General features: G+C 37.5%; 2 protein-coding genes across 2 annotated transcripts in view; both read right to left on the bottom strand.

Moving 5' to 3' along the window:
• tbx19 (T-box transcription factor 19) overlaps nt 1-41,135 on the bottom strand; it is a 101,803-nt gene extending 60,668 nt beyond the window's left edge. The window contains exons 1-2 of the mRNA XM_039744966.1: nt 40,829-41,135; nt 23,298-23,562 (exon numbers count right to left, since the gene is read on the bottom strand). Of these exons, the coding sequence (XP_039600900.1) occupies nt 23,298-23,562; nt 40,829-41,031 (468 nt within the window). The 5' untranslated portion in view covers nt 41,032-41,135. The remainder of the gene's footprint in view (nt 1-23,297; nt 23,563-40,828) is intronic.
• Nucleotides 41,136-95,416: 54,281 nt separating this feature from the next.
• Nucleotides 95,417-240,165, bottom strand: LOC120523558 (vesicle transport protein SFT2B-like). Its single transcript, XM_039744963.1, has 8 exons — nt 239,981-240,165; nt 228,898-228,987; nt 195,136-195,221; nt 174,434-174,515; nt 171,770-171,805; nt 145,101-145,159; nt 118,294-118,323; nt 95,417-96,626 (listed from the first exon to the last, which is right to left on the bottom strand). Exons 1-8 carry the CDS (start codon nt 240,044-240,046, stop codon nt 96,587-96,589), a joined length of 489 nt encoding a protein of 162 aa, XP_039600897.1. The 5' UTR covers nt 240,047-240,165; the 3' UTR covers nt 95,417-96,586.
• Between the last annotated feature and the right edge of the window lie 33,958 nt (nt 240,166-274,123).

Below are 274,123 nucleotides of genomic sequence, written 5' to 3'. Positions count from 1 at the left end.
TCCAGTTTCTTGTCATCATTCTGTGATGGCAAGTTTCTTGGCACAGATAATGCGGATGCAACAGACTGACGCATTGCAATTTCAAGTTGCTGTTCAAAGCTGTTGTCTTTCAGACGTCAATGAAGTCTTCAGTTTTTAACTATAACTCTGTTATTTCTTGATCGATTTTTACACTTTTTACGCTATATATGTAAACTTGGCCGTTCCTGGTTTTCCGGGAATTACAGTAGTTTCATTCCTGGGAATCCTGGGCTCCCGGTAAATGGATTGGACTCCCTACTCTTACCCTATTGCGTGTGACTGAACACAAGCTTCCTAGTCTAACTTTCAGTAGCAAATCTTAATTATTCTACCAAACCATTAGTTGGAATTGGAATCAGTCAGTTTTAAGAGAAAAAAAGTGGGCTTTAACAGGGACCAACACATAATGTTTTCTGTGGCACTTAAAAAAAAATTACTAGAATTTTATATATGTTATTTCTCAAAATGGAAACTATGATTATGTGTCCAGCATAGAGCAAAGAATAAAAACTTCTTACTTTACACACTTTGTCTATTAAAGGTAGGAGGTTACTAGTCTAAAGTAATAATGTACAGTATATAAGTATGGAAATAAATATTTGAGATAGTTTTTGTAGGTAGAATTTGTTTCTGCTTAAAGGTTTTTGGTTCAAATGTTATTATTTTAGTAGAGTGCACTGAATTCTTTGGTCTTTTCTTTTGTGCTATATCAGCACATATGAGCCCCTGAACCTGTAACAGCTCATGGGGCTGCAACAGTTGCAATCACATTTTCTTTTCTATACTTTATATATAGTCTATTCTGAGAGATATTTAATAGTGATATTAAAATTAATAAAAAAACAGCTGTAAAGAAGAAATGCCCACATGGGCCTAGAAAATATAACTGACTGCTTACTATTGGTTAAGCAAACTGAAAGTTTGTAAGAACAAATGGAAGTAAACCATTACTTTACTCAAGGTCAGTCGCTAAACCAAAGGTTGGCATCAGGCAGACTTTACTGTGACTTTTTCAGTGATTGTAAGTACTTGTTTAAGTGAGAGTAAATTGAATATTTGATGTGTATATGACCATGCAACATATTCCACTTCAAAAAATTTTGCAGTGGCATGGCTTTCCTTCACTTGTTCTAAAACATTTTTGATTCATCAACACTGCAAAATGAAATCTAAGCATTGTAAGAATTATTGACTTATGTTTTAGCTAAATAGAAACAAAATAACTCCCATTTAAAGTTTTTTTGTCTAGATTTTGCATATACATTTTTTGCAATGCATCTGCACATTTTAGGTCGCATTAAAAAAAGAAAATGCATAAAAATCACCCACTACATTTTTTAGGACAAAACAGACCCAGGTTTGGTGCACAGTTTCACTGACATGTTTGTGACCACCCCATAGATTTACAAAATGTCTCTGATGCATGATGTTAATGTTTTAAGGCTGCTTAGTTATTATTTTTTTTTTTTTAGAATGAAGCAGAACCAGATATAGGGCAACATTTTAGTATGTATTACTAGGGGTCCATAAAAGTTATGAACAGAATCGGTGACAAAGGGCAGCCCTGGCGGAGTCCAACTCTCACTGGAAACGGGCTCGATTTACTGCCGCAATGCGGACCAAGCTCTGACACCGTTGTACAGAGACCGAACAGCTCTTATCAGGGGTCCGTACCCCATACTCCCGAGCACCCCCACAGGATTCCCGAGGGACACGGTCAATGCCTTTTCCAAGTCCACAAAACACATGTAGACCGGTCGGGCAAACTCCCATGCACCCTCCAGGACTCTGCTAAGGGTGAAGAGCTGGTCCACTGTTCCGCGACCAGGACGAAAACCACACTGTTCCTCCTGAATCCGAGGTTCACTATCCGACGGACCCTCCTCTCCAGAACCCCCGAATAGACTTTTCCAGGGAGGCTGAGGAGTGTGATCCCTCTATAGTTGGAACACACCCTCCGGTCCCCTTTTTAAAGAGGGGAACCACCACCCCGGTCTGCCAATCCAGAGGCACTGTCCCGATGTCCATGCGATGTTGCAGAGACGTGTCAACCAAGACAGTCCTACAACATCCAGAGCCTTAAGGAACTCCGGGCGTATCTCATCCACCCCGGGCCCTGCCACCAAGGAGTTTTTTGACCACCTCGGTGACTTCAGTCCCAGAGATGGGAGAGCCCACCTCAGAGTCCCCAGGCTCTGCTTCCTCATTGGAAGGCATGTTAGTGGGATTGAGGAGGTCTTTGAAGTACTCCTCCCACCACCCACAGCGCCCGAAGTCGAGGTCAGCAGCGCACCATCCCCACCATATACGGTGTTGACACTGCACTGCTTCCCCTCCTGAGGCGCCGGACGGTGGACCAGAATCTCCTCGGCCGTCGAAAGTCGTTCTCCATGGCCTCTCCAAACTCCTCCCATGCCCGAAGTTTTGCCTCAGCAACAACCGAAGCAGCGTGCCGCTTGGCCTGCCGGTACCTATCAGCTGCCTCCAGAGACCCACAGGACAAAAAAGTCCTATAGGACTCCTTCTTCAGCTTGACGGCATCCCTCACCGCCGGTGTCCACCAACGGGTTCGGGATTGCCGCCACGACAGGCACCACCACCTTGCGGCCACAGCTCCGTCAGCCGCCTCAACAATAGAGGCACGGAACATGGCCCATTCGACTCAATGTCCCCACCCCCCGCGGACGTGGTTGAAGTTCTGCCGGAGGTGGGAGTTGAAGCTACTTCTGACAGGGGACTCTGCCAGCCGTTCCCAGCAGACCCTCACAACACGCTTGGGCCTACCAGGTCTGACCGGCATCTTCCCCCACCATCGAAGCCAACTCACCACCAGGTGGTGATCAGTTGACAGCTCCGCCCCTCTCTTCACCCGAGTGTCCAAGACATATGGCCGCAAGTCCGACGACACGACCACAAAGTCGATCATCGACCTGAGGCCTAGGGTGTCCTGGTGCCAAGTGCACATATGAACACCCTTATGCTTGAACATGGTGTTCGTTATGGACAATCCATGACGAGCACAGAAGTCCAATAACAAAACACCGCCGGGTTCAGATCGGGGCCATTCCTCCCAATCAGCCCTTCCAGGTCTCACTGTCATTGCCCACGTGAGCATTGAAGTCTCCCAGCAAAACGAGGGAATCCCCAGAAGGTATGCCCTCTAGCAACCCCTCCAGAGACTCCAAAAAGGGTGGATACTCCAAACTGCTGTTTGGCGCATACGCACAAACAACAGTCAGGACCCTTCCCCACCAAGGCGGAGGGAGGCCACCCTCTCGTCCACCGGGGTAAACCCCAATGCACAGGCTCCGAGTCGGGGGGGCAATAAGTATGCCCACAACTGCTCGGCCTCTCACCGGGGCAACTCCAGAGTGGTAGAGAGTCCAGCCCCTCTCAAGGAGATTGGTTCCAGAGTCCAAGCTGTGCGTCGAGGTGAGTCCGACTATATCTAGCCGGAACCTCTCGACCTCGCGCACTAGCTCAGGCTCCTTCCCCTTCAGAGAGGTGACATTCCACGCCCCAAGAGCCAGTTTCTGTAGCCGAGGATCAGACCGCCAAGGTCCCTGCCTCCGGCCACCACCCAACTCACACTGCACCCAACCTCCTTGGCCCCTCCCATAGGTGGTGAGGCCATGGGGAGGAGGACCCACGTTACCTCTTCGGGCTGTGCCCGGCCGAGCCCCATGGGTGCAGGCCCGGCCACCAGCGCGCCATCGAGCCCCACCTCCAGGCCTGGCTCCAGAGGGGGCCGGTGACCAGCGTCCGGCAAGGGAAAGCGTCTCCAAGGTTTTATTCTTCATTGGAGGTTTATTGAACCGCTCTTTGTCTCATCCCTCACCTAGGACCAGTTTGCCTTGGGTGGCCCTACCAGGGGCATAAAGCCCCGGACAACATAGCTCCTAGGATCATTGGGACATGCAAACCCCTCCACCACGATAAGGTGACAGTTCAAGGAGGAATTTGCACTTAAGATTATTCTTTTTCTTTTCTGCTCTTTTTTTTCTCCAATGCTTTTGACTCTCTTTTCTCCACGGTGCTTTCTTCTTCGCTTAGTCGTCGACGTTTCATTTATAATGTATTGTCCTTATACTGTTTATATGCGGTGAGAGCCCTGGATCTGTGTGTGCTCAAAGCATTTACACAACTGATTGTTTTGCTGCCCGTGGTCTTATTTTCATATTGGTTGTAAGTAGGGCGTGTCTTGCAAGAATCTCATGTTCTACATCATCACGAGACGGTCCTGGGTCAGTCTTTTAGCACAAAGTCTCATGTTTAAAGTCCCCGCGAGACACTCAGTGGCCAATCTCTTTCGTCTCGCAGGTCTTTTAAGTGTCTTCCGTGGTCTTAACGTGAAGATCACATCTCTTCTCCCGTCTGTCTCACTCTCAGGATTTTTTTTTTATAACGGAGAGAAATAGGATATGCTACTTAGTAATCTCAACTTTTTCTGTCAGAGCAGCCATTTCTTGATTAAACAACGTAGTGAAAAGTCAAGCAAAATGAAACCTTTTATTTATTTTAACTAAATCCTTTCATGAGATTTCAGATTGGATTTTATGCTAAGTTTTTGCAATAAAGAATTCCCTTACTGGGGGAAATCATTCATTTGGAATTAAAAATTGATTGACATTACCAGGCTTGCAATTGCTTTACTGGGTAGAAAAATGCATGGCCAAAGGGCATTAGGCATTATTAGGCATTGTATTGTATATCACTCAACCTGTATTGACAAGGACTATTATAGAAAAAAAACCACCCATCTTCCTTCATCTCTGCATTATTCTTTTCTATCTCTGTTTTTTTCTATCTATTACATTGTTAGATCTCAGCATAAGTTTACTTAATTGGCAAAGCACCATATTAGCTTCAGCTTAGAAGAATTAGAAATGAGCTGTAGAATCAATAATGGGAAAAAATTAAGGTTAAACTGTTGGTGGATACTGCTTGTCTTTTTCAACACCAAGAGCACTATTAAGCAATAGTTTACCTTTTTCTTTTCATCTTTATTTCCCACTTTGTCATTTATGTTCAGGGGAATGGCTAACTGTATTAACAATTATGGCGAAATGGATAATATTGTATAACTGATTTAACATGTTATTGTTCTAGATTCTTCTTTTCAAAAAGTTCACAACAAATAATATCCTATTAGTTAGGAATTAAAATATTACTGGTGGAAAACTGGAAAAATAGTCAGGAAGACACAGTGTAAATTAGATTGTATTGATTAGAGTGTCAAAAGTAAAATACTGATTAAATGTTTTTCCTCCTTATTTGAAATTAATTCTTACCTTCTTACTAAAACAATCTACAGTAAACCAAAAACATGAAACTGAACAATGTTTTTGATATCAGGTCAAAATATAAAAAAGATGCACTTGAATTCTATTTTGATTAATAGATTTCATACAATCAATTCAATAATTTAATAATTTTCAATCAACATTATTAATATCTTCATTGAAAGTTCAGATTGACTGGTTGGTTCTGTCTGCTAAAAGGAAGCTGGCTTACCCATCATCGTCTCGCCACAGTAATTCTGATCACCTTTACTTCAGCAAGTTATGCCTTCATCAGACTCACCTCCTGATGCCAGAGTTAATTTTGGCAAGTGGAAAACTTTTACTTCTGGAGCCCTAAGCAGAATCATTTCATGGGTAAGGAACACTTTATAAAATGCTAGTAGTGTCAGACTATGGTTTCATTTGTAAAGTTCTGTATCCAGTACAGTAAATTGCCACCGGGGAATGGATTTTTACAAACCATTTGTAAACAATTTGCAGGCCTCTGGAGGTCGGGACACACATTTACAAACTAATTAAGTAAATAAACAAACAAATGAAATAAATAAATAAGAAAATGATAATAAATACTTAAGATAAAAGTTATCACAACTTAGTACAAGTGTTTTCTGTATAAATTGTTTGAATGCCAACATTTCATTTTTTGCCATTACAATATTATTTTGACCTCCCCCATTGTCTTTTTCAAATGGACTGCTTATTCTTTAGTCTGTTATTATTGTTACAACTTAGTTGCCTAGTGAGAAATGGGGAAATGTTCCAAATCAAGCACTGCAAAACACAAAGCTAGGAAGCACCGAGAACAAGTAGAAACTGCTGGAAAAAGCCACGCCTTCTATCACATAAAATCATAAAACCCAGTCGGACGGTGAGGATCAACTTGAGCTCAAGCAAGCAGTTTTTAAAGAGGCTAACCACTGGTGTAAAAGCAAGCAAGTATCACCACAGCTCTGTAACAGTGAAAACCCAGAGCTCAAATACAAAGCCATATACAGGTATATCAGGTCTTTTCAAAACAAAACATTAAACCACTGTCACACACATACGATTGGGAGACAGCTGAAGGGCCTAAATGATAGTAATTCCACTGCAGACCAGGGGGCAGTGGGGTGCGCTGACAGTCTCTCTCAATCTCTTGCAGACCATTCACGGGAAATCCTGCAGTGTTCCGGCATCATTGATGACGTCACTTCCGGTTCCAGTGGAAATGATGACATTACTTCCCAACTCAATAATGTCACTTCCTGTTCCGATGACGTAATTTCCTTTACCGGCCTTTAAAGCTGCCATCTTACCTCCAGACTATCAGTGCCATTTTGGACTCAAACCTGTGAACATCTCTGTTCAATATTACTTCAGTTTTGCAGGCTGGAAACAATATACGGGTGACTGCCCCAAACTTTTCATGATGTCTGTGACTCATCTTTGTGACACCACCTAAATAATTCAAGCTGTTTTTCAGTGTGGTCCCTTCCAGTTAGGTATAATGGATCATTTTTTTTTTACTTTCACAGCTAAGATGGAGAAAAGCTCAAACATATGTTACACGTAAACACTACTGGAAATTGTTGTGTAGAAAAACAATCATTTGTACACTCTTTAACAGCACAAAAAAATGTTTTTCTTTTTAGCTATTCATCGATAAAAAGACTGGAAATGTTTGTGGTGACCCAGCAAAAGGTATTTCCAATTCTTATAAAGATCTTGACCAAATAAAATTGCATGAAAAGCCTGCACCCTATTAGAAAACCAAGAAAACAGCTTATTCATGGCAATATATCAATTACCTAAAACAAAACTTGTAGAAGAAGAAAAGCAGCCCATGAAAAATAGAGAAATCCTAATCGAACTACTTGATGTAACTCTACTTATAACGAAGCAAGATGTAACTTTCAAGGGACACAGGGAAATATGTAGGCCTTGGCACCTCATTAGTAAATGATGGCTTTCAAAGCTAAAGACAAATATGAACACCACCTTAATGCAAAGGACAGTGGCAAGTATACAGTATTTGTGAATTAACTCAAAATTATCAAATACTGTATTGTGTCTTGCTGAAAATTTGAAATTTATCTTTACAAAGTTAAGATTAAGATGTCACGATTGACATTGCCAAATATATTAATTATTCTTCTTTTTAAGGTATGTTGATGAAAGTGGAAAAAAGATTGAGCAGTTTGCTAGGGTAATGGGCTAGAATTCAGTGTTTTAAGGAAATTGTCATTTCTGTGTGTTTCTTAGTGTAATGGGCTATAAATTAGTGTTTTAAAGAAAAGGCAAAGTTCCTGCAAAATTCTGCTGCAGGTTATTGTTGATGGCGATCTACAGGATATACATATTTACTTGTCTTGCAAAAGATTCACCTACTTTGAATAATCAAACTGCTTTACGGTGATACAGAACTGCCTGCTTCCTTTGAAAATTAAAAAATTCCGGGGAGATTGGTTTCTAATCAGGTACTTCTAAATAGCTAACAACAATGCTGTTGTTAAACCAAAGGAAATGTGTTTATACTGTTGTTCCGCAGAGGAAATTGGCATGCACCATTGTTTACCTTATCATCATGTTGATGTGTGCAGAGACTGAAGAATTTATATATTTCTGTGTAAATCAGAGTAAAGTAGAATAGAGAAGTATGGTCCGGGACTTGTGACTATCTGCTTTTATACTTTTGACAGCATATGGCGGTGGCTACACCCTGTAGCAACAGTGGCTTGTACCTGGCTTGAGGCTGGTAACTCTACCACCAGTAAATAAGTGTTCCATGATTTACTGATTAATGCCGTTTGTGAAGTACAACTAAATGTCCGTAGCATACAAGGGCAAGCATATGTTGGAGCTAGGTCCATATCAAGGTACCTGTCTGACTTGCAAAAATGAGTAATGTAAATTTGTAGTCCAAAGGCTTTCTTTGTACATTGTATTGCATTGTGTTCAGTCCTATTATTTTCAATTCTGCATTGTTGTGTCCCACAGCAAAGTAGTTTTTTGTCATCCTGGAAACCCTGTTTTGCGTTTTTAATTCTAGTTTGCATAGATGCATAATTCTGGCAGATGAACAGGTAAAAATCGCTAACAGGTTTAATCAATTTGTGCTGAATTTATCTGATTGTTCTTATAAGAAATATACAGGCAGATTGCAACTTCAACAAACTTAAATTGATGAATGAATGAAATGTGCCTCTAAAACCTGTCTTTATCAAAAGAGCCGTAACTGAGAAGATTGACTTTGACCATGTCCTTGAGCCATTTGTGGGGATAAAGAAAAGAAAAATGTACTTTAAACTGCTGCCCTTTATTACTTAGAAGATGCATTAGTAGGTAGACATAGCCTTCCTACTATTCTAAATCAATTAGTTAAAATACATTTTTCCAACCTAATAAAAGGCTACTACTAAAATTATATACTTAAGTAGTAAATGATTTAGTTGTCATATAAAGGCAGGGAACCAAAAAAGCCACAAGAGGCAAAAGCAAATTATGCCTTTAAGTGCACATGTAAATATAATCTCAATTATGATGTATAAGCCTTGTATGGATTGTGATTTTACTACTAAAAGATGTTTTATTTACTGTAAAGAAATTAATTTTTATAAAGAGGAATGTATTTGCAAACTCTTAAAAAGCAGTGAGCACATCATCACAAGGCACAAAGGTTAATAACAATATTTCAATTTTTTTTTAAGTGTCTAAGTTAAATTGTACTATCTGTGCACTTTTGTCACCCTGTTTATTTTACTGGCATGCACTTGTCACCGCACCCTTTTGTCTGCTCTGTTGTTTTTCAGGGCACTCAACTGAACTGTGACTGTAATGAGTGTCCAAGAGGCAAGCTATTAGGCATGACGTTGTTCAAGAGAAGGAACTTGCTGTTTGTTTCCTCATTTATGTATAGTATTTATTAAGAGCTGTTGTAAATGCAATCTTTTTATAGCTCCCTTCATTAGTGTTTTTAGAGTTTTAAATACTTGAAAACTAGTGCCACCTTTAAATAAAGCGCATATAAAAATGAAATAATTTCAAAATAATCAATCAATAGCCTCAGTATCAAGGTTTGCTTCTGTTTCCCACTGAAGTTCATATGGGCTTATTTTTTCTTCATTTAGCTCTACATGATGTTTTATTCAATTATTACTTTTCTGGTTCACGTTTTCTTCATACAGTACACATGAACAACAGTTGAAGAAGCTCTTCAAAATAAAGACATAACTTAATTTGCATATGTAAGCAACAAAAAAACAAAAATGAAATGATAGCTTGTATTCTTAACCAAATATTAATAAGAAATTTTTTGCTTAATCCATCCATTATTAAACTACCTAGTGTAACAAATTATGGAAAATTAGAAAAGTATGTGGTTTTTACTCAATAGACTGTTTTCAATTGTCCAAATGAAATATTGAATCATTCAATATATGTAAGTATGAACAATGCATCAGACAATAAGCATATTAAGTGCAATCTGGCAAGTCAAACATTATTTATGTAATACTCTTCAAGTGCTAAGAAGAGAAGGAATTTTTTTAAAAATAATACTGAAACCCTTCCAATGAAATATCATTGTGAACGTAATTGTGCTCTTTTACTACATGTTTAAAATATAAATAATTTCTGCCACTTTTTCCGAGTGGTGCTTTCACTTGCAACTAAAAACCATCTTTCTGCATTTTGCTTTTGTTGAATCTATGAATAGATATCTTGTTTTGTTTCCACACTTTCTCTAATGACTATTTATTATTTCATCAAATATGATGTATATTGGTCTATAGCTTTATTGTTCTTGGAGTTATAATTACTCAAAATAATTAGAGGTTAAGATTTTTTTCTGCATTTGAAGGTTACCTGAATATACTAATTTCAGTGTAAAATTCAAGCAGTATTATCTGACTGATAATAGAAACAATGTGTGATTTTAAAAAAAAAAAAAGGTCATCTGTGCAACCAACAATAACAATATGTCTCAATGTTTTGCCTTACGTCAAAAAGAACATTTGGTTTAATTTTAAACGCTTGATAAAACAATGTGGGAAAAAAAGCCCTGTCAGACTGGCCCATGCAGAACTCATTGTTCCTCTGTTACCTGTTTAACCACTTTTGTAATTTTTAGTTGTATACCTTGCTAGAGAGAATGTAATTTTAAAGTGAATCTTATTTGTTGTGATCACTACTGAAATTACAGAAAACAAAATTATCATGATATTTATTTTAATATTAGAGGGTGCTGTTGTTCATGTTATAATGCTTTCTGGGCTTACATACCTTGAAAATAGAAAGCATTTCTGATGAAATGGAAGGAAATGTAATGTACAATATTTTCTGTATGCTTATGAAGCATATCCTTTAGTGCCACTCAGAGTGCAGCTGGGCAAACATAAAAGAAGTGGAAAATGGCCATCTTCTAATGCTGAGAAACATCTACAGCTACTGAACAGGTAACCTTTGTATACAGTGTTCCAAAAAAATTTAAATACCCCCAAAATATATATTTTTATGCTTATATTTTACATTTAAATGAATAACATGTACACATATCTGAAAAAAGTCAACAAAATTAATTTCCTAATATATTTATTGGCATTAGCTAAATTAAGCTCTTCACCATTGAAACAGCTTAATAATTTGCCTGTTCTTTTTATTGTCATCCTTTCTTCATCACTGAAAAAAACATTTAGAATTATTTTTATTGAAAACTTGCATTACCAATTCACAAAACTCACAAAACTGGTGCCTGGTAATAATGTTATATTTTAGGTGAGAATTACTTAATTATAGTACCTCTTATAGTGTTTGCAAGGCAACAAATTTCATTTATACATTTTTCAGTTACTCTTATTTCAGCACGTCATCTTGGTAAGTAACTGCATCTGGAAACACTGGGCACAAACCATTAAACAACATTATACAAGGCCCATACTAATTTATTTGTCTGGTTATGTCTTAGTCTTCAGAATTGTGTCGTAATTCCAATTATTTGTTCACATTTTCTCAAGGTTCACATCAAAGTTGCTTGTAGCTTTTAGTTGTGTAATGTAATGCGTTGGGGGAAATTTTGTTATGAAGTTAGAGATGAGTTGTGTAAATGTGCATCTGCAAAAGGAAAAACTGTGTGAAGGTTGATTTGAAATACAAAAAAAGATATAGATATGAGAGAATGAGGAGACAAAGGAAGAAAGTGGGGGGAAAATGGCTACACGAGAAGGTCAATTTTGAAGTTATAAAGTTAGCCACTTGTCCTGGGGTAGGAAAGGGTTATAATTAAAATAAGAATAGGTTTGTGTTAGGCATTGCTTCTTTTCCCTAAGTGGCTTTGTATGGTTTTGTTTCACTCACTGCAAAACTCATTAGCTATTTAATATGAATAAAATAAATTATTTACTCCCCATTAGCTTAAATAGGAGAGTGCTTCACTTGGAAAAATTCATCAGTTTTTCACAGGTAACACCCGGTAACTAAGGACGTGGACTGTAAAACCCACAGAGGCAGGCTCAGATCTGACCCCTTAACTCATTTCACCTGCCTGTGCTTCATTTTTAGTTGATGTTATGTTGTGGCACAAACAGGAATATTGCAGAGTGCAATACAAGATTGTGTAGACAGTAAGTGTAAAGATTTTAAATGACCACTGCAGTTGCAGGAGGTAAATGGTTTCATATGCATGGTTGCTTTATAATCTAAACAGTTAAAATACTCACAAGATTACCAGGTGACACATTAGTTAGTGCAGCTTTCTCCTGAGTTCTAATTTTGGCCTGCACACTGATGTGTATGAATTTTGCACATTGTCTTACTTTTTTCCATCAGGGTTTTCTCATGGTACAGCTGCTTTCATCTAATAATGAGAAGTTTAAGTTGATCAGAAATTCTGAATTTGTTCTGTATGACTAAGTGTAGGTTCTTGAGTAAGAGTGACCTACAATAAAGGGTTTGCTGCTTTTCAATTTGTGGTGCTCAGATAGCCTGTGCAGCGCAATGACCTTTTTTGGAATTATTGAATTTACAAATTGAACAAAAAAATAGAAAATCTAAAGGTGTAATTAACCTAATGTACTAACTTTGTGTACATCTGCAAAGTACAAAAAAAAGACTAAGCATTATTCCCATGCTGAATAGAAAGTAAGGTAAAAGACACTTCTCTCACCTTTTCTCCTTTTATCTGTTGTTCCCTTGTTCCCTCCTTCCCCTGCTATATTACCTCCTTTTTTCCTTTTAAGTTGCATACCTGATGAAGACTCTACAGCTGAAATGTTTTGTGTTTTACCTTCTTTCCTCTTCAGCAAGGAAATAACCTTTAACCTTATTATTTGTGTAGTCCATTAATTGACCTGTTTAATTTGTAGTGTCCTCTCACAAATGAATACAAGGACTGATTGATTGATTTAAATCTGGGACCTCTTTGAGACCTGGGCACTCAGATACATCTTCTCTTTATGCCTATCACAGTACTGCTATCTGATCCCAACAGGCTACAGTATGAGATTGAAATCCACAGGAGGTCAGAGCTGATTTACACAAAATGACTTTAAATGGTATATTATCAAGATTTACTTGGTAGGCATGTGGTCTCCCTAACACAGGTCAACGCCACATTGCTTGTGGATGTGGAAAGATTAGAGAGAAACACAAATAAGCTTCAGAGCTTTACCCCCGACTTTATACCCAAAAAGATAAGTATACATTTGGACACAGAATAAAGCAGGTTCTTTTTTAAGGCTACAAAATGAGCACAAAGAGTCAAAGGGTACCCTTCCTGGCACCACCTGCCACACGGCTTCTAGGTCTATTGAGCTTGCTTGCTTGCTTACTCTCTCCCTCTCGCCATAGTTCAACAATTATTTTTTTTTGTTAAAGAACGTCTAAAAAAACAAACAATTTTCTATTCTAATTGAGAGCTTTACGTCACCTTTAACATTAAAATTAGCAAAAAGCACCAAATGCTCTTCTTTTTTTCCCCAGAACATCTAAAGACTGAAGGCTAAATTGACTTCACATTTTCAAAAAAAAAGGTAATTATCATAATGTACAACAAACCACAGCAATTATTTCATTTAGGGTTGGTTCTCACTCTTGGTCCCGCAATGTTGCCAACACTGCATTTAATGCCAAAGAAAGCAGAAAGGGGACTCAGGACAAATAAATACCAGCCACAATTTCACTCTGAAGTCATACTTGAATGAAAAACAAGCCCCTGACGTGCTCTCTGAAAGCCTCGATGACTACCTAAAGTACAGCTCTCTCTTTTTAACATCAGGAAGTCCATTAAATCCAAAAAGTGGCAATTAAGACCTGTTTATTCCTGTTTACATGCAGTCCTGACGGAACAAAGGATCTCCAGGGGTGAAGTGGCCTGAGAGGATCTGCCTAATTGTATAAATGCACACTTGATATTTCTCAATTGCCTTGCCTATGATTAGAGGCAGGAGAAGGCCTTTAAAAGCCTAGCTGGGTCTCCAAGAAGCTTAATGCGTCAGCAAGATCCTAAAAGTAAAGGATTTTCAGGGGGACAGAGGTCAGCTTCAGGTTGGGGGCCAGTGAGAAGTGAACCGAGTCCACCAGAGGAATCTGATTTGACATCATTGAACAAGCTTATCCTTTCCTTTTTAAATATTTTCTTTGTGGTTTATTCCTCCTTCTCAGATTTGCAGTGTAGTAACATGTACAAGGTAGAAATTACAGAAAGTATTGGTGCCAAACAAATTAAATACCAGCTAACCTTTTATTTTAAAGTTTTAAAAGTATGTTAATGTGTCATAGATTTTACAGATCAGTTATTTTCAAACATTTCTATACATATTCTAAATATGTTCTTGCTCAATACAATGGCCCTATTCAATTTTAACAAAAAATAAAACAGCATGGTCAGCACAGGTGTGGCTCAGATATTTTGTATCTTTGTGCCAGAATATCTGAAGGGGTACCTCATGTTGACTCAAAAGCATTTCTGGTTGACCAGACTAACTTTAATAATGATTTGACGGAGAAAGTAATAGTAACCACTTACAATGGAGTAGTTGTGAAGTGAATGCTCCTCATTGCTATCTGAATGTAATGACAGTCCTTGCATTGTTATCAGTTTTGGGGATGTGTGAATAGCACATTTCAAAGTTTTACTTCTAGGTCAGGGCAAATATAAGGTCAGACTTGTAGGTAAAGAGAAATAGCCTATGTAGCACTCAGTGCTCCAGTAAATAAAGTTAAAGGTAAATGAATGGTAAAATGTAAGTTCAAAAACAAGTATACACTATTGTGCTGGCATCAAATGTATGCCTGATGAGGAATAAGTGCTATTGATGTACAAGGAGAGAGTGGTTGAATAGGGTAAGAAATAAAGCAAGGAGAGATGAAGGAAGTGAGAAAGAGGTTAGGAGCACGCGCTGATACAATGCATTGCCTCACCTACCACATGACAAATCAACTCAGGATCCCAGATTAGGACCCGAGTGCAGCCATGCAACGGGTGACACCTCAGCACCACACTAGTTCAGATGGAATGGAACAGTGTGAGGTTTTTTTTTTATGGTGACTGGAGTGCCAGTTCTTCCACCAACCCCCAGGTGTTTTCCTGCAGGTTGGAGGGCCTAAATGCAGGGCTGGATGCAGATAAACGTCATTCTCTGGGTCTTGCTCAAGGGCCCAACGAAGTAGTCACTTTTGGCATTTATGAGATTTGAACTGGCAACCTTATGATTACCAGTGCAGATCCCTACCTCAGGGGTGAGAAAACTTAATTAAAAACATTATTCATTCAAGTCATGGCCAATAACATTAGAAACACCCAAGAGTTTAGTCTACAAAAGACAAGCTACTGTACATTCATTTAGTCAGCATTAGCTTGAGCTGAAGCTGAATTCTCAATGCTGCTGCCTTAAGTCTTACACTGATTACTTATATTTTACATCACGCTGCATTAGAAAGTCTGTAGCAATGTTCATTGTAGTGGAGGCTCTGGAAGATGGAGAGGCAAGGGCAACCACAAAGAAGAGTGGTAGATTACTGGGGATGAAGCAGTCAATTATCCACAAGGGAAGTACAGCCAAGGATTCTTAACTCACCATATAATGAGAAACAAAGGCCATGGAAGATTAAGAGAGGGCAGGCCAACTATGCAGATTAGGTCAGTGCTGACTATGTTGCTTTGAGGTGTTGCCCTGAAGACATAACCGACCTAAGACTACTGATAATTCAGGTGCACATGGACAGGTTGGAGCTTCCAGAAAATACTCTGTCCTAATTCTACTCTTAAAAGAAAAGCTCCGCATGACGCAGGACTGTTTTCTGGGCTAAAACATCCTTAAGGGGTCATAGGCTCACTGAGTGTAAATTAAGAAGCAGCAGGCAACTGCTCATCTTACAGAGAAGTAGAGAAAGGAGTGACTGGTGCAGTAGTTTGTGACAGGCAAGCCACTTCAGGCAGATGGTGGTTCACTGTCCAGTTAGGTACTATAGGTCCTGTGGTGCTGTGGCATTTTTATTTTGTGTGTTTACTTTGTACTTGTACTGTACTCTCTTTTATTTATCCACCCCCTGTGTTTATTTGTTAAAAGTTATACTGGCCTTGGGCCTTTGGGCCATCATTCTTAGTAGGAGTGCTACTGTTATGATTAGAATGGAAAAATGATTGTTATTAATTAGATCAATTGAGATCTTTCATTATGTGCTTTTGAAGAGGACTGTTGAGGCCAAAACAAGTTGTTAAACTGTGAACCCAAATTGAAGGGAAAATATTTGCTTAAATCTCTTATGAGGTCATATTCTGTAGCAAAGCGTATTCCCTCACTTTTACGTTAAAACCATGAGTATGTCATATGTACGCATATTTGTTTCCTCAAGCCACTGAACCTGATGTTTATTGCAATGCTAAATGATGACAATTTCCTCCCAGAAAGGAATTTTATTGCATCTTTGCAATATCAACTGTAATTCCTCTAGCAATTTGGCATATTGTGTAATTCTTCAGCAGCAATCAGTGCATGCATTCACATTCACAGTCCCATACTGGCCCGACTGATACAATGGCATCAACAATAGATATAAGATAGAATGATCACTTGATCTAATGCAAATTTCTCTAGATTTGTTTAGCTGCTATAGCCCTTCTCACTTTACTCCATATAAACTCTGTGCACAACTTTATTTTTCACTTTGTACTAGAGGGAGAGGGTGGCACGGTGGCGCAGTGGATAGTGCTGCTGTCTAGCAGTTAGGAGACCCAGGTTCGCTTCCCGGGTCCTCCCTGTGTGGAGTTTGCATGTTCTCCCCGTGTCTGCCGGTACTTCGGTTTCCTGCCACAGTCCAAAGACATTCAGGTTAGGTGCATTGGTGACTCTAAATTGTCCCTAATATACTGTATGCTTGGTGTGTGTGTGTACCCTGCGGTGAGCTGGCGCCCTGCACGGGGTTCGTTTCGTGCCTTACGTCCTGTGTTGACTGGGATGGGCTCCAGCAGACCCCACGTGGCCCTGTAGTTAGGATATAGCGGGTTGGATGATGGATGGATACTAGAGGGAGATCAAAGTGCTGCATTTGTACATTTTGCAACATTTACACAACCTTGCATTCATCATTTGCATCAAAGAAACAGAAATAAACAAAATAGTTGCATTAATTGAACAAAATCTAGCGAGAGACATATATAGGGAGAGCACAACAGTACAAACAAAAGAAACAAAACTAGAATCTAACAGCATCTTATCTGTGTAAATTCTGAATCCTGTTTAGTAATGGATAGTGTGGCTTGCACATTTGGCCATCACTCTAGTAACACTTACTTCATGGCTTTTTGTTTCTTATCTTTGCCCTGGTATGCTCTTGTACAACTCAGTTTCCAACTCTCAATTCAGCAAGCCACTAGTAGACACCAGTCTGTAAAAACCTATCCTGGGCAAGAACATTCACAATACTCATATTTGTTGGATTTTTTGAGCCCCTGGTGTCAGTACATCCTTGGGACCCATGATATATGACAACTAAAAGGCCAGACATGTTTGTAATATTAATGAGTAATATTACACAGGGCCAGGTGTACTGCCTGCATGACTTCTGCACCCTAGAATAGTTACTTCAAGAGCAGATTTCAAACATGTAGGGGATGCTGCCCAATGCAGTAATTTAAGAGTTTTTTGTTTGGCACTTAATGTTTTATATTATGGATCTTGCTAGGTCTGGCCCTTCATGTGTGTGAAATTGTCCTGAGAAGCAGAACACATAGTCTGTAAATGTTTGATTTTGTTCTTAGAAAGCTATACTGGCTATTATATCTAAATTGATTTTTTATTGGGCTACAATCCTACTTTTAAAATATCTGATCAAGATTTACATTTTGGATGTGGATACTTTTCTTTCTGCCTTGATATTAAGCTAAGCTTGACATTTGGTTATCATCCCAAAGTAAATGGCAAAGCCAAAGAAAATGTTTTAAAATGCCTTTTCAGTGATAACCAATCAGATTAGTCAATAACTCTCCCTTAGTCTGAATATAGTAAGAAGGCCCGAAAATCAGACAGATTGCTCACCCTTTGAATGTGCTGGTGGCCATCTGTATTGTAAGTTACTATGGGTCATCTCTTCAGCCTAGTGTTAACTCTTCTATAAATATAAAGAACATATAGGCTACATTATTCCAAAACCTGAAAAAAATCCAAAGCTGATATTAAAGATTTGCTGATACATTTCATTGACATCACACAATATATTATGTCGCCAGATTGCTTTGGATGTCCATTAGAGACCTCTGCATGAGGAAGTTAACTTCAGGGTTCATCGAGCTATATACTGTATAAGATTATTGAATTAGTGTTGTTGCCTACATATGTTTTATCTCTGCCTTTTCATTTTCATGTTCACTCCACTTTTCATGTTTTGTATAAAGGTAGGCTATTCAAGTATTATATCTCCATAATGTTTTAGTGTAGTGTGAAGTTAAAACACTTTGAATTGAAGGTGTAGTAGAGTGAGTAACTGGTTCTTTTTAAAGGGTATGGACTGGAAGAGAATTTGTAGGTTTGTTTGAAGAATTCAAGTGTCCACCTTTATTGAAACACTTTCATTTGAAATTTTCTAACAAGCCCTATGGATGAGTTCAGAATCTTAGGCAGTAGTTCTGCTAGATTTTAAATATTTTGAATGTTATTCTTTATTTTTTCTGTGGTTTTGTTGTTTTGCTATTCATTCATTTAGCTGTTTAGCATATTTTTGGCAACACACCAGATAAGTTAGAAATGTTTTACCACACAGTTACTGTTGCTAGTTAATTGTGCACCAGTATGTGACTCGAGCTGCAGTGTTAATTTAAGGATGGCAGGTGCTTTTTTAAGTGAAAGGAAATAATGCCTTGTTTTAGTTTTTATATATATTGTAATGGATGGCCATGGTCATTACCTGGGTTGAAGGACACAGAGAGAGACCATATTTGGGGACAATATCCTCCCCGAGACAATAGAGGGCAGCCCCCCTGGGCTGCTACAGCACCATGGATCCCCACAGGGCATGTTGGGAATTGTAGTTTGGAGCAACCCAGATAGGCTCCACGAGGTACAGCTGAGCCCTTTGTGGTACCAGTTCTGCCACACCCGGAAGTGTAGCTGGAAGGTCAAGTACCACCTGGAGCACTTCAGGTACACTATAAAAGGGCTGCCTCACCACTAGTCAGTGAGCCAGAGTTGAGAGGAGTGGAGACAGAGAAAAAGATAGAGAGAAAGAGAGAGTAAGAAAAGGGTTGTGTATTATAATATGTGGTGCTTTGTACTGTGCTGTGAAGTGAGGAAAAACGAAGAGAAAAATGTTACTCCACTTAAATAAAGGTGTGTTGTCTGGGAAGCCTTGTGTCTCAGCCTGTCCAGCCTGTCTGTGTTAGGATTGGGGAAGCAGTATGACCCTGGTAGTCCACTATATATTTATATATATATATATATATTTATGTATATATATATTAAATATATATATACATATATTAAATATATATATATTAAATATATATATATATATATATATATATATATATATATATATAATAATGCATAGTTTACTGTCAAATAATCCAAAGAGTACGCAACGCGTGTTTCACCCTCATTTGGGCGCATCAGGCGTACACTACTGCTCCCCTCTCAGGGATCGAACTTTGGATGTCGGTGTCAAAGATGAAACCCCTTTATGCTGTGCCACGGCGTGTGGTTTGTTTATTTGACAGCCTGTAGGTCCGGAGTAATTCCATTCATTGCATTTGTAGTCGGAGTCCCAACCTGAATTGTGTGGGTGGTTACCTACCAGTTAACGTTTGTGGTTGGTCTGCCATTCGGCAAACATCCGCACAAATGGAACTAATAGGTGTGTGTCCCAACAGGGATTCGAAACTAAGACAAGGATGAGGTTTTGTCATTCTCAGTGAAACTCTGTCTCTGGCCAAAAATTACGTCTCCTTCCGGGATGCCCAGGTTTTTATGGCAGCAGAACCAGAAGGGGGCAGCTAAATGCTTTCACCCGGCGGCTTTTCAGCACTGTGGGGAAAGAAGGAAATTGACAATATTAGCGGCAGCACCTCCTCTCACCTTGGTGGGTTATTACATACCACGACTGAGACTGTGAGGAGATCCTCTGACGCACATGTTTGACAGTATTTCTATATAGTGTGTCTGAAATTTGTTTAAAAATAAAAGGAATGCTTTCTATAAGACTTCATGCTAGAGCAAGTCAACTTAATTCTAATCTTGGTTTTCTGTCGTCTTGGTTTAACATATATCAGGCTTGTGCTGCTTCACATATTGCATTTAGTGATCTCTTTTCTTGTTTACTGAACTCAGCTTTATCTGATGATCCTTGTGAACATCTTTGCAAAACAAAGAAATGAAAATAAGTGATCAGCATAGGTTGTGCCAGTAAGTTATTTAACTGAATATGAATAACTAAAAAATATATAGTGGATAGATATTAATGCCAATGTTGTTTGGGATGGGTACAATGTTTTGCTTTGGTCTTTTTTTAAATTTAAACCAATAATTTAAATGCATTTTTATTTGTAAACAGTAACAGTGTAAATTTTAATTTAAATGGTTCAAATTACAGTAACCTATAGAATGCACACAGGTACAAGTAACTTTTATTCAATTTATGCAAACGTCATTTTGTTATTTAAAATAATGGTGCAAATTTACATTTAAACAAATACTGCACTACACCGTTGTAGTCAATACATAGCGCAAATAAAAGGCTAAAAATTATTATAACTGTCTAAAATGAATCATAAAGTGTAATTGGACATTTTAAACAAGATAGAAAATGTATTTATGGCATAATATTTGGAATTCAGGGACTTGTATAACTGATTTGAAAGATGGAGTATTGTACACTTTTTAGTTACTTCACAAAGAGTTAGTTATAAAAATGTTTATTTAAATATTTTTTGTAATAGTGAGTGTAATGGAGAGTAAAAATGTTCAGAAATTAAAAAATGAAATGAGCAGTAAAAGAACTGTACAAAACAATGTTCTTGCACCTATTGTTTCACTTTGCTTCACTAAATATAAGTGTAAATAAAAGACTCTGGGGAGGGGGATATTGTAAGTTCCGATTTTTTAAGAAGGCATGTTTTGCTGACAAGAAAAACTGTGTTTTATGATTTTACACAACATAACCCAGCACAGATGAGTGCTGCTTCTTAGCTTGGGTGTTATGGGGGTTCTGGAGACTTTCTTAGATTTATTTGTAACGTATTGCACCAGAGTGCTTCACTGTGAACTTCACCTCTGCTGAATATGAAGCTGCCACTTTGATGCTCAATCTTTGATACCAGAAGTGTGGATTTAGTTGTATGGGCTGCAGATATTCCAGATATGGACAGAAAGAATTTAGAAGCATCCAGAAGAACAATACGTTTTGGAAACATACATAGAAACAGAACTGATACGGAACAGATGGTAGGAAGATGACCAGGGAGTTGACCAGAGATGATTTGACCATTGAGAATCGAGTATAACTACAAGATTAAGATCTGAGACTATCTGTTGCTGTGGTTTGGATAGCCAAATTTTCTATTTTGCTTTTGTTTATGGCATTAGTTATGTGAAAGATTAAAACTTATTAAGCTTGCTTTCTTGCATATATATTTTATTCTATTTTACCACTGGGGATTGAGAAAATTTCTTTTTTCAGATAGGATTGTTAAGGGAGTAAGAAGTAAGGTACAGTGACAGTCATAGCTGGGTGAAATCTAAGGCTAGTGGACCATCATCCTGGTTGCAAATTAATTGCAGCTCCAAACTGTATATGCTTAAAGGTTGGAAAGCAGAAGCTAAGAATAAGAATACACAAATGGGAGTAGTGACAGAATTGAAACACAGGTTAATGTTTTTAGGAATGGTGTCCCCAAAAACCTTTTCTCATGATAAAACGTTTGCCTCTCTGAGAGAGCAAGCAGTGTCAATTTGATTTTGCAGTCTGATAAAACAATGAGTTATATTAAAAAATAACCTCTATAACAGGGTGTTGGTACATGTGTTATTAGACTCATGTTTAATACAGGTGGTGCAGTGGTAGCGGTGCTATATCACAGTTAGGAGACCTGGGTTCGCTTCCCGGGTCCTCCCTGCGTGTAGTTTGCATGTTATCCCTGTGTCTGCGTGGGGTTCCTCCGGGTGCTCTGGTTTCCTCCCACAGTCCAAAGACATGCAGGTTAGGTGCATTGGCAATCCTAAATTGTCCCTAGTGTGTGTTTGGTGTGTGGGTGTGTGTGTGTCCTGCGGTGTGCTTGGCGCCCTGCCCGGGATTTGTTCCTGCCTTGCTCCCTATGTTGGCTGGGATTGGCTCCGGCAGACCCCTGTGACCCTGTGTTAGGATATAGTGGGTTGGATAATGGATGGATGTTTAATACATGCTTTTCAATAGAACCTAAGAATGTCATGTGTTAAAAACATACCCAAATAGGCTTGTGGTGGCTCAATAGCTTCCATGGACAGCAGATTACAGCTCACGTGATGTAAAATTGGCAATGATTAATGCTCTATTTTTTTTTTGTGGAGGGTCTGTGACTAAATGTAGTTCAGATTTTATAAACATAACATTGAGGTCTGGGATACTCCTGTTTTCAAAAGCAGACTGAGAGATCTCTTTTTGAGAGGTGAATTGTCTGAAGAGATGTGACAGTGGTACCTTTCTCATCTTTGTTTAGGTTGAACTAATATCCATTTTCATTGTCACTCATCATTCTTACCTAGACTCACCAACAAGGCAGTATTTGTTTAAGACAATTGTGGTTAGTAGGGTGTTGTACTGTGTTAGCCATTATGGATACAATGAGAAGTGAAGCAAAATGACACAGTTTATTGGATAATTGAACAGATTACAATATTCAAGCTTTCAAGACAGATCGGGCCCCTTCTGCAGGCAAGATAAGCTTGCATATTGTTATCTGTTCAGTTATCCAATAAACTGTGTCCTTTTGATTAATTTATCAAGGCAATTGTGGCAAAACTGCAGAGTAGGAACTGTGTAGTTATTTCTTGGAAGAGCTTTATCCATAAATATCAGTTTTTGGAGCTATGGAAAACCTGTGGAGCATAAATACAACTTCCTTGATTCTGACTAGTTCATCTAGGCGGCGTCAGGGATTCTTATGGTTTGCTTAGTTTTGCAGTGTTTCTTACTTGTGTTTTCTTTATACCCCTGCTTATTACTGACATCAACATTTTAACTGCTACCGCTTGGTTATATTTTTTTGTTCATTCTCCAAAACATGTTGAAAAATCTGATTTTACATGAATAAAGGGTGTTTTACCGCATTGACCTGGTTAACAGTCTACTGGCACAGGTCTAGCTCAGTCACAGGAAAAGTCACTGTTTAACCTCGTACTCTTCTTTGCTTTTAATGACCTTTTTCAGTTTCAAGTCAGATATTTGCTAAATGGTTTCTGCTGTTTCTGGCAACACTGTGACAGAGCATAACCTAAACATACACATGACCCTCTTCATTCATTGTCTTGCTTTTACCTGTCCTCCTCCATTGAGCTTGTTTGTCAGCTTGACTTTGCTGAATGATACTGGTGCTTTCATCCAGTGGGCTCCAAAGTTGGGGGAGTCAGGGTGGATATAGACACAGCTGTGAGTCTGAGGATCAGGTTTGCCAGCTGGGACCCATTCCCCGTTGACATACTTCCAGCGATGGCTGTCTGCTGGTGCAAAGTCCAGGAGGAAAGAATACATGGCATTAGGGTCAAGGCCTGAAACGCTGATCTTCAACACTGGAAACATCCGTCTGTACAAGAAAGAAATAAAGATAAAGAAAATTGCATCGATGTTAGCCTGTTTTACCCTGAATGCCCTTTCCACTTTGGCATCAATCATAAAAATGTAAACATGTCCAGTATATACTGTGAGTCTAAGTTCCTAATCCCTAAAAAAGTATTTCATACAGTATGTTATTTTTGTTGTAAATAAATTTATATGTGATATTATGAGTGCTTTAAAATAAAAAAATGGAGAACGCTCAGTGGTTTGTGTAAAGGATAGAAAAGAAGCCTAATCTCATTCACTTAGTTAATATAGTTGAGATATATTATTTTCTAGTCATGCATGGATCCAACAACCCTTTAGTTTTTTTAACCTGCTTTCCCCCAGTTTAACAGTAACATGTACATATGACTGAGGGTTAAGGGAAATAGTTTACTGCCAGATCATTTTCCAACAATGTTACAGATTGCTGTTTTCTGAAGCCCCAATTATAGTGCTCAAAAAAATTAAAGGAACACTTTTTTAATCAGAGTATAGCATCGAGTCAGTGAAACTTCTGGGATATTGATCTGGTCAGTTAAGTAGCAGAGGGGGTTGTTACTCTGCTGCTTTGGTGTTAATGAAATTAACAACAGGTGTACTAGAGGGGCAACAATGACATGACCCCCCACCCCCCCAAAAACAGAAATGCAGAAATGGTTTAACAGGTGGAGGTCACTGACATTTTTCCCTCCTCATCTTTTCTGACTGTTTTGTCACTAGTTTTTCGGCTATGGTCAGTGTCACTACTGGTAGCATGAGGCGATACCTCGACCCAACAGAGGTTGCATGGGTAGTCCAACTTCTCCAGGATGGTACATCAATATGTGCCATTGCCAGAAGATTTGTTGTGTCTCCCAGCACAGTCTCAAGGGCATGGAGGAGATTCCAGGAGACAGACAGTTACTCTAGGAGAGCTGGACAGGGCCTTAGAATGTCCTTAACCCAACAGCAGAACTGGTATCTGCTCCTTTGGGCAAGGAGGAACAGGATGAGCACTGCCAGAGCCCTACAAAATAACCTCCAGCAAGCCACTGGTGTGAATGTCTCTGACCAAACAATCAGAAACAGACTTCATGAGGGTGGCCTGAGGGCCCATCATCCTCTAGTGGGCCTGGTGCTCACTGCCCAGCACGGTGGAGCTTGATTGGCATTCACCATAGAATACCAGAATTGGCAGGTCCACCACTGGCACCCTTTGCTTTTCACAGATGAGAGCAGGTTCACCTTGAGCACATGTGACAGACGTGAAAGGGTCTGGAGAAGCCGTGGAGAACGTTATGCTGCCTGTAACATCGTTCAGCATGACCAGTTTGGTGGTTGGGTCACTGATGGTCTGGGGAGGCATATCCATGGAGGGATGCACAGACCTTTATAGGCTAGACAGTGGCACCTTGACTGCCATTAGGTATCGGGATGAAATCCTTGGACCCTTTGTCAGACCCTATGCTGATGCAGTGGGTCCTGGATTCCTCCTGGTGCACTACAATGCCTGGCCTCATGTGGCAAGAGTATGCAGGCAGTTCCTGGAGAATGAAGGAATTAATACCATTGACTGGCTCCCATGCTCACCTGACCTAAATCCAACAGAACTCTGGGACATTATGTTTCGGTCCAACTGACACCGCCAGATTGCATCTCAGACATTCCAAGAGCTCAGTGATGCCATGGTCAAGATCTGGGAGAAGATCACTCGGGACAACATCCGTTGTCTCATTAGGAGCATGCCCCAACTTTGTCAGGCATGCATACAAGCACATGGGGTCCGTACTGAGTACGATTTTGAGTTGCTGCAAATAAATTTCGGCAGAATGGACTAGCCTGCTGTATCATTTTTTCACTATAATTTTCGGGGTGTCTTTGAATTCAGTCTTGTGTAGGTCGATCATTTTCATTTCCATCAAACGATGTGGCATCCTTTCGTTCCTAACACATTACCCAGTCCATATCAGTATAGATATTCAGTAGGATTTTTTTCCCATTGAGATCTGATGTGTTTTCAAAGTGTTCCATTATGTTTTTTGAGCAGTTAACATTCAAATTATTAAATAGAAAAGCACAGTTAGACAGTCTGGGCAAAAACACCAACCATTCATAACTAATGTTTTACAACAAAAACAAAAGATTATGATGATCTACAGTAACTTACTGTCACAACTCTTTTGCTACAGAAAAAGTGCACATTTAGGAGGTATAAAATATGTGCCACAAAGTTGATTGTCCTAAAGTTGTTACAATGAGTTTTTTTCCCCAAAAAAACACCTGGTGTAAATCCCTATCAGAACATCAATGCTAAACTGAAAAAGACAGTCATTGTCCTTTTTCAAACCCAGAACAGCCTTCACTTCACTCAGGTCTCAGGTGCTAAATAATATTAGGATGCCCTTGTAGAGGGAGTTTATTTTTCTAAATATTTCTAAATCACCCACTCCCAGATATTGTTCATCCCTTAGGTGGATTTTTCTTCTATGTGATGGTTAGGTTAATTGATGAAAGACTGGCACCCAGTCTGGTGCTATTTTCTGTCTTGTGCCAAGTGCTGTTGGGATTAGCTTTAGTCCCCAGTGTCTATGAAACAAGTCTGAGAATGCTGTTATGCCATCTTAGTTCTAAGTATCTTGTTTAAGTCCACAAAGTGCAAAGCCTGTAATTTTTTCGTCAGCTACTTTATAGATTATAGTAAAGTCTCAGAAAGGGAAATAATACTGTTTAAGTGGCATTTAAAGATTCTATTGTTTTGTTAATTTCTGTTGGAATTGTAACTTGCTTGTATTTTGTCTCATGTTAGAACAACTGTTTTGAAAGAAACTGGACCAAATAACATATCTGGTGGAGTTTCAGTTTCTTTTCAGCCATGTTCTCACATGAATAATGAAATGCTGCACAGGATAGAACCAATCTTTTGGCTAAAATGGTAGATGAATGTGGGAAAGAATTACAGTACATGATCAATTAAAAAACACTGACAAGGGAGGAAAATTGCTAAATTGAATCTTTCTTTTGTTATCTGTGTAATTGCTAATAATTGTCTTTATCTGTGGAAGCTGCCTTTATGTAAGAAACATTTAGAAAGCAAAACAAGATTAACTAAAATCTTAGGGCAGTAGAGTATTACCTCCAATATCTCTGGTGTATGCCACATCTTTAAGTATGATGTAAAATTACCAAGGTGGAAGAAAACATTCTGAATTAATTTGATAAAAGGTATGCTTCAGTTGACCATGTAGATTATCTATTTATCTACAAATTTAGTTTTTATTACTATAAATTGCTGTTTGTCAAAACACATAAATTATTAAATCTATTTTACAGAGACTGAAACTGAATTGTTTTTTGCACACCTTAACTTTTTCAGGTCCATCTTTAGAAATTGAGGTGTAAATATATATATATATATATATATATATATATATATATATATATATATATATATATATATATATATATATATACACACACAAACATGCAGTATAAACACAATCCCTAATATTCTATCCCATAATTAATAAGTGCTTGTACTATATGGAGATGATGAGGTGCAAAAACATTTGGTACACTCTCTTCATTATATGCATCCATTGTTTTGATTTATGGATTTTGACAAAACCCTTAGATGGTTCTAGACAATAAGTCAATGCAAAAGACATTTCCAGACGTTGTTCACATAAATACCCCAAGGGGTGTGTAATCTACTGCTCATTTACTTTATATTTTTATTCAGTATGTTAATTTGAGTGGTTATTCTCAATATTATTATTCTTAAAAATAATTTGTAATTGTTTTCACACCTGAGTTAAGATAAATAACCAAAGAAGAAGGAATAGGGGTTGCTTAGGTTAAGGTTTGATAAACATAGTGAGGATGTAAGAGCAAGCAAAAAACAAAAGATGCAAAAATCAGAGCTAAAATTAAACAGCTAACTACTGGAAGTCAAGATGCTGTGTAGCATAACTTAACTAGATTCTGAAGTCCCCACTCAAAATTTGTAGGATGTGTGCATTGGGAAGTGCTGTATAGTAGCAGGGTTGTGCCGTTATTGTAAAATGGTTTCAATGCACTTTAACAAGTATGTTGTATTCTTCTTTTCATACCACTTTTTTAATTCTGGGATTTTTTTTTTAATTATCTTGATTAGATTAGATTGGTAGGAGATACCAATGAGGCTCTTGACTAATTGTTTAATCACTTCCTGTTTGCACAGACTCTATGGAAGTAGTGGATTGCATATTTACAGGAGTATTTCCTTGTTTAGTGTGTCTGTGTTGACTACACACCAGTGGCAATTACAATAACTATGATGAAGTGTTTTGAGAGACTGGTACTGGGATACATTAAACAGAATATTCCAGGTAATCTTAATCAGCTCCAGTTTCCATTTTGTCATTACCAGTCCACAGATGATGCAATATATACTTTGAAACTCCTTACTATCCTGGCACAACTGAGCAATAAAAACTGTTAGAGCAGAGTCCTGTCTACAAACTACAAGTCACCATGTAACCCTGTTGTACCACCAAACTCCTCAGTGTAGGGCTTAGACCAACAATTGGATTTTGGACTTCCAAACAACAGACTTTATCATGTGTGGATTGACAGCATCACATCCTTTATTCTGACCCTCAACACAGGCATTACACGGGGTAATGTCCTGAGCCCCCTTTAGCACTCTTTGCTCAATAATGACTTTACATCCAGACGCAGCTCTATCTTCATCATTAAATTTGCTAATGACACAGCAATCATAGGCCTGATCAACAAAAATGATTAGACAGTTTACAGAGAAGAGGTCTACCAGCTGACTAAATGTTTACAGGACAGCAAACTTCTTCTTAATGTTAAGAACACCATAGAGTTGGCCATAGACTTCAGAAGGCAGAAGGTAAAATGCACTGCCAACTACTTCAGAGAGGAAGCTGTTGAAAGAGTAAACAGCTTTAAATTTCTTGGAGTGACCATCACTGATATGCTTAATTAGTAACAATGCATTTCACATCTTGTCAAAAAGGCTCACCAGTGCATCTCCTTCCTCAGACATCTGAACACAAATCAGATTATTACATTTGTTCACAGTAACTTCTTCAGGCCCACAAATGGAGTCGATCCTGTCTGCATTAAGGCCTGGTACGGCAGAAGATGTTGAAGATGACACAGAATATCACTGGCACAGAGGTGCCGTCAGTTCTACATGTATTCAAACCAAATGCTTCAGTGTCCCCATGAATAATACATGTGCGATTAAACATGCATATATATATCAAACTGACCAATAATAGTAGCCAATTACTTTAAAAATTATTCCCATGTCGTGATTGCGAGCTCAGAGCAAACTTTTTATTTCTGCACCAGTACAGGAAATAAATTCCCCAATGCATGGTATGCATAAAAAATCTGGCAAGACTTGACATGACTGTTCACATGGTATATGAAGACAGCTACTACAGAAAATAAACTGAACTAAATCATGAAGAAACAAAATCAGAATGCTTTCCAATTAATGGAGCATCACCAAGTATAGATAGTGGCACAGGTAAAATAGGTGTTTATAAGTGAGAGACTTGATAAGAGAAGGAAAGTAATTACAGATGTAGTATCCACACCCCTGTCTAAAAAATCTTAATGATACTATCAGTCAAACTGGCTAAACGGGCATGTTTATTTCCTGGCTAATTTTCAATAAAGCAAACAACAACATGTATCATAACATTTCTCTGTGAAAAAAACAAGTCCAACCCTTCCATTGAGGAGAGTTGTGATTTGTTACTCAAGCACTAAGTGAAATCAAAACACCACTGAAATAAAATGATGTGGACATAGAGAAAGTAACAAATGCAGCTTTGAAGGGCTTTTCATGGCAGAGAAAAAACAATCACCACAAAGCCCTTCAAATTGTGTACCTGGCTAAAGAAGACATCTTACATTTGACCATAGACTCTTTTTTTAGACGTATTTCACAATGTGGAGCATCTCATAGTCCAAGTGTAGAAGAAAATACTACCTGCCGATCCCATGGGATAGCGTAGGAAACACAAGATTATCTTTTTCAAACTTAATAAAAACATTACATGAAAAATAATCAAAAATATTACAACTTTGACTCCAATCATTAGTAGAAAGCTCCGTGTTCATATCAACCTTGGACAAGAAACCTTTTTTTACCTGTAAAGTTGTATTTGGCATGTGGGAATGCAGAGAGTGAGATTCTCCAAGGAGAACAAATTGTCAAATGACAAAGGTACTGGATTCACAAGTGATGGGGCAAAGGCTGCATTGCATCCCACTCACCATCACATGGAAAAATATAGCTTTTTTCTCGAATGAACTGATTTTATACCATTCTAGGGAAACCAGACAGAAAATTCCCAAAAGAGGCAAATGATCTTGTTTCTGCAATTGTAGCACCACCACTTGTGCATGAACAGCCCTTCCCAGCAGAGAAAGTGGGCAGTCATTGTAATGATAGACATGGCAAGCCGAATTAACATTTAGAAATATCTCAAAATGAATTTCAGATATCTTAAAATGTAATTTACTTTTCAATATATATAAAACTCATCTTGAGATCTTAAAATAAGCTCCTTAACATTTTAAGATATCTGCAATAAGTTTTGGGATATCTCAAATGCATTAGTAGATATCTCAAATACATTTTCAGTTCCCTTAAAATAACTCCAGGTGTATTTCAAGATATCTCAGTTGAATTTTCAGATATCCTAAATTGACCTTGCATGTATTTTAAGATATCTTAAAGTAATGTCTTGTAAACTTCACTATTATTTCAAAGAACTTCCTATTTAATATAAGATACCTTGAAATGTATTTCAGTTAGTTGAAAATGGACAGGAAGCTGTTTTGAGATATCTGGAAATGTATTTCAGATATCGTAAATTGGATTTAGGTGTCCAAAATGAAATTGAGATATCTTGAAGTAATTTAATGTTTTTTAAAGATATCACAAAATGTATTTGAGATATGTTGAAATACAATTTGAAATATCATGAAATACAATCGTACGATATCTCAAGTGGAGCAGACACCCATTTTAAGATATCATGAAATGAATTTGAGTTATCTAAAATGTATTGTAGATATCTCAAACAAATAAGATCTCTTAAATGCTTTGTAAGATATCTTAATTACATAAAAATTATATTTTTAGAACTCATTTTAAGATATGTGAAATGTATTTTCAGATATTTCAAAACAACCTCCCGTGCATTTCCAGATATCTCAAATGCATTTCAATATATCTTAAAATAACTTCCTGTGTATTTTGAAATTTATCAAATACATTTTGAGATATCTTAAAATAGATAGGAATTCCCATTGAAAGAATAAGACATTTTACGGGAAGTGACTTTGATATATATCTTGAAAGGTATTTGAGATATCTTGAAATGCAAATGTATTTATTTGGAGATATTTGAAAATGTATTTGAGATATCCTGAAATGTGAAGAAAGTTATTTTAAGATACTGTATCTTGAAATATATTTAAGATATCTCAAAATGCACTGGAACTTGTTTTGATATTTTCCAAAATCTTATCTTATTTTAAGATTTCTTGAAATATCTTGAAATCTATTTGAGATATCAAAAAATGCATTTTAAATATCTTGAAACAAGTCCATTTTCAGATATCTTTAATTCAATCTGAGGTATCAAAAATGCATTTTAAATATCTTGAAACAAGTCAATTTTCAGATATCTTTAATTCAATCTGAGGTATCAAAAATGCATATCCAGATATCTTAAAATGTATTTTTAGATATCTCCAAATGTTAATTTGGCTTGCCTTAGACAGAGTTAATGGCCTAACTGAAAGGTATCATGAGGAAAATAGTCCTTACGAAGCACCTATCTGTGCCTGTGACGCAAATACTGAATAGCTCAGTTTGAAGAATTTGGTTAGGAGAAGTTCCCAATGGAAACATATACTTCTATTATATTTCAGCATCATAAAGAAGTATTCTGCAGTGTTAGCAGAATGGCTTGGATTGCACTTGCTCCTTCCATTCACAAGGCTGATTTAGAGAGACACTTCAGTGCGCAAAACATTCTGAAGACATCACTTTGGTCTCAGAAGCCTGAACACTGTTCTTGCTATAAAATTAGAGATAGTGGACTCCACATTTCATTTTTATTATGGGAAAGTGCTAGAATAATTTAAAAACAAAGGTCAACAATTTTTTTTTTGCATTTTTTTTTAATCTGAAATTAGACATTAGAAGCAGAATGCGATTGGCAAGTATGAAAATGAAATGTTAAGTCAGACCTGCAGCAAATCCTAAGGACCATGGGTATAAACTAATCCTGGACAAGATGTTACATCATTATGGAGGTCAATCAAAAACATCAAGGCAAAAGTAGAGTCTGTCATCCATCCATCTATCCATTATCCAAACTGCTATATTCCATCAGTCTAATATTATGTCTTTAGTCAGTAAGACTAGGCTATAGTCCCATGAAAGAAGTTCAGCTCAATACAAGGAGAACATGCATGTACTACAACTACACAGAAGCCGTAACAGCCTACAAGGAGATAACATTTAAAATGCCACTAGACCCATGTCACATTCTGAATACTCTGATTTAACAGCAAGTTAAAGTGCTTTATAAACAGTAAAATTGCATAATCTCTTGATACATCAATTGAAGAAATCCCTTCCCAGCTTTGCTCCATCTGCTAACTAGGTATAGTTCTCAGTTGATGTTCTCAAGCTGTAAAATGAGCTCCCCGAGATTATTCAATCTATTTCCAGTCTACAGAGGTTCAGATGTCTCCTCAAGAGAATCTACAGGCCACTTAAGACTTTCTTCCTCTCAAATCCCCTCTTACATACCTGCACTGTTACTGACACAGTGAGACGTTTCATTTTTTTTTTTTTAATCTAGCCTTGGGGAGAACTAGAATACTACACTTTGTACTTCAAAATCATCATACGATAAATTATGGTTTGATTCAGTTGGTAACAAAATAATAATAAAAAATTAATAATTTGATAATTTTCAAATTGGAGAAACAATTTTAGGTAGTTATTGACTTTTTTCACCCAATGAATCCCACTGGGTTGTAGCCCACAGGGTTTCTAGTTTGATCCAAGACATTGACATTTTCAGTCTTAGAAAGGGTCACTTCATGGGTGGTGGCTGAACTGAACTTAGTTTTGTTAAGTTTGATTTGATTGTGTGGAATTTTACATGCTTTAAATAAATTCAGTAAAAGTTTTTTATTTTTTAAAAAAGGTCACTTCATCTTAGAGTGTTCCAACAATTGTACTGTAAGCCTGTAAATTGCTTAAAATCAGAAAATAATATGAATTAGTTACTATGCACTTCGCATGCTGCTTGATGTTATAAGACCTTATGGAAACTACATTGGCTATGTTGTTTATTTGCAAAGGCATGAACCAAAATTTAGTCCTATGTGTTTAATCCTTTACACCAATGTAAAATTAATGCTAGATTAACGACACAGTTATGGGTGCCCAAGGCTCATTAATTAACATGGGAAACAAAGGCTAGCCTGTCTGGTGTGATTTTAGAGAAGAGGTACGATAGCACAAATTGCTGAAAAACTTAAGCTGATCATGAGGGAAATGTGCCCGAGCTCACAGTACAAGCTGTTGTGTATGGGGCTCAGTAGCCAAAGACCGGTCAAAGTTCCTATGCTGACTTCTGTCCACGTCTAGTCTGTCTAGTATGGACATGAGTGTCAGAACTGGACCATGAAGGTGTGTAAAAAGGTGGCTGGTCTGATAAATCACATTTTCTTTCAAATCTTGGAGACACCTGCATGCATGTGTGTGGTTTTTCTGGGGAAAACATAGCAGCAGGATGCACTAAAGGAAGAAGGTAAATTGGTGGAGGCATTGTGATGCTGTTGGCAATATTCTTCCAGGAAACCTTGGGCCCTGGCATTCATATAGATGTTACTTTGATATGTACCACAAAAGTAAAGATTGCTGTAGACCATACACAACCCTTCATGGCAACAGTATTACTTGGTTGCAGTGGCCTCTTTCAGTAGGATAATATGCATGCCCTGTTACACTAATAAAATTGTTCAGCTATGGTTTGAGGATCATGGCAAAAACGTTAGAGCATTGACCTGACCTCCAAATCCTCACATCTCAATCCAGTTGAGCATCTGTGCTGGAAAAGCAAACCTTATTCATGGAGGCCCCACCTTGTAACTTACTTGGCTTAAAGGATCTGCTGCTAATGTTTTGGTGCCAGACACTACAGGACACTTTGAGAGGTGTTATGAATTCTATGATTTGATGAGTCGGACGTCACGAGGGAAACCTCCACAAAATTAGGCAGATGGTTTTTAATGTAGTGGCTAATCAGTTTATGTTAAAATAGTCTGATAATTGTGTTTGCTGGCATTAGCATGCAGGCATATTTTTAATTAACATTAATATTGCTCTTTCATGTACAACTACTCCATGAAGCTTAAAGGTTGTCAGTCAGATCATATAAGCTGTGTTATTGCTACACTGGTTTGTTTTCCATACGTGGTTCCTGCCTTGTTTCTAGAGGTGTTCTTGGCCCCCATGATGCTGTAAAGAAAAAAAAAGAAGCGTCCAGAAAATAGGTGGCTGGACAGATACGTGTTTTGAAATTAGTTGTTTTCATAGCATTGTGATTCACAGCTCAGCTCTATTAGCTTGAGTTTGATGTCCAGCCCAGCTTCAGTCTTTGTTAAATCAGAATCTTTTCTTAAAGTCTTAGTGAGTTTTCTATAGATATTGTACTGCTTTCTCATCACATTCAAGGAAAAGGCTAAGTTGACTATAATTGAGAGTTTTAAAACAGCAATCATTAATAGCTCCTATATTAAATCCTTCTTAACCTGCTTCTGTTTTATTACAGAGCCAAGAGGAGTTGGAACCTGGTCGGTCAGAAACCATCTCAAGGCAGGCAGTCATTTTACTGCAGTTTAATCAAATATTCTATAAATCTTAATTTTTCATATATACCCATTCAGCTAGTAAGCATTTTTCTTATATTTTTGCATTGCTAGATGAAGCTGGATTAAAAAATAATATTTAAATCTGTTCAGCACACTTTACAAATATAATACAATGGTTACCGTAAATCTATTGCTTGACTCCAAACAAGTGCCACAGTGATTGAGGAAATGAAAGCCTTGCAGCTTACGGTCTCTGATTGCTTGTAGGATGCATTAATTCAGTCAATCAATTTTTTTTTTTTTTATATAAAATTTCTTACTGATTCTGTAAAGTTAAAATTATTCTACTCCTCTGTACTGGGCTATACATGTCATGTTTGCAGAACCTTTGTCACCTGTGAGAAAAGACATTTGGAGTTTGGTGAATAACAAAATTTATGGTGTAATTGAAAAAGCCTAAGAGTTGCACTTGAAGACTATTCCGCTTCAGCTGTTCTTAACATTAGGTGTGCGGCACTGAGCACAAGTTGTATTCGAAAGGGTCAAGTGCAAATGGAACTGTGCAGCTCATTCAGACAAGACACGTACAACCACATTTTGCAGCATCGCAGAAGGCAGATGTCAGCAGTCAGATACCAAGACCACATGTGAATCACAGCAAGCAACGGCCAGGTCTGCAATATTATATGAAGGTTACAAATGAAGGCAATTATCACATTGAAGAACATATGTCAATGTGCAACTGTTCTCTCTGATGAGGATGATGAGAAAAAGAAAGAAACACACACACACACAAATGAGAACCGGACTGTTTACTGATAAATGTGCTACCCCTCTGATGAATGTACATCAAGCTTTGATGAATTTAATCAGATGTGCAGCTTAAGTCGTTTCCCTCTGCTTAACATTTCTCTGTTAATTAATGCAAATGACAAGGCATTCATTATTGAGAAAATTAAATAAATTCCTAGACTGAAAATGGAAAACCTATAGGCATCCAGTTATCACTTACCCTGAAGTGGTTGCAAGTTTTGGATATACAAGACGGAAAAATTAAATACTTTACACCACTCATATAAAGTCACTTCTGCTTTTACATAACATTGCTGAAATTTTGAAGATGAGAAGATGTCAACTCTGCAGCTCTTTCATCAGATGGGATGCAGTGTTTTCCATCACGGCTGCGATTGGTGGTATCAATATGCATTAAGTGTGGTATTGTACAGTATATTGTTCATATGCAGGACAATTATGAAATACAAATACTTATAATTTTGTTAAAAATGAAGCATAAGTGTTTATTTAGAATTTTAAGAAAATAATTGAAAGTTCCAATGTGGATTTGTGATGAAGATATTGAGGAACTGGATTTAAAAGGAAAAAAATCTAAAATACCTCATTTAATTTGGAAGAGTTAAAAGAATTATTAAAGCAAAGCTCCCACTGGTTGAGTTTGCATTTGTAACATGATGGACTGGGGTTGCATGCTGGGTTGATTCTTGTCTTGTGTGTTTCTCTAGTAGATTTCTTTTATATATTTTTTTGCTGTCTATAAATGCATGATGACATGTAGATACTCTTATTCATATATATTAAAGTATGCTTCTGGTCTCGTATATTAATCTGACACAGATTGGCGAGGACCTGTGAAATTGTGTTTAACAGGTGACGTCAGCAGCATGGTATAGTGTCTAAGGAAATGGACTTCGATTCACAAAATCACAGGTTACAACTCCAAAGCGGGTTCGTTTGGCATCCTGAACACATAAATTAGCCTGATCATGCAAAGACAGATGGTTCAGGTTCAGCACTGCACCAGGAAAATATACTGTTTCACTTCCTATCATTGACTTTCTATATGAAACGAAGTTCAAAAGGAATATATTCTTTTGTTTATTTACCTTGGCATGCCTGAAAGTTTTTTTTTTTTTGGTTTTATTTGGGTAGTCTTACATTGTTTAAACAAACTATTATTTTAATTGGTAACATGGTACATTAGCCAGTTGTTTAGCATGAATGTGTCCTGTGATGGATTTCTGAGCAGGGCTTTTGCTACCTTGTGCCTATTTCGCTGGGGTAGCTTCTGGCTTCCCATCAAATTAGTATAAAGTGGTGTCAGAAAATGGGACTGTAAATAGAAAGAGTGATTCCTATAAGAATTAATGTGTGCATAAGCTACAAAATTCTGTTTAATTACCATTTTCTATATGAACGTTGCATTCTGATTGCAAGTCAGAAATTTCAGAATAGAAGTTTATTATTGCCTTCTGATGGACTTTTATAATTTTGTAGCTCAACACCTATAAAAAAGGCAAAATGTATTCACTTATGTGATAATAATGATCATATAAACTTTTTTATGCGAGCCTTTGAGACTGTGGAGTAGAGTTTAGGCAAACAACAATCACTGTCCAAGGTGCTGAATACTAATTTTCCATTGTTTCCAGTAGTTACAACATTTTAAATTTTTTTTTGTCTTATGTAATAACATTGGGCATTAATTTTAGGGTACATTTCACTAATTTTGAAAGTATAGTCTCCTTTAGAACATACAGAATCAATGACTATCTGCACTTGACTGAACAGATGTGCATTCATTTAACGTGCAACCAGAAGAACCACACATTTTGTAGTTTGACATCTTGGCATTGGAGGCATTGACATTCATGTCAAATAAAGAAAGTAACAAATCTAATTTTCTTTTACTGCCTTTTTCTGTAGGAACCCAGCAGATGAACTTATTAAAATAACTATATTCTGTATATTTATATTCATTTCTAAGATGTTTAGGAATACAAAGTGTAAGTGAACTTTTGTTACACTTTTTTGTAAGATTGTTTTTCTTTTTTTGCCACTGTAAAATTACTTTGTATTTATGATTTATTATTTTGGAAAAAACAAATAAGTAAATAAGTGCACGTAAATATAGATGTTATTTTTAGCTTCCTGATTGACCTTAGCAGTATTTTGCAGTTAGTTTTAGATAAAGCTCTAACCTGAAAAAAAGGTAAGAGAAGGTTTAACAGACGAACGGCAAACAAAAAAGAGAGGTATGAAGGCCTGTAACAACTGCAAACAAGAGTGCCATGAAGATAAATGTACATTTTAGATAAAAACGCCTGTTCAATCAATTAACCATGGAGGATCTGACAATGAGCAACAATGCAAGGTACTTTGTAAGGAAAAAAAAAACCTTTATGTTAAGTTCATTTTTAAACGTTGGCTGCAAAATTGTCCACAAATATGACTATTTACATGCATATTTTTGAAAGCTAAAGGTACAACCACAACTTTAACTATAAATTTGTGTACTTAGTCACTGTGTAAGAATACAAATAAAAAAAAAAATCTGCTTCTATGAACAATTAGAATAAATTACTTAAATAATACTTTAGTAAAGAAAAAAACAAACAAAAAAAAAACAATACTCCTGTACCACCACGTGTACGCGAAGTCCTATATTGCAGTTTGCTACTCTTTCTAGATCTAACAACTTTAATTTAAGATGCACGTCCAGTTACAGCCCATACCTTATCCTGTATATAAAACATCGGCTGAGTTACAGTGTAAATGCTTTATAAGACCTCCATGACAGTGATCCAATTGAAGTTCCAAAATAAGGACTGGTTCATTCACAGATGATGGGTTTAACTGTTTTGTAAATGCTAACTTAACATTCGTTGTGAAAAATTCCAATAATCTCTATTTGATGGTTTATCACTGTCTTTTCATAATGTCAAGTACATTGTAATTCTATACCAAACTATTAATTCTCTTTGTGTCCTTGGCACAACTAATCTTATACTGTTATTATTACTTTTACTGTGCAAAATGTGCTTGTTCTGTCATGTAAAAAAAGTGTTTTGATTTCCAGTTTTTATTTTTAAAATAATTAGCTGAAAATCGACTCTATGCAATCGATGAGATATCCTTCAAATAGCCGAATAGTGTTAAAGCACAGCAGTCGTGGCATGAACTTTTAATTTCATTTGTTGTACTGAAAGAGAGTAATTGCTTTGTGAATATAACGCACCTTGTTCTATAGTTCCTGACATAATAAAATTAAACTTCATAAGATTAGATTAAATGATAAATGTGCTATATCATAACTTCAACAATAAAAAATGCATTTAAAAAACGTATCTACGTTAACACATAAAAATTCTGAAAACTCAACAATCATCATTATTTTCAGTAACAGCATATATTAAGCAAAAATAAATAATAACGTACGTGAAGCAATTATTTTCTCGTTACAGGACCTTTGTTGGTATATATATATATTTTAGATATATATATAGAGATATTTTAGATATATATATAGAGATATTTTAGATATATATATAGAGATATAGAGATATAGATAGATAGATATTCATATATATATATACTGTATATATATAATGTTGTATTTCACAAGATTGTTTGGTAATCATTTTTAATGGAGTGTGTTATTTTGCTCAAGGATTAATCAGAATTAATTGCCTTCATATACACTTAAATGAAACCTCTCGTTATGTTTAAATTGTTTAAATATAGCGAAGTAAGACTTAATTAACTGTAATAACATTCAAAGCTAAAAGAACAAAATAAATACTATGAAATCCAACTTTTTAAATAAATTAACAACTTTACCATAATATTAATCAAATAAAAAAACAATGCATTTTATTGTTAGTTTTTAAAAGGTCCCTATTGTTTACCGATCCAATAATAACAATAAGGATAGTAATAAACTTTTCGTTTTCTTTTAAACAATTGACATATTACAGACTTTAATATAAGTGATAGTACAAAAGTACATTGTATATTCTATTTAATAATCATAATGACGGCAAACAACGGAACTCATCAGGGATTATTTTATAACATAAATAACATATTATAGATTAAATGTACTCATTGTGTTTAGATGCGAATTAATCAATAAATTTAATCCAAACGATAATAATCAGCAAAAAGTGTTGTGATTTTTTAAAAGTCATTTTAGTTAAAAAGGCGTAAGAAATGTAAAACATAATGTTTATGTATTGAAGGTTGTATATACAATTCTTGGTTATTAACAAAAAAATACGACTGTAAAAGCAAAAAAGCGAATTGACGTGTAAATATATTAAACGAGACAATTCTTCAGTTATTTCGTAAACAAATCTAAAAACTTCAAACAAATAAATGCATATTTACTGTTAAATTAAAAGTGAAAAATCAGATATTCATTACATGTACAGTAGTTGGATATTATTCTTGTTTGCCTTTTTGTCATTTTTTTAAAGTTTTTGTTCTGAAACGTGAGTCTCGGTAAACATTCTTAAATTAAGTAAAAGCAATGCCTCATGATGACCAAATGGTTTCATTAGACTCTGCTCGTAACAGTTTTAATACATTTGTACTTCAAAAAAAATGTTAAGAAAAATATTATTACAGCTTATTAATATTTCCTAGATACATATTACCATTAATGATATGTTCAAAAAAGCACGCAATTTCATAATAATTATTGGAAATGATATTAATGAGTCATTGGGGTTTTTTTAATTAAACGGCGTTAATCACGTCCGAAAATTTCACTTTAGAAAACATTTTTAAACCAATGCGCTAAATAAACGCATGAATAAAAAACATGCTAATTCAGTTCCAAATAAAAAATACGTTAATTAACTATACTTTTTATCAATAATAACAATAGAAACAATAATAATAATACCTTCTAGTATACGTCAATAACACTGGTCATATAAAGAACAACGTCTACATCTGATCATTTAAAAATCTGGACAGCTACAGTTTCCAAAAATTGTATCTGAAACGTGAACATAAGCAAATGCTGAAGACTTCTTTTAATATACTTTACACTCATTTTGGAAAGGCGGTACATTTTAGGATGAAGTAAGCGATATGTTAATTATAGCAAACTATGAAAACGTTAGTCTGAACAGAAAACAATGCTTAAATGTTAAAGGACATTCCCTAATGTGAACTTTAGGTTAAGACTCTTGATCGTTTTGGTCGGCTATGACCTTTGATTGAGGGAGCTCAACAATAATAGAGTATGCTGTGTCTATGAGGACTGATGCGCCAAGAAGGAATCGCGGAATAAAGTCGATTAACCCTCCCTAAACACCCTTCTGAACGAGGCCTAGCCTTCAATAAAAGAGGTTTCCTCAATAATAATACCCGTTAAACATTTGCTTATCTCTAATTATACATGACCTTCCTAGAAAACGCTCTCTCCTTCTATTGGGCACTGTGTAGTTCCGTTAAATAGATTCATGACCAGGTATTAGCCATTGAGTGGGACAGACAAGGTTGAATATTAAAAGCTTTGAGAGTAAACTGACCTTCCGTTTTTGGTAACGATCATTTCATTGGTGACCTCCTTGAATTTTCTCCAGAGCTCGGCGTCTTCCAAACTGACTTTGAGTTGCTTCTCAGTGGGGTCCCCTTTCTCTCGTCCTGCTTGGAGCTCACTCTCCACCACACTTAGGAGGCGGGAGATGCAGCAGTCGCTGCCCTTCTTGTTGCCGATGCTCAGGTCGTTCATGATGGACTCTATACCTATACGAGGTGCCAGATCCGTGCCTTACACTTGGTCGGATTGACTTCAAAAACTGCCTAGAGGATCGAATCACTTGGTCACAACCTAATGATGAGATTCCCCACCTGCAGCCTCACTTCTAGGACTCTCTGTAGAACTGGAAGCGCAGCCTCGCAAACTCACTGACACTTCTGATAATGTGACACCATCTCTTGAGAAAAATCTGACTTCGTACCCAATTACTTGTTAAGTCACGTGACTGAGAACTAATTTTTACCCATTGCCATTGGTGAATGTAATTAATGCAACTTATCTTGAGAAATAAAATTCAGCCCAGTCTGCATCTACGGCCCCCCAATAACAAAGAGGGAAAAATATGACAAGCACATGATGTATTATTGTGCGTGTGTGTGCGTGCGCAAAGAAAGGATATCTGGGATTCTGACTAGATATCGAGACATTATTATTTGCTCAAAATAAACTTTGTATATGACAATGTGCATGAAGAAAATACATCCGTTTAGAATGAATGTAGCCCATCGCTTCCGGTCAAATGTTAATTTGAATATTAACCAATAAAAGGTGGCTGTGGGGATTATTATTAAACACCATAAAAATTAGACATTTATGAAATTTTAAATCAATATTCAAAAATAACGTGTAATTCGGAGATGGACCTAATTCTTACACAAATCTAAAACATTTGGCCTTTTATATTCAATCTCACACCATAAGAAATTGAAACTCATACTGCATGTTTTTCTTGTTCAGCAGTAGCCATATCATACCATAGTTTAATAGACATTGAGAACTTTCTTGGCAAATGCGGTAAGTTAAATACCAGTGTCTAAGCATTTACATTACTCAACCTTACTTTAGAAGTTATGAAATTCTGTATCGAAGTTTTCTGTTTTATGATTTGTCTTAATGATTTAGAGTGGAATATTTTTATTTCCACTCTTGTCGTTTTATAATCAGATCTATTCGAGTGAAGTTGCCTGAAGACTCTATTGTACTTATAATACCGTAAAAACACAATATAGAACAATCGAGGTATCGATTATCAACTTTTAAGCCGACTTGCAAACTATTACATTGGAAGAAATAATTCGGACATCTTCAAAAATATCTTTAACATGGAGGCCAATAAGACACACAGACTCCTTCAAGAAAACAGAAACAAGAAAAGGAGCGTTACAAGGTCTCCTTACAGAAGAGCCATGAATAACGAATGGGAAGAAATCCTCTATAAGCTTTACAAGTTCAGGTTTTTTTTATTAGTAGAGAACACAAATCTGTATTTTAGCTTAGAGGTAACAAAAATTAGAGTAATCAGAGAAAAGGAGACCACATTAAATGAAAAGAATACAGGACGTGACCAGTGGACATAATGCATACATCATGTCGAACATATTGTATCTATAATTTTCTTGCTGTTAATTTCTGATGGTAAATTTCACAAATAACAAAATTCAATGTAAAATGTTCAACATTCAAGAAAAAAAAGGCAGGTAAGAATATTTCTAAAAAAAAGTCCGAGAAACTAATGTAATTCCACTAGAACGTAAAACATTTCAGCAAACAGAATTTGTTAAATATGTTCAAAGAAAACTTCAGAATTTATTTATGCATGACTGCGCATAACGAAAAATAAGGGAGCTAAATTATTTTATATAAAAATATTGTGGAGCAGTAACCGAGCAAATAAAAATAACAGTAAGTCTCGTGTTGTCCGAGTAATGCTATCGATCTATAAAGAAAAGCCATAAAATATTACATATAAACCTTACATATATACAGTATACACTAAAAATGATTATGGGATACTGCAAGTAAATAAATATATATTAGCACAGTAGAGGAGTGCATTGCAAATAAAAACTTTTTTCAATTAAAAAAATGTAAACAATGGTCATTACTGCTCAGGTATCGTCTTAACCTTTTTGTGGTACAGCTTTCAGGTCTAGATCAGAACCTTTTCCCAGAAGAATACTCTATCAAGTTGAAGCTAATCAATGTGTCCGATTGTTTTTTTTGAAAATCCACAACGTGAAATGTTATATTGAACTAATAACGACTTTATCAATAATGTCCCGATTCAATAATATTGTGCTTTCATTTTGTGGAGTTCATGAGATTTACTTGAAACGGTTTCAAGTGTGGTGTGCTCCACGCGATCTTCTTTGTCAAGGCGAGATACTCCACCAGCCCCTTGGTGGCTTTGCAAGTTCACCGATGTGCCGCATCCTTAATAACTGGCGATCTGCTGTCAGATTAGCAGCCTCCGCCGGCCAAGTCGGGCATGTGCGGGCAGCACGAGTCAAAGCTCGCCCACATGGCCCAGCGATGCGCCAGGATCCTCGCGCAGCTGTCGCATCTGTGTCATGAATACGAATTCGCTTTCTAGATCTTTTTCGTCGTGCTCTGATTTGTAAAGTTTGGGGTAAAGGCTTAGTTTCTAATACGCTGGCTACACTGTTGACGATTTGCTTTTCAAACAAAATGAGCCTTCAATAAAACAATGCAAAGCAGAAGATGCTAGCGGTTGTGTTTTTATAGTATGTATTAACTTTTAATTCGAATGAAACGCCATAGTAAGATGTTTCTCTACTAAACAGTATTTTACATATAAAGTAGTGCCCAGAGAGGAAATAAAGGCACGTTCTTTATTAAAACAGATAATCGGAAGAGTCGATGACAGGGCATTTGATGAAAGATATTTGTTTTTGCTTTTTGATGCGCTCTGTTGATTTTTTTTCCTTAGTGAATTTGCCGACGTTGGCAATATTAACCCTCTAAGACGTACAGTTAAATGCATTTCGTGTCTTGAAAAACAAAGCTGCCAAAAGGGAATTCGCTACTCAAGTTCAGCACCCTGGACAGAGTCGTGCGTTTGACTTGTCCTTTTACCTTATCATCTATGAGGCGAGACATGGATGCAATCCTGGTACTCATCAAATCATGGCTTTAATAAATGAGTGTATGCTTCATAACGACTGGGGAAGTATTTCAGATTCTCACTTCAGTGTGGTGAAGTGTTGCCATTTTTCGGTGTTGCGGCATTATTAACTGATCAGGTGTTATTCATTTTGCTTTATTATAGGATAACTATACAAACAGTCAACATTTGGTATGTTGTTTGTTCTGATCGTCGGCCGCATATTCATAATTCATTTCGATTAAATATGATTTATAGGAGATAAAGTTTTGTAAGTTGCACAGTTGTGCTGCTTACTTGATGCTTTATTTCTTAAAATGTTAATCATCATATTTACACTTCAGTCAACATTTGCAGATAATTTATTGTTTTTGTATTAGACAGACAGAGAGCGAGTTAAAGATTTGTTTTCACATTGTATTGTGTAAAATTCATGCATATATCAGTGACAATGTATGTTAAATTTTCAGTTACGATTGATACAAATCTTAAAGAGTAGAACGTCAGTAAATATAATAAAATACAATAAAAATAACTAAATAAAAATCAAACAAAAAGCTTCTTCTGTAATGTAAGAAGAGTGCAACACTGGGACAAAGTATTTAAGGAGCTGTGTGCGTCTTATAGATATGTCCGTTTCCTTTTTCATTCTGAAGTGGTTCTCTGAAAATCACAGTATGTCTGAAGATTATTTCTGTCTGACAACCAAGTAAAATTTACTTTCACAAGAGCAGAGACAGCTGCTTCTGCCGTAGTGAATTAAACATCTTCATAATTTCCCTTGTTGGCAACAGAGATAGATAGGAGGAAAGAGAGACATATAAGGGAGAGAATGAGATCAAGTGTAATTTTTGTTTTTATTGAAAAGTAGAAATGTATTTCTGAAAACACTTGTTTCCAAGTAAGTCCATGTCGAAGTAGGTCTTTCCAAAATGTAAACTTGAAACACTTTATGATGTGCAACCTTTAGCAATGTAAAGTCAGTTCATCCAGGTGAACACTGAAAAAGGCAATACAACATATTGGGTTGCTTTCCAAACATAGGAGGTTTTATTCAAAATTATTCCAGACCACAAACTCCACAAAAAATTACAGACAAGCATCAAACTAAAGGTTCAAGTGTGGTGAAGCATCAACAATACTGCTTGGGAAGCAGTTTTGTGTAAAGTCTTCAAAGTATTATTTGAACAGTACAAAATAATGTCCTTCTGCATCCAACTGGAAGACTGTTGCATTAAATGGATGCTTTGCACATACTGCAGTGTTGAAATGATTGCCTTAGTTGTAGCATATACAGTATTGCAGTGAAACCTCAGAATATGAAAATGATTAAATAACAGGAAAGTTCATAATACTTATACTTTGCACCATACACCAATTTACAGTTTTATAGAGCTACTACTTTATCATTTTAGTTTTTATTTAATCTTCATTTTTTCCACAGATGACATTAATCTACTAATCCTAACCTGACATCATTTTAGTAATTTTTAAATGATGAAAAATTACAGCTTATTATAGACATATTTTGGATGGCTTTCTGGTGACACATAAGAGCAGGTACAATGATACGCACACTTACTTAATAACACATAAAACAAGAATTTGACAGAGGTATTTTATTTTTGCATAAAAAGCATTGAAAAGTTCATGGAATTCAGGTACAGATTAATGACTAAAAATCTGTTCTTAGCAGTCAAATTTTAATTTTACAATACTTCAAGTGTGTATTTATGTATATACATGTATACACCTTGTGCACCATTTACTATTCATGTTTGCAATGAATTCTGATCTTGTTAGTTGTATTAGATAAAAGTAATAAGCCAAAAATACAGTAAAAGATTAATTATAAACACTGGAGACCTTCAACATCAGTTATTCAAGGTCGGCCTCAAAGTTCCACCATGAATATGAAGGACACATCTATCAGACATATTAAGTCAAGTCTGTTCTACATTTGTCTGCAAATGATAAAGAATAAGTTGTTCTTATAACGCCAAATATCTTCTCTTCTTGGTTGGTCCATCATAGTGGTATGATCAACATATTTTATGATGGGAGTTAAAGTTTAGTTTCTACTGCCTTGTATTACAATTTGACCATTTGTTTTTCTTCAATCTGTACAGTATCGGTCAAATTTGAACTATGCATCATGGTGTTGTCTGTTTAAACCATGAAGAACCAAAAAAGAAAAAAAAAATTACTCAGACTTTTGAAGCTAATCCCTTTCCAACTCAGTCATACTTTGTCACCTAGTAAACTTTAATGTTTTTATGTGAGGATGTGTGGTGAATCTGAAGCTGCCCTCAGAAGTTTTACTAAAGATTTTCCTATACCCGTGTGTTCTGATCGCTTGGGATATTATGATTCATCTAATGCATCATATTATTTTTTTTTTAATCTTAAATGGTTCTTTTGAATAATCACTATTTGTATGAAATATCTCCAAATCCAAACATTTTCTATAAGGCATAACTCCAATGGATTCTGTTACTTAAAACATCCAGAAGTGTTTAGCTTTGTTTCATCTATACCTCCGTATGAGTCGTTCTTGAACATAGCATACATTGGTTCGTGAATATACCGCTGTCATACAGTTAACGGTACGGTAGTAACTCGTCTCTTCTCTATCCTCACTAAAATTAAATAGTGAGAGAAGCATGGTCACTGACTCATAGTGTGTGTGTTCATACATGCGGGAAATCCGAGCTTTACTAATTTACAGTTTGCAGGTCTCTCTTATGCTCTGCTAAGAGTACACTTACAGGACATGCCAAGCTCGTTTACATTTGATGCTGATACCAAATCACTGAAGTGTCGCACATCGGCTTCTAAATCAAACAAGAATTAAGTTTCTCTAATTGGTAAATTTCTCCACAAGAACAACCTAGTTACGTATATGTCGGCACTTTCAGCGTGGCGTAACCTATTTACAGCTCAACTGAACATTTTGAGTGATACGTTGCGTTCATGAGTAAACGACATAACAGTAAATTCACTGATTTCAAAACGCTCGGATGATACATACATCGCTTAAAGTCTTATAAAACCTTAACTGTAAAGTGCAGTTATGGAGCCGCTTTTCGCCCCGAGGCCGTGATCCATCCGCTTCAGTCCATGATTTCACGTCCGAAGAGCGCAGACTTAACTCCGCGGCCTCTTGTCATTTTCAAGAACCGCGACGACCGCTTTCACGGCAGCACGCTCTCTAGAAACACGGCACTAATCTCTCAAGAATTAGATTCGCATATCGTATCATAAAAGTATTGCGGAACCTCTCTGTCTAGATCTCTTTGCCATATCCGTTCACCTCGACCTATGCGTGCGTCTCGTTTTACACTACCGTCAATACTTTTTTTTTCTGTGCATTTCGTAGTAAAGTTTGACACACCGTAGAGAATACTACCAATGGTTTATCCTTTTTTTAATTTCGTTTTGTTAAATATGGTAAGCGTTATATTAGGAATACAATGGTGACAAGCAAAGTTTCACATTTCAAAATATACAAGAAGTGCTGAGATGAGCAAAAAGAACCCACATATCTTTGTAGAAATTGTTTTGCATGTTCTCGATCTCCATTCTAAGCATTTTTTTCGAAACCGTGGAGAGCAAACAATCCAAACTGGTTGCCACGGGTGTTAGGAGCCACCCAGAAGTCTAAAGGCTTATTCACACTCATCAACTTTACAATTTGCTTCCTCCCTTGACTCCAGTTTTATCCCAACGTTCAAGTGTACGTCTTTTCTTACTGCTGTTATTATTTAAATCGCGCTTATCGCGCTTTATAGTATAAAGTAGACTTCAAATAATGACGAGTTACAGTGACATTTAAATAAGTAAGAAAGGTGTAATACAACATAATTCAACTAAAAAATAAATTCAAGAAAAAAATATTATATAGTGTATACTCTCAAAATCAGCCGGAACCCGTCGACGTATCTTGGAGTCTATCGATTCCTCCATTTTTTAAGACTCCGAATACGATTTTAAGGTGGTAGGGGCCCGGCAACACGCGTTAAGGCAGAAACTGAATCTGAATAGGGTGTGCGTTAAAGAGCATAGCCACACACGAGTGGTCCACAAGTAACCAACCAACACAGTCTCTGTTTTCGTCAGAAACAGACCAATAACCATAGACATATATAGATAGACGCCGCATTCACTGTGTTTCCCAGTCGACACGATAATTCAGCGCGTCAGCCCTATTGCGAGTGGTAAAAGTGCCATTTAAACTATTACATGTAGACGTGGAAACCGGGTTTTCTGATGAAAAAACAATAACGTTTAAAACGGTATCGTTTACATACAACAGATTTTGGTGAATCGTTTAAATGCAATTATTTATATCCATTTATACACTAATAATGGCATTTATTAAATAATAATTATAATTAGTATTATTAAATAATTCCTCCCATAGAAGTAACATTTCTCGTACTGCCTTCTTCCATCTCCGAAACATTTCTAGACTTCGGCCTGTACTTACGCAATACAGTACTTTAGTATTGGTTAATACCCGAGTCACCTCACGTATAGATTACTGTAATGCTATTCAAACTGGCATCTCACAAAAATTTATCCATCGCTTACAACTTCTTCAAAAACCTGCTGTTCTAAATCCACTGAACATATTACACCGATTCTCTCTCAACTTCACTGGCTCCCTGTTCAGTACAGAATACAATACTAAATACCGCTCTTAATATTTAAAGCTCCACCCTACCTCACTGATCTCCTCCGGACTTACACTCCCTCTCGCTCACTCAGATCCTGTAATTTGAGAGTACTGTATTCAGTCTGGCAATATGGAACAGCCTTAGTTTGTGGAACACAGACATAACTGAAGACACAAGCATGAAATGATGGTTGTCAATTTCAAACTCTGTTTCCTCAATGTGCTCCTTGAGAAAAAAACATCATCAGGTTTGAGAAATGTTAACACCTAACAACAATCTACATAGATAGTGACTAAATACTGTATGTTTAGCCAAAACGTTGTTTGGATGCTCACTTGAGCACATAAATGCATAGCTTTGCTAGCTTAGCCTGGCGTAACTGAAGTAAAGATTATAAAACAAGATTTTCAAATGGCCAGATATAACCAAAACAATTGTTCAGCCTTACCTATGAAATGTAATCCACCGGGATCTGGTTTGGAGTGTACAGAGGTTTGTAAAATCCGAAGCAGAACGTGTGTGAGGCATCTTATCCATTACTTCACTCCACGGCAGTGCCACTCGCAATATGGCGGCGACGTTGACGTACGATTCTGCTGGTCATGAGGCGTCTAGTTATTCTATGCCTATGCCAATAACAATTTAACTAAAAAAGGCGCTTCTTAGTGTGGAATGCAACCGAAACTGCAGAAGCCGCATACGGACTTAGCCCTGCATACTCTTAAAAATAACGGTTCTTTAATGGCATTGTGTGGTTCTTCGTTGAACTATTATTTGATAGAGCACCATTTCATTCTGGGACGGGTTCTTTGCATATGAAGGTGGTCCTTTGTAAAACTGTCTAATATGTAAAAAAAGAAAAAACAGAGAAATCTTTATTTTTTTGGAAGGCTTAGACCGAGCATGACATTAACAAATTAAAAAAAATCTGAACGCAGCATGTGTTACAGTATGCAGCAAAAATCCTTTTAAAATTAGGTAGAATTTGGTATTTCACAAATCTGTTACCCTCTAGTCATGGTTAGGAGCCTGTAACCGATCTAAATAAATAAAAAGTTCTTTCTGGAACCTTCGCATGGATGGGTCTCGACCTGCGCCGCCACCACCACCTAATCAAAGCACCATGATGTTCCTACATGGATGGATTAAAAGCTAGAAGTCTACATGACCATCATCATCAAGTCTTTCCATGAGAACCCTAAATACAAAGAGGACTGATTGAGGTCATTCATGTTAGGTAGAATGCCCAGATAGGGCTGAGCGGTCTCGTGGCCTGGAACCCCTGCAGATTTTATTTTTTCTTTCCAGCCAGCAGGAGTTTTTTTCTGTCCTCTGTGACCATCGGAGCTTACTCTTTTTTTATGCTAATTAATGTTATCTTATTCTAATTCTTACTTTGTCCTTTTTTCTCATTTCTTCATCATGCAAATCATTTTTTGTATGAAAATGTGCTAAAATGTGCAATAAATGTTGTTGATTCCTCTATGGCAGAGGTGGGCAGTGTCAGTCCTTGAGGGCCGCAGTGGCAGCGGGTTTTGGTTCCAACCCGTTTTCTTAATCAGAAGTCAATTATAGCTGATGAAGCACTTATTGCTGAAGTAACATTTTGATGCTTCATTTTAGTGGTCTTGCTTGTTAATGTATCCCACTGTTAATTGCTTATTTCAGTCCTAAACAGCTGCAGTCACTGTTTTTAATGGCAATAAGATGTAAATGACAAATGGGCCAGCAATTTTCCATCGAACTGGTTTCCAGTTACATCTGCTTAGATTAATCATGTACTATTTGGTTTAATAAAACACTTCATTTTCAGTCTGTCACAGTTTTGTCTTATCGGTTTTAGGGATCAATTCATTTGAATAATATTATTGGAAAGGACAAAGTCTGTGATATTAGAACCTAATATTGCCAGCTAACAAGCCATATAATCAAAAAAGGTCTGAGATTGGGAAGGATTGGTTTTGTAATGAAGTAATTACTGTTGGAACGAAAACCTGCAGCCACCTCTGCCCTATGGCATCGCCCAGAAGAACCTACTGTATCTGTCACCTTTATTTTTAAGAGTGCAAAATCAAACTCGTTTCCAAGATGAGTTGTAGCGGTTGGAGGTGCTGCACCACTGTAAGGACATACTTCACTTGCACTCGATGGTGGAAAGAGGCAGGGTGATGAGGCGAGAGGGGCAACAGCTGTTTATAGAATACGGAGCATTCAATAAAGTTTTGTAGTTTATTTCTCCTGCATCAAGCTAACGTTGCCTGGTATGTTTTCTGCTCTAGTAGATCACCACAGTGGTGAACTCAATGCTCTTGGATGTTCCTAGAGTTACACCAGACATGTCTACCAACGTGGTGGCATTAAAGTTACCAGAGTTTTGGGAAATATCAAGCTGCAGCGTATGTGGCTCACCCAAGTGGAGGAAGAGTTCAGTTTGCGGGAGAATATGGCAGATGATACAAAATACTTCTATATTGTCGTAGCACTCAGCAGGTACACAGCGTCCAGGGTGGCAAGTCTGCTTGAAAATCCCCCCAGACATGAACAAATAAGTAACTTTAAAAGCATACCTTTTGGAGATGTACGGCCTCACAGAGTTAGATGCGAAACCCTCTGTGTCAATGGACCATATTAGCTTTGCTAGGCAGCCACAAGCCCTACTTTATATTTAGAGAACTGTTTCTGCAAACAATACCAGCACAACTACGCACTGCCCTAGTCAATGTGTCTGTTGTTGACTACTGAGAGTTGGCCAAAATGGCTGACAGCCTACACTCTGCTTCATAGAGCTGTCCATCTCCTGCAGTACTTGTCAATCCTATTAACAAGCCCACGGCATGTGTTGCTCTTCCTCCTCCTGCCTCAATCTTGACAACTAACCTGTCTTGTTACCATGCCAGATTTGGTGAGAAAGTAAAAAAAAAACACCGTTCACCTTGTAAATTCAGCTCACCCAGGTCAGTGAACACGATCTTATCTGAGCCTGCAGGCCAACTGCTCTTCCTTTCTAATGCCCAGTCCAACCGCTGGTTGTAGTGTGATACTGGTGCACAAGTGAGCGTAGCACCTGCGTCACCTAATGATTTGACTGCAGTGGGGGAACAACCCATTCTGGAGGCTGTGTTAACAGCACTAATGTGCCCACCTATGGAATGTGGTACACCAACTTATCTTTCAGCAGAAGACATTTAAGTTGGACTTTTGTCTTGGCCAAAGTGGCCGGGCCGCACTGGGTGTGGACTTATGTGGAAAAGGGTTGTTGGTTGATGTTAAGAACCATCACCTCATGGGTGCAAAGGACTTTGCCACTTTCTCCTGCACACTCCACAGTGTCACTATCTCTACCCTGTATAACATGATGGTTGTGACTTGTGAGTTTGCCCGCTTACTCAATGATTTCCTCCAGCTATACAACAGAAACCAGGCATATTTCCAGAACTGGTCCACTGGTACACACTTGCTCTTGTCGACTCATCAATGACATGCTAGCCATTGCAAAGGCTGAGTTTGCTGACATGGAGTGGCTGGGAATGGTGTGCCAATCAAACAGGCCAGGGGGGGTTACCCCTCCATATGGTGCCCATGGCAGGTGAAGGTTGTGGTTATTACTCTCACTTGAATGATTGCACAGTCTTGGACCATTGCTCGATTCCACACCTACAGGATTTCTTGGCATGGCTCTCTAGGAAAATATTTTTTTCAATGGCTACCACCAAGTACCTGTACACCTGCCAGACATCCCCAAAAGGGCAGTCATCAGCCCCCTTTGGACTGTTTGAATTGCTGAGCACAACATTTGGTCTTAAAAATGCAGAGCAGACATTCCAGATGTTGATGGACTCTGTCCTCAGTGATTTAGATTTCCTTTTTGTCTATTTGGATGACAACTTGATTGCCAGCTCTTCCAGGGGTGAACACCTTGCTCATCTTCCATTCTTGTTTGTGTGCCTTAGCTTGCATGGATTGATAATTAATCAATTAAGTGCCTGTTAGAGATTTCCTGGGTCATCGCATTTTAAAGGAGGGTGCAACTCCTTTGCCTTCTAAAGTTTTTGATGACACCAATTTCCAGCAATCACACACTGTACACTATCTTCAGGTATTGTTGCGCATGGTCAATTTTAGGAATGCTCCAGTCGATTGACTGCTGTTCAAAATTGGACGATTTCCACTAAAAAAAAAGACTTGATCAGTGATTGGTAAAAAGACAGACCACAAAGAAATGATATTTTAAGTCCCTGCTTTTCTAAGCTTTACAGTAATTTAGTTGCAATGCACCTTTACACAAGGTATTATGGTATTTGAGCCGGCACTGCCACAAACCTCTTGCAGTGTAAACACCAAGCAGCTGAGTGGGAGCTTGTTTTATCAGTGAAGGAGAGCTGATTTGTTTATTAGCTTTTACTTTAAAGAAAGTGGAGTAATAAACTGAAAATAAAAGTAACCAGAGAAGTCATTATGTGCAAGTAGACAAACAGCAAGAAAAGCTACTTTAAGGAATTAAGACCTTTATTTTGTCCTTTAAATTAAAACTGACAGCACTTGAGTTTGGACAGCATGCTTGTTTAAAATGCAGACGCTTAAACCTTTAACTGAAAAAAAGAACAGATAAAGATGAATTTGAAATTGCTGCTTAGTAAACAATTTGTTTTTAAAGATTAGTACTGTGTTTATTTGTTGCAGCATAATTTTTTTAAGAAACAAGTACTGTACCATGTAATTAAAGTGGTAATCCATATTTTATAATTACACCTCAAGAATTAAATGTCTAGCTGATACAATGATGAAAAAATCAACTGTATAAAAAGAATAAATGTATATTATAACAGCAAAAAGCTGTACTGCAATTAATGATTTAAAATGATTAAAACACAAGTGCATGCGTATTTACATTTTGAGAAGAGTTTAACTGCCAATATCAATTAATTGATAGTGTGTGAATATACATATATATTTATTCTCACACAAGCAATTAATTGATACTAGCAATTAAATGCTGCTGAAATGTAAACATACATGCATTTATATTTTTTGTTGTTAGGGAAATGATGTTAATTAAGCCTTGACTCAGATAGGTACAGAGCAAAGAAAACAATATGGCAGTTTGTAATTATGAGAAGCATTTTATTTTCTTTTATGCCTTATGTATTATGTAAAGATTTTATTAAAGTATGTACAGTATTTTAAGGAAATTTTATATTATGGTCACTGACCAATAAGCATGCAGAATTTCATTTTGTTAATAAAAAAATGAACAGTGGTCTATAGTTTACTTATAAAAAATGCACTTTAATAAAAGACATAAAACTAGTGTGGGTCTGGTTGTGCAGAACACAAGTGTAAAACGTTTTTTAAAGGGATAAAGAAAAAATCAACTCGGAATTGGCCGATCAAGTAACATGAAATCGGTGATCGGTATCGGCCTTACAAAACCTGATTGGAGCATCCCTATTCAATTTGTACCACTGCTTCATTCCTCAAGCAGCCCTCATTATGCGCTCTTTATATGAGGCACTGCAGGACCAGTCCACAAAGCTTCCTCTCATGTGTTCCAAAGAACTGGATGAGGCATTCACAGATCCTAAATGTGCTTTAACAAAAGCAGCTGTGCTCGCACACCCACTACCCAATGCCCCACTTGCTCTTACAACTGATGCTTTGCACCACGGGGTGGGGACAGTGTTTGAATAGTGGGCTGATGATGCAATGGAAACTGTTGGCATTTTCCAGCAGACGTCTACTGACTCAACTAGCACAATGCAGCACTTCGACTCTGAACTTCTGTGTTTGTATCTAGCCATCCGGCACTTCCACTTCTTGCTCAAAGGTCAGACATTTTACTGTGTTTCTTGTCTTGCAATGTCCAAAGTTACTGAGTCCTCATCTGCCCAGCAAGCAATGGCACCTAGCCTACATATCAGAGTTCACAACAGATGTTGAGGATAAGAATAATGTGGTGGCAGGCTGTGGAACGGACTACTTCCAGTTGGTGGTTGACCAAACTAAGGACCCGGAGGTCCAGGTCCTTAAATCAGTTGAAACCAGCCAGCAGTTGTCAGAGATGCAACTGGATGGCAGTGCTGCCACACTGTGTGTGACACAAGCATAGGTTACCCACGCCCAACAGTCCCAAGCAACTGGAGACAGCCTCTCACATCTAGGGTGGCAGGTAGCGTAGCATTTAGGGGCAAGCAAGTTTGTTTGGCAGGGCCTCAAAAAAGATGTTCGTGACTGGACAGCAGCTTCTGTAGCATGTCAGAAAGCTAAAATACGTTGCCATGTTAAAGCTCCACTGACCCCATTCCCAGTGCCTGCTCACCATTTCGATCATGGACCTAGTAGGCCCCCCTTTTTTCATCTTGCAGTGTTACACACTAGCTCACTGTTGTTTTCAGGACTACCAGGTGGCCTGAAGCTATTCCTATGATGTCCACGACTGTGGCAGACACAGCAAGGGCTTTAATCAGCACTTGGGTTGCATGGTTTGGCACACCCTCCCACATTACTTTTAAACAAAGTCCACAGATTACCTCACAGTTATCATCTGCAATGGCACAGGACCTTGGGACAATACTGAACCATACCACTGCCTACCACCACCAAGCTAACGGCTTTTGTGAGTGATTTTACTGGTCCTTAAAGTCAGGCATCAAGGCCTCCAATGACAGCTGGATCCACTGTCCGCTTGTGGGTGCTGCTGGGGCTACGTAAGCTCCAAAAAAAGATCTGCAAGTCTTTATGGTCAGTCACTCCAAGTGCCTGGGGATTTTATTCCTCACAGTTCTTTCCCCTGGACCACATGTCAACACTGCTCTCCGCTACAGGACACACCATCTGATTTCAAGCTGGTGCCTATGCCCCAGCACAGCTCACCCCATTCCTGGTTTCCATGCCACCTGCAGTCAGTAAAGTTTGTGTTTATCTGGCATGAGGCACCACCTTATGATGGCCCTTTCCAAGTCCTGGAAGGTGGAGACAAAATGTTTGTGGATTTTAGTTCTCTGGGTCCGGTGCCAACCCTACCTGCCCACACTCACACTGGGTGTAAAGTGCATGCCCCAGCCAAGGTGACAATGCCTGTGAATTCTGAGGGGGCCTGTGTAGCGGCTGGAAGTGCTGTACAATTGTAAGAACATAATTTATATGCATGGCGGGAGGAGGCGAGGTGATGAGGGGGCAGCTGTAACAGCTGCCTGTAGTGTGTATTGTGTTCAAGAAAGCTTTGTAGTTTCTTTCGCCTGCGTCAAGAAAACATTGCCTGGCACCGCACCACCGTGATTCCCTAACAATAGCTTCATTGTGCACCACTTGACCATGGATGCTGCCGTTGAGCTTTCTTTGATGACTTAAAGGTATCTTGCCCAGAAAATTGTAAGGTCTGTGTGGAGAACTATGCCCAGGAAACATAAACCAGTTTAATACAAAGTGTGCTTTAGTTATTCCTTGATGTGAGAAGCTGAAGGAGAACGAGGAATGGAATGCTGTTTTGTTAACTATGTGTACTTTCTTTGAAATGTTGTTCTTCAGAATGTTGTTTTGTCACTTGGACATTGTTTCCCTTTTGAACTCTGATGTCATATTTGCGACTGTGCGGTTTATTTTATCTTGCGTTTAGGTAAATGGTTTTGGGATTCATGAAATGGAAGTGTCAAAGTAAACGTAATAGCTTAATTTTGACCACGTAGATAAAATTATAGTTCCTTTAATATACACTATGATAACCCATCCATTTTCCAACCCGCTATATCCTAATTACAGGGTCGCAGGGGTCTGCTGGAGCCAATCCCAGCCAACACAGGGCGCAAGACAGGAAACACACACACACACACACCCAAACCCACACACACTGGGGACAATTTAGGATCGCCAATGCACCTAAACTGCATGTCTTTGGGCTGTGGGAGGAAAGTGGAGCACCCGAGGAAACCCACGCAGACACGGGGAGAACATGCAAACTCCACACAGGAAGGACCCGGGAAGTGAACCCGGGTCTCCTAACTGCGAGGCAGCAGCGCTACCCACTGCCCCTGTGATAACCCATTTGAAGCTATTTTTGAAAAACAACATATTTATACAGATAATGCATTTTGAGAAACAATTTAATGTAATGATTTATATTAAGCCTGGTTTTCCAAAACTAGTTTTCAGGGTATAAAAGTTCTTTCAGTAAAATGAGAGAGATAGTAGAAAACAGTGCTGCAGGGGAAGTGGCGCCTACTTAAAGTACACACTAATTGTGTTTAGTTTAAAAGGTGGTCTTTGAAAGGCGAAGGAAACACTCAGGGTTACCGAAAGACACGCTGAGAGGAATCGATTTGTAGTCCAGTCGGAGTAATGCTGCTGAGTTTGTGAACATGTCAGATAAGTGAATGTTCTCCTATATTTTCTATGTATAAACAAATACAAACAATGGACATTTTCTAATTTATTTTCTCAACCCGTCTTGGTAACTTACAGCTTGCAAGTCTCGTTATTGTCTAAGTTGTTTCTGAATGAATTGTTTTCAGCTGATTGTTTTCTCAATTTTTTTTTTTTTTACCTATTTAAGACCACTCATTTTTAAAGGTTATATAGGTCATCCCCTCTGTTTTTTTCTTTTGAAATGCAGGCAGTCTCCATCTGTATCCCCCAACAATGAGCAGTGCACACATATAATTACATTATTTTCATTTGTATTTCCTAAGATTGCTTATAAATGCATCACTGCATAAATCACCAATGGTAAATAAATGTAAAATATGCATTCTCCTGATATGGCAAACAACTCAACCAGTTTCGTTATCTTTCAGGCTGTTCCATCAGCTTTAAGTTTATTAATCCATTTCATGTGTATTTTTAAGTAAAAAAAAAAAAGAGTTAGTTTCCGAATGATTTTCTGAGGCAGCGCAAATTTAAGCTTCATTAGGCACTGATCTTTGTACAGTATGAGAGAGGTTGTGATTTTACGACTGGTCTGTCATACAACCAGAAGAACTTCTGTCATGTCTGAAATTTCAATTGTCTTTTTTAGTGAACAGTCTCGCCAGCCGATTTTCTTATGTCACTATAAACTTTCATTGTGCATTGGATGCTGCCACTGCAATGCTCATTTTCCCATTTTTGATTTCCAAAATTTAACCAAATGGCCAAATTATCTTCCAAAACCTTTACTATAAGAACCTGAACTAAACACACACAGTAGTAAATTACATGGACCTCTGATTTCTTACTGTAAAATAGACTCTATTATCTGTGCCTCCAGCATCTGCGTGTGTTGTGTGTTCTTTGTGCTTTCAGAGCACTGCATGGCACGACTCAGGCACACAGCTCTTTACTTTCTCGTATACAAAGTAGACAGAAAGCGTTGTAATCGTCCAAAGAAGTGATGTTGAGATTTTGATGAATCTTGACATTTAAGACCCTTCTGACTTTCTTGTATACGAAGTATAGGGAAAGTATTGGAATCCTCCAAAAATTTCTTTTCGAGATTCTCATGAATCACAACGTTTTAGACCTTTAAGAATCAGAAAGTGCCATTTTTGGAATTGTGTGTGTGTGTATGTAAACACATTAACTTGAGTCTGCTTTCACTTATGTCAACCAAATTTTGCATACAAGTAAGTATTAAGTACAAAATGCAGATTTCTACCAACTCCTGGGCTACTTCAGTTAACTGGAAGTGGTCCTTTACCTTTTATTCATGCAGCACCAGAGTCCGATTTATTCAACTTTACTTTTATAATTAATTGTTCAACATATTATTAATTTGATTTGTTGTTGATGGTACTTTAACATACATAATATAAAAATACAATCATTGTCTTGTGGTTTACTCCTCAAATATCCTTCCCCATATCGGAGAAAGTCTAGCGGAGACCACTCCCGATTTTTCTGAAGTTCTGAGAACCCCACATGTTAACTTGCAAAATATTAGCAGATGTTAGGTAATGGCTTTCTCAACGCTTTGCAACATTCTGGAGGTGGCTAATTAGAAGACAATTTACTTATGGTAATACTGTATTGTACACTAAAAATCTAGATGAAAGCCTTACCTTGTGTTCTCGATTTTCATAATAGCATGTTTTATATTCTGAAATGATTTTTCACTTTTTTCTAGCTCTTTTCACCAAAAAAACTACTGGTTGCTCCAAAAGTATCATCATCAGTAAAAGAAGCCGATTCATGCCAGGTATTTATTGATTTTTTTTAGCATATATTCGTAGTGGTTTTAATGCATGTGTTTCATTTCTGTATTTTTTAATAAACATTAAGGTTATTTTACAAACACTATGAGCTTATATTTTATTTTCTGGTCTGCTATCAGTCTACTTGAACCCCTTTGGCTATAACTCTGCAAGAGGAACATAAAATTATCACATGTTTCTTTTTTAAGTTTTCAAATCATATAACAAATAAGATTTTATTTTTTTTAATGATATGGTACCTTAGCAGAAGTCCATTGTGTCCTTACTGGCTATGTTTTCCCCTGCATCAATCAATCAACCAAAACCTTTATTGTCATTGTAGCAATGAGACATTGTACAACAAAATTTGTCAGTGCAATTTTCCAGTGCAAAAAAAGAAAATAAAAACAAAACAAAAACATAATTACTCAACTTAAAACTAAAATAAAAAGGGAATAAAATAAGTACCAAAATAGCATGGTCATACATATTATATTTTCAGAATAGAGCTGCCCCACAAAGTGTCTGTTAAATAACAGGCAGGCAGCAAATACATCTAACACATGGCCTATATACATTTCTCTCTGTTACACGATTCTCTTCTGTGTTCACTGAAACCAAAACTCATACATAGTCTTTGTTTCTTCTTCTCATTTCCCATAACACACAGAATGTTTTACCTCTCTACTCAAGTGCATTCCAACCAAACAAAACACCATAAAACCAAGGGGGCTGTGATAATGTGTCTCTGTATTTGCTGGGGTGTCTACCTCTGAGAGGAAAACAGATTGATCAATTGTGGCAGTGTCAGTCTGGTCGGGTCTAAATGACACAGCAGACAGGATTTCATTCTGCTTTCACCTGCCCAAAGAATATTGCCCAGGTAAAACTGGGTTTGATGCTTAGTTTAAATTGCTGAAAACGTATGCAACATTGCTTGTAAAAACTGCCAAATATTTTTTTCCATGCTCAATTTGGTCCTACCTCAGAAAACTATGTAGACAAGAATGGCTCCCTGATCTTCTAATTCTCTCCATAGAGAAAGATATCACTTTAAAAAAAAAAAAAAGATGAAGAAATTTCAATCTAAAACATGTGGTAAAAAAGGAAGATAGAAGTATAAAACCCGAAATGTGATGTGATGGTATTGGCTTTTTTAGCAGTGATGTGCGGTGAGGTTCATGGCTGGAGAGGCACGAGTCAGATTTACAAATATATGAACCCAAAAGAGTAGCTTATTCACTATTCAGTTGGCAGCATGCACAGTGACTACGGGTTATGTTTCACTTCTCAACAGCATTCTTTACACACACATAGGTATGGTGCATATTTGGCAAAGAAAAAATGTTACATTTTTAGCGGTGAGAAAGAGCACATTTGTCTGCACCCTCCATGTGTTCTAAATTTGTCGTTGCAATTCCACAATTCATACTTATTCAATACAAATGAAAGTATTTAGTGATATACAAAAAACAGATTTCAATTTGATCTTAATTGAAGTAGTTTTTTTTTTTATTCTGACGCTTTAAGCAATTTTAATAGAGACTGTTCAACAAAAGGATGACAAGAAAAAAGAAAAGAATATATTATTAAGGACAACATTTAGTTTTTAAATATTGGATTGTTTTTTTCCCCATTTGATCCCATTTTTTTTATAAAATTGAAAATCATTTATGGTCGTTATCATTATTTGTAAATAAAGTCCATGCACCTCCATGAAAATCTCCGTCACTTTCTTCTAAAAGTCCCTCCTTATTTTCCTTTAGTTTTACGAATCGTAATCTTCTATTTTGGCAGTCAGTAGGAACAAAAAATAAAGATAAACAGACTGCTGGAGTGCACTTGACTTTCTGATATTGCTAACTTATTTATAGAGTGTCTGCGTAGAAGGACAGCAGTAACAAGCACCAGTTGGGCTCCCAGCTGCCCCTTTCAGTGCGGCACGGTACTGTCTGCCTCACATTGTGCCTTTTCACTGCGTTTTTATATCCGATCAGCACTAAACATGTCACACACGTTCATTAAAGATATTTGCCATACTGTGGAAAGTCATGGTTTATAATAAACTTGTCTGCAAACAATAGATTGGTGACATACAGAGAGACATCAACAGGAATGTGCCAATTGTGTACATCAACCCAGTGTGTAAGGGAGGGCGCAGTCTGAGGTGAGCTGAGGCTTGTCACTGCGGCACCTTGTGTTTCTCCCGTGTATTTGAACAGGAAATGCACCGATTCAGTTCAGTGATTTTGACTATAAAAATGATCACAATTATTGGAATCATACAGAAAAAAATGTATAGCACAGACCAGTGTACAAATTTATTTTATGTTATTATTGTTAGTTTTTTTTTTTACTTTTCATGATGACAGATGAGGCTCTGCCTCACCTAAACCCCTTGACCATACGTCCCTGGTTTTTAGTATACATTGTATTATATTGTACTTCAGGATAGATCATAGTAAGTTTATTTTTCTTTGCTGAAAGTTTAATGTACAAAAATGAATCACCATATAGAAAATCAGAAAATAAATATTAGTGGATTCCCAAATGCTTGACCCACAATAGACATTTTGGGGAGGAAAAATATTTTTGATTTGATATGCTGTTAAGGTCCATCTGGTATTCTATGGAACAGGATAGGAATTCTTTGTTTTTTAATCTTGTTATATTAGGACCATAAAGTATCTGAACAACAGACATGGTGTAGTTTTTTTTATGATTATCTAACATAAACAGCAATCATGGATAAATATTTTTGTCAAGGTTGTGAATATTGTAATGCCCCAAAGTTACACTCAAATGTCCAGTGAAATTAAAACCATAGAAACAATAATAATGGGTACTAAACTAAAAAAGAAATACTATGTAAGAAATCCTGTCCTGTAAAGTCACCTTTTCTTTTTGATAGATAGATATATAGATAGATACTTGCTGTGTACATTTATCCTTCATGAGAAGCAGTCAAATTAGCAATAAAGTTAGAACCCTAAAGTTTATTTTCTTCAGAGTCCAGAGTTTTCTTCTCCTTTACTGGCCATCTAGACAGTGATTTCTGTTATTACTATTAGGAGCTTTATCAAAAAATAAAGCCTTGGAAAAGTATCCAATCAGTTGACCAATTTACTAATTTTAGTAAACAATTAATTCCATATGGATATTTTTATGCTCTTTGACATTTTTGTTTCAAAGCACTGATATTCATAATCAGATTATATTTGACAATGCTTTATATTAGAGAGAAAAAATGCAAGACCAAAAAAAAAGAAATATGTTGTAAAGTACTCAGTCCTTGTGTTGTGGAAGCTGTTCTTTTACACAGGTAAACACATATGCCTAAGAAATACACAACTGCATTAATATTGGTATTCCTTTAGTGAATCTTGAACATAACCACATTTTCTTGACACCAAACTTAGTTACTAGATAATTATTCAGAAAGACAGCTGTGAAAATGCGTTCAAAGCAATTAGAAATAAAATATTGCCGATACATAAGAGGGAACAAACAATATCCAACTGTTCAGATGTTTCAGCAGCAGGTAGTGCTAGTTCAGTTACCAGTAAATGAAAGACATGTCAGGCTAGTGAGATGCAGAGACCATTTGGAGGGCAGTGGCTCAAAGAAACAAAATGATACTTTAAATTTTAACACTGAACTGAATTAGTGGCCATTTTTATTTCTAGATTTTTATTTTCACAGGAAGGTTTGACTTAATTTAAATTGAATTTATAAAATTCAAAAATAATTGTAATAACTGATTATGTTAAAAGATAATCAATAAACTGAACTGAATATGGCAGATCATCAGAAAAGGCGCTATACTGCACATGCAAACCTTAACAGGAGAAAGGGCAAACAACACAACTCCTATCCAATTACATGAAATACCAAATGTGGTTTCTTTTCATTCTAACAGCAAGCCTTCACTTCATAGCCCATCAAAACGTTTTTGTTTCCCTCCATTAAGTGCCTATTGTGGGTCAGATATTCAAAAAGCTGCTAAAACTAGTCAGGTGGTACCAAACATCAATTGCTCTCAAGTTCAGTCCTTGGGGACTCCTCAGACTGCAGGTTTTCTCCCCAATCACTTTCACCATTGGCAAGTCAAATTATCCCAAAGTGATCTCATTGCTCAATTAGTTGGTCTTTTTTTTTTCTTACTCTACAGACAGAAAAAAGCAGTAGTGTGAGATTTACATTTATAATACATTTAAAAACCATTTGTGCTTTCACCATTATGATTAACTATCTATTGTTATCTTTTCTGGCATTCTGATAATGACAGTTAACAACAAGCAGACCAGACACTCGAGCAAACAACATTGAATGCTGGAAGGGTGCAGCACCTTCAGTGTTATGCCCATTAACATGCTCATTAGTAAACAACAGCTTAAATAACGAGAAACCATGGCAAAAATGGAGTGAAAACAATAATAATGACAATAGTGATATAAACATCTTAAAAATTAAGGGAATCCAATTTTGTATTTTCCCCATTGCCACCCAAACATAGAAACTAGGAAACGAGAGCCTGCTTAATGAAGGTAGAATTCCAATTAATAGATTATCAAGATTCAGAAAACCAAGGTACAATGTAAAATAATTATAAATAAACTATATGTATATTTTCACAGTAAGAAAAACAAAAACAACAGTAAAATACGGTTTTGATTTCAAGGTTATATCAACTTTTTGGTTTTACAGCAAAATCTTGCCTTTGGATCCCAGGTATAGACTGCAATTACTTTATTTTTGTTCATAGTGATATCATTCTTTGCACAATCATACGATCAGAGAACCCCTCTTGTCCACACAGTTTTTGTAATTTCAACTTTAACTAAACTGAGCTTGGATAGACAATGTGGCATATATCTTCAGCAAGTTAGACAATGGTGTAAACATGCAGTTAGCATCAATCTCTTGGCCATAATTGTTGGGGCAGGTGTATGCAGAATGGAATACTCTCAGCTCATTCAGTAGACCTGGGGCCTCATGTATAACGCCGTGCGTAGAACTCGCACTATAACATGGCGTAAGCACAAAAGCTGAAATGTGCTTACGCACAGAAAAATCCAGATGCAGGAATCTGTGCGTACTCCAACTTCCACGTTCTTTCGTTACATAAATCCCAATCAGCGTGAAAACTAATGCTCGTGCACGCGCATTATGTAACGCCCCAAATCCTCCCAGAATTACGCCTATTTGAATATGCAAATCAATTTAAATCGCCCTTAAGCGCAGCCTTGTGTAAAAAGACAATGGGAAAAGCACGGGGGAAAATATAAGAATTTCAGCGAATACCAAGTGGAGGCAAAGGAAAAACATACTATTTGTTCAAATAAACCGTGGTATAATCAACAAAAGGAAGTTGATCGAGTGACATAGCGTGTTGGAGAAACTTGAAAGCTCACATTCACAAAATCGCACAGTGCCGGAAATAAAAAAGAAGTCACATATCAAAGTCGCCGTAAAAAGCTGAGTTGTAGCCCACTGTCTGAGTGTCATATGAAAGCTTATTAGAGTACAGAGAAAAAAAGGCACACAGTGGGGAAAAAGCACGAAATGTCAACTTCAATCTCGACATTTCCACTTTAATCACGTAGTTTATTTTGTCATTAAAGTAGAACATCATAAACTTCATCTTAAAATCATTTAATTAACCAGTTTCTCAAATCACATTGTAATTAAAGTAGCATGTTAAATGCTTTGTTTTGTATTTGATCTTCTATGTGCTCTATGTGTGTGAATCACTACTTGCTTTTTAAACCGGCTCTCTTCCTCCAACTGGACACAGAATCCATTACATTCGTAATATTACAGTTCTCTGAATAACTAAAATACTGAGATGTATACGTGATATCATTTTCATGATGATAGGAGTTAAAGCACGTTATTAAACATGTGTTTCACTTCGATGAAATAATTTATTGCAGCAGTACAATCAGGGGCGGCTCTAGGCTTGTGGTGGCACTGGGCAGAGGAAGAATCGGTGGCTCCTTCGCCGCCCGTCAGTAAGGTAGCTTATGCACAGTGGATGGCTGCATAGCCGCCTCGTGCTCATGACACAAGCATTTAACTTTTGCCGAAATTTGTCGCTGTGTTTTTAGCTGTGTTGTTATTTTCTCTTTCTGTTTTATATTCAATATATATTGGCGTAGCCGTCACTTCAGTCGGTGCTTTTCTTTACCCAAGTAACCGATCGCCATACAATCAGCTCTGTAATAGACGTTAAGCCATCTGTAAGCTTAGCGCCGATTCTTCAAAACGTTTAAAGAACATTGAAATGTCTTCGTAGTACATGTTTAATTATTCTATCCTTAACGACACTCCCAGTGAAGAATATAGATTATTTAAATGAAGTTAAGGTTTTATCTGTATAATTTAATAAACATATTTTGCTGAATTTCACCTTATAAATGATATCGTTTTTAAAACATTTTGCAGTGGCTGAGACAGCGTGTGCTTAATGCCGTATACCGATAATTCCCTTTCCGATCAGCTGCTGCTGTGATTCACACTCAGATACAGCGATATAAATACTCTGAGTGGTGCAGTGAGAGAAATATTAAAAAAGATGATCCGCTGTGGCAACTCCTAACAAGAGGAGCTGGAAGAAGAAGAAGAAGTGAGAGTAACAACGCTAAAGCAGTTATGGTATTTGGAATACTATGGCTATTCCCTCTACCATTATATTGTTACAAGTTAATTACAATCAGATGCATTACACTAATAAACAATATGCGGTTAGTTTCGGTGTATTTATAAAGCGCGTCAGGAAAATAAGGTGTAACCACACAGGAACAGTAGCACTGCTTTGACGCTGGGTGCCGCCAGTCTGCAAAACCGAGCGGAGAACTTGCATACGACAAGGTATGAGGTACTGTGGAAAAGTGCGTGGCTTTACGCCAAGTGTAGGTTTTATACATCGCGATTTGAACGTGGAAAAGTTCTTACACAACATTTCTGTGCGTACGCACCGTTTATACATGAGGCCCCTGGTCTGACTGAGCACCAATGGTACAGTCAAATCTGACACACAAACATAAATGGGTCCATCTATTTCTTTAGTAGTGTGCAGACACACAGACAGACACATTCTCACAGATGTGTGCAGTCTTACCATGCTTTGCCTGGCTACAATGGTCTTGAGTCTATATAGAAAATACAGTATGCATTGTAGAAAAAGTTATTTTATAAATCTCTATCACTTTTTTTGAAGTGGAGAGCAGCTGATAATCATAACAAGGCAACTGCAAAAGCTGCCATTGTAAATGAATATGTACAGCTTATGGGCTGAGACGTTACAGTTGCCCTTCATGTGACAATGCTATCAAACCAACACACCATCCCTACCCACATTTGAAGAATATCACAAATCCATTCAAATTCATTAACAGTGTTGGTAAAATGGAAAAGGTTCTTTCTCATTGATATTATGGTTTTTATACAGAATTGTATTCTGATATTGTTTAATGGACTTATCATTAGTTGGTGCATGCTTACTATAGCAGGCTCTGGACATCTCTCTATTAGGTAAAAAAATCCTGGATATGAGACAAGACTTTTTCAGACAGATAATTTGATGTCCCGCGAGACGAGACTTTGAGCCAAGAGATTTAACCACGCCCGGGGCCGGAAATAAAAGACAAAGAGTAGATGACAAAGTAGAACGTCGTAAAGAGGTTCAAAAACGCTGGCACGATACACATGCAGAGCAGATTACAGATAATTAAAGTATCAAAAAAATAATAGCAAAGATCACATTAGCGCAAATAAACAAATTATTACTCGGTGAAATAACGGAACAGCAAAATTAGAGATTGAATATATGGACATAGGTGATATGACAGAAATATATAGATATTGTTCAGATTTAAACTTTAAGTCGGAGACTTGTAGACAGTCTAATTCGTGTTGCCATCAGGGAAAAGTAGTGTTTCTTACCAATGAAGAGGTATATCCACGAGAATTAAAAGATTTGTTGTTTGGTGAAACTGAAATCCACATACGTGACTGGCAGAAATGCAAAATGGCTGGTGCGTAGTGCAAGCTGGGGGGTTTACGAGTGAAGCGAGCAGGGGGCAAAGCAGCAACAAAAGGTATTGTAGACCCAATGGGGCTCTTAAAGAGGGAGGGGTAAAAGAAATCAGTAATCAGTTGATGTGTTTCTTGATACAAACAATCAAATCAAAGTCCCTGTCACACTACAGAGATTTTAAGAAAAATGTGTCCTCATGTTCTTGATGAACTCATTTTAAAATAACATCTCGATCCACTGTACTAATTCCCTTCATAATTTTAAACACTTCAGACATGTTTCCTCTTAATCTTTTGTTTAAATGGAAAGGGCTCAATTATTTTAATCTTTCATCAAAATTTATTGCCTGCAGCCCTGGAATCAACCCAATTTCTCTTCTCTGGACCTTTTTTTAGCATTGCAATGTCCTTTTTGTATTCTGGAGACCAAAAATATATGCAGTATTCCAGACGAGGCCTCACAAATGCATTATAAAGCTTGAGCATTGCCTCCCTGGACTTTTAATATACACATTGTGTTATATAAACTAACATTCTGTTAGCCTTCTTAATGGCTACTAACCACTGTCTTGGCAGTTGATAGCATCGAGTCCACTAAGACTTCTAAATTCTTTCCTCATAAGGTGTACTTTTAATTTTCAGCCCTCGCATTGTGTATTCAAATTGTTATTAAAATTTGTACTTCCTCCATGTAATACTTTGTGTTCTGACATTAAATTTCATCTGCCATGATTCTGACCAAGCCTGTGTCCCAAGTCAACCATTGATGATTCAACAGATTCTAGATTATCTGCCAATCCACCTAGCTTGGTATCATTTGCAAATTTAACCAGCTTGTTAGTTATATCCATCCATCCATTATCCAACCCGCTATATCCTAACTACAGGGTAATGGGGGTCTGCTTGAGCTAATCCCAGCCAACACAGGGCGCAAGGCAGGAAACAAACCTCGGGCAGAGCGCACACACACACATATGCCCACACACCAAGCACACACTAGGGACAATTTAGAATTGCCAGTGCACCTAAACTGCATATCTTTAGACTGTGGGAGGAAACCGGAGTACCCGGAGGAAACCCACACAGACACGGGGAGAACATGCAAACTCCACGCAGGGAGGACCCGGGAAGCAAACCCAGGTCTCCTAACTGTGAGGCAGCAGCGTTACCCAGTGCGCCACCATGCCACCCTTGTTACCTATATTCCGATCCAAATCATTTATATAAATATTAAAAATAGCAGAGGCCCTAGCAATAACCCTGTGGAACACCACTCAATGTCAGACAAAATATGATAGCGTTTCATGCACCAAAACCTTCTCCTTCCAGTGTCTGACCCAATTTTGCATCCATCTACAAACACCACCATGAACTCAAACTTCTATTAGTTTGATGTCCAACCTCTCATGTGGCACCTTATTATAATGCCTTCTAAAAGTCAAATAAATAACTATAATCATATCTTTTTGTTGCTTCCTCATAGGATTCCACCCTCTTCTGAACCCATGCTGACTGTTCAGTAAAACTCCTGTTCTTTTCATGTCTTGCTCAATCTTATCCTTAATAATTCCTTCCTTTAATTTAGTCCAGTAAGGTTTAACGTGCATCACAGATAGAGTTGCTTGGATCTGTTTTGATACAACGGGATAATATTTTCTATTTTCCTGTCCTCTGGAATTCCCCCAGTGCACATTGACTTCCTAAAACATTTGTCAAGGGTTTATATATGTACTTACTAACCTCCTTAAGAACTCAAAGGTAAATATCATCTGGTCCTAATGATTTGTTTGATTTCAGAATATTTAATCTAAGCAGTACTTCTGCCTCTACAGCTCGCTCTTCCGTTATTTCACCGAGTAATAATTTCCATTTGCGCTAATGCGATCTTTATTCTCATTTTTTTGAGACGTTTGAATTTTATCTCTAACCTGCTCTGCACGTGTTTTGTGCCAATGTTTTTTTAATTCTTTATGATGTTCTACTCTTTGTCTTTTATTTCCGACCTCGGGGGTGGTTAAATCTCTTGGCACAAGGTCTCGTCTCGCGGGACTTGAAAGTTTGTCTCTGAAAAAGTCACGTCTCGTCGCAGGCTAAGAAGTCTCATCTCAGGATTTTTTTTATATAATAAAGAGAAATACTGAAAGAATCTCTTCGGGTCATCTTTTGCCTTATTTGCTATTTTCCTCTCTAACTGCCTTTTAGCCTAGCCACCTGTTTTTTCATTTGCAGCTTCTTTTTCAAGTCTTTATTAACCCACTGCAGTTTTTTTTTAATTCCTACTAATTTCAAATTCAGCTAGTACATGGCATACATTATATATAAAGAATTTTTAAACCTGTTCCACCACACCTCAACTGTGTCCAAATTTTTAAGCTCATTCTAGTCTACCCCCTCAGACTTTGCAGCATCTGCTTAAAATCTGCCCAACCAAAGTTAATCTTAGCAGATTTAGTCTTTGTAACCACACTTTTCCAAAACACTGAACACTATTACAGTTTATTATGTTCACTTGACCCAAACGGTTTCAATCACCTCTACACCCACAATTCTATCCCGATTATTACAAAATACTAAATCTAGACAGGCTTCCCCCGGGTTGGTGCTTTAATATACTGTGTTAAAAAACAGCCACTTATAACTTCTAAACTCCTGCTCTTGTGCTCTGATATTTGCAAGGTTATCCCAGATTTGAACGATGTAGGTAAAACTCAAAGAGAATAAAAATATTTTCTAACCTGATGCAGTGCTTGCCCCCTTACAACACTGTGTTGTATATGGCACATTGACATTCATTTATGAACACAGAGAAGATGCTAGTAAAATATTCGGAAAGTTTTGGGAAGTTAAAGCCCCCCAAGACTATAATATCCCCCTGTAAACTTGCTTTTTTAATATTACTAAAAAAATGTGCATTGGATGGTGTATAATGCACTCCCTTAAACAAGGTCTCTGTCCCTAATACTTTCCAGACAAAGCCACATATCCTCACTAAGATGGGGCACATCATCCAACTGAAGAGGACTTGCATTTAAATTAAACCATCTCCTTTTCTGTTCTGTCCATCGTTTCTAAAAGATTGTGTATCCCTCTGTTATATTCATCCCCATCTTTGCTATTTAGACAGATTTCTGCTATTGCTAAATCATAATTATTTTCTGCTAAAACTTCTAGTATTAAGTCAAGCTATTTTTAATGTTGCTCATTACTTTTTCATTTAAAACACAGGGTTAGAATTGACATTACTATAAATTTGTAATTTTACACTATTGTTTATGGCTTAATGTACAGTACAGCTCTAAACCTGGCCTGTTCTAAACTCCCTGACCCCCTCCATCCCCAAGTTTAAAGAATCCTCAACTAACTTACTCATATACCCCCCCCTAAAGACTGATGCTCCTCTGATTTAGTTATGTAATGTGGCTTAAAGGACTGCAACCTTCCAACAGTACAGAATACAAGGCAGGAAGAAACCCTGTGTACCTACACTTATAACAGGATAATACAGAATCATGGATAAACTAAACATTCATGTTATTCAATAGTGCCACAAACAGTTCATAATTATTACTGAGAATCCAGTAATATGCTAAATGCGTGCAGGTTAAAAACCCTGGCCCATGGAACTTTGAGAAGGCAGAGTGATCACAGTGTAGGCTGGGATCAATTGGCTATCCATTCATTAAGCAACCTGCATTCACCAGATCCAGGACATGGAGTTCCAGAGCCTCATCAAAGAATCAGGTCAACATAGTAACAAGTTTGAACATAGTACCAGTCCTAAATTGGGAAACCAATTTGTGCATCCTTTTTTATACAACTCTTTTACAATGACAATCATCATAAAACTATTATGAGGTCATCATTTGGTACAGATAAGAGTTTCATCCATGGCATTGTTTTATCCAAGACCAAAAAAAAGAAAACAATAAAGATTCAGGAGAACACAGTAGAACAGACTCTTAAGTTCATAACAGAGGAGTAATTCTGCATTGGGAAAAATAGGCAGCATAGATGGATCACACGTTTTAGGGATAACCTGACTTTACCAATTTAAGCAAACTAATCACATAGTTTTTGAGGAGGTGTGTGAAAAGGGTCATCTAGTACAGGGGTGTCAAACACCAGTCCTGGAGGGCCGCAGTGGCTGCAGGTTTTCATTCTTACCATCTTCTTCATTATTGACCCATTTTTGCAGCTAATTACTTCTTTTAATTAACTTGACTCCGGCCCTTTAGTTGTTTGTTTTTCCTTAATTAGCAGCCAAACAATAACGAGACACAAAACGAGTCACCACAAGACCAGCTCACCTGTGCCCATCACACAATATCTGAATATAAAAGAAAGGTGAAGGTCTCGGTAAGGCTGATCTCTCAGGTCATTTGATGGAAAAAAATTGAAAATCACCAGTTTTGGAAATGTCTGCTATGGCAGAATATGGCAGCAACAAGCCATGAAATTAAATAACGGGCTTAATTAACAGCAAGAATCAGCTTCTCATTAAGAGATTAGTTGGAGTGAAATTGGTTGGAGTTTAAAGCCCCAGTTTAGCTGGTCATCTGTCAGCTTGTTTCACATCTCATTTCTGTTTTGCTGCGATTTAATGAAGTATCAATTCAGAGGACTGAATCCTTCTAAAAGGGTATTAAAATGATGAGAAAAAAGTGAATTAGCAGTGAAAACTGGTCACTGATTAGGAAAAGGGTGAGAATGAAAACCTGTAGCCACTGCGGCCCTCCAGGCTTGGAGTTTGACACCTGTGATCTAGTAAGATCAGAAGATAGGAACAAGGCCTTACTAGCAGTGAGAACATGACTAAATGGAGGAGGTGAGAGAAAATTATATGGTGAAGTAACAAAGGAAACATCTGCTTAGAAGATGCACAATCCATTTTAACACTAGAATTACCAGAGCCTACGAAAAAACTCGTAATTCCGTCCCACCTTAAATCGCTTCTTAATGGCTGGCCACTTGTGCTTAAGAAATGTTGGCACCTGTTTGAAAGATTTAAATAAAACTCAGCAAAGAGAATAAAAATATTTTCTAACTTGATGCAGTACTTGCCCTCTTATACTGTGTTCTATATGGCACATTGACATTCATTTATGAACACACAGAATATGCTAACAAAGTGTGAGGCATTAGCCAGAAAAACTCCTTCTCATAATTATTGACATTGGTTCTTCGTGTGATTTGACATACAAGGCAAAGACAAACTTTGACTTTGTCTGGGCTGGTTTGACTAGACAAGGGCCCATGATGATTTTTAGGCTATTAAGAGAATTGAATGAATGTAGAGGATTTCATAATAAGGGTCTGGACAGAACACACTAGACTCTAGATCTCTCAGCTACTTTAGAAAGGACCAAAGCAATAAAGATTGTAAACGGTTAGATAGAATGTTAAAGAGAAAAAGAAGAGGCATGGCTTGGCCAGTCAAAATTTTTGAACAGCACATTATCACAAGTTCACTAGCAGCTGATGTCCATCCTGGCAGCAAAGAATGCAAGACAAGATACCAGCGCCTCAAAAGCCACACTTTGGTACACCCACTTCATTTAAAATAAAAAAAATAAAATAAAAAATCCAAGTTTCATTTTCTGAGTTTTGTATAGTCATGATAGCTTTTCAAAGCCAGGTGACATTGTTAGTGGGTTTAGATTTCTGCAATACTGATATCCAGTTAACCTTTCTCAAGAGCAGTCTCCTTTGAAAGAGTCTAAAGCACAAATCATTCTTTTAACACTTCATTTTCCAGGAGAGCCTCCTGAAATAATGGGGATACCTGGCAAAATCACTGGAGACATTTGTCTAATCAAGGGCCAGTCTAACTTTTCCAACACACATGCAAAGACCAGCATTCATGGATCTGGTGGCTCACATGCCTTTGTTGTTTTTTATGAGGTATCTGTCCCTTAGCAGCATATGTCGGCTCTTGGCCAATGTGCCCTGGGCATCGCCAGATTCTGCCAGCACAATATGTTCAGGAAGAGAATCACAGATGTATGATATTAATAGGGGTGGTATAATAAGAAACCAGTAACTGCAACACAGAATATCTCAGTCACATTAGCAAAAACCATTTAGGATGCCTTTGAGTCTCACAAGGCTTAGGTCTTTGGCCAGCTGATGTTTCTTTGTCTGCAAGACCATCATTTTCTGAGGGGGGGAATTGGGTCCCAACTTGTCTGAAGAGGTAATTAAAAGGCTCATCTTTCAGTTTTGTGTATACAGCGGGTTGCGATATTGCTGCTTGCCATGAACTGATGAGGTGTGCTGTAGATGCCTGCGTGGGGGGTTGTTATATACTGTTAATAAAGACATTAACTAAATCAAGAAGCCTACCTGTCATCCTCAGGGTACACTGCCATCACAAGGGTTGCTCACTAGTTCCACAGAAGGGTCCAGCAGATGCACAGACAGTAATGATACCAGGAGTGCCTGGGACAAAGCGACAAATGAGACAAATACAAATACTGAACATAAGGCAGCAGCTCCGTCTATTTTCTTCTGAGAGGTAACAAGAGTCCATTTTTCTGACGGTTTCATCTTCATGTGATCTTTTGGTCATTTTTATTATTAAACATCTATGTTTAAATCATTCTCCAATTTAACAACAAACATATCCTTAGCCACCCTGCAGGAGTCTCTTGTGGAGTCAACATTTTTTCAGTTCTGAGCTTTTTGCTAAAAATTTCTTTTCTGATACAAATTATATAGGTTTTTACTATTTGTGTATTTTTACAAACAAGGAACTAGAGTTTTTCCAGGCCGCAATAACAACAAGGCAAGAACCACCACTCTAGAGTGTACATCTAAGTACATTTATTTGCATTTTTATTTTGTTGAGCACAGGTTTCAACATATAACAGGTATTGACTGATGCAAATTACGGCCTTTTATTATCTGATTTCTTTTACTTGCTTTAACAAGCAATCCGTTTCAGTGTAACACAGACGTACTTTCCACCAATCATTGAAATACAACTGATCTTTCAAGTTATTTTCTTGTTCTCCTGTCCCTATCTTACAAAAATGCAGTTTTGCTTGCTTGCTGACAAAAACAACAAAAGAATTAGAAAAATGAGGAAATAGCAGCAGGTCAGGTATCAGTGATACAGCATATAAAACAGCAGCATTCCAGTGCTACTTGAACTTAAATGGAATAATCACTCAAATTTGCAGATTAAATATAAAGTGTTTCATAGTGGCAAATCAAGTACACAGTCATCTATCAACTCTCCATATTCTAATTAGCACCATACCCTTTCATTTGATTGGTATATGTCTTCATTTATTGTAGTTGCAAGGTTTGTCCCGAGACAAAGTTTTGTCAAAATGGCACACTACTCTCCCAAAACCTAAAAACAAGGTCAGGGGGTTGGTGAGGTCGTCTGTATGGAACTTTGGTTCATTTTATTTCTTATTGGCAGGGCTGTTTAGTACTGCCATGTGATTTGAGGTATTTTTCTCATTTCAGTTATCCCAGATAATGAAGGGAAATATCGCAAGTCATCATTCCTGAGATTTGGCGGTCATTGAGCCTCATTGCTTCACAGACAGAAGCAGGGCTCGCGGAGGCTCAGCTGCCTCTGCCACTTATCTTTTATTAATATAAACCGTGGCCTCTTTCCCCGTTGTGGCAGAGATGCCAGGTAGTACTGATGCACGTTTTCTTTGGCGCTTCACAGCTGATGGGATAATTCACTTTACAGAGGTTACTTATTCACGTTACCGTTGTTTAAAATTTGAGGATGCCTCAAAATGGCTCCATCTCCTTGCTTGTTTATTCAGCCTCTAAGCAAACTGCATTGTTTTCTGCTATAAAAATGATACTACGGCGTAGTGAATTAAACCTTTAAACTGTTCCCATCTCAAAATATCTGCTGAAATGATGAAACGCTAGCTGCAGGCTAAGAGTTCGTCTTGAAGAAAATTCCTCAGCGAGAGCAGGTATGGCCAAGATAGCAATTCCCTGTTGGTCAGCTTTCAATTTGCTTCAGCTCTGCACCTCATTTACCTGATTGAACGTCCCAGAGGGTCTAAAAGGGGCCAGTCATCAGAACACTTGCAAGTCCTCGTCGTACTCATATTAAACTGAGTTGAAAGTCAGTTAATGAATCCTTCACTGACTGGACACCAGACACTCGTTACACGATCCTTGTAATTTGCCAGCTCACGGCTCAAACAAAAGCAGTAACCTTCTTCAGCCCACAGAACAATGACACAAAGAGAGACATATCCGATCAATATTTCTGTCATCTGTACATTATCCAAATTAATTGAAGCAGAAAAGTGGACTCGGTGTTCCTCAGGCTGCAGAAACACGATCTCTTGCTGTCTGTACAACTGTCATCAAGGAAGGCCTTGCTTCTTCTGTGCTGCAGTTCAGCTATAATTAAATTACTGCAAACTCCAGCTGCCTAATCAGCTTTTTAATCAGCAGCCGGTTGGGTGCAGAGATTAGAGGATTTAAAATGACTTAAGATAGATTAAGGTTTTATTAACAGTGGGCACGCGTGCCCATCGAAAGTTGGAAATTAATCATAAGCCTTTTTTTCTACTGCCATGATTGTAGGTCATGGAAAAATCCTGATTCTTTTCTTTAAGGTTATCGATGATGAACTGATAATATCTCAAACCGATTAATTTTTCTTATTTATCCTAACGAAAAAAAAGACTCTTTCCTGTCCAGTTCCTCTCATGTTTTTGCTATGAGTTCCAAATGCTTATCTTCTTCTAAAAAGGATCTGTATGTGGAAACAGACTGTTCCTGGCGAGTGCATATCTTACGGTTCAGGCGTTTTTTGACACACTGTGGGAGGTGGCATGCACAAAGAAGCTGTCCACAATCGTTTATTCCTAGCACATCCTACTTTTTATGGATTAGGAACAAGCTACTGTATTTTATTTTCTAAGTTTATTTTTAAAGCTTTTTTTTCATTTATTAAAACAGTAACATGCCACATGATGCAAAGAAAGTGCAGTAGGTTCAATATCAATCTACAATAAATAAAATGGCAGCCATAGTGTATCTTCTAGGCTAACATACAAATGCTTCTTAGCTTGAGTCAAGCATTTTTTTGGGATATATGTTGTATTCAAGTTAATAAAAAAACTGCTTTAGTAATTCAATAATATTTCAGCTCTTCCTCCCAAGTTATGTCACTGAAACCAGATTTATTTGTAAAATGGAGCAAGTTTAAATGACTAGCTCACTTTCTGCTCCTGTTGAGTAAAATTAATTCAGGATGCTTTTTTGTTTCTTATTCCCTGTAATAATTAATTACCTGCAGGAGAAGAAACAAATTACATTATTCAGGCAGCTTGAATTACACAAAAGAGGGTCAGAGACAGCCATTACATGTATGATGTCTTTAAACTATGTCAATGTTTTAATATGACACTGTAAGCAAATTTTTAGAATTGATGTAATTGTATATCTTAAACATGAGTTTAAAGAGAATCAGTCATCAAGAAATTTGACTGAAGAGAAATCTCCAATATAACTTGTCCATCTCATAATTTATGGCCAAGAGAAGAAAAATGGAAAGAAGATGGGACAATTTGTTTTTAAGCATTACAGTTCTCTTTCAATCAGCTTATAGTTTAAGAATTTAAGTAGAAATTTCAACAGGTAGATGCATTCCCTACTTTTACTCATGCTGATTCATATACCTTTTAGAAATATAATTTATGGTTCAGTTATTGAAAGACTCTATTCCATGTCATGAGATTTGTAGAAGGGATGGTATTCTCTGGCAAACTGAACAAAATATCAAGTAATCCTGACATTTCAATAAGTATGAATTGTTCAGACCATTTTCCCAAATATTGTCAAAACCACCATATAGCATATTGGAGGTGCCAAAACAATGAAGACACCTAATAATATTTTCTAGAACTTAGACTTTGACACTCTGCCTCTTCGTTAGTGTTAGAATAGCAGCTGTTACATGTATCAATGGAGGCTGCAGGTCTTTTAAAATTGGTGAATAGGAGTGTTTGAGCCTTTCTACCATTGCATCCACCCCCCCAAAAAAAAAAATTAAGATGATGCTCTGAACATTAAGTAACATTTTGCTTAATGTATGTAAAGAAAATAGATTGACCAAAATTCTGTTGAATATTCAAGGTTTTCAAAAGTATCTACAGTTTTAATCTATGTTTTGTAAATATTAGACAATCATATCATGCATTATTCTAAAATACTAAACAGTTTTGCAGTGTAAAAATAAAATTGACTTTTTTGTAGGCTTCCGTCTAGACTGCTTCCTAGTAGAATGTAATTGGCGCATCCAGAAGGAGAGTATCTGTATTTGTCAAGATCATAACTCATGGAAGAAAAGCCAGAAAATTAGGGTAAGCATGGCAGCCAACTAACATTTTTTTAGACTGCAATCCATTGATTTTTTTTTTTTAATTCAGCTCTTTAAATGACATGACTAAACACTTTTATTGTGTGTTACATGTGACAACAATTTCTCATGAAGAAGGAAGCTAAAACGTCTAAATTAATGCACAATAGTTTGAGTCAATTTTTGAGGAATTAAAAACATAAATGGTACATTTTTGACTAAAGCTACTTGCCTAACTGGGAACTGATTTTTCATTCAGTTCATTCTTACAGTGGCACTCTTTCATTTAAAAGGCAGCAGCAATGTAAATATTTACAAATACAGATACATTAAAATAAAACACAAAGTAATATTTAATCAATGCTGAACATAGAACACAATGCAATACACACTAGTGCACAAATACAAGTACAGGGTTTTAAAAATTTTCAGTACAGAAAAAACATGGCTTCAGGTGGTTCTATAATTTAGTGAATATATGGAATCATGGAGAGCGCATTGTGAGGCATACAATCATAGAATTGAAAGAGAGTACTTTCTAGGTTGCATTAATGTTTGCTTCTAAATATTAACAAACCAATGATAAAATATTAATTCAGTAAGCTCAGGAAAACAAGTAACCAATAAAAATACAAACAAAAATGTGCAGTAAAGGTATTATTTGTTCTTCCAAACATGTGTTGTACAAATTACCGTGTCTTTATTTTTCTTGTTGGAATGTCAGGAGAAAAGTACTATAATAAGCTAGTGTAAAAGACATAGTCTGCGGTGGGCTGGCGCCCTGCCCGGGGTTTGTTTCCTGCCTTGCGCCCTGTGTTGGCTGGGATTGGCTCCAGCAGACCCCCGTGACCCTGTAGTTCGGATATAGCGGGTTGGATAATGGATGGATGGAAAAGACATAGTGTTTCCGCTTGAGACCGAGAGTAACTAACTTAATTGTTTTTAAACTTTTGGTTGAGCTAAAAGGTTGAAAGTGTTTCATACCAAAAACATAACAATATGTTGGTCTAAAGTGGAAAACTAAGCCCTGCTCACAATGTATTGCTGCATTTCAAAAGTAAGAAGGATCAAAATAAGCACAGTTGGGATAACATATTTGCACCATGTTTTTTAAATAATAAAAAAAAACTGTTAACACAGGCAGTTTTATTACTAAACAAGGGGGGAAAAAGTGTGATTGAAGCCACCAAACAAATTGCATTTCAGAACAACAATAAAAGCTCAATGTGTACTGTGATGCTGCATCATGAAGGTAGCTTATTTTCACTATTGTAAAATGTCATACAAATACTGGTTTACTTCATTATTTGTTGGAAAATATTTAAGATTTTTACTGTGTGTCACAAATATGATTAATGGCAATTATAAGACCTTTTACTGAACATAAATGTGCTTAAATGATTCCTTATTGTTTTTATACTTCACCCTAGATGATTTGATGTACTGGATCTGTTCAAAAGTTGGGAGTATCCACATTCCTTCAAAAATCGCAGATGTTTGCAGTGTACTTTGGTCAGATGGTGGTGGGGCAAAATACCACAACAGAAAAACAGTTAAGAATTACAGATGTTAGGAGATTTTTGGGAGGGAAAACTGGAGTACCCAGATGAAACTACACACAGACATGGAGAGATGCGTAAGCTGCATATGGACAATCTAAGGACAGATAACAGTAGGGGTTTCAAAAAGATTTCTGCATCTCATGAATAATACATAAAAGTCACATCCTTAAGGGACAAAAGGAAATCCAGTTAAGTGCTTGCTCAGCATCTGGCATCAAAATGCATGTTTCAACCATAGAAGAAATCTTAACAGAAATGGTCCTTGTGTGGCATGTATGTGTCAGCTAAAATCCATTTTGTTAAATGACAGTAAGAAGAAGAGATTTGAGAAAAGAGCTATGTAAATGTAATTAATAATTATTATTATAAAGTACTAAGTGGCAAACAGTTGCAGACTTTTGGAGCAATGAATTCAAATTTCTAGTTTACAAAAAGATGCCAGCACATCAGAAGGAACCTGGACAGAAGTCCATTGATGACTGCCTGCAGTTCACTGAGAAGCATGTCAACTGTTCTGCCATTTCTGGGAGTGTATTTAAGCAAACAGCACAGGGTAAACAGTCACAAATATTGAAATGATAACTGTTGAGAAATAGAAAAAGAAACTGATTCATCCTGCTGTACTTTTATGAGAATGACTCAATGACAGGAACATAATCTATCAGTATGATAATAACTACAAAAAGATGGTAAACACAGTTAAGACCAACCTGGAGTGGAAGTCTGCAAATCGAAAACGCCAACAGTATCAGATTGGCCACCTTTGAGCCCCAAACACAAAATACAATTTCTTACTCGTATAGCCCAAAGTCACAGGAGTGCTGCAATGGGCTTTAACATGTCATGTTTTTTGACTTGGTTAAGAAGACTTTGGGAAAGGCAATTCAGGGAGAGACCCCGCTTTCCAGGTAGGTTGGGCTTACAATAGGTGCCAAAAAATGGGGTAAATACAAGACACAAAACAGAACATAAGTAATAACCTTCACAGAGCTAGATTGTATTGTATTCCCGAGTTGACAATGCCATAGTACAAATTACAAAGCAAAAATGCAAGAACAGATTATACCACTCACTAAATACAAAACTATCACATACGAGGGATAGATTTATTCAGAATCCTGAAGAACTCCCCTCCGCCTACTGGCCAATCCCCATTTGAGACAACCAATCTTTATTTAAAGACCTTTCTTATCCAATGATTCCATTATCAGAGATGACACAGAATATGTGTAGGATCACATGGAAAGGGAAAAGAACAAAAACTCAAAGGAAGTGACAAGGCAAAAATCTGCAATACTTCTTGAAACAATTATACAGATATGTACCAAAGCAAGTTGCTGCAATTTTTCCATTATAAGGGAAGCCATTCAAAACATTGACTAGTTTTAACACCACATCAAATTCTTCTACTCATCCCTACTCCATTGTACACACAAAAAGAGGCTTGAAATTTGTGTACACAGCTTACCATACAAATGTTGGGATTTATAAAAGAAGACATGATGGGAGAACATGCATATATTTGACCCATCCATAAACAACATTTCAGAGAAACTGGGAAATTACGACAGTCTTGATTAAGTAGGGAAATGCAGATAAACAAGCTAAATAAGGACTCATGCACTCACTTTATATCACTGACCTGTTAAAATGGGCATTAACATGACAAATATATTGCATCTCAAATGTGATAAATGTGATGTTCAGCCTGTATTTTAAGAGGGCCAATGCTGCATATTTCTAGGAAGAACTTCTTTGGTTTTTTTGTCAGTTTATACTGGCTACCAGTTGTCACATCTCAGGGAACTGGCCAACATGTCAGGAATATCTCAACCAAGCTTCACACCCTCATGCCTGTTGTGTTGGAAGCCATTAACCAACCAAAAAGGCAGTACATGTAGGATGTATGGTGTAGGTGAACATACAACATTACGTGTTTCTTTCAACATAAAAAAGGCAATTTTCAGAAGTGTCCGGTTCTCCAAACATAATTGGGCACTTAAATGCCCTCATATTGCAATTAGGACATTAAGTGAGAATGAAGCGGTTTTCTTTAATTGTAAGCAGCTGCACTCCATTAATGCACAAGTCACCTGTGATGCAAAAACAAGACTGACAAACATCACATTATGGGTTGACCCAGGCCACCAAGCCACATTTATTTTGAGGCAAAGTGATGGTAATGCATGTGTTGACTGCCTTGTTGGTAAGATAACTGGCTGAACCCTCAGTTTTTCACTGCAACAGCAATCATGTCTTTACATGTAGTAATGGCTACCTTCTCAAAAGCTGTCACCTTATGCTTTTCCCTGATCCCAAGGATGCATAGGAGAAGCGCTGTAATGCCACATATGATCTTACATGCTCAGTTGTGGAGTGCATCCAGATACTCTTTAACACAGGTACGGGGGTCTCGGGGCATCAGATGGGAGGCTGCTCAATCATCCAATGAAGTTCTGCAGCAGCCTGATTGCACATGGATGAGGTTGACCAGCATGCACCATATTTGGTTAAGGGCAGCAATTGAGTGGGGTTCAAGGCATGTTCACGCATACACATTTACAAGATGATTGTGATTTATAAATGTAAATGGTGCAGAATTTTGCATTTACCAGTTTTTATTAATCTGATTTTTATCTTATGCATTTTCCTGTTTTTTGATGTATGCACATTTCAGTGTTTAAGTCCAGTATTGCACATGGGTTAAAAACTGTGGATGCTAGCAGTACATTCCTGTCTGAGGTATAAGCAACCTGTAAGAAGACCACGAACGTGATGATTTTACAACAAGTTATGTAAACGTATCTTCATGCAACAAGTTTATTGAATTTTGTTTTTTTAAAAAATATTGTGTATTTACTTTGCGCCCTTCCCCGCCATAACCTATCCTCTATGGGGTTAGGGGAGCAAAAGCTTTAGTTTCGTCAAAAATTTTGTTCTCTGGTTTTCAACAGATCTCGATGTTTTAGGGTCCCCTAATACCGAACACATCAATATCTCGATCGTGGATGTGTGTCTGTCTGTCTGTCTCACAGTATCTTGAGGATAGTCTACAGCTAAAACAGCTGGATGGAAAAATATTAAGCTCAAAACTTAAGCCGGTTATGAGATGACAACGTGCCTATTAGTTTTTGTGCCAAATCATGAGAGATAGAGGCACTCTAGAGGAACCCTCAAATACCACAATTCTGCAATTAACTATGACTTCTTCTTTTCAATTGCTATTGTAATGACCTATTTTATAATCAGAAAGATCAACATCAGAGTGGTAAATAATTACTGAAATGCTAAAGTATAGTTCAGGTATGTTGACTCTTAGGGCACAAACCCTATGGATGCTCACATCCAAATTTTTCCCCAAAATTTTGTTTTTACCTTTGTATTGTTAGTTAAAATATTTCATTGAAGGAGAAAAAGCTCAGGCAGGATTTGTCTGGATTTTGACCATCAAATCAAAAAACAGAAATTTCTGTTAAGTGGTATCTAATGTACATTCTACAGGTCAATATTTTATCTAGGCAAAAATATACATTTTGGTCCTCAGTACTAATCTGTGTACATTAACCAGTAAGTGGAAAACTTCATTCTATATTTTACATCTTTATTTTAAAGGACATTTCTTTTTCCCTTTGTAGTTTTGCTGTGCTTAAGGCCAGATTTACACACCATGCTGCAGTGCACACAACGCAAGCAAAACAAGAAGAGCTTTTAACTCATGCATAGTAACTTCCAGGACATTGCTGGATTAGCTGAAGTGATCCTATTAAAAATCAACCAGCTGAGCTTTATTATAAACTATGATGCTAATCTTCTTATACTCTATTTCTGACATTTTGTCATTTTAGCATTTACCTTTGTACTTTCCTGCTAAGCAATCAAATATCTTTTATATATTTTGACTTTGTAGGTGATAATGGCGTCTGCTAATTTAATAATGATAATTAACTACTTACTGATATTTAGAATGTAACATTTAATACATTTAGTCATTATAATACCTCTTTTACATAAAAGAACTTCAAACAGAATTACAAATTCTACCCTACAGTAGCAAAAGTATAAAGTAGTTGTGAGGACAATAATAGGTTAATTTCAGTGGGTAAAGTATTACCAATTACAAGTGATTTTACTAAGGGTTCTCCCTTACAAAACTCCTGCAGCTGTACTGAACACAAATGGAAGACGTTTTAGCTTTAGTTAGTTAGCAGATGCAAAAACCTTCATTTATAAAAAAAGATCTGTTTGAGATACTGTACTGGTATAGCTTAGCTATTAGAATACCAAGTAATTTGACAGATTGGTCCCTTATTACTTATTATTACTATTGGTCCCATAGTACTTCTTGTACTATGTATGTCAGTTTGTCTATCAAGCATCAGTACAAAACTAAAGTTAAAGCACCAGCTTTCTCATATTCAGAGTTGAAAGAGGCATGTGGTGATAGGTTTCTCCAGTTGAAAGAAAGAGTGGAGGTAAACCCACCAATCTGTTTCATAGAGGAACCAGTCTGTTTCATTGTCAACAGATGAAATCCATAAAGACACAAATAGGCTTTTGCTGGTGGTGATATGCAAATATGAGACTTATTTGAAATATCCCACAATGTTACCTACTGACATTTAAAGTAATGCAACACTGATTGGAGATATTCAAAATTACACTGAAAATTATGAATACCCAAACTGCAATGCATATTTGAATTGTCTGAAAATTGTTATGACTGCGATAGACCTATTCCAGAAAATATACTTCCAAACCTTCTGAATGCTTTCATGGGAAGCATGTTAGCAGAGGGTAGTGCTGCTGCTGGGTCATAGTTCTAGTGTCCTGGATTCATTGTCCATGTGCAGTCTGCATGTTGCCACCATATCTGTGTGGGTTGTTTTCTTGGTTCTCCAGTTTTCCTCCCATACTCATATAGAGACATTCAAGTAAGGTTAACTGGTAACTCTAAACTGACCCAAATATGGGTGGTACATCTGCAATTGAGCTCTGTGATAGATAACTGCCCTACTGGAAAAGACTGTGGTTGACATCACAACCATGAACTAAATTAAGCAGGACTGAGAATCTTATGTATGCTAGAGTTTCTATATTCACAAAGTCACTGTCAGACTGAAGACTGTCACCATATGAAACCTAACCAGGAATCAGAATCTTCTCGAGGTGAAGAGGTTTGTGTACAATTGGGAGCTATGTTGTCTGGAGCAGAAGCTCCTAGGAGGGCATCCCAAGGCAAACTGGTCTCTTGTGAGGAATTAGACAAAGAGTGATTCACAGCCCTTAATGATGCAGTTCTACAAATACACCACCTGGTATGGGGTTGTTGGAGCTAAGCCAGGGAAGAATGCCCACAGAAGTAAGCCTGGGCCTGTCACAGGGCCTGTTCAGGCATAGCATGAAATCATGATGTGGGACTTTCATTGTGTAGTCCCAACCACCTGCAAATCAAATAAGGAGAACTGGAACCCAAACACATAAATTGACTCTTGAGACATGGAATATCACTTATTCTTTAGCACGGAAAGAACCAGAGTTGGTGGGTGAAGTGGAGCACTACAAAATTGACATAGTTGGGCTCGTGTCAAACTACTTGCTTGGTTCTGGAACCAGCCCTCTCCTTTAGAGTTGCCAATGGAAAGGTTTTGGGTGGGAATGGGCTTCTTATTGAACCACTGCCTGGTTAATACCATGTAGAAGTTTGTCTGAGAAAATGCCTCTTTGTGGCTGAAGGTCACGGAGGGGAGCACTCTGACTGTCATATGTGCTTATGCACCTAAAGGCAGCTCAGAGTACAAGGCCATCTGGGAGGGAATCCTGAAAAGGGTCCCAGCTGGGGACTCCATAGTTTTACTAGGTGACCTTAGCTCCTATGTGGGAAATGATGGGGACACTTTAAGAGGTGTGATTTATATAATTGTATCATCAGATTTGTGGCTGTATGTTCTGGACACCTGGGTGAAAAGAGAGGCAGAGTTGTCATTTGAGCACTACCTGGAGCAAGTTGGGTCAGATGGTGGGGGAGGTGCCTGGACATACCTGCAAAGCCCAAGCGAGTACAGAGGGTGGACTGGAACTGTTTACTGGGGCCTCCTGTCCAGAAACTTGTCACCCCCACTTCTGAAACAGCTTTTCCTGCTTCTGGCGGGATGGGGAGGGGCGGGGGACAACCTTGTTTTCAACTATTGTGGATATGGTTGCCAAGAACTACAACCTGAAAGCCATAGATGCCTCTAGAGGTGGCAACCCAAGGACCTAATGGTGGACACCAGAGGTGAGGTGGTTCCAGAGACATTAATAAGGGCTATTTAGTTCCTGTTATGATCACAGTGAGAGTTGTGTTTGCAGACTTGGAAAAACCTCATCACTGTTCTCAGAGGGTGTGGGACTTTGCCAGGGCTGTGGTTTGTTTCCTGTCCTGTTTGTAATTTTTATGGACAGGATATCAAGCCACAGCTAGTGAAGGTAGGGTGTCTGCTTTGGTGGCCTTAGAACTGAGTCACCATTTTTTGCAGACAACATGTATGTATGTATGTATGTATGCTTCATCGGTCTGTGGACTTTAAAACACACTGGGATGATTGAGTGTGAAGATACAGGGAAGATGATCACCACCTCCAAAACTGAGGCCACGGTACTCAGTAGGAAAAGGGGGATTGTCCTCTGATTCAAGTGGGAGGTAAGTTACTACCTCAGTTGGAGGAGTTTAGGTACCCTGGGGTCTTGTTCATGAGCGAGGGGGAAGTGAGATCGACAGACTGATTGATGGAACAAGTGCAGTTATGTGGTCGCTATACTGATACATAGTGGCAAAAGAGGAGCAGAGCCAGAAGACAAAGCTCTCAATTTACCATCAAGCTACTGTATATCCCTACCCTCACCTACTCTCATGAGTTTAGGGTAATGACCAAAAGACTGAGATCATGAGTACAAGCAACCAAAATGAACATTCTCCACAGGGTGGCTAGGCTCTTCCATGGAGAGAGGATAAGAAGCACAGTCATCCAGGAGAGGCTAGGAGTCGAGCTGCTGACCTTCTACATTGAGATGAGCCAACTGAGTTCCACCTCCCAAATGTCTCCCTGTAAAGGTTTTAATGAGCATGACCAGCTGGGAGGAGATCACCCAGATGACCAGGGAATGTCTTGGGATTCCAAAGTGTGAATTGGCAACTGTGGCTGAGGAAGGGATGCATGGGCATTACTGCTAAGATTGTTGACCCTGTAACCTGGTCTCAGATAAGCGGTGGAAAGTGAATGAATGCCACATTTGAGGATTGACTGATACAAATACAATTTCCTGAGTGACAGAAAAATAGCTTTTTTAAAAAGTGAGGATATATGTGAAGTACCTTCTCTTACACTACACATCACTAATACAAAGGAAGAATACTTACAAAATACCAGAAGTTCTTGAAATAAGGTGCATCTCTCTACAAACCTTAATTTTAAATGCAGCTGTGTGTGAGGTGTCTTGTCAACCAGCTAAGTAGTAGTCCCTTCAAAAAATTAATAAGAATTACAGGTACAGTGATAGGTAATTGAGCCACTAAAGCAGTTACTGTAGAGCAGAAACAGGTGCAGAAGGAGGAAATTCAACTTGGAATTTTTACTTTCAGACTTTGGTGGAGTATAAAATAATATCATAAGGAGTAAATTTTTGCCAAAACAAACTTTCATCATATCATTTAAAACCTGAAGTGGGAAAGAGACCTTGAATTTAAAGCAACTATAGCATAAATATTACAGTTAAAATGTAACAGTAATATGGTAAAGGAAACATCAAACAGCTTCAAATATAAGCATACTCAATTAACAACCTGTATTTCAGTTTTGAAAGGCAATTACATTCACACAGATGAAATAAACAAATGCTCAATATTTTCAAAGTCAGGAACTGAACTTGTTTAAACAGTAAGTTAAAAAAAATCTATAGCATGCTAGCTCTGCAAAAAGAGACATTAAAACTAGAAACAAGACATGAAATTAGCATTCTTCAACTGTTCTATTTTATGTACATAATAAATTATGGCACAGTTTTTCCACATAAAAGACAATGCGTGGAAAAACACACTCTTAACAGCAGACCTGAAAACTAAGATAATCATTTCCTTCTACGAACATAAAAAAATAACTATTCAGTGATAAAAGAAAGTAAGACATCCTAGAGCATCCTGGAAAACAGTGGGATTTACAGGGATTACAAAGCACAGCTGACAGCCTGCTGGCTGGCACGAGCAGGCAGGAGTGTATATGAATTACAAACAGTGTTTCCTCAATAAACTTAATGAAATAGCCTACAACACTTTGAGATCCACACATATACTACAAGCATTAAAGCATCACAGCACACTCCCATTGTTTCCAGTTTTTTTGCAGGAAGTTGTTTGATTGTATTGTTGTATAAGGCTACCTGACTTTTATTAAGATCAAGGATACTATGTAATACACATCATAGAATACCACTATTCATTACATTAGTAGGGGTGCTTTTCAATGATTAGATGTAAATGTATAAAAGAAAGAACTGATCTTTTGATAGGCTAGCTTTAATTTAAAAAGGATATCTAAAAATTACTTTTTTGTACACCAGTTTTATGATTCACACTACAATATGCAAAATAAGGAATCAAGAAAGGCACCTGAAAAGTATGCAAACCATTATATGATTCAAATCAATAGTTTATCGATAGTATGGTGTCCTAATGTTTTGAGCTCCAAAAACAAGCTATGCATCATATTTGGTGTCAACTGGAAAAAATACAAACCTTTTTTCTCTATAACAGCTAAATTTAAACATGTTGTTTTCTTTTCACCTGGGTAACAGTACCAGTGCCTTTTTGTTAATGTGATGACAAATCAAATAGTAAATGTTTGTCAGTTTTATAGTATGAGCAAACATACATGTTCATAATAATGGTATTGAAGACACAAAACAATATGCAAACTCACTCCAAATTTGCAGAGGAAGCTCCATTATTTCACAACATCACCAAATATTGATTAAAATTTACAAACAGGAATTCCACATTTCTCATACAATTCTGTTCAAAATAGGTAAACACCATGAAAAGGTGTCTGTTCTATTAGCACATTTGCAAGTATTATTGTTTAAGTTTTCATTTCAATAATACTGATACATAAATATAATTTAACTTAAACAATGAAAATTATTCTCTACAACCATTTATTCAACAAAAAGTCAGAAATGCAACTTTTTCTTATGGAAAAATACACATCCCTCTGGCTTCAATAGACTGCACTGCAAAAAGCTCTTTGACAAAAACTTTCTGTACCAATTTCTTTTAATGATCTATGCCCAGTCTCAATATTATCTTTAATTACATTACTATCAGTACTGTTGGAAAAATAAAAAAAAAAACATTTTGGGGAGAACATGTTATGGCAAATGAATGCATAGTAAGACATTTTTCCTCACTCTTTATTCTTTTTCAATTTTGAAATTCATACAAATAAACAGTCTTTAAATTCAGCCTACCTTCTACTTCATGACCACATCTTCAGGCACGACATGCTTCTCAAAGAAATCTGCAGTCTGACAAACAATCTGTTGAGCCCATGTGCATCAGTGGATTTAACTTGGAGACATCCCTGGACAACAAAGTCAATAGTGCCTGTACAGCTGGTATCTGTGAAGGACTTCATTTAGCAGAGCTTTCTATCCTGAACTAAAGGAAGTCAAAGATTAGCAAAGGAAGATCTCATTTGTGTTTTGGATAGCAGACTAGGACGATCAAGTCCATGACAATAAAGTTTGTACTTTAGGAATACCCAAGAATGCTGAGAGTGATAATTCCATTTATTTTCTTATAAAGCTACTGTATGGCCTATGATATTTGCCTCTCTTCCAAATCCTTGCATCTTAACAATATATACCGTTGTGAAACCAACAAAAAAAAAAATGTCCCAAATGGTCAGCACCTTTTATCCCCTTTCCTGACTTCAGTATGGCTGCAGCACCAGCAAGAAGGGCAATGACACCTGTACAGGCAAGAGTTTGAGAAGCAGGTCTACAGCCAATTTTTTTATATTCAGTTCCGCAGTGGATGTACACTGTTTACCATATTTGATACAAAGACCTGAAATCAAATGTATGTTTTTATTATGTTACAGTAATAATAATAATAATAACAGCAGCTCACTACACAAAACGTGGAGTGCCCAGTCTTGAACCGGTTATCTTTGGGTATATAAGGCAGTGGTTCTTACCTCTGCACCATACAAGAACACGTATAAACTCGCTGTCGATTGACATTTGAGCTTGGGTTTTTAACTCATTGACAGCAACATGTAAATCAAATGTTTTTTTTTTTTCTTTGGTTATATTTTTGAATAAAAGCACACGTCTTTATTTGATATTTGGACTAAAGTCTTCACACATTATACACTTCACGTCATTAGTAGTATAAAACGTTTCTGCTTTAGGTATGTGTTCAGCATTTCTTGCCTCGCATTTCCTTTCATCCTATACTTACCCGGATCTTTGTAGACACGGAACACACATGAAATGCATGTATTCCAAATAACGATATACTGTATTATTTACCCTATACAACTCCAGGAACCTCACACACAGATAAGGAGCCTTGGCTTAAGCTGGGAGAACGTTTGCCCAAGCTGAGCTCCGTCAAGGTGGGGATGGGACAGCAGGCTTCTTGTGCTGATTGACGCATTTACAACATTAGGTGGGCCAGGATTACGAGTTTTTTTCATAGGCTTCAGCGATTCTAGTGTTAAAGATTTATTGGAGTTTAAGCCAATTGACCATGTATCACAAAGCAATGGAAAAACTGTAATGGTCTGGGAACTATTTATATCAAGCTGTTATCTTCTATTTGTGGGAGACAGGTTACTACTTAGAAGCTTTAATGTTTCGGCCTCAGCACATGCCACAAATGTCTCTGCACCCCACTCTGCTGTTCCAATTATGGGGCAAACTACAGGCTTCTTCATAATCTTCTTTGGTATCTTGGCCTCAGATAACGTCACAAATGTGTTTGCACCCCACTTCATGGTTCCAACCCCCAAGCACAGTGCATCCATTGATCCATCAAGTCAGCTTTGATGTTTCAGTCTCAGACCATGCTTTCTTCCCTGACAAAGTTCTCCCTGAGGTTACCACTGCACAACGACTCTCCTCTTAGGATTCGTTCTCCACAGCTTCTTTGTTCCCTGTGACAGCTCACTCTGTGCTGCTGTCTCCTTTTTGGAGCCTGATATTTGCCTGTCTGTGCAGACTTGCCTGTAGGTTTCCACCCTTTGAAGTTCCTGGACACCAATATTTACATACTGTATCTCACAACCACTATCCACCCCTCTCCACACTGCCAACCTGTGTTTCATAAGTGTCTTATAAGGCAGCAGTGCAGGTTTACCTATTATCATTCTTAGACATTCACAATTTTTATTTGTTGACGTCGTCCACTCAAGTATGGTACTTTGTGTTTTTTGTCAGTTGTATGTAGTCCCCCCATTAAAGTCCACAGATGCAAATGTACAGTGTATGGAAAGCAAAGCCAATAACCTATGTGTTACATTTATGTATTAATGTGAACAGCGAGGGGCACGGAGCATTTCCTTATTAGAAATTCAAGCATCACTATTAAAAATCTAAGTTTCTTCCTTGGAGTGTGCAACACTAAGCTCAAAGGGCAGGGGTAGAATGGAGGTGCAATGAAGAGCTGGAGGTTAATGGAACAAGTAACCAAGATGAAAGATGGTAGTTAACAGCAAAATCCGTCCTTGCTTACCAAAAAGTTTTGCAAAACTGTTTCCTTCTATTTCACAATGTTATCATGTGTCTTTTTTCCTGTCCAGAACACTGACCCATCTTCAGTCATCCATCTATCCAACCTACTGGTGCTATTTGTGTGGCCCATCAATCATTCCTCCTGCATGCCTGATTTACATGAATCCATTTTCAGTACAGTGCAGCGCATATACATTGTGTAATATTAATATTAAAAACATTTATTTACAAATAAAAAAAATATTCTATTTTTCTTTTTTCCATCATGTTGCTAAATTTCAAACAGCTCTGTTCAAGCATTTTTGACACTTTGGGGTATTTAGGTTTTCTATTGTAGGGGAGAGATTTACCCCAAAATACCGATATGCAGGTAGTTATTGACTTACGACCTATGTGTCTTATGACCATTCGGTTTACGACCACTACTGCATTTCATAGGTAAACAACAGTTTTCACCAAACCAGCTCCATATGCTAATCTCGGCTAACTGCTGCGGTTTCAATTACAGTTACATTTGGCTTGTAATTACAGGAAAAAGGGCAATTGATCTCGGCTTAAAAACGAAGGTGACCAGACATTATGAGAAAAGAAAGCAAATGAATGCGATCACATGTGATTTTAAGTTATCCCACTGCAACAGGTGTTCACCGCATGTGCTGTACTGCTGCACTCTGGCTTTGAATTCGGTTAACCTCCAAATCTTCTGCATTGTGACTCCACGAAAGGGTAATGAAACTAAACTGAACTCTATCTGTGAAACATTTATCATTAACAGGCCGAAATGTTGAAGCAGAAAATATGAGTGCCCAAACCCCGCTGGTACAATTTTTCCTCTTACAGTTAACACAAAAAAATACCGGGAGAAGCTCAAACCGATGACATAATACAACATACCACAAAGAAAGGATTTGTGAAGTTGTTAAAGGTTCGACACCCATGTGATCAACAGCAATAACAAAACACAGTAACAAACTAAAACAATTTACCCCTTGGCACATGCAAGGGGTATCTTAGTATTTGGTGATACTGTATTTTTGCCAATTCTGGGTTCCAGACATTCTAGTCATTACAGTTTAGCTTTTGATTTCTCTCTTCTTCCTTTTTCTTTTATCTACAACTTACATCTGTTTTGATGACATGCAAAGTACAGATTTACTGTTTTTTTTCCCTTTTAAGGTGTGTTTGCATATAATGTGTGAAGCATCTATTGTGATAGCCATGTGTATGTATTGGATTGTCAGTCTGTCTGTCTGTCTGTCTGTCCATCCGTCCATCCACACAAAACAACACTCTTTCCCGTGGACTAATGTTGTTGAAATGTGGCGAACTCACTTTTCAAAGAAATTTGTGAAGATGTTTTTTTTTTTTTTTAGATCTCTTGAACAGATTACGCTGCACAGTTTTATATTTCAAATCCTCATACTGTAAAGTTCTGGCAAATTTGCGAACTCATCTGTCTTAAAATGGGGAAGCACACTGTGCATTCCAGCTACAAATTACTGTACTGTTTCAATGTTTTCTTAACAGCAGTTACACCAACTTGTATATCTCTCTATTACATAAAAAATCCTGGGACGAGATGAGACTTTTTAGCCTGGGAGTAGAAGTGAGTTTTTCAGAGAGATAATCAATCAATCAATCAATCAACATTTATTTATATAGCACATATTCATACAAAAAAATGTAGCTCAAAGTGCTTTACAAAATGAATAGAGAAATAGAAGACACAATAAAAGATAAACATAAGTCAACATTAATTAACATAGAATAAGAGTAAGGTCCGATGGCCAGGGTGGACAGAAAAACAAAAAACTCCAAAGGCTGGAGAAAAAAATAAAATCTGTAGGGGTTCCAGACCAAGAGACCGCCCAGTCCCCTCTGGGCATTCTACCTAACATAAATCATCATATTTTCATGGAAGGACCTGATGATGATGGTCACGTAGACTTCTGGCTTTCAGTCCATCAATGTTGGTGTATCATGATGCTTTGAGTAGGTGGTGGTGGCGCAGGCCTCCACCACAAAGAAACCGGAAAAAGAAACAGAAGAGAGAGTAGGGGTCAGTACGGATTTTAGAGCCACCATGAATAGTTATTATGAATAATTGAACATACAGAGTATCAGGATTATGTTAAAGTGAAGTTATAAAAAGGCCATGTTAAAGTAATGTGTTTTCAGCAGTGTTTTAAAGTGCTCTACTGTATTTGCCTGGCGAATTCCTATTGGCAGGCTATTCCAGATTTTAGGTGCATAGCAGCAGAAGGCCGCCTCACCAATATCATGTTCCACAAGACAAGACTTTGTGCCAAGAGATTTAACCACGCCTGGAACCGGAAATAAAAGACAGAGTAGATGACAAAGTAGAATGTTATAAAGAGGTTCAAAAACATTGGCGCGATACACATGCAGAGCAAGTTAGAGATAATTAAAGTACTAAAATTCGAAAGTCTCAAAAAAGTGATAGTAAAGATCGCATTACCGCAAACAAGCGGAAATTATTACTCTGTGAAATAATGGACCACTGAAAAGAGATCGAATATATGGACATAGGTGATATGACAGAAGTAGTTACTGTTCGGATTTAAACTAAGTTGGAGACTTGTAGATTGTCTAATTCGTGTTGCCATCAGGCAAAAGTAGTGTTAGTTCCCAATGAAGAGGCATATCCGCAAGAATTAAAAGATTTGTTGTTTGGTGAAAGTGAAACCCACTTACAGCGGCAGAGATGCGAAGTGGCTGGTGTGTAGCGCAGGCCAGGGGATTGGTGAGTGATGCGAGCAGGGGGAAAGCCCCCTAGTTTTATATATTTTTCTCTTTTTTCACCTCCAAATGCTGCTGTTGATGGCAAACAGATCCTCAGTATAAGTTGATGAAACACCAGCAGACTGCAAGGGTGGGCAAGAAGTAACTGTCTCTGGCTACTTGCATGTTACCAGGACAGAAATCATATATCAGCAACTAGAGTTTGGCATTTGCAAAAAAACTACATTGACAAGTGGTTTCTGTTTTATGAAGTCTTCCCAGTGGCTTGGCCGTACACAGAAACAGAACAAGCTCATCCCCATTTACTTTAAATTCCAAAAAGTTAAATTATCTTCCTAACAATAAAAACATGAAAGAAATGAAAACAGAAAGTTATATGAATGAAATACCCTGTTGCAGGTAAGCTTTTGTGCACAGAGCAAATAATCTTATACTTGGTACGTAAAAACCAACTACACAACTCCATTAACATTAGATAATAATGATTCATTATTTCACTGTCAGTGTAATTTACTATGGTCACCAGACATCCCCGTGCATCTAATAAAACATTGCTTTGTTGAAACAAACATTCTCACAACACATTTAGAACAACAAGTATAATACACCAAGGGGCCCCTGATTACATTCCTCCTCAATGTAGTTTATGTATAATAGTGTGGTCAAAATGCCTGGGAAAGTGTAATCAAGATCTTGTGTTAAATTTCAACAGCATCAAGAGAAGGACCAAGAACCAGACAAAAACTGAAAGCACTGCTATTTATTTGTTTCCATATCCACCAATGTGCTCTTATGTGAAAGTGGTTTTTTCCCCTTGCCCTGACCACCCTCTGATGATGATGAAAGCAGAATTACACAACTGAGGTGGTCCTTTACGCTTGGGCATACATGCTACTCAAGTGGCATAATCTGGAACTTTGAAAATCTAGTCATCCCTTTAACTTACCATCAGAGTCCCACAATCACCTGATATCCATAATAGTCAGTGGCTGTAATAAAGTTTGCCCTCGAATACACCTGAAAGTCACACAACGAGTACATCTTCTAACTTGTTGTAATTACTCTCTTACATTATCTCACTACTGAAAACTGGTGACATTATCATTTAATACTTTTTGGGGAAAATTACTGCATGCAACTTGCTATGTAGAAAAAGAATGAAAATGTGATCTCCCCTTGTTCTTGCTTAACTATGTTAAAACTGGTGTGCAAAAATTTACTTGCAAAAAAAGAAAACACTTTTCTTGGGTTGTACATCTTGTATACTGTATGTCCAAAGAGTTTATTAGACATCAGTCAAATGATGGGGAGCCTTTGATTTTGCACTGTCAATGATTTTGTTGCATTGGAAAGGCAGATTTCTGTTCAATTTTAATGTGTTGTATTTTTGCAGAGAAGAGCAGGGATGGTTGCAGAATAACGGTGCCATAACCCACATAAAGGTCTAAGTACTCAAATGAAACCTGGTAGAGTATAAATCCAGAGAGAGTAAAAACATACCCCAGTGCACAGAACAAGTTCATGTTAAAGGAATTTTCTTTTCAAATGTTTAATTTTAAAGAAGGTAATCAGTGCCTTCTGAGGCTCACAGCTCATGCACTGGTGAATAGATACTGAGGTTGAGGTTGTTTATCAGGTAAACATTTCATGCTAATCTGCTTCTTTATTAAATACATTGCTAATTAAACAAAGCAAGTCTCCCTGGGAATGTTTCAAAATACAACCTGGACACCTGGAGAAAATGTAAATTTACAATCTTTCTATGCAAACAGTGACTGCACCTGTAATGAATACAAGTCTTGGGCCCAGGATCTGCAAAGCTGCAGTAATAGCTGTAGTGGCACCTGCTTGTGTGCAAGACATAAAATGATACCAGCTGCCTTTCTGGATATTTTATACAAGTACATTTTAGTAATATGCCCTGCAACAAACTGCTGTCATATTCAGGGGAAGTTTCTGCCTTGCAAGTGTTGCTGATGGGGTCAAGCAAATATTCTTGATGTCCCATTAAGTGACATACCAAAATAGCAAAAGGACTGATGTTGGTCACAGATAAAATATATATTTTGTACTCATGTATCACGTATCATTGCATTTTAATGCAGAAAACAAACAAGGACATTAAATAAAGCAGATAACTGTATTATAATGTAAAATTATACAAACTGCATCTTTACAATAAGGCAACAGCAAAAAAGCAGATGCTTCCATTTGTAATTATATTGTCCTTATAAGGAGAACAATCTAAATAAAGAGGCAATACCATTTTTACAACTCTTTGTAAGGAAAGTTCATTTTAAAACAAAATATTTTTCTAGATTTTCTGCTAGAAAATATTAATTTACAAATTTTTAAAAATAATGCATCAAGGTAAATCTGTAAACAATACAAAATAATTCACTGTACACAAAATGCCACTTCATCCATATGAAAGTAAATTTCCTATAGAAAAACACATGAACAAGAAAACATGGAAATTTTCTGCTGCAAGGCTTGTGCATGAAATTATAAACACCAGGGTTATATGACACTTGTATTACAGTAAAATCTGCATAACGATTTTTTCCTGCATTAATATTGTTAAGTTTTCCTTATGGCTTTAGTACTGAGAACTTAAAACTTCTCATCTTTCAGATCCAAGACTTACAGAAGCTACTTCTGTACAGTGGATACATTTCAGGTTTCTGAACAAAGATATCTTGCTCAATTTTATTAAATGTCCTTGCACCTTTTTTTTTTTTTTTTTTTATAATTAAGCAGCAGTGTTGCAAAATAAGTACACTTTATGTAGTGGGGCACTTCTCTGTTAGGGCAGACAAGGCCATGTTGAAGAGCAAAAGCTCAAACTCACAAAATAAGTGAAGGCCCAGGGTCCATCATTCCTGGGTAATTAACATTACAAATTATCAAAAGACTAAATTAATCTAAGTGTCTTCTGACTAGTATTAAATTACCCAAAATCCTAAAAAATATTAAATATGAAAACAGGACTACATCCTAGAATTATAATAAAACAACCAGTTTTGAATAATTATTCCGTCTTCTCCTAGATCTGGTTATACTCAGCAAATCCCATTCACAGGTTAACAATAATTTTAAGCAGTGAAAACAGGCTATTCTGGAAAAGAGGTGGCTGAATTATGCTTGCTTGTTTTTTTTTTTCCCTATCTTGCTCGATTGTGCAGGCAACTCAATATATAAACAACATAAGAGCAATGAACTGTGAAAGCACACAGGTCTTTAAGTCGGAGCAGACTGCAATCACCTCCCATAAACTGGAGACAGGTCAAGTGTCCTTATGTCAGGCAGGCAGAAAAAAACTTCTTCACAGCATCTCTGAAAAGGGGAAAAAATAAAAAAAGTAAAGACCAGTAACCTAAACAATATAAACAGAGACTACAAAGAAAGTACAAGATTGTCTTATAGAGAATTGCTTGGATCGTTACCCCATTTCTTAACAGGATTTGCATGTCTCCATTGATAAAACCATGTAATAAAAATATAAAGACAATGACTCTTGCAGAAACTCAAATATTTTACACATATAGTGTGATTTGTTCTCTAAATGTTTATTATGCGATTTACAGTGGATTCAAGAAAAGATTCAGACCCTATCACCTTGCTGCACACTTTATTGTGCAATACATTTTAACTTTAAAATTTACCAATTTGCCATTTTGGACCATCAATATGCACTCAAAAACCCATAATACCAACATGAAAACAAGTTTTTGGAAAGGTTTTCAAATGTATTCAAAATTAAAAACTGAAATCTCCCATTAATTGAAGTATTCACGCAGTTTGCTATAGCAGTCCAAATTGTAGTCAGGTGCATCCTGCTTGCTTTAATTATTCTTGAAATGTGTCTAGAACTTGAAACATACCTGTGTGTATATTGTCTACAATTGACACCACATGTCAGGACAAAAACCAAGCCATGAAGTCTGTAGACCTCTGTTATAAATTTGTGGTGAGGTATAGATCAGGGCAAGGGTATAAAACCACTTCTAAAGCTTAAAGTGTTCCCAGAAGCACAGTGGCCTCAATAATTGTGAAATGGAAGACGTTTGGAACCAAACTATTGGACTATTTGGCTGTCTGGCCAAAATATTATAATGGGCAAGGAGGGCCTTGAGCCAGGGAAAAGACCAAGAACCCAAAGGTCATTGCTACAGAGCTCCAGAAATCCTCTGCTGAGATGAGGGAAGTTGTCCGAAGGATGACCATCTCAGCAGCACTCCATGTTTATCGAGCAGATAGTACAGTAGTTAGAAAGAAGCCACTCTTGAGAAAAAGGCATACCACAGTATGCATGGAGTGTGCCAAACAGCATTTAAAGGACTGGTAACATGAAGAACTTAGTTTTTGTGCAGAACTCCAAGCACTATGTCTGGCGAAGACCAGGCACTGCTCATTACCTGTCTAATTTCATCCTTATGGAGAAGCATGGCAGTAGCAGCATCAAGCTATGAGGGTGCTTCAAAGAGGCAGGGATAGGTAGATCGGTCACAATTGAGAGAAGGAAGGATGAATGAAGTCAGATACAGAGAGGTCTTGGAAGAAAATCTGCTGCAGAGTGCACATGTCCTTAGACTGGGCCAACAGTTCATCTTTCATCATGACAATGACCCAAAGCACATTGCAAGCCAATACTGGGGTTGCTTTCGGACAATTGTGTGCTATTCTTGAGTGGCCCAGCCAAAGCCCAGAGTTTCACTCTACAGAACATGTGTGGATAAGACCAGAAGATGGCAATTTACAGACACTTACTATCTAATCTAAGGATGTTTGAGAGGATCTGCCAGGATGAATGGGATAAACTGCCCAAATCCATGTGTGTAAAGCTTGTAAAGACATACTCAAGACAACTCAAAGCTGTAATTACCGCCAAAACAGGTACCACAAATTACTTAACGGTCTGAATACTGACATGAATAAGAGATTATAGTTTTTGATTAACAAAGAAAATTTCTCAAATCTTTCTGAAAGTGCTTTCACTGTATCATGATGGGTTACTGAATGTTGACTGATATGCAAAAAAGGCAAATGTATTAATTTAAAATTAAATCTACAACACAAAGTGTGCCAAAAATGAAGGGGTCTGCATATTTTCTAGATCAGCTCTATACTATATGGGGCCTGAATTTGTTTTCTGAAGGTGTTTTCCCATGTAACTGCAAATATAGTAATTTAGCATGGATGTTACAAAGAATTATTTCATCACGTACTCCGCCATTTTTACTGTGCGCATAAATTTATTGAAAATACTGATTAAATCAAAACTTATAAAATCAAGATTCAATAATTATGATATTAGTGTTAGATAAATTTGTCAATACTGACATTATTTACAATAATGTTTGGGACAAAGACATTTTTCTTTGATTTAGATCTCTGCTCCACAGTTTAAAATTACAAATCAAAAAACTTAAGACACAATTAAAAGCACACATTGCACAATTCTCTCAGCCACAGGATGTGCAAATGTTTTTCCAGGTATGGTGAGCCCAGCCTCAATCTTGTTCCATCTTTTTGCCTTTATCCATTCTGTCGTGGCACAACAAACATGAGAATGACAAGCCTCTCTTCTGTTTTCATGGTCCAAAAGTCACATTTACATTGCATCCATTGTACTTCTGAATGAACAACCAATGCTTGCCAACTTTTACGTAAACAGAAATGCAACCCTGCAACTTAAAACAAAGTAACTGTGATTTTGTCAGGGTGAGTCACAGAGTGGTCTGACTGAGTCACAGGGTATTTCAGACTACTGCACGTTTTGCTGGCAGAGAAATATGCTGCGATTGCCCCTGATTTGCTAAAATCAAGGGAACAACAACAACAACTAAATCACTGCAAAAGGTGTTTACTATGACAGGAACTTAAAACTAATCACATTGAAACACACTGTCCGACTTTGACTCCAACTGTAATGGTAATGCTTCTCTAATTTTGCTGTGAATGGGGACATAGACAAAACTCAAAATTAGACAGCAGAATTAATTAACTATTCAAGTAAAAACTTCATTATTGAACAGAAGGAAAATATGCATGCATGTGTCATGCAGTCACAAACTTCTCCAATCCATAATTCTTTTCATAAGGTGTACACTGATATGTTACTGCTAACTTATGTGCAGTCCTTAAGTGCAGTTCTGGAATACCCAGGAAGGATTAAGATTTTATTCCTATCCACTTTCTTAGTTCAGAACCAGTTACTGGTGGTGAAGCAACATGATATGGTTTACTTTTGTTAACTTACTTGTAAGATTCCCAACTCTTAACTGAATCTTTTACTCTTAAACAGCTGGATTCACTGTTTCAAATGGTTCTAGTTTTCTAGGCCACCTTCCAGTTACCTAATGAGATGTAAATTACAAAAGGACCCAGCATTTTACCATCTAACTTAATGGCTACAGCTCTTCATCCCAACCAACTTTTTAAATTAGACTTCTATCTTAACTAAATGAACTATTATTTGCAATTTCAGTGTTTTGATGCCAATTCGATTACAAAACTGGGTTTATTATGTTACTTTGAGATAATTTAGTGTTTGTGTGCTTCAATATAAATGTTTAATGTAAAAGAATTCTTGATTGTAATATAAGTTTGTCATATTTCAATCTCTGACAGAGGTCTATATAGGGCTACACACCTGATAAAGGATTAAAATTCAAAAATAAGATCCAATGTATTTGTAATCACTGACCTTGAAATAGTCTAAAACGATACCCAACATGCTTATGTTTGAAATGTGTCATTAACCTTCTAGGAGTGGCTCTTAGAGGTTTAGAAGTATTTGTAAAAGTATTAAGCATATTATATTCTCGATCAGGAACCTCAAAATAGTGACATTCCAAATGCCTATATTACGGATTCCAATTTTTTAAAAGTTTTGTGACAAGAACTTTGACCCTTTATGTCCCATTAATGGGTGAACCCCTGGGGTCAGTTGATGTGGCCTGCACAACTTAAGTCCTTCTGATCAGTTTTGCTTAATTAATGCACCTGTGGGTTAATTCTTTGTCATAAGGGTATAATTTTCATGAACAAAATATAGTTTCTAAATGGGATGAAAATGTGAGTTTTTTGGTTGTATACGGCCAAAAATAGGTGTTCATCTTCAAAAAGCTTGACATCTTCAATAATCAGACATCAAGATGAGTCGAACAGTATATCATACGTGGGAGTTCTCTTGTATCACTGAATCAGGAGAAGCTGGACAAAAATTGAAGTGATTTCAAAACGTTCATAAGCAATTCTTATGAACAAAAAAATACAAAGATTTCTGAATTTACTGTAAAAATCAATCTCAGATTACTTTACTTTCTGAATAGACAGAAAAAGAAGAGATCAGTAATTAAACAATGGTATCAGTTAGAGGAAAAATTAGTCAATGAACACACTGGGATCCTAGGATTAAACAAGTGGGAAAAAAAATCTAACTTGGACCCATTTACAACTACTGACACTCATTGCAATGTTTCTGGTTTAACACTAGAATCATGAGGCCTACGAAAAAAACTTGTAATGCCAGGCCACCTTAAAATCCTTCACACCACCTCGTCAGCGTCTTTGTTTTGCAAATGTGTCGATCAGCACTGGAAGCAAGCAGCCTGCTATTCCATCCCCCACTGACACAGCCAAAGTTCTCCCAGCTATAGGCTCTTTACCTGGGTGTGAGGCACCTGGAGTTGGATAGAGTAAATAATATCTCGTTATTTGGAATACATGCATTTCATGTGTGTTCCTTGTGTAAAACAATCTGGGTAAATGTTAGATAAAAGGAAACACGAGGCAAGAAATGTTGAACACATACTAAAACAAAGTTTTTTCATTTAATAGTACTAATGATAAAATGTTGACATGAAGTATATAATGTGTGAAGACTGAAGTCCAAATATCAAATAAACACTTTCACAAAAGGTACAAGTATAACAAAAGTGCACTTTTAATCACGAATATAACCAAAGAAAAAAAAATTGGGTTAGGTGACAATGCTGAGACGTCCACTTGGCTGGGGCCAATGTAAGAACTGCTGTCTCGTAATCAAAAGGTTATGGGTTCAAATCCGGGTCCTTCCTGCATTTACTGATTTAAGTAGTCAGCTGTTCTAACTGTTACTATTATAGAATAAAAACATACATTTGATCTGAGTCATTAACAGCACTTGTAAATTTATGGTACTTATACCATTTGGAAGGAAAAAGGGGAGAGAATGACAGAAAAGACTGACGATTACTAATCTGTTTTGGTTCACAAATCATTTGGATGATATACAATATGAGAATGGTCTGGCACGTCAAAAAGAAAGACCTAGCAAGTCATAAAATTGAATGAATTCCATTATTGTGAAGGACTGACTTCTAATTAGACAAATGGATTGTAAGGAAAAAACTGTAGCAGCTGAAGCACCCCAGGACTGAACTTGAGGACCTTGTACTATAGTAAAAACTTTTACTTTAATGCTCTTCCTTTCTACTGCACTACTGTTTTAATGCTGTGACCACCTTGATGGACAGTTCTTCAAACAATTCTTTCCAATTCAAATTGTAATGGTTGATATGGATATGCGTGAGTGTAATTGGCAATTTGCACCTTTCCCTAGTCCTGTTAATGGTGGAAGTGGCTGAATGTGCAGGGCTGGCCAATGGTTCATGGGGAAGGGAGCACCTGGTTAGGAGGGCCAAACAAACTGTAAGGGGAGGTGCTGACCATATGTAAATCTGTGACAGGAAAAAGGTGAAGGAGGAGAAGAGAGCGCCAGACCCAAAAGAGAAGCAGACACCATAAAAAGGGCAAGAGGGAAAGCTACTCAACTTGCTGGAAAAAGTCAGGTGAACCTGTTTAATTTCTGTAAGAATCACTTTCCTTTTCTTAATAAATGAGGTGAAGTCATTCGGGAGAGGAACTTGATGAGCCAGCATAAGGGACTGTGTAGTATTACGTTTCCCAGAACATGAGGTATGGCTTGGCATATCCTTTGCCATAACAGACTGCAGAAGATCACACCTAACAGTGAATATTTAAAGGACTCTGGTTTCACTATTTTTTTCCTCACATTTAGTGGTGTATGTTTTTGAATGTTTTGTTTTGGGATTCATGTGGGGCTGGAAGCACTGCAGCGTAGCACTATGTATACAGGGGTTCGTTTGTTGTGTCCAATTCCTTATTTAACTGGATAATAGCAATTCTCTTGTTAGTCAATTTTGATTTCACTGGTGTGTGGCTATACTTGTGGTGGCTTAGTAGGAAAGTAGTATTGATTACTTGCGTCCTGGATCATTTCTTTATTTTTTTTTTCCCCTCCGTTTGCTGCTGCTGTAGGACGGCAGCGCATATTATTGGCACGGCTTAGGAAGCAGTACAAAATTTCAACAATCACAACCCATGTCTATCTTTGAAATTCACTTAAATGTTAGCCCGGAGAGCCCTCCTGTGGCCACTATAATCCTTTAATTCCAAAGGGCTGGCAGTGTGCACTGTGTCTGCTGCATTACTGCAGTTAATATTCTATCTTCATGGCTGAATAGATACTATAAGTCATAAGTCTGAAATCCAGAGCTCTGAAAAGCAAATCCACCAACAATGGATTAAAATTTAAACATTTTTCCCATAAATATCTTTAGTAAAATGTCATAACTAGACCACAATATTTCATGAATAAGTGAGCTGCTGTATCTTTCATGTTTGCAAATTTGTCCTTGGCCGTAAACAATGATGTCAAAATAGCACTAGTGATAGCAGGCAACTTTGCGAAGCACTAAAACCTTCTAAGGGAAAGAGTCAGAAATTGTTTAGAGGTGTTAAAGCACCTGACATCCACTTTTCTAATGACGTCTCCTACCCATTTTTTTAATTTTATTTGTTTTTTCATTTTTTACAAACACTATTTATTTTGACAACAGAGCTCAATGATGGCCTGTAAAACAATGGGCACTAAAAAACCCTGATGGTCATCACGGCCCATTTGCAATGCTCTTTTCCAGTCGTTACTATTGAAAAATAAAACTATAAAAATATAACTAATACTGTCAGGAGGAAACAAACAAGAGTTTTGATAAAAAATAAGATATCTCATTCACTTTGCTCATCCAAGTTCTTTTTAACACTAAAATCCCTGAAGCCTACGGAAAAACTCATAATCCCGGACAACCTTAAATTTCTTTGCAACTCTCCATCAGCGTCTTTTGTTTTATAAATGTGTCGATCAGCACAAACAGCCTGCTATCCCAAACCCCGAAAGGACGGTGCTCAACTCAGGTAAAAAGTTCTCCCACCTCAAGGGTGAGGAATGGGGTAACAGGCTACTTGTGCTGATCAACACATTTATAAAACAAAAGTAGCTAATGGAGAGTAGCAAAGGAATTTAAGGTGGCCCTGGATTAAGAGTTTTTTTTGTAGACTTCAGGGATTCTAGTGTTAAAAATCTCTTTTTACATGTTATCACTATTATTGCTCCTATTATTAATATTATTAACCTAGTGCTTTCTTGAGATTTCCATTAATTCCTCACTGTCAGAGATCCTAGAGCTCCCTTTAAACTATCGGAGAGTGTAGTGTTTGTAATCATTGCAAATTCTCTTACAATGGCCTTTGGAGATATTTCTGATGAGCTTAGTTGGAAGAATATTAAGGCATTCTACATAACAAACTGTGCATACCATACTTAGAATTTGGCAATAATTCATTAATGTTATTTTAAAATAGACCTGATGAATTCCTGTTTGTGTCACTGCTAAACTCTTTATTAATTTAATTAGGAAGAGGCAGTACAACACAGTGGGCCTCTTTAATTATTAATTAACTCTCTGTTTTGGGTGAAGGTGGGGGTTTTAGTGTGGTTTATGATTACAAATCTTAATTGTATTCCTGACTAAATATATCCCAAACCCCAGACACAACCATGCAATACACAGTCCTATGTTAAATAAGCCTTTATTCTTTGTTTTCATTCCTTTTACCAGGCTCTTTTATTAGAGTGTAACAAGTCATGTCTTTTCTATCTTTTCTTTTTTTCACCTACACTCCTGGGGCCTCATGTATAGCGCCGTGCGTAGAACTCGCACTATAACATGCCTTAAGCACAAAAGCTGAAATGTGCTTACGCACAGAAAAATCCAGATGCAGGAATCTGTGCGTACTCCAACTTCCACGTTCTTCCGCTACATAAATCCCGACCAGCGTGAAAACTAACGCTCGTGCACGCGCATTATGTAACGCCCCAAATCCTCCCAGAATTACGCCTATTTTAATATGCAAATCAATATAAATCGCCCTTAAGCGCAGCCTTCTGTGAAAAGACAATGGGAAAAGCACAGGGAAAATATAAGAATTTCAGCGAATACCAAGTGGAGGCAAAGGAAAAACATACTATTTGTTAAAATAAACCGTGGTATAATCAACAAAAGGAAGTTGATCGAGTGACATAGCGTGTTGGAGAAACTTGAAAGCTCACATTCACAAATCGCACAGTGCCGGAAATAAAAAGAAGTCACATATCAAAGTCGCCGTGAAAAGCCGAGTTGTAAGCCCACTGTCTGAGTGTCATATGAAAGCTTATTAGGGTACAGAGAAAAAAGGCACACAGTGAGGAAAAAGCACGAAATGTCAACTTCAATCTCGACATTTCCACTTTAATCACGTAGTTTATTTTGTCATTAAAGTAGAACATCATAAACTTCATCTTAAAATCGTTTAATTAACCAGTTTCTCAAATCACATCGTAATTAAAGTAGCACGTTAAATGCTTTGTTTTGTATTTGATCTTCTATGTGCTCTGTGTGTGTGAATCACTACTTGCTTTTAAACCGGCTCTCTTCCTCCAACTGGACACAGAATCAATTACATTCGTAATATTACAGTTCTCTGAATAACTAAAATACTGAGATGTATACGTGATATCATTTTCATGATGATAGGAGTTAAAGCACGTTATTAAACATGGGTTTCACTTCGATGAAATAATTTATTGCAGCAGTACAATCAGGGGCGGCTCTAGGCTTGTGGTGGCACTGGGCAGAGGAAGAATCGGTGACTCCTTCGCCCGCCCGTCAGTAAGGTAGCTTATGCACAGTGGATGGCTGCATAGCCGCCTCGTGCTCATGACACAAGCATTTAACTTTTGCCGAAATTTGTCGCTGTGTTTTTAGCTGTGTTGTTATTTTCTCTTTCTGTTTTATATTCAATATATATTGGCGTAGCCGTCACTGCAGTCAGTGCTTTTCTTTACCCAAGTAACCGATCGCCATACAATAAGCTCTGTAATAGACGTTAAGCCATCTGTAAGCTTAGCGCCGATTCTTCAAAACGTTTAAAGAACATTGAAATGTCTTCGTAGTACATGTTTAATTATTCTATCCATAACGACACTCCCAGTGAAGAATATAGATTATTTAAATGAAGTTAAAGTTTTATCTGTATAATTTAATAAACATATTTTGCTGAATTTCACCTTATAAATGATATCGTTTCTGTTTCTGAACCGCGAAGTCCGTACAGGAAAGGCTTTAAAACATTTTGCAGTGGCTGAGACAGCTTGTCCTTGAAGCTGTATACCGATAATTCCCTTTCCCGATCAGCTGCTGCTGTGATTCACACTCAGATACAGTGATATAAATACTCTGAGTGGTGCAGTGAGAGAAATATTGAAAAAGATGATCCGCTGTGGCAACTCCTAACAAGAGGAGCTGAAAGAAGAAGAAGAAGAAGAAGAAGTAGTGAGAGTAACAATGCTAAAGCAGTTATGGTATTTGGAATACTATGGCTGTTCCCTCTACCATTATATTGTTACAAGTTAATTACAATCAGATACATTACACTAATAAACAATATGCAGTTAGTTTCGGTGTATTTATAAAGCCGCGTCAGGAAAATAAGGTGTAATCACACTAGAACAGTAGCAGTGCTTTGACGCTGGGTGCCGCCAGTCTGCAAAACCGAGCGGAGAACTTGCGTACGACAAGGTATGAGGTACCGTGGAAAAGTGCGTGGATTTACGCCAAGTGTAGGTCTTATACATCGCGATTTCAACGTGGAAAAGTTCTTACGCAACGTTTCTGTGCATACGCACTGTTTATACATGAGGCCCCTGGGGAGTTTCATCTCACAATGCTACCAACTCTGACTCATCTGGCTGAGGAAGACAGGTTTCTTTTAAAGTGGAACTTAGAAGTACTTCCAGTGAATCCTGGGTACCCCTTTGAAGCACTTCCAAGTCAGAGAGAAGAGGGCAGGGAAGCTGCCATAGACATATATACTGAAGATAGACACTGCCTTCACTGTGTTGCCCAGTCGACACAATATGTCAGTACATCCGCCATATTGCAAGTGGCAAAAGTGCCATTTAAACTAATACAGGTAGACATGGAAACCGGGTTTTGTGATAAAAAAAACAATAACGTTTAAAACAGTATCGTTTACATACAACAGATTTTGGTGAACTGTTTAAATGCAATTATTCATATCCATTATACACCATTAATGGCAATTATTAATAATAATTAAATAATTCCGCCCATATAAGTAACATTTCTCGGACTGCCTTCTTCCATCTCTGAAACATTTCTACTTTATCCTGTTCTTATGCAACACAGTACTGAAGTAATGGTTAATGCCCTAGTCACCTCATGTATACATTATTGTAATGCTATCTATCTGGCATCCCACAAAAATGTATCCATTGCTTACAACTTCTTCAAAATTCTGCTGCCAGGATAATAACCTGCTGTTCTAAATCCATTGAACATATTACACCGATTCTCTCTCAACTTCACTGGCTCCCTGTTCACTACAGAATACAATACTAAATACCGTTCTTAATATTTAAAGCTCTCCAGTCTTGCTCCCTCCTACCTCACTGATCTCCTCCAGACTTACACTCTCGCTCACTCAGATCTTGTAATTTAAAAGTATTCAGTCTGGCAATATGGTGCAGCCTTAGTTTGTGGAAAACAGACACAACTAAAGACATGAGCATGAAATGATAGTTTTCAATTTCAAACTGTGTTTCCTCAATGTGCTCCTTGACAAAAAACACATTATCTGAACCAATCTCAGCCCAAATTGATTGATCAAAGATACACTGACAGCTTTCCCTAATGTCGACTGTCAGATAACACGCTCAGCTACTTTGACCACCTTGACTGTACCCTTAGAAGGAATCATCAAACCTCTGTTGTTTTTTTTAATGTGAGCAAGTAGTAGTTTTGATCATATGAAGCCAGTACAGCATCTGTTACCAAACTAGCATGGCACACATCACAGGACAGCTTTCTCAAAATCCCGTCTAAGTGCTACCTCCCACTGCTTTCGGGAGTGGATTTCTTTGGGAAACCTTCAAAGTTTGAGAAATGTAAACAGCTAACAATAATCTACATAGTTAGTGACTAAATGCATTTAACCAAAATGTTGTTTGGAGGCTCACTTGAGCACATGAATGCATAGCTTTGCTAGCTTAGCCTGGCGTAGCTAAAGTTAAGATTAAAAAACAGATTTTCTAATGGCCAAATATAACCAAAACGATTGTTCAGCCTTACCTATGAAATGTAATCTGGTTTGGAGTGTACAGCGGTTTGTACAATCCCAAGCAGCACATGCATGAGGCATCTTTATCCATTACTTCACTACACAGCAGTGACACTCGCAATATGGCGGCAACGTTGACGTACGATGCTGCTGGTCATGTGCCATCTAGTAATTCTATGTCTATGGAAGTTGCCCCCTAATAGCTCCCTCCAATGACCCCAGATGTCTCAGAAAGAGCCACACGCTCCAACTAAAATTCCCATGCAACCCTGTGGGAATCCAACAACAACATTTATTTATATAGCACATTTTCATACAAAAGATGTAGCTCAAAGTGCTTTACAGGATGAAGAAAGTAAATAAAATTAGGCAGTACCAATTGACAAATAATAAAAACAAGGTCCGATGGCCGTGGAGGACAGAAAAAAAACCAAAAATAACTCCAGAAAAAAAAAAAATCTGCAAGGATTCTGAAGCCACGAGACTGCCCAGCCCACTCTAGACATTCTACCGAACACAAATGACCTCAATCAGTCCTCATAGTATTCAGGCTTCACATGGAAGAACTTGATAAAGGGTCAGGAACATATTACCCAGACAGGCAGTCATCAACTGACCATCCATTGTATTGGCATCCAGACCAGTAAAGGTACCACTAACTATCCTGTCAGAGTTGCCTATCCACCCACAAGCTCAGTAACAAGAATTATGTTTGACTATGGAATGTTTCAATATACAATAGATTTTTTTTAAGCTTATCAAAGTTTACTTTGTCAATAATCTCCATTACATTTACTAATAAAAATAGTAATAGGGTATTAATTTGGCTGCAAAGAATTTAGAGCCTATTAAAGCAAAACTATTAATATCGTACCAATTCCAATGGGGGAATACATCATGTGGCTCATGAGCTCTATCAAGAAATATGAGTAGGAATACGGAAAAAAATTCACTAATTCCACTTATGAAGATTTATTCTACTGTGTTTTGGTTAATAAGACTTCTTATTTAGTTACTGAAATCAGGCACAGACATGGTTATCCTGCTGCCCTTTGTTGCAAGTGCTCAAATGGAGATCCTGTCAACCTCTGTTTATTTTTTTTTTTAAATTCCGTAGTAACATCAGCAGTGGGACTGTGTACCATTTTCCCTTCACTGACATAGAAATCCTTATGATCCTTTAAATAGTCAGAAAATGCTGATGTCGCTGCTTGCACTTATCATGAGCCTGAGGTTCATGTGGATGGTACTGGTTCTCTTTGAATGCCAGCTATATTTAGTTGCAGAGCACATACATGTATTTACATAACAATTTAAACCTTAAAAATGCTAATCATGGGGTGTCATGCACATACTGTCCTTTTTTAAATTATGAATTGTAATTTGATGGGAAATTATTCCATAAGAAAATGGTGTCTTGAGTGAATCTTTCATGTTATTTTACAAAATGTGATAACATACAGTAGCTTAGCTTATTAACATACATTACATAACCAAATTCTATTCTTTTGGTCAGTACTCCATTCATGAACAGCACAATAACTGAATTCAGCAAACTCAGAATGATATCTTTCTAAGTGATATAAGATCTGATGCTCTTTTCAAATAACTTTTTTGATTGCCAGAGTAAATAAGAATTTTATCACAAAAGGATTTTGCTTTATCATCTTTGGTAACTTGGCACATAAAGTATAATACTTCCCATAGTCAATTAAAGAAACATTACTATACTGCAGATTTTGTATTTGCTTAACATTCTATAGGAATGATGAAATGAGATGTACTTCTTTGGAAGTTGTTTGGTGCTAGCTAAATAGTGGATATAAAAAGTGAGGAATAGGATGCACAGGTTGCACAGAGAGCACTACCTCATTTGAGCTGCGAAACACAAGCAAGAAAAGCTAATGCAGTTTGGGAATGATAAATGCCAGTGCAGTTACTGAATGTGCGTATTGTATCGAGTATGTACAACTTCATTCACTAGCACCCTTGTTCATAGTGTACTATGTGAGATGATGGTGTGCACTGTAATTTATTATAACTATAAATTAGACCTGGGAAAGTTGACATGTTCATTTTTGTGATTAATGTGGTCTGTGGTCTAAAAAATACCATTGCACCCTGGGCAGGCAATGAAGCAAATGCCTTTAGTAGTGCTTTGGTCAGGGTGGCATTTTCATATTTTTTATGCATGGCATTCTGTCGGTTCAGTGCAGTGACAGGATAGGGGAGTGGGTTCATAGCAATCTCCAACAGTGCTAGAGAAAAGTTGCGACGTTAAAAATGTGAATGTGAAAACTACGCTTTCTTTTATTTCATGTTTCTGTAAGTTTAATCAAAGTCATATGACATAAGTGCTAAAAAAGAAATCTTTGAGTGGCACTAAAACCAAAATAAGTCACTAGTACATCTGTATTTAACTCTTCAGTCTGCCAGCCCTAATATAATGACAAAACTCTATGAAACAAAAGTGTAATGATTATTCTTAACCACGATTCAAGTTTGCAGTATTTTTGCAAATTTATGCAAAGAATGCAACATAACTTCAAATAATGTACAGTGCCAGTTTTCAAGCAATGCCAGGAGCAAAGGTGTAGGTAGAGCAGTGTTTTCCCAACTGTTTGTCTGTGGTGGCACACTTTTTGTAACTCAAAAAATCCCAAGCCACACCACGATTCTACAAACCCAAAAAGCATTAAATCTATAAATGTGCTAAACTGTCCGAAAGGGCAGTACGATTAAATCAGTCTTCAACCCTGCATTCAAAATCAACAGTCATTTGGATTGTTTCATTTTTAATTTGATACGTCCTTGTCTCATATGCTATGCCAATTTGATAATTGATACATTGGACTCACTTTTTTATTACCTTCTTTTCAATATGCCTTTTAGGAAGGCAACCAAATTCAGGTTGTAATTGCTCAAGTAGTATTTTGTTAAAAGTTCAGGGGTTAAATTTAAACGATGTCATTCATTTTTTAAAATTCCTTTTTGTTCATTTTACATTAAATTTATGACTCCGTGTGTATTTACTCCATAATTAAATGTTTTAGTGCTAGATGCAATCAATTTTATACATTTATGTCATTAATTAATTAATTTTTTTTATATAATCGATTTCTAAATAAATTAATAGTTACTGTGCAATCGTCACAGAATGGTAATGTCTCCTTATAAATGCAATAGATAGAAACTGAGCACATACTAAAGTTCGAGTCAGACTAGTAAAGTTTCTTGAATTTTTAGAAGCTTATTCTATGCCAGCATCCTGAATAATTATACAACTGGCACATTTGTTAATGGTGCTCATGTGGGTGGACATGCAGGCACTAACAACTGGGATAAGAATTACAAAATTGTTCAACATCTTTAGCCAGATTTAACCAACAAAAATGTTTTAAAATACTCCCCCTTTTTCCACATCTCCAACTGTTTATTTGTCCTATGCTTTTATGAGACTGGTGGTAGTTCCTGGCCCAGGCCTCTTTTTCTTGTTTTACAATTTTAGCAATGGCTTTCTGACTCTCTCTCACCCTATCAAACCTGCAGCATGAAAGTCTTCTCTTCAGTGTTGAAAGTGACACTTGTTTACAGGGACCACCGTACTGTAAGACATCTATCACACAAGCTGTTGCGTCTCAGAAACTTGTTTCACAATTGTTGTGGCTTTGGGTTTGCTAGACCTATTCCTGTCACTATTTCCTCCAGCTTCCAAATTGCATTTGATGGTGAAGGAAACTTGGTTCACTGACACCTTTGCTTTGTTTGTAATTATTCTAAAAGAAAGACTTGAACCTTTAAGGATTAAAAAGGTCAGTCTGGTTTTCTTTGTTAATTGCCTTTTTCTCACCATTACGATAGCAATATGAAGTGCAATGTTTTCCAAAAAATAAATAAACGAAGAGAGACAGATTTCTAAAATGAAACCATCAAGAATCTGTTACATTTTAAACTTTCATTAATTTGTCTGTTAAACACTCCTCTTCAGTGTTAAAGGAAACGTTTGGTAACTTTTTCAAATCAAAGTTATTTTTTCACAGGCATGGTATATATTAATTTTCCACATGAAATTGTGGTCTAAAGCCAAGCATATTTTATATATTTTTAAAAATAACTAGACTGCCCTTGAATGTTATAATGCAGCCAATGGGTGTCTGCATCCCATTGAGGAAAAAAAAAAAGCCTTAAAACTCATCAAATACAAAAATGATAAAGTATTAGTCTGAATTTTGTCATTACATACTTAATACAAAACAGCATATCCATGTCGTTTTAAGAAGGAAAAATGCAAAATGCAAAACATTGCTATGAAATGTGGCCATTTTAGAAGGAGATTGGCTGTGCACTTCACTTCACTGTTCGTCTACCTCCATAGCAACCTTTCAGCTCCAGAGGCATAAATTCTCCTTGGAAGCACTGTCATTAGCATTATTGTGCTGATACCCAGTTGTGAATTGCTATCCCTGTTCTGTAGAGAACTAGATAACAATAGTTGAAAAAGCCAGACACACAAATGGTCAAATTCTTTCAATATATATGGAGTTTAATTTTTAATTTTCATTAAGAGGTTGCCTGCTGTCACTTGAATGATCTTGCACATGTGTGTTTCGGTGGTCTAGCAAGAAAAAGACTGAGCATGTGCATAGCATTCAATCAGGTGATATGAACTGATCAAACAGCCATACATTTAGTTTTAGTGAGACTGAAGTTTAGAACAGATGTTTTAGTACAGGCATAGTATTGGCACTGAACTTTCATCCCTGCCTTATAGGATCTGCAAGGAGTTTGTGCATTCTCCCCATGCATTTATAGACTGACTGGTATCAGTGAGCACCATTTCATGTACACAATCTATTCATTTATGTTAAATACAGTGCTGGGTGATATTGACAAAATTCAGTATCATGATATTTACTCAATATATGACAATATGTATTGATATTTAAATAAATGTTAATAAAGATAATACTGTGCCTCCAAAGCACCAATACCCTATACCAAAAAGATTCACTGCAAACTTTACACAGTATTTCAAAATTGAACCAGACAAAAAAATTTCCAGAAAGCAAATATGCTTTTATTTACTTTATGTATTATAAACTATTATTTTAAAACATTCTTAATATTTGTAGACATTGTAATAAAAGCATTCACCAAATTACAGTATAATTAACTTTTACTGGATGCTATTTAAAATATTTCAAATGTGCAAAACTGCACAAGAAAAAATTATCACCAAAAAACTGCTCACTCAAAGAGACAGATACTTTAAACATGCAGTGCAGTCATAGAGATCATGCACTTTTATTAACTCAATATTCTGAGAAATGTCACAGGTTGTGGGGCAAAAAGACACGCTTATTTACATTCTTGGGCTTGAGTGGTGCTCTATGCCAAGAAACAAACAATGTTTCCAACTGTGCTAAATGCCCATCCAGATGGGGCACTAGATGCAGGAATATACAAGTATTTCTTTGTAAGGTGACACACTCAAGGTAAATTGGTTTTCGAACATTTTAGACGATCACATTTACTGTCTTCAGACTGTTTCTCTTTATCAGTTGCATGTCTGCTGGCAAGACCAATTTCTGAGCTTTTTTGAGAATGCTCAACACCCTGCTACAAGCTGAACTTTTAGGAAATATTACTTTATTATATACCATGGTCTTTAGTGACCTACCATATATACTGTATATACACAAGTGGGGTAATATAATTATTATGCATAAAGTGTTTTTGGTATGCTTTCCTCTCTGAAAAATAGCATCTATCTTAGAAGTAGTCTAAAAGGGTTAATAAATGTCAGAAACTTGTTTAACCATATCAGGAAACCAGAAATAGGTCATGTGGGCAACAAAGAACAAGAAGATTCTGGGTGATGATACAAGAAGTTTGCTGACTACCATGTACCCTGTAAGACTTGGCAGATGTCATGCACACAGGAACTCAATAAGTACTGAAAAGTATTTTAAGGACCAAGAATATAACAGAAATTAGACTATTATTTACATGATATTTAGGTATGTAAGCTAATGAAACAATCAGATGATGGGAATGCAAAACAAACAAATCAGAGCAAATTGTCAGGTGATGTGTATGCATTAATTTGGCACTGATATGTAAATTCAGTTAATTATAACTATAGGCCTCTGCTTTTATTCTTTGACCATCTGCTGACACCTCTGCTTGGGGAAACTGCCCCTTAGAAGACTGCTGTACAGGGTGCTTCCTCTTCATGAAGAGATAATTAAAGATGCAATGGACATGTTCCCTCCTGCCTGGTTCTTTGGTTTCATTAACTATTTGAATACTCCTAGTCTAGGACAAGATTTCTCTCTTTAATATATATTCCAAAATTTTATTTCTACCACAATATACACAAATATACATATACAGTACACAAAAGTTTGGGCACTCTTGCTTAAAATGTCTATCTACTATTATGAACAGTTAAGTGTACAGAAGAGGAACTTATCACCAAAAGGCATAAAGTTAAAGATGACACATTTCTTTTCAGTATTTTATGCAACATCAGTCTATTGTTTTTGTTTTGTACAATTATACAGTGGAAAAAAAAGAAAGGAGCACCATGCAAAGGTTTGGGCACCCAAGATTATTTTCACCAAGGTCTCAGACCTTAATTAGCTTGTTAGGGCTGTAGCTTGTCCAAAGTCTTTTGCATAAAAATGGGACGCATATCCTTAGCAATATGCTGTTATAGCAATTTCTTTCACAGATGTTTTTTTTTTTTTCATACAGGTACTGTATCTCCTGGCAAATGACTTTGAGATTGTGAACCAACTTAAAGTTCGTTTCACTTTTCTATCATGCTGCATGTCAAAAGAAGCTGCAACCCATCTTTTCGCACACTCACTGTATATACTTGGGTGGCTGCTCTTGAGGTGTGCAGAAAAGGATGCTTGTGTTGCCCCCTTTGCATCAATGCACCTCTTGTAAAGTTTACATAGTAGATTAATTTGATTAATTTACAAATTCTTTTCTCTGTTAGCATGATGTATTCCTCCACTTTCCATTACTAATCAAAACAGATATAGCGTTTTTGTGCTGCAAGCGCATGCATACATCTAACAGCGAGATCAAGTTGTAAGCTGTAGAGTTTGTATTGTGCATAGGAAGTGAATTCAGATTATTATTTAAAGGGGCTAGGTTATTCCTCCAGGTCGGGCAGCTGAAACACCAATATTTATTAATAGAACTATAATTCACACACAAGTATAAAGGTTGTAAACTGCAATTAACTATGGTTAAAACTAGAAAGAATCTCTATCTTTGTGTGAAACCAATACCGGTACAGGCAATATACTACAAAGCACTATTTGTATATATGTATATATTAATCATCATTTTACCGACTTTCCCCAAAAGAATTATTTAGCTTGAAATTATAAATTCAGGTCATAAGTAATATTTTCCCCACTGACTGACAAGAATTTCTGTCTATTTGCAAGCAACATAACAAAACCTAATGGTTTTCAAAAGATGATTTATCTCATGACCCCAAGGCCCAGAAAAGTCCAACTTTATCAAAAAATAAATATGTGGAAAGAAAAGAAAAAAATAATAAGAAACAGCCTCCTTACTCTGGTCTATACTGGATACAGAACGGCACATATGGTAGCATGTAAAGCTGCCACGTCAACATGGTCATGATTCAAATGTTATTCTTTATTTTCCTTGATGTTATTTACGTTTTGCATACAAAAATACAGTCATCCCTCACTCTTTGCAAATTAGCCTGAAATGAATAAATAACACCTTGTCTGATTCCTTGGACTGTGAAAGCATCTAGTTTCACATTCTTTTATATCTAAAAATCCTCCACATTAGGGATTAATGAAACTAGTGTGAATCTGGCAAGAATTTCTCAACAAAACAATAACTTAAGTATCACAAGTATCAAAAATACAGACAAAGAGGGCAGCTCAAAATGTAATGCAGAAAAATGTGTGCCAGGTAGGAAAAAATTACAAATGTACTTACAAAAAATATTGAAAAATAAATGATAAGCAAAAACTCCCTGTGTCACATTACATGTGTTTGGCTTGTTGCAGTTCTATCTTGTGGCAATATATTGTAAACAAAGTTCTGTTTGCATTAATCTATTATCTATGCACTCTCAGGCAAGTGTGTTGTGGATTGAAAATAATGCAGGTTTTATTTAGATGGTAATCACACATCGTTCTGCTCCTCGACCCCAGGGAAAATCCAGTACAGCCTGATAAATTTGTCCTTGTGCCAACTTTGTTTCAAAGTCATAACACAAGTTCTTTTTCTGCAGTTATATTCTTGAATAAAAGTACATTTGTTTTGTTCTTCTTGTACCTTTTGTTGAGTACCTTTTGTGAAAGTGCTTATTTGATATTTGGACTTCAAGCTTCACACAATATACACTTTATGTCTACATTTAGTCAATTATTACTAAAACAAGAAAAACGTTTCTGTTTTAACGATGTGTTTACAGCAATTGTTGTAGACACGGAACACACATGAAATGCATGTATTCCAAATAACGATGTATTATTTACCCTAAACAACTCAAGGCAACTCACACGCAGGTAACCAGACTTGAGCGGAGAGAAATTTCTGCCCTTTCTGCATTGGTGGGGGGGTGGCATAGCAGGCTGATCGACACATTTACAATACAAAAGATGCTGACAGAGAGGTGCGAAGGGATTTAAGGTGGGCCGGGATTACAAATTTTTTCGTAGGCTTTGGTAATTCTTGTGTTAAAAGAAAATTCAGAGATTGCTGAAAAGTTCAAGGTGTTGTCTGCAGGTGTCACATAGGATGACAATGACAAGTTTTTACTCAGTGATTTAAACATTCACACCTTCAGAAAGAATTAAAGTTACAAAAACTGTAAACACTATTTTTTCCATTCATCTAGCCATTTAATTTCTTACTTGCTTAATCCAATTCATGATAGTAGGTTTCTGAAGCCAGACCTGCAATATCCAGTGCAACACAGAGATCTACACTAAGTTAGTGCTGGGTGCATTTTACATTTCCTTGAAGGTTGCTGAATTTCATGCATAAAGTAACTCATTATTTATTCCTATTTTAACCAAAAAAGACTGAGGTGCTACCTTTCCTAATTTTCCTTCCTTGTGAATATTTTACACCTGGTGTAGATGCATGATTATATTTTAATATGTGCATTCAATGCTGGTAACAATTTATGTACAGCATTATTAAATTGTAAACTCACATACACACACAAAAAAAAAGAAAGTCACACAACGCAACAAAATAAACAGCAGTCTATATCTGTGTGGCCACCTCAACAGGTTCTGTTTATTTATTAATTTTTTTAATGTTGGTAAAAATTTCTGAGGTTATAGGCATAAGATCTCATATGGCAATTCATGTGCTGTAAACGGCAACATACAAATCACAAAGTCCTAAACAGACAATGTAGTGATAAAGGTGATGCAGAAATACACAGTATAGAAAGGAATCGCCTAAACGCTAGGAATATCCTCCTCTTACCATGCATACGCTGTTAAGAAAATATCTTTTTTCTACTAGACAGTGGACGACTGATTAAAAGAAACAACATGTAACATAATAAGTGAAAACTTGTTGGCACAAGTTTATACAGATGTTTAAACAAGAAAATATCAATTCACCCCAGTGCTGCTTGGTATTTTCAGGAGTTGCACAAAGTAAGCAGGAGTGGGTGGAACTTTTTTGGGAAGGAGCAGGATCAGTACTATGCAGATCTCTACCATCATCTCTATCTTTTTTGAACAGCATATCAATGATTTGGGCATCTACTCTAACAGATGTGCATCAGCATCTGATTGCTTGACCTCTAGCATGATAAGTTTAATATTATTTTGGAAAAATGCTAAAGCAAAGACAACTGGTACTATAAGTGTGATGCAAACACCATTGATTGTAATATACTTTTGAACCAGCTGATCATCCAAAGCAAATTAAACGCAGGAAGAATATCTCAGATCACAGTATATATACAACTTGAACGAAACTGGAAGTTTGACTTTGGCTGAAATAGTAAAAAATTAAAAGTATTATACACAGGACAACAGAATCCACTGTACATGCTACACAGTCTCAGAGGTATAAAATCTACGCTCTTTCTTTTAAGACAGGGATCTCCATGAAACTTACAGGTTTACATAAATGGAGTATAAAAGCTTTGCATTGGAAATAAGGATTAAAAACTGAACAATAGGCCATCTGAATCCAAATTAGTGCACCTCGAAAAGAGTCCTAAAACAATTGTACAATACATGGATAAAACTAATAGAAACACATTAACACTAGACATGTCAAACTATTTCCTCTGCTTGGCAACTAAGAGCAAGAAAAAGAACAAGTTGGTAAATAACTTTCTAAATTTCTGATAATTAAACTGGACACATTTAATAAAAAAGTGAAACTATTAGAAAGCAAACACATTTTAACTTAAATTCAAAGTTAAAAAACAAACCTTGCAAAAGGAATGAATGACAAACTGTACCTGTAGAAGAAAAAAGAAAAAAAAACATGAATTCTTTTGCAAACATAGAACATTTATTTTATGTAAATTGGAATCTTCAATATTGTGATGCAATCCAGATAGGCCCATTTCACAGCAAAAAGATTTAATCAGTGATCAATAAATTCGAAAATCACAAAAAAATGACTTAATGAGAATCTGTTTTTCTAATCTTTACTAGAATTTAGTTATAGAGCTTCTTTAAGAAAAGTATTACATTTCTTGAGGAATTACTGGTGTCCTTATGCTGCTGGAACTAGCTGTAAATGGACAGCCAACAGTTACACCTTAGGAGAGAGTGAAGGCAGAAATGTTGACTTTTATATTAAAGAAAGTAAATGAAATAACTGAGAAAGGGCTATCTGAGAAGTCAGGCTATTGCATAGACTAAGAAAAGAGATTTGCGTCTTTGGCAGAAATGAATATAGAATGAGTTCAAACCTTTTCATTTTACGTTATAATTTTATAGAGTATGGACAGTGAGACAGCTGCAGCTCACATTTGTAATTAGAAAAAGAACAGAAAAAGAAAGATGTACATGCTTAGTAAACAGGCTTGCTATCTTAAAAGCCAAATATGTTGATTTTATTTGTAAACATGTTAAGCACATTAGCTATGTATCTTCTTGATAAACATGAACATTTTATTAAATTGTGGAGTGTAATTATGACAAAACTTTCTATTTTAAAGGGATTTATTGTAGCATTTTATATGGTTACTGAATAAGCCTACAGAAATTTGTTTTTAAAAAATGAACACAAGCAGTTTAATTGTAAAAATACCACTTTAATGAAGAACATAAGAATTCTACATGGCTAGTTATGCAGAAGCTTAATGAAAGAAAAAAACATTTAAAAAGATAAAGAAAAATCAAAATGGGTATTGGTATAGGTCAATTCTAGAAACGTGAAACTGGTGATCAGTATTGGTACAAAAAAAATAATCGGAGCATCTCTAATTGTGAGATTAATAATGAATGGTGAACAAGTTTGCCCATTGTGAGGATTGTTTTCAGGGAATAAACTATAGAGGCAATTAAAAGCAATATGATTTGTAATTACAGTCTATTTTATCATACAAACACACAGCAAAAACTGCATAAAATGTGATCTGACATTGCTATCATTCCATCAATGACATTTCTTTACCAACAAAAAATACATTTTGGCATTTTTCTCTCGATTCATTTTAGACATCTGTCAGATTCAAAGGAATGCCAACATGTTTTTTTCTAACCTAGTACAAGTTTTACAGATTTATATCATAACAATCACCAAATGACCTCTTCATTTACTCTAAATGTTACTTCCTCTTTGTCTTTTCTTCAAAATTCCATCTGATAAAAATGTTAAACACTATTAAATAATTGTGTGTACTGTTTAATTTCTTTTTTTTTTTGTGGCATAGCCAAAAATTCCCTTACTTATTTCTTATTAATAAATCAAATGGGAGCTACAGCAGAAGGTGGCAAATTTATATTATAACTTGATACATTTTCCACATCAGAATCACTTATGATTTATTGTAACTTTTTAACTTCTCAAGTACACTATGATACTGTTGTGACAATCTATACGGGTATTGTTACTATTACCCACATCTTACTGGGAGCATTTGTATCGACATGACAGCAGAAGCACACTGCTTAAGCTCTCTATATACTTTGCACTTAAAGACTTGTTACTGAAGAAAATAGCACTTTCCTAAAGATTATATATATATATATATATATATAAATAAAACACTAAGTGAAAGTAGCCAATAATATGTGTCATTTGTTTACTCCTGGAAAGAAATATTTCCTGTTTAACAATAGTTAAATAGAAAAATTACCATAACATTATGGCTGAACACACTTTAAATGTATACAGAACTGTACAGTACAGTTCAACTGAGTGTGCTCCACAGTGTACTAGTACCCTACTGAGGGCAAATATATTTAACTAAGCAAAAAGAGGAAACCTGAAAAAGCATTATCATGTCTATTGAACAATTCAGGACAGCATTTCAAATTTGGTCAGTGAAAGATATTAGGCGACCATATCAATAACAGTCTGCCACAGAACACACATATTTGCATGACATATGGTTAATCCTGCACAAACTAGAAATTAATTATACGTCTACAATCTCAAATACTGTAACACCACAAAAGAGTGAGAAAACATAAGTATATCAAGGTTGAAACAAAAAAAAAAATTCTATAAAATGGCAGCTAAACAGAAACTGCAAAACTAACAACACTGGTTTACACACACAGTCTGAAACAAGCCAATGCTGTTTCAAACCATTTTGCTTTGATAATAAGTTACATTTTTCTAAAGTACAGTACATAACTGCTTCCTACAGCTTTAATGATGCTTTCAGGTACAGTTCCCATCAGTTGTTGCCATACTATTATTGTGCTAATCATTTCTCCATTTACATTTTTGGACATTTGACTTAATTGCCTACTTATTTACGTTTACTCCTGACACCTTCATTTGAGACACAAGTATGGCTGGTTACATTTCTTTTTGTTTGGTCCAGTTGGAGCACAGGCAGGTGAAGTGTCAGCCTTTCCTTGTCTGACCACAACAGTTTTGTGTTGCTGTTGCTCATAATCTGGAAATTGCAAGAGAAATTCCATCTGTCTTTGAAAGGTACAGGAATATCTAAACAAAAATTATTGACATTTGCCATTGCCAGTTTGAGGTACTGAAGACAGACTTCTTGAAGCTTTTGAAGTCCACAGAGTAAGGACCACCACCATAAGGATGATAAGGAGATTGGATGAGGAGAGTGGATCAAGCTTATGGAAGATTCTTCTCTTCTTTGAAAAACTGGCTAGAATTCTTCTGCAAAAAGCATGGTTTTGGCTTTATGGACCTGTTCTCTGAAACACTACACTTCATCAGACAGGACAGTCTATAGTGCAATAGACAAGCTTCCTTGATCTTTTTGGACAACATCAGCAAAGTAATAAAGAATTCTGTAACTATGTATAATTTAACATTGATTTATTTTGTAGTTTTCAAACAATTATAAATATGGCTTAGCAGTGTTGGAACTGCCATACCAATTGGCCCCTCCAAATTTTAAGTTTGTTTCTTTATTTTGTTTACCAAAGAAAGGTGGCAAGGATTTTTAATTAGGCTGAATGTTTAAAGACATCGGCTTCTTTCCAATATCTTTTCATCATTATTAAAGGTACTACAATATCCCAAATTATAATGCACTCTTTATCAACGATTTCCAAATTTATTATCTAACATAGTACAGTATATTGTTATGAGAAGCTTCTAATAAGTAGATTTCAATTTTCATATAAATAATGAATGCGATTCCAAAGCAAGTAGGTATTGTGAAGTAGTTCATTAACTTGGTTAGGATACACAGCACATCATGAAAAGGTGCAATGCCAAAAATAATCTGAAAAGAGACTGGCCTTGTTTAGGGTTTTATTAAAAGTTTATGCAGGCACCACATTTTAAACTTTGTAAAAGTACATTTTGCTTGCTTGTTCTGCAGTGTTCTCTCCTTGAGTAGTCTTGCTGTTATTACAGCACCCATCAGCGTGATTTTTCCACCTTCATGCAGGTCTTGTGTCACTTTTTTAATGTCATAAAAAGAGTCCACATGCAGGAAGAATATCTGAAGTGAAGGTAACATGTTGCTTTAATTTAGTCACTTTATTTTTTGGCCTTTTTCTGTTTGGGTATTTGATTTTAATCCCCATAGATGTGTGACAGTCCCTTGTAAGACAGTGAATATTTGGCAGAAATCCCCTATTTGTTTGAATGGTGTTGATCCATTGTGTCATGGGATGAAGGGGAAAGCAGTTTAAAAGTCCCCTCCTCATCAGTTCATCACTGGTTAACAGAAATTAATCTTAAGAATAGTTTTTTTTGGACTGCATTGGTGACTGATTAAAGAGAGGATTTAACTCTTGCTAAGTCAGTAAAAGTCAGGGTACCTTCTAGTTTTTGGGAGTGCTTCAGCACCTGTGTGTTGTACTTTTTTTGGCTATTACAAAGCCACTTGATTAATCATTGGATTGTTATTTTCCTATTTAGCAGCACTAGACCATTTGATTTTCTCCTAGTCAGCAACTGTAAATACTAGATATATTTATTGCTCCCCTTTTGTGGCATTTTTTATTCTTCCTGCCTGTTTGGATTATTTTCATTAATCAATAATACATTATGGTAATGTATAGTTTTTGGTATATTACTTTTTGTGTAGTTATTTCATTATTTGTCATCAACAACTGCATTGTGACTGTTACTGCAGTAAACATTTGTATATTTCTTTTACTGCTGCTTTGTGCTTTGGAGCATCTTGAGTGCTTCCTGGTTATGAACTACTAGAGGGAACTGACTTCCACCAGTGGTCTTGACAGGTTAAAGCTATTTAGAGAAATTTTTAAAAAGCCGAACACAATAAATTTGAAAGAAAGTATACTTAGTTTTGCTCATTTTTAAAATTTTGTGTGTGTTGGAAAGATTATTAACAATAATGAATGATTAAACAGATTCTAAAAGCAACTTACTCCTATGGGGCTTTATTTGGAAGTTAAGAAAATGGATACCTGCCTCAGGTGTCTGTTTTTTGGATGTTTGTCTTCAGTCAAAAATATAAAATTACAAAAAAATTAAATGGTCAACCAGAAATGCATTTTTTCATATTGAATACGACAAAAAAGTTCTGATGTTTTTAGTTTTTTTTTTTTTTTTATTCTCAATTAAAATTACAGCTTATATTTAATTAAATTTTGAGTGGAACAAACAGCAAATCAAAAATAACCTAAATTTTCTCCCAAAAACCTGACTGATGCCATGATAGTAAGAGGCAAATTACAGATGTTTTCAAATTACAGTAATTTCTCCTCCCTCATATATAGTGATACATAAAACATTTTGCTCATAACACAGACTTAGAAATTATTTTCATCTCACAGTCATCCACTACAGAAATCTGAGATGATGCCTTAAAAAATAGCAGCCATTTAGCAGACCTGACTTCAGCTCTGGCATAGCAAACCAGAAACTCTAACACCTATTTCAATAAGCTACTGTACATGGCTGCCAAACTTTGCAGAGTGCCAGGAAGAACAAAAACATGGATTAATTTAAATTAATTTATGTACTGTCAAATTTCAAGGGAATTTTAAAATCACGTAATAGGACGTGAAAAAACATCTGAAAAAAGCAAATGTATGCCAAACACCCACATTACCTTTGGAAGAGGCCACACTTGGTAACAGGGTGATTCAAAAACTACAATGAAATTGTAATTTACTTCGGGTAGGTTGCTTTACCTTTGTAGCTACTAAAGAGCACTTTGTGAAATTCGCATGTACACATTTAAAGACACTGAATAGTCATCATAATGCCAGAGTGTCCAGTGTGAAAATCAGTGATTTTGTGCAAGTTCATCGTTAAATCTACAATAAAAAAAATTTTAGGATGAAAGTGGATTACTGAAATCTGCTAATGACTACTTCAGTCACACTTGAAGAGTTACCAAGTGAATGAGGGAATTCAACACTGAACCTAAAAACAGTTTGTATGCAGTGGGATTGAAGAGAGGTAGAGGACTGGGAGACAGAATCCTCTGTACTCCAAAGTGAGATGGGCTTTCACTGGCACAGAGGTAACATAACTAATGCTGCAACTGTTCAGGATAAAGAAAGGAATTAAGTTTACATTAACGGAAATCCAGATTTTGCTGGCAATAAATGTTTCACAAATAATGCTAAGTACTGTAAAATTAATCAGATGAAATGACTGATCCACACTTAAATAAAGTACAAACTCCAAAATGACCTCTTTGCAAAACTGGACTTTGAAAATTCATAAAGATGAACAAAAAAATGAGCCACCGATTTAACAATAAGAAAGAAAAAAAACCAAAAGAAAACAATCTGAGCATGCAACTAGCTGAATTAACATGGTTTAAAAATAGGACCTATTCTCTTCTTTACGTATCCTTGTATCTCATAATCAGCAGTAGGTTTTCAAAACCAAGATGCACAGAGCAGACTTCAAATTATTTTACAGCCTATTGGTTTTAAACCTAACACTTATTTGTTTATTTTACTTAAAAATAGGAATAAGGGAACATATGGTAGTCACAAGGAATAAAATGTGAACAACAACTTGAGTGTGGAATCGCTTTAAATCCACAGTTTCACAAAGCAGATGTTGTAACCTGTGCAGTGTAAGCATGGACATTGGCGTAAAGCAGAAGATCTTGGATGACAAATTTCCTTGCCATTTTTTCCTTAACCAATTGTCACATAAGCCAAAGCAGTGTAATGCTGATCAGCTCTATTTATTCTGAGGTGTATAATCAATATGGATTACACCCTTGACATTTATATATAAAAAAAGAGAAAGATGGTGGGAGGAAGACTGATTTCAAAGGGGGGTGACAGCAGAAGGCAGACAGTTTTACCCAAATAATCAGTTGACAACAAAAGGCTTCAATGTAAAATACAATAGGTGGAGCTCTACTCCATTTTATGAAGTACAGTCAGAAATGTAGACACCTAGGTTGCCTGCTCCTTAAATTATAAACTTGACTGCAGTTTTGGTATGCAGGGATATTCAAGGTTGCCAAAGGTAGATCTGGTAGAACACTCCAGAAGTAGAAAGTTTAAGGGGACTAAAGGCAAGAGATTTGAGAAAGGGAAAGTCTAGACTAACATGGAGTTGTGCACTCAGAGTGAACAGGAAGGAAAAAAAAAAAAAAAAGACTCTTTCGGCTCTTTGCTTTTCCATTTGGCCATCAACCAACACCAATCTTACCTTATAGACAATGGATCAGACCCATGAATTGAATCTCAATGAGGCATCTACGATTCTTATACAGTTTTTTGTTTACTTGAAGCCTTTGTGTTCTCCCTTTAAATTACCCCTCCCTTGTATAATTCCTTGCTTTCTTGATGAAGCTTTTGATTTCAGAGCTTTTGTTTTGGGTTAGACTGGCAGAAATTGGGAAACCATCACTATACATAGAGATGGCACCTATGAGAATGCAGTATTGGTAGACCTGTATACAGTAAATTTATTAAACATACAGTGTGTTTAGTGTACCTGTCACAAATAAGATGTGCACCACCTCTTAAAACACAAAGTGAGTGTTATTCAAGCAGTTACTGAAAATGCTAATCAGTTTCTATAAATGCAGTGGTTGCAATAAGAATTTTATGATAACATTCTGTGAAAATTTGAGAAAATGCTAGTCAGTTTCCATTAATGATATGATTAAAATGGTACTTTATGATAAGATTCTGTGTAAATACTGATGAAATGCTGTACATTCAATGAAACTTGACAAACTTCAATAAATATATGCAAAGTAAACATTTTATGAACACAAATGTGCATGTTGCACAGCTATCTTTGCCTCCATTAATACCTGTTTGAAAGCACTTGTGCCAAATAAAAAGTATTTGCAGACACCAATATTTATTTGTTTAGGAACAAAAATCAAATATCTATGTACTACTTGCCACAATGTAACTATCAAGCTATGAAACACAAAACTAACAATTGCAAAAAAAACTAACCATAAAAAAAAAAATCTCAACAAGAGCAAACAAGTCTCAGCTACAGAAACTGAAATAGAAAAAATGTGCAGTTAATTAAGTACTGTAATCCCTTCACATCCATGATGGTTAGGGGCAGAAGATCCCAGCCAGTGTGAAAATTTTCAAAAAATGCTTTGCCCACCCCCACCAAAACGCAAATATACCGTATGATTAGGTAAGTGATCCTATTATAGACAAGTCAAGTTATAACAATAGTTTGATTTATTGTATTTGAAATAACAAAACCTATGAGAGCCATTTAAACAGCGTGGCAATCCATTCTGGCAGTTGGTGCAGGTAATACATTGGTGTCAGGAGCAGTATGAAAAGAAACCTATCCCTATCATATGACTTAGCAAAGTGCTGAATGCTATGAAGCCATATAGCAAACATATTTGGCTCATCAGAGGAGTTGCTGGAGAGTGTTGAAGCGGACATCCAGGATCTTTATAGCTGTCTGCAGCATTGGAAAAGTGGGGTCTTAGGCAGGGGTGTGGGTTATATGTGGTGGAGCTTTGGGCTTGTGCTGGGGAAAAATGAGGGAGACTGATTTTTCAGTGACCCCAGGTGAGCCTTTTGAAGCTGGGCTGGTGATAAAACTGCATAGGCAAAGGATGAGGCAGATCACAGAGGTGTTATGGGTAAGCCATATAGAGAAGAGTCTCAAAACTGAGATATGCAACTGGGTCAATTTTTGCAGTGTTTGTTCAAGGAAAGAACATAGCCTAGGGACTGGTACTTATGCAGTTCTACAAATGGAGACTTGCCTGCTAACTTACAACAGATCATCAGAAAGACGCACAATGTTTAACATCTATGCTGGACTTCCTCACAGTTTTTTTTCACTAAAAAAATATTTTTAATAAAGATAATACGCAATTACACTAATATATATACAATTACACTAATATTTATGACATGGTTTTATGTGATGCAAATAATTTTCAGTATTGTTTACCAAGTGTTGGCTTAGGTATCATCTGCGAGTTTCTGAGATCTTTTAATAAGCTCCAAATTATTGCCATTTACAGTAAAACCTTGATTATCCATCAGGGGTCGGGACCGAGGCAGTAATGGATAAGGGAAAAAACGGATAACAGAACAGCTACTTTAAAAATGATATACAGTAGTTTAGTTTAGGAAAGAGTCATTTATTTACCAAAAAAAAAAAGTAAAAATCAAATATAGCATTAACAAAATTAATTCATATAATATTGTAATGACTAGCGTGAAAAGCAAATACAACTCAGAGGTACTGGAGTTTTCTACATTTTACCTGGAGTCTTTGTTCTGTAACAAATGGTGCCCTGTCTTATACACCATTATTTGGGTTACAGAGCACACCTCCAAAACAATAAAAGAAAGCTTTTCCAACCAATCTGTTTATCTCCTGCCATTTGCATTTTTTTTCCCTCTATACTGTAAACACTCCTGCTTATTGTCTCCTGACTCCCTCCTTAAAATCACCACACCTTCCTTTTTCTCCTATGTTCTCCTGTCACCCATCTCCTAAGAGGTGTTTGCGCTCCTTAAAGGACAGAAGCCCTTCACCCAGTCCCATCACTTACAGCATTCATTTTACCCTTTCTGCTCCTTCACAGTGCATCACCAGCTGCCTGCACGTCACAATATATTAACAAAACATAACAGAATTTAAAAATTACAATACAAAAGAACAATGACATTAATACAGAATAACATTACCGTCAGTGGTTTAATTTGGTAAGTTTTTCAATTTTGTTGGTATCATTCCTACTCTGTTAATTGAAGCAATACATGAAGCACTTTCTCTGTTTCGTAAATGTTTAATAAGTTCAATTTTTTGTGACAATTCCAATACCACATGAATATGTTTATTGGCCCTAACAATGTATAGCAGATGAATTATAACAAAACAGCTACGAAATGCTATTAAAACTAAAGGTACTTAACTGACACTGTGGTGTTGGGGAAGTACAGTACGCTAGCCCAAGGGAGAGCTGTTCCAATGTGCACAGCTCACAGTGTTCCTCCACATGGCAGTAATAGTACAGTAATAAGTAGGCGCTGACATGTGCAATGTTTTTTTTTTTTTTGGCCTTGACGGTTAAATTGAGTGACAGATAATCAAGGTTTCCAACTTGTGAATAAATGAAACTGCAAATGTTGGAGGGGTTACTGTATTACAGAGACTCTGTAAATGCATGTTACATTTTAATAGTATATCAAGTAACCTGTCTCTTACTTAAATTACATAAACTAGGAATAAAATGTACTCATGCCAACTATACTTGCAACAAATAATTACAGGATGCAAAAATGAAGGCAGGCAAGTGGAAGATGATTTTGACGATAATGTGATGACACCAAATTGACCTTTTAGTGCAATGTTTGGCACAAACATAAAACCATATATAATTTTGGAAACAATATCTCCAATTCAAGTGTTAAAATATTTGTGATGACAAGAGGCAAAATGTATGAAGAGAAATACAAATGAATTGAGGAAAGCCTGTAAAGAAATCTAGAATTTAGAAAAATCGCCTACCAGCACATGAAGAAAAAAAGGAAATACATCCAAAAAACAGGTTTCGGTGGCTAAAACTAAAAGGTCAAAAAGTTACTATACCTCAGTACTCTATGAAAGCTCTGGCATTATATATGACAATAATTGAAAACTGTACTTTCTCAATGATCTCTTATTAAACCTGAAACATACAGAGTCATTTTTTAAAGAATGGGTGACTACTGCAATGTCTAGATATGGAAAACTGGCAGAAGTGCCATGAAATGCACATGGCTCTAATTTCTGATCAACATTCTATTAAATAGTGATTTGAATGGTTTGTGGGGTTACAGGAACACTGATATTTTACTATTACAAAATTATAATGAACCAGGAATAAAATGTTTTCCTATATTGTCTCTACTTGCTTGAATGTGCATTCTCAGTGAAAAGACCATAAGTCACTTATGGTTTACCACAATGCACATAATTTATAATTAGTTATAATCCATTTAGATTCACATAAAAAATGTTGGTATTGATCCATTTAATAGATTAAGATTCAACAAAATTTGTCCAATTGGGTAAGTGAGTTTCATAGTCGCTGTACAAGAGAATCACATATATGCATTTATTGTTAAGTCTACATTACTTATGTACTAGGCTATAAAAATGAAACTTTCAAAAACAGAAAAATTAAAAATAGATACTCATTCCAAAGAAATAAATATCAAAATCATAAAACTGTCATGAATAGGTAAACATATGGAATATTTGAGACTGGCAGTAACTTAAACAGGTACTTTACCATGTTTAAAAGTAAAAGCTAAATTAGTTTTTCCATTTTTGTTTAACAAGCAGAGTGAGCCATTGAGGTAAGTGCTTTAAACATTGCTTTTCTGACAATCTATCCTGGCACTGCAGGGTTTTGCTAGAAGGGTGCTTGACAAAACAAAGACCAAAGCATTTACCAGCCTTGACGCTAGCAATTTTGCCCTTATACAAATTAGCCCAGCTAAAAGCTAGACAAATAATGGGCTGCTTTTTATTGTGCTGTCTGCCAGGAAGCCATCAGTAGACAAGGAGAAAAAAAATACAACACTGCCTGGCATTTTAAAGTCCCTCCATGGAGTCTCATTTTGGCATCTCCATATTGGAGGTTATAAATCATCAGCGATTAAATGCCTTAAGAGTAAGTGAGCAGTGAGAGTGGATGAGCTGTTGTCCCACTCCATGGTCAGCAAGGTTTACAGGGTGTTTAAAGAGGACTTGAGAGACATCTGCCTTGAAATAAAAGTGGAGCAATAGACTAGGAACATACATTCAAGCCAAGATGAACATAAAAAAGCCAATGAGATTTCTTCATGGTAACTCAAAAAAATGTTGGTCACAGCCAACATTTATCAATTACCCCTATATCAGCTAATACTGCTTCAATATATTTATGCTTGTAACACCCACTGACAAAGGGAAATAATACTTATAAAATGACTTTAGGGAAACCAGCAATCTGTTTAAATATCCAGCACATTCACATAGAACTAGGACAATTACATAAGATAGTCTGGTGTCTGCATCTTTACTTTGTAAGGCAGTTTTTACCCAGCAGAGAGCAGTCAAGCTCTCCACATCTGCTACTGACAACTGCTAATTACATCTGAACTACCTGGCTGAAGAATAGGTATACTTTTACAAAGCTATTATAACAGTATACCGTAACAGTAAGTACTAAAAGACTTACTGACAATTTTGGTTCAAGAAAAACAAAAACTGTACATGCATTTTAAGCAATCATAATTTACCAGATATTACCACTGCAACTTTGTTAGTTTGCACTTTTTTATGCAAAGAATAAACATTATCCATGTAAACAGTGAAATAAATACAGCAAAATATTTAATTAAATATGAAAAATGTTTACCACCACTGAAGAAAACAAAATAACTTTTTGATGTAAACATAAAATGAATCATAGAAGCTAGCATATGGCTGGAGGTACTGTTCCAATCTGCATACATTGCTCTGCTAATACTCTGAAATTCTCTACACAATCAACAGATTATATGTAATTCAAATTAATCACTATTGTAAACTATAAAGACAGTAATAAAAAAATATAAAACTTGTGAAATTTTGAAAATGTTATAATAAACAACTGACATTTTATAAACAAAAAAGTGATAGTTTAAAGCATACTCCCCAGCTCTACCCTGTCTTTTCCTCATTCTTAGTCAGCTTCTTCTTAAAGTATATTCTCATCATGACACCTTTCCAACCAAATACATTTGTTATTTCTGTCTGTATCATTTTACATATACTAGCTTTAAGACATATTTATCTAAAATGAGTATTGTTCAACCTTCTTAATTTCATGCAATTTATTTTAAGTTTAAAAGGACTACAATAAGAGGTTTGAGTAAGATTTTGTGATAACACGTGGTATAAAAGGTGAATCTTGTGGCAGCAGCCTGTCCCAACACCCCCCAAAAAAAATACTAAGGATGCAAAAACAAGTAATTACTACAAAGAAATTACAAGGAGAGGCAACTAAAAAAGACAGCAAGAAAAAAAAAATACCAGGCATCTTTCCAGGCCTAGCTAAACAGAGTGTGAATCAGTAAGGCTGCTAACCTACTTCTCCTGAAAGTACCACCTAAATCATCCCCCACCTGACTCTGTGCTCCTGGTTCTTTGGGTTTAAGTAAGTAGTAGCAGATGTCTGATTATATTAATAACTACATGAAAGACAGAGGCCCCAATGGTAGAATTCTACACTAAGTAGAGGTCTGAAGCAAATAAATGACACGATAATATGGCATGTCTATTTAAAAAATAATAATAGGAAAGGATACTAAAAGGAAGAACACAAAATACAAAAAACAGGCAAAATAAATCAGTTGCCACCTGTGGCATTTTCTTCTTGGACATAGTCACTTTAGAGGACTATTAGGCATCTCTGCCAGGACCTCAGTCAATTGACCCCCAGTGTTTTGGAAAAGCATTACACTCATTTTTAAGCTACTTCTGTTTTTCACATACACTGTAGTTCCTCTACCTAATCCCTCTTCATGGCATTTACCACGCAAAGGAATTACTGTCCCCTATATATTCCTCCTTTGCAATATGCAGTACCTCTACTGCTATGAGTCTCTGTCTCTCATAGCCCAACCTACACCCATAATGGCTGTATGAGGGACTGGGCTCTGCCATGTACCCAAACTAGTGTTGGCACTGCCCATGGAAACCTCCTGTCAGCTAGGCATCAACTCATAAGATTTATTCCAGTAGAGCTAGTAAAATGTAGAAACTCTTAGTTCTCTATTGCATGGAATTTCAAAAACGTTTTAAACTGTGATTCACATGACAGTATAATTACACCAGTAGTTGATTACACAACTTATTAGTCTTAATATAAATCACTAAAGGTTACAGAAAGGATGCTTTTTTCTATACTTGCAAGCTAATACAGGTAATCCTCATCAATTACAATTTTTTTTTCAGAAAATTTTTTTCTAGTTATTAATGCATATTTTTCATTAATTAAAGAATATAAAGTATTTGCCAAAATGTTTTTGAGTTATAGTTGCATCCAGTTTCATTCAAATGGGAAGCAAATGAGGCAAAAGTTTCAACAGGAAGTGACCATGAATAATTCTACTGCTTCTTCTACAACTTTAAATATGGGCTGCTCCAAGTGAAATATTCATCATGACACCAAATATATGAAATAGTACTAGATTAACATTTTATTTACACTAATTGATTTTGGAGATATTTTTTTGAAGAATATTTACAAAAGGTTCAAATTGTAGACTTCACCATAGACTGGCTAAGATAAACATTTTTTCTTTGTTAAGAGGGGTGGGCTTTCTATGCAGGAGAAACAACCACCAATGAATGGTCATCAGGAAGTACAAGACATAGAATGTAGTGATGGAGAATAATGGACATATGAGTTTTGAACTTCACAAAGAGAAGAGAAGCTTCTCTGTCTGATGTCTTGTATTTTACATAACATAACAGAATGTAAAAAAGGGCAGAGATTACTGCTGAATTCAGTGAAGCTGTTAACCCTTCGTTAAGTGCTGCACCATTAAGCAACAAGCTATTGGCCAAAAAGAAAAAGGGAAGAGCATGACTGTGCTGGAAGATCAGCACTGACAATATATGTGACAATGACTGCAATTCAACTGTGTAATTTGACATGGTGCAGCAACAACATCAGAGACCATTTTTGGCAAATCTGTCATACCCTAAAAACAAAAAGTCACGTAATGTAAATAGATTGCATTTTTTGACTTATTTTATCACTAAGTTTGTTTTGGGAAATGTCATAATCATTACTTAACTCTTTGAGGGCTAAATATTTTTTCCAGAAAACAGTTTACTGAAAAGCAATGACTTCACACAGAAATCAACATAAAACATCTGTTGTTGCATGCTGTGGCTGCCAGTTAGCCAAGAATGTGTGGCAGGCTTGCTGCCAGGCTGTCTTTGCCTGGCTGGGGCAGCAGCAGCAGCAGTCACTGTCACAGTGCATTGCAATCTGGTTGCTACCTCTTATCATTGTTAAGTAGCAGTCCTCCCAGGGGAACAGTGCCAAAGGCATGTCAGCTACTTGAACCTGTTCAGCACCACGAATAGCTGGGGACCAATCAGCTGAACCCGGAACCTCACATTCGTTTTCGATCGCTTGTATCAAAATCGGAGTCTGTCAAGTCATAGTCCAGTTCAGAGAGAATAGGAAAAACGTCGTCCCTGGAATATTCTGCTTTACACATCCGCTTTGATCTCTCGCCAAGTGTCAGGGCCATTTTTGTCATTGTTTGTGCCTTGCTACTCATGGGAGAGCAGGAAATCTCGGTCAAAACCAACAAAGCTAACTTTCCTTCTACCAACTAAAACATAATGGTTGGTTTTGTCAAAGTTTACAGTTGATTATTATCATCAACTCCTTCTTTTGACAAAAGTCGACATCAGCCCTGAAAGAGTTAAGCAAAAATGTTTTTTGGCATCAACAGCAAATCCAAGGAATAAGAAATTTGGTCTTGACAAATAACATAGCACAACACAATGGCAACTATCTTAATTTTAGTACTAACATACATCAGTGTAGCATAAAAAAACTGACGTGGGTGATTAAATATAAAAATGTTTACAAAAATGCAACACATTATAGTAATAGTCAAGGCAGTTAAAAAGTGTACAGTATTCATATATATAGTGTGATTTTAATGAATTAATATTTTTAGTTAATAAATATTAAAATGTTTCATATCTGTGAAATTTTGTTGGTTCATCAAGGCCAGAAGATTTTTTTCAAACTAATAAAACAAACCATATTTCCTTAAAAATGAACCAGGTTTCATCAAGATAATTATGAAATAACCCATTTTACTGCATTTTATTTATAATTTTGTAAAAATCGTTCTTATTTCTGATATTTTAAAAACTATACTTCAAGATAGTAAGGTGAGCACACAAAGTGTATTAAAGTGGTATTATTTGATATATCTCATAAGCCAATAAATGTACTGTATACCAAATCTGAGGAGGCTTTGTCACCAGTGAAATTTTGGTTTTATAAAAATTGAAAGCAAAGAAACAAGTAATAAAAAACCTAAAAACAAAATGCTTCAAAATATACAGGTACTGCCATCTCAAGAACCAGAGTGTGCCTGTTTTAGATGACTGAGAAATTCACAATTTTGTATAAATACTGCCAATATTATAACAATTAATGCTTTAAATAACTGGATTTACCTAGACAGTTGTTATAATTGACAGTTTTCTGTTTTTCCCATTCCTTAACTGGAAACTCCTTCCTACAGATTATTAGCATAATAAAAAGAACGTGTATTTGGCTCACTTTATATGGACCTAAGGCTAAGCCTTATTAATTAAATAATCTATAGCTTAATTTCTGTAAGCCCTATAAGCAAATACTGTTGGCAGTAATGTACAATAAATTAGAAATGTGTTACTTGAGAACCACAACAATTAGAGTTTACATTTCCTACTGTAACGTACTCCTTTACATCTCCATTCTTGAGTTAGAATTTGTTAAAAGTAAAACAATAGAAAAAACAAAATGCAGCGTGTAGTTCACATACTAAAATGCTATGGTTTTTAAATATTGCAATTTTTTGATAAATTGTAAGCTTTTATAACTAATTGTATTTGGGTAATTCTATTAAAACAGATTGGGTGAAAATTATCTAAAATAAATATATTAGGCTATATTAAACTGTACTTCCAGTTACAGAAATGGAATGCTGCTTACATAAACTACATTATCTCTTAAGAGACAAATAAAATATGGTGCCCCAATTAAATTACAAGGCAACATGGGGGCTTGCATGTATGAATGGCAAGAATCTGTGCTAATGAGAATTCCTACATTTCAATTAAATTTCATGAGTACTTCCACACTCAACTTACTGATTAATATGATGCCAGATGAAAATGATGAAACCTTTGAGTAAAACCTTTATAATATAATCTATATGCATACATTAAAAAGTAAGAGAATCTAAACAGTGATTAAAACCGTGTTAACAATCAAAAGGCAAAAGTACCCGTGAATTTTGGGGAAAACCTGATGGAGGTGTGATCTACACTCTTTACTTCTTTTTAAACCCACTTCAGGCTTTTTCCCCAAAAATATAAAATTTCTCATTTTGCTTTTAATGTTAGCAGACCACAGTTCCATATAAAACTGCATGAAACCTGAAACAAGCTTTTATGTCGTATTTGGACAACAGCCGACAGATTATAAAATGAATAATTCAATATTCTAGGCATTTATCCAACTGTAGCAGCTCCCGAATGCAAGCACATACTTACTGAAGCATACAAGAAAGCCATAAATCCACAACATTTGAGTGCTTTTAATGAGAGACAAGCTTCAGAAATCACATTATTGCTTTTGGTTGCCTCTAATCACAGGCATAAATATGCAAAATAAATAAATGTACTGATAGCACGGAATCATGGTTCACATTTTAGTTTATTTTTTAAAGCTCAGCTGTTTAACTGAACTAAAACAAATAGTAAGAATACATTAAAACTCAACAAATTCTTTCCACTTACAAATGCATATTTTACTTTGCATTTCATATACAAATAGACAATTCCATATCCTGTTGGAGTAACATGCTCTTTTTAATTGTAATGTATTTTAAAAACAAGTACATTTTACAGATCTTTTGTGGAAAATAGATCATTAGTACCTACTGCTGTATCATACTTCCTGGCCTCGGGGTCTTCCCCTGTTGAAACTTCAAAATTAACTGGATATTCTCTTTATTTTCTCCTATTTTACTGCAGAACATTCACTTGAAGGTTGAGGTTAGAAGGTGATAAATGCATATAAGGCAAAGAAAAATTGTCAAAGAAAATAAATTCATGTCATTAAAACTATCAGCTTTAACTGACCTTCCTATCACCTGCACAGGTATGTATTCTGCAGAATGAAGTATATTATCTTTTGGATTGAGAAATGCAACGGTGTTGTGCTGATGCTGTAGAAGGTCTCTAATGTTTGAAAACAGAACTTTCTTTCTGCATTGCATGTGTCAGATTTTTTCAGCAACACTTCTAGGCAAATGCTGCCACAAAAAGTGCCAGTTTGTTTCAGCTCTCCTTTAAGTAGTCTTTCATTTGTATTGTATGGACTCAGTTTCATATGTAAATTATGTTGTTTGAATAATAGTGCAGAAATGTTACCTGTGATGAACAACTCAACTGACCTTACTCAATCTGTGTGCTTCAGTCAATGAATTAACCCACTGCCCTTGTTCATAGAAAGTTAAGCAATGAGGGAGGAAATCTGAATGCAACTGTTGCAAAAAAGGCATGTTCTGCATGTTGTGGATGTCATTAAGACAGACGCATTTCAAATGGTCATTGGTCTTCACAGCACCAGTTCAAGTGATCAAGCACACATCCACAATTAGTCAACACAATGCCACTTTAAATTTGTCAATACACTTAAAACAAGCATCTGTTTGGGCATGTGGTGGTAAAAATATAGTAGCTAGATGAAAACTTATTTGGAATACAGGTAAAATGAGTAAACACCACAGATGCAATGACCAGACAGGATTAAAGGCAGCCAGATTGGTAAGCCTTAAGCACTAATCACTGTGCAAACAAATACTGTAGACCTTGTTTTATACAGTACCTTTCTGTAGTGAACATCATTACAAGGAACTTAAATATTTTACTTAAAAAAAAAAAGAAAACAAAAAACTGATTTGTTATCAGTTGAAACACAAGGAGGTTAAATGTCAGGGTCATACGGGCAACAAAGCTGGTTTACACCCCAGTTCCATAGTGTCTGTCCCATAAAAAAATATGTCCAATCAAACTTTCAATCTAAGAAAGGTACTGCAGAACATCTCCAAAAAGTCTTGCACAGGTGTTTACTCATGTGCGTATGTATCCTAATCTCTACAAAGGTATTCATGGTTTTTGGTGTACTGTAGTGTGTTTTTTAATGTTTCAGTGTTAGTTTATTCTAATGCTGTTTTGTTACAAGTGTTAGTGCTATGCACCTAAGACAAAGAACAGCATGTATGCCTCACTTGTGGGTATGCAGACATTTTTGTTCCTTTGTTTAAACAGTGGTCAGAAGATACTATTAGAGCTGACAAAAGCATGAAATTTTAGTAGATAATTGTCATACAAATAATTACAATTAATAATTGTCTTTTTCTGTTAATTTTATATCACTATTATAGAGTAAGCCTAATAATAGATTAATAATGCACACACCTTATGACAAGGGCAGTGTGGTGGTGCAGTAGTAGCGCTGCTGCCTCACAGTAAGGAGACCAGAGTATGCATCCTGGGTCCTCCCTGCGTGGAGCTTGCATGTTCTCCCCATGTCTACATGGGTTTCCCCCTGGGTGCTCCAGCTTCTTTCTACCATTTAAAGACATGCAAGTTAGGTAGGTTGGCAATACTAAATTGGCACTAGTGTGTGTATGTGTGTGCACGTTTTCTCTGTAATGAACTAGCAACCTATTCAGAATTTGTTCCTGCCTTTTGACCTATGTTAGCTTGGATGGGCTCCAACACCCCCCACGACCCTTTTCAGGACAAAGTGGTTTAGGAAATTATTCACTGACCTTATGAAGAAAGAGGAGACATTTATTGGAATTAAACAGTGGAACATATAAACATTGCATTTGTTTGTTTTTTAGGATTTGTAAACAAAATATATACAGAGAAAATATGATATACATAACAACCAATAACCTAGGAACTATGATCAAAAAAACATTGTACTATGGCAAAAACCGAGTATATCCCTGTCTCCATAACCAGAACCAATCATGCTCCTCACTGACTAGGTACATTCCAGTCAAGTGGCACAAACATATTTACCTTACCTGGCTTAAGGCAACATCTTACTGAGGTCACAGTGTTGCCAGCCATACTGAACATTCTCTTAGAGACAGAAGTTGCACAAATACAACTGTGTTTTTTTGTTAGCTTTGCCATCAAAGGGAACCTTGCTTTCTTTTTAAAGTAATAAGTAACGTAACACTTATACTTATTTTCTTGAAGTAAAAATACCCCTGTTGCAGTTTGGTATTCATGACCTAAATGCATTATTATTATAAACTGAAGTAATATGTACAGTGGTGTGAAAAACTATTTGCCCCCTTCCTGATTTCTTATTCTTTTGCATGTTTGTCACACAAAATGTTTCTGATCATCAAACACATTTAACCATTAGTCAAATATAACACAAGTAAACACAAAATGCAGTTTTTAAATGATGGTTTTTATTATTTAGGGAGAAAAAAATCCAAACCTACATGGCCCTGTGTGAAAAAGTAATTGCCCCTTGTTAAAAATAACCTAACTGTGGTGTATCACACCTGAGTTCAATTTCCGTAGCCACCCCAGGCCTGATTACTGCCACACCTGTTTCAATCAAGAAATCACTTAAATAGGAGCTGCCTGACACAGAGAAGTAGACCAAAAGCACCTCAAAAGCTAGACATCATGCCAAGATCCAAAGAAATTCAGGAACAAATGTGAACAGAAGTAATTGAGATCTATCAGTCTGGTAAAGGTTATAAAGCCCTTTCTAAAGCTTTGGGACTCCAGTGAACCACAGTGAGAGCCATTATCCACAAATGGCAAAAACATGGAACAGTGGTGAACCTTCCCAGGAGTGGCCGGCCGACCAAAATTACCCCAAGAGTGCAGAGACGACTCATCCAAGAGGTCACAAAAGACCCCAGGACAACGTCTAAAGAACTGCAGGCCTCACTTGCCTCAATAAGGTCAGTGTTCACGACTTCACCATAAGAAAGAGACTGGGCAAAAACGGCCTGCATGGCAGATTTCCAAGACGCAAGCCACTGTTAAGCAAAAGAACATTAGGGCTCGTCTCAATTTTGCTAAGAAACATCTCAATGAGTGCCAAGACTTTTGGGAAAATACCTTGTGGACTGATGAGACAAAAGTTGAACTTTTGGAAGGCAAATGTCCGTTACATCTGGTGTAAAAGGAACACAGCATTTCAGAAAAAGAACATCATACCAACAGTAAAATATGGTGGTGGTAGTGTGATGGTGTGGGGTTGTTTTGCTGCTTCAGGACCTGGAAGGCTTGCTGTGATAGATGGAACCATGAATTCTACCGTCTACCAAAAAATCCTGAAGGAGAATGTCCGGCCATCTGTTCGTCAACTCAAGCTGAAGCGATCTTGGGTGCTGCAACAGGACAATGACCCAAAACACACCAGCAAATCCACCTCTGAATGGCTGAAGAAAAACAAAATGAAGACTTTGGAGTGGCCTAGTCAAAGTCCTGACCTGAATCCAATTGAGATGCTATGGCATGAACTTAAAAAGGCGGTTCATGCTAGAAAACCCTCAAATAAAGCTGAATTACAACAATTCTGCAAAGATGAGTGGGCCAAAATTCCTCCAGAGCGTTGTAAAAGACTCATTGCAAGTTATCGCAAACGCTTAATTGCAGTTATTGCTGCTAAGGGTGGCCCAACCAGTTATTAGGTTCAGGGGGCAATTACTTTTTCACACAGGGCCATGTAGGTTTGGATTTTTTCTCCCTAAATAATAAAAACCACCATTTAAAAACTGCATTTTGTGTTTACTTGTGTTATATTTGACTAATGGTTAAATGTGTTTGATGATCAGAAACATTTTGTGTGACAAACATGCAAAAGAATAAGAAATCAGGAAGGGGGCAAATAGTTTTTCACACCACTGTAGTTACCAAATCAGGATAAACTGATATAATAAAAAAAAATCCTGAATATCTTACAGTATGGGTCATTATGCAGTCATTATCTACAGATGCTTATTACCACCATCTATTTAAAAAAATAATAATAATAAAAGCCTTATTTTACTAAGCTATTACTTGTCTGATGCCAGCACCTTTACAGAAGAACACCTGATTAACAACTAGATAGTGTTTTATTAAGTACTCTCAATTATTCCTACATGTGTTGAAGAGCAAATTACATCTGCCCAGTTTAGGGTCATAGGAAGCTACTCATGCGCTTGGGGTTCCAGTCTTTTTGCAGAGCTCAATAACAAATTGTACACATAAAGCAGCAAAAGATTGTGCTGTGAAAAATCCACTAGCAGAAACCTAATAATAAAGTACCAGCTTTAATCCAGTCATTTACTATAGATATTTTGAAACTGAATGACCTAGTGGTGAAATGCCTAGCATTCTTACCTCAAAGCTTTAGTGGTTCAGACTTAATTCTTAGCTTTATGAATTTGTGCAGAGTGGTTGCTCTGGTGTAAGTGTGTCCAGTGAAGCACAGGGGCTCTTCCTGGACTGATTCCTGTTCTGGGCCAAACAGACATTGATATTAAATAAGTTTCTAAAGGTTTCAGTGAATAAAGTTACTTGGCATGCATGCAGTCTGTAGAAATTTTCGTGGGAAGACATACTATAATGCTTCTAGCACACATGTAGCAGTAGGGCACTAGAAATATAGAGACAGAACATTGTTAAAATGTTAACAGCATATTGATTATTGAGTAAATGATTTGAGATGTTGCTATAGCAGATGTACAATATATTATGTAAATATGCTGGTAGAAAAACAGCACATACAAGTCAAAACTTTAAACTACATTCCTGTTATTTCTAGTTAAACTAGTACTTAAAAAAAAAAACATAAAAAGTAAGGTAAGAATTTCCTGAAAACAAATTTCTGTCAAAGTTTGGAAATGGGTAAATAAAATGATGCTAACCAATAAACAAAAAGAGCTTACTACCAAAATAAATAAATAAATGGTTAAAAAGAAAAAGGTGACAGAAACTGACTGGTAATTGACAATGATGGTTGGGAACATATGAAAGCAAAATGGAATGCACAAACTTTAGAAGACATCAATCTTACAGTATTTTTCAGTTACTCGAAACTAATAGTCTCTGAATCTTACAATAAATCTTGATCCATTCATTGCAGTGTACATGCATATTGGAAATCAAGGGATTCTGCAATCAGGTTTTTTTTTTTTTTAAGGCTGATACCAATCACTGATTTTAATTGTACTTAACTTGCAGATTCTTTTACCAATTTTGATTTTTTGTTCTTTATACCTTTAAAAAATTTTTTTTACAATATGCTCCTGCATAACCACACACACAAAAGCCTTATGTACTATATTAAAGTTCATTTGAATAATTAAACTACAGACCACAGGTGTTAACTTTTCATTTTTCATTATTGTTGTTATCCATATATATAATTCACTAAGGCAAGACAACCATGGAAAGCACACCGGAAGGGGTGTGGATTCACTGAGCCGCCGACAAGTAACACACCTATGGCACATGCAGGAAGGAGCCACGCCCACCAACTCCTGGCACCTCCGAGCCATGTTGACTGTTCATAGAGGCATGTTTCTCGCGGAGGTGAATCGCCATATGCAGCGTGTAAAACGGTTTGCGAGGGGTACCCCATGGGATCCTTAAAACAATCCTTTACAACTGAAGTTAAAACACAATGAAGTAAGCAGTCTTTAAAAAACGAGTTTTTGGTTACGACGTATGACCGCGTGCACCATAGCAAACTGTTTTACACGCTACATACAGCAATTCGCATCTGCGACAAACATTCGTCTTCTTAGATGCTCCTGCAGGAACACGGAAAGTCTACGTGAGTCACAGGTGCATCTGGACTGTGCAAAGATGACAACTACTCAAGTGACGAGTTGCAGGTGGGCACATGAGCGATGCCAGTCCGCCAGTTTTCAGTCACAGACGATTGTGTGTTGGTTCGTTCCGTGCATTGTTATAATGTTGCTTTTCTTGTTGATTTATTACATTACCGATTTTTCAAATGTTAATTTTCTCCCTGTGCTTAAAAATCATTAAAAAACCGGCCTGATTATGCGGCGTATGGTACGTCGCGGGTTGGCTAGTTGTTTATATCGCTCCACAGGCGGACATGGAGATAGCGAGCAACGTCATCCATTCCGCAGTTGCTAAACTACAAACGCAGCACCCCGAGGCACTTGTGCTAATCGCTGGAGATTTTAACCAAGTGATGCTGGACAAAACATTACCTGCCTTCTCCCAGTATGTGGATTGTAACATATTGACTGACAGGACTATTGAGCGACTGTATGCTAACATTAAAGACGAATACAGCGCCACCCTGCTGCCTGTGCTTGGGAAAGCAGATCATAACCTGGTTCTACTTCAGCCTCACTAAAAACCAAGAGTGGGGGAGCTACCTACAACCACACGCTCATTCAGGAAGTGGTCCCGTGAGGCAGAGCAGGCTCCGAGAGACTGCTTTGGAACTACGGACTGGGATATTCTGCAGGGGTCACATAGTGAGAACATTGATGAGGTTGTTGACTGCATTACTGACTACATCAACTTCTGTATGGACATTGTAGTTCCAGTAAGAACAGTACACTGCTATGCTAACAACAAGCCATGGATTACAAGTGACATGAAGGGCCTTTTGTACTAGAAGAAAAGTGCTTTTAAAAGCGGTGATCAGCATGAGCTCAAGCACGTGCAGAAGGAACTCAGAGTCCAGTTCAGGGCGGCGAAGGAACAGTACAGGAGAAAGCTGTAGCAGAAGTTGCAGAATAACAGCATGAAGGAAGTCTGTGATGGGATGAAGATCATCACTGGCTGCAGCTCGAAGCAGGATGCCACCATCGAGAGTGACCGATCCACTACGTGCCAGCAAAGCAGCGGGTCCAGATGGAGTATCGCCACGACTGCTAAAGGCCTGTGTGTTGGAGCTGGGGAGTCCTCTACAGCACATCTTCAACCTGAGCCTGGAACAGGGGAGAGTCCCGAAGCGGAAAACATCTTGCATCACCACAGTCCCAAAGGTATCACGTCCTAGTGAGCTGAATGACTTCCGGCCTGTCGCTCTGACGTCACATGTAATGAAGACCATGGAGCGGCTGCTGTTTCACCACCTGAGGCCACAGGTCCGCCACGCCCTCGACCCTCTGCATTTCGCATACCAGGAAAAGGTGGGGGCGGAGGATGCCATCATCTATATGCTACACCGATCCCTCTCCCACTTGGACAGAGACAATGGTGGTGTATGTTTCTGGACTTCTCTAGAGCCCTCAACACCATTCAACCTCTGCTCCTTAGGGACAAGCTGACAGAGATAGGTGTAGATTCATACCTGGTGGCATGGATCGTGGACTATCTTACAGACAGACCTCAGTATGTGCGTCTTGGGAACTGCAGTCCGGTTCAGACTATATACAATGGACTTCCAATACAACTCGGAGTCCTGCCACCTGCAAAAGTTTGCTGATGACACTGACTTTGTTAAATGGTGTGACTCAAACCACCTACAAATGAACACCAGCAAAACCAAGGAGCTGGTGGTGGATTTTAGGAGGAACAGACCCCTCATAGACCCCGTGATCATCAGAGGTGACTGAGTGCAGAGGCTGCAGACCTATAAATACCTGGGAGTGCAGCTGGATGATAAGTTGGACTGGACTGCCAATACTGATGCTCTGTGTAAGAAAGGACAGAGCCGACTACACTTCCTTAGAAGGCTGGCATCCTTCAACATCTGCAGTAAGATGCTGCAGATGTTCTGTAAGATGGTTGTGGCAAGCACCCTCTTCTACGCAGTGGTGTGCTGGGGAGGCAGCATAAAGAAGAGGGACGCCTCATGCCTAGACAAACTGGTGAGGAAGGCAGGCTCTATTGTAGTCACGGAGCTGGACAGGTTGACATCTGTGGCAAAGTGACGGGCACTGAGCAGGCTCCTGTCAATCATGGAGAATCCACTGAATAGTATCATCTCCAGACAGAGGAGCAGCTTCAGCAACAGACTGCTGTCACTGTCCTGCTCCACTGACAAACTGAGGAGATCGTCCCTCCCCCACACTATGCGACTCTTCAATCCCACCTGTAAACATTAACATTATACAAAGTTATTGTCTGTTTTACGTGCATTGTTATGACTCTTTAATTTAATATTGTTCTTTATCAGTATGCTGTTGCTGGAAAATATACATATATATACATACATACATACATATATATATACATACATATATACATACAACATACATATACATACATACATACATACATATATATATATATACACATATATATATATATATATATATATATATATATATATATATATATATATATATATATATACACACACACATACATATACTTACTCTCTTGGGAACTTGGGATGCCATTCCAACCCCGCCCACCCCCAACACTAGACAGCACGCCGAAGTGCGTCCCAAAACGCCATTGCAGGGTCTGTGGAAGATTTTTTTCGTCTGTTGCCAACAGAAAAACAGTCTTCCATTGATGCGGAGATTGCACTGTGGCGTGCTGTGTAGTTGAGTTGTCCCAAGAGAGTTTACAAACCTCACATTTTCTTGAATGACTGCCGCATTAATAGGAATGTTTCTTGAACGAGCATCACTGAACCACATAAAAACTGCTTTTTCAACATCTTCAAATGCTGCAGTTCACATACGTTTGCAACCCGAGATTTTTGTTCTTTTTATGCTTGGTCTTTCAAGAAAGTTAACAGCATCGATGGCAAAATTCTGAATTCACTGGTAACATCTTTTTTCTTTTTTAAGTGCGCGAAGCACCACCCGACAAAGCAGCTGCAAGGAAGGGAGCAATGTGAAGGTAGTCTTTCAGCATTTTTTAGAGGAGTGTCCGTATCCTCTAGGCCAGTGTGTGAACAGATCCTCTGCTCACACCCCCTTCGTCAACAGAAGAGAATGTCAGAGACAGTGAGAGAGACAGAGAAAAGTAAACAATCAAAAACCAATATGTATTGTTCGGGCTTTTAAGTAGGCGAAGCACAGCATGGGAAGCATATCGTATATCATTGAGGAGTTTTATTTAATACATAATACGGGCTGTGATTGGGTAGCTTCTCAGCCATCCACCAATAGTGTCCTTTGTATGAAATCAACTGGGCAAACCAACTGAGGAAACATGTACCATAAATTAAAAGACCCACTGTCCGCAGAAATCCGTGAACCAGCGAAAAATCTGTGATATATATTTAGATATGCTTACATATAAAATCCGCGATGGAGTGAAGCTGCGAAAGTCGAAGCGCGATACAGCGAGTGATCACTGTAAACATATAGATATAAATGAGCTTTTCTAAATTGACATTCAGATAATACTCACCATGCCATTGCAAAAAACTGCAAAATACAGAATAGAACAGCAAGACCATTATTTTTCCACTGCAAAAAGAAGAAAAAAGACAGTTTCTAAGGTCAAAAGATAGCAATAGTTCAAAACTCTTGAAACATTTGTAATTAACAACAATAAGAAAGCAAAATGCAGTTAACAAACACTAAATGATTAAACTAAATGTTTTAAAATGAAATAAAGATCAAGAACAAGTGCTTTTAGCTTTCACAAACAGAAAAGCTAATTATTTCAAAACAATATAGACGGTGAATGTTCAGATATAAACAAACAAAACACTGATACAGAAATCCCAAGGACTCTTGTTAATTTATTAACATTTAAAATTGTGTTAATTGATAAAAAATATTTAAAAGAGGATCAGAAAATGTTGGAGAACAGTCATCTCACACTGAAAAATGAGAAACATCTGACTTAATTAAAACAAGTTCGTTCAAAGAAAAACAAAGCCGTCATCAAAAACTCAATATTTTTAAAATCAACTTTTTTTTTCTAACCCTTTTACTAATTTTTACAAGGGGTGCCAATAATAGTGGAGGACACTGTATATCAACTATGGATGCAGCCAAACTAAATTAATAACCAAATAATGCATATACTGTACTTATACAGAGTTACTACTTAAAATAAGATAGTAAGAAAGTAAGACTTCCAAAAAAAATAATAAAAATCATATGGTAATGATCCTTGGTCAGTTGCGTTTCATTCTCTTCCTCAGTAAGAATGCTTGTGTTGAAGAGATGGCTTGAGGTAGGAAACACTGACATAGTGTTTTCCTGACCAGGCATCTGTGAAGTTCTGGAGTGGGCTCAACACCTTGTTCACAGCCTCCAGCACATCTACATCATGCCAGCTGAACACCAAGTGCTTCATTTTCTGTCAGCTTTTAGAACCTGACTAATGGCACTCTCCTGCTCAAGTACTCTTTGTATCATCTTTTGACGTGCCCCCCCACCTGGTAGGTGTCTCAGTCATGAGCTTGTGCTTTGGCAGGCCCAGTCCATCCTGAGCAATGCCCAGGTCCCTCCTTTTCTTTCAAGAGTACGAGAAGGCAGAGACAATTTTTTTGCAGACACCAACTGCATGTTGTATTGGTTTATCTTTCACACCTGTCTCTGTAAAAACCACAAACAATTCTATTCGCTTGCTAATCCAAATGTTAATTACAAGAGATTTATTGACAGTCCCAATACTAATTTATAAACTCCTCTACAAATTTCCACAAACCCACACAAAGTTAAAAGTAAATCTCACATTATGTCATGTAATGTGTTACTGGAAAATTATGATACAGGTAGCCCCCTAGTTACAATGGGGTTATGCTCCGCACATCAGATCGCAAGTCGAACTGATAGTAAGTCTCATAACCTAGCTTAAGGTACTGTACTCAGAGCCTACTCTTTAAGGCCTGAATATTTTTCCGAAAAACTCAGTTTTCTGAAAAGCACACAAAGGAATGGTTTCACACATAAATCAACATAAAATGTCTATTGCTGCGTGCTGTACCTGCTGTCAGCACCTGTTTGCAGTTTCCAGCTGCACAGGGGGCAGCTCGATGGCCAACAGGAACGCACGGTGGACTGGATGCCTGGCTGTCTTTGTGAAACAGGTGCGTAGGGGTAACGATTGCAGAGAGACGCAATATGTTGTGAATCTTAGCTGGGTTTTTTAGTCCACTACAGACCTTTGCAGAAACTATGAAGAGATCACCTTTCACTGCAGGACTTCAAGATAAAGCATTTAGGACTTGGTTACTGCATCCCTTTATGCAACACACTTTAGAAGTGAAATCTTGCAACTGAAGAATTCATTTCAAGCATTGATGTTGGGTTGGATGTATTAAAAACTTAAAGCATTGCACTTTGTATAAATCTCAAAAACAGTCCCTCCAAAAAATATAACTTCTTAATTACCCATAATATCACTAATAATTCCTTTTCTCATATGGACCAACTTAACTCAGGTCCGTGGAACACTCTAGAAGCATATGCCTTCACTATTTCATCACATTTGAAGTCATGGGTAAACACAGCTCTAAACTGAATATTACTGGTACCAGTATGGAGTTGGAACAATAGGTTATTTGTGGTTGTGTTAGAATGGGTGTTGACATTATGTTCTGTAGGTGCAAAGCCACCCCTCTGGCATTCCTCAGTTCATTTTCCATGATAACCATTTTTCATGAGAAGATGATGAAGACAGACAGCAATGTCCTCAAAATGTGCAATAAACTAACCACATCAACCCACTGTAGCAAGAACATTTGTGCCAATGTAATTTGTTACATTTATTTCACAAATCCATGTAATTCAGCTGAGAGAGACAGAGAGACTGACAAATGACAACTGTAAGTCAGGTAAGGGACATAAGCAGAAAACATGTGAAGGACATAAACAGGTTGTTTTGAGAAGTTCTGATGTCTGCTTAATTAATATGGTTACAGATCCCAGTGTGTGTGAAGGTATTAATAACTAGTCAGTTCTGACATGAATTCTATGAACATGCAATTATGTGAGTGTTTACAATGAAGATCCAGCACGACATCAGAAGTGCCACTATGCCACCGACATTCTGAGAAGGGTCTAGCTGCAGCCTGCAATACCTATGACATTAAACACAGAACACCCTTTGATGTCAGTTTTGATACGTCAATCATTGTTTTTATCGGCGCTCAAAGGAATGGTGAACTTTGAATAAATCTTTATGAAAGCTTTTTGAGGAAAGAAGAATAAGACAGAGTTTGAAATCAAGATGGCATTGAGTTTGTTGCAAGTTTTATTAATATTAGATAATATCATACTTTACTGGTAGGGTAGGAATTATACTAGAGTGTATGAAAGATGCGAGTTGAATCGACTTTCAGGTGCTGTGCAATACTAAGTGCTTCTTAGAAAGTATTAAACAACAAGCAGGTCCGTTTGTGTAGCATATTGCAACAGGTCTGTTCGGAATACTCAATTTCAAAGTAGTAAGTCGTCAGATACAGCTGTCGATTATTTTTTATAATAACTATTATTATATGTAATTGTCCATTGTTGAGTATAATTGACCACAACCAAGTGTAACGGATTGTAATCAAATATCTGTAACCGCAATTAAGTACTTATAATTGCCCTGCCCTATAATTGTCCTGTATATCACGTATGCTACGTCCTGTATATCACGTATTTCACAAAGTCAGTGAAGAGAGATTGAGCCAATATAAAGTGATTTACCACTGAAAAGTGGAAAAAGAGCACAAGTCTCTAAGACAAACACAATTAATAGTGGATATACTATTTTTTCTCGTACAGTAATGTCACTATTCAAATGTTTGAATACACTTAGATATTTACAGTACATAACGGAAAAATTTAACAAGTAGCTACAAACAAACAAAGGTCAAGTGTTACAGCAACATTCAATTACCTCCTGTTAAAGAAAATTCAAATTAGAATCTAGACAATGGGGAAAAGAACAGCCAGTTCTTTATTATTATTATTATGTAAAATTCTTTCAGTGATAGTATAGTTTGTTTAAACTCTTAAAAAAATATTCAATGTCTCATGCTTACCTCACCTGCATTCTTAAAAAATACTGCTTTAGAAGTTTTTTTTTTTTTTAAATAAAGTGAAACGCTTGTTCTCGTGCATATTTGCATATTATATCTATTTCATATTCACCAGAGACACATAAGTATATTTAAGTCCACAGAGGAACCTACAGTTGTATTTGGTGCTCAGGAGTTTGCTGGTCTATTTTCCTTTAAAAGAACAGATTATGCAGGCCTCATCAGCCACATAGAAAGCCACAGAAGGACAGTGGTGGTCCAAGGAGGGATGTGAAGCTCTCAGAACTTGTAAACTTTGATCAATTGAAACTTTTAACACAATTGAATGCAGCTAAATCTCCACCTTAAAAAGATTTTGTTTGACAAAATAGTATACTATGTACCTTTCCACGTTTTGAAAATCTTGCTTTGATTAATTTTAGATTAATTAATTCATGACTGTTTATTAACACAATTCTCTCTTTTAAAATATTTAGTAGGATATGACAAAGATCATAGTACAAATACTTAAATTTTTAGGAACGTAAATGTGGAGTTACATTACCTACAATTGACTGGCAACATATTTTTTCATAAATGTTTAAAAGCATCATTGGCTGTATCTTTTATTATAATGTTTATTCTGATTAAAAGAAATAGCATGCTATTTTTTATTCATAGAATTTATTGCAATTTCCGGATTTAAATTTCTTAGGTGTCTTCTCTTACATTGGAAAGCCAGCATTAAATTAAAGTTGTGTAACTTTTCAAGCTTTAAGGGAAGAACAGTTATCAGAATTTGTCAGCTTATAGTATTTTTGAATTTTTTTTCTTACAGCCAAGACAGCCATCTTCAGTTTTCACACGAGGAGGAGGACATTCTGTGTACCACAGGTAGTGCTTTCTAATTCTCAGTTTAAAAGTTCTTTTGACACTCATTTTATGTCTTCACAAAAAGTCTTTGACCAACAGATCACAAAGCAGGTCTCCACTAAGGCCTTGACTGAGTTGTATCTTTCTTCAGCCCTGCGTCATGTCAATGACATTATGGGGGCAAGGAATAGTGGTCTTAAATATGGGTGGTTTGTGTGCTCTAACTTATTAAATGGCAATTATTTCTGCTTCCAGTAATTCCAGACAAGATAGGGAACAGCAAGGACTTTTCCTTCTCTGCTCCTTCTTTTCCATTACTTAAGCATATGCTGTCTATCTCTCCTTTTCTCACTCACTCACACATTTCTCAAGGGCTTCATATTGTGTATGATTACTCCATATGTGATAATGTAAAATATATTATGCAAAAGTATAATGTGGTGTGAGACTATTAAACTGGAATACAGTAGAAAGTCAAGTGTTTTCACCTATAAATACCCAAAATGCATATAAAATGCATGTATTTTTGAAAATGTTGACTGAATTATTTATGGCAGTACAATGAATAGTATCAAATTTACTTTTCTTAAAATTTAGGCAATGAATGGCTTCATAGGCTTGCTTTTGTGGAGTGTAACTTTTAGACTGTTTTCCTTGTTCTTCAAAGTTTCATCTGTGGCATTAGGTAGCGTTAACTGAATTTGCAGGTCAGCATACAGTATTTATGGTTATGTGTAGTTGTTAGTAAATTGTAATGTATTAATTATTGAAATGCTACATAATTGATTTGCAGAAATGCATAATATTTAATAATCTGTATTGCTATGCCTTTCTATTGCAATATGTTTAGGTTAATGTTTTAGTAGTTTTTAAAGTACACATACTACATTGGTAACAACTAAATTACCTATTATTTGAAATGATGAATTTGGCCTTCACAAGTGACTATATTGTGGTAATTGGACTATTTTTGTCTTTCAGGTACTCACTTAAGTACAATTCCTGTAGATGTACAGATTGAATTGAAAATGGGTCTTACAGAAATGTATTAGTAAATAAAAATGTATGCTTTTTTCACTTCAGAGCACTTAGTCATTTTTAATTATTTGTGCATTTTCTGAATGGTTTCTAACTAGACACGATATTCCCTTGAAGATTAACTGCTATGGTTGTACATTGGAGTTTATTTTTTCTTTTTTACTCTACCTCATGAATACAGGGAGTACAGCAGAGGCAAAAAGCCAGAGAAATCAATCGAGCTAAGCATTCCTATGACTAGCTTTGGTCATTTTGGTGTGTTTATTTCATAAGCCAGTTTAACCTTACTTTGAGTGAATGTGGAGTTAATGTGTTGATATTCCTAATAAAATACTTCACACTCTGTATTGTTTTCTTTTTCACAAAAAAGTCTTCATTGATCAAAAAATCCTGACTGCTTGTGACCGACTTGTTGGGACAGAACTCGGGTCAAGAATTCTGGATAATGAAGAGGATGAAGTAACACACACACGTGGAAAATTTGACCAAAGGAAAGTCGCTGAAGATATTGAAGAAGTCATGTCCTCCTTAAAGGTAAAGAAACAAGTTCCCATCAGTTGCTGCTGTTCTACCAGTTAGGTTGTTATGTTTTGTTTTAATTTTGTCAACCTCCAACATTTCTACTGTAAAGAAAGATGGGGATGAACTGGCTTTCTGACCTGGTTCAGTAGTTCCTTATAGTGGATGGAGGACACGGATGGATGTCCTGACTGCGATTGTGTGCTTTATTAATTTAAAATATATTCATATTTAAGTTGAAACTTGTATGTGTGGTTGTGTCCAGGGTTTGGGTGCTAAAATGCCCCTCACAGGTAACACTCCCCTATGTGGTAGTTATAACAATGAGCTTTGTGTTTTGATACATCACTATAACTTTCAAGACCTAGACTGTTAGCTTGCAAGTTCAAGATGGGAGTCTAATTAAAAGCAAAAATTAGCTGGGAGAAAAGTCTGCAGTCTCTGGGGCTGAATATGAGAACCACTGTATGAAACAATACAATCTTATAAATCAGGATTATTAATATATACTATACGTGTGTGTATATATAAGAGAGGGAATATATGTGTATTTCATGATTTACATCTTTTGTAATGTTTAAAATGTACTTATCTGTTTATTCATCCTTTTCATGTCCATAACAGTCTGTGTGTTGTATGTGATAGCTCATTTTAGAACTAACTACACTCACTCTGATTTCTTAAGCAACTTTGAACTTAGTACATAACTTTGCTTTACTTCACCATATCCATGATGCATTCTGGTACAGCAGTTAGGTCTTATAATCCATATCATCTTGGCATATCTGGATAATGTAAAAACTGCTCTTACAGAGGTATGTTTATAGACACCAGCTTAGCATTCAACACTGTTGTGCCAACAGTACAGGATTTTGGACTTCATACCGAACAGACTGCTCACCTGCAACCCAGGCACACTATGGGGTAGTATGCTAATCCCCCAGTGTGACTGTGTGTTCAGACACCACACCAGCTCCATCATTAAAAATGCTACTGCCATCACAGTCATAGGCCTGATCACCACCAATGATTAAATGGCTTGCAGACAATAGGTGTATCTGCTTGACTCAGCAGTCCCAGGACAATCTGACCTTTAATGTCCAAAAATTAAGGAGCAGGTCATAGGCTTCAGAGGATGGATTACGCTGTGGTTTGTTTTTGCGGAGTGCTGTGGAATAGGTGAGCTTGTTTACATTTTGTACAGTAACAATCATTGATTAAATTGAGGAGGGAACAGCACGGTTTGTCTATTGTCAAGTTCACCAATGCCTTCCTTTGATGTCTCACAGATACTGTCTGGAGTTAATCTTCACTGGCTGCATAAAGTTCTGGTAAGACACACATGCTTGGGTCACTGCAGAGGGTGGTGAAAGCCACAAAATATTACTGGCACCCAGCTGCCTTCTGTCCAGGGTATCCAAATGACATTCTGCTAAGATTATTGCACACTCAGCCATTCTGCACAGCTGTTTTTCTTGCTCCTGCCTTCTGGCAAACAGTAAAGAACCAGTGGCCCTCAGTATGGCTTCAGAGAAAGTGTTTTAGTTGTGAAATTATTGAACAGCCAATCGTAATAACAAACATTCTAAGAAAAAGACTATGTATAAATATTTGAAATATAACTGGATATATATCTATACTATACATTGTATTCTATGTATATTTTTTGTTTTATTATATTATCACTGTTCTGGACAGACATGTAAGTAAAAATCTAATTATACTGTATGCACAAGACAAATACTGGATGTTTAATGATGAGATCACCTCGGGATGATTCCCTGCTGAATGCACCCTGCAGCCGACCCACTATTTATTATTATAAGTAGTAGTAATAGTATTTGATATATTAATTTTACTGAATCAGCCCGCAATCTAGGAGTTATCTTTGATTCTAGCATGTCATTTAAAGCACATACTACAAAGTTGTCCAAAACATGTTTCTTCCATCTTAAAAATGTTAGGAAATTAAGGCGCTTTCTAAATAAGCAGGATTCGGAGAAATTAATTCATGCATTTATCTCTAGTAGGATTGACTACTGCAATGTGCTGTTCACTGGCTGTTCAAACTGCTCTTTATACAGCCTCCAGTTAATCCAAAATGCGGCTGCAAGAATTATTACAAGAACAAGAAAATATGAACACATAACTCCAGTTCTTAAATCCTTACACTGGCTCCCGGTTAAGTTTAGGGCTGATTTCAAAATCCTCTTTTTAACATATAAAGCATTAAATGGCCAAGGTCCGGCTTACTTGTCTGAACTTATCATGACTTAAAAAATTGAGCGCACATTAAGATCTCAAGATGCTGGTCTGCTTAGGATTCCAAGGATTAATAAAATAACAGTGGGAGGTCGAGCTTTTAGTTACAGGGCCCCTAAACTGTGGAATGGTCTTCCTGCTTCCATAAGAGATGCCCCTTCAGTCTCAGCCTTTAAATCCCGGCTGAAGACTCACTATTTCAGTTTAGCATATCCTGACTAGAGCTGCTGATTAACTGTACAGACTGCATCTCTGTTGTTAGTTATTAGCACTAAAACATAAGTAACATGATAGTTAGAATTGAATACTAACCCTCACCTATTCTGTTTCTGTTCTCGGTACCCAAATGTGGCAATTGGTGCCACGGCCAACCTGCCAAGTTGTTTGCCTGCCTATGGTAAAGTCATCCCTGATGGAGGATCACAGGAATCATGGGAAAGAGGGGTCCTTTCATCAGAGCAACGTTTCAGCCATGGAATGGCCAAATGGGGAGGCAGCTTGATGGATGAGGTCTCCAGGACTCTAAAAATATCCAAATCTTATTATGTGATATCATCTACTGTTAAATTCTGCTCCGTACTTCTAAAATTTTTATTATTATGCTGTATTAAGGATTTGTTCTGTTCTGTGTATTGTGTTGTATTGAGCTCCTTCTTTTGACATCCACTGCACGCCCAACCTACCTGGAAAGGGGTCTCTCTTTGAACTGCCTTTCCCAAGGTTTCTTCCATTTTCCCTACAAGGTTTTTTGGGAGTTTTTCCTGGTCTTCTCAGAGAGTCAAGGCTGGGGGGCTGTCAAGAGGCAGGGCCTGTTAAAGCCCATTGCGGCACTTCCTGTGTGATTTTGGGCTATACAAAATAAACTGTATTGTAAACTGTATTGTATATTTATCAAAAATAAAAAAGACAACTCAAAGACAGCTTGTTTTTATGCCGATCTAAGTTAGGTTTTTGCAATCTACTTAAATGTTGCACGAAAAAGGTTTAAGAACAATCGTGATGATCTCAAACTCAAAAGTTATTCAAAAATGTAAAATTTCTTGGCTGACACATACCGTTCAGTTGATGACATAGATACAGTATGTCACACATACAGCTTTTATTAATGAAAATGTTGATGGATTAAATCAATAAATAAATGACTGACTGTTTCCTAAAATGTTTCCCAGTCAATTTTAAAACTAATTTTATATGTAGCACTGTTTTTGCAAACCTTTTTAAAATGGTAATTAGATTTGTTACTTTTACTACAGTAAACCCCCGTTTATCGCGGTTAATCCGTTCCAGGCTCTACCGCGATAAATTAATTTCCATGAAGTAGGATTCTTTATTTATAAATCAAATATTTTCGCAGTTAGAGCATAAAAAAACCTCTTTATGACCTTCTAAATACATTTTTTAACATTATTAGAGCCCTCTAGACATGAAAGGCCAGTGTGCAAACAGCCCCTCTGCTCACACCCCCTCCGTCAGGAGCAGAGAATATCAGAGAGTCAGGAGCAGAGAATATCAAAGAGAGTGAAAATGACAGAGAACAGCAAACAATCAAAAATCAATATGTGCTGTTCGGGCTTTCAAGTATGTGAAGCACTGCACGGGAAGTGTTTCGTATATCAATGAGGAGTTTTATTTAATATGTAATATGTGCTCTGATTGGGTAGATTCTCAGCCATCTGCCAATAGCATCCCTTGAATGAAATCAACTGGGTAAACCAACTGAGGAAGCATGTACCATAAATTAAAAGACCCATTGTCCACAGAAATCCGCGAACCAGCGAAAAATCTGTGATATATATTTAGATATGCTTACATTTAAAATCCACGATGGAGTGAAACCTTGAAAGTCGAAGCGGGATATACCGAGGGATCACTGTATAATGCAACGGTTCAGTAGAAATCGTAATAAACAACCATTCAAAATAGTAAAAAAAAAAAAAATAAATAAATAAATAAACAAAAGCTACTTTATATCGGCCAAGTGCTTAAAATGGTTGGATAGCATAAGTATGAGACTGGAAGTCATTTATGTTTGTCCAAATAAAAACTGTTTTAATTTGTACAACTGCAGCATACTGTGCAATGAGCGTGTCAATACTGTCTCGCAGAGGGCATGATGCAAGTGACACTCGGGAAAGGGCATTACGATAATCGAGTCATTACATGGACTGTGCTGTCAAGGGCATTGCGTGACTGACGTTGGGTATTCCATGTCTAACGTCAGAGGTATTGCGGTCAGCAGCTTCACTCTGTTGGACATTTTCGCTGCCGAGTGGCATATATGATTTGTTAGCATTCTCCTACTTGCTGCGATGTCCCAATGCTTCTCTCCGGACTAAATATGTATGCACACAGGGTTATGCATTATATTTCTGGGAACGAATGTTGAAGTTAAATACATATCTCTTTTTGTACCATATTTCTCTCTATTGTAATTATTTTCTGCCAAAAGTTATAGTATTTGGGTTCTAGTCAATTCTGCAACAAGAAACACTTTCAAGGGAGAAAGTACACTCACTGCTGGATAAACCCACCAGCACTAGGAATCATTTTAAACTCCTGGAATCAATTTGGGTTGTTTAATACTGAGGCTACTTTTTCTAGGCCATCTTGTATTTCCTTCTCAGGTACCACATGCCCTAAATATTTAAGGTGCTCCTGGCAAAAGTGACTTATCTGAAAGTTTACGGTTAAATGAACCTAGTACAATGTAATAAATATGGTTTCAAGATTAATAAGATGCTGTTTCATGGATAGGAGGAAAACCATGATGTTATCTATATACAAAAAGAAACACTATTGGCATTATTTCCAGGCTCTTCTTCTTTGGTACTTAGTTTGGTTGGACTGCCACAGCAAGGATCTTTATACTTGTATAAATGAGAGATTTCAGTTTTTCATTTTTAATAAATTTCAAACCTTTCTGAAAACGTGCTTTAACTTTGTCATTATGGTTTATTGAGTGGAGATTGATGGGCAAAAATGGCAAATTTATTTATTTAATATTAAATCTACTATACAATAAAATGTGCAAAAAGTGAATGGGACTGAATACTTTCTAAATCCATAGTACATGGTCCTGGATTATGCCTCTCTTTATGAGATAATCCAAAATATAAATGGTGCAGCACTGGAACCTCATCGGTAGTCTATAACTTGTGTAATAACTAGAGTTGGGATATGTAAAAAGCTTTGCTTGATAAATTGCCCCCTTAAACATTACCAATAGATTATGTCATTAGAGATGTGGCATCACCAACTTGAAAGAGTAAGACATTGTTTCTCTGTAGTTCACATAATTTTCAATTTGGCCACTGGGTGTCCTTGTCATTAAAATGCATTATAACAAGGTAGTAAAATACCTGGTTTTGGATGTTCAAATGGTTTGTTAAGAAATCAGTTTCCACTATTTGGCAGCAATTTGGCTTCAATGCAAAGGGCATACTGAGATAAATAATTTACCCAAAGATATTTGTTGACTAAGCAGGTAGGTTGTTATTACAAGATTTGCAAACCACAAATGTATTGTCATTTCTGTAAGTCATGTAAGATATATGCAAGTTTAGTGTATACTGTAAAGCACAAGTGCTAAAGACTTGTCTCACCAACCTTAAAGTATTAGTGATTCTTGATTTAGAAAAACACAAAATACAGTATGCATTTTTTATATTAACATAACATCACTGTCATTTTACATTATTTATGTAAGTAAATTATCTTTGCTTCACACATGGTCTCTAATGTGTTGTTTTAAAAAATACACATTTTTCTTTGTCAGCCACATACTTCAGTACACAAAGCAATCAACTATATCCTAAAGTAACACATTACCCAAATGCTCTGGGGGTTTACTTATTTAAAAAAAAGGCTGAATAAGGTGTTACATGCAGAACCAGCACAAATCCTGTATGCTATAATATAAGTGGAGAAACTCTTTTTAATGGGTATATATTTTTGAATGTTGTTTTTATATCTCTACTGTTTTTGCAAAAAAGAAACATATGAATAATGCTTGTGCACTCTGGGCAGCACTGGAACAATCTAAACAGGAATTTCTCTTACCAGGTCTTGATTAATGCATCCAGAACAACCACAGCAAAGTTGTGGCCTTGGCCAGAGGTGTCACAATTACAGCATTAAAATACATCTTCTATCTCGCTTACTGCATTTAACAGTATACTACAAAAGGCTCATTACACTAACCTTTATTATCAGTAAAAATGTAAAGCACACATAACTGTGCGTCTGCTTGTTGCAGCCCACAAGAGTTTGCTAATCAGAATTACCGAGGGAAAATGTAACTAAAATTGTACCTTTCTTCTAAAGCAGGATTTGAAGTTTCTAGTGAAATTGCAATGCACTCACTGCTATCTGTACCCAATCAGGATACATGCTTAGTGTAAAAATGATATTTACAGCATTGTTTAATCACATGCTTCAAATCACTGGTACAAGAACATCCATTAGCAATATAAGTAATCAATGGTCGATTTCCAATAATATCGCCTATAGACACATGCTTAGTAGTAAACTTAATCACTCTTGTTTTTTCTGTTTACACCTCTTACCACCATCTTCGCAGTAATGGCCTAGCTTAAAGCATCCAGCCCTAATAAAAGTAGTGCAGCAAAGGCGCACATTATTTGTGATAAACCTCAGATTCCCTCTGGGTATTATGTAGCTGTTGACACAGAAGACTCTACCTATCTCAGTCTGCTCATGTACATCAGCCAAGAAATCATCCAAAAATGTAAATCAGCCAAAAAATAGGCAATAGCAGCAAGCAATAGCTTCTTGACAGAGTTACTGGTATTTTCCCACAAATTCTGTTAAATCAAAGTAAAAAGTGGTTACTGTATGAATCAGTGCGTCACAAGCCAGTGAGTGACTTCAGACTGGGTTCCCCCTTTTTCTTCTTTAATTGCTGTGACTTCTTTACTGTCAGTAGGCTGCATCCTGTTCCAAAAACATTTCTCAATCATGAAGCCAATCTTAACCACTCCATCTACAGTGCTCAAAATATCTCTTAGTTCTCCTTCTAAACTGTGTGGAGACCAGCCTGGACACAGACAGGCGCACAGGATGACATCACCCAACACACGTTTATTAACAACCATATTTACAGAATAAGTGCACCCCAAAACCCTCAAAGTCCTGGCCACAACACAAATGCCTTTCTCTTCAGGCCGCCTCCTTGTCTCTCTTCCCGAGCTCTGTCCTACTCCACTCCCGACTCTTGCTCCTGAATGGAGGGAGGCAGCCCCTATTATCATCACCCGGATGTGCTCCAGGTGCTCCCCAGCAATCTTCCACTGGTACTCCCCAGTGTGGCGGAAGTGCCGACTGCGCACCCGGAAGCACTCTGGGTGTTCCTGCTTCTCTTCCCCCCAGCACTTCAGGGTGTGGCGTAAGTGCTGAGGTCCAGGGCTCCCAAGGCATCGGGGCACCCCCTGGCGGTGACCACAGGCCCCTGCAGGGTTGAGCTTCAAAGCTCTGTACCTGTGGTCCCCATAGCAACCAGGGTGGTCGCCCCCACGTGGTCTGAAGTGGGCGTAAGCCCTCTTCCGGGGCATTGCGGCTGGGTTGTCAAACTGCAACAACTGGGATTGCATGCCTTTAAAATACAATGCACAATACCTTTCTCCAGCATGTTTGGCAACTGTTGCAGACATAGCTTTCAATAATCATATGAAAAATCACAAATGCACTGTGCTAGGCTTGGCACTGTATTACTTAAACCATTCTTTAATTTTGCTCTAATAGGCAGCTGGCAGGAATGGTTTAAGAAAGGCTTTTCAAATGATGACCAGTCTGTTGTTCCATGCAGACACCCAAAAAATCCATTCTGATCCCTATAATGCTGCATTGAGCGTGCTATTAGCTCATAATCATCTATTGTTCTGACTGATAAGAAAGCTTTGCTAAGTTCAACAATTTAGAGCACATCATCTGTAGTCCACAATTTTGTAAACTCTAGAAACATTATATGAATTGTGGGCCTAGGAGTTCTAACAGTAGTGAAGTACAGTATAACAGCAGAAGCTGAAACTTGAAAATACTTGTGCATAGTCACCTTAACTTCTGCAGACCAGTATTGGTCTCCACTCAGATAGCACTCAATTATTGACTGCAATTTGAACAGCAGGTTTTCAAAAAGGGCAGCAAATGGAGCGGTTTGAGATTAACCATCATACCAAAAAATGCTCGATTTGGAGTCTAATTTTCTCACAGGGGGTTCTCACTTATGAACAGTGGCAGGTGGGGAGTTTGATCCACCTGTCACAAAGTAATGCAGGTATCCTAATGGGAGCTCAGAGTTTAGAAATCTTCCGAGAAACAAAACTGAAAAAGGTTGGCTCAAGGGCTGACCTTCAATAGATCACAGTGAGAAAGCTGCTCTGCAATGTACAACACCACAACACAGAATCAGGTCATCTACGAATAATTAAGCACATATTTCCCAATGAACATGCAATGCAGAAGAGAAAGAGCTCAGCCTGGTTGCTCATCCAGGCTGTTCATTAGTTCTGTCTCAAACAGGTCTTTGCACCGGTCAGATGGCCTCAGGCTGTAACTGTCCCACTGAAGCTCAGCAGTGTTAGCGTATAGTTATGTTTAGATAATTCTGTACATGAAAGCTTTGAACCACTGGCTCCTCAGCCAAGCACATCATATATGTCTGAACCTGTGGTTCCTCTTGTGCTGAGCAGGGCTGATTTTAAAATAAAACTTTATGATTAAGGCAAAAGCTCCCCTAACCTTTATTTTAAGTATGAGTACAGACCATGAAAGGCAATCCTTAGGGATTTTTGCATTTTAAATAGGTGGCTTGTGGCACCCAAACTTTCACATCAGTGTTTTGATTTTTAGGTCCTCTGATATCAGCTTTTCCTATCACTATGATGCAGAAATTCACCAAACATTGGATTGTTCAACCAACTAATAGGGAAACAGAATTGTATTTAGACCATTGTGAAACTGGTTTTGCCCTACTGATGGATGTGTTCTCACAGCAGCCATCCCGATTATAAAATAAAATAAAAAAAACTTGTGGCTAATGTGTATGATGATCTTCAGTCTATGTGTTCACTTACAGCCTGAATGGTCAAGGCATGGAAAAACCTTTAATCCAATTCAGAGTTTAAAGATAAAGGAGAGCTAAATACCACATATGCGTAGCATCCGCAAAATTATTTTTACCTGAAATTGTATGCTGAACAGTGAAACACAAAACAGTCACACCACACCAAACTTAACTTTTCAACCCTAACTTCAGGTATATTTAACCTCTAAACTGCTTTGTTAACACCACTAAAAGCCATTTTTCTCCTACTTCACTCTGCTAATATGCATCATGTTTCAATGTCTGTCAATCTCTCTGTTCCCCTCACCCCCTCCATCAATGCACAGACTTATGTTTAAATGCTTTAAACCAACTGTTTTTTATAGGCTTAAGTATTTACACTTAAAGAAATCTCAAACAAATGCTTTAATATGTATTTCTCAATTTAAAGTTGACAAACATAATAACTCTGTCCCTGAAGCTGATCACCATTTAAGCCCAAATCAAAGATACAAACACACAGGTAAATCTGAATTTAAAGCGAGTGCCATTCACATTAAAAAATTATTATTTTTTTTTAAATCCTGGGAGAACAGCATATTTTCTGCATGCTACTGTAAATGACTGACTTTGCCACTAACAGGACACAATGGTAGATGGAAAGACACTTCTCATCGTATTTGTCTCATAGCTCTTTCTTCCATCTTGTGTCTGGAAAGGGTATTGCAATCTAAGGTAATGAAAGAAAGGCCATAGTACTGTGAGAAGTCAAAACTTTATTTTAATTCACAAATGATCAAGCTTTTGGAACAGTAAATTAAATATTAATCTGAAGATTCAAGTATATTTTTTCAAGAGTACATACTGTGAGGTGTTGAGGTGTCTAGGGATACCAAGTCTTCATGTGCACATTTAAAAAATTATACAGCAATCTTCTAATGCAGTGGTTAGTAGCAAACCTGTATTCCCCGTGGTCTATAAAAAAGGATGTAGCACAATAGGACAACTGCTTAAACATCTAACTGCATTTCTAGGAAGATTGTCTGACTGAAATTCAAAAATAAAAAATATGGATAAAAAAATGCATCATAAAATAGGCAAAAAGGGCCTTCAGAAGAGCTGGATGTAGAGCCCAAAGGATTTTTATTACCTTATTAATTAAAATGGAACATTTAATTGAGTTGAAAACAAGCATAGTCTGAATTAAGGTTTAATAAATAAATTCATGCATAAAATGCACATTAATAGTCTTAGTAGGTGATAGAACTTTCTATATGGACAATTACAGGTAGACCTGCTCACAATTTTAAACCCACTATCAAATATTTCTGAATCTATACTAATAAAAGGCAGAGCCCTCACTGACTCACTCACTCATCACTAATTCTCCAACTTCACGTGTAGGTAGAAGGCTGAAATTTGGCAGGCTCATTCCTTACAGCTTACTTACAAAAGTTGGGCAGGTTTCATTTCGAAATTCTACGTGTAATGGTCATAACTGGAACCTATTTTTCTCCATATACTGTAATGGACTTTAGCTCAATAGCCTTGGGGGGTGGAGCTGCGTGTCACATCATCACACCTCCCACGTAATCACGTGAACTGACTGTGAACGCAGTACATAGAAAAGAAGGAAGAGTCCCCAAAGAGCGCTGAAGAAAAACGCATACAAGCTTATTCATAAGTGCAGCTACTGCGGAAACAAAGCACGGTGTAAACCATAAGTTTAAATTAAGTTTATGGACACGCTCCCACTGCCGTTTCTCATGCCTTCGTCAAATGCTTCATTCGCGAGATGCAAGTTTAATGAGAAGACACAAGGTATAAACGAGACTTTGGATCACTTTATAACGGAGTTAAAATTGCTGTAGCGAGAAACTTTTAAGTGCCGGGTCTTAGCTAACATTAAATAAAGCCGTGAACATCGCAACATCACACAAGAGAGCCGCTCACGTGAACTGACTGAATGCAGTACGAGTGATCACTTCCATGCATCAAACCTGTTCAAAAAACGCATTACACAATTGATAAGGTGGGAAAAGAATATGCTCTGAGCTGAGCTCCACAGCCAACACAGTCTTGCGGAAGCAACTTCGTCACGCTGCCACCAAATACTCACAGAAAAATCCACAAGTTAATACACACGCTGTCTCTAGAGTTTCTCCACACTCAATGTATTCCTCGCATCCCCGTTATACCCTCTGATCTCCCATTTCAATTCAGATGCCTCCAATTTCCAGTAAGGCTCTGCTGCGCGATGACAAGTAATAAGTCTCAGGGACAGACCCTACAAAAGGTTGCCAATGATTTCAGGCAAGATTGCTTTTCTCCTGGACAACAATACGTTGCATTCTCAAGAGTGAGCTCGCGCAGCTTCGTCATATTGCAACCAGAGTGCTGAAATGACAACGTGCTATATAAAGAGAACTATAACAATCGTAATAAACGAACAATAAAATAAAAGCGGAGAACCCGTGGATTAAATGAAAAGGCAGCTTGCTTGGCAAAGTAAGGAAAAAGGATGGCCTTATATGTCGTTCGTTTATAAAACAGCGGAGAAGCTGTGTAAAGGCTGCTTCACAAAAAACCAGTGGAGCACCTAATATGAGCAGGCAGTCAGCTAAAGAAGGGAATCAATAAATATCTATAATCGTAATAAACGAACAAAAAATAACCTACAAGCCGCGGATTAAATAAAGGAAATGGGTACCTGAACAGTAAAGTAAGTCTCGAATAGCTACACAATAACTATAACAATCGTAATAAACGAACAATAAAACAGTACAGAACCACAAAGCAAGGAGAAACGACGGCCTTGTATGGCGTTCGTTTATAAAGCAGCGGAGAAGCTGTGTGAAGGCAGCGACACAAAAAAATAGCCGAGCGCCACAATCTGAATGTATTCCTCGCATCACCGTTATACCCTCTGATCTCCCATTTCAATTCAAATGCCTCAAATTTCCAGTAAGGCTCTGCTTCGCGATGACAATAAGTTTCAGGGACAGACCCTACAAAAGGTTGCCATTGATTTGAGGCAACATTGCTTTTCTCCTAGACAACTATATGTTGCATTCTCAAAAGTAATCTTAGTGCACAGCTTGGTCATATTACAAATGGAGTGCTGAACTGACAATGTGGTATACAAAGAGATCCTTAACAGATAGTTATTGGTATATTTTCCCTCAATTTAAAAAGGTTTTCTTTTCTTCTTAATAAAAATTTAAAAGCAGTTCTTTGTCGCTGCGAAGCACATATATATATATAGATATGTATATACATTGGGGCAAAAAAGTATTTAGTCAGCCACCAATTGTGTAAGTTCTCCCACTTAAAAAGATGAGAAAGGCCTGTAATTTTCATCATAGGTATACCTCAACTATGAGAGGCAAAATAAGAAAAAAAAATCCAGAAAATCACATTGTCTGATTTTTAAAGAATTTATTTGCAAATTATGGTGGAAAATAAGTATTTGGTCACCTACAAACAAGCAAGATTTCTGGTTCTCACAGACCTGTAACTTCTTCTTTAAGAGGCTCCTGTGTCCTCCGCTCGTTACCTGTATTAATGGCACCTGTTTGAACTCATTATCAATATAAAAGACACCGGTCCACAACCTCAAACAGTCAAACTCCAAACTCCACTATGGCCAAGACCAAAGAGCTGTCAACAACAACATTTATTTATATAGCACATTTTCATACAAAAAATGTAGCTCAAAGTGCTTTACAAAATGAAGAATAGAAAAATAGAAGACACAATAAAAAATAAAAATAAGTCAACATTAATTAACATAGAATAAGTAAGGTCCGATGGCCAGGGTGGACAGAAAAAAAAAAAACACAACAACAAGAGGCTGGAGAAAAAAAAATAAAATCTGTAGGGATTCCAGACCAAGAGACCGCCCAGTCCCCTCAAAGGACACCAGAAACAAAATTGTAGACCTGTACCAGGCTGGGAAGACTGAATCTGCAATAGGCAAGCAGCTTGGTCTGAAGAAATCAAATGTGGGAGCAATTATTAGAAAATGGAAGACATACAAGACCACTAATAATCTCCCTCGATCTGGGGCTCCACGCAAGATCTCACCCCGTGGGGTCAAAATGATCACAAGAACGGTGAGCAAAAATCCCAGAACCATACGGGGGGACCTAGTGAATGGCCTGCAGAGAGCTGGGACCAAAGTAACAAAGGCTACCATCAGTAACAGACCATGCCGCCAGGGACTCAAATCCTAAAGTGACAGACGTGTCCCCCTGCTTAAGCCAGTACATGTACAGGCCCGTCTGAAGTTTGCTAGACAGCATTTGGATGATCCAGAAGAGGATTGGGAGAATGTCATATAGATGAAACCAAAATAGAATTTTTTAGTAAAAACTCTACTCGTCGGTTTGGAGGAGAAAGAATGCTGAGTTGCATCCAAAGAACACCATACCTACTGTAAAGCATGGGGGTGGAAACATTATGCTTTGGGGCTGTTTTTCTGCAAAGGGACCAGGATGACTGATCCATGTAAAGGAAAGAATGAATGGGGCAATGTATCGTCAGATTTTGAGTGAAAACCTCCTTCCATCAGCAAGGGCATTGGAGATGAAACGTGGCTGGGTCTTTCAGCATGAGAATGATCCCAAACACACCGCCTGGGTTACGAAGGAGTGGCTTCATAAGAAGCATTTCAAGGTCCTGGAGTGGCTTAGCCAGTCTCCAGATCTCAACCCCATAGAAAATCTTTGGAGGGAGTTTAAAGTCCGTGTTGCCCAGCGACAGCCCCAAAACATCACTGCTCTAGAGGAGATCTGCATGGAGAAATGGGCCAAAATACCAGCAGCAGTGTGTGAAAACCTTGTGAAGACTTACAGAAAACGTTTGACCTCTGTCATTGCCAACAAAGGGTATATAACAAAGTATTGAGATGAACTTTTGTTATTGACCAAATACTTTTTTCCACCATAATTTGCAAATAAATTCTTCAAAAATCAGACAATGTGATTTTCTGGATTTTTTTTTTCTCATTTTGTGTCTCATAGTTGAGGTATACCTATGATGAAAATTACAGGTCTCTCTCATCTTTTTAAGTGGGAGAACTTGCACAACTGGTGGCTGACTAAATACTTTTATATATATATACTGTGTGTGTATATATATATATATATATATATATATATATATATATATATATATTATATATATAATAATTAAAGGCAAAGCCCTCACTCACTCATCAATAATTCTCCAACTTCCCGTGTAGGTAGAAGGCTGAAATTTGGCAGGCTTATTCCTTACAGCTTACTTACAAAAGTTGGGCAGGTTTCATTTCGAAATTCTACGCATAAGGGTCATAACTGGAAGCTATTTTTCCCATATAATGTAATGGAGTCTTGAGTTGAGATGGCCGTGGGGCGGAGTTTCGTGTGACATCATCACGCCTCCTACGTAAGTACGTAGAGAACAAGGAAGAACTCCAAACAGCGATGAGCACAAAACGCCATTTCACAATTGAGAAGGCAGAAAACATTATGAAGCAAATGATGCATACAAGCATATTCATAAGTACAGCTACTCGGAAACAAAGCACGGCGTGAACCGTAAGTTTATATTAAATTAAGTTCATAGACAGGCTGCCACTAGCGCTTGTAATTTAGTGCCTGCCCATATAAGGCCGCCCATCAGCGCAATCCAATACAAACACTGCCGGTAAATGTTCACGGGTGAAGGACTGTGCTTATGCAGAGGAAGATGAGATGGTCAGGGTGGTGTTTGGCACAAACTCATTGAAACTGCGAGAGAAACTTTTAAGTGCCGGGTCTTAGCTGACATTACACGAGATGGCACCAGTACAGCTGGGAACCTTCGATGCAAGAACACCAAGCTGCTCACGGAACTGACGCAATGTGCAGACAAAAGCAACAGTTCCAAAGAGTGCTGAACAAAACCGAATTACACAATTGAGAAGGCAGCAAAAAATATGAAGCGCCTTATACATACAATCATATTCATAAGTGCAGCTACTGCGAAACAAAGCACACGGTGGAAAAAGTGAATGTCCTGCTAAAGGAAGACAGTGTAAAAAACCCCCGTGCATGCAGTTTGTCACATCACAGATAAAAAGGAAGACGAGCTGTTTATTGATGCAGTAAGGAACTAATCGATGAATGAAACCTCTTATCTTTACAACGATTGACAAACACGGAATGTAACTTGAACACATCCTACAAATACGAGCCTGATTGAAAGAAATAATGATAATCAAATCCTTGATGACAGCAACATTCAATAACACTCACAAAACAATTACTGTATATTGACAATCATGTTACGCTATTTTTAAAATGTTCCCTTTTCTTTTCATAACTTCTACTTCTCCACTGGTACACGGGTATATATATAAATGTATATATATACCCGATCTACAATACATACTTTAGCATAGACAAGCCACACGCTGTGGCAATTGTAGAGTCTTAAGCCTAACGCCGACATTCGAGGTTCGATTCCCGAGAGGGTGTACTGACTATGTATGCGCGCTACCGATTCATTTTACCTTCGATCTCCTTGGTTTGGGACGTATGAAAAATATTAGGTTAACGCAGAATCATGTTACGTTATTTTTAAAATTTTTCCTTTCTTAGCACAAGCACAGCTGAGAAGCTTCGATGCATGTACTCCATAACGCGTTAAAAATAACGATTTAATCACACTTTCAATTCCAAGCAAACGGAACTTTTGTCAATGCATGATTTCCTGGTACATCCATTACACTGATGCACACATCACAGCTACAAAAATGTTAGAGTCGGAATAAAGCGCTCCTACGACTGATCATTTCGACTACCCGAAGCCTTGATAAAAGCATGGTTTTGTGCACACTGAAAAGCAAGCAAAATTAGATGCATTACAGAAAGCGGACTTTGTGGCTCTTACTGGGGATCATTGGACTTCCGTGACCGTTAGTAATTCTAAATACATCTAATTACAAAATGTTCAATGATCACACTGTTTTAGCCTAATGTACAAAATAATTTTGGCTAATGTTACTCAGAGTTTAAAGAGTAAGCTGGTCAAATTACCTTTTATGTTTCTGACTTATTTTTTAAGAAGAAAACTGCACTTTATGTTGAAATTTTGGTTATTATTATTTAAAGACAATACTATTCTGAAAAATGTACTTAAACTACCACTTTATTTTTAAGTCTGCCCAATTTTAACCAGGGATGATATTTTTGTTTCTGTTTTGAATTCAAATGCAGTTTAAAAGCTTTTTTTCAGAAATTAAAACAGCTTCAGTTTACAATATTCATGTCCATGTCTATTATTTGATTCTGTCGCCCACTAAAACCGTTTTAAATTAAAAAAAAAAAACATTTTGATTTGGGGCAAATTTACGTGCGATTACATACGATTAATCAAGATTAATTCTTACACAGCCTCTAATTAATTGGATTAATTTTTTAATCGAGTCCCACCTAATATATATATATGTAGATATATATATGTAGATTTGTATATGTTGTATATACAATATGTATATATGTGTGTGTGTATATATACAGTGTGTATGTGTATGTATATATATATATATATATATGCCAGCAACACTCATGACAATGACAAAACAATTACATTGTCAATCATGTTCCTTTTCTTATTATTAAAATTTTTATATTTTATATTATATATATATATATATGCCAATATATAGGTATTTTATATATATATATATATATATATATATATATATATATATATATAAATAGATAGATATGACAACAACACTCATATCAATGACAAAACAATTACATTAACAATCATCTTACGTTATTTTTAAAATGTTTGCTTTTCTTTTTCATAACTTCTTTAACACACTACTTCTCCGCTGCGAAGTGCGGGTATTCTGCTAGTATGATGTATGTATGTATGTATGTACGTATGTGTGTGTGTGTGTGTGTGTGTGTGTGTATGTGTATATATGTATATTTATCTATATGTATGTATGTGTATATATGTATATGTGCATGTACTGTATGTATGTACATTGGAACCTCTAGCACCTCTGTATACGAGAAATTCAAGATAAGAGGAAAGTATGAGTGAAAAATTTGGATCTAAATACGAGCATTGGCTCGCGTAACAAGCCAGGCTGTGGTTATGCGTGTTTCCCGCTCCGCCTCGACTCGGGGATTCACCCAAGCTGACGCTGCCAGCCCGTCAGCTCACTCAGTGTTCCTTGTTCTCCCGTAGTGTGAGGATCTACGCGTTTGTGCGCTTGTGATTTCATTGTTTCGCTATAGCAGTTCACTGTATAAGCGTATCCAAAAATATCGTGGACATGCAGATGGAGAATAGGAGACGATTGACCTCAAGAGGAGAGAGAGAGAGATTCTATAGGGGTTGGGGTGCTGTGAGACTACAGGCCCCTAGGAAGGGCAATTCGGTCCCTGTATAATTGCTGTGAGAACAATGTCCACATACTTGGAAAAGCAAAAGCATTGTGAACACCAGAACGCATTGGGATGGTTTGCGACTGACGGTGAAGCTGCAGGGTTAAGGATCATCATCTCCAAATCCAAGGCCAAGGTCCTTTGTAGTAAAAAGGTGGATTGCCATGTTCCAATGGTAGGTAATATACTGCCTCACTTAGGGTCTGGTTCACAAGTGAGGGGTAAAAGGGACTGTGAGGTAACAGATGGATCGGGCAGGCAAAGAGTGCAGTTATATGGTCAATATACAGATTCACAGAAGTAAAGACAACTAAGCTCTCTGTCTACTAGTTGATCACCATTAGCACTGTTGCTCAGTGGTTCTCAGAGTTGTGTTTTGTCTCCTATACCGTTTGTGATTTTAATGGACAAGATATCAAGGAAGAGCCGGGGAGGGTGTCTGGTTCAGCGGACAAGGAATTGCATCTGTGCTTTTTACAGATAATGTGGTCCTGTCAGCTTTATCTGGCTGTGAACTCCAGCACGTATAGGGATAGTTTACAACTGAATGTAAAGCTACAAGCTAAGTTCTTGATTTGCCAGGTGATCAACTTACCTACCCTCCCCTATAGTCATTAACTTTGAGTAATTAACAAAAAGGACTATATTGTGGGTGGGAGTGGCCGCAATGGGTTTTCTCTACAGAGTGACTAGGCTTTCCTTTAGAAAGAGGTTAAGAAGTGCAGACATCTGGGAGAGGCTTAAAGTAGAACTGCTGACCCTCCACATCAAGGGAAGCAAATTAAGGTAAGTCAAGCACCTGATACAGATTCCTCTTGGATGCTTCCCTGTATTGGCTTTATGAGAATAACCAGCTGGGAGGAGATCCTGGTTAAGACTCAAGGCTCATTGGGAGGATTATATCTCCCAGATAGCCGGGAACTCCTTGGGATCCCACGGCATGAACTGGCAAGTGTAAATGGAAAAAGGGATGCATAGGTCACATGGCTAAGACGGCTGCTCTTGCAACATGATCCAGTAAAGGTGTTAGTAAATTAATTAAAAAAATCAATGAATGAACAAACAATTCCACATATGGCAAGATGTTCCTGCACTGCTGACCAGTGGATGTTGTGCAGCCATTCTTCTGTAACTTTTTGGGAAACAAGGTTTTTCATTTTGCAGTTATGATTTTACAAAGGTTTGCAGCATAATAATGTGCATCAAATAGGATAATCTCCAGCATCATTACCTGTCAAAACACATTAATACATGTTTAAATATTACAGAAATTGAGTCTGCAGACACTTGCTGCCAGGGAAAGGAAAAACGAAATTTAATTTAAACTTGGTGATGTTAAAGAAAAAACAAATTTAGCTAAATTTGTGTTTTTTGTTGATTTTTTATATGTTCATATTTAGTAATATTATGGTAACTTATATGCTCTCCACTGTACTGAGAGTGTGCTTTATGTAAATGATGAATGCAGCAGAAGCGACTGACTAGCCATGCAAAATTCACCACTAACAAACAGGATGGACAGACAACTGAAGACAGAGTGGTGACCTGGATGAGGGGGGAAAAAAAAAAAAAAAATGAGAGACTCTAAAGAAAAATGCAGAGCTAAATGGTTAGCAAGTGCCAAGTTTCACAGTTGACAACTGGAACTCTTAGATGCGTAGCAACTCTCATCTTGGTTATCCAATCTGCTACATCAACAGCCCCTGGTCACAATGCTGAAAAACTACAATGGGGACCAACTGTCCAAACATGCTCTTTGATCGTAATGCTGCAAACTCCAATGAAGTGGGCCTATTTCAGTTCAAAAGAATGCACTTTCCTGTAAAATTGTGTTTTGCAATGACCACCAAATGTACCCAAGTCACTAGGAAAAGCAGAAAAAAGCAGGAACAGATATTGTGCCAGGAATGTTTACTCATGGACAATTGTTTATAGCAAGTTCAAATAAGAATAGCTCGAGTGGCCTAATAATAGTGTTATTATTAATTATTTGACTGATGCCTTAATCCAAGCTGACATATCATTTGAGATACAACTGGATACATTTCATTTGTTTTTCCAATTTGAGCACAAGCAGGTGAGGTGCCCTTACTCATGGTATCAGTATTTGAATCCACAACCTCAGGGTTCGAAGTCCAAATGCCTAACTACTCCTGTACAATAGTATCAACCCTTTGGGGGGCTTTAAGCATGCTCTGATAGCACATTGCCACACCCACCACATGATGAACCACCTGGACCCGGATGTAGCAGGTGACACCTCAGCACCATACTGGATCAGTGTATGGTTTTTTTCCATTAGTTGATGTGCCAATCCTGCCACCAACCCCCGAATTTTTCCTGTAAGTTGGAGTACCTAGATGCAGATTACTGTCATACCCAGGACGAAGCAATTACAGGTTAAGGGCTCAACGGAGTGGAGTCACTTCTGCCGTTTTTTTTTTTTTTGTGTGTGTTTTTAAAGAAGGAAAAAAAAAAAAAGGAAAAAAAATTACAATCATTGTATACAAAAAAGTACTTCTCATACACCCAATTAACTGATGGCACTATAACTGAGGTCCACTGTCTTATGGAATTTCCTGGGCTCAGGCAGGTAACACAACGAATATGTATAGTGAGGGCAATCTTGTATAGGTGTGTGCATTTCACCTTGTGTATTTCCCCGTCCAATTGCTTCTGTTGTACAGTACTGCATCTAACTTTTAGTACTTTAGAACTGTTAATAAACATGCCTGTAGATCATAATCTCTTACATAAAAGATATAGACAAGCTAAAAACAGGCATCATTTTCTTAAGCAAAACAAATGCTTGTCAAACTGGACACTTTTTTTTTTTTTGCAAATTGTTTTTTGCATAGGTAAAAAAACTTGTATATTACCTGGTATACAATAAAGAATGAAATTGTCTAATAAACCTTTTACTTACCCAGAAAGCAGAACAGAGTGTCAGCACTAGGCACAACTGTAACAAAATGAAAAAGAAACTGGTAAAAAAATAATTATACATTATAAAAACTACAAAATGAGTTTGTGAGCTGGAAAATTGCCTTGATTGTAATATATTTATTATTCATAAGGGCTTAACTCACATACTGCAAACACGTTAGGATATAATGGGCTACAAACTGTATGCCCAAAAAAACAATGCAAGACAAGAAAGCTACAAAGAGGAAGACATGCGTCTTATATGGTCTAGCCAAAGGGTACTCAACTCCAGTTGGATTAAGTGGCTTTGAAAGTGATGAATAAATGCTTCCGATGTCTCCAAGCTACACAAAATCTTCTCCGAAGCCTTTGCCTAAACTGTAGAGCTCTCAAGGCTCTTGAAGATGTGCAAAGAGGCAGATGGTTGTCTTTAAATTGGTCTAAAGTAAATAAACCTGGCTATCTTCTGTATTAATTCCTAGGAAATGTTTTGACACCCCATTACCCAGTTCATTTGAAATAGGTACAATCAAAAAATAAATGGATAAGTACTAGTATTATTCTCTGCAATTGGGACATTCTGCGAGAGACTTGCAAGGTTACTCCTCCTAGAACTCTACCTGGGCACCCTTTAGGAAATAGGATAAGGAGACAAAACTCCCTGAGACAGTCTTCATGACTGAACTTAGGCAATGCCTACCTCAACACTGGGCAAATGATTTGCTACACTGCTTTCTGATGAGCAGCAGTATTTTCTTCTTTAAAATAGAAAGGTATTTTTTTCCCCAGGAAGGATGCTCATTTATTAGGTTTAAGTATTCTTTAGTGGAGCTAATTAATGATGTTGCATCATATCAATACCAAAATCCTGAAAACGTAATAGTGCTAGCTTTTCTATAGTATCAATATTACCAAGTGAAAGTCAATACTTCACTCATGCGAGACTACGTAGAAAAATTACTTCAGAAGGCACAATAATACAAAGGATTAAAAGCTACCTATAAACATGGCACAAAGAACCACATTAACAAATGATGTAAAGAAAAACAGAAGAAATCATGACTGGAAATACTCTGAATTTGACTAATTAGAACTTTAGCACTTAATATTATTAAAAAATGTCTATCACTAATTATACTCAACCCCAGTATTTTATTTAAATTTCTAAATGCCAATACTAGTTTACTTAAATGTCTACTTGATAGTTATATCTCCATTTTAAAGCTGCTAAAAATCATACATTTTATATTCTATTACAAAAAAAGGCCTTGTATTGTACACTTGAATGATGGAAGTACTTTTAATAAAATGAACGGTATCTCTTTTTTTGACGTGGTATTTAACAGCTACTGTGAAATTTCATTGGTATAGTTATTGAACACAAAAAGTCTAGTATCGTGGCATCCCAACTGCCACTTTTACTGAAGGAAAGGACTCGGTTTACATAAATATAACCATTGACATTTTCCAAGTGTCATTCCATTACAAATTCATTCTAAAGTTTGGCCAGTTTAAATGCATTGAGACATCCGCTTAAATGTTTACAATCGCTTTTAACTTTACTTGGGCACTTTGCAGTCAAGCTCTGATGCTAAGCCAAACACACTTCCTTCTACATTGGTAACAGAGGGAAAGAAAAAAAGTTTCCTTTATAACCCAACTTTATAAACAAATTTTTTTCTGATGAAAAGTGTTTTCTATAAAATCGATTTTAACCATATATTTATTCGCCAAAAATAAAGAAGATTATAGCTTGTTTTACAACTACTGCATTTCTGTGCCTCACTTTTCCCTCTTGAACAATTATGTATCAATGCTTAAAATGCCACAATCCTAGTTCTTAATGGGTTTATGAATGAGCTGTAAAATATATCCAAAATGAAATGTAACAGTTAAGGAGTGAAATTAATGCAGAGCTTGGGTTATGCCCTCTCAATGTCATCTTTCTCTGAGCACAATAAGGAGACTTGAGACACATTTGAATTTGTATATGTATTCCAAAAATATTATAATGGCATACAATCCGTAAAGAAAATGTAGGCTAGTGTCACGTGTAAAAACAAGGCAAGGTTTGCCAAACAGGCTCTTCTTAAATGCATTTCCCTGCACATAACTCTAACACAAAATCAGTGAGAGGTGCAATAAAATGCACTAGTAATAGGGGTACCTTTATGTCATGTTAAATGATTGAGGACATGCTGAAATTCATGCTAAACAAAAATATTACAATATGGGCACATATTTCTTCTCCTTGTTGATTCCATACGATGCTGAAAAAAATATGCTGTGAATACAACGTGCCTGTCAGCGCTTACTTTTTTTACTGTACTGCATTAAAAAAAGAATAACTTTATCTATTCTTTTTATTATTACTTACAATGATTAGTGAAAATATAGGAAGGTTCACACAGTAAGAAAAAAAATGACCACGTACCAAAGTAAAAAAATGAGATAATCACAATGATCCAAGAACCTCTTTATAAGTGCATCATGGCAAACTGAATAATAAGGCACTTAATGAGTTCTCTTTAAGGTAAATATCAGAACATTAAGGCAAACATTACATTTAAAAGAGTGGCATTTACTACTTAAATTGCTTCATGACCACAAGGTACAACTAAACTAAATAAATAAAAAAAAAGATGATTAAAATTAAAGCACTTACCAACATTACAGCAGTTGCAATAGCCCGGGTTGGTTCAACCATTTTTTTTAGTTGTTTCATTGGTCCCATTAAGAAAAGAGTGCTAAAAATTAAATAATGTTGAAGTTAACACTGTTTGAAAGAGAAGATGTACCATTTTATACACTTAGAATAAAGTACTTCTTCCCTGACTAAGCATCAATCCATCCACATCACCTGCACAAGATTACATATCGGCTTAAGAAGATCAACACTACACCAATCTCCCACATTAACAAAACTTGAGTATATATTAGAGGAAAGCGGACGATTATTTACAGTACTGAAAATCTGAAAATGCTAATATGCACTGTTTTACAATTTGTGTTATACCTGGCAACCCTAATTTATGCACATACTAAATTGAAACCACTGCTTGAGTGAGAGGGGACAGGCAGCTGGGAAGGAGAGCCCATTGAGGGGAATGTGTGACTGATGCCCAGGGGCTGAAGAAATGATTGCTATAGCTGAGCGATTTAGAAAGCCACAGTGATACGGTGTTGAAATGGGAGACTTGTGGTGCAAGTCCGGGAAGGCAGCGGGAGTCGACGAAGCTTGGACTGAGAGCCCCAGTGCGAGTACCACGCCCTTTGGGGACCGAAGTCTAGGTCCGGAGTCGGAGCCTTCTTGTACCCACGGAACGACAGGGAACCAGACCCGTGGAAGGTCAGCTGTGTTTGTCGGCAGGGTGATTCCTATGCTGCAAATTCCATATGGGATAAGCAGAGGAGACATCGGTATTACAGGGACACACTGGGAACTTGATGTCAAAAGACTTATTTGGATTTTAACCTCCACTTTCATTTTTATCAGATTATTTATTTATTGAACTTTGTATTGCACTTTTTAAACACTCTTTGTCTGATTTAATAAAAGCATTTGACACCCTTTATACACTTACCCCTTGCTTCGTGTTGTGTCCTCATTTGCTGGGTCATTCAGTTACATTAACAAGGGTGTTGGGTTCAAGAGGTTCCCGGAGGGAACCGGTAGCAATGATCCAACCTGCACTGTCATAACTGCATCTATGCTTCTTAGTCATTTGTACAGAAATATAAGCATTACAATATTTAGAAACTGCTACTAACACTCCTTGATTGTTTCTGTTTTCAGTATCTGGAAGTGACACAACTCTATTGCCAGCTTGCTGTCCCACATATGGAGAAGTCATGCCAGACAAAATAGCTTCAGACTCATTGGATGAATAGATTCTACAAATTTTACCACTTCTGAATAGGTTTTTAACTTGCTTTTTATATAGAGATTGCATGAACACCTACATAGTATCAACACCCCCTTTATCTTTGGCATCTATCTGTTAAACTTATATTAAATTTCAAAATTAAACCATTTCAATTCAATAAAAAGGGGTGGAGAAATTAAGTAATCCAGATCCAAATTTTAAAACTGAAGCCAGTAAAATCAAGTTCTGTTCGATTTTGGACTTTTTGGAGGGTGGCTTGGACAAGTCACTCATCCTTCAAGTCTATGCTTACAGGACATGCCTGCTAACTCAGTACTTTGAGCTCAGGGTCACTAAACTGAAGGATTAGGCAGCTGGTCTTCACTGTAGTACAGAATTGGCAGGCCTAGCTCAGATGTCCTTTATGGAGAATGTGTGCACCTCTAAGGTGGTGTAGGAGAAGACTCAAGATGAGAGGATGCAGAGATAGGTGGGTCACAGTCAGATGGCGGTGTAAGGTATAGTGTGCACAGTGTTCAGGGACACCAACTTAAGAATTAAGTGTCAAACCATTTTCAGGACCTTGTGGGGCTGGACAGTGAATCTAAAAATTCTAAGGTGACAGGCAGGCATCATGAGCACCAAACCAGTCCCAAGAAAATGAGAAGTTGAGATAGTAGAGAATTCGATTATTAGGGAGACGTCAATTTTGCTCCAATAAAATAATGTCTCATGCAGTGTGTTCAGCCTTCTGGGTGCACAGATAGTGGCCCTCTGTGGAAGAATAGATATGCTGTTGGACCCAGGGGTGTATCCAGTAGTTGTTGTCTATGTTGGAACAAATGACATACGCAAGGGCTGTTAGCTGTAGTGTCCAATTTAAAAAGTCAAGCTGAAAAGCAGAACTGGCAAGGTACTACCTGTGCCGCACAATAGTCCAGACAAGACTGAGGTAATTAGAAGGCTTAATGCATGGCTCAAATCATGATATATGATAGAAGAGTTATTGGGCAAGGCCCTGCTTATTTGAACTTATCAATACTTACAAACCAGACCAAACATTTAGATCTCAAGATGCTGGACTACTCATGATTCCAAATAATAATAAAACAACAGTGGGAGGTACAGTGGACCACCAGGGCACGTACAGCTGCCCTAACCTGACACAGACAGGCAGTGACACAAGTGTATCACAGCACGCATTTTTATTTCCGTGGGGGAAGCGCTTTTCTTCGCTCCCCACAGTAGCACAATACAAACAAACACAACACAGTTCTTTCGCCTCCAGACCTCCTCAGCAGCTTCATCCTTCTTCCTCCCAACACTGGCCTTTGAGTAGTGGTGTCTGGCCCCTTTTAAAAACACCCGAAACCATTCTAGGTGCCCAGCGACCTTCTTTCAGCAGCACTTCCGGGTGTGGAAGAAGTGCTGCCAAATAGGGCTCAGTAAACATCTAGGTGCCCCATGGTGATGGCCACAGGCCCCAGCAGGATTGAGCCTCCATTCTCCAAACCCATGGCTATGCTGCAAGCCAAGAGTGCTGCCCTCTTTCGACAATGGTATGGGGGAGATAATGTCCTGAAAAAGATCTCACCCCCAGTTTTTCCATTGTCAAGGCACTTAATATTTGTTGACATTTGTCATTAATATTGCTCTAGCAAGAGGGACATTCTAACACACTTTGCCCCCCGTTTCTCCAGAGCACCGACAGTGATCTTACGGAGAAACAGGCCAATCCAGTTTAAGCAAATGAAGGCAACTGCAAAAAACAAATGAAATGAGTAAAGTTCAGGGATGCTCAAAGAAGATGTGTTTAGTAAGTGCTTGCGAGACATGGCAGCTGTGAGCACAGTCAAACTCCAGTAAAATGGGTATTACAAACCATCACGACCTTCATCTTATCTGCAACTTTGTGCAAACAAATTCAATGCCTACAGAGGACTACAATTCCCATCAGTCAGTGAGCGGTTCCAGACAATTCAACGCAAACAGTGCTCATAAAATATAAATAAGAGCATCAATAAAAGTGTCATGTCATCAAAGATAGCAACTGCTCAGCCTCTTTGGGATAACAATTTCATTGTCTTGCTAGATTACAGCATTCATCTTAGAGTAGTCCTTCTTAACTTTTGTGGCCTGTGTGACCAATTTTACCTTTTTAAGTTTCTTGACAACCAACACACTGCATTTGAAGAAGATGGGGTGTTCTGCCTTGTTAAATTTAGCACGATTCGAAGACCACAGTCCCCTTGGTGAAATGAAGGCAGTTAGAAATGGGGGAAAAATAGCATTGTCAACCACACTGGCGGACTGGGCCTGTGTCACATGCAACAATAAATCTAAGATAAAATGACTTGCACTACATTTTTTTAATCAATGAATCTGCATTTTTGAAAGAGCCAATACTGTTGTCCACCTGCACATTATTATTAAGTTCATACCACCAATCAATATGACCACTATGCCATTAGTGTGCAAGAACTTTCACTGCTCTTTAGGATGCACAAGTAGAGCAGGACTGAAATGGGAAAGCAACCTTTAACACAGATCTCCACGATAGCCTGTATAGATACTAAAAATCAGAAAACAATTTCAGTGCTGGATTTTATATTTGGTAACATTACAGAATTAGTCAAAGTACTGAATACACTGTTACTGTACACATCATGATTGATAAATTAAAACTGTTCTTTAAAACTATTGCCCTTTCATCATTCTCAAAAATTTATGAAAACCTTCTCATGTTTAGAGAGATTTCTGCTCACCACAACCTGGTATCTTAAGCAACCTTATTCCAAAAAAGATTTATAAGTTATTGCAGCACGGGTTCTATGTATATACAGCAGCACTGACAGCAGGGAACCTCATTAGATAGACCCCAGTTTTTACGGGATACCACCCTCCCCAAATACTACTTATATAGATCTCAATCCTATCGCCCACATACAAAGAATACCGATTTTGAAAACCTTTGCCAAAAATCCAGTATATGAGACCTCTGGTGTGTTAGATTTTATGGGTGAATATATTACAGTACATTAAACAAACGTTGAAGATTAGAAGCTAAGTGTCTGCTTTTAATAAATCCATTTGGTCTTGTGCTATTACATAAGGAAACACTTTCTCGATCCTTCTGGCTAGAACTTTGGAGAATATCTTAATATCATTACTTAGGAGTAAGACTGTTCTGTATGATGCATATCCATATTTTTATTAGGGAAGACAGTAATTAATGCTTGGCGAAACGTTTGAGGAATAATTTGGTTTTCTCTACCATCTATAAACACTTCTAATAATAGAGGAGCTAACTTACAGTGCATCCGGAAAGTATGTGCATCACTTTTTCCACATTTTGTTATGTTACAGCCTTATTCCGAAATGGTTTAAATTTATTTTTTTCCTCAGAATTCTACACACAACACCCCATAATGATAACGTGAAAAAAGTTTACTTGAGGTTTTTGCAAATTTATTAAAAATAAAAAAAACTGAGAAATCACATGTCACTGCTACAGATCACAATGTCATCAACAAACATCGTAGCCCACAGGGACTCCTACCTAATCTCGTCTGTCAACCTGTCCATCACCACTGCAAATAAGAAAGAGCTCAGAGTCAATCCCTGACGTAATCCCCCACAAGCGCGAGAGAGAGACACACACAGCTGCATGTGCACACATACACACACACACACACACACACGCGAGTGAGACAGAGACAGAGAGAGAGAGAGAGAGAGACGCAGGCGCGCGCACGCACACTCACGCGCGCAAAAGAGACACAGGCACATGTACACTCACGCACGCAAGAGACACACAGGCGCACGCACACACGCCAGAGACGGCTGGCCACATAATCCACCGTAATCATGTTTTACAACAAAGCAGAAAAATTTTACTGAAAAAATGAACTTACCAACTAAAAATAGACTATGCTCACTCTCGCAACTTACAGTTCTTGTTACTGATTGATGCGTTTTTTTTTTGCGGTGGGACGTTGGATAATACAGAATGTTGGATAAGCGAGACTCTACTGTATATATACACACACATATAAATATACACATATATACATACACACATATACATACATATATTATATATGTGTGTATACCTATACTAATAAAAGGCAAAGCCCTCACTGACTGATTCACTGACTCATCACTAATTCTCCAACTTCCCGTGTAGGTAGAAGGCTGAAATTTGGCAGGCTCATTCCTTACAGCTTACTTACAAAAGTTGGGCAGGTTTCATTTCGAAATTCTACATGGCCCTGTGTGAAAAAGTAATTGCCCCCTTGTAAAAAAATAACCTAACTGTGGTGTATCACACCTGAGTTCAATTTCCGTAGCCACCCCCAGGCCTGATTACTGCGACACCTGTTTCAATCAAGAAATCACTTAAATAGGAGCTGCCTGACACAGAGAAGTAGACCAAAAGCACCTCAAAAGCTAGACATCATGCCAAGATCCAAAGAAATTAAGGAACAAATGAGAACAGAAGTAATTGAGATCTATCAGTCTGGTAAAGGTTATAAAGCCATTTCTAAAGCTTTGGGACTCCAGCGAACCACAGTGAGAGCCATTATCCACAAATGGCAAAAACATGGAACAGTGGTGAACCTTCCCAGGAGTGGACGGCCGACCAAAATTACCCCAAGAGCGCAGAGACGACTCATCCGAGAGGTCACAAAAGACCCCAGGACAACGTCTAAAAGAACTGCAGGCCTCGCTTGCCTCAATTAAGGTCAGTGTTCATGACTCCACCATAAGAAAGAGACTGGGCAAAAACGGCCTGCATGGCAGATTTCCAAGACGCAAACCACTGTTAAGCAAAAAGAACATTAGGGCTCGTCTCAATTTTGCTAAGAAACATCTCAATGATTGCCAAGACTTTTGGGAAAATACCTTGTGGACTGATGAGACAAAAGTTGAACTTTTTGGAAGGCAAATGTCCCGTTACACCTGAAGGAGAATGTCCGGCCATCTGTTCGTCAACTCTGAAGCAATCATGGGTGCTGCAACAGGACAATGACCCAAAACACACCAGCAAATCCATCTCTGAATGGCTGAAGAAAAACAAAATGAAGACTTTGGAGAGGCCTAGTCAAAGTCCTGACCTGAATCCAATTGAGATACTAGGGCATGACCTTAAAAAGGCGGTTCATGGTAGAAAACCCTCAAATAAAACTGAATTACAACAATTCTGCAAAGATGAGTGGGCCAAAATTCCTCCAGAGCGCTGTAAAAGACTCATTGCAAGTTATCGCAAACGCTTGATTGCAGTTATTGCTGCTAAGGGTGGCCCAACCAGTTATTAGGTTCAGGGGGCAATTACTTTTTCACACAGGGCCATGTAGGTTTGGATTTTTTCTCCCTAAATAATAAAAACCATCATTTAAAAACTGCATTTTGTGTTTACTTGTGTTATATTTGACTAATGGTTAAATGTGTTTGATGATCAGAAACATTTTGTGGGACAAACATGCAAAAGAATAAGAAATCAGGAAGGGGGCAAATAGTTTTTCACACCACTGTATGTATATGTGTGTGTGTATATACACACACACATATATATATACATATACACACACACATTATATATATACACATTTTTATATAAACTGCTCAAAAAAATTCAAGGAACACTTTGAAAATACATCAGATCTCAATGGGAAAAAGAAATCCTCCTGGATATCTAAACTGATATAGACTGGGTAATGTGTTAGGAACGAAAGGATGCCACATCGTTTGATGGAAATGAAAATGATCAACCTACAGAGCCCTGAATTCAAAGACGCCCCAAAAATCAGAGTGAAACAATTACGTGGCAGGCTAGTCCATTTTGGCAAAATTTAATTGCAGCAACTCAAAATTGTACACAGCACTTTGTATGGCCCCCGTGTTCTTGTATACATGCCTGACAACATCGGTGCATGCTTCTAATGAGATGACAGATGGTGTTGTGGGGGATCTCCTCCCATATCTGGACCAGGGCATCACTGAGCTCCTGGACAGTCTGAGGTGCAACCTGGTGGCATTGGATGGACCAAAACATAATGTCCCAGAGGTGCTCTATTGGATTTAGGTCAGGAAAGTGTGGTGGCCAGTCAATGGTATCAATTCCTTCATCCTCCAGGAACTGCCTGCATACTCTCACCACATGAGGCCAGGAATTGTCGTGCACCAGGAGCCACTGTACCAGCATAGGGTCTGACAATGGGTCCAAGGATTTCATCCTGATACCTAATGGCAGCCAAGGTGCCTTTGTCAAGCCTGTAGCGGTCTGTGTGACCCTCCATGGATATGCCTCCCCAGACAATCATTAACCCACCACCAAACTGCTCATGCTGAATGATGTTACAGGCAGCATAATGTTCTCCATGGCTTCTCCAGACCCTTTCACTTCTGTCACGTGCTCAGGGTGAACCTGCTCTCATCTGTAAAAAGCAGAGGGCAACAGTGGTGCATCTGCCAATTCTGGTATTCTATGGCGAATGCCAATCGAGTTGCATGCTGCTGGGTAGTGAGCTCAGGGCCCATTAGAGGACATGGGGCCCTTGGGTCACCCTCATGAAGTCTTTCTGGTTGTTTGGTCAGAGACATTCACACCAGTGGCCTGCTGGAGGTCATTTTGTAGATCTCTGGCAGTGCTCATCCTGTTCCTCCTTGCCCAAAGGAGCAGATACTGGTCCTGCTGATGGGTTATGAACCTTCTATGGCCCTATCCAGCTCTCCTAGAGTAACTGCTTGTCTCCTAGAATCTCCTCCATGCCCTTGAGACTGTGCAGGAGACACAGCAAACCTTCTGGCAATGACACGTATTGATGTGCCATCCTGGAGAAGTTGGACTACCTGTGCAACCTCTGTAGGGTCCAGGTATCGGCTCATGCTACCAGTAGTGACACTGACTGTAGTCAAATGCAAAACTAGTGAAGAAACAGTCAGAAAAGACGAGGAGGGAAAAATGTCAGTGGCCTCCACCTGTTAAACCATTCCTGTTTTGGGGGTCATCTCATTGTTGCCCCTCTAGTGCATCTGTTGTTAATTTCATTAACACCACAGCAGCTGAAACTGATTAACAACCCCCTCTGCTACTTAACTGACCAGATTAATATCCCAAAAGTTTCATTGACTTTATGCTATACTCTGATTAAAAAGTGTTTCTTTAATTCTTTTTGATATAGTGTGTGTATATATATATATATATATATATATATATATATATATATATATATATATATAGTGTATATATACAAACACAACACAATGACAACACAATTACATTGTCAATCATATTGCGTTATTATTAAAATGTTTCCTTTTCTTTTTCAATACTTTAACACACTACTTCGCTGCGAAGCGTGGGTATTTTGCTAGTCTATACTAATAAAAGGCAAAGCCCTCACTGACTGACTCACTCACTCGCTCATCACTAATTCTCCAACTTCTTGTGTAGGTGGAAGGCTGAAATTTGGCAGGTTCATTCCTTACAGCTTACTTACAAAAGTTAAGCAGGTTTCAATTTTCGAAATTCTACGCGTAACGGTCATAACTGGAACCTACTTTCGACCATATATACGGCCGTGTGAGGCGGAGTTGCGTGCTGCAGCATCACGCCTCCTATGTAAGTACGTACAGAACAAGGAAGAACTCCAAAGAGTGCTGAACAAAAAACGCATTTCACAATTGAGAAGGCAGCAAAAGATTATGAAGCGAGTGACGCATACAAGCATATTCAGAAGTGCAGCTACTGCGGAAACAAAGTACGGTGTGAACCGTAAGTTTAAATTAAGTTTATAGACAACGAATACGGTATTTGCGAGATATAAGTTTAATGAGAAGACACACAGTATAAACAAGACTTTGGATAACTTTGTAACGGAGTTAAAATTGCTGTAGCAAGAAACTTTTAAGTGCCAGGTCTTAGCTAACATTAAATAAAGCCGTGGACATGGCGAGATCGCACGAGTACAGCTGAGAAGCTTCGATGCATGTACTTCGAGCGGCTCACGTCAACTTACTTTGCGGGACTGGGAAAGGTTAAATTGCGTTCATAGACACACTACCACTAAATATTCGCAGACAAATCCACAACTTAATACCAGGAATGCCTTTTAAACATATGTTTGTATGATTATTTTTATATATTTTAAGCCCTTAGAAACTCTCCCACACTGTTTATAAATATTCTCCGCACAGTTATACAGTAAACCCTTGTTTATCACGGTTAATCCGCTCCAGACAGATAAATGAATTTCCACGAAGTAGGATTCTTTATTTATAAATCTAATATTTTCGCAGTTAGAGCATAGAAAACCTGTTTACGACCTTCTAAATACGTTTTTTAACATTATTAGCGCCCTCTAGACATGAAATAACACCCTTTAGTCAAAAGTTTAAACTGTGCTCCATGACAAGACAGAGATGACAGTTCTTTCTCACAATTAAAGGAATGCAAACATATCTTCCTCTTAAAAGTGCGCGTAAGGAGCAGAGAATGTCAGAGAGAGAGAGTAAAGTAAACAATGAAAAATCAATAGGGCTGTTGCGCTTTTAAGTATGCAAGCACCGCGATAAAGCAGCGGCAATGAAGGGATCAATGCTAAGGTAGCCTTTCAGCATTTTTACAGGAGCGTCCCGTATCTTTTAAGCAAACAACCTCTGTGCAAAAGCCCTCTGCTCACATCTCCTCCGCTTAGAGAACGCCAGAGAGAGAGAGAGAGAGCGAGATTAAAGCAAACAATCAAAAATCAATAAGTGAGCTTTTGGACGACCTCGATAAAGCGGCATTTTTAGAGGAGCCCCGTATCCACTAGGCAAAAGCTTCTGTGCAAACAACACTCAGCACACACCCCTCCGCCAGGCTAGAGAATGTCAGAGAGGGTGAGATAGAGGCAGAGACAAGCAAACAATCGAAAGCACCGCGAGGAGGCATATCTTATAGCATTGAGGAGTTTTGGTTAATATGTAATACGTGCTCTGATTGGGTAGCTTCTAAGCCATTCGCCAATAGCGTCCCTTGTATGAAATCAACTGGGCAAACAAACTGAGGAAGCATGTACCATAAATTAAAAGACCCATTGTCCGCAGAAATCCGCAATATACATTTACATATGCTTACATATAAAATCCGCGATAGAGCAAAACCGCAAGGGATCACTGTATATATATATTATATATATATATATATATATATATATATATATATACATACACACTAATAAAAGGCAAAGCACTCACTGACTCATCACTAATTCTCCAACTTCCCGTGTAGGTAGAAGGCTGAAATTTGGCAGGCTCATTCCTTACAGCTTACTTGCAAAAGTTGGGCAGGTTTCATTTCGACATTCTACGCCTAATGGTCATAACTGGAAGGTATTTTCTCCATTAACTGTAATGGAGTTGAGCTGGCAATGACGTGAGGGGGCGGAGTTTCATGTGACATCATCACGCCTCTCACGTAATCACGTGAACTGACTGTCAACGCAGTGCGTAGGAAAACCAGGAAGACCTCCAAAAGCGCTTTAAGAAAACATGCATTATATAATTGAGAAGGCAGCTAAACAATAAGAAGCGAAGCGAGTGACATATACTACCATATTCATGAGTGCTGCTACCTCGGAAAGAAAGCAAGGTGTAAACCTAAACTTTAAATTAAGTTCATAGACAGGCTACCGCTGATGCGTTTCACATGCCCCCAGGTAATGCGGGATACAAGTTTAATGAGAGGACGCAGGATATAAATGAGAGTTTTGATCACTTTGTAACTAAGTTAAAATTGTAGGTGAAGGGGTGTGCTTATGCAAATTCTGAGAGACTGTGCTTGTGGGGGATTGACAGTTAAGGCGGGTGGGGGAGTCACGTCATCTCCCCTCCCATTAATCTCATTTCGCTCTGAGCTGAGCTCTGGCTAACGCCGCCTTCCTAAGCAACTCGCCAGACTGCCACCAAATACTCACAGAAAAATCCACAAGTTAATACACACGCTATCTCTCGAAGTTTCTCCACACTGAATCCTCCAGGCACTACTTACAAAAGGTCACATTGACAATCGTGTTACGCTATTTTTAAAATCTTTCCTTTTCTTAGCACAAGCACAGCTGAGAAGCTTTGATGCATGTGCTCCATAACGCGTTAAAAAATAATGCATTTAATCACACTTTGCATTACAAACAAAGGGGAGCTTTTGTCAATGCATGATTTCCTGGTACTGTACACCGATTACATTGATCAGCGCATCCCGATTCATTTTACCCTCGCACCACCTTAGTTTGAGAAGAAGTCTGAAAAATATGAGGTTAACACAGAAAACATCACCAATTCAAGCTTTATGAATAATCGATTCGCCATCAATAATTGTTTTGGTAAAGCCATCCTCCTTCCATTTTATAATTTTTCCGCCAATAGCCATGATTAAATGAACGGTAAATAAAGTAAGAGCAAAGCGAGGGTGACTTATTTAGGCAGGCATATATATGACAGCAACACTCATGACAATGTCAATCATGTTACGTTATTATTAAAATGTTTCCTTTTCTTTTTCATTACTTCTTTAAAACACTACTTCTCCGCTGTGAGGCGCGGGGATTTTGCTATATATCGTGATCCCTTGCTGTATCGCGCTTTGACTTTCGCGGTTTTGCTCTATTGCGGATTTTATATGTAAGCATATGTAAATGTATATTATGGATTTTTGCTGATTCATGGATTTCTCAAGCGGACAATGGGTCTTTTAATTTATGGTACATGCTTCCTCAGTTAGCTTGCCCAGTTGATTTCATACAAGGGACGCTTATTGGCGGATGGCTTAAAAGCTACCCAATCAGAGCACGTATTACATATTAACTAAAACTCCTCAATGCTATAAGATATGCCTCCTGCGCTTTGCTCGATTGTTTGCTTGTCTCTGCCTCTATCTCACCCTCTCTGACATTCTCTGCGCCTGACGGAGGGGGTGTGAGCAGAGGTGCCGTTTGCCTAGTGGATAACGGACGCTCCTCTAAGAAATGCCGCCTATCGAGGTGCGCCCAAAAGCACACATTGATTTTTTGATTGTTTGCTTTAATCTCGCGCTCTCTCTCTGACGTTCTCTGCGCTTGATGGAGGAGATGTGAGCAGAGGGGCTTTTTGCACAGAGGCTGTTTGCTTAAAAGATACGGACGCTCCTGTAAAAAATGCTGAAAGGCTACCTTCGCATTGATCCCTTCATTGCCGCTGCTTTATCGCGGTGCTTGCATACTTAAAAGCGCAACAGCCCTATTGATTTTTCATTGTTTACTTTACTCTCTCTCTGACATTCTCCGCTCCTTACACGCACTTTTAAGAGGAAGATATGTTTGCATTCTTTTAATTGTGAGAAAGAACTGTCATCTCTGTCTTGTCATGGAGCACAGTTTAAACTTTTGACTAAAGGGTGTTATTTCATGTCTAGAGGGCTCTAATAATGTTAAAAAACATATTTAGAAGGTCGTAAACAGGTTTTCTATGCTCTAACTACGAAAAGATTAGATTTATAAATAAAGAATCCTACTTCGTGGAAATTCATTTATCTGTCTGGAGCGGATTAACCGCGATAAACAAGGGTTTACTGTATAACTGTACGGAGAATATTTATAAACAGTGTGGGAGAGTTTCTAAGGGCTTAAAATATATAAAAATAATCATACAAACATATGGTTTCTACTTCGCGGATTTTCACCTATCGCGGGGGGGATCTGGAACGCAACCCCCGCGATCGAGGAGGGATTACTGTATACACATACACACACACACACACACACACACACACACACACACACACACACACACACACATGCATGTACACAGACTATATACACATTCTGCATAGCAAACATCAATAGTAGGTACATAAACAAAATTATGTAGCAATCTTCTACATATTTTAAAATAAATCTAACCACACAGTGAAACTGAATGATGTTAATTAAACTAAAGCAGGTTTTTTGTTTATTGAGAATATGAAAAGCTGCATCTATAGCTCTATATCTACATACGCCTGAACAGCCACTTTATTGGGTACACCTTGCTAGTACTGGTTCTTTTGTCTTCAAAACTGCCATAATTCTTTGTGGCATAGATTCAACAACATGCTTGAAACATTCCTCTGGGATTTTGGTTCATATTGACATGACAGCATCACGCAGTTGCTGCAGATTTGTCAGCTGCACATCCATGATGTAAATCTCCCATTTCACCACATTCTAAAAGAGCTCTGTTGAATTGAACTCTGGGGAATGTGGATGACACTTGAGTACAGTGAATTCAGTGAAACCAGTATGAGATAATTTTAACTTTGTGACTGTGATAGTGCAGGTCGGCCCCATGCTAACAGATCCCATCGGGAGCCTCCAGAACCCCCAACTGCTGATATTTCCGAGGGATCAGCTGAGAAAATGAGGACATCACACAAAGCAAGGGGAAGGTTAAAACAGTGCTTAGTGCTTTCATTAAATGAAACAAATCAAATTAATGTTCAAAAGTGCTGCGCGAAATCCGTAATAAATAAAAAAAATCCAATAAAAGTAAAAGTGGAGGTTAAAATTTAAATAAAGCCATTAAAATTACTTTAAAAACAATATGGCAGGAAACTGCCCTTTTCTAAAAGTCAGGTGCCTCTTTCGTAAAACTGATGTCTCCCTCTGCTTGTCTCGTAGGGGCCTCAAAGCAGAGAAGTCGCCCTGCCAACAGACACACCCAAACCTTCCAAAGGTCTGGGTTTTTGCCGTTCCATGGCTACAGTAAGGCTCCCTCTCTGGACCTAAGCTCGGGTCCCCAAAGGCCACAGCTTTCACAATGGAGCTCTCAGTCCAAGCATCATCGATGCCAGCTGTCTAACCAGTCTTATGAGGGGAGTCATTTACACACCTGGTCACTGCCACTCCTCGTACATGCTCAAATGGAGTGACCCATTTCAACCTCCCCAACTGTTAGCCGCACACTCCTCTCCATGGGCTCTCTTCCTAGCTGCCTGCCTTCTCTCTCTCGAGCCCGCTCTCTTCAATTCGCTCACTCCTGCATCAGCGTTCATTCTCCCTCATGTCCTCTTTACACCCCACTCAGTTGTCTGCGTTCCCCACCCCTCCCCGCGATCCCTTATGCTTCCCTTTTAGATGCTGAAGAGCATTTGCCCGATTGCTGCACCGGGCTGCTAATGTGGCATCAGACCACCCTAACGTGTTGGCAATGCAACACACAGACATCTGGCTGCCTCGCACCCACCCGAAGACTGGCCGTCTTCTCAGTAGATTTTGCTTGCACATGCAAAGTGTGTGAAAGTGTCCATTTCTTTAAAACATGGTCATCAACAATACTCAGATAGGCTATGGCATTTAAACAATGCTCAATTGGTACTAAGGGGTCCAAACTGTGCCAAGAAAATATCTCCTACAACATTACACCACCACTAGCCTGAACCATTGATACAAAGCAGGATGGATCCATGCTCTCATGTTGTTGACGCCAAATTCTGACCCCACCATCCAAATTTTGTAGCAGAAATCAACATTCATTAGACCAGGCAACATTTTTCCAATCTTATATTGTCTGATTTTGGTGAGCCCGTGCGAATTGTAGCATCAGTTGCCTGATCTTAGCCGGCAGGAATGGCACCTGGTGTGATCTTCTGCTGCTGTAGGGTTCGACATGCTGTGCATTCAGAGATGCTCTTTGGCACAACTCTGTTTGTAATGGGTTACTGTTGGCTTTCTATCGGCTCAAACCAGTCTGGCCATTCTCCTCTGACCTCTGGCATCAACAAGGCATTTTTGCACAGAGAACTGCTGCTCACTTGATATTTTCCTTTTTTTGCACCACTCTCTGTAATCCACAGAGATGGTTGTGTGTGAAATTCCCAGTAGATCAGCAGTTTTGGAAATATTCAGACCAGCCCGCCTAGCACCAACAATCATGCTATGTTCAAAGTCCCGTAAATCCCCTTTCTTCCCCATTTTGATGCTCGTTTTGAACTTCACCAGGTTATCTTGACAATGTCTACATGCCTAAATGCATTGAGTAACTGCCATGTGACACAAAATGCATGGGCTCATCAGAACCTTAGCGGACATGAAAACTATGGCCAATTGATGGCCTTGGGGGCATTAACTCCAAAAGCATTTGTGTGCGTCATCTCTGCTCAATCACCTTCTGTTCTATGACATTTTTTACTAAAATACTCAAGAGGATTTCTCTTACATGTTCCTTTACTGGGTTTCAAGGACTTTTCAAGTCCTTGAAAGTCAGTAGTTTCAGCTGTGTGATATAATCTTACATGTCTTGTCAAATATTTACTACTAAACATCTTTGAGAGTAATGACTGCTGAAATGTAACTGTGCAATCATGTATGAATACATTTCAAAACAGTCATTTTAACAGTAATAGCCAGATGCATTCATCCATCCATTGTCTAACCCGCTGAATCCGAATACAGGGTCACGGGGGTCTGCTGGAGCCAATCCCAGCCAACACAGGGCACAAGGCAGGAACCAATCCTGAGCAGGGTGCCAACCCACCGCAGGACACACACAAACACACCCACACACCAAGCACACACTAGGGCCAATTCAGAATCGCCAATCCACCTAACCTGCATGTCTTTGGATTGTGGGAGGAAACCGGAGTGCCCGGAGGAAACCCACGCAGACACGGGAGAACATGCAAACTCCACACAGGGAGGACCCCAGGTCTCCTAACAACATTTGTAATATTTTGTCTATCTCCTAACAACATTTGTAATATGTTTGAAGCTATAAAGAAAAGGAAACATTTTGAAAATAACGTAACATGATTGTCAATGTAATTGTTTTGTCACTGTTGTGAGTAATGAGTGTTGTTGTCATATATATATATATATATATATTTACACACACACATATAAACATATACATATCTATACATATACACATATATATATACATATATATCTACATATATATATATATATATATATATACATATACACACACACATACATAAACATATACATATACATATACATATACATACTATATATATATATATATATATACATACACACACACACATATATAAACATATATATACATATACACACATATCTACATATATACACACACAGCTATTTCAGATCAGTGCAATACGCTGCTTGTTAAAACGGATAACTCCCGCTCTTACGCAAGTCTGCGTGGATATTATGAACTATCGATTTGTTCAAGTTCTATTTAAATTTTAAATAGAAGGAATTTTTATTTAGTCGACAGAAATATCTTTGGTAGGAATGGTAAAACAGACAGGAATATTATTCGTGAATAAATCAACTCAAACCTTAAACAACTTATAATATTTTGCTCTCCATAAAAATATATCCTGTCTAAATTATACAAGTTAGAAATAAAGTAAACGTCAAAAGAACAAACATTCAAATTTCTTTACTCTTATGTAATTTTATATAAAAAATAAACTTAAATTTTAAATATCCCAAAAGATTTTGCTCTCCATAAAAATATATCCTGTCAAAATTATACAAATTCAAATATGAACATGCTGCATAACAAAACCTAGAAATATAAATAAAATGTGTTCCTTTCAGCAATAACAAATCAAATCATTCAGTTGTCTTTGCTCATATGTCATTTTAGAGCTGGACGCCTGGCATCTTTTTTGGCCACAGGTTCGTTTATGTTTGGTGTGAGGTTCTGTGTTGTGGAGATTCTCAGGATGGATTGCAGGTGCTCATCAGTGAGGCGACTCCTGTGTGCTGTTTTGTTAGTCTTTATCACTGAGAAGAGCTTCTCACACAGATATGTGCTACCAAACATGCACAAGGTTCGAGCCGCATGTAGACGGACTTTTTGTTCTTCAAAGTCACCAAAGCGCCGTGCAAACTCAGTGCGCCAGTTTATCAGCAAAGTGCGATTTGGGAACACCGTAGTGACGACTTGGTTTAACATTACTTGGCAACAGGGAAAGTGGGCAAGGTGCACTGGTGCATTTGTGTCTCCCATAAAAGCAGCTTCACTTGAAATCACTTTGTGATTGTGCACGGGTTAAAACGTCCGCTGAAGTGTCAGATTCTTATTTAATTATGCTGCTTTCTGTATCTTCTGCATTGCATTCAGGTTAACCTGATGTTTTGTCTCATAGTGCCGCCTTAGATTAAATTCTGTAATTACAGCCACATTAGCTCCACAAATGAGACACACGGGTTCAGTAAACATATACTCAGCCTCCCATCGGTTTTTAAAGGCTCTATTTTCAGAATCAACTTTTCTCTTCAGCATCGTGTGAGCTAGCTTCGCAATAACTTGATTAACTCGGTAAGTGTTCGGCAAGGCAGCTGAAGCGCTGCATTATGGGATCTGTAGTTTATTGTGTTACCAGCGCTTCATATACCCGGCTTTAATAACAATAATACAGTATATAAAATGATCTCGGGGCGGATATAATTACACGCCGGTCGGATGTGGCCCCTGCCCTTGAGTTTGACACATATGGACTAAATAGAACTTGAAAAGATATATTTTTTCAAATGTGATCGCGCAATTCAGATAGAGTTGACGCAAGACTACAGCCTGCATGCCTCAATAAGTCATCCTCCCTCGCTCTTACTTTTTACCGCTCATCTAATGAATACACTGAGTATGGCTTTACCAAAACAATCACCGATGGCGAATAAAGTATCCATTATTCGAGTATGTAGATCGGGTTATATATATATATATACATATATATATATATACCCGCGTATCGTAGCGGAGAAGTAGTGTGTTAAAAAGCTAGAAAAGAAAAGGGAACATTTTAAAAATAACGTAACATGACTGTCAATATACAGTATTTGTTTTGTGAGTGTTACTGAGTGTTGCTGTCATCAAGGATTTGATTATCATTATTTCTTTCAATCAGGTTCGTATTTGTAGGATGTGTTGTGTTCAAGTTACATTCCGTGTTTGTCAATCGCTGTAAAGATGACAGGTTTCATTCATCGATTCGTTTCTTACTGCATCAATAAACAGCTCGTCTTCTTCTTTATCTGAGACCTGACACACTGCATGCACGGTTTTTTACACTGTCTTCCTTTAGCGGGACATTGACTTTTTCCAACGTGTGCTTTGTTTTGGATTTATGAATATGCTTGTATGTATCAGACGCTCATATTTTTTGCTGCCTTTTCAATTGTGTAATTCGGTTTTTGTTCAGCGCTCTTTGGAACTGTGGCTTTTTATCTGTGCACTGCGCCAGTTCACGTGAGCCTTCGGTGTACATGCATCGAAGTTCCCAGCTGTACTGGTGCCATCTCGTGCTATGTCCATGGCTGTATTTAATGTTACCTTAGTCCTGGCACTTAAAACTTTCTCTCGCAGTTTCGCTGAGTTTGTACCAAACACCACCCTAACCATCTCATCTTCCTCTGCATAAGCACAGTCCTTAACCCGTGAATATTTAATGGAGTTTGCTATTGGATTGCCGCTGACGGACGGCCTTATATGGGCAGGCACTAAATTACAAACGCCAGCGCAGCCTGTCTATGAACTTAATTTAAAGTGTAGGTTTACATCGTGCTTTGTTTCCGAAGTAGCAGAAGTCATGAATATGGTTGTATATGTCACTCGCTCGCTTCTTATTGTTTCGCTGCCTTCTCAATTATATAATGCATGTTTTCTTCAGCGCTTTTTTTAGGTCTTCCTGGTTTTCTATGTACTGCGTGATTACGTGGGAGGCGTGATGATGTCACACGAAACTCCGCCCCCACGGCGTTGAAGCTCATCTCCATTACAGTAAATGGAGAAAAACTGCTTCCAGTTATGACCATTACGCGTAGAATTTCGATATAAAACCTGCCCAACTTTTGTAAGGAAGCTGTAAGGAATGAACCTGCCAAATTTCAGCCTTCCACCCACACGGGAAGTTGGAGAATTAGTGATGAGTCAGTGAGTGAGTGAGTCAGTGAGTGAGTGAGTGAGTGAGGGCTTTGCCTTTTATTAGTATAGATCTATTTAATGGTACCTTGATTACAAAAAGTACCAATTCTTGCCTAAAATGAACATTTCTAGAGGAGCCCAACATTGTGAATGCTAATGAAGGTTGAAAGCCCATGTAATGAAAAGCCTTTAGTAACCTTTGAGACTATTAGTACTATCAAAATATATATTTCAAAAGAAAATTTTGGAACTCTGGACAATAAGACTAACACCTGTTTTGAGTTCAGAAGAGTATTCTGCTTATGGTTTATAAAGCCTTAAATAATCTCGCCCCATCTTATATAATCGGAATGTCTGACACCTTATATTCCAAATCGTAACCTTAGTCATTTGAGGATCTCTCTCCTTAGAATTCCAAGAACAAAACTTAAAAGAAGTGGTGAGGTGGCCTTCTGCTGCTATGCACCTAAAATCTGGAATAGCCTGCCAATAGGAATTCGCCAGGCTAATACAGTAGAGCACTTTAAAACACTGCTGAAAACATATTACTTTAACATGGCCTTTTCATAACTTCACTTTAAACTTCATCCTGATACTCTGTATGTTCAATTCATCATAATAACTATTCCTGGTGGCTCCAAAATCCGTACTGACCCCTACTCTCTCTCATGTTTCTTTTTCCGGTTTCTCACCACCACCACCTACTCAAAGCATCATGATGCTCCAACAATGATGGATGGATTAAAAGCCAGACGTCTACGTGACCATCATCATCATCAAGTCCTTCCGTGATAACCCTAAATCCAAAGAGGACTGTTTCATTTATGTTAGGTAGAATGCCCAGAGGGGACTGGGCAGTCTTATGGTCTGGAATCCCTACAGATTTTATTTTTTTCTCCAGCCGTCTGGAGTTTTTTTTTTTTTTCTGTTCACCCTGGTCAATGGACCTTACTCTTATTCTATGTTAATTAATGTTGACTTATTTTACTTTCTTACTGTGTCTTTTATTTTTCTATTCTTCATTATGTAAAGCACTTTGAGCTACTTTTTGTATGAAAATGTGCTATATAAATAAATGTTGTTGTTATTATCTAACAAACAGGTTGCACCCTTGTTCAGGACCAGTGGAATAAAAAGCCAGGAGCAGAGTTTTTTCTCTGGGACCCAAGGAAGTGTACAACCCTGGATGGGGCACAAAGTAAATATTTTACTCAAATTAACTGAATATTTAATACCATCTTAAAGGATCCCTTTCTCATAAATCGAAGAGTATCCTAACACCAGGAATGATTTCAAAGTTATACTCTAATATTCATGCAAACAAGACTAAATACAACAGACCAGAGAGAAGGAGGTCACTACGGAAGCAAGCGCATTTAGTTGAAATGCATTTCTGCAAGTCATGCATAACCCTTGAATGCCAAGTGTCAGGAGTAGAGGCCACTAGACAGCACATCTCCATGAATATGTAGGTAGGAATTAGAGAAAATAAAGGATCTTGCCTATTTCCTTCATTTACTAAAGGTGTAAAAGAGTCTGATGTAGTTTCTTGCCTTCTGATAATCACTTACCCCAGGTGTTCTCTTACCTGCAGATAGATGTAATATTTCCAAGAGTATAAAAGACTGCAAACAATGTTAAACCATTTGTAGGAATCCAAAGAAAAATAACTCCCTAAAAAAATAAAAGAAGAGCTGAGGTAAGAAAAAAAATACACACATAAACAAAATATTTAATGAACTTTCTGAAGGGTTGTTTCCGACATAACCAAAAGTCTGATTTAAAATTTAATACTGAGCAAGATAGATACTTTAACAGTCTTAGCAGTCCAAAAAGTTCAATGATCTGATTTTCCTGAAGAAACTGAATACATTTTTTCTGGGTTTTATTAAGCAACCTTGTGGTGAAGTGTAATGTACTGAGGCAGTATTCCTTTCATACAAACAGCATAACAGTATGCAATCTTTCAGAAAACTTTTGTTTTCACAATTACATACAGCATATCACTATAAACCTGCAGAAAAGAAACACCTAATATATAATATACTGTATGGTCCTCTAAATGACAGAAATGATTTTGTACCAGATACAGTAATACAGCACAAGTGCCACATCACATTAAAATTTGAAATGACTATATTGTTACTTGTTTTCTCAAGGTTACTCATTTTTTAGCTCTTTCCAATTTTAAAATTATGTAAAGAATAGCACAATGAACATATTTGGTACAGAGAGGAGAACCCAACATTCTTAAATATTTTACAGTCCCAAAACGAACATAGTAACTTACAAATTTCTCTTCAGCATTCTACAAAATCAATAAAGCAAATAGTATGTTGATGTAGCTTGTAAGTAAGAACACTGAAAAGCATAATGCCACTCACTTACCTGCCATATTGTAATATTTGCAAAGGATGCATATATATATATATATATATATATATATATATATATATATATATATATATATATATATATATACACACACACACACAGTAATCCCTCCTCGATCGCGGGGGTTGCATTCCAGAACTACCTCCCCCGCGATAGATGAAAATCCGCGAAGTAGAAAGCATATGTTTGTATGGTTATTTTTATATATTTTAAGCCCTTATAAACTCTCCCACACTGTTAACATTATTAGAGCCCTCTAGACATGAAATAACACCCTTTAGTCAAAAGTTTAAACTGTGCTCCATGACAAGACAGAGATGAAAGATCTTTCTCACAATTAAAAGAATGCAAACATATCTTCCTCTTCAATGAATGCGTGTCAGGAGCAGAGAATGTCAGAGAGAGAGAGAGCGAGAGAAAAGCAAACAATCAAAAAATCAATACATGCTTTTGAGCTTTTAAGTATGCTGAAGCACCGCGATAAAGCGGCATTTTGTAGAGGAGCGTCCGTATCCTCTAGGCAAACTGCCTCTGTGCAAACAGCCCCTCCGCTCACACCCCCTCCGTCAGGCAGAGATAGTGAGAGAGACAGAGAAAAGCAAACAATCAAGTACCATGTGAGAAGTATATCATTGAGGAGTTTTATTTAATATGTAATATATGCTCTGATTGGGTAGCTTCTAAGCCATCCGCCAATAGCGTCCCTTGTATGAAATCAACTGGGCAAACAAACTGAGGAAGCATGTACCATAAATTAAAAGACCCATTGTCCGCAGAAATCTGCGAACCAGCGAAAAATCCGTGAGATATGCTTACATTTAAAATCCGCGATGGAGTATATCTAGACTAATAAAAGGTAAAGCCCTCACAGACTGATCACTAATTCTCCAACTTCCCGTGTAGGTAGAAGGCTGAAATTTGGCAGGCTCATTCCTTACATCTTCCTTACAAACGTTGGGCAGGTTTCATTTCGAAATTCTATGCATAATGGTCATAACTAGAAGCTATTTTTCTCCATTTACTGGAATGGAGTTGAGCTCGAAAACGGTGGGGGGGCGGAGTTTCGTGTGACATCATCACGTCTCCCACGTAATCACGCAGTACGTAGAAAGCCAGGAAGAGCTCCAAAAAGCGCTGAAGAAAACATGCATTATATAATTAAGAAGGAGCGAAACAATTAGAAGCGAGCGAGTGACATTAAAAACCATATTCAGTGGCTCACGTAAACTGACGCAGTGCGCAGACAAAAAGCAACAGTTCCAAAGAGTGCTGAACAAAAACTGAATTACACTGCTATGCTCAAATAGACAAACCACACGCCGTGGCGCAATAGTAGAGGCTTAGCCCTACGCCACGTCCGAGGTTCGATTCCCGAGAGGGAATGCACCAAGTATGTACGCTCACTTCCCAAATCATTTCAGCCTCGCATCCCCTTGGTTAGAGGCGATGAAAAATATGCGTTAACGCAGAAAGACAGATCATCAATTGAAGTTTTATGAATAATGGATACTTTATTCGCGATCAATGATTGTTTTGGTAAAGCCATACTCAGTGTATTCATTAGATGAACGGTAAAAAAAGTAAGAGAGAGGGAAGGTAACTTATTGAGGCACGCAGGCAAAACCACAATAGCACGCGGGCTCGATGTACTGTAGTGCGTCAACTCGATCTGAATTGCGATCACATTTGAAAAATATATCTTTTCAAGTTCTATTTAGTCCATATGTGTCAAACTCAAGGCCTGCAGGCCACATCCGACCGGCGTAATTATATCCGCCCGAGATCATTTTATATATTATTGTTATTAATGGCCGGGGATATGAAGCGCTGGTAACACAATAAACTACAGATCCCATAATGCAGCGCTTCAGCTGCCTTGCCGAACACTTACCGCGTTAATCAAGTCTAGCTTATGATGATGCAAGTTATTGCGAAACTAGCCCACACGATGCCGAAGAGAAAAGGTGATTCTGAACATAGAGCCTTTAAAACCGATGGGAGGCTGAGTATATGTTTACTGACATTGCCGGTAAACCCGTGTGTCTCATTTGTGGAGCTAATGTGGCTGTAATTACAGAATTTAATCTAAGACGGCACTATGAGACAAAACATCAAGATAACCTGAAAGACCTGAATGCAATGCACAAGATACAGAAAGCAGAAGAGTTAAAGAAGAATCTGACACTTCAGCAGACGTTTTTACCGTGCAAAATCACAAAGTGATTTCAAGTGAAGCTACTTTTATGGGAGACACAAATGCACCAGTGCAACTTGCCCCACTTTCCCTGTTGCCAAGTAATGTTGAACCAAGTCGGCACAACGGTGTTCCCAAATCGCACTTTGCTGATAAACTGGCGCACTGCGCACTGAGTTCGCACGCGCTTTGGTGACTTTGAAGAACAAAAAGAATTTTGAGTTGTTTCAACCCATTTGCCGTCGATGTGGAAACTGCACCTGTGCAGATTCAGATGGAGGTGATTGAGCTGCAGTGTAATGGCACACTGAAGGCAAAGTACGATACTGCACGGCCCGCACAGTTTATTCACTCCATTCCCGCACAAATGCTCCAGCTCCGTCTACATGCGGCTCGAACCTTGTGCATGTTTGGTAGCACATATCTGTGTGAGAAGCTCTTCTCAGTCATGAAGACTAACAAAACAGCACACAGGAGTCGCCTCACTGATGAGCACCTGCAGTCCATCCTGAGAATCTCCACAACACAGAACCTCACACCAAACATAAACGAACTTGTTGCCAAAAAAAGATGCCAGGCGTCCAGCTCTGATAAAATGACATAAGAGCAAAGACAACTGAATGATTTGATTTGTTATTGCTGAAAAGAACAAATTTTATTTATATTTCCAGGTTTTGTTATGCACCATGTTCATATTTGAATTTGTATAATTTTGACAGGATATATTTTTATGGAGAGCAAAATCTTTTGGGATATTTAAAATTTAAGTTTATTTTTTATATAAAATTACATAAGAGTAAAGAAATTTGAATGTTTGTTCTTTTAACGTTTACTTTATTTCTAACTTGTATAATTTAGACAGGATATATTTTTATGGAGAGCAAAATATTATAAGTTATTTAAGGTTTGAGTTGATTTATTCCGGAATAATATTCTGTCGACTAAATAAAAATTCCTTCTATTTAAAATTTAAATAGAACTTGAACAGATATCGATAGTTCATAATATCCAGGCAGACTTGCACGTAAGAGCGGAGTCATCCGTTTTAACAAACAGCGTATTGCACTGATCTGAAATAGCCTGCCCATTTAATTATTTAGGAATGGATAAATAAATTAAGATTTTGTACAAATAATGTTTTTCATTTTTCTTCCTTCATGGATTCTGGCACCCCCAGCAACAGTTGCTCGCACCCCAAAGACTGTATATACAGTGGTGTGAAAAACTATTTGCCCCCTTCCTGATTTCTTATTCTTTTGCATGTTTGTCACACAAAATGTTTCTGATCATCAAGCACATTTAACCATTAGTCAAATATAACACAAGTAAACACAAAATGCAGTTTTAAATGATGGTTTTATTATTTAGGAGAAAAAATCCAAACCTACATGGCCCTGTGTGAAAAGTAATTGCCCCTGAACCTAATAACTGGTTGGGCCACCCTTAGCAGCAATAACTGCAATCAAGCGTTTATGATAACTTGCAAGAGTCTTTTACAGTGCTCTGGAGGAATTTTGGCCCACTCATCTTTGCAGAATTGTTGTAATTCAGCTTTATTTGAGGGTTTTCTAGCATGAACCGCCTTTTTAAGGTCATGCAATAGCATCTCAATTGGATTCAGGTCAGGACTTTGACTAGGCCACTCCAAAGTCTTCATTTTGTTTTTCTTCAGCCATTCAGAGGTGGATTTGCTGGTGTGTTTTGAGTCATTGTCCTGTTGCAGCACCCAAGAACGCTTCAGCTTGAGTTGACGAACAGATGGCGGACATTCTCCTTCAGGATTTTTGGTAGACAGTAGAATTCATGGTTCCATTTATCACAGCAAGCCTTCCAGGTCCTGAAGCAGCAAAAAAACCCTAGACCATCACACTACACCACCATATTTTACTGTTGGTATGATGTTCTTTTTCTGAAATGCTGTGTTCCTTTTACGCCAGATGTAACGGGACATTTGCCTTCCAAAAAGTTCAGCTTTTGTCTCATCAGTCCACAAGGTATTTTACCAAAAGTCTTGGCAATCATTGAGATGTTTCTTAGCAAAATTGAGACGAGCCCTAATGTTCTTTTTGCTTAACAGTGGTTTGCGTCTTGGAAATCTGCCATGCAGGCCGTTTTTGCCCAGTCTCTTTCTTATGGTGGAGTCGTGAACACTGACCTTAATTGAGGCAAGTGAGGCCTGCAGTTCTTTAGACGTTGCCCTGGGGTCTTGTGTGACCTCTTGGATGAGTTGTCTCTGCGCTCTTGGGGTAATTTTGGTCGGCCGGCCACTCCAGGGAAGTTTCACCACTGTTCCATGTTTTTACCATTTCTGGATAATGGCTCTCACTGTGGTTCGCAGGAGTCCCAAAGCTTTAGAAATGGCTTTATAACCTTTACCAGACTGATAGATCAATTACTTCTGTTCTCATTTGTTCCTGAATTTCTTTGGATCTTGGCATGATGTCTAGCTTTTGAGGTGCTTTTGGTCTACTTCTCTGTGTCAGGCAGGTGTGGCAGTAATCAGGCCTGGGGGTGGCTACGGAAATTGAACTCAGGTGTTATACACCACAGTTAGGTTATTTTTTAGCAAGGGGCCAATTACTTTTTCACACAGGGCCATGTAGGTTTGGATTTTTTTTCTCCCTAAATAATAAAAACCATCATTTAAAACTGCATTTTGTGTTTACTTGTGTTATATTTGACTAATGGTTAAATGTGTTTGATGATCAGAAACATTTTGTGTGACAAACATGCAAAAGAATAAGAAATCAGGAAGGATGTGTGTGTGTGTGTGTGTGTTATATATATATATATATATATAAACACACACACACACACACACATATGACAGCAACACTCATCACTCACAACAGTGACAAAACAATTACATTGACAATCATGTTATGTTATTTTCAAAATGTTTTCTTTTCCTTTTTCATTACTTCTTTAACACACTACTTCTCCGCTGCGAAGCGCAGGTATTTTGCTAGTCTCTATATATATCTATACGAATAAAAGCCCTCACTGACTCACTCACTCATCACTAATTCTCCAAATTCCCGTGTAGGTAGAAGGCTGAAATTTGGCAGGCTTATTCCTTACAGCTTACTTACAAAAGTTAAGCAGGTTTCATTTCGAAATTCTACACGTAACGGTCATAACTTTCGATAAATGTCGACAACATCCGCCATGTTAAACTTTATTTACGGCCCCATTTTCACGAAATTTGGTAGGCAGCTTTCCTGTGCTAACCGAAACCGATGTACTTACTTATTTCGATGGTATGACGCCACTGTCGGATGCCATATTGAATTTTCCAACGTTACTAATTCTCCAACTTCCCGTGTAGGTAGAAGGCTGACCCCATCTTCACGAAATTTGGCAGGTGGCTTCCCTGCACTAACCAAAACCGATGTACGTACTTATTTCAGTGGTATGACACCGCTGTCGGCCGCCATATTGAACTTTCCAACGTCACGAATTCTCCAACTTCCCATGTACAGTCATGTGAAAACATTAGGACACCCTTTGAAAGCATGTGGTTTTTTGTAACATTTTTAATAAATGGTTATTTCATCTCCGTTTCAACAATACAGAGAGATTAAAGTAATCCAACTAAACAAAGAAAACTGAAGAAAAGTCTTCAAGATCTTCTGTAAATGTCATTCTACAAAAATGCCTATTCTAACTGAGGAAAAAGATAGGACACCCTCACATGTATTCCCTCTTAAATTGGCTCAGATCTCACACAGGTATATCACACCAGGTGCACATAATTAGTAGATCTTTACTCTGCATGTTGAATGAGGCTTGCCCTATTTAAACCTCAGACATTTAGTTTGGTGTGCTCCTGACTGTTGAAGTGAGAGTGAGCACCATGGTGAGAACAAAAGAGCTGTCAGAGGACTTCAGAAAAAAGATTGTAGCAGCCTATGAGTCTGGGAAGGGATTTAAAAAGATCTCAAAAGATTTTGAAATCAGCCATTCCACTGTCCGGAAGATAGTCTACAAGTGGAGGGCTTTCAAAACAACTGCCAACATGCCCAGGACTGGTGCCCCAGCAAGTTCACCCCAAGAGCAGACCGCAAGATGCTAAAAGAGGTCTCCAAAACCCTAAAGTGTCATCTCGAGAACTACAGCAGGCTCTGGCTACTGTTGATGTAGAAGTACATGCCTCTACAATCAGAAAGAGACTGTACAAGTTTAACTTGCATGGGAGGTGTGCAAGGAGGAAACCTTTGCTTTCCAAGAGAAACATCGAGGCCAGACTGACATTTGCCAGAGATAAAGTTGACAAAGACCAGGACTTCTGGAATAATGTTCTTTGGACAGATGAGTCCAAAATTGAATTATTTGGACACAACAGCAGAGGACATGTTTACGTAAACCAAACACAGCATTCCAAGAAAAGAACCTCATACCAACTGTGAAGCATGGAGGTGGAAGTGTCATGGTTTGGGGCTGCTTTGCTGCAGCAGGACCTGGTCAGCTCACCATCACAGAATCCACGATGAATTCTACTGTGTATCAGAAGGTGCTTGAAGAACATGTGAGACCATCAGTTAGAAAATTAAAGCTGAAGCGGAACTGGACCATGCAACATGACAATGACCCAAAACATACTAGTAAATCAACCAAAGATTGGCTGAAAAAGAAGAAATGGAGAGTCCTGGAATGGCCAAGTCAAAGTCCAGATTTGAATCCCATTGAGATGCTGTGGGGTGACTTGAAAAGGGCTGTACGTGCAAGAAACCCCTCAAACATCTCACAGCTGAAAAAGTTCTGCATTGAGGAGTGGGGTAAAATTTCCTCAGACCGATGTCGAAGACTGGTAGATGGCTACAAGAACCGTCTCACTGCAGTTATTTCAGCCAAAGGAGGTAACACTCGCTATTAGGGGCAAGGGTGTCCTATCTTTTTCCTCAGTTAGAATAGGCATTTTTGTAGAATGACATTTACAGAAGATCTTGAAAAGACTTTTCTTCAGTTTTCTTTGTTTAGTTGGATTACTTTAATCTCTCTGTATTGTTGAAACGGAGATGAAATAACCATTTATTAAAAATGTTACAAAAAACCACATGCTTTCAAAGGGTGTCCTAATGTTTTCACATGACTGTAGATAGAAGGCTAAAATTTGGCAGGCTCATTCCTTACAGCTTACTTACAAAAGTTAAGCAGGTTTCATTTCGAAATTTTACATGTAACGGTCATAACGGTCGACAACGTCCGCCATGTAGAACTTTCTTATTAATGGCCCCATCTTCACGAAATTTGGTAGGCGGCTTCCCTGCACTAACCGAAACCAATGTACATACTTATTTCGGTGGTATGATGCCACTGTCGGCCACCATATTGAACTTTTCAACGGTCTTTGTTACTTATGGGCCCATCTTTAACAAATTTGGTACACGGGTTCCCAACGCTAACTGAATCCTACTTATGTACATATCTACGTCCATAGCCTGCAGCTCGGTCACCGTGTGAGGCGGCGTTGGGTCCCCCATCCCAATGCCTCCGACGTTGTTGGCTGCCTGCCTATATAAGGGCGTCCGTTGCTCTGGTCTCTACATTCCCTTCCTTGCTTCGCCACAGGATTCACGTCTCCCTGCTATTAACTACTGCCTTTTTATTTAATACACGGCTTCTCCGCTGTTTTATTGTTCGTTTATTATGATTATAGTTATTGTGTAGGTATTTTAGACTTACTTTACATTGTTCAGGTACCCATTTCCTTTATCATTCCAACCGTACCCCCATTAACATGTCTATGGAGGTGATCACCATTGATCAAAGAGCTGTCACTTACCGAATGGTTTCCATGCCCGGAGATGGCACCTACCTTTTCCATTCTCTGTGTTACATATTGCACGGCCATATCAGGCTCACTCTTGATATCCGGAGGAACATTGTGTCTTATGTATTGAATGACTGGGACAGGTTCAAGGTGTGGACTGATGACGGTACAGGAGATAATTATACTACACAGGAGCACTATAAGAGTGAAATGCTTAAGAGCCCTTAACCTATGCATGTGCATGTGAGTTGATGGCTGCCGCTGAATTGTTCGGTTGTCGCTTTCAAGTGTACCAAAATGGCCAAATATTTTACACCTTTCGACAACTGCCAGTGCCTCTTAACATCTTAGACTCAAAGGTGACGATTTCAGTAGTGGACACTTTGATGTTTATGAATGTTTAAACTCTCAAAAGCTGGATGTGAAGTTATCGATGAAACCGGTTTTATGCTTACAACGCTCGACAGATGCCGAATGTCACTTCAACACAAGTCCTGAAAATACTGTCGTCACTGAAACAAACCATGAAACTCAAACCGATTATGACAGCAGCAATCCAAGCTGTGAGATTTGAAACAAGATTACTGTTCACATGGCCAACTGTACGTTGCATGCTCAAGAGTAAGCTCAGCGCACAGCTTGGTCATATTACAACCGGAGGGCCGAACTCAAAATGTGGTATACAAAGAGATCCTTAACAAATAATTATTGGTATATTTTCCTTCAGTTAAAAAAAAGGTTAAATTTTCTTCTTAATAAAAATTTAAAGTCAGTATTTCGTCGCTGCGAAGCGCGGGTATTTTGCTAGTACACTAATAAAAGGCAAAGCCCTCACTGACTCACTCACTCATCACTAATTCTCCAACTTCCCATGTAGGTAGAAGGTTGAAATTTGGCAGGCTCATTCCTTACAGCTTACTTACAAAAGTTGGGCAGGTTTCATTTAGAAATTCTACGCGTAATGGTCATAACTTGAACCTATTTTTCTCCATATTATGTAATAGACTTTAGCTCGATGGCCGTGGGGGGAGGAGCTGCGTTTGACATCATCACGCCTCCCACGTAATCACGTGAACTGACTGTGAACGCAGTACGTTGAAAAGAAGGAAGAGCACCCAAAGAGCGCTGAACAAAAACTCATACAAGCTTACTCATAAGTGCAGCTACTGCGGAAACAAAGCACGGTGTAAACCGTAAGTTTAAAATAAGTTTATGGACACGCTCCCGCTGCCGTTTCTCATGCCTTCGTCGAATACTTCATTCGCGAGATACAAGTTTATTGAGAACACACGAGGTATAAACGAGACTTTGGATCACTTTGTAACGGAGTTAAAATTGCTGTAGAGAGAAACTTTTAAGTGCCGGGTCTTAGCTAACATTAAATAAAGCAGTGGACATTGCAACATCACACAAGAGAGCAGCTCACGTGAACTGAACGCAGTATCAGTGATCACTTCCATGCATCAAACCTGTTCAAAAAATGCATTACACAATTGACAAGGTGGGAAAAGAATATGCTCCGAGCTGAGCTCCACAGCAAACGCGGTCTTGCGGAAGCAACTTCATCACGCTGCCACCAAATACTTACAGAAAAATCCACAAGTTAATACACACGCAGTCTCTAGAGTTTCTCCACACTCAATGTATTCCTCGCATCCTTGTTATACCCTCTTATCTCCCATTTCAATTCAGATGCCTCCAATATCCAGTAAGGCTCTGCTTCGTGATGACAAGTAATAAGTCTCAGGGACAGACCCTACAAAAGGTTGCCATTGATTTCAGGCAAGATTGCTTTTCTCCCGGACAACTATACGTTGCATTCTCAAGAGTGAACTCACACAGCTTCGTCATATTACAACCAGAGTTCTGAACTGACAACTTGCTATAGAAAGAGAGCTAGAACAATCGTAATAAACGAACAATAAAACAGCGGAGAACCCATGGATTAAATAAAAAGGCAGGTTCCTTGGCAAAGCAAGGAAAAAGGATGGCCTTATATGTCGTTCATTTATAAAACAGCGGAGAAGCTGTGTAAAGGCTGCTTCACAAAAAACCAGCGGAGCTCCTTATATGATTAGGCAGTCAGCTAAAGAAGGGAATCAATAAATATCTATAATCGTAATAAACGAACAAAAAAAATAGCGTACAAGCCGCGGATTAAATAAAGGAAATGGGTACCTGAACAGTAAAGTAAGTCTCGAATAGCTACACAATAACTCTAACAATCGTATTAAATGAACAATAAAACAGTACAGAACCACGAAGCAAGGAGAAACGACGGCCTTATATGGCATTCATTTATAAAGCAGCGGAGAAGCTGTGTGAAGGCAGCTACACAAAAAAACAGCAGAGTGCCACACTCTGAATGTATTCCTTGCATCACAGTTATACCCTCTGATCTCCCATTTCAATTCAAATGCCTCAAATTTCCAGTAAGGCTCTGCTTCGTGATGACAATTAATAAGTCTTAAGGACAAACACTACAAAAGGTTGCCATTGATTTGAGCCAACATTGCTTTTCTCCTAGACAACTATACGTTGCATTCTCAAAAGTAATCTCAGTGCACAGCTTGGTCATATTACAGCCGGAGTGAATTGACAACGTGGTATACAAAGAGATCCCTAACAGATATTTATTGGTATATTTTCCCTCAGTTTCTAAAAGGTTTTCTTTTCTTCTTAATAAAAATTTAAAACCAGTTCTTCGTCGCTGCGAAGTGCGGGGATTTTGCTAGTATATATATATATATATATATATACATATATATATACTAGCAGAATACCCCGGCCGTAAGCGAGAAGTAGTGTGTTAAAGAAGTTATGAAAAGAAAAGCAAACATTTTAAAAATAACGTAAGATGATTGTTAATGTAATTGTTTTGTCATTGATATGAGTGTTGTTGTCATATCTATCTATTTATATTATATACTAGCAAAATACCCGCACTTCGCAGCAGAGAAGTATTGCCTTAAAATTTTTATTAAGAAGAAAATTAAACCTTTTTAAACTGAGGGATAATATACCAATAATTATTTGTTAAGGATCTTTTTGTATACCACATTGTGAGTTCGGCCCTCCGGTTGTAATATGACCAAGCTGTGCGCTGAGCTTACTCGTGAGCATGAGTTTCATGGTTTGTTTCAATTAAGACAGTATTTGTAGGACTTGTGTTGAAGAGACATTCGGCATCTGTCAAGCGTTGTTAGTATTTCATTGATAACTTCACATCCAGCTTTTGAGAGTTTAAACGTTCATAAACATCAAAGTGTCCACTACTGAAATCGTTCCTGTCAATCTAAGATTTTAAGAGGCACTGGCGGTTGTCGAAAGGTGTAAAATATTTGGCCATTTCAGTACACTTGAAAGCGACAACCGAACAATTCAGCGGCAGCCATCAACTCACATGCAGATGCATAGGTGAAGGACTTAAGCATTTCACTCTTATAGTGCTCCTGTGTAGAATAATTATCTCCTGTACCGTCATCAGTCCACACCTTGAACCCGTCCCAGTCATTCAATACATAAGACACAATGTTCCTCCGGTTATCAAGAATGAGCCTGATATGGCCGTGCAATATGTAACAAAGAGAATGGAAAAGGTAGGTGCCATCTCCGGGCATGGAAACCACTCGGTAAGTGACAGTTCTTTGATCGATGGTGATCACCTCGATAGACATGTTAATGGGGAATGCGGTTGGAATGATAAAGGAAATGGGTACTTGAACAATGTAAAGTAAGTCTAAAATACTTACACAATAACTATAATTGTAATAAATGAACAATAAAACAGCGGAGAAGCAACAAAGACTGTTGAAAAGTTCAATATGGCGGCCGACAGTGGCATCATACCACTGAAATACGTACGTACATCGGTTTTGGTTAAGCGAGGAAGCCACCTACCAAATTTCGTGAAGATGGGGCCATGAAAAAGAAAGTTCAACATGGCGGACCTTGTCGACCGTTATGACCGTTACGTGTAGAATTTCGAAATGAAACCTGCTTAACTTTTGTAAGTAAGCTGTAAGGAATAAGCCTGCCAAATTTCAGCCTTCTACCTACACGGGAAGTTGGAGAATTAGTGATGAGTGAGTGAGTGCTTTGCCATTTATTAGTATAGATATATATATATATATATATATATATATATATATATATATATATATATATATATATATATATATATATAGCAAAATACCTGCGATTGGCAGCGGAGAAGTAAAAAGAAAAGGAAACATTTTAATAATAACGTAATATGATTGACAATGTAATTGTCATGAGTATTTGCTGGCATATATATATATATATATATATATATATATATATATATATATATATATATATATATATATATATACATACATACATACATATATATATATATATATATATATATATATATATATATATATATATATATATATATATATATATATATATATATATATATATATATATATATATATATATATATATATATATATATATATATATATATATGCATATACACACATACATATATACACATACTGTATATATACACACACATATATACATACTGTATATACAACATATATATATCTACATATATATATATATATTAGGTGGGACTCGATTAAAAAATTAATCCAATTAATTAGAGGCTGTGTAAGAATTAATCTTGATTAATCGTATGTAATCGACACGTAAATTTGCCCCAAATCGCAAATGTTTTTTTTTAATTTAAAACGGTTTTAGTGGGCTTACAGAATCAAATAATAGACATGGACATGAATATTGTAAACTGAAGCTGTTTTAATTTCTGAAAAAAGCTTTAAACTGCATTTGAATTCAAAACAGAAACAAAAATATCATCCCTGGTTAAAATTGGGCAGACTTAAAAATAAAGTGGTAGTTTAAGTACATTTGCAGAATAGTATTGTCTTTAAATAATAATAACCAAAATTTCAACATAAAGTGCAGTTTTCTTCTTAAAAAATAAGTCAGAAACATAAAAGGTAATTTGACCAGCTTACTCTTTAAACTCTGAGTAACATTAGCCAAAATTATTTTGTACATTAGGCTAAAACAGTGTGATCATTGAACATTTTGTAATTAGATGTATTTAGAATTACTAACGGTCACGGAAGTCCAATGATCCCCAGTAAGAGCCACAAAGTCCGCTTTCTGTAATGCATCTAATTTTGCTTGCTTTTCAGTGTGCACAAAACCATGCTTTTATCAAGGCTTCGCTCGGGTAGTCGAAATGATCAGTCGAGGAACGCGCTTTATTCCGATTCTAACATTTTTGTAGCTGTGATGTGTGCATCAGTGTAATGGATGTACCAGGAAATCATGCATTGACAAAAGTTCCCGCTTGCTTGGAATTGAAAGTGTGATTAAATGCGTTATTTTTAACGCGTTATGGAGTACATGCATCGAAGCTTCTCAGCTGTGCTTGTGCTAAGAAAGGGAAAATTTTAAAAATAACGTAACATGATTCTGCTAACCTAATATTTTTCATACGCCCCAAACCAAGGAGATGCTAAGGTAAAATGAATCGGTAGCGTATGACATAGTCAGTACATCCCTCTGGGAATCAACCTCAATGTCGGCGTAGAGGCTTAAGACTCTACAATTAGCCACAGCGTGGCTTGTCTATGCTAAAGTATGTATTGTAGATCGGGTATATATATACATTTATATATATATACCGTGTATGCAGTGGAGAAGTAGAAGTTATGAAAAGAAAAGGGAACATTTTAAAAATAACGTAACACGATTGTCAATATACAGTAATTGTTTTGTGAGTGTTATTGAATGTTGCTGTCATCAAGGATTTGATTATCATTATTTCTTTCAATCAGGCTCGTATTTGTAGGATGTGTTCAAGTTACATTCCGTGTTTGTCAATCGCTGTAAAGATAAGAGGTTTCATTCATCGATTAGTTCCTTACTGCATCAATAAACAGCTCGTCTTCCTTTTATCTGTGATGTGACAAACTGCATGCACGGTTTTTTTTACACTGTCTTCCTTTAGCAGGACATTCACTTTTTCCACCGTGTGCTTTGTTTCCGCAGTAGCTGCACTTATGAATATGATTCTATGTATAAGACGCTTCATATTTTTTTGCTGCCTTCTCAATTGTGTAATTCGGTTTTGTTCAGCACTCTTTGGAACTGTTGCTTTTGTCTGTGCATTGCGCCAGTTCACGGAGCCGCTTGGTGTTCTTGCATCGAAGGTTCCCAGCTGTACTGGTGCCATCTCGTAATGTCAGCTAAGACCCGCACTTAAAAGTTTCTCTCGCAGTTTCAATGAGTTTGTGCCAAACACCACCCTAACCATCTCATCTTCCTCTGCATAAGCACAGTCCTTCACCCGTGAACATTTACCGGCAGTGTTTGTATTGGATTGCCGCTGATGGACGGCCTTATATGGGCAGGCACTAAATTACAAACGCTAGTGGCAGCCTGTCTATGAACTTAATTTAATATAAACTTACGGTTCACGCCGTGCTTTGTTTCCGCAGTAGCTGTACTTATGAATATGCTTGTATGCATCATTTGCTTCATAATGTTTTTCTGCCTTCTCAATTGTGAAATGGCGCTTTGTGCTCATCGCTGTTTGGAGTTCTTCCTTGTTCTCTACGTACTTACATAGGAGGCGTGATGATGTCACACGAAACTCCGCCCCCCACGGCCATCTCCAACTCAAGACTCCATTACATTATATGGGGAAAAATAGCTTCCAGTTATGACCCTTATGCGTAGAATTTCGAAATGAAACCTGCCCAACTTTTGTAAGTAAGCTGTAAGGAATAAGCCTGCCAAATTTCAGCCTTCTACCTACACGGGAAGTTGTAGGTAGGTAGGTAGATAGGTAGATAGGTAGATACATACATACATACATACATACATACATCAAAAGAATTAAAGGAACACTTTCTAATCAGAGTATAGCATAAAGTCAATGAAACTTATGGGATATTAATCTGGTCAGTTAAGCAGCAGAGGCGGTTGTTAATCAGTTTCAGCTGCTGTGGTGTTAATGAAATTAACAACAGATGCACTAGAGGGGCAACAATGAGATGACCCCCAAAACAGGAATGGTTTAACAGGTGGAGGCCACTGACATTTTTCCCTTCTCATCTTTTCTGACTGTTTCTTCACTAGTTTTGCATTTGGCTACAGTCAGTGTCACTACTGGTAGCATGAGGCGATACCTGGACCTTACAGAGGTTGCACAGGTAGTCCAACTTCTCCAGGATGGCACATCAATACGTGTCATTGCCAGAAGGTTTGCTGTGTCTCCCTGCACAGTCTCAAGGGCATGGAGGAGATTCTAGGAGACAAGCAGTTATTCTAGGAGAGCTGGAGAGGGCCATAGGAGGTCCATAACCCATCAGCAGGACCAGTATCTGCTCCTTTGGGCAAGGAGGAACAGGATGAGCACTGCCAGAGCCCTACAAAATGACCTCCAGCAGGCCACTGGTGTGAATGTCTCTGATCAAACAACCAGAAAGACTTCATGAGGGTGACCCAAGGGCCCCATGTCCTCTAATGGGCCCTGAGCTCACTGCCCAGCAGCATGCAGCTCGATTGGCATTCGCCATAGAATACCAGAATTGGCAGATGCACCACTGGTGCCCTGTCCTTTTTACAGATGAGAGCAGGTTCACCCTGAGCACGTGACAGAAGTGAAAGGGTCTGGAGAAGCCATGGAGAACATTATGCTGCCTGTAACATCATTCAGCAAACAAACAAACAACTGAAATGGTTTTATTTCAGGTGACTACCTGTTGAAGCTCGTTGATAGAATGCCAGGAGTGTGCAAAGCAGTAATCAGAGCAAAGGGTGGCTATTTTGAAGAAAGTAGAATATAAAACATGTTTTCAGTTATTTAGCCTTTTTTTGGTAGAAGGTAGTGGTGCTCTAATGTTCCTTTTGGGCAGCAAATAGTTCTTCCTGGTACACGTTGCATGCAAGGAAATTCTGTGCAGCCTCTTTGATTGTAGCTAGATGTACTTTGACAGCAACCTTTGCAAGAGTTACCTGCAGATCATGCAATGAAATTCTAGTGCTTTTTAGTACTCAACAGTCACCACTTGGGCAAAATTTGCTGGACCAGCCAGTCCTGAACAATTTAGCAGTTGCTAGAAATCTACATCCTTTGTAGATTATTTTTCTTACAGTTGAATGATTGATTTCAAGTAATTTGGCAGTCTTTCTAAACCCCTAGCTAGTCTCATAGGCATTCACAACCTTCTTTTTCGGGTCTCATAGAGCACTTTTGATCCTGGCATGATGACACCACACCCACACACCGATAGCAAAGAAAACATCCAACCCTAGATAGCTACAGTTTAAATAAGACCAGTTCCATCTGCACGCTCTCTGAAGAGGTTCTGATCATTGGCCATCTAATATGGAACACCCAATTATAATTTTATGGATTGGAAGTGGTAATAAATGTAGGGGTGCACTTACGTTTTCCACATGACAAATGTCCATATTTGTATATTTAGAACTAGAATTCCCAAAGCCTACGATAAAACGTATAATCTCAGGCCACCTTCAATTCCTTCAGATCTCTCCATTAGCGTCTTTTGTTTTGCAAATGTGTCAATCGGCACAAGCAGCAAGCATCTTGCTATCCCATCCCCCCACCAACGCAGCTCAAATCGCACAGAAGATTCTCAGAGCTCAAGTCTGTTTATCTGGGTGTGAAGTGACTGGAACTGCAGAGAGAAAATAATATATTGTCATTTGGAATACATACATTTCATGTGTGTTCCGCGTCTACAACAAAATATGTAAGATGACAGGAAATGCGAGGCAGGAATTGTTGATTACATAGCTAAAACAAATATTTTTCACGGTTTAGTAATAATTGACAAAATGTAGACATGACGTGTATAATGCGAGAAGGCTGAAGTCCACAAACCAAATAAACACTTTAACAAAACAAGTGTACAAATGTAAAATGACAAGTATGATTTTATTAAAGAATATAACCGTAAAAAAAGAAGTTGGCTTAGGGTACAAAGTAGATATGTCTACTTGGTTGGTGCAGTGGTAACAACCAATGTCTCATAATCAAGAGGTTGTGGGTTTGATTCCTGGGTTCTCCAACATTTACCATTTTGAGTTGTGAGCTGCTATTTTTATTACTGTGATAGAATAAAAACATACATTAATTGTATCTTTTATGAAAGTGTTTATTTTATATTTGGACTTCAGTCTCCACACATTATACACTTCATGGGACCAGAACTGGATACCCCAGTTCTTTTGGTAACGCAAAAGAATACAGACCGACTTTGTTTATTGCTTGGACTGAATTCAAGGTATCCTTTAGGATATCTGTTATAGACATTTCTTTTTTGTGGTCTTTGGAGGGTCGCTCTTTGGATGCGTGGATGTTTTGAATTCCAAATAAATGAGGTTATTGTTTAATCTAATTGCTTAAAGAATGATTTATTAATGTACAGGTGACAGTCATAAAATTAGAATATCATGACAACGTTGATTTATTTCAGTAATTCCATTCAAAAAGTGAAACTTGTATATTAGATTCATTCATTACACACAGACTGATGTATTTCAAATGTTTATTTCTTTTACTTTTGATGATTATAACTTGACAACTAATGAAAGTCCCAAATTCAGTATCTTGGAAAATTAGAATATAAATTAAGGCCAATGCAAAAAAATGATTTTTAGAAATGTTGTCCAACTGAAAGGTATGAACATGAAAACTATGAGCATGTACAGCACTCAATATTTAGTTGGGACTTCTTTGGCCTGGATTACTGCAGCAATGCGGCGTGGCATGGAGTCGATCAGTCTGTGGCACTGCTCAGGTGTTATGAGAGCCCATGTTGCTCTGATAGTGGCCGTCAGCTCTTCTGAATTGTTGGGTCTGGCGTATTGCATCTTCCTCTTCACAATACCCCTTAGATTTTCTATGGGGTTAATGTCAGGCGAGTTTGCTGGCCAATCAAGAACAGGAACACTATGGTCCTTAAACCAGGTACTGGTAGTTTTGGCACAAACTTCCTGGTAGACGGCTACGTTGACCTTGGACCTCAGAAAACACAATGGACCAACACCAGCAGATGACATGGCACTGACTGTGGAAACTTTACACTGGACCTCAAGCAACGTGGATTCTGTGCCTCTCCTCTCTTCCTCCAGACTCTGGGACCTTGATTTCCAAAGGAAATGCAAAATCTACTTTCATCAGAGAGCATAACTTTGGACGACTCAGCAGCAGTCCAGTCGAGACGCTTCCGACGCTGTCTCTTGGTCAAGAGTGGCTTGACACAAGGAATGCGACAGCTGAAACCCATGTCTTGCATACGTCTGTGCGTGGTGGTTCTTGAAGCACTGACTCCAGCTGCTGTCCACTTTTTGTGAATCTCCCCCACAGTTTTGAATGGGTTTTGTTTCACAATCCTCTCCAGGGTGCGGTTATCCCTATTGCTTGTACACTTTTTTCTACCACATCTTGTCCTTCCCTTTGCCTCTCTATTAATGTGCTTGGACACAGAGCTCTGTGAACAGCCAGCCTCTTTAGCAATGACCTTTTGTGTCTTGCCCTCCTTGTGCAAGGTGTCAATGGTCATCTTTTGGACAACTGTCAAGTCAGCAGTCTTCCCCATGATTGCGTAGCCTACAGAACTAGACTGAGAGACCATTTAAAGGCTTTTGCAGGTGTTTTGAGTTAATTAGCTGATTAGAGTGTGGAACCAGATGTCTTCAATATTGAACCTTTTCACAATATTCTAATTTTCCGAGATACTGAATTTGGGACTTTCATTAGTTGTCAGTTATAATCATCAAAATTAAAAGAAATAAACATTTGAAATACATCAGTCTGTGTGTAATGATAAATCTTAATATACAACTTTCACTTTTTGAATGGAATTACTGAAGTAAATCAACTTTGTCATGATATTCTAATTTTATGACCGGCACCTGTATATTGGAATGTTTTGAAATAAAAAAAGGAGCTTAGGAAGAATATTCATCTTAACAGCGTTAATACTTCCAGCTAGTGTGAGATGAAGGGTTGACCATCTATGCAAGTCTTGCTTGATTTTTTCCATGCAGACGGCGAAATTTTGTTGATAAAGAGCTTTATGTTTACTTGTGATGTTTACCCCTAGGTATTTAAACTGTTCTGCAATGATAAAAGGTAGGGTATCTAATCTAATATTATATGCTTGAGAATTCAATGGAAAAGAGTACACTTTTATTCAGAGTAATTCTGAGACCAGACATCTTTTGAAATTCTGTGAGTGCTGTTAAGACTGCAGGTACAGAATTTTCTGGGTCGGATATATACAGTACCATATCATCTGCATATAATGAAATTTTCTGTTCCAGTCCTTCTCTGCTAATCCCCTTTATCTGATCAGTATTTCGACAATGTATTGCCAGTGGTTCAATGGCAATTGCAAACAGCAGCGGTGACAAGGGGAATCCTTGTCTAGTACCATGTTCTAGTCTAAAGTAGTCCGAGCAAATGTTGTTGATGCAAACCGAAGCTTCTGGGTTAGTATACAGTAATTTAATCCAAGCACAAATGTTCAGGCCAAACCCAAACTTCTCCAATGTAGTAAAAAGGTACTTCCATTCAATCATATTGAATGCTTTTTCTGGATCCAATGATATTATTTCTGGGGTGTTTAATGTAATATACTCGCCAACTAAATCAACCAGGCGTCAATGATTTGAAGATTTGTCGGCCCCTAATAAATACAGTTTGGTCTTGTGATATTACCGAGGGGAGCACTTTCTCCATCCTTCTAGCTATGATTTTAGAGAGTATTTTAACGTCGTTATTCAGAAGTGAAATTGGTCTGTATGATGCGCATTGTAATAATTCCTTATTTTGTTTTGGAAAAACGGTGATGAGTGCTTGGCGAAAGGTTTGAGGAAGAGATTGGTTCTCTCTGGCTTCTGTAAATGTTGCTAATAGGAGAGGAGCTAGCCGAGCGGAAAATTTCTTGTAAAATTCTGCAGGGTAGCCATCAAGGCCTGCTGCTTTCCCGCCTTGGAGTGACTTTATAGCATCTAGTAAATATGATAATGCCAGAAGTTTCTCAAGTTCCTCCACACTAAAAGTGTCTATTTGTGGTATTTGTAATGTATCCAGAAATGCATTAGATTGTGTATTGTATCCTTTAAACTCAGTAGTATATAAGGATTTATAGTAGTCTCTGAAAGTGTGCATTATATTTTTGTGGTCGACGATTTTATCTGCGTTTGCGTTGGTGATTACTGGGATTGCATTGCGCACTTCTTGCTTGTGAATTTGTTGAGCTAAAAGCTTATTAGCTTTCTCTCCATGTTCATAGTAATGATGTCTGGATTTATAAATTAGTTGTTCAGTTTCTTTAGTTGTCAAGAGGTTTAGTTCTGAATGTACAGCCTGCCTTTTCCCATGTAGAGTCTCGCTTGGTAGTCTTGCATGTTCTTCATCTATTCTAGTAATTTCGCTTTTTATCTCTGCTACTTTATTTGCTTCGAGTTTATTTCTGTGGGAAAGATAGGAGATAATCTGTCCTCTTAAGAAGGCCTTAAGAGTTTCCCCAGAGTATTCCTGCAGAGATCTCGGAGGATGTATTTGTCTCTAGAAAGAATTTGATTTGTTTGGATATAAATTCCGTACAATTCTCATCTGCTAGTAGAAGCGGGTTGAGACGCCATCTGCGGGGTGAGTGTATGGGGAGTGTATTGACATCAAAAACTCAGAATCAATGTCTCCATGATGGGACAGTTAACTTCGTGAGCTGGGATGTTAAAGGCTTGAATCACGAATTATAGAGAAAGAAAGTACTCTCTCACCTAACAGGTCTAAACGCTAAAATAGTATTTTTACAGGAGACCCACTTACTAAGCAAGGATCAGGTCCGGCTGCAAAAAGACTGGACTGACCAAATGTTCTATTCTAGTTTTACAAAGAAAACTAGAGGTGTGGGAATTCTCATACATAGAACAGTCCCATTTGTAGCATCAGATGTAGTATTGGAGCCTGAAGGGAGATATGTAATGGTCATGGGAGACTTAACTGTAAAATGATCTTTATAAATGTTTATGTACCTAATATCGATAAGGAATTTATACAAAATTTATTTGCATCCATTCCCAATCTGAACACTCAAAGTTATAATGGCTGGGGACTTTGTGTTCTAAATCCACTTTTAGATAGGACTTCTTCCACAGGGGGAACGGCATCTAACACCGCAAAGATAATTACAAAGTTTATAACTGATCACAACAGACACCTGGAGGTTTTTAAACCCAAATTCAAGAACATATTCTTTCTACTCACCAGTACATTATTGCTACTCAAGGATTGATTACTTCTTTATAAGACAATAACTTCTTGCCTATGATTAAATCTTGCGAATACGATGCTATTGTTATTTCTGACCATGCACCTATGATCTTGGAACTAAAACTACAGGAAACCATTTTTATACATTATTCCACATTAGTATCAGCAATGTCTGGAATCTCAGACTCTGGAGTTTGTCTGTAGTAAACTAAACTTTAATATGTAACCTTCTACAATACAAATACATTTTTCTTTTCCTCTTGCTTTAAAATGCAAATATTATTGTGTATAATAAGTGGGCATAAAATGAATTACAGGTCAAATTCCAACGAATGGCCAGGGACCTTTTAAAACGTTTGTTGTAATGAAAATTTTGTAGTAATGAGATTCTATACTTGTCACCATACTGCTTGATTTAACTGGTGTCCAGGCATTTGCCATCATTTCAATAGCTTCTTTCACATTAGTTTTCAACTCCTTCTTGTCTACAGGTTATGCTGACAAGAATTTTTCTCAGCAATTTCTCCTCCAACAGAGACCTTTTTGAAGTTGCATCGGCTGTGAGCCACCTGTTGCCCCAGTAACGTCTGCCACAGACGTGGTGATTGCGCTTCGGGATGCTCTTTGGTGTGTTGTCCCATTGGGGGAGGTCCCAAAAGAGTTTAGAAACCTCACAACTGTGATTTTGCTTTTTCTTGAATGAGTGGCACATTAATAAAATTTCTTGAACAAGCATCTGCAGTTTCTTTTGGAGGGTGACAGTTAGTTAAATTCCAATGGATGTTTTTCAAATGTTTATGAGCAATAAGCAAAAGGTATCACTGAAAACAACAGAAAACAAACACAGCAAAACAGTTTAAGGAAAGTTCGAAGAAAGAGAAAAATTTACAAGGTTTGTGATCGGGGATCGTTGTGCACAAATGAGCTGCAACCAAAGAACTAACTGCTCTGTGGATGATTCATTCAGGCATTTCAAGGTCTTTTGGGCAGTTCGTTGTAATGAAACTATCTGCTGAATGTATTTTGTAGTAACAATGTTTCTATAGAGACTGTCGTATGGGAAACTGTCAGGATCATAAAAATACTTTTGTTGTAATGAAAATATCATTGTAACAATATTAGTTATAACGGAATTTCACCTGTATTTGCTGCCTGGTTACTTTTGGAACCAACGAGCGTCATGAGGGTATAAAGCGACTAATAGTCTTATTGAAGCTAAGCGTACCAAAATGGATGGAGCAGACATTCCCTAACCTGTGCATAGAAAAATGCATCTCAACATAAAAATCATGTAACGGAATTTCACCTGTATTTGCTGCTTGGTTACTTTTGGAACCAAAGAGAGTCATGAGGGTATAAAAAGACTGTAATAGTCTTATTGAAGCTAAGCGTACCAAAATGGATGGAGCAGACATTCCCTAACATGTGCAAAGAAAAATGCATCTCAACATAAAAATCATGTTAATATATGGGGTGATTCCACAATAGTCAAAGAAACTCTGTGGCTATGTCACTTAGTAAATTAGGTGCCACAAATGAAAAGAAACTTCTATAAAGTTACAATCATAGCTTCAATACAGTTGGCTTGAATTTTGGAACAAAAATGCAGAAAGCTGTATTGGAAATACCAATTTTGACGGCATCATCTGAGCTGAAACTAAAAGTCCAAAGATAACTAAAAGAATGTTGAGAACTGAAAATAAATTCTAGCAATTTGATTAAAGTAAAAATGTCATCAATTGGGAAATCATGTTTTACAGCAAAAAAAATCAAAAATCAGATTTGAGGACACCCACTTAACATATGAACAGAGCAGCAATTCTAGGAAAGTTAGTTGATTAAAAGAACATGGGTCTTTTCATAGCACTGAAACGTCTAAAGCTTACTAAAAAGTAAATTGTATCCTAGCCATTACTGAAGGAAATAAAAAAAAAAAAAAAATCAACTGTTGAAATCATCTTTTTCGTGTACATTAAAACTGTTTCAAATAAAAAGGATATGGCGTATATAAAATATTTGTTATCTAATTTTAAAGAACTCTGTATAAAAGGAATACTCCTTCCAATTTCTTTTTCTTATCTGTTACATACCAGTTTGATTCTTATCAGGAATTTTGTCATGTCCATTCTCCATAACAGACATCATTGAAGGCCAACACTTAACATTTTAAACAACAATACCAAAACTTGTGTCACAAAATTCACCTGTCAGGGATGCAGTCATGCGCAGCAAATGTAGATTACAATTAAAATATGGTTATATAAACCTCTTTTGAAAAACAGGAATACATTAAAACTAAATCAAACTACTGCCTTTCTCCTCATTTATTGGTTGATAAGCTAAAAATTCAGTTCTTCCATGTTTTTCATCAATTGTTCGATTTCAGAGGTGATCCTCGGTTTATTGAAGCATTTTGGATATGCACAAAAACACCACATACTTTTTCACCTAATGTTTTCATATGCCTTTCTTTACGTTTTAATCTGTACATGTTCCTCTGACTTGCTCCGCAATGTACATATTACATGAAAGCAGGCGATAGGCAAAGAATGAGCTTTTACCGGGCAGGATTTCTGACCAACAGAATAGGGCATAGGTGAATTTTCAATTCAAACGTTTGCAGGGATTTTCTGGAAATACTTTAGCAGAAATTCATATCTCCTAGATTTTATGCACATACAACTCTATAATCTGACATATGAACTATGCAACACAAGATTTTTCCCTTTGCTGCTTTGGTCCCAATTAACATCTATTATATCAGGAATTTTCTTCTTTCTGTAAGAATGTGAGATGGCTAAGAAAAACTTAACTAAAAACAATATGGGGTAAGTAAAGATAAATAAAATTTTTGGGTGGAGTATTTCTTTAAATTAAAGAAAAAAAGAAAGCTTTGAAAATATATCAGTATATTCAACAAGAATGTTCCCAAATTTGGATTTCTGTGCATGCATTATTTTTGTTTTATGAGCACTACTTCTTCAGAACATTTTCCTTTGTTAATCATAAAAGAACAAAGATGACAAAATCTCTTGGAAAGCATTTTTTGGGGTGTTAATTAATATGTGAAAGGAATGCAGGTATTGTTTATATTTCATTCATATGTACACACATACACACATTATAGATTTTACAGAAAGTTTTAGATGGAACAGTCTTTATAATTAATATCCACAACCAGAAACAGAAAAAAGTCAATTTATTGTGAGCCACAGCTAAGCAGCAGGTCGGAAACCAACCCTAGTCGGGAAGCTAGCCTCAACCCCTGTAATGAAACTGGAAGCAGCTAACTGAGGAAGAAACCATTCCTATTCCCATGTCTTAAGCATCAGCCTTTCATCTGCTGACACAATGAGAACCATATAGATTCAATCACTAAAAAGATTTTCTCCACATCCGGAGATGAAGAGCATTTTACACCAGTTCTCACACACAATCATGAATGTTACTCAATTAGAGAAAATCGATCGCTCTTTTGACCAGTGCAAGGCCCGCCACAGGCCCATTTTGTACATACAATATACAAACCTCCAATATTTTTTTCACATTGTGGTTCAGGACTTCCATACAATTAACTACAAAAATATTTCCTTCCTCCACTCTTTCTTAACCTGCCACCTACTCTGTAACAATTTCATTATAATACTGCTTACAAAGACAAAGAAGGCAACTTCCACTTAACACTCAGCACTACAAAACAGTCCGTGCTTTCATGGGCAAACTGAAATAGGAAGCGCAAGTTCAACCATTTGGCAAAGAAAAGTGGGCAATATCAATGTTTCCTGCAGTATTTTTTTTTTACTTTACAAAAAAATAAGGTGAAAGGTCAGCATTACAACCTACATTGAGATAAACTGAACAAGTAAATTATAATTGGTTTCCGATTCCTCCCATAGTCTTGGAGTAAATATATTTGTAACATCTGCTGTCTTTGCAAAACTGCCTTTATACATGGTCTTTTACATTCCAAATAACCACTCAGTTGTACGTATTTTAAGTATGTTAATATATACATAAAGTGACTATAAAAAGCATTCACCACTTTAAAAGTTTTAACATTTTGTGTTATACAACATTGAATCATGATAGCTTTAATTTGGCTTTTTTGACACTAATCAAAAGAAAAAGAATGTAAGTGAAACAGGTTTCTGCAAAATAGTCTAATTGCAAACATAAAAAAAAGTTATCACATAAGTATTCACATCCTTTACTATGACACATCAAAAGTATCACTGGTGTAGCCCATTGGTCACATTATTAGTTCAATGGAGATCACCTTTGTAATCAACGGACTTTGAGTTTCATATAAATGCAAATGCACCTGTATCTGGAAGGTCCAACTTGTTGTGATTCAGTAGTCAGTATCATTAACTAAACTAGACAATGAAGACAAAAGAACACTCCATTCAACTCTGTAAAAATGTGACTGAAAAGTACAAATCAGGGGACATATACAGAACAATATCCAAGATACTGAATATACTTCTTGGGTTACACAGAAAATCAATGAAAGAAATGAAAGTAGTGTGACAAAGCTGTAAACGTGTCTATAGTAGGCTGTTGGAAAAAACTGCATGGTCTTGGAAGATAACGAGTGGCACAAGCCATTTTGGCTGGAGTTAGTTAGAAATGCATAGTGAGCAGAAAGAAGAAGATAAGATTTATTGATACCAAAATTAAACTTTTGTGGTCACATGATAAAACAACACAGTTGGAATAAATCAAACACTGTACATTATCCAAAACTACATCATCCCCACTGTGCGCATGCTGGTGACACCACCATGCTTGGAAATACTTCACTGCGAGGATTATAAGTGTTGATGGTGAAGTGAATGCTGCAAAATAAATGGAAAGCCTGCACGAAAACAAGTCTACAAGAAAAAAGCACCCGTTTTCTAGCAAGACAACAACCCCAAGCATAAAGCCAAACATACACAACAAAGGCTTAAAAAACAACTAAGTTAATATCCTGGGAGTGACCAATACAGAGTCTAAATATCAACACAACTGAGAATGTATTAATAGACTTGAAAAAAGCTGTTCACTCATGATCCCCATGCAACCCAGTGTTCTCCCTAGCGTCTTTTAGCCGGGCACTCCACCTGGCTAATTTAGTTGAGCGCCCAGCCGCAGATCTACAGGCACACCTAATGATCTACAGGGATGGCAAGGGACAAACAGGCGAGTGGGAAAATAGTTTAGAAGCAGGAACACAAGTGGCAAGGGGAGACACGCGAGGCGGGATGTTTCCTATCACTCAATGCTGAACAAGCTAATGGCGGGGATGAGGCAGAGCGGAGTTCACAAGCAAGAAGTACAGGGATGTAGACAGGCGAGAGGGGGCTGTACATAGTAATAGCGGGGGCAGAGAAACAGTTCACAAGCAAAGAGGATGTGGAGGTGGGTAGGCGAGAGGAGGACTGATAAAATAAGACTAGTGGAACCAGCCTGTCAGATATCAGAAAAAAGGGCGTCAGGAAGTGACATCTGTTCTCAGTGTTAGTGAAGTCTATGTAGTGCTGCTATGCGTACAGCTGCTCTCTTCTTGCTCAGTACATAGCAAACATATGTATATATACAGTAATCCCTCGCTATATCGCGCTTCGACTTTCGCGGCTTCACTCTATCGCTGGATTTTAAATGTAAGCATATCTAAATATATATCATGGATTTTTCGCTGGTTCGCGGATTTCTGCGGACAATGGGTCTTTTAATTTATGGTACATGCTTTCTCAGTTTGTTTGCCCAGTTTATTTTATACAAGGGGCGCTATTGGCAGATGGCTTAGAAGCTACCCAATCAGAGCATGTATTACAGATTAACTAAAACTCCTCAATGCTATAAGATATACTTCCCGTGCGGTGCTCGATTGTTTGCTTGTCTCTGCCTCCATCTCCCCCTCTCTGACATTCTCTGCGCCTGACGGAGGGGGTGTGAGCAGAGGTGCTGTCTGCACAGAAGCTGTTTGCCTAGTGGATACGAACGCACCTCTAAGAAATGCCGGCCGCTTTATTGCCGTGCTTCCAAAAACACACTTATTGATTTTTTGATTGTTTGCTTTAATCTCGCTCTCTCTGACGTTCTCTGCGCCTGACGGAGGAGATGTGAGTAGAGGGGCTGTTTGCACAGAGGCTGTTTGCTTAGAAGATACTGACGCTTCTCTAAAAATGGCGCGGCAAACTAAAAAGCACACGTATTGATTTTTTGATTGTTTGCTTTTCTTTGCAAGCGATCTCTCTCTCTCTCTCTGAAAATCTCTGCTCCTGAAGAGAAGAAGATATGTTTGCATTCTTTTAATTGTGAGAAAGAACTGTCATCTCTGTCTTGTCATGGAGCACAGTTTAAACTTTTGACTAAAATGTGTTATTTCATGTCTAGAGGGCTCTAATAATGTTAATAGTGTGGGAGAGTTTCTAAGGGCTTAAAATATATAAAAATAACCATACAAACATATGGTTTCTACTTCGCGGATTTTCATCTATCGCGGGGGGTTCTGGAACGCAACCCCCGCGATCGAGGAGGGATTACTGTACATACAGTCATGGCTGAAATTATCGGCACCCCTGGAATTTTCCCAGAAAATGCAATTACAAATGTTTTGGTATACACGTTATTTCCTTTATGTGCATTGGAACACCACAAAAAAAAACAGAGAAAAAAGCCAAATCGGACATCATTTCACCTTCAACTTCTTATAGCCTGGCTCTCCTGCCATAGCGTTTCATTTCGTTCAGATGTCGATGGAGAGTTTGAGCGGACACTGTTGCACCCTGAGTCTGCAGAACAGCTTGAATATGTTTTGAAGTTGATTAGGGCTGTTTATCCACCATTCGGACTATCCTTTGTTGCACTCTTATTCATTTTTCTCTTCCGTCCACGTCCAGGGAGATTAGCTACAGTGCCATGTGTTGTGAACTTCTTGATTATGTTGTGCACAGTGGACAAAGGAATATGAAGATCTCTGGAGATGGACTTGTAGCCTTGAGATTGTTGATATTTTTCCACAATTTTTGTCCTCAGACAATTCTCTGCTCTTCTTTCTGCTCTCCATGCTTAGGGTGGCACACTAACAACAGAAAGGTTGAGTCAACTTTTCTCCGTTTTAACTGGCTTCAGGTGTGATTGCTATATTGCCAGCACCCGTTTCTTGCCACAGGTCAGTTCAAACGAGCATCATATGCATGAAATAAAATGATTTACCCACAATTTTGAAAAGGTGTCAATTTTATCTGACCCATTTTTGGAGTTGTGTGTGACATGATGTCAGATTTGGCTTTTTTCTGTTTTTTTTGTGTTGTTCCAATGCACATAAAGGAAATAAACATGTGTATACCAAAACATTTGTAATTGCCACAATTTTCTGGAAAACCCCAGGGGTGCTGATAATTTCGGCCATGAATGTATATATACACAGTGGTTTAAGCATTCGGTGTGTTCTGTGTGCAAAAATCCTTGTATCCGTTTTTATATTATTATGCTCATACCGAGGACTTTATTAAAGTTAAATTTTCTCTCCAATACTCCCTTGCAGGTCTCCAGAGGCCAAAAAAAATTAAAAAGTGCAGACACTAATGCAATATTTACGAATATCATGGCACTTTATCAATTAATTTACAACAAAATCAGATGCTCTGGAAAAGACTGAACAAAGGAAACAAGATAGTGTGTACCAATATCAATAACCTTAAAGCTGAAGTTAACCTTACAGAGTCTTGGGCTGAAAGAAAGACTGAAAGACAGCTTCTCCCTTAAAGGAAAAGTGAATTTTCCACCTGAAGTGTTACTCACATTAACAGAGCCAAAAACCGTACGAATATCTGTTTTCAGCAAACAGAGAAAGTAAGAATACACTATCATGTGGCAGAAAATTATGGAAAGAAATTAACATATATAGTAGGAGGTCAAGTCTTTGTGAATGATATCAAATCCTTCCTAAAATGTAACTGGACTTCTTTTGCTCTATTGGTCTACAATAAAATTTTAAAATCAATACTAAAACAAGCAGGGAGGGTATTACAGGGAAAATGTGTTCTAACTTATATAATCGATGAGCTGAAGCATTTTGGACCAATTATAAACATGAGATACAAGACTGGCTGACACCAACATAAAATGCATTACAGTAGTCAAGTTGTGACAAAATAAATGTTGAAAGAAACTAGCTTTGAGTTTTATCATGTATCTAATTTAAAAATCACTATCCATTATTACACCCAGATTTTTAAAAAGTATCTTAAATAAGGTTTCAGGGAACTCCGGTCCATATGAGGGGCACCGCAGATTCCACTTGGCCCAAACATCAGGACCTCAGTTTAGTTCTTAATTAAGCTTAAAAAATTTAAGGCCATCCAAGCTTTAACATCCTCAAGGAAATCCAACAAAAGTTTTAAAGAGTTTTTTTTTTATTACTGTGCTTCAGGGGTAAGTTAATCTGTGTATCATCTGGATAGCAGTGAAATTAAATGCCATAAATTCTAAAAATGAACCCTAAAGGAAGCATATACAGAGGGGAAAGAAAGGAGTGGCACAAGATTAGAACCCTGAATTCCACAAGTAGGAGATGCTGAGAAGGAGATAAAATTACCAAAGCAAAACAGAAAAATAACTGATCCCATAGTTTTAAAAACTGAAGCATCTTCAGCAGAAATTACAGTAATAATTTCCTTTAATTTCCATACTTTCACATCACCGTTGAGAACTTTGTGGGAGCTGCTCATTTCAGGTCCTGCAACGTAATCTCTCCTGGATTAAAGTTAGGACTATGCCACTCAAAAACATTAAGTTTGTTTCTTCTGACATTCAGATGTAGAATTGCTTTTTGCATTCTGAGTCTCTGTCCTGCTGCATAATTCAATTATGTTTCAGGTGACTAACAGATAACTAGATATTTACCTGAAGAATAGTGAAGAGTGAACTCCATGGTGTTCGTGTCACCTCGAGTACAGAGAAACCACGGAAGTGTTCCCGAATATTGCCGGACTCTGCCAAATGCATTGAAGTCAATAGGGAAGGACTAACTAAACTAAATATGACAGGATTATAATGGTGCAATCATCTTTAAAGTGTCCCCGAGGACCAGGAAAACATCTACCAACTATACTGGACTAATTACTGTGGCCAAAAAGGTGACCTAAACTATGGGAGGGAAAAAAAATTAAACACAGTCAGAGACATGCATTCATATACTGTATTTCATCAAAACAAAGCAGAAATGCTGAAATCCTAGTCAAACGTCAAAAAAAAAAAAAAAATACACAGAATTTTCTTCCTTTAAACGACTTATGTGGTATATCTATTTTTTTTTGTATTTTTTTTTTTTTTAAATCATGCTGAAGGCTCTCAAAAATCTTTTGTGCTGATGCTTTGCACTTCTATCAAAAAAAGAGAAGAGGTCATGTAAATAGTAATAAATCGCTCCTGTGTTTTGGAGTGGTTGCGGGAAGTCAGGCTCCTTCATTGTTTGTTTGTTATCTCCATGTGGCTAATTATGCATGTATATCACACACTCCTCTCTTATACTGATGTGGAACTCAAAGATTGACCTGCACATTTGGCGAGAAGCAGAGATAACTCATTATTTATACTATGTTTCATAAAAATCAAATTTTGAGAACCTGCAATATTTATTTATCTGTTCTATCACTAACAAAATTCCACAGAGTCTGTAATGCAAATGATCAGCATTACATACCCGTGGGGCAGTCCCATCAAATTTTGGCTGTTATGGCTCCGGGGGAGATGTTGTTTGGCCTTGCAAAGCATTATGAAGCGTTGGGAAAATAAATTCTCCTAAACCAGCCGAATTATCAGTAAATTTGACAAGCAAGGGTGAATGTGAATGCAGCAAATTCGCTGCAAATAACACATTAGCATTCTCACACCATCACACTAACACTCCCTTGTTTTACTACAGGAATGCTCTCCTTACTGTTGAATGCTGTATTAGCTTTACATCATACTCTTCATCATGGCGTCATGAACACTGACCGTAACAGGGGCAAGACAGGCCTGCAGTTCTTTGGATGTTCTTCTGGGTTCTTTTTCAAGGTCTTAAATGAATTGTCAATGTTCCCTTCAGGTATGTTTTGGCAAGCTGGCCGTTTTTGGAAGGATTGATAATTGTTGTAAATTTTTTCTATTTGGAGAAAATAGCACAGTAGACTCTGACAGACCTTGTATTTGTTTTGTAATCATCCCCGACGGGTAAATTAAATACTTTTCCCCCCTCATCTCTTTCAGAATTTTCACTGATCCAAGGCATAGTGTTCTTGAAATTCTGTCTGGGACAATAAGGTTGGGTTTATACTTCATGCGACATGACACATGCTCCAGCGGACACTCCTGCTACGCAAGCATTGAACTGTTTTGATGCATGCGCAAGTTGCAGTACCAGCGAAAATTCGGGGGGTCCAGTGTGATAAAAGTTGGAATGTGACATCAGAGTCTCAGTTTACTATCTACATGTGACAGAAAGCCTCTGTGTGGATCCTATGGGATCGATGTGTGTGCTTCGATGTTTGACGAATGGTTCGATGTGGTGAAGCAAAATGCCGACATACAGATGCATTTGTAGTGCTTTTATATTCAAGCATCGCATATTCCCGATCATAATGACATAACACATTTTAAAATTCTCACATACCATCTTTTGTGCCATCTTTTTTTTCTTGGGCTTCCTCCTGACATGACAACAGTGGCAGGCAGCAATAGATCACCACACAGAACACATTACATGTATGATATTCCAGCTCTCTGCACATTTAAAATCCTTAGATTTATACTTGATATCACTTTCACAATGAAATGCATTAAAGTATGTATATTATATTTTACAGATAAATCATTCATTTTATTTAATGAATGCTGTTAATAATTACACATTAACAGGGTGACACGGTGGCGGAGCTGTAGCGCAGCTGTCTTGCATGGAGCCACTTTGCTGGTGTTCCCTGCCTGGAGTTTACATGTTTTCCTGCTGGGTTTCCACAGTGTGCTTTGGTTTCCTTTCAAAGATATGCAGATTTGGTGACAATAAAATTGAGTTAGTGTATGCGATTGCTTGTATGCACTTTGCGATGAGCTGATGCCCAGTCCAGGGATTGTTTCTGCCTCGTGCCCAATGCTTGAGGAATGGACACATCCCTGGATTGTTTCAGAGATATTGCAGTAAGGCGTCATCGGTATTTAATGGATGTTCCAGGAAATTCACAACACAACGAAGCCGATCCTGTTCGCATCATGATAATATCTTGCACTGTCACCTGGTGGATTCTTCCAGATTTACATAAAGTACAAGATGCAATTTTAAACATATTTCTGCATATCTGAATACAACACAATTATCAGTGAATATAGCACGTTTCACATTTAAAACCATAAATTATCACTAAACTACAGTATTATTACATAATACATGAAAAAGCCTAGTTACATGGGAAGGTTTATTGACAGCAATTTCAAATAATGAATTTTTAGAGTATTATAGCAAAACAATACCACAATGAACACTTGCATTACTGCAATGTGCATTATTAAATTTCAAATTTTCCAAACACTACATGGTTAATTTACAAATTCCTCTTCTTGATAGATGAAAAAGGACACATTTTAAAATTCTGTACTTTGAGACAGTACTATTAGAAAAAAACAGAATGAAACTCACCATAACTGAGCACAAGACTCCCAAAACAAAGCAGGCAATGAACCCTTTAACTCTAGTACCCCATCCTAATGTGGTTGCTTCAGATACTCGCTGTGGGAGACACAAAAGAAAGAAAAAATGTCTTATCATTTGTTAAGCAGCTATTAAGTACAGCAATTGAACCATACGAAAAACACAATAATAAAAACAAATTGACACAAATAATTGGTTTCAGTGGGATAAAAAAGTGAATGTTTTCACACTGAATATGATTAACTTAAAAATCCATTAGTAAGAAACTGTTTTTAACATTTTTACAATAAAACACAACTTACAAAATGATAACAAAAATAACTTATTTCATTAGTACTGGAACATGAGAACACTTATCAACAATGAACCTTTTCCAATACTCAAATACTTCTCACATTATTATGCAGAATTAAGATTTATATTGATACTAGTAACACCCTCAAATTCATTTTTGAAAGGAGCCCTGTTAAATCACACAAGATTTACATCTTTGTTTTACAGTATAAAAAAAGCATTCATATTTTTTACGTACTTATTTCTCTTATTACTCATTCTTCTACCTAAAAGAAATCACAATCTGTATTGTACTTAACCAAGGGTTCTGTGATTCCCAATTGCTCCACTTGGCAACACTCATTATTAACCATTTTATACATGTAAAGGAATTCAGGAACTAAAATATATATATTTATAATCTTTTCTATTTTTGATATTGTTTATAGTTATGCCCGAGAAAAATGGTTAATCTCATGTTTTCATGAAGAGCAGAGATTATAAAAATTCCTGATACAATTGGCATCAATTGGACATACAGTACAGGCCAAAAGTTTGGACACACCTCCTCATTCAATGTGTTTTCTTTATTTTCATGACCATTTACAGCACTCCATCACTCTCCTTCTTGGTCAAATAGCCCTTACACAGCCTGGAGGTGTGTTTGGGGTCATTGTCCTGTTGAAAAAATAAATGATCGTCCAACTAACCTGACTTCTGCACAACACAACTGCTGGTCCCAACCCCATTGATAAAGCAAGAAATTCCACTAAATAACCCTGATAAGGCACACCTGTGAAGTGAAAACCATTTCTGGTGACTACCTGTTGAAGCTCATCGAGAGAATGCCAAGAGTGTGCAAAGTAGTAATCAGAGCAAAGGGTGGCTATTTTGAAAAAACTAGAAAATAAAACATGTTTTGAATGAGGAGGTGTCCAAACTTTTGGCCTGTACTGTATGCCAAACAGCAGCAAACAATATCAAAACATCCATGAAAAAAATAAAGTTACCTGTGTTGTACAATCCAAAATTATTCTTGCTTATGCGCTTCTGATTCAACTCATTACTTCTTCAGGACAAAGTATTAGGGACATAACATTGTTGGTAACACTTCTCATACAATCTGCGAAAGCCATATATCCTTTTGCTTTTTTGTTAAATCTTTATGTGCTATTTGTTTCCGATTCCTTGAAGGAGAAGAAGAAAAACTTCACTCTTATCACTGGTGTCTTTTCCTTAATAAAATTAAACAATTCTTTCCATTTTCCTACATTTCTGTGTTTTCCCTCCCCATTTACACATTCATTAGTTATGCAATTTTTTTTCCTGTATATGCAGCTGTTTCACATATTTTTAATACAGTGTTTATAAATGGCCAAACCTATCACTTGTAGCTTCCCAACTGCATTATGGAACACAGGTAATTGGTCTTTTTAAGGCTTCGATTGACAGTACTTAGAGAAATTTATTTAAAAAAAAAAAAAAAGCCAAATCCAAGGCTTTATTATTAATTCTGGCTCCAAAATTTTGGTATGCATCACCAATCTTCACATGCAAATTAAGTATGACAGCTGCTAAACATACAACATGACATTCCTGAACCACAAGCCAGTTAAAAAATAAACCGATTTATGAAACCTGGACTCTTTCTAAAAGTGTATCAACTTGTCTATAAGTTAACAGATCAAAGCATTTAAGTGAAGGACATCCTACCTACGGCTTTTGCTTCATATACAGTAATCCCTCGCTATATCGTGCTTTGACTTTCGCGGCTTCACTCCATCGCGGATTTTAAATGTAAGCATATCTAAATATATATATATCACAGATTTTTCGCTGGTTTGCGGATTTCTGCAGACAATGGGTCTTTTAATTTATGGTACATGCTTTCTCAGTTTGTTTGCCCAGTTGATTTCATACAAGGGGCGCTAGTGGCGGATGGCTTAGAAGCTACCCAATTGGAGCATGTATTACATATTAACTAAAACTCCTCAATGATATAAGATATGCTTCCCGCGCGGTGCTTGATTGTTTGCTTTTCTCTCTCTCTCTCTCTCTCACCCTCTCGGACATTCTCTGTGTCTGACGAAGGGGGTGTGAGCACAGAGGCTGTTTGCTTAGAAGACACAGACGCTCCTCTAAAAAATGTCCCTTTATTGCGGTGCTTCGGCATACTTAAAAACCCAAAAGCACGTATTGATTTTTTGATTGTTTGCTTTTCTCTTCTCTCTCTCTCTGACATTCTATACTCCCGACACGCATTCTTTGAAGAGGAAGATATGTTTGCATTTTTTTTAATTGTGAGAAAGTACTGTCATCTCTGTCTTGTCATGGAGCACAGTTTAAACTTTTGACTAAAGGGTGTTATTTCATGTCTAGAGGGCTCTAATAATGTTAACAGTGTGGGAGAGTTTATAAGGGCTTACAATATATAAAAATAATCATACAAACATATGGTTTCTACTTCGCGGATTTTCATCTATCGCGGTGGGGGGGGTTCTGAAACACAACCCCCGCGATCAATGAGGGACTACTGTAGTGCCCCAACTATTTGTTGTCTTTGGGCAGCTAAGATGAATTGCATATTGTTTATGCCGCCATGAAGCACAGAGCTAATATATTTCATTTATTAACTAATATATTCCATTGCTTTTTTTTTTTTTTTAAATCTTTGAAACATTTTTACTTAATACTATATTTTTGTTGACAACAACTTATATATTACATCTAGTGTATACGCACTGCAGCTTCACCATACCACCACAACCACACCCCTTTATTCATCAGGAGCCCAGGCAGGTAAAATAAATTGCAGACTGTCACAGAGTGAGCCAATGGTAAGGTATGAACCTGCCACTTTGTGCATTAGAGCCTTAATTTCGATCATGCACTGATTAGGAATAGACCATTTGATCTTAGGGAAATCTAGTTTTAGTCTTACTTCTATTTCTTAGTATACTTTTTGTGCAGGATATTAATACATTTACCTTTGGGCAAACATTTATTATAAACTACTCAAAAAAAATGAAGGGAACACTTAATCATCACAGGAAGTGTAAGCGATTGTGAATCAATTTCACCTGCTTTGGTGCAAATGAAAGTAACAACAGGTGCATTGGAGAGTCAACAGCAAGACAAACACCAAAAAGGGAATGGCTGTACAGATGTTGGCCACAGACAATTGCTCTCTACTTATCCTTCCGGATTCTTCTCAAGTTTTGCATTTTGCTAATGTCATTATCACTACTGGTAACATATGGTGGTAAATGCAGGCAATTTAGGTTGCACAGGTAGTTCTGCTACACCAGGATGGCACATCCACACATGACAGCACGACAAGGTTTGTCATGTGCCCCAATAGTGTCTAGAGAGCAAGGAGAAGATACCAGCAGATGGGCCATTACACAAGAAGACATGAACAAGGGCATAGAAGGGCATCAACCATGCAGGAGGACCGTTTTCTGCTCCTTTGTGAATAAAAGAACAGAATGAACACCCCCAGAGCCCTACAAAAGGACTTCCAGCTGGCTACTGGTGTGCATGTTTCTGACCACACTGTCAGAATCAGACTCCATGAAGGTGGCAGGAGGGCTCAGTGCTCACAGCCCATCACTGTGTACCTTGACTAGCATTCGCCACAGAATACTACAATTACAGTATAATGCCAATCAAAAGTTAAGACTTGAGGCTGTCTGCAGTAGATGGCTGTGTAGGGCCCCATGAAACACCTTGTTGTGAAGTTTGACAGCACAGATGTAAAATAAAGGGTTGTGCAAAGTCTGGACCAAATGAAACATCTCTCTTTTGCTATATTCATTCATTCTTTGCATGACCGCATGATCTGTTTTAAAGGCCCAAAAGCTAAGAATTCACTGACTCAAAATCAATTCATCACATAACTGAAAGCTGTGTTATGACAAATGAAGGTTTTATATATAAAAAAAAAAAAAAAAAAAAGGTCATAATCATTGAAAGATAGGATGCTACAGGAATATCAGTTGAATTTTAGTCTTGATTTACATACCAAGAGGAAGGGAAAAAAGCAAAACTGAACTATAGACCTCATGCAGAAATGTTAAGAATAGCTGCATCAATAGTACATTTCAAAATATCAAGTATAATTACCCATACAGTTGCACAGTTTTTAGAAATAATCTGCATGAGCAAACTGCGAAACCTATTGAAATTACAAGAACAAGGAAATAGATTTTGAAGTTTAATGATGCCTGACCAGACAATGTTACAATCTTTGGTGAGAACAATATTAAAAAGGACCTGTTTCTTAAAAAAAATGGATGCAACACTGAGCAACACTGAAGCAGTGCAACTAGGAAAGAGTTCCAAGTGTTAACCAAGGGTTAATTACTAGACTTCATGCTTAAATAAAAAAAAGGAACCCTACTGGTCAGAGTTTAGAATCATTCTACACTTAGTTGAAATTATGCTACTAATTCCAAAATTCACTGCTAAGTGTGAATGTGAATTTTCTGCTCAAAATCATATAAAATCCAAAGTACATCAATAGCATCTAGCAACTTCAGAGGATTTAGTAAGAATCACTACTGAAAGACCTTTTCTTGAACTATTTCATCCAGAGGCAGTGCTTTCTTTCCTGAAGCAAAGGGAAGTGCAGACCAAACCATACTTGGCTGGCCAAAGAATGTCAATATCTTGATGGCAAGTAATACTGACTCAGACTTTGATGAATAAATATCAAAGAATCCGACAATGCATGTAGTTAGCTTGCTCCAAGATCTTAAGAATATTAAGAATAATAAAACAGCCAGTTTATTACAACTAATGAATAAAAGACAGATGCCACTTGCATGCCAAGCAAAGAGGGCCTTGGAAAGAAATAAAAAATGCAGCAAAGAGTCACCATTTATTTATAGTTATAATTTACTTCGAATACAAATTAAAACTAGAAAATTGCACCTTAAAATATTATTTGACACCGAAAATATTTGACCTAGGAACTATTTGTTTTTTTTTTGAGTCTGGAGCCCTGATGAGGCAAAGATCATCTGAGGTATATATGTATGTGAAAAAAAATCGTACATGTGGCATACTAATTGTGCTATTAAAAAAAATATGGAAAATATTTTATAGTTATAAAACATGGGATAGGCATGGAAACTGACAAATTGCACTGTATTAGACCCTATGTCCAATGTGTGACTTCATTTTTAGGACATTATTTTTGACTTATGCATTCATCTAGCATGGCAAATATTAGCAATATCTTATCACTTCTCATTTACAACTTTGATGGTCTTCCTGGCCATATGCATTTCATAATTTCATCATTTATAATCAAGCAGGATGTCGACGTTTACAGCATGTTATATAATGTAGCACAGTACTTCAACTTCTTAAAAATGAAGTCTACAAGATATTAAAATAAAAGCCAAAAAGTGTGTAAATTCTTATTTACTTTTTTCATATCAACATTCATCTTAACACAAACATTCAACATAAATATGAAGTTTTTCGTATATTTCAATACTAGTAATGTGAATGATTAAAAAAGTCTAAAGTATTATGAAAATAAATTACTTATTTTAAAAGTTAAAAATTTTGTTACATTTATGCAAGACAAAACTGTCATGTCTAGTAATGCTGAAGATGCTTGTTTAATTCATAAACCAAATGTTTATTCTGGATACTGCTATTTATACATATACTTATACATATACACTGTTATACCAATCAACACATTTATTCAATAAAAAGAAAAAAAAACGGAAATTAAAACAAGAAGCAAGTTTTAGTCACAATTAAAAAAATACACACTGTTTAAAATAAAAGCAACTAACGAGGATAACATATCCATCAAAAAAATATTTTGCAATAACATGCCCATCAAAATAGTATATTTTGCAAAGTACCTTTAAATAATATTTACAACAGTTCTGACTATTGTGTCTAAGACTTCTTTTTAAAGATTCCTCTGTTTAAATAATATTTTGTTAGTCTTGGACAAGTACCATTTGTAATGGTTGCATTCACTTCATATCCGCAACACAGCTGCATCCAAATCAAAAATACATGTTAATTACTTCAGCAAACTGAACTTGTATGCTATCATTATTATCGAGTATGAGCATTTTGTAAATTGTTACTTCATTAAAAATAATTGTGCAAAATTATCAGAAAAAACATGCAAACATCAGACACAGCAAAATCAACTATGTTGGTATCACTCTGTATCTGTAAGAGAATATGCACTTTGAAGACCATGACCCTCTGCCAGTGGACAGAAAAGGAACTGTATTCCAAGTTCTATGATTTTTCTAAATAAAAAAAACTTGCAAGTTACCATTTTTCCAAAAACATTGCACCTCCGAGATACATACCATTAAATAAAAGTTTAACAAACACAGGTTATTTTGAAACGCACAATACTTTTTAAATAGAATCTTAGATTGTTAACATGTGGACCTCTATAGTGTTTAAACTTTTAAGAGTCAATAATATTCGCTTTAAGCTTAAGCTGTGGTGCAGGAGTCCCATGTATAAAACGTTATAGCACTCACAAAAGTGCATAAGCCATTTCTTATGCAAAAGTCTGCATTTCTAAAACACAAACTATGGGAAATTTCGACCATCAAAAAGTCCTAGACCAGCTTTTTCGGTGCTGGCCTTTTAGAATCACCAGGCGTCGGGGTAATTAAATGTGTAGAAAACCATGTTTTATTGTGCATTTCAGTAATGCATGAATCACATTCTGATGTTCTTGAACCAATTATACCAAAGTTAAGTGACATGCTCTTTCAATACAGTAGTCTTTGATACTGGTAATAACGCCTAATACAAATGCTTAATGTTAACTGCCTTTATGTGTAGCCTATCCGTTTTGTTTATAAAAAGGGTGTGCTACCTTTATGACATAAATGTGAATGGCAGGGTTACCAAGAAACCGACCACCTGCTTCCCACACTACTATTTGGTAAAATAAAGGAATCGTGGTTCGACCCTGGACACCTCACAACAAGTTAGTCTGACACATCTGAGCATTACATATTACTTGTAAATTAATACAATAAAAATGTTTTTGATTTACAAAAGCAAACTCATTCTGTGAAGGGGCCTTGATGACATCATGTATACAGAACAGTTGTGCCGATTACTTAAGGAAAATCAGTAAACTCTGGCAACTGCCTTTTAAATTTGGCCTGCTCAGTCAGACCAAAAGAAAATATAATGCATCTGGGTAGCAAAGTATATTATTCTATACAGATGGCATTACACGACTCAGGGATGACTGCAAGATTCCTGATCAGACAGCTACTTCACCCTGCAAAGCGTCCACTGGCAAATACCTTACAGTTGTTAAAACCTGTAGCAGAACAATTTGCAATTTATGTGTGATTGGATCTGTAAGGTAAGCAAGAATGCATCATACAACTCCTAAAGGATGGATGGCACTGAGAAGTCAAAATACGCTTATCAGCCATTAAGAGACAAAACAAAAATCACTGTGACCTCTTAAAACTCACTAATTTTGTAGAATGCCATTGGTGATATTCTCCAAAAGAGCTAACACTGCCATTGCCCGTTATGTTGTACAACACACAGCACAACTTGTATAATCTTTCTTTCATGTGACCGTGGGCACCCTCTCACTGCCTGACTCATACTACTCACCAATCCGCAAACACTACATGACAGAAGTTGTAATGAAAGGAACCCCACACACATTCTGTGATAGAACAGACCATTTGATCATTAAAAAAAGAAACAGGGGGCAGTATATGGACTCATCAAGAAGCAAATTGGTTTGCACAATATAACATACAAATATAGAATGGCTCTGCCACCTGAGAGAGGCCAAAATGACTGCATAGATGACCTAGACCCTATCCCTCAGGACATCAACAAAATGGCATTTCAAAGACATTTTTGGACACTGCATGTCCAAATGTAAAAAAAAAAAAAACCTATATGTATTGCAACATAGACATTTACATGGTAAACTTTTTGCAAGTTCAAAAAGATTGCTCTTAATATGTTGCAGTTCTGCATATGCAGTATAGCCTGCATCAATTCAAGGTGTATTTACATCTCAAAAAACATTTTTAGGTCTGCAACACCTTGTCAATCAACACATGTGCGCCACAATGGCACATCACCATCGCTCTCTCCGCTCAGCTACCGTCACTCACTCCCACTCTTGTGACTCCCACAGAGAGACTAGCAGAATGTTTAATGCCTCAAGGTCACATACACCAACATTTCATTTTTTCATTTCTTGCATGGTTTGTAATAATGATGTTACTGAGGAACATGGCCAAATGTTTATGGTGATTACATTATGAATATTCAAAAAAGGCATTTTTTTTAAGCATTGTATGGTTACAGACTGGAGGTGATGGGGTATATCTAAACATTTGTGCACAATTTAAAAAGGAACTTGCTGTGGCACATGTACGGCTTTATAAAATGATTTTTTTTTGGGGGCATAAGGCATTTTGCTGAAGTCTAAGCAAAATTTTAGCATGGAATCTAACAATAGTTTTACAAATAAAGCTCCTGGTGTGTAGAAGCAAAAACTTCAGCTAAATACCTGTAACTTACTGTTAAAATGAGCATCTTGTAGCATTTTATTCTTTACCTTCTTTCACTGTTCCATAATTCATGACCGGGTTTCACAGACTAATTTGCTGTTAGCCTTACTACATATGCAAGTTATTGCTGTTAGCTCTATTCCTTTGATTGATTATGCATCTGTGTTAAATTTTTCAACTCTGCTGTGAATTCTTCTCCATTTGCTGTGGTGATTTATTTAAAACCTAACGGCTATCAGTTGAGAAAAGCATTTTCTTCAAAATTATCAAAAACAATCTAACCCTTATCCTGCACTTCCCATCTTCCTGTTGATTACTACAAGACCGAATGGGGTGAACTCACTTGACATGAGGAAACATCAAACGTAACATAAAAATATTTAATTACAGTGTTTAAATATTAAGCTCATTTCAGTTGTGTAGTCATTTTGTGGCTGTTAACAAAAAAAAAATATGTACACTTTTTAAGGCTAATACCTTACATCATATAAAGTTTCTCTATTAATACCGAAATCAAAGTTCCCAAAACATCTAACTTAACAGAAGATTATCATCCTTGCGATATTCTGAAGTAGCTAACTTTATCTTCTTGACATAAGATATTTGTTTTGACAGGGATGCCGATTTGCACATAGCACTTTTAAAATGTTGCTAAGCCACAATACTTCCTTTTTTGTTGCACTCAATTAAAATGTTGACAACTATCAACACAACTAAAATATTGATCTGAGAAATAACTCAACAGTATCTATAATATGCATGTGTAATACTGTATATCAACTCTCAGGCCCTTCTAAAAATGATCTACTATTGTGAGGTTCAGTTGAAATAATAGCTCCATGAAATACAATTGTTGGCAAAATAATTGCATTACAATTCATTTAAAACCAAAAAGGTACACATTAAATATTGATGTGTCTGTTTCAGTTAGCACAAAAGTATTACCCTGCGTCTCAAAGTAACAAATGTGTATGCCATCAAACGTTTAACTATTGTCAACAAATCCTAACTCATAAATCAAGCCAAATTCAAATCTGCTTTCTTAAACCATCTTCATTAATCTACAAACCAGTAAATGAACAAAGAAATATTACAAAACACAACATTAAGCAATTTGTTAAAAATATTTTATTCTTCTGAAATTTCCTTCGATACACCTTATATAAAACACAATAAACTAGGTCCACATGGGTTGATATAATATCCTACCTATCCTGACACACACATTGTAAAATTAAACCACAAAAATGTTTACATGATTTGGCTAACTTAAATCATTTTGTAAAATAATTAGGGGGGTGGCACACAATCTTACGAAAGATAATACATATCTAGAGGAAACACTTTTTTTTAGATCTGTTATGTTTACAACAAAAATGCTAGTGCTGGGATCACCGTAATAATATTTGCAAGAGTAATTTGATCCAAATCAGTGTATTATTATTTGTGGAGAACGGTTTATTCCACTTTGGTATACAGTGAAAAATAAACAGTGCAAGTGCCAAGGTATCTCCCCATAAAACTACACACCAAATGCGAAAGCGAAATTCAAGGAAACCGCTTCACATTTCACGTCCAAAAGCTGCTGACTGTTGGAGGCGTGCGTAACACCGGAAAACCCTGTGGTCACTTTACAGTTAATTTCGTCTACAACAATGCTTCACAATCAAACGAATACACAATTTTAATTCACTTTAAAAGGCATAGGTGACATATGTGTTCGTAAAAACCCCATTGACTGATCAGCAATTCTTATTTTCACAACAGCATTTAATTTAAACCTTCTAAGTGTCTAACGATGTCAGAATTTTCTTCATTGTCATGAAGTAATAGCAATATGGCAATTCACTGCAAATGAAATTCTAAACACGTCATTATTAACAACTCATCCAGCTGAGCAAACGTAACGAGTGGATTACTCAATAACAAGGCTCCATAAACAAGCGGGCGGTGCTCCCGTCCTTGCTTTTCTGCCAAAACACCTTTCCGAGTCATGCAAGTCACTTCACACTTTAATATCTTGTTGTGAATTCAGCCAAAAATAAAATCTGAAGTGCGAGACCAAAGAGAATCGCTGGGTCAGAAATCCAACCTCTTTCTTTGTGCAATAAAAGCTGAAGCCACCCTGCCCGTTTCTCAGAAGAACGTAATGCAAAACGTCTCTGTTTCGTTTCACCGCCTTAATTTTTTTTAATTATCTGTTGTTGTTTATGATTTTTTTTTTTTTTTACCTCCGCGAGCACATTGGAGTCTTCATTCCCGTCCTGGCCGCTCAGCACTTTCTTTAGTTTGTCCATGATGGCCTGCGTGCTGTTATCGCAAAAGACAAACAGACCGCGCAGCTCAAACAACTTCCACGTCCAACAGGTGGACTGGACCAACTTCCTCCCCAAAACAGCCGCCCGCCTCTCTTTTCCACTGCGCGCGGCCCGTTGCCATGGAAATTGTGACGCCCTCGCGTGCTAGTTAAGGTTTGCAAAGCATGCAAGCAAGCTGCGTCTGCCATCTACCGGGGCCAGGGAATGGTTCAGACGTCAGTAATTTATTTATTCAGTTAATTACATTAAGCTACCAATAGGGCTGAATATCATCCATGGTCATATATGACAGCTTAGTGAAATTCCTTTTGATCATCTGATTTTTGATGGCAAAATGCAGTAGCTTGCGCAACGAGAACATTTTGTGATCCTCCAGAAAAAAATGGTGAACAGAAGTCTGGAAAGCAGGTAGTGGATGACACTGGGCCATAGCAGCTTATAAATATTCTTTAATACGACACCTTGATAGCTAATACATACTAGATCTTCAACCAGTCAATGATCATGTTTAAGAAAAACACCTGTAAAAATTTCATACTATCACTAGAACACAATTAGAGTTAAACGTAGGCCAAGGAAACATTAAACCTAAGCATTGTGAAAACTAATGAAATATATAACCTAACCGCAAAACAAACTAGGGTGCTTTCAGGCCCATCTAGAAATTAACAGCATTCAAAAAGTTTGTTTTGGGTATAGTGTTAAGGTAGCTAAAACTGTTAACAAAACTAAAAATTAACTGCATTAAAATAATATGAAAGTAAATAATTTATTTGAATATAACATTTTGGTAACAATTAGTATGTAAACATTGTGTATGACAATGCTTATTGTATTTATTTAAACAAAAAAATATTGTTTGTATTTCTTTTTGATCCTGCTGTGGGCATTGTAGTGAGATGACATAAGCCACTTCCACAAAAGTAGAATTAACATTTTAGGTTTTGGTAGTCAAATTATTTTCAAAAGACAACTAGAGAAATCTCTCAGAAACCACTCAGGCAGTTGCTTAAAAACAGTTTAACATTTTGCCTGTCATAAGGCTGCTACATAAAAATATAGCTTCTCTATACTGTCATTCATGAAAGTTAATAGCAAATATATTTCATCCATTTATATATTAATTTGGAAATTATTTTAATGATGTCAAGGCTTCTATAAATGCAATTATTACAAAGGTGTAGGAAAAAAATTCTCACAACTAGTGGCTTCACCTGGACAAACTTGAAATAATATGAGTCGAGAGATGCTCACAATGTATAATTCTGAGCTGTGTTATATCCTGTTTCACACTGAGCAGGAGTGTATATATGAAAATCGTACATTTTGAAAGTTCCTTTTCCCAACTCTGTTTCAAATTATCTAGAGGTAAGCTCTTTTAAAAACACTAGCACAGTCCATAAATACTGCCTTTATCTTTGATACAGCTAGGTAGTACACTATAGTCTACAGTCAATAGTGGAAAAAGATTAAAAGTGTTGAATGAGTTATTTTTGTTAAAGTCTCTAATTTGTATGTAGAAACATTTTATTTGATGTAATTTTACATTTAATGCACATTTCCTTTTAGCTTCTGCTGACAGTAAAATCTCAGCCTTCAAATATCCCCTGCACAAGCATCATAATATAAGTGTTAAATAAGTTTGCAGAAGCTACTGGCTTCATGGAAGAGAGCATATTCTAAGGATGCAGTGAAGACTTCCACTCCATTGTTAACCAAGTAGATAGAAGTTAATTTCTCTCTGGGTTCTTCCATCTTCTCATACTTATGTGTATTCTTAGTCCAGCAGTAGAACTGAAAGTGAGGTAACATTATTGTCCCACTTTGCATCTTTGAAGTATCTGTATTAGCAGGTTAGCAGGTTCAGCTTACAAAAGAATTGCTTTCTCAAACAGCTGTCCATGTTTTTCTGGAGGTTATCTGAGTTTTTTAACTATTTCTTTTGATTTCAAGTAATCGTTAGGCTTTTTTTAAGTGATCATTAGGCTTTTTTCTTTATTAGGCTGATCATAAGTAGCCTTCTTTCTAATTATTAACTCTGTTTTCTGCCCAAATGCTATTAAAACCAACTTATTTCCACTCTCTCTAATTTAAGCTCTCCTGTCACTCATATTTATGGTTAAAAATTCTGCATAAAACCATAAACTGCCCTAATTCAGAGTGTTCAAAAGAAATGTAATGATTTCCTTCATGAGGTAAAAGGACGTAATAAACTAGAATAGTTCTTCTTTCGGCTGCTCCCATTAGGGTTTGCCACAGTGGATCATCTTTTTCCATATCTATGTCCTCTGCATCTTGTTCTTTTACACCCATCACCTGCATGTCCCCTCTCACCACATCCATAAACCTTCGCTTAGGCCTTCCTTTTTTTCTCTTGCCTGGCAGCTCTATCCTTAGTATCCTTCTCCCAATATACACAACATCTCTCCTCTGCACATGTCCAAACCAACACAATCTCGCCTCTCTGACTTTGCCTCCCAACAGTCCAAACCTGAGCTGACCCTCTAATGTACTCATTTCTAATCTTGTCCATCCTCATCACACCCAATGCAAATCTTAGCATCTTTAACTCTGCCACCTTCAGTGCTGTCTCCTGCTTTCTGGTCAGTGCCACCGCCTCCAACTGATATAACATAGCTGGTCTCACTACCATCCTGTAGACCTTCCCTTTCACTCTTGCTGATATCCGTCTGTCACAAATCACTCCTGACACTCTTCTCCACCCATTCCACCCTGTCTGCACTCTTTTTCACCCCACTTCCACAATCCCCATTGCTCTGAACTGTTGATCCCAAGTATTTAAACTCATCCACCTTCGCCAACTCTACTCCCTGCATCCTCACCATTTCACTGACCTCCCTCTCATTTACACACATGTATTCTGTCTTGTTCCTACTGACCTTCATTCCTCTCCTCTCTAGAGCATAACTCCACCTCTCCAGGGTCTCCTCAACCTGCTCCCTACTATTGCTACAGATCACATAGTCCACGGGGGCTCCTGTCTAATCTCATCTGTCAACCTGTTCATCACCATTGCAAATAAGAAAGGGGTCAGAGCCGATTCCTGATGTAATACCACATTCACACTTCCCACATACATATTCTGTACTACACTTACATACTTCTCTGCTACTCCCAACTTCCTCATACAATACAACAACTCCTTTCGAGGCACGCTGTCATATGCTTTCTCCAGGTCCACAAAGACACAATGCAACTCCTTCTGGTCTTTTCTATACTTCTCCATCAACACCCTCAGAGCAAACAACACATCTGTGGTGCTCTTTCTGGGAATGAAACCATACTGCTGCTCACTAATTATCACCTCACTTCTTAACCTAGCTTCCACTACTCTTCTCATAATTTCATGCTGTGGCTCATCAATTTTATCCCCCTGTAGTTGCTACAGTACTGCATATGCCCCTTATTCTTAAATATCGGCACCAGTACAGTTCTTCTCCACTCTTCGAGCATCCTCTTACTTTCCAAGATTCCATTAAACAATCTGGTTAAAAAACTCCACTGCCATCTCTTCTAAACACATCCATGCTTCCACAGGTATGTCATCTGAACCAACGGCTTTTCCATTCTTCATCCTCTTCATAACTGTCCTTATTTCCTCCTTGCTAATCCGTTGCACTTCCTGATTGACTTTCACCACATCATCCAACCTCTTCTTTCTCTCGTTCTCTTCATTCATAAGCCTCTCAAAGTACTCTTTCCATCTGCTCAACACACTCTCCTTGCTTGTGAGTACATTTCCATCTTTATCCTTTATTATCCTAACCTGCTGAACATCTTTCCCAGCTCGGTCCCTCTCTCTAGCCAATTGGTAGAGGTCCTTTTCTCCCTCCTTAGTGTCCAACCTCTATACAACTCATCATATGCTTTTTCTTTAGTCTTCACCACCTCTCTTAACCTTGCGCCTTATCTCCTTGTACTCTTGTCTACTTTCTGCATCTCTCTGACTATCCCACTTCTTCTTTACCATCCTCTTTCTCTGTATACTCTCCTGTACTTCCCCATTCCACCACCAGGTTTCCTTTTCCTTCTTCCTCTGTCCAGATGTCACGCTAAGCACCCTTCTTGCTGTCACCCTTACTACATCTGCTGTAGTTTCCCAACTGTCTGGTAATTCTTCACTGCCACCCAGTGCCTGTCTCACCTTCTCCCTAGAGTCAACTTTGCAGTCTTCTTTTGTCAACTTCCGCTATTTGATCATTGGCTCTGCCCTCACTCTCTTCCTCTTCTTGATCTCCAACGTCATCCTACAGACCACCATCCTATGCTGTTTAACTACACTTTCCCCTGCCACTACTTTGCAGTCTTCAATCTCCTTCAGATTGACTCTTCTGCATAGGATGTAATCTACCTATATGCATCTTCCTCCACTCTTGTATGTCACCCTATGTTCCTCCCTCTTCTTAAAATACGTGTTCACCACAGCCATGTCCATCCTTTTGGCAAAATCCAATATCCTCTGACCGTCATCATTCCTCTCCTTGACACCATACCTACCCAACACCTCCTCGTCTCGTCTGTTCCCTTCACCAACATGTCCACTGAAATCCGCTCCAATCACCACTTTGTCCCTTGGGTAAACTGTTCATCACTTCATCCAACTAACTGAAAAAATCTTCTTTCTCATCCATTGCACACCAAACTCACAGGGCATATGCACTAACAACATTCATCATCACACCTCCAATTTCCAGCTTCATAATCATTACTCTTTCTGACATTCTTTTCACCTCCAGAAAACTCTTGACATACTGTTCCTTCAGAATAACTCATAATCCACGTCTCCTCCTATCCACACCATGATAGAACACTTTGAATCCACCTCTGATCCATCTGGCCTTACTCCCCTTCCATTTAGTCTCTTGCACGCACAATATATCAACCTTCCTTTTCTCCATCATATCTGCTAACTCTCTCCCCTTACCAGTCATACTGCCAACATTCAAAGTTCCTACCCTCAGTTCCACTCTCTTTACCTTCCTCCTCTCCTCCTGCCTCCAGACACATCTCCCCCTCTTCTTCTCCTTCTTCTTCTTCTTCAGCCAACAGTAGCCCAGTTTCCACCAGCACCCTGTTGACTAAGTACTGGTGGCAGTTGTTGTTAACCCGGGGTTCGACCGATCCAGTATGGCAATTTGTATTGTTTGCTGCATACTGATTTGGCAAAATTTTACACTGGATGCCCTTCCTGACGTAACCCTCCCTTTTTATCCAAGCTTGGGAACAGCATGAATAAACACACTGGTTTGTGCATCCCCTGTGGCTGGGTTAATAAACTAGATAATTCCTGATTATAATAGAAGCTTGGAATTTTTCATCCTCTGATAGGTTATCATATTCATGATCAGCAACCTTGAAACAGCATTTAACAACATTCTACATGCCTATATTATCAATCCCCATTGTTTCGAAGTATTGTGAAAAGGAATAATTTTGACCCCTCATATTCCATAAGGGGTAAACCCTTTGGGTGAGTTGACAACTTCAAATCCTTTTGATGATTTTTGCTGAAAACATCACTGGTTTACTATTTATCATAAGGGCGTAATTTCCTGCACAAAATATGATCTAAAATGGCCTAAATATGAGGGGTTTGGGTCTTGGTTGAATAATATATTACATGTGGGTGTCTTATACCTCTGAGTTGAAAGGCACCAAACAAAAAAAATGGAAGTGGTTTCCAAGCATTTATAAGTAATTCTTATAAACACAATTTCTGAATAGGCACAACAGAATATCTTTGCATGACATTCTCCACTAAAACAAGGGAAAGATGAGTAGTACACATCAGAGGAGTGCAAGGTGGCTATCTGGCACTGCAGTTGTGCATCTTACAAAGTGACCTTTCGTGTTTAAGTTCACATTCCCTCATTTCATCTTTATTCTTTTTATACACTGTTGGTATAAAATTTCTAACTTTTCCAGTCTACATATAACTCCACACTTATAAGTGTGAGGTTGACATTTTCAAAAGAGCTGATTTAATTTTTTTAACACTTTGTAGTGTATAAATTACACTGTACAACAACATTACCAAAATTACTCAATCCAGCCTAGTGTTGCAAGGGGTCAGTGCCTCACTTGGCAGCACAATTCACCTAACTAGTACACCTTTGGAAATGGAGTTACTGAAAGATGTACCAAACTCCACACAGATGACCAGGTGTACAATTCAAAGTCCAGATGCTGGATTTGTGAAGTGGCAGGCAGCACTACCCACTATATTATCATGTCACTACTTACTGTGACAAAAATACTAATAGGTGCTAAATGTTGCAACCTTTGGTTTACAAACAGCATTTCTTAGTGATCACCCTAACTATCTGTTAAAATCTCATTAATACACATTAGCACATTGGACATAATACGTAGTTCACTGCTTGTCTCAATTTAGTTTTAACATATGACAATAAAACAGTCTTGAGGAATATACAGTATTTTATATAACCATTTAATTTATTTAAAATGGCTAAAATATCCAAATATAGAGTAAATCAATACATTAAAAACACACAATCTTCACCTTTACTTGAGAGAAGCTTCCATTTCAGTGAACAACCAAAATGTGAAACTACTTTCTGGAAGTGTAAATTATATTTGCTCAGTGGATTTTGTTCAAACAGTAAAGTAACTTTTATAAAGTATGAAAAAAACAGTACTTAGAAGTCAACTGTACACATCACAACTGGAGTTTAACATTGGGAAATTTGCTGTGCATTTTTAATTTTTTAGTTTGCTAGGAATGAAAAATCTATTTAATATATTTTTAAATATATAGAACATCCATTTGATATATTTAAAAATGTAATTTACATATATTAGGATTCATTGCTAGACTTTCAACATACATAAAAGTGAAACACTTGAACTTTACATGTGCTAAGATGGTCTGTCAGATGACATTGGACAGATAAAGGCTAGGGGGTGTTCACCTTGGCCCTGACAATAAAAGTCAGTAGCTTCAAGAAAAATCAGAAAGACGGAAGAATGAGAACCAGAAGACACCGTGACATGCAGCAATGTAACCTACAGAAATTTAACGCAGACACACATTGGATGTGTCGGCCAGCATTGCCTATGACAGCTTCTAAAACTTCCAGGTTGTATGATGATCAACAATATCCATTTGCTTTTTGATTCTGCTTTTAACACATTAAGAACTTTACAATTTTTAAAGACTTAAATGACTAAATGAAATTTCATACCTGCTTCTCTTATTTGCTCTGTCTTATTGTCTGGAATATAGGGAATTGGAAATGTCCTCTAATAGGGAAAGTGAAGTATAATAGCAGTCAGTTCTTGATAAAGTTGGACCATAGTCCCCGGTGCAAATATATTGCAACTGTGTCTCCTTACATTTACAGCTGCTGTTTCTATCCAAGATGAATTACAACATTTGAGATACAATTGGTTACATTTCTTTTGTTTTTCCACTTGGAGTACAGGTAGGTGAAGTGAGTCTCTCGTTGTCACACAGCATCAGTAGCAGAAATTAAACCCATAGCCTCAGGGTTTGCCATACTGCCTCCAGGCCTGGTGTGTGCAAGACCAAGAGAATCAAGAATTATGGCAGAGAACATGTGTGGGTCTACATTACAAAGAATATGGGTGTGGAAATAAAATAAACTATGTTTTAGGATAGGGACACCCCAAAACTCTTCCATGATAAAACATGCGTGACATCAGAGAAGCCATCTTATTTAAGGTTGGAAAATGATTGCCATCTCATACATTTTAAATATAAAAGAATAGACAAATTCTAAGAAAAATATAAAGTCCCCAGAAGGTCAGAATTTTTTTAAATTTATCTTATTTTGAAACATTATTGACCATAAATTGTTTCTTTGTGCCAGTCCCAAGCCCGGATAAATGGGGAGAGTTACGTCAGGAAGGGCATCTGGTGTAAAATTTTGCCAAGACAATATGCGGACAATGTAGATGATCCACTGTGGCAACCCCTAACGGGAGCAGCCGAAAAAAGAAGAAGATTGACCATAAATTAAGTTTTGCTCTTTTCTGACTGATGTTACATATTTTCTGGCTTCTGACTTTGGTTGTTTTGAAAACAGTTCTGTTTTGAGTCTTGTTGTTTCTGTTCTGCCATTTGACTTGTCTATAGAATAACCTCAACAACACAATTAATCTCATTATTTAGAGACAAATTAATTCAGTCACATGACAGAGCTGTCTCCTTTTTACTGTCCTCACGAAAATTCATAATTTTCTTGACAAGCTGTATCAACAAATGTCTGGCTAGGGAGGCAAAATGCTCGGCTCTGTCTAAACATCAGGGTCTGGGTTGGAATTGTCCCTGCAAAATTGTATTTGTTTCATATAAAATACATATAATTTTGTATCAACCTATACCTGTATTTAAATATGTATTAATTCATTATCAGAAATAATCTACTGTATTTCAATTCAGTGCTACTGGAGCAGGAGTATGTCCCATTTTTACTGGGCACCATATCATTGCCAGGCACATTCTTGCCTATCCCCATACTCTCTCATACTATCACAATTTAGAAATGCTAATTAAAGTTTCCTAAACATCGTAAAGATGTGGACGTAAAACAGAACACCTAGAAAAAAACCCACTTAGAGATGGGGAATGGAAATGGGGAAAATAGATTAGCCTCACACAATATTTCTGGTAAGTAAATGCACTTTATGTAATATGTTATTAATGTTTTAACAACTCCATATGTCATGTTATGCAAGTAATGTGGATAAAATTTCTTTTAGGGAACCTCTACACTTAATAATAATCATTGCCATAAGATCTGGTATAGAAGAATGACTTCATTATTGAGAAATTGTTTATAACAACTTTTAAAATATTTTTTGATTCTTCTTCTACAAGGTATTGTGTCCCTAATTTGCTTATCCAAAGCACTTTACCAAATGGCACACGTATTAACATATACTATTTACCTACACCCTGAAGCTGAACAAGCTGCTCATCTGTATTTTCCAAAGCAAAATGTGCGTAAAATGTAAAACTATACTGTGTATTTACTGGGTTGTAAAAGGTGTGGTAGTGTCCAGATACTGATGTCTCTAAAATTACTGTAGCAGAGATGTGATTTTTGATATTTAAGAGTACTGTTGAGAATGATTACAATGTTGGTGACAGAGGATGTTTGGAAAAGTTTGTTAAGAAATAAGATCTAATTGTGAGACATGAAGCATTTTTGAGATTAGCTGTAAACCTCCTAAAAACACTACAGGTTTGTTAATGTTCTGTCAGCCAGGGCCTGTTTACGTGCATTTATCAAATTACTGTGCCAGCTTAATCTGATTTATGGATTGCAAGGAGCTAGAGCTCATCCTGGTAGCACTGGGTACAAGGCTGTAATGGCTCTGGATGGCATTTGAGTACTTTGTTCATATCAACTAGGTCACAGATTTACTTTATCTGCACAACTATGACATATAAGAAAGAAACCTGATTACCATAACAAAAGACTGTCCGGACACAAAGAACAGAATTATTTAATCTTCTTCTTTCGGCTGCTCCTCTTAGGGGTTGCCACAGCGGATCATCTTCTTCCATATCTTTCTGTCCTCTGCATCTTGTGCTGTTACACCCATCACCTGCATGTCCTCTCTCACCACATCCATAATCCTTCGCTTAGGCCTTCATCTTTTCCTCTTCCCTGGCAGCTCTATCCTTAGCATCCTTTTCACAGTATGCTCAGCATCTCTCCTCTGCACATGTCCAAACCAACACAATCTCACCTCTCTGACTGTCTCCAAACCTTGAGGTCCACAAAGACACAATGCAGCTACTTCTGGCCTTCTCTATACTTCTCCATCAACACCATCAGAGCAAACATCACATCTGTGGTGCTCTTTCTTGGCATGAAACCATCCTGCTGCTCACTAATCACCACTTCACTTCTTTAGCCTTCCACTACTCTTTCCCATAACTTAATGCTGTGGCTCATCAATTTTATTCCCCTGTAGTTACTGCAGTCCTGCACATCCCCCTTATTCTTAAATATTGGCACCAGTACACTTCTTCTCCACTCCTCAGGCATCTTCTCACTTTCCAAGATTCTATTAAACAATCTGGTTAAAAACTCCACTGCCATCTCTCCTAGACATTTCCATACTTCCACAGGTATGTCATCTGGACCAACGGCCTTTCCATTTTACATCCTCTTCAAAGCTGTCCTTACTTCCTTCATGCTAATCCGTTGCACTTCTTGATTTACTATCTCCACATCATCCAACCTCTTCTCTCTTTCGTTCTCTTCATTCATCAGTCTCTCAAAGTACTCTTTCCATCTGCTCAACACACTCTCCTCGCTTGTGAGTACGTTTCCATCTTTATCCTTTATCACCCTGTGACGATGCAGGTTTGTTGCATGCTCCCATCTTCTGTCCGGGAGCCCTCGAACCTGTCACCATCGGTAATATTACCGATGAGCTCAGCAGTGAGGCAAGAACATAGCAAGGGGATGGTGTAAAAGTGTACAGTGCTTTTATTAAAAACAATCAACAAAAACAATGTTCAAATAAATAGGTGCAGTGCTTCAAAAATAGTCATTAAATAAATAATCCATAAAACAAAAGTGAAGTGGAGGTTAAAAACAAATAGAAAAATCTAAAAACAATGAGGTTAAAATAACAATGCGGAAGCAGTCTTTTAAAACACAATCCAAAGCCCAGTATCTTTTACTTGGCGTCTCTCCTGTTTCTCTCATTTGGGCCCCACAACAAGAGAATCGCCCTCTCAGCAGCTGACCTTTTCCCTGCTCGAATGGTCTGGAGGCCTCCCGATCCCTGGCTTCGGTCGCACACTAATCCTAGACCAAGACTTGGTTTCCTTGACGACCAGGGCGCTCATGTCAAGGACTTCACCAGCCAAGCCTCCCAACTCCCGCTGCCTTCATTGCCTTATGCGGCCTGTCGTCCTTCAACTGGTCACTCCAGCTCCTTAATCACTCAGTTAGAGCGACCACTTCCTTCCGCCCCACCGAGTGTTGGCTAAACACTCCCCTTGTGGCCCCACCTCCCAGCTGCCTACCTGCGAGCCTGCACTTGCTCGCTCACACCATCTCTCTCGCCACACTGCTTTCTGTTCTCCAGCAACCTTCCGTTCTTTTCTTTCTTTCCTTTTCCCTTAGCCGACTTGCGCTTCTATTTATCAAGAGGACATGGCAGCTGTGGCAAATCAGCAGCTCCAGGAACAATTACGGATGCAGACAGTTTCCCACCTGTGCACTTAGGTGAGAAATGGCCACATCGCGAATCGTCCCGAGAACCGCTTCAGCCACACAACCACCACACCCCCTCACCAAGCCGCGAGCGCAGTGCTTGTTTATTTAAAAGTGGCCCTTTTTACATGAACTGTGGACCCACTACACTACACACCCTAACCTGCTGCACATCTTTCCCAGCTCTGTCCCTCTGTCTAGCCAATCGGTACGGGTCCTTTTCTCCCTCCTTAGTGTCCAACGTCTCACACAACTCCTCATACGCCTTTTCTTTAGCCTTCGCCAACTCCCTCTTCACCTTGTGCCTTATCTCCTTGTACTCTTGTCAACTTTCTGCATCCCTCTGACTATCCCACTTCTTCTTTGCCATCCTGTTCCTCTGTATACTCTCCTGTATTTCCTCATTCCACCACCAGGATTCCTTTTCCTCCTTCCTCTGTCCAGATGTCACACCAAGCACCCTTCTTGCTGTCACCCTTACTACATCGATACCGAACATGTATGAAAAATTTGAAGAAATTCGCTTTGCCAAAAGTGGGTTTAAAATCAGTTGTAAGATTTGACCATGACAAACAAACAGACAGAAGAGACAAGTTAAATAAAATAATTTATAAAGAATAAAAATGCAGGAATAAGATCAGGATTTGAGACCAATATCCTAGGGTGTAAGTAACAGAACTAACCATGCCATCCTATGTACAGTATATGTATTATATACTGTATATATATATATATATATATACACAGTGCATCCGGAAAGTATTCACAGCGCATCACTTTTTCCACATTTTGTTATGTTACAGCCATTCCAAAATGGATTAAATTCATTTTTTTCCTCAGAATTCTACACACAACACCCCATAATGACAACGTGAAAAATGTTTACTTGAGATTTTTGCAAATTTATTAAAAATAAAAAAACTGAGAAATCATAAGTATTCACAGCCTTTGACATGAAGCTCGAAGTTGAGCTCAGGTGCATCCTGTTTCCCCTGATCATCCTTGAGATGTTTCTGCAGCTTAATTGGAGTCCACCTGTGGTAAATTCAGTTGATTGGGCATGATTTGGAAAGGCACACACCTGTCTATATAAGGTCCCACAGTTGACAGTTCATGTCAGAGCACAAACCAAGCATGAAGTAAAAGGAATCTGTAGACCTCCGAGAAAGGATTGTCTCGAGGTACAAATCTGGGGAAGGTTACAGAAAAATTTCTGCTGCTTTGAAAGTCCCAATTAGCACCGTGGCCTCCATCATCCGTAAGTGGAAGAAGTTCAAAACCACCAGGACTCTTCCTAGAGCTGGCTGGCCATCTAAACTGAGCGATCGGGGTGAAAGGGCCTTAGTCAGGGAGGTGAACCCGATGGTCACTCTGTCAGAGCTCCAGAGGTCCTCTGTGGAGAGAGGAGAACCTTCCAGAAGGACAACCATCACTGCAGCAATCCACCAATCAGGCCTGTATGGTAGCCATTATAATTTTTCCCTTAATGATTATTTTGTCAATGGAATGCATTAAGATAATAGTGATGTTCTAAACTTCTCATGGATATTTGCTTACCTGTGGAATTCCACAGGTATGTTATGGAAGTAGGTGAGCTGTATATTTGTAACTACTAGCTGAACTTGTTGTTCTTGTTTAACAGGAAGAGCAAGAGGTAATTTATTTTAAAAAATACATGCAGTTACATTTGTCCTACAACAAACTAGGTTAACCCTCCTATGGACCTTTAAGACAACATTGAGAAAACATGTTGCTTTATATTAAATGATTTGAAAGGAATATAAAGATATATAAATGAAATAATACCATAGTTACTGACAAACTTACATTAAAGTGGGGTACTATATCACTGACTAAGTCTTATAAAACAAAATTTTAAGGTCCAATTCCTTCCAAAGCCTCTTAACATGGTATATCCTTCCCTGGTAGAAATTCTAACAGATATCAAATTTGGATAGCTCTTTGTCTGGCCCTTCATGCCAAACTTGTTTGCCATGAGTGACTTTTTACAGAAACAAAGTTCCAACAAATAATGCTGCAAGACTTTCTAGGGTGAAGAAGTAAGATTTCAATCCTTGGAGGATTTCCAACTTATTTTACAAATGATACTAATTATTGAACCATTTTATTATTTAACTTAGTCGTATTAATTGCATTTCTCAAATGGGAATATAATGGACTTTTTGAACAAATTCTTCACCAAAATGAATAATCCACACGTCATATTAAACTCTTTCAGACTCCTTTCAGATTTATTTTTATACAGCATAGAACTATCCATTCATCCATCCATTATCCAACCCGCTATATCCTAACTACTGGGTCACCGGGGTCTGCTGGAGCCAATCCTAGTCAACACAGGGCCCAAGGCAGGACACAAACCCCAGGCAGGGCTCCAGCCCACTGCAGGGCATGCAAACACACACACACATACACGCACACACACACACACACACACACACACACACACACACACACACAAACTCACAATTTAGATTCGCCAATGCACCTAACCTGCATGTCTTTGAACTGTGGGAGGAAACAGGAGTACCCAGAGGAAACCCACGCAGACACAGCTTAGAACTACTGAATTATTTTTAGGGACACTTTGCAGGATTGAATCAAACTAAAATCGAATGGAATTAAAAAGAAAATTATGCAAATATCTGTATGAACATAACAGGTGGAGGAGTGGAAATTCTTTGAAAAAAAGGCACAGTAACTCTGAGTAAGTAACACTGCCTCCTTTTATATTTCCTGCAAATAAAAACAAGACAGTACATGGCAGAGATATTTTACATACTAATAATGGAACATGGACTGTTTGTACCACACTACAGTAGCAGCAGTCTATGAAAACACCCAGCATGTTTACTGGAAAACTGTAATGGAAAAGATGCAAGAGGGCAGGGTCATGTAGGTATATGTCTTGCCAGTGAAATTTGCCAGGAAAATTTTGAAAACAAGTATTGAAATTTCAAAACCTTACACTGAAGAGCACTGTTAAAATTTCAGACTTAAAAAGAAGAAACATTCTTCACAACCCATGCTACTGCAAAAGCATCACCAACACAAGTAGGCATATTTGCTCACTTCTCCTGCTGCTTAAAGTAAAAGTAAAAGTACAGAAAAGTAAAAAAATAAAGCACAAAAGGAAACCTTGAAATGGATCTGAGACAAAATCAATTATGTTAGCACAGAGTGGACAGTTATGTACTTAGTAAACACAGCTGTATTATCTACACTGATCTCCAGAACTGCACTGATTATGGTCTGAAAAAATGTTTAACTACAGTTAGTCAACAATAGCACTTCAATTGAAGTCATTTTCACATCACTGGATTTGGAACCTTCTGTTTTTGAAAGCTGCTGAGCCATGGAAAGCCTGCTTGGACTACCTTTTTAACTACATGATTTGTAAAGTGTTGTTAAAAAGAATGCATTTAGTGTGAATATTTGAACACATGAAACTGTGTTCTGTTGTCAATGATACTATTTTTGCATGTGACTCGCTGTTGGAAAAACTATTACTAAACAAAAACATAATACCTTTTTTGATGAAGTTTTGATGAAGTAACTAAAGCAATTAAAAATCCTGCAACTTTCAAATCAATTAGCTACCTGAACGTTACGCCATGTGTACATTTTCTAACTTTTCTTTTCTATCAAATCCAATCCGTGTGTAAGAAAAATCAATCTTTAAATACTACATCCATTCATAGATTGGCAAATTGTGATAATGTGGAAGACCAAAGAGTTCATCCTTCCTCACTTTTATATATGGGACAGGTTAAGTGTTAGCTGAGAGAAGCCCAAGTCTCAATTAAGATCAGCAGCAGAGCTACTTGCTGACTGGAGATGAGGGTTGACCTATAGAAAATAGCTGTGATTTGCAAAGAACATCATAGATAGATAGATAGATAGATAGATAGATAGATAGATAGATAGATAGATAGATAGATAGATACTTTATTAATTCCAAGGGGAAATTCAAATAATCCAGCAGCAGTATACTGATACAAAAAAAACCCAAAAAAACAATATTAAATTAAAGAGTAATAAAAATGCTTGTAAAAACAGACAATGACTTTGAATAATGTTAGCATTTACTCCCCCGGGTGGAATTGAAGTGTTGCATAATGTGAGGGAGGAACGATCTCCTCAGTCTGTCAGTGGAGCAGGACAGTGACAAAAGTCTGTCACTGAAGCTACTCCTCTGTCTGGAGATGACACTGTTCTGTGGATGCAGTGGATTCTTCATGATTGACAGGAGTTTGCTTAGTGCCCGTCACTCTGCTACGGAAGTTAAACGTCCTTCTTTATGCTGCCTTCCCAGAACACCACCGCGTAGAAGAGGGCACACGCCACAACCGTCTGGTAGAACATCTGCAGCATCTTATTGCAGATGTTGAAGGACGCCAACCTTCTAAGAAAGTATAGTTGGCTCTGACCTTTCTTACACAGAGCATCAGTATTATATATATTATATATGATATATTATATCAGTATCATAGAGACCACCCTAAGATATTGTGCACTCTGAGACATCATGGCAGGTGGTCATGCTGAATCTTATGGTTTTTAGAGAAGGATGGATGCAAAAAGCCATGAAGAGGATAAATATCTTATATAGACTTGGTGTACGAGTGCTGTAGATGGGATGGTATGCACAGTGTGTACCCATAGAAATGGGCTGTAGAGGCTTCGCAGGTCAGTCTCTATACAATGGCTTCAGCCTCCATCCACCAGAAGGAAGGCATTAAGGAAACAACAGAAGCAGCAGAGAAATCCTGAAGAAAGCTATGGATTAAAACTTACTTCAACTTGGCTAAAGGGGAACTGATCACTCCAGGTTGGGTCATTTAGGCAAGGGTGTTTGATGTCGAAAGACCCCAAAACCCTGATCACCCAAGATACTAAAACTGATGTGTCCAAGTGCATCATTTGATGAATTTTACAAATAAAAATTCAGTATGTACGTATGATTTAGCTTTGAGATTATGTCAAAAGGGAAGGTAAATTGTCAAAACCAAAAATGACAGATATTAAAAATAAAGAAGTTAAAAGATACAACATATCCAGACTAAATATGAAATACTGTAATCAAAGAAAAACTAAATTAAAAAAGAACAGCATAAATGAAAAAAGGTAATTCAATTTAAAGAATAAAACAAATCTGCCAACCACAAAAGTAAAATCTCAAAACAAGTGCCAAAACATAGAACCCAGAAAATGAGAAAGAAGAAATCAATACATTCACAATGGAGGGAAGAACAAAATGAGTGAAAGAGTTAATGTAACTCTGTCACAGCATAGCATGTTTGTGTTGCTGTTGTTCTTCTTCTTCCATCGCTCCTGTCTTTTGTGATATTAAATAACCTTATTTGTTTTAATATATACAGATTTGCTTGTGATATTTTTTATCCTTATTCACATCTTAACAAGGTGTTCATTATAATGTTACTCTGCTCCATGTCCTTCTTTTCCTTTTCCTCATGTGATTTACACTTCATTAGTATATGTTCTGCTGTTACCTGGAGCGGGCACTGTCTGCACATCCCTGTACAATGTTTTCCAATCCTAAACAATATATACTTTAATCCTGTACGCCCAACATCCAGCCAGTGTAATGTAATCTTTTTTGAATCCCAAATATATGTCTTCCTTTTGTTTGCTTTAACCCACAGCCTTTGCCAAGTTAAATATATACATTCTGTTTGATTAAAACTTTTGACTATCGCTTGTTTGTAATATGAGTAAAGTTATTGTGAGGGTAAAGGAAGCACGATGAGATAAGAGCAAATGACTCCAAACATTGTCAGACAGGTAAGGATCAAAAGTGTAAAGTCAAAAATAATACCAAGCGGTATGTTAAAGACTAGAACTGAAACGGAAGTGTCTTGAAAACTAACCCAAAGGCAAAAGCCCCAAAACAAACCTCTGTATTTATTATTTATACTAAACTACTAAAGATGCTTTTCTTTATGCAGCAGGAAATAACTCCTTGTGTTGACGCTGCTTAATTTATACATAGCAGTTATTACATCATTGACACAGTCATTGGCCAGACAGCATCACATAAATGCAAAATAATCTAATAGTAAAAGGTATCAATGTTAATAATAATAATAATAGTAATAATAATAATAATAATAATAATAAATTATATTTACATAGCGCCTTTTCCATGATCAAGGGACAAAAATGACAAAATAGACAGCAATCACATTCTTCATAAAAAATAATAAAAATGGTCAAATAAAATTAAAATATAAATGACAAAATAGTAAAAAATAAATCACAAATGCAACAATTAGAATATTAGTTTTAGTATCTTGTACTTTAAGGGACTATTTGGCTAGGCCATATGCTACCTCATTTCCTTCTACCTGTGCTGCTATCCTTAGAAACCATACTGAAATTCAGACAATTTTTATCTATACCAATCTCCAGCATGAAATCTTGCCAACATGCTGACACCTGTACTCCATTCCAAAAGCTGTTCAGTACTGATAATGAATCAGAACATTTTATGACACACCAAGGTCATACATCCTCCTCCTCTGAGTCATATCCCACACATTCTGATAGATAGATAGATAGATAGATAGATAGATAGATAGATAGATAGATAGATAGATAGATAGATAGCAGCAGCATACTGATAAAAAACAATATTAAATTAAAGAGTGATAAAAATGCAGGTATAACAGACAATAACTTTGTATAATGTTAACGTTTACCCCCCACCCGGGTGGAATTGAAGAGTCGCATAGTGTGGGGTTAGGAATGATCTCCTCAGTCTGTCAGTGGAGCAGGACGGTGACAGCAGTCTGTCGCTGAAGCTGCTCCTCTGTCTGGAGATGATGCTGTTCAGTGGATGCAGTGGATTCTCCATGATTCACAGAAGCCTGTTCAACACCCGTCGCTCTGCCACGGATGTCAAACTGTCCAGCTCTGTGCCTAGAATAGAGCCTGCCTTCCTCACCAGTTTGTCCAGGCATGAGGCGTTCCTCTTCTTTATGCTGCCTCCCCAGCACACCACTGCGTAGAAGAGGGCGCTCACCACAACCGTCTGATAGAACATCTGCAGCATCTTACTGCAGATGTTGAAGGACACCAGTCTTCTAAGGAAATATAGTCGGCCCTCTCTTCTATTGCACAGACCATCAGTATTGGCAGTCCAGTCCAATTTATCATCCAGCTGCACTCCCAGGTATTCATAGGTCTGTACCCTCTGTACACAGTCGCCTCTGATAATCACGGGGTCCAGGAGGGGCCTGGGTCCCCTAAAATCCACCACCAGCTCCTTGGTTTTGCTGGTGTTCAGGTGTAATTGGTTTGATGTCCTCTTATAAAGAGCTAGTTCTGGCCTTGGTAAAGGAAACAGTCAAAGAGAGGTAACTGATAACGCCAAACTAAGAGCATATTTCTAACTGGTGTGAGTCATTGCCAACCCAGCCACAGCTGTCGATATTACTGTTAAGATGTCCCCCAAACCCTTTCAATGTATTCTTTATTCGATGAGCATCTTTAATGACCACAAAGCCATGCACTTGATGTCATAGCCAACTGCAACTTTGGTAAATGCAGCTACATTTGGCCGTCTCCACCTGCAGAACTGGGACTGGCAAATACCTGATTGCATCACAGAGCATAAGTAGAGCTTTTGCTTGTATAACATTAAATTTTTTCAAAATGTATAGTGCATAAGATCCATAAACAATCCACGTTAATAAAAGGATAACTGTCTGTGTGTGTCTGTGTATATATGTGTCTGTCCTGGGCCATGTCTCTGTTATATGTCATTTTGAATGGGTTTCATAAAAGCAATACTAAGGTTTTTGATACACCATCTCTTGGAGTGGAAAATGCAATGCATTTTATTACTACAAATGATTGTGATGTGCCATCTGTTGGAATGAAAAGTGCAGTCCCTTTTATTACTACATGCATTACAAAATACATTCCAATAGATGGTGCATTGCAAACATTAATGCTGAACAAACTGATGTTTTAGATTTCAAACTGTCTTAGATAGAGAGCACAAGTAGGACATCCATAATTTATTTTTAACATGATCTGTGCACTCAAGACACAGCACAGACTCCATAGCGATTCTGTCCTTTCTAACTCCATATTAATGTAGAGATAATATTGTTATACTTCTGTATGCAGTGTGGCTAAAAACTGGTCCACAACAAAGATATCCATCAGCAAACCTTTAATAATTGACTACATGGTATCCAAAAGTATTCAACAGTAGATATACATTGAGATTAATTAAATAGATGCTGCTTAACAGGTATTTGCCATTGGTCAGAGTACAGAGCGCTTTTAGTATGTGAGCAATCAACTAACCCTTGCTTCTACTGTGCATGACAACGAAAATAACCACGAATAACTGTCTCCCTGCACATTGTAGTAGTGCAACAACAACCCTGAACTTTTCTGATCACTATAATAGCCTTTTGCTTTCTAAAACATATAGTATATCAACTTGTCATTATCCACCCTTTCCATAATTTTATCCATGTGCGAGTTTAATAATATAGAACTATAGGCCAATAGTTATTTGAATCCGATGGCTTTTTATTTGGTTTCAATACAGGAATGACAACTTCTACCTTCCACATTAATGGAAGGCGGACTCAAATGCACCTTTGATTTAGCAAGCCTAATACGAATCACAACTTATTCTCAGACATATGACGACATAACATAATATAGGCCATCTTTTCTTGGAGCAGTAAGTGTCACCCTAGCAACTGCTTGCTTTAATTCAAGATTTATCTTCCTGTAATCCTGTGTCTCAGCATTCAGATTCTCAGAACTATGAACTTTCAGAAAAATTTCATGTAAAGAAACAAAACTCTGTAATCTCTTGACTCTTTCTTATTCCTCCCATATCTGATCATACCCTTAACTTTCCCTATTAGGATTTCCCTGCCAATGCTGCTACAATATTTCCTCCAGAATACTTTTTGCATATTCAAGTGTTTTTCTCAGAATGGCTTGCCTTGAACATTTTTAAAATGAACCAGCAATTCAGGGGAATAGAACTCTTGTATGGATTTCCAAATGCCTTGTTGCAACATTTCAATACTTTAGCAAGGTCCTCTGTCTGCCATAGCATCATCTTTCATTTATCACTATTGACTATTCTTGGAGTTGTATCTGTAGCAATTTGATACAGTACTTTATTAAAGTATGTAATGCTTCTGTTAACACCTTTTGCATAAAAATAGGAAAGCATCTCTTTACACAATCTTACTAAATTAACCCCATTCTGCCATCCCAAGGTTACATGAAAAATATACAAACTCACATTCCTAGACCATTCCAAGCCTATGGTACACTTAATCACACAATAATATACCAACGTGAGATGAATAGCAGGCATCCTACCATTTTGTAAATTCAACCAAGTATGTCTTTCATAATTAAGACACACTAAACAATAATCTTCTAAAAATTCCCCCACTACCACCTCATTTGTTTTGTTTTCTGTGTTGTTAGGATTTTGTCCACAATTACTCATTTAAGGCTTTCAGGTGTTATCTGAAGAGTCCTATTTAAGACTATTCCAAATGATCTTCCAAAAATTCTTCCACCATTACCCCCTCTACTGTGTACCCCAAAGCCTACTAGACATAGTAAAGTCAACAAATCACTAGTCTGTGATGCCTTTCTCCCCTGACATTTTCCAATACTTCAGAAGTTAATTCTCCTCACATGGATTATAAAATTATTTTACTATTTTTAGCACATATCACAAAATTTTGCAACCACAAATTCAAATACATCCCCTAACTGCCCTAACGTGTCTCCTAATCAATTGTTTATGAAAGCTGCTAAACCACCCCTGTAAGAGCCAATCTTAGAAAGTTAATGCTTAAAGTTATAGAAGAATAGCTATTAGAATATGGTATAGTATTTTACCCTGTAAGTTAATAAGAGGTAGAACTTTCTGGCTATAACTTTGTTAATTGTGTCTGTTGTTGTACAGAAAAGGTTCCAGTGCTAACAGGGACCAAAAGACCCATTTACAGCATGAAAATGGGATAGGCATACAGTTTTCTGTCTGTTTAGAAATGGTTCAACTGTATAAGCAATCTTAAAGAAATTAAACAAGATTGTTAAGCTTTAAACAGAACTTTTCTTAAGTGAGAACCTTTATTTTCTTTGCTATATCATTTTTTTCTCTATTTTTGTGTGAACTGTTTTTACTAAAGTTTTTAAAATGAAGAAATGTGGAATCATTTTAACATGTCAAGCTTTTACCTGAATCTCTTTTGCAAACTAGAGCTGCTGAACTTTGGTAATTGTTGGTAAATGCAGCTACAACCCCCAATTCCAGAATCCCAGATCCTCCTCAGAATCACATGATCCTTTAATGTGAAATCAAGCTGAGATTTTAACCAGGTTTCTTCACTGTGTACTGTCTTGGAGGAAAGGAGTGTCTTCTAGAAATGTCTTAAATGCCTGGTCTTCAGATATTAAGTTAATTGCTTTCTACTGCATTTTACAGGACCTCATTATCTATCACACTGTGAACTGTGTTTCACCTTGCAATACCTCATTCAGAACCCCTAAAAACAAAGTGGGTTCAGTTTAACATTTAAAACTGCATAAAGTATGTTCAGAAATGTTGTTTCTTTATTAATAGATAAGAACTTCTAGAAAATAGACTTTGTAATGGCTGTTTAAGTAGTGATTTGTTCAAGTTACAGTACTATTAGTGCAAGTTGTACAGTACTAATGCATTTAGCAACTTTTATTCAGTGCCTTTGCCAACGACGGCACATCATAGCGCTCTGTTATTTGCTGCCGCCCTCTACTGACCTTTTTGGGTAATACTTGTTTTTAGCATTAGGTGAGCTTTTATGTTTGTGACAGATATTTTAAGTTATTGTATTTGTTCTATTTCATAAATTGTACACAAACATTTAACTGCAAATAAATATTTAACTTTACGTAGCCATTGTAACAAATCCTTCCTTTGCAATGTTAGGCAGGAAAATGGAGTCATTCTACATTAATTCTGGTCTACTTCATCCTTCTTATTAGGGATTATGATTTGGTGCCACATAAACACCAGTTGGACTTGTGTGTACCAGCATCCATGGCTGCATCCAGAGAGACATGGGAGAAACCACTAACAAGTAACTTCCGTTCAAGCCAGACCTGCCGTGTCCCAGGATATCTGGAGCACTACATACTGGGTTACAATCCCTGGAATGATTATGGAACAGCTGAACTTAGAGAATCAGAGGATACTAATGCTAATGTATGCAGGAATGATGGAGGGATCTTCACTTGCGGATGGAGAAGCTTCAGGATATTATGGATTCTGCAGCAATCTCTTCTGCAAGGACATTATCTCCAAAAGGACAGTCCATCAATCAAAATGCAGGAATCTTTCCACCTATGAACTGCCCACAACCACAATCTTGCATTCAGCATAACTCCAGTTTGCCTTTGCTTGAACCCAGGTCCACATTCACAGCTAGCTGCCCCTCTCCAGGAGTCAGTTGAAGAGTTATCACGATGTGTCTCAAATGTACAGAGCCCTCACAAAAAATTTCTACAAGTGTGCATCACCAGCCAAAATTTGAGTCTTACTATATCCTTCCTTCAGTCCCAAGGCACTGGCCAAAATTACAGCAACCTATATATTCTATTCCTCATCTACGACAGTCTTATGTGCCTCCATTCTTTACATAGTATCCACAACAGGTATCGGAGCATCCACAAGGACAAGTTAAGTCATTTAATCAGCTTGTACTGGATCCTAATTTACAAATCTTAATGCAAATGGTCATTGTATTATCATTTGGCATTCCAAAACCTAACCTCCCTACATTCAACTCAGGTAAAGTGACTGACTTTATCTTACTGAAAAAGGATTAGACAGCCTCCTAGTACCTCACTCTCACCTTACAGAAGACTACAAATAAAAATAAATAATAATAAATAAAATCAGGGAATGCTAAAGGCATTGAGGACTTTGCACTGTCAGTCAGTAGTTTTCTGAGCTCATTAGGTGGTGCTGCTGACAGTGTGGATCCCATGTCGATAGGCTGCATAGAAAACAGCCACCAAATTATAGAGATGCCTTTGCAGAACATTGTGTAACACGGGGCATTATACAGAATGGAAGCAGCCAAACTTATATACTCATTGACTTTGCTGACTAGCTGGAAAGGAAAGTACAGGTACTACAAGTGGCATGGAGGGCAATGGACTTATATCAGGCTTCATCCCATGAAGCTGAACGCTGTGAAACAAAACCTGCTAAAACACCACCTGCCAAGGTCTCTATAATTTATCTTAGCAGTGAAGGGAATACCCCACAAATACAACAGGGGCCTGACAGCATACCTCCAAAGCCAATCAAGAGAGAGTGGTTCAAACCATTATGTCCTTATTGTAAGAATCAAGAGGATCATTTAAATGCTTGCTCAGTTTACCAAATTGGACACTGCCCATCAGATGGTAGAAGGTCATACTTTCTTCCAGTCAGGATGCCCCTCTGTCCTTCATGACACAAAGGTCATAAAGGTCATAAATTCACTGTGATTGATGCTTTTCTTGGAGCCAACTGCAGGACTGGGCTCTAGGCTACTGTCCCAGTTAACCCTTGTTAAAATCCAGCCTTTATGGTAGGTAGCCTGAAATCAACAACAGGCAAACATCCCTCTTAAGCCTAGTCGTTACCTGTCTTTAAAACAAAATGACAGTTATGGAAAAGAATAAAGGGACAAACTCCTCACATCCAATAAGCTATGTAGTTAAATGTACTGGTAATGGCACAGGAGTAGGGTGTGACAAGTCTTTACTTATTGTACAGTACTCTTTCCCTACATCAGAACAATGAAGTGACCAGACCCTGCTTGAGATTCTTATGTAAACTAGTTCCCTTACTGAATGTCTGTCCCAGAAGTGGAAATTTCCTTTACTGTTTAAATGGAAGCTGTGAACAGTGACTCTGCTAAGCATATTCAAAAAGCTGTGGTTTCAGTAAACAGACTACCCACCATTCAGTTCATTGTAAGAATGCTCATTTATTTGATGATTTATTATGGAAAATACCTGTTGATAAGGGCAAAGTGCTCTGTCAGCTCACAGTCCCTTGTCTCATGCCAATGTTAAATACGCAAATTGGCACACCCCTCTCATGGGAGGTACCTAGGTACCAATAAAAGAATGCAACATTTTCACTGGCTAGGGATTAATTAAGAGGTAAAACAATTCTGTACCTCTTGTCCCAAGTGTCAACTTAATCAAATTCCTACAAAGACTAAAGCAAGCAGATAAAACAAACTGAAATCCAAAAAGAGACAAACAACATCTGCACAAAGGACAAAAGTGAGCATTATTAACGCCTTAGCAAAACTGTGAACCTTCTCTTTCAATGATAAAGGAAGCTCAAACAATACCTACATAATCAAAATGACAATAAAAATAGTTAATAAAAAACTATATTCACTTAGAAATAACAATATGTAGTTGCCTTTTCTCACTCCAAGTTATGAGTGCACTGGCAAGGGCTACATGATGTGTAGGAAAGTAATGTGCTTGTAAAGTATGTAATCGGGCAGCCTAATAGTTAACCCAGAGAAACACCTGTCATATGAAAAAGAGGCAGGCATTTGATTAAAATCTGGAAATGGTTTCCCTCTCATTTGACTTGCACTTTGGGAAAGGTTTGTCAATCAAACTTATTCCTAAACTTAATGAATACATTAAAAGATACTATGGACATGAAGCAGGGTAAAACCTGCTTGATTGCCCATGATATTCAAATTAACGCTAGAGTGATAGTTTATGGAAGACCTCATCATATTTCCATGATGAAATATTCAAACACTGAATCCCTCATCACTATAGATACATTGAACTTTATTTGTCCCATGGGAGGAAATAGGGCTTTTTTACAGAAGCCTTTTAAATAAATAAAATAAATAAACAAACAAACACACACTCTCTCTTTGGTCTGTACATATACCATAATAACTATAAAGCAGAAAAAATACAAAAGAAAAAAAATGTTTTGACTTGGCTGTCGCAGACCCAGTGAGGCATTATGTAGATGTATTGCTGTTGATATAAAGGAGCCCCAGTAGCATTTCTTGACACACTTCTGCTGAATGATTCATTGGCTGAATGTCCTTAGAGACAGTGTGTGTGTCAGAGAGAGTAGGTGCAGCATTGTTCACAATGGCACCTCCAGAGCTTGCCTTTTTAATTAGCTTGTTGATTTGGTGGGCCTGTCTTGAAGTGATGTCACCAGCCTAGCACACCATGTTGTACAAAAATCACACTGGCCAGCACAGAGTTGTAGAAGATGTGAAAGATGTCACTTCAGACATTAAGGGAACACAGTCTCCTAAGGAAGAAGATCCTGCTCTGGCCTTTCTTATATAGTTCCCCTGTGTTCTGAGACCAGTCCAACCCATTACTAATGAGGACACCCTCTATATCCACTCCTTGAAAAGTGAGCGGGCATAGGGGCTCTTTGGCGGATAGAAAATGAATAACCAGTTCCTTAGTTTTGTTGATGTTGAGATGCACACAATTCTCTTTGCACCAAGAAACAAACATTTCCACCTAACTCCTATACTCCGTCTCATCCACTTTATCAATTCACCCCATTAATGCAAAATCATCTGAGATATCAAAACAGTTACAATTAATTTCACAGCACACCCCATTCCACTAGAGAGTATATTGAGTTTTCATAACTCAAATCATCCTCTGTCCCAAATATTGGACCAAAATGTAGATGTATATAAAACAGATTTAACTTTGATCAAAAAATAATCCCCAGTAAATGCTCTATATCCCATTTCCCAAGATCCACAACCTTTCCATCTCACCTTACAAGCACTTCTGAATATTTCTCAATTACTCTCTTTACATTCCCACTTCACAACTCTGGTCACATTTTGCTTCATCAAAATACACCTGAGTCCCATATTTTCTTCTTTGCCAGACTAAAAATCAAAACATATCAAACGTTTCACCTTCATCTACTTCTCTTTTCTGCAAGAACATCTCCTCTCAAAATTAAATCAAATTAACAAGACAAATCAATTGAAACCTGTACAATTTCCAATAATCCCTCCACATCAGCCCACACTCCTTGTGCCTGGCTGCACTTAAAGAAGGAACACCCTCTTGCTTTGCTTGTGATGACTCCCACACCTTTGCACTGTTAGAAATGACAACTTAATGATGGCTAGCAAACTCATTTTTCTGTGAACGGAAGGTATTTTGTGGTTATGGACATTAATTAATGGTTTTTTGTTCTTTTTTTTTCATAAAAAACAAACATCTGTTCCATTTACAACAGAAAAGGAAGTTAAATTTGAAGGAACAGCATTTGTTGAATATACACACTCTGTAATGTATATGCAACAAAACTGAAAATGAAGTGCGGCAAATTTGCAGATGTTACTTTGTGTTGCAAACATAAAGAAGAATAAGGCTGTCAGATATACAATGGAGGAGGGGCAGAGTCTAACAATAAAGTTAGAAGTGGGGGTATTAACAGTGGAATAGCCAGAAGGGCTGTAAAATACTTTAAAGGACTTGACCAGGTCTGACACAGATAAGGACATGTCCAAGACCAGACTGTGCCCAAGTGGAGATAATCAGATAGGCATTTTGTGAATGCAGATGGACACAAGTAGTGTCTACAAATATGAAAGGATTATTAAAAATGGCAACAGCTTCAGTCGTTTTTGTTGTATCAGTTAATTTTGAAAGGGGAGTGTCTAGTTGGAAATAACAAATGTTCAAGGGAGGTTGTCTTCATATGGTTTGTTATTAGCCTAGCAAAGGAGTTCATATGAGATGCCAGGTGTATCCTGATAAGGAGAATTGTGACCAGAGATGTGCAGTGGGTAAAAAAGATTTTGGAAAAGCAGCTTGAAAAGAAAATAAAGAAGGATATTGAGATGTGGAGTTTCGCTGCTATTAAGGAGTGATGAAAGGGGGAATAAGGCTTTAATGGGATTGACTTTAAATCAAAACATATGTGAGTAGTATGGATGCTTGGTCTAATATTTTGGAGGGATGAGGGTTTCAGTAAAGAGTCAAAAATGGAAAATGTCTATGTTTGTTATGTACATGGTAAAATGGCATTGTTATGGATTATATTTTTAATGTGTAAATAAAAGCTTTTTTTTCTATTAAAAAAAAAAATAAATCATGAGTAGGGGCAAGAAACACCCATCCCAGAGGCAAAAGGTGATGCCACTTAAGCTAATAAACATCTGATTTCTTGCCAGGCCTCTGAACAAATGTCACTTTGCCCTGAGTATCCATTACTCTTTCCACTTCTCCTGATTCTCCTGCTTCCTTGGACTGCAAAAGGGAACAAGTGGAATACACAACAGACATGTGCACATCTGGTGACTTCTTTTATACACTAATGTCTAGACCATGCTTGCTAACAGGGCTTTCGTAATTTAATTTCCAGCCACAAGAATGCAGAACTACCACACGATCAACTGCAAGAGTTAAGTAATCTTTTGAGTGGATTCTGGATAGTGTGCAGACAGTGGGTGGGCTCCTCATTATTGAATCAGTCAAAGTCTTGGAGGTCAAGTTTCACCTTGAACAGGCACGTGGCATTAAGAAAGTGCAAAAGTACAATGTTTGGGAGGCAAGCTTTAGGGATCAAATTAAACCTTGTATCAATGACTACATTCAGGTCACACCCTGAACTCAATGTATTTTCACAGAAGACAGAAATCAGTTGGGGAGTTAAATGTAATCTCCTTTGATGAAAACTTTTGCCATTTTACTAAATTTGACTCAAAGAAACAGAAAGACCAAGTGTCCAAGTGTGGTTGTTTCTGTTTTAAAACATAAGGACTCAATGCTGCCTACTGCACAGTGCATTGTCACTGTCTGTTTCAGTGCCTACAAGATTTTTTTTTTGCAAGCCATTAATATCCCAAAAATAATCAATTCTTCAGCAATATTGTTTTCTTCAGCTTAAGAAACCTCAAAGATGACAACATATGTACTGACAAACATCTTGTGACTCTTGGATTTATATTACATGCTCAAGCAAATGAGTTTTGTTACTAAAATATAAATTGATGAGTCAATATAGAAAGAATATGTAGAATCTTCATTGTCACTCAAGAACTTCTCTTTGAAGTATGGAACAAAGACAGAATTACTGTGCAATGATTCATTTAAAAGTGTGAAATTCATTACATAAAATGTCTCCCAAGTCATTTGTAGTATTGAAGGAGTTATGTCAGGCTACGTTGGTTACAAGTTTCAATTCTCTGCATTTCTGTTCATCTTTTACATACAAATTTCCAGCTACAGACTACGATGTCTCTCATTGAAAGTGCAATAGGTTTAATGCTTAGCTCTTTCAGCACCTTAAGGTTGTTTAAGAGTGCTTGTATTTGGATGTTGTAGTATTTACAAAGAACATTGGGGTTTGGATTGCCTCCCAGCACCCAAGCAATCAATTGTTTAAGGCACAGGTGTCAAACTCTGGGCCTGAAGGGCCACAATGGCTAAAGGTTTTCATTCTAACCCTTTTCCTAATCAATGACCATTTTTCACAGCTAATTAACTTATTTTCCTTTCATTTTAATAGCCCTGTTTTTAAGGATTCAGTCTTCTGACTGGATTCTTTTCTTCATTAAATGGCAGCCAAACAGAAATGAGACATGAAATGAGCCAACAGATGTCCAGTTAAACCGGGGCTTCAAACTCCAGCCAATTTCACTCCAACCAGTTCCTTAATGAGAAGCCGATTCTTGCCGTTAATTAAACCCCTTACTTAATTTCACAGGTTACTGCGACTCTCATTACAGCAGACATTTTCAAAACTGTTGAATTTCTGTTTTTTCTAAGAACAGCGTCAAATTGTTTTGGCGACCTTGGAGATTAAACTCAAAATGAGACCCTCATTTTCCTTTATGTTCAAATAATGTGGTTAGCTGATCATGTGCCAGCTTGTTTTGTATCTCATTATTGTTTGGCTGTTAATTAAGGAAAAAGAAAGGACTAAGGGGTCTGAGTCAAGATAATTTAAACAAAGGCAAAAGAAATTAATTAGCAGCAAAAACTGGTTACTAATAAAAAAGATGGTTAGAATGAAAACCTGCAGCCACTGTGGCCCTCCAGGACTGGAGTTTGACATCCCTGGTTTAAGGTCTGGACCGCACTAGCCATACAGCGCCCCTCATTAAGGCAAATACTGCTATTTTAAGAGATCTGCTTATGCTCCCACACAATCCTTTTATCCAGGCACCTTCCTGAACCTTGTACAGGTTTCTCTTTTCCACTTCTTCTATACCACCAGCTAAGCTTGTCCCCCACAATTATGAGGCAACTCCACAGCAGTGGCTTCCACCAAAGTAGTGCACAGGCGAAGTGTAAAAGCCATCTGAACCTTCACACATGTGCAAGTATGCACCACCATTTGGAATACAGCACTGTGCAGGAACTCTGCCATCTTCTACGGACATCCTACTCCACACTTCTCCAAAAAACCAGGTAAGTTAAAATAAACTGTTTAAACTCCTTAGCATTATGCCTAGAAAAACAAGCCAAAAATGTTTAATTTTTTTCAACAAGAAAATGTGCTATTGTGTTTAACAGAAACATGCACATTTGGTATTTGATACATGCAAAAATGTCAACATAAATACAGTAGAAAACATATGTGTAGTGTTCTCTGCTGTACTGATGAAGATTTAGCACAATTTCCCATGTATGATATGTCTTGAAACAGACACCGATGCACAGCTCAACATCACAACTGGGACAGTAGAACAGTGTTTCTTTTCGCACTTTTCTGTTAATATTTTTTCTGTGGCTTACACATGAAATGGTTGAATGTCAGTGCCTGACCCACACAACCAGTGTGCCCATTGTGTTATTGTAGGCTGTCACAGTACAAGGTTTAGTGACTTCCACATTTCCTCTGACATGAACATTGACAGATGGATTGTGAACAGTGCTTAGGAGGCAAACATCTTCCTTGTCCTTTCACTTGTTTGCAATTATTTTGTCTTTTTTGACACATAAATACTGTACCCTGCTGCAGAAGTACATGACTAAAAGAATATCAGGGCAGTTCGGTTGTACAAAGCCATGTACATCAGTTTCAATATCAATGTCTGTATCCAGCAGGTAGCACTTTTTCTATCCTGGGAAGTGTTTCTTGATGCAGAATTAATTAGAACCAATACCATTAATTTTGTACTCATGGCAGAAAATAATTAAAAGAGAGAAATATAGTACAAAAAGAGATATATGTTTTTAACTTGCTTTGAAAGATTACATTAAGTCCCAGAATATAGTGCATAATCCTGTATACATATATATTCAGGCTGGAAGGAAGCAAAGGGATATCACAGCCAAGTGGGAGAATGCTGACATACAGGTGTCCCATCCAGCAGCTAGGAATGTTGGCGACATAGCTTCTGATGTCGTGCTGGATCCTCGTCATTACAAACACTCACGTAATTATATATTCATAGAATTCATGTCAGATATAGGTGACTACCAGAAGAACTAGCTGGTTATTAATTACTTCACAGACTCTGTGTTTTTTAACCATATTGGTCAAGCAGAAATCAGAACCTTTTAAAATAACCTGCTTGTGTCCTTCCATGTTTTCTGCCTATATCCTTAACCTGACTTACAGCTGTCATTTGTCAGTCTCCCTGGTAGTCTCTCTCTCTCTCTCAGCTGAATTGTATGGCTTTGTGAAGTAAATTTCACAAATTACATTTGGCACAAATAACCTTCTTGCTACAATGTCACATCATCATCACTATCTACTGATTCAACTAATGGTTCCGTTTCAGCTTGCTCTAAAACTGGCTTTGGAGCTTCTCATTTAAATGCCATTGCAAGTTTTGATTGAAGGTTCCACCCCACTCATGAATATTAATGAGTTATATTTTTTCCAGCATGATCTTACTTTGTTTTATCCACTAGATGGCAACAGTCAGTCAGTCACAGCCGAATGTTATTCAGACTCAACACTACATAAGATAATAACACCCTACCCTGAGAGATGATTGGACTTACCTATATTTACATAGAATTCCAAGCCATAGAGGTGCTCTGGTTAACATCTTCTTCTTCATCTTCTTTCAGCTGCTCCCATTAGGGGTTGCCACAGCAGATCATCTTCTTCCATATCTTTCTGTCCTCTGCATCTTATTCTGTTACACCCATCACCTGCATGTCCCCTCTCACCACATCAATACATCTTTGCTTAGGCCTTCCTCTTTTCCTCTTCCCTGGCAGCTCTATCCTTAGCATCTTTCTCCCAATATACTCAGCATCTCTCCTCTGCACATGTCCAAACCAACACAATCTCGCCTCTCTGAATTTGTCTGCTAACCGTCCAACCTTAACTCCCTGTCCATCCTTGTCCCACCCAATGCAAATCTTAACATCTTTAACTCTGCCACCTCCAGCTGTGTTTCCTGCTTTCTGGTCAGTGCCACCGTCTCCAGCCCATATAATATAGCTGGTCTCACTACTGTCCTATAGACCTTCCCTTTCACTCTTGCTGATACCCGACTGTCACAAATTACTCCTGACACTCTTCTCCACCCATTCCACCCTGCCTGCACTCTCTTTTTAACCTCTCTTCCACAATCCCCATTACTCTGTACTATTGATCCCAAGTATTTAAACTCGTCCACTTTCCTCACCATTCCACTGACCTTCCTCTCATTTACACACATGTATTCTGTCTTGTTCCTACTGACCTTCATTCCACTCCTCTCTAAAGCATATCTCCACCTCTCCAGGGTCTCCTCAACCTGCTCTCTACTATCGTTACAGATCACAATGTCATCAACAAACATCATGGTCCACAAGGACTCCTGTCTAATCTCATCTGTCAACCTGTCCATCACCATTTCAAATAAGAAAGGGCTCAGAGCCGATCCCTGATGGAATCCCACCTCCACCTTGAATGCATCTGTCACTCATACCGCAGACCTCACCACTGTCACACTTACCTCGTACATATCATGTACAACTCTTACGTACTTCTCTGCCACTTCCGACTTCTTCATACAATACCACAACTCCTCTCGAAGCACCCTGTCATATGCTTTCTCCAGGTCTACAAAGGCACAATGTAACTCCTTCTGACCTTCTCTATACTTCTCCATCAACATCCTCAGAGCAAACATTGCATCTGTGGTGCTCTTTCTTGGCATGAAACCATACTTCTGCTTATTAATCATCACCTCACTTCTTAACCTTGCTTCCACTACTCTTTCCCATAACTTCATGCTGTGACTCATCAATTTTATTTCCCCTTAGTTACTATAGTCCTGCACATCCCCCTTATTCTTAAATATCGGCATCAGTAAACTTCTCCACTCCTCAGGCATCCGCTCACTTTTCAAGATTCCATTAAACAATCTGGTTAAAAACTCCACTGCCATCTCTCCTAAACACCTCCATGCTTCCACAGGTATGTCATCTGGACCAACGGCCTTTCCATTTTTCATCCTCTTCATAGCTGTCCTTACTTTGTCCTTGCTAATCCATTGAACTTCCTGATTCACTATCTCCATATCATCCAACCTCTTCTCTCTCTCAGTCTCTTTGCTCATCAGTCTCTCAAAGTACTCTTTCCATCTGCTCAACATACTCTCCTCGCTTGTGAGTACTTTTCCATCTTTATCCTTTATCACCATAACCTTCTTAAAATATGTATTCACCACAGCCATATCCATCCATTTGGCAAAATCCACTATCATCTGACCTTCATTACTCTCCTTGACACTGTACCTATCCATCACCTCCTCATCTCCACTGTTCCCTTCAGCAACATGTCCATTGAAATCTGCTCCAATCACCACTTTCTGTCCCTTGGGTACACTGTTCATCACTTCATCCAACTCATTTTAAAAATCTTCTTCCTCCTTCATTTCACACCCAACTTGCGAGGAATATGCACTAACAACATTCATTATCAAACCTCCTTCATAATCATTACTCTGTCTGACACTCTTTTTGCCTTCAAACCACTCTTGACAAACTGTTCCTTCAGAATAACCCTTACCCAGTTTCTCCTCCCATCCACACCATGATAGAACAATTTGAATCCACCTCCGATCCACCTAGCCTTACTCCCCTTCCATTTAGTCTCTTACATGCACAATATATCAACCGTCCTTCTCTTCATCATTTCCGCTAACTCTCTCCCCTTACCAGTCATACTGCCAACATTCAAAGTTCCTACCCTCAGTTCCACTCTCTTTACCTTCCTTCTCTCCTCCTGCCTCCAGACACATCTCCCCCTTCTTCTTCTCCTTCTTCTTTGGCCAACAGTAGCCCAATTTCTGCCAGCACCCTGTTGTTGTTAACCTGGGTCTCGACCGATCTGGTATGGAAATTTGTATTGTTGTCCACATATTGATTTGGCAAAATTTTACACTGAATGCCCTTCCTGACATAACCCTCCCCATTTTTCTGGGCTTGGGACCGGCACGAAGAAACACACTGGTTTGTGCATCCACTGTGGCTGGGTTGCTCTGGTTAACATCGATGAGGTTAATTTAACCAGTCATGTACATCCATGAACAGCGTCATAATTTTCTTAAACTAAAGCCTTGTCACAGAGGTATGAGTTTAATTTCTCTGTCATAAGCCGGATAAATGTGGGTTAAATGTGCACAAAAATCCAAATATTATCAATTTTGGTTGTTACAAATTTAGCCCAAAACAAATAATGAAGCCCAAGCCATTTTTTATGCTTTACAACTTTAAAAACCATCCTATG

Source organism: Polypterus senegalus, chromosome 2 (assembly GCF_016835505.1).
Source record: "Polypterus senegalus isolate Bchr_013 chromosome 2, ASM1683550v1, whole genome shotgun sequence".
In the NCBI taxonomy this organism is placed as follows: domain Eukaryota; kingdom Metazoa; phylum Chordata; class Cladistia; order Polypteriformes; family Polypteridae; genus Polypterus; species Polypterus senegalus.
Note: the sequence above shows the minus strand (reverse complement) of the source record. Positions and strands in the feature narration are given on the sequence as shown.

Coding starts and splice junctions, on each gene's coding strand:
- LOC120523558 (XM_039744963.1), bottom strand. CDS start 240,046: ATGGACAAACTAAAGAAAGTGCTGAGCGGCCAGGACGGGAATGAAGAC. Junction 171,806..174,433: donor TTGCAACTGCTGTAATGTTG/GTAAGTGCTTTA, acceptor ATTTTGTTACAG/TTGTGCCTAGTGCTGACACT. Junction 96,627..118,293: donor TCATTCATTCCTTTTGCAAG/GTTTGTTTTTTA, acceptor TCCCCTTTTCAG/AGATGCTGTGAAGAAGTTTT.